The 281,196-nt window shown below is 46.9% G+C and overlaps 1 long non-coding RNA gene and 102 other non-coding genes across 104 annotated transcripts; 1 reads left to right on the forward strand and 102 right to left on the reverse strand.

Annotated features, from left to right (window-relative positions):
- Positions 1–10,111: 10,111 nt before the first annotated feature.
- TRNAF-GAA (transfer RNA phenylalanine (anticodon GAA)) lies at positions 10,112–10,184 on the reverse strand. Its single transcript has one exon. It is a non-coding gene; the product is annotated as a tRNA-Phe (tRNA).
- Positions 10,185–27,328: 17,144 nt separating this feature from the next.
- TRNAF-GAA (transfer RNA phenylalanine (anticodon GAA)) lies at positions 27,329–27,401 on the reverse strand. Its single transcript has one exon. It is a non-coding gene; the product is annotated as a tRNA-Phe (tRNA).
- Positions 27,402–32,443: 5,042 nt separating this feature from the next.
- TRNAF-GAA (transfer RNA phenylalanine (anticodon GAA)) lies at positions 32,444–32,516 on the reverse strand. Its single transcript has one exon. It is a non-coding gene; the product is annotated as a tRNA-Phe (tRNA).
- Positions 32,517–41,783: 9,267 nt separating this feature from the next.
- Positions 41,784–41,856, reverse strand: TRNAF-GAA (transfer RNA phenylalanine (anticodon GAA)). Its single transcript has one exon. It is a non-coding gene; the product is annotated as a tRNA-Phe (tRNA).
- A 245-nt stretch (positions 41,857–42,101) lies between these two features.
- TRNAF-GAA (transfer RNA phenylalanine (anticodon GAA)) lies at positions 42,102–42,174 on the reverse strand. The gene has a single exon. It is a non-coding gene; the product is annotated as a tRNA-Phe (tRNA).
- Positions 42,175–43,936: 1,762 nt separating this feature from the next.
- Positions 43,937–44,009, reverse strand: TRNAF-GAA (transfer RNA phenylalanine (anticodon GAA)). Its single transcript has one exon. It is a non-coding gene; the product is annotated as a tRNA-Phe (tRNA).
- A 547-nt stretch (positions 44,010–44,556) lies between these two features.
- Positions 44,557–44,629, reverse strand: TRNAF-GAA (transfer RNA phenylalanine (anticodon GAA)). Its single transcript has one exon. It is a non-coding gene; the product is annotated as a tRNA-Phe (tRNA).
- An 854-nt stretch (positions 44,630–45,483) lies between these two features.
- Positions 45,484–45,556, reverse strand: TRNAF-GAA (transfer RNA phenylalanine (anticodon GAA)). The gene has a single exon. It is a non-coding gene; the product is annotated as a tRNA-Phe (tRNA).
- Positions 45,557–46,407: 851 nt separating this feature from the next.
- TRNAF-GAA (transfer RNA phenylalanine (anticodon GAA)) lies at positions 46,408–46,480 on the reverse strand. The gene has a single exon. It is a non-coding gene; the product is annotated as a tRNA-Phe (tRNA).
- Positions 46,481–46,725: 245 nt separating this feature from the next.
- TRNAF-GAA (transfer RNA phenylalanine (anticodon GAA)) lies at positions 46,726–46,798 on the reverse strand. The gene has a single exon. It is a non-coding gene; the product is annotated as a tRNA-Phe (tRNA).
- A 1,762-nt stretch (positions 46,799–48,560) lies between these two features.
- TRNAF-GAA (transfer RNA phenylalanine (anticodon GAA)) lies at positions 48,561–48,633 on the reverse strand. Its single transcript has one exon. It is a non-coding gene; the product is annotated as a tRNA-Phe (tRNA).
- Positions 48,634–49,179: 546 nt separating this feature from the next.
- Positions 49,180–49,252, reverse strand: TRNAF-GAA (transfer RNA phenylalanine (anticodon GAA)). The gene has a single exon. It is a non-coding gene; the product is annotated as a tRNA-Phe (tRNA).
- Positions 49,253–49,497: 245 nt separating this feature from the next.
- On the reverse strand, positions 49,498–49,570 carry TRNAF-GAA (transfer RNA phenylalanine (anticodon GAA)). The gene has a single exon. It is a non-coding gene; the product is annotated as a tRNA-Phe (tRNA).
- Positions 49,571–51,331: 1,761 nt separating this feature from the next.
- Positions 51,332–51,404, reverse strand: TRNAF-GAA (transfer RNA phenylalanine (anticodon GAA)). Its single transcript has one exon. It is a non-coding gene; the product is annotated as a tRNA-Phe (tRNA).
- A 244-nt stretch (positions 51,405–51,648) lies between these two features.
- On the reverse strand, positions 51,649–51,721 carry TRNAF-GAA (transfer RNA phenylalanine (anticodon GAA)). Its single transcript has one exon. It is a non-coding gene; the product is annotated as a tRNA-Phe (tRNA).
- Positions 51,722–53,792: 2,071 nt separating this feature from the next.
- On the reverse strand, positions 53,793–53,865 carry TRNAF-GAA (transfer RNA phenylalanine (anticodon GAA)). The gene has a single exon. It is a non-coding gene; the product is annotated as a tRNA-Phe (tRNA).
- A 3,900-nt stretch (positions 53,866–57,765) lies between these two features.
- Positions 57,766–57,838, reverse strand: TRNAF-GAA (transfer RNA phenylalanine (anticodon GAA)). Its single transcript has one exon. It is a non-coding gene; the product is annotated as a tRNA-Phe (tRNA).
- Positions 57,839–58,997: 1,159 nt separating this feature from the next.
- On the reverse strand, positions 58,998–59,070 carry TRNAF-GAA (transfer RNA phenylalanine (anticodon GAA)). The gene has a single exon. It is a non-coding gene; the product is annotated as a tRNA-Phe (tRNA).
- A 6,960-nt stretch (positions 59,071–66,030) lies between these two features.
- Positions 66,031–66,103, reverse strand: TRNAF-GAA (transfer RNA phenylalanine (anticodon GAA)). Its single transcript has one exon. It is a non-coding gene; the product is annotated as a tRNA-Phe (tRNA).
- Positions 66,104–67,565: 1,462 nt separating this feature from the next.
- On the reverse strand, positions 67,566–67,638 carry TRNAF-GAA (transfer RNA phenylalanine (anticodon GAA)). Its single transcript has one exon. It is a non-coding gene; the product is annotated as a tRNA-Phe (tRNA).
- A 1,161-nt stretch (positions 67,639–68,799) lies between these two features.
- On the reverse strand, positions 68,800–68,872 carry TRNAF-GAA (transfer RNA phenylalanine (anticodon GAA)). The gene has a single exon. It is a non-coding gene; the product is annotated as a tRNA-Phe (tRNA).
- A 244-nt stretch (positions 68,873–69,116) lies between these two features.
- TRNAF-GAA (transfer RNA phenylalanine (anticodon GAA)) lies at positions 69,117–69,189 on the reverse strand. The gene has a single exon. It is a non-coding gene; the product is annotated as a tRNA-Phe (tRNA).
- Positions 69,190–69,434: 245 nt separating this feature from the next.
- On the reverse strand, positions 69,435–69,507 carry TRNAF-GAA (transfer RNA phenylalanine (anticodon GAA)). Its single transcript has one exon. It is a non-coding gene; the product is annotated as a tRNA-Phe (tRNA).
- A 3,286-nt stretch (positions 69,508–72,793) lies between these two features.
- Positions 72,794–72,866, reverse strand: TRNAF-GAA (transfer RNA phenylalanine (anticodon GAA)). The gene has a single exon. It is a non-coding gene; the product is annotated as a tRNA-Phe (tRNA).
- Positions 72,867–73,110: 244 nt separating this feature from the next.
- On the reverse strand, positions 73,111–73,183 carry TRNAF-GAA (transfer RNA phenylalanine (anticodon GAA)). The gene has a single exon. It is a non-coding gene; the product is annotated as a tRNA-Phe (tRNA).
- Positions 73,184–73,428: 245 nt separating this feature from the next.
- Positions 73,429–73,501, reverse strand: TRNAF-GAA (transfer RNA phenylalanine (anticodon GAA)). Its single transcript has one exon. It is a non-coding gene; the product is annotated as a tRNA-Phe (tRNA).
- Positions 73,502–76,788: 3,287 nt separating this feature from the next.
- Positions 76,789–76,861, reverse strand: TRNAF-GAA (transfer RNA phenylalanine (anticodon GAA)). Its single transcript has one exon. It is a non-coding gene; the product is annotated as a tRNA-Phe (tRNA).
- A 244-nt stretch (positions 76,862–77,105) lies between these two features.
- Positions 77,106–77,178, reverse strand: TRNAF-GAA (transfer RNA phenylalanine (anticodon GAA)). The gene has a single exon. It is a non-coding gene; the product is annotated as a tRNA-Phe (tRNA).
- Positions 77,179–79,382: 2,204 nt separating this feature from the next.
- On the reverse strand, positions 79,383–79,455 carry TRNAF-GAA (transfer RNA phenylalanine (anticodon GAA)). Its single transcript has one exon. It is a non-coding gene; the product is annotated as a tRNA-Phe (tRNA).
- A 4,362-nt stretch (positions 79,456–83,817) lies between these two features.
- On the forward strand, positions 83,818–89,755 carry LOC126537057 (uncharacterized). Of its 2 annotated transcripts, XR_011892365.1 has the most exons (5): positions 83,818–84,184; positions 84,861–84,969; positions 86,085–86,211; positions 88,813–88,925; positions 89,677–89,755. It is a non-coding gene; the product is annotated as an uncharacterized lncRNA (long non-coding RNA). The 2 variants fall into 2 exon arrangements; XR_011892364.1 differs by lacking the exon at positions 83,818–84,184 and having other exon boundaries at positions 84,535–84,969.
- Positions 89,756–91,894: 2,139 nt separating this feature from the next.
- TRNAF-GAA (transfer RNA phenylalanine (anticodon GAA)) lies at positions 91,895–91,967 on the reverse strand. The gene has a single exon. It is a non-coding gene; the product is annotated as a tRNA-Phe (tRNA).
- Positions 91,968–93,729: 1,762 nt separating this feature from the next.
- Positions 93,730–93,802, reverse strand: TRNAF-GAA (transfer RNA phenylalanine (anticodon GAA)). Its single transcript has one exon. It is a non-coding gene; the product is annotated as a tRNA-Phe (tRNA).
- A 2,669-nt stretch (positions 93,803–96,471) lies between these two features.
- Positions 96,472–96,544, reverse strand: TRNAF-GAA (transfer RNA phenylalanine (anticodon GAA)). The gene has a single exon. It is a non-coding gene; the product is annotated as a tRNA-Phe (tRNA).
- A 245-nt stretch (positions 96,545–96,789) lies between these two features.
- Positions 96,790–96,862, reverse strand: TRNAF-GAA (transfer RNA phenylalanine (anticodon GAA)). The gene has a single exon. It is a non-coding gene; the product is annotated as a tRNA-Phe (tRNA).
- Positions 96,863–98,020: 1,158 nt separating this feature from the next.
- Positions 98,021–98,093, reverse strand: TRNAF-GAA (transfer RNA phenylalanine (anticodon GAA)). Its single transcript has one exon. It is a non-coding gene; the product is annotated as a tRNA-Phe (tRNA).
- Positions 98,094–98,337: 244 nt separating this feature from the next.
- TRNAF-GAA (transfer RNA phenylalanine (anticodon GAA)) lies at positions 98,338–98,409 on the reverse strand. The gene has a single exon. It is a non-coding gene; the product is annotated as a tRNA-Phe (tRNA).
- A 5,128-nt stretch (positions 98,410–103,537) lies between these two features.
- Positions 103,538–103,609, reverse strand: TRNAF-GAA (transfer RNA phenylalanine (anticodon GAA)). The gene has a single exon. It is a non-coding gene; the product is annotated as a tRNA-Phe (tRNA).
- Positions 103,610–108,740: 5,131 nt separating this feature from the next.
- TRNAF-GAA (transfer RNA alanine (anticodon AGC)) lies at positions 108,741–108,812 on the reverse strand. Its single transcript has one exon. It is a non-coding gene; the product is annotated as a tRNA-Phe (tRNA).
- Positions 108,813–113,945: 5,133 nt separating this feature from the next.
- TRNAF-GAA (transfer RNA phenylalanine (anticodon GAA)) lies at positions 113,946–114,017 on the reverse strand. Its single transcript has one exon. It is a non-coding gene; the product is annotated as a tRNA-Phe (tRNA).
- Positions 114,018–119,151: 5,134 nt separating this feature from the next.
- TRNAF-GAA (transfer RNA phenylalanine (anticodon GAA)) lies at positions 119,152–119,224 on the reverse strand. The gene has a single exon. It is a non-coding gene; the product is annotated as a tRNA-Phe (tRNA).
- Positions 119,225–120,382: 1,158 nt separating this feature from the next.
- TRNAF-GAA (transfer RNA phenylalanine (anticodon GAA)) lies at positions 120,383–120,455 on the reverse strand. Its single transcript has one exon. It is a non-coding gene; the product is annotated as a tRNA-Phe (tRNA).
- Positions 120,456–121,002: 547 nt separating this feature from the next.
- TRNAF-GAA (transfer RNA phenylalanine (anticodon GAA)) lies at positions 121,003–121,075 on the reverse strand. The gene has a single exon. It is a non-coding gene; the product is annotated as a tRNA-Phe (tRNA).
- A 1,762-nt stretch (positions 121,076–122,837) lies between these two features.
- TRNAF-GAA (transfer RNA phenylalanine (anticodon GAA)) lies at positions 122,838–122,910 on the reverse strand. The gene has a single exon. It is a non-coding gene; the product is annotated as a tRNA-Phe (tRNA).
- Positions 122,911–129,578: 6,668 nt separating this feature from the next.
- Positions 129,579–129,651, reverse strand: TRNAF-GAA (transfer RNA phenylalanine (anticodon GAA)). Its single transcript has one exon. It is a non-coding gene; the product is annotated as a tRNA-Phe (tRNA).
- Positions 129,652–129,896: 245 nt separating this feature from the next.
- On the reverse strand, positions 129,897–129,969 carry TRNAF-GAA (transfer RNA phenylalanine (anticodon GAA)). Its single transcript has one exon. It is a non-coding gene; the product is annotated as a tRNA-Phe (tRNA).
- Positions 129,970–131,127: 1,158 nt separating this feature from the next.
- Positions 131,128–131,200, reverse strand: TRNAF-GAA (transfer RNA phenylalanine (anticodon GAA)). Its single transcript has one exon. It is a non-coding gene; the product is annotated as a tRNA-Phe (tRNA).
- Positions 131,201–132,965: 1,765 nt separating this feature from the next.
- Positions 132,966–133,038, reverse strand: TRNAF-GAA (transfer RNA phenylalanine (anticodon GAA)). The gene has a single exon. It is a non-coding gene; the product is annotated as a tRNA-Phe (tRNA).
- Positions 133,039–134,498: 1,460 nt separating this feature from the next.
- Positions 134,499–134,571, reverse strand: TRNAF-GAA (transfer RNA phenylalanine (anticodon GAA)). Its single transcript has one exon. It is a non-coding gene; the product is annotated as a tRNA-Phe (tRNA).
- Positions 134,572–135,422: 851 nt separating this feature from the next.
- On the reverse strand, positions 135,423–135,495 carry TRNAF-GAA (transfer RNA phenylalanine (anticodon GAA)). Its single transcript has one exon. It is a non-coding gene; the product is annotated as a tRNA-Phe (tRNA).
- Positions 135,496–137,257: 1,762 nt separating this feature from the next.
- On the reverse strand, positions 137,258–137,330 carry TRNAF-GAA (transfer RNA phenylalanine (anticodon GAA)). The gene has a single exon. It is a non-coding gene; the product is annotated as a tRNA-Phe (tRNA).
- A 245-nt stretch (positions 137,331–137,575) lies between these two features.
- Positions 137,576–137,648, reverse strand: TRNAF-GAA (transfer RNA phenylalanine (anticodon GAA)). Its single transcript has one exon. It is a non-coding gene; the product is annotated as a tRNA-Phe (tRNA).
- A 1,461-nt stretch (positions 137,649–139,109) lies between these two features.
- On the reverse strand, positions 139,110–139,182 carry TRNAF-GAA (transfer RNA phenylalanine (anticodon GAA)). The gene has a single exon. It is a non-coding gene; the product is annotated as a tRNA-Phe (tRNA).
- Positions 139,183–140,033: 851 nt separating this feature from the next.
- Positions 140,034–140,106, reverse strand: TRNAF-GAA (transfer RNA phenylalanine (anticodon GAA)). Its single transcript has one exon. It is a non-coding gene; the product is annotated as a tRNA-Phe (tRNA).
- An 853-nt stretch (positions 140,107–140,959) lies between these two features.
- On the reverse strand, positions 140,960–141,032 carry TRNAF-GAA (transfer RNA phenylalanine (anticodon GAA)). Its single transcript has one exon. It is a non-coding gene; the product is annotated as a tRNA-Phe (tRNA).
- Positions 141,033–142,489: 1,457 nt separating this feature from the next.
- On the reverse strand, positions 142,490–142,562 carry TRNAF-GAA (transfer RNA phenylalanine (anticodon GAA)). The gene has a single exon. It is a non-coding gene; the product is annotated as a tRNA-Phe (tRNA).
- Positions 142,563–143,721: 1,159 nt separating this feature from the next.
- Positions 143,722–143,794, reverse strand: TRNAF-GAA (transfer RNA phenylalanine (anticodon GAA)). Its single transcript has one exon. It is a non-coding gene; the product is annotated as a tRNA-Phe (tRNA).
- Positions 143,795–144,644: 850 nt separating this feature from the next.
- TRNAF-GAA (transfer RNA phenylalanine (anticodon GAA)) lies at positions 144,645–144,717 on the reverse strand. Its single transcript has one exon. It is a non-coding gene; the product is annotated as a tRNA-Phe (tRNA).
- A 544-nt stretch (positions 144,718–145,261) lies between these two features.
- Positions 145,262–145,334, reverse strand: TRNAF-GAA (transfer RNA phenylalanine (anticodon GAA)). The gene has a single exon. It is a non-coding gene; the product is annotated as a tRNA-Phe (tRNA).
- Positions 145,335–145,578: 244 nt separating this feature from the next.
- Positions 145,579–145,651, reverse strand: TRNAF-GAA (transfer RNA phenylalanine (anticodon GAA)). Its single transcript has one exon. It is a non-coding gene; the product is annotated as a tRNA-Phe (tRNA).
- Positions 145,652–146,196: 545 nt separating this feature from the next.
- On the reverse strand, positions 146,197–146,269 carry TRNAF-GAA (transfer RNA phenylalanine (anticodon GAA)). Its single transcript has one exon. It is a non-coding gene; the product is annotated as a tRNA-Phe (tRNA).
- Positions 146,270–146,514: 245 nt separating this feature from the next.
- TRNAF-GAA (transfer RNA phenylalanine (anticodon GAA)) lies at positions 146,515–146,587 on the reverse strand. The gene has a single exon. It is a non-coding gene; the product is annotated as a tRNA-Phe (tRNA).
- A 5,179-nt stretch (positions 146,588–151,766) lies between these two features.
- On the reverse strand, positions 151,767–151,839 carry TRNAF-GAA (transfer RNA phenylalanine (anticodon GAA)). Its single transcript has one exon. It is a non-coding gene; the product is annotated as a tRNA-Phe (tRNA).
- A 1,157-nt stretch (positions 151,840–152,996) lies between these two features.
- On the reverse strand, positions 152,997–153,069 carry TRNAF-GAA (transfer RNA phenylalanine (anticodon GAA)). Its single transcript has one exon. It is a non-coding gene; the product is annotated as a tRNA-Phe (tRNA).
- Positions 153,070–153,314: 245 nt separating this feature from the next.
- Positions 153,315–153,387, reverse strand: TRNAF-GAA (transfer RNA phenylalanine (anticodon GAA)). The gene has a single exon. It is a non-coding gene; the product is annotated as a tRNA-Phe (tRNA).
- A 244-nt stretch (positions 153,388–153,631) lies between these two features.
- Positions 153,632–153,704, reverse strand: TRNAF-GAA (transfer RNA phenylalanine (anticodon GAA)). Its single transcript has one exon. It is a non-coding gene; the product is annotated as a tRNA-Phe (tRNA).
- An 852-nt stretch (positions 153,705–154,556) lies between these two features.
- Positions 154,557–154,629, reverse strand: TRNAF-GAA (transfer RNA phenylalanine (anticodon GAA)). Its single transcript has one exon. It is a non-coding gene; the product is annotated as a tRNA-Phe (tRNA).
- A 5,163-nt stretch (positions 154,630–159,792) lies between these two features.
- On the reverse strand, positions 159,793–159,865 carry TRNAF-GAA (transfer RNA phenylalanine (anticodon GAA)). The gene has a single exon. It is a non-coding gene; the product is annotated as a tRNA-Phe (tRNA).
- An 850-nt stretch (positions 159,866–160,715) lies between these two features.
- On the reverse strand, positions 160,716–160,788 carry TRNAF-GAA (transfer RNA phenylalanine (anticodon GAA)). Its single transcript has one exon. It is a non-coding gene; the product is annotated as a tRNA-Phe (tRNA).
- An 852-nt stretch (positions 160,789–161,640) lies between these two features.
- On the reverse strand, positions 161,641–161,713 carry TRNAF-GAA (transfer RNA phenylalanine (anticodon GAA)). Its single transcript has one exon. It is a non-coding gene; the product is annotated as a tRNA-Phe (tRNA).
- Positions 161,714–161,957: 244 nt separating this feature from the next.
- On the reverse strand, positions 161,958–162,030 carry TRNAF-GAA (transfer RNA phenylalanine (anticodon GAA)). The gene has a single exon. It is a non-coding gene; the product is annotated as a tRNA-Phe (tRNA).
- An 852-nt stretch (positions 162,031–162,882) lies between these two features.
- On the reverse strand, positions 162,883–162,955 carry TRNAF-GAA (transfer RNA phenylalanine (anticodon GAA)). Its single transcript has one exon. It is a non-coding gene; the product is annotated as a tRNA-Phe (tRNA).
- An 852-nt stretch (positions 162,956–163,807) lies between these two features.
- On the reverse strand, positions 163,808–163,880 carry TRNAF-GAA (transfer RNA phenylalanine (anticodon GAA)). Its single transcript has one exon. It is a non-coding gene; the product is annotated as a tRNA-Phe (tRNA).
- Positions 163,881–164,424: 544 nt separating this feature from the next.
- TRNAF-GAA (transfer RNA phenylalanine (anticodon GAA)) lies at positions 164,425–164,497 on the reverse strand. Its single transcript has one exon. It is a non-coding gene; the product is annotated as a tRNA-Phe (tRNA).
- Positions 164,498–165,657: 1,160 nt separating this feature from the next.
- On the reverse strand, positions 165,658–165,730 carry TRNAF-GAA (transfer RNA phenylalanine (anticodon GAA)). The gene has a single exon. It is a non-coding gene; the product is annotated as a tRNA-Phe (tRNA).
- An 850-nt stretch (positions 165,731–166,580) lies between these two features.
- Positions 166,581–166,653, reverse strand: TRNAF-GAA (transfer RNA phenylalanine (anticodon GAA)). The gene has a single exon. It is a non-coding gene; the product is annotated as a tRNA-Phe (tRNA).
- A 544-nt stretch (positions 166,654–167,197) lies between these two features.
- TRNAF-GAA (transfer RNA phenylalanine (anticodon GAA)) lies at positions 167,198–167,270 on the reverse strand. The gene has a single exon. It is a non-coding gene; the product is annotated as a tRNA-Phe (tRNA).
- A 244-nt stretch (positions 167,271–167,514) lies between these two features.
- TRNAF-GAA (transfer RNA phenylalanine (anticodon GAA)) lies at positions 167,515–167,587 on the reverse strand. Its single transcript has one exon. It is a non-coding gene; the product is annotated as a tRNA-Phe (tRNA).
- Positions 167,588–168,133: 546 nt separating this feature from the next.
- TRNAF-GAA (transfer RNA phenylalanine (anticodon GAA)) lies at positions 168,134–168,206 on the reverse strand. Its single transcript has one exon. It is a non-coding gene; the product is annotated as a tRNA-Phe (tRNA).
- A 245-nt stretch (positions 168,207–168,451) lies between these two features.
- TRNAF-GAA (transfer RNA phenylalanine (anticodon GAA)) lies at positions 168,452–168,524 on the reverse strand. The gene has a single exon. It is a non-coding gene; the product is annotated as a tRNA-Phe (tRNA).
- Positions 168,525–173,706: 5,182 nt separating this feature from the next.
- Positions 173,707–173,779, reverse strand: TRNAF-GAA (transfer RNA phenylalanine (anticodon GAA)). The gene has a single exon. It is a non-coding gene; the product is annotated as a tRNA-Phe (tRNA).
- A 6,403-nt stretch (positions 173,780–180,182) lies between these two features.
- Positions 180,183–180,255, reverse strand: TRNAF-GAA (transfer RNA phenylalanine (anticodon GAA)). Its single transcript has one exon. It is a non-coding gene; the product is annotated as a tRNA-Phe (tRNA).
- A 244-nt stretch (positions 180,256–180,499) lies between these two features.
- Positions 180,500–180,572, reverse strand: TRNAF-GAA (transfer RNA phenylalanine (anticodon GAA)). Its single transcript has one exon. It is a non-coding gene; the product is annotated as a tRNA-Phe (tRNA).
- Positions 180,573–181,424: 852 nt separating this feature from the next.
- Positions 181,425–181,497, reverse strand: TRNAF-GAA (transfer RNA phenylalanine (anticodon GAA)). Its single transcript has one exon. It is a non-coding gene; the product is annotated as a tRNA-Phe (tRNA).
- A 5,163-nt stretch (positions 181,498–186,660) lies between these two features.
- On the reverse strand, positions 186,661–186,733 carry TRNAF-GAA (transfer RNA phenylalanine (anticodon GAA)). The gene has a single exon. It is a non-coding gene; the product is annotated as a tRNA-Phe (tRNA).
- An 851-nt stretch (positions 186,734–187,584) lies between these two features.
- TRNAF-GAA (transfer RNA phenylalanine (anticodon GAA)) lies at positions 187,585–187,657 on the reverse strand. Its single transcript has one exon. It is a non-coding gene; the product is annotated as a tRNA-Phe (tRNA).
- An 852-nt stretch (positions 187,658–188,509) lies between these two features.
- On the reverse strand, positions 188,510–188,582 carry TRNAF-GAA (transfer RNA phenylalanine (anticodon GAA)). The gene has a single exon. It is a non-coding gene; the product is annotated as a tRNA-Phe (tRNA).
- Positions 188,583–188,826: 244 nt separating this feature from the next.
- On the reverse strand, positions 188,827–188,899 carry TRNAF-GAA (transfer RNA phenylalanine (anticodon GAA)). The gene has a single exon. It is a non-coding gene; the product is annotated as a tRNA-Phe (tRNA).
- An 852-nt stretch (positions 188,900–189,751) lies between these two features.
- Positions 189,752–189,824, reverse strand: TRNAF-GAA (transfer RNA phenylalanine (anticodon GAA)). The gene has a single exon. It is a non-coding gene; the product is annotated as a tRNA-Phe (tRNA).
- Positions 189,825–190,068: 244 nt separating this feature from the next.
- Positions 190,069–190,141, reverse strand: TRNAF-GAA (transfer RNA phenylalanine (anticodon GAA)). The gene has a single exon. It is a non-coding gene; the product is annotated as a tRNA-Phe (tRNA).
- An 851-nt stretch (positions 190,142–190,992) lies between these two features.
- TRNAF-GAA (transfer RNA phenylalanine (anticodon GAA)) lies at positions 190,993–191,065 on the reverse strand. Its single transcript has one exon. It is a non-coding gene; the product is annotated as a tRNA-Phe (tRNA).
- Positions 191,066–191,917: 852 nt separating this feature from the next.
- TRNAF-GAA (transfer RNA phenylalanine (anticodon GAA)) lies at positions 191,918–191,990 on the reverse strand. Its single transcript has one exon. It is a non-coding gene; the product is annotated as a tRNA-Phe (tRNA).
- A 244-nt stretch (positions 191,991–192,234) lies between these two features.
- On the reverse strand, positions 192,235–192,307 carry TRNAF-GAA (transfer RNA phenylalanine (anticodon GAA)). Its single transcript has one exon. It is a non-coding gene; the product is annotated as a tRNA-Phe (tRNA).
- An 851-nt stretch (positions 192,308–193,158) lies between these two features.
- Positions 193,159–193,231, reverse strand: TRNAF-AAA (transfer RNA phenylalanine (anticodon GAA)). Its single transcript has one exon. It is a non-coding gene; the product is annotated as a tRNA-Phe (tRNA).
- Positions 193,232–193,476: 245 nt separating this feature from the next.
- Positions 193,477–193,549, reverse strand: TRNAF-GAA (transfer RNA phenylalanine (anticodon GAA)). Its single transcript has one exon. It is a non-coding gene; the product is annotated as a tRNA-Phe (tRNA).
- Positions 193,550–194,403: 854 nt separating this feature from the next.
- Positions 194,404–194,476, reverse strand: TRNAF-GAA (transfer RNA phenylalanine (anticodon GAA)). The gene has a single exon. It is a non-coding gene; the product is annotated as a tRNA-Phe (tRNA).
- Positions 194,477–195,027: 551 nt separating this feature from the next.
- Positions 195,028–195,100, reverse strand: TRNAF-GAA (transfer RNA phenylalanine (anticodon GAA)). Its single transcript has one exon. It is a non-coding gene; the product is annotated as a tRNA-Phe (tRNA).
- A 246-nt stretch (positions 195,101–195,346) lies between these two features.
- On the reverse strand, positions 195,347–195,419 carry TRNAF-GAA (transfer RNA phenylalanine (anticodon GAA)). The gene has a single exon. It is a non-coding gene; the product is annotated as a tRNA-Phe (tRNA).
- A 5,265-nt stretch (positions 195,420–200,684) lies between these two features.
- On the reverse strand, positions 200,685–200,757 carry TRNAF-GAA (transfer RNA phenylalanine (anticodon GAA)). The gene has a single exon. It is a non-coding gene; the product is annotated as a tRNA-Phe (tRNA).
- A 244-nt stretch (positions 200,758–201,001) lies between these two features.
- Positions 201,002–201,074, reverse strand: TRNAF-GAA (transfer RNA phenylalanine (anticodon GAA)). Its single transcript has one exon. It is a non-coding gene; the product is annotated as a tRNA-Phe (tRNA).
- An 8,456-nt stretch (positions 201,075–209,530) lies between these two features.
- TRNAF-GAA (transfer RNA phenylalanine (anticodon GAA)) lies at positions 209,531–209,603 on the reverse strand. The gene has a single exon. It is a non-coding gene; the product is annotated as a tRNA-Phe (tRNA).
- Positions 209,604–214,827: 5,224 nt separating this feature from the next.
- On the reverse strand, positions 214,828–214,900 carry TRNAF-GAA (transfer RNA phenylalanine (anticodon GAA)). Its single transcript has one exon. It is a non-coding gene; the product is annotated as a tRNA-Phe (tRNA).
- A 5,124-nt stretch (positions 214,901–220,024) lies between these two features.
- Positions 220,025–220,097, reverse strand: TRNAF-GAA (transfer RNA phenylalanine (anticodon GAA)). Its single transcript has one exon. It is a non-coding gene; the product is annotated as a tRNA-Phe (tRNA).
- Positions 220,098–225,253: 5,156 nt separating this feature from the next.
- TRNAF-GAA (transfer RNA phenylalanine (anticodon GAA)) lies at positions 225,254–225,326 on the reverse strand. The gene has a single exon. It is a non-coding gene; the product is annotated as a tRNA-Phe (tRNA).
- Between the last annotated feature and the right edge of the window lie 55,870 nt (positions 225,327–281,196).

The raw sequence follows: 281,196 nt of genomic DNA on the forward strand, positions 1-281,196 counted from the left end.
CGCGCCCCTGCGCACCATAATTGGAATGGGAGGGCGATTCGATGTGGTCGGGGAGGTCGAGTGATGCCAGGAAAAGGGTCCGTATCCAACAGTAGCAAGGCGTCTACCGGTAGCGTGGTTTCACGGCCATGGAGGAGGAAGAACGCGGAATAGCCGGCAGTTTCAAGGCGAGAAGTATTATAGCCGAAGGTAATGTAAGTTAGAGGGAGGTCCCAATTGCGGTGATCGGCTGAAACGTATTTAGTCAGCATATATGTAAAGGTCCGGTTCAATAGTTCGTTCACGCCATTGCTTCATGGATAGTAGGAGGTGGTCAGCTGATTCTAGATAGAGCAGACGCGCATTATGTCATCAGTGACCTTGCACAAGAAGGCACGGCCTCGGTCTGTCAGCACCTGACGTCGAACTCCATGCGTCAAAATGACGTCGTGCAGCAGGAAATCTGCCACAGCTGTTGCGCAGCTGGTTGGGAGAGCGCGCGCAATGGCGTATCTGGTTCCGCAGCCAACAGCGATAGTAACCCACTTGTTCTCCGACGCAGATGCCGGAAAAGGGCCGAAGAGGTCCAAGCCGACGCGACCGAATGGTTCTACCGGGATTTCAAGTGGCTGCAGGTACCCAGCGGGACGCACGCATGTCTTCTTAGGGAGCTGGTATTTGGCTCACAAGCTGCGACGTAACGTCGCACAGAACGTGCAAGGCGGAAGCAGAAGAAGCGGTGTCGTACTTTGTCGTAGCTTCGAGATACGCCGAGATGTCCTATAAGGGGGGGGGGGGGCGTCGTGACGTTCCTTTAGAATGGTCGAACGTAGGTACTAAGAGAAAGAGAACATGAGGCTGGGCCCGATATCCAGAAAGTTTAAACCCAGACGTTTATATTACATTATGTACAAGAGTTTTGCAAGAAGTACAGAAAAATAAGAACTTCATGATGAAGTTCGAGCTGCCGATCTCTCCAAGCGGCCGTCCCTCTTTTTAACCCCGGCGTTGTCATTGTCCAGTCGTCTTCACCCACTCTTGCGTCAGGGTAAGGGTGACATCATGTCCCACCAATCGGGAGGTTGGTAGCCATTTCCTTCTGAAGGGAGCTACTACCATCACTGTGTAGGAACAGGGAAAGGGGGGAACACACTGACCTCTTCTCCGGCCTGGACGCAGCAGTTTGGGCGGATGACAGGTGATGTGTAGGAATGTCCCCTCTTTACAGAACCACCCCTGGTTGAACCCGTCTTGGCAGATCCTCCCATCGCAGAACTCCCCTAGTGGCCAAAGATCATCACAGTTGAGGAGGGCTTTGACGAGGTCGTCGGCCCGTTGACCATTATCACGTTCTCCATGGCCGACTGTTGTTGCGGGGCAAACGGCCCACCACAACCGCCCGTCCACCGCCAGGAAGTCGTTTAACAAGGGGACAGCTCGTCAGTGCCCCTTGAAGAGGTCTTGGCAGCTCAGCCACAGAACACACTGGTCAACAAGTTCAGCTCCGGCTCGAAGTATCGCGCTTGCTGGGGTATCACTTCCAGGAACAACGGTCACCTTGGACGAAGGGTTCACCGCAGGTCGCAGGCTAGGAAATGACATTAGCGATCAAATGTGCACAGCGCCCGAGCAGCAACAAGGCTAGCACACAAGCCTTCTCCGAGATAATACCAGGTAGCCATGCCCTCTCCCATCAGCAATCCTGGGATTAGAACCCGCGAGCGCTAGAAAGGCAGCCATAGAGGAGCGCTGCGTAAACGAGCCTAAAAAAGAAGAAATGGTAGTGTGCCTAACGTTTCGGAAGTTTCGTTTCAATCATGTCTCAAAGAAGGCGCAGCTCACGCAGCTCTGAGGCAAACCACAAACAAATGGAGATCGCTTACAACATAGCAAACAACAACAACAAAAAACACTTCATCTTTCTTATTGAGGCATAAACACTTACCAAATTACATAGCTGATGAAAATGGCTAAAAAGAGAAAAAAGGAATAAACCAAGGGTCTGACTCAGTAAGCCCTTCCTCCTCGAAACGGCTTCAAGACCATTGTCGATCGTGTGACCCGGTACAGGTAGGCCAGAATTCGCAGAACGGATCGAGGTCTCGACTCCTCAAACTGCGTACTTCCGAACTAAAAAATTCTCCTATATTGCGTGTGATTCGCACGTCGCCCAAGAAAAAGCTAGTAAAGGCGCCCTTTTGAACTAAGGGACTCCTGGCAGCGATCGAAATGGTCAAAGGGATCAGTGCAGCGTGCTGAGTTGCTCGTTTGGTCAATGCCACGTTCCAGTACCAGCGCCTACAATGGGAATCGTACTGGGCTCTCCTGACTGCTTTAATTTTAAACGAAATAATTCATAGAGTGGTATTTAAAACCTAAAACAAACAAAAAGCTACGCTCTATCTGCACCACATCATGATGGCTTGGCTCAAAGCAGAATTGCCACATCCTGCAGCATGTAACAGAAGGGATTCCGTAGCATGGTAACGTTGAGGCTGCTGCGAAGCGTACCGACTTCAGCGAAGCATGACTTCATACTTTACCAATACTTTGTTACCAATCGACTTCAGTATGTCACAGTTAAGGATCACGGTTCTTTACTATCATATGTTCCATCTGCCATGCCTGAGGGCTCAGTATTAGGGTCATTGCTTTTATTAATTTACATTAATGATCTACCAAGTTGTGTTTCTTATTATATTTACCTTTGCGCCGATGATTGTGTTATATATCCCGAAATTAGCAGTGAGCACGATGAACACATATTACAATCTAACTTAGATTCCATAATGGGCTAGTGCGATAACTGGCTTATTGAATTAAACATTATGAAATGCAAATTAATGCGTGTTCCTCGAACAAATGAACGCCGCCCAAATTATAAACTTAAATGTAGTACGCTTGAACGAATTTCATCCTATCGTTATCTCGGAATCAATATAACGTCTGAACTAACATGGAAAACTCACGCCACCGTAATAATTAATAACGCAAATCGAATGCTAAGATACTTACATCGAAATTTCTATAAGTTTCCAACAGAACTAAAATTGCTTCTCGATAAAACCCATGTGCGCACCAAATTAGAATATGCCGCTGTTTACGATCCTGACCGTGATAATTTCATTAATGTACTGAAACTGACTCAGAATAACGCCACACGTTTCATAATAGCCAATTCTTTTCGTACATCCTGCATAACCGTAATGAAAGCCAGTCTAGCGTTGTCTCAGTTATCGCTACGCAGAAAAGTTTTTCGCTTATGTTTATTTCAGAAAGTCTACCATCATCACCATCTACACGCTGAGCTTATCGCTCCATGTACGTACCTATCATCGCGGGTTGACGACATTAGTAAACTAGGGCGTGCATCCTCTCGCACAAACACATTTCTACACTCTTTCATTCCAAACACTTCGCGTGACTGGAACCACCTTCGTGCCAATCTTGTTTCCATCACGGATCATGCTTTGTTCAGACAATCCTTCTTTTATATTTTTTCATTGTAGCTAACTATGCCATATTACGAGTCATTTTATTTCTATCACGTAGTCTTTTTTGTTGTGGTTACTTCTTGTACTCCCCCAAATAGCTTGTATTACAATTTCTTTTTTATATCTTTGTATAATTTACCGTTCCTTTCCAACCGCTCCCATCTACAATACGTTTGCGTTTATGGGTATCTGCAATAAATAAATAAATAAATAATAAATAAATAAATAAATAAATAAATAATTAAATTAATGAATATGGCAACCTGTTGGCTCAAGCTAGTAGCTTATAATGCAAAAAAAATATAGAAAGCACGCATAAGGGAAACAGGAGAAATAGACATCGCCATGGAGTAAGTGATGTCAATTTCTCCTGTAATAATAATAATAATAATAATAGTTATTATTATTATTATTATTATTATTATTATTATTATTAGTTGCTGCAAAAGTAGTAGTATTCTAAATAGCATTTTAATTGAGCATAAGCAGAAGAGTACAATGAACATCGTTTTCTTACCTCAGGGACCAACAGCTTTTTAAGACTGATTATTCATCGTGCACTTCTGTCGCTTGCATGCAGACTTAAACGTAGGGACGTCCTCTTTTTATACATCATTCATGGAATTGAAACGTATTCGGATCTACTAGCGCCTGTTTCAAAGCGGGTGCCGCAGAAGACTACCAATAAACATAGGCCCATCCATGTTCCGGCCTTTTACAGCAGGCACTTGCCTCTTCGCATAAGGGAAGGCTTTACAACTGTCATTTTCTCCATCGAGATATCTTTCAAAAGATGTCTCCTTTTCTACCCCAAGCTTCGCACTTTCTCTTGAGCCTTATATTTCAGCTGCACTTCTCCCCTGTCTTCTGAGATGTTGATCTGTCCTTCCGCACATGCTCTCCGTCTCTGAATGGTGTGTTGTTGCTGTGTTGCTGTTCGTCATGTAGCTATTTATTTCGTTCTTTTGCTTTTTCTTCATATTTCTTTATCCCATAGCCTTTAGTCATAGCTCTACATCTTCATCTGTTTTGTTTTTGTTTTTCTATTGACCCTCTCCCAAACCTCAGTGTTCCTCGGTACGTTAAGTAAAGATTGATTGAGTGATGTGCTTACTGATTGATTGATTATTAATAACGGTGTGGCCGATAATTCTTGTAACAAAACTCGGGACTTTTTCCGCGCATACTGCAAGCTCCGATTAATATATAAAGCACCTAAAACTTATGTATGCGGGAACTAAGTATGCGGGAACGGCAAATGCGCTCCGCCCACTTGAACGCTACCCCATTTTCAGTCAGAAGGCCAGCGCCTGCAAAAAAAAATGTTGGAAGAAGGCGATTCAACCTCCAGTTGAAGTCGATGAAGAACAGTCTTCCCGAGTGAGCTGCGGTTGAGATAGGGGTGAAGTCACGGCGCACCGCACTCTCTCGCGTCACCCCTCGTGAGGGGTGACGATTTGGCTTAAATTTTTAGGCTGCCCTATTTTTGGGATCGTCCCATATATTCAAGTACGATGACGTGTTAATAATTCAAAATAATGTCTGGGGTTTCACGTGACAAAACTAGGATCTGATTATGAGGCACGCCGTTGTGGCGTAGACGCTTCCCTGGCGTGATGGCCAGTGCATTGGAATTGCGTGCTAGAGTTCGTCGGTTCTAATTTATCCTTTTGTAAATTTTCACGCAAGAGGGTGCCGTTGCAAGGAGAAACCTAGAGAGAAACACGTTTCGGCAGCACGGGTCACTGTTCCCCGCAATGTATCTGACATGCTATGACTACGCCTGCAAGAAATGTTCAGCGCCGTCCGCTCTCTACTACGCTCTCTACCACGTGATATAGAGAGGGCACGACACTCAGCCTGTGGACCGCATGTCTAAGCCGCTACTGCTGCTTTTGCAGGTCCCACCGTGTTTTTTCGCTCTGGCTTCTTTAAGCGACACCGACCGGACGCCACACGTGCCACATCATCTCGCCGACAGAATTATTGCCTACGCATTGGTGGATCACCTGCCTCGTGGAGGGACGTCATCGGCACCAAAAGTATTAAAGGACCATCGAGACACGGGTCACTGCAGAGGCTAAGGCACTCAGCTTCTGGACAGCATGCCTAAGCCGCTACTGAACAGTTTGCAGGTCCTGCCATGTTTTTTCGCTCTGGCTTCTTCAAGCGACATAGACGGACGCCACACTTGCCACATCATCTCGCCGACAGAATTATTGCCTACGCATTGGTGGATCACCTGCATCGTGGAGTGACGTCATCGGCACCAAAATTATTAAAGGACCATCGAGACACGGGCCGATTCAGAGGGCACGGCACTCAGCCTGTGGACAGCATGTCTAAGCCGCTACTGCTGCTTTTGCAGGTCCCGCCGTGTTTTTTCGCTCTGGCTTCTTTAAGCGACACCGACCGGACACTTGCCACATCATCTCACCGACACAATTATTGCCTACGCATCGGTGGATCACCTGCCTCGTGGAGTGACGTCATCGGCACCAAAAGTATTAAAGGACCATCGAGACACGGGCCACTTCAGAGGGCAAGGCCCTCAGCCTCTGGACAGCGTGTCTAAGCTGCTACTGAAGAGCTTGCAGGTCCTGCCGTGTTTTTTCGCTCTGGCTTCTTCAAGCTACATAGACTGGACACTTGCCACATCATCTCGCCGACAGAATTATTGCCTACGCATTGGTGGATCACCTGCCTCGTGGAGTGACGTCATCGGCACCAAAAGTATTAAAGTACCATCGAGACACGGGTCACTTCAGAGGACACGGCACTCATCCTGTGGACAGCATGTCTAAGCCACTACTGATGATTTTGCAGGTTCGGTTTCGACATGAAGTTCCATCTTTCCGTAGCAACTACCGCTTTCTGTTAGTTCTGCCGTGCCCTCTTGGATTTTGTCAGACTGCAGTCGATTATTGGTCAGTGTTGTTACTGCTTATAATGTCGGGTGATATTTAAGAAAAGCCTGGGCCAACGACCGCCCAAATATTGCAGATGATACTAAATAACCAGACCACGGCTGATAGTGTATTGAATGACATTAAGGTTCAGATCTGCGAACTGAATGCAAAGATAAACAAGGTGTCCAATGCACTGGAGGGTATCCAGGAAATAAAAGCCAGAATAGATTCTCTTGAGGATACTGCGAGGTTACATGCCAAAAAACTAGTAGAATACGAAAACAGAAGCAGACGCAACAATCTTCTCGTTTTTCGTGTCGAATAAAGTGCCTCTGAAACAGACATTGATTTTAAAAAAGCAGTCATGGAAAAGGTACTTCCGGACCTCTTGCCCCCTTATGTAATACCCCAACAGGGGCCTTTAAGGGTCAATAAATGATAAATAAACCCACGACGCTAAAGGAAGAGAGAATAATCTAAAGGAATTTGACATCCCACAAGTAACGCCGGAGAAAGCCTTGGGAGCCTTGGGAGCTTTGCAAAGGGGGATGGCATCTGGGGAGGACCAGGTAAGAGCAGATTTGTTGAAGGATGGTGGGCAGATTGTTCTAGAGAAACTGGCCACCCTGTATACGCTGCCTCGTGACCTCGAGCGTACCGGAAATTTGGAAGAACGCTAGCATAATCCTAATCCATAAGAAAGGGGACGCCAAAGACTTGAAAACTTATAGACCGATCAGCTTACCGTCAGTTGCCCACAAACTATTTACTAAGGTAATCACAAATAGAATCATGAACACCTTAGACTTCTGTCAAACACAGCACCAGGCAGGATTCCGTAGAGGCTACTCAACAATAGACCATATTCACACTATCAATCAGGTCATAGAGAAATGTGCGGAATATAACCAACCCTTATATATAGCTTTAATTGATTATGAGGAAGCGTTTGATTCAGTCGAAACCTCAGCAGTCATGGAGGCATTACGGAATCAGGGTGTAGATGAGCCGTATGTAAAAATACTGAAAGATACCTATAGCGGATCCACTGCCACCGTAGTCCTCCATAAAGAAAGCAACAAAATTCCTATACAGAAAGGCGTCAGGGAGGGAGATACAATCTCTCCAATGTTATTCACAGCGTGTTTACAGGAGCTATTCAGAGACCTCGATTGGGAAGAATTGGGGATAAGAGTTAACGGAGAATACCTTAGTAACTTGCGATTCGCTGGTGATATTGCCTTGCTTAATAACTCAGGGGACCAATTGCAATGTATGCTCACTGACCTGGAGAGGCAAAGCAGAAGGGTGGGTCTAAAAATTAATCTGCAGAAAACTAAAGTAATGTTTAACAGTCTCGGAAGAGAACAGCAGTTTACGATAGGTAGCGAGGCACTGGAAGGGGTAAGGGAATACATCTACTTAGGGCAGGTAGTGACCGCGGATCCGGATCATGAGACTGAAATAATCAGAAGAATAAGAATGGGCTGGGGTGCGTTTGGCAGGCATTCCCAGATCATGAACAGCAGGTTGCCATTATCCTTCAAGAGAAAATTATATAACAGCTGTGTCTTACCAGTACTCACGTACGGGGCAGAAACCTGGAGGCTCAGAAAAGGGTTCTACTTAAATTGAGGACGACGCAACGAGCTATGGAAAGAAGAATGATAGGTGTAGCGTTAAGGGATAAGAAAATAGCAGATTGGGTGAGGGAACAAACGCGAGTTAATGACATCTTAGTGGAAATCAAGAAAAAGAAATGGGCATGGGCAGGACATGTAATGCGGAGGGAAGATAACCGATGGTCATTAAGGGTTACGGACTGGATTCCAAGGGAAGGGAAGCGTAGCAGGGGGCGGCAGAAAGTTAGGTGGGCGGATAAGATTAAGAAATTTGCAGGGACGACATGGCCACATTTAGTACATGACCGGGGTAGTTGGAGAAGTATGGGAGAGGCCTTTGCCCTGCAGTGGGCTTAACCAGGCTGACGATGATGAAATGTACTCCATCACCAAATCTAGAGGTTGTCTAGGGATCCTAAATTCTTGTTCTCTTGCGCGGCTATTCATCATTATCTTTGCCTTCTGCATATTAATCCAACCCCACTCGTACGCTTTCTCTGTTAAGGTCCTCGATCATTTCAATACCAATATCCATATTGTGATATCACTATATATATTAATATATATATATATATATATATATATATATATATATATATATTCTGAGCGCAACACATGCCTGACTTTCAACTTCATCATCTCCACATATCATCCAATGTCCAACTTCTTCATCTGTATATATCATCGCCAGCAGCACAGCTTGATCCTCGTGGTAGTAGCACGAGCTCGGCTGGAATAAAGCAGTTACTTACAAGTGGTGGACGGAGCTTTTCGTTCCCGAAGACCTCCCGCATGCTCTTACTGGAGCTCCGCTCGCGTAGCCGCCTAACACCACCGGCCATGCTCGCTTCATGGAATCCAGGCACGCCCGATGGCGCTACTCCACTGCTGCTGGCACTATTCAAGAAACACCATTCCCTGTTCGCCGCCAGTTCGCCCGTCCTCGGTATGGCTACCGCCGCTACTCACCGCATACGCACATTAATCCGAGAGCACTGTAGGACCTGCATTACGTACCAGATCTTTGTCGCGAGAAACATGTTGCACGCTGTTGCTCTCGCGAATATTGACAGGTTACCGGCGTTCCATCCGTCGGCTTTTTCTTTTATTACTTTTGTCCCCTCCTTCCAGTACTCGCTAATGTCCTTGTAGGCATCAAGGGGTGCGCCAAGGTACTTAACTGGCGTCGTGACCCAGGTGACGTTCGAAAAGGGGTCTGGTGTGCACGCCGATCCTCCATGCCAAAACTCCAAACATTTCTGTCAGTTCACGAAGCTATTAGTGGCGTTACCAAACTGTCTGACGATACTCACAGCATTCGATACAATTTGCGTATCTTTACAACATACAGCCACATCGTCAGCATATGCCAATAACTTCACCTCTGCTGCTTGGAGGCAAAATCCCTTAATGTATTCATTTTCAATGATGGCCTGACATAGCGTTTCTATGTGAACACAAAACAGGAGTGGGCTGAGTGGACAACCCTGGCGAACGGAGCGCTTCACGTTAATGGGGGCCCCAGCGTTTGTTTAATTATAAGTCTCGTATAGCAACTCCGGTACGCCATGGTCACCCCCTCAGTGATTATGTGGCCAAAATTACCATGTTCAAGGATGGTGAGCAATATCTCGTGAGAAACGCAATCAAACGCTTTCTCCAAGCCAAGCAAGAGGATAGCAACTGCATCACACATGGCATCACAATACTCCAGCACACACTTCAACTTATGAATGTTAGTAAAGATGGTTCTTCCGCGAATGCCACACGTCTGGTGTGGGCCGACTACTTCCTTAATGACTGACTGCATACGCCGTGCCAGCACCTTCATCAGTATTTTGTAGTCACAGTTAGTAAGCGCTATGGGTCTATAGGAGGAAAGTTGCTTGCGCGATGACTGGGTTCCCACGAACCGCCGTCTAACGTAACCGCAGTAAGTAATCTTCTTTTAAAAAGATTCGCTCCACCATTTGCTGTACTCTACGCACGCTTCTACTAATGTTAAACAGTGGCGTATCGCGGAAGCAACAGAAAAGCTCACAATGCTGTCTGAATTGCCATTTGTATTGTTATGGTCAACGGCTAAAAAAAAAACGCACTACGAATATGCCGAAACCCGGGATCGAACCAGGGACCTTTAGATCTTCAGTCTAACGCTCTCCCAACTGAGCTATTTCCGCGGTACGAGTAGCTAAGTTATGAGGCGCTACGCGATGAATGGGTTCCCACGAACTGCCGTCTAACGTCCGCGCAGTAAGTAAACTTCTTTTAAAAAGATTCGCTCCCCCATATGCTGTACACTACGCACGCTTCTATTAATGTTAAACAGTGGCGTATCGCGGAAGTAACATAAAAGCTCAGCGTGGTGTCTGAATTGCCATTTGTATTGTTATGATCAACGGCTAAGAAAGAATAAAAAAACGCGCTACGAATATGCTGAAACCCGGGACCTTTTGCTGTACGCTCTCCCAACTCAGCTATTTCGGCGGAACGAGTAACGAAATCATGAGGCGCTACGCGATGGCTGGGTTCCCAGGAACCGCCGTCTAAGGTATCCGCCGTAAGGAAACTTCTTTTAAGCAGATTTGCTCCACCATTTGCTATACGCTACGCACGCTTCTAGTAATGTTAAGCAATGACGTATTGCGGAAGTAACAGAAAAGCTCAAAATGCTGTCTGAATTGCCATTTGTATTGTTATGCACAACTGCTGAAAAAAAACGCCCTATGAATCTGCCGAAACCTGGGATCGAACCAGGGACCTTTAGTCTAGCGCTCTCACAACTGAGTTATTTCGGCGGCACGAGTAACGGAATGATGAGGGGCTACACTTTTTTTTTTCTTTATTGCCTGTTTACATAATACAGAAAACAGAAGGATCTCAAAATCTTTTGAAATTGATCAACTCATCAAACAGTGTAACCCAATCAGGTGTTTCTGGCTGGGCTCGGTAAGGCTCTCGCATATACGCTACATGTTCAATGAAATTTTCGCTTACAGGCCGAGCGTTAGTGTCGGTATGTCTTACCGACATTCGGGATTTCCATATACTATGGAGGCTGAGTATCATTATCATGTCGTAGGGAATGTCGCCGTGATTCTGAACTGGTAAGTATCGGATTCCATGTGGTGTAATAGGTAAGTCATTTTTGATAGTTCGCTGAAGGATGTCCCAGTGAAATATGGGATCCCAGCATTCAATAAATACATGTTCTATTGTCTCTTGTTTTTGGCATAGTATGCAGTTGACTTGTCTTCTCTTTCAAGCGTTCTGTTTCCTCGTTCCAATACAGTGCGGTGTCTTCATAGCATTGTAATGGGACACCTAAGTACGTTGTTGGCATTGCTGTCCATTGGATGCCAGCAAATAATTCAGGCTTCTCGCTCCACTCTCCATGCCAGAAACCTACGGTCTTCTCCCAATTGATCTTGCAGCCAGATTCCTTGCAAAACTCGCCAGTCAACCTAACCACCTCTTTGATGCTTTCGGCATCTTTGCAAAAGACAGCAATGTCATCAGCGTATGCGAGGACCTTGACTTCTGTCTTTTCAAGCATAAAACCGCGTACACTTTGACTATTATTTAAACTCAAGCAGAAAGGCTCTAAGTAAATATCAAAAAGTAATGATGAAATCGCACATCCCTGCCTCACACTGGAGAGAAGCTGGATTGGTTCACTTAACTTCTTGTTTATAATGATGCGTGTGCTGCACTCTGAGTAGGCCATTTTTACTCCTTCTAATGTCAGTCCGCCGACATTAACATATTCTAATATTGAAAATAGGACTTCATGTGACACATTGTCAAACGCTTTCTCCAAATCTAGTTGCAACACTGCAACCCGACATGAGAGAGCATCACAGCACTCAAGAACACAGCGAGTTACATGTGTATTGATGGAAATTGTTCTGCCCTTGATTCCACATGTTTGATGCGGTCCCTCTAGTCGCGTTACAACACTTTGAAGTCTCTTTGCTAACCCTTTCGTGAATATTTTGTAATCACAGTTCGTGAGGCTTATTGGTCGATAAGACTTTACTGACAACAGTTTAACCGGATCCTCGCACTTATGGATTAGCACTGTATGAGCGGTTCGGAACGATGGCGGCATTCGCTGTGTTGCATACATTTCCTTGAAGACATTATGCAATAATTGGCTGAGCAGACATTTGAAAGCCTTGTAAAAGGACGCACCTAAACCATCAGGCTCCGGAGCCTTTCCTGCACCAAGTCCATCTATAGCGTCTTCAATTTCTCCCAATGTGATTGGAAATTCCAGGCTTGCTTTAATGTCATCTTCTAGACGTGGCATAAGATGAAGAAAACCTTGCTCAAACCCTTCTATTATTTTTTTCTTGTTCCCAAGCAGTTCACGATAATAATCTACGAATGCTCGCTCTATCATTGTGGGTTCAGACGTTTCCTCATTTTGATATATTATTGCTTGTATTTCACTTTTTGGCGCGTATCTCTTTTCGTCACTTAGCGCCCGTTTAGTAGGCGTTTCCCCGTTCCACAACCGTTCCGCTCGCGCTCGTACCATGGCTCCCTTGTATCGTTGTTGGTCGATAACGTCGAGCTTACTTTTTGTTTCCTTTATCCGCTTCATGCAAGATCCAGTGTTCTGACATTCTGTAGACATGAGCAATTGTAGTTCGCTAGTTAATTCTTTTTCTTGTTTTTCCTTGCGGCGCAGCGCAGTTGCTTTTCCTATCGCTTTTACCTTAACATCAGTTTTGAGAATTTCCCATGTTTCAATACAGTGATTAGTTTGCGCTGTCATCGAGGAATTAATTGATTGACTTGTAGAGTTTATTAGCGCAAGGGCCAGATGTGGCCAAACAGCGCGAAGTCGATGATCTGTACTTCTGAATGATATATGGGTGTTAATTGCGGGGAGTAATGAAACACGGCTGTATAGTGGCCTAAAATATTCGCTAAAAAGTGCAATATATACATGTGGTGCAATATGGCTGTAAAAGGACCTAAAATTTATTTGCTCTAAAGTGCGTAAAATACAAGTATATACATAACATAAAGATGACAGTGACTGATCGTTTCTGCGATGACAATAGATGCTTCACGAGATAGGATGACCAGTAAAATATGTAGGATCTGTAGCACTAGTGCCTCAGCAAGGCCTTGAAAGCAAGGGCTGGGAGGCAGGTGCTCTAGAAAATGTTTTCTTTGCAACTACGACCTCCAGGTGGAGGCCGTGCTACAAGTAACCTGGCCAAATCACATTTAGGGTGTCGGTTTCAAATAAAAAGTTTAATACTGATTGAAAAGTAAAAAGGGGTTCATTGCTAAGAAAGAATGCTGGATGTAACGGTATGTGTTGGATATAAGCGGAGGGAAAGTACTTTTTTCTTTCTGCTTCTATTTCAGTGCATTGGATAAGAACATGAATAACTGTAAGCCTCTTGCCACATTTGGTACATGTCGGAGGTTCGCTTCCCGTCAAAAGGTAGCAGTGAGTGGCGTAAGTATGTCCTATTCTTAATCTACAAAGAAGCACTTCCTTATGTCTTGCTGTCCTTTCATATATCCAGTTCCCTAATTTTGGTTTGATAAAGCGTAGCTTATTCTCTACTGCATTATCCCATTGGTCCTGCCAGTGCTTCCTAAGTTTGTGGCGTAAGAATGGCTTAAGTTCTGTTGCTGCTATGGGTTTATTCACATCCGTTTCATTAAAGACGACTGACGTTGCACTTTCGTCAGCAGCTACATTACCTCTTATGGCGCTATGGCCAGGTACCCAACATAGGACGATGTTTTGGTTGTATATTAAGGCTAAGCATAGTTCTGCGTATAGTTTATTAAAAACAGGGTTCTTATGTTTTCGAAAACTCATTAAGGCCCTTACTACGCTTAATGAATCTGTGAAAATGATGGCCTTATTGAGATTGCTTTGTCTGATATGTTTTACAGCTGAGAGTATCGCGTACGCCTCAGCCGTGAAAATACTTGTGTTAGGATTAAGAGAACCCGAGGTAGAAAAAAATGGCCCAAGAGCTGCGTACGCGACGCCAGCAGATGATCTGGAAGCATCTGTATAATATTCGGCACAGCAGTACTTCGCTTGGAGTTCGAGGAAGTGTGATCGAATGTGTGCCTCAGGCGCATGTTTTGTTATTTCGACAAACGAGATATCGCACTCCATGGTCTGCCATTCCCAAGGCGGTGGAAGACGAGTGGGAGGCATTAGGATATTTTCTGCGAGATGGATGTCTGCTTCTTCTGTCATTGCTTCCAAGCGTAGGCTCAAAGGAGTTCTAATACGCGGACGGTTACTGTAAAGTCTGGCAGCACGCAGGTCGCTAACGATGGAATGGCATGGATGTTCGGTGTCTGATTTTACCTTGGTGTAGTATGATGAATTAAGAATATTCTACGTAGATTTAAGGACCATTCGTTGGACTCAACGTAGAGACTTTCAACAGGGCTCGTTCTAAAGGCGCCTGTTGCCAGTCGTATACCGAGGTTGTGGACTGGGTCGAGAATCTTTAGCGCACTCTCTGTTGCGCAGTGGTACACCACGGCTCCGTAGTCGAGGCGTGATTGTACGAGACTCTTATACAGGCTAAGCAGACACTTCCTGTCACTGCCCCAGGTTGTTCGAGAGAGCAGCTTGAGGAGGTTTATGGTCTTCAGGCACTTTTCTTTAAGATATTTTAGGCGGGAAATGAAGTTAAGTTTTGTGTCCAGGATAACACCTAAGAAATTGTGTTCAGTGCTGACAGTGTTCCTCCATTAAGGTTAATATCTGGTTGTGGTAGTACACTTCTCCTGTTCGAAAATAGGACACATGTGCGCTTTTGGGGGTTCAATTCCGTCGGGGTTTGGGGGTTCAGTTCCGTCGCCACTTGGCAGTGGCGACGGAACTGTGAACGTCGTGTTAATTTATCTGCTTCTGTACAGGCTCACGTGCATTCATTCACCGGTGACACCCAAGCGGCCCAAGCTTGGACGCAAGATTGGCGTGGAACAAGCTGCGCCTGCGTGCTGTCGGGCGCCTGCGTGCTACTACTGCCTCATACCACGTGACGAGCTACAGTCTACAAGAGGAGCATTCCCGTCAGCGGCTGCTTCACTTGGCAGTGGCGACGGAACTGTGAACGTCGTGTTAATTTATCTGCTTCTGTACAGGCTCACGTGCATTCATTCACCGGTGACACCCAAGCGGCCCAAGCTTGGACGCAAGATTGGCGTGGAACAAGTTGCGCCTGCGTGCTGTCGGGCGCCTGTGTGCTACTACTGCCTCATACCACGTGACGAGCTACAGTCTACAAGAGGAGCATTCCCGTCAGCGGCTGCTTCACTTGGCAGTGGCGACGGAACTGTGAACGTCGTGTTAATTTATCTGCTTCTGTACAGGCTCACGTGCATTCATTCACCGGTGACACCCAAGCGGCCCAAGCTTGGACGCAAGATTGGCGTGGAACAAGCTGCGCCTGCGTGCTGTCGGGCGCCTGCGTGCTACTACTGCCTCATACCACGTGACGAGCTACAGTCTACAAGAGGAGCATTCCCGTCAGCGGCTGCTTCACTTGGCAGTGGCGACGGAACTGTGAACGTCGTGTTAATTTATCTGCTTCTGTACAGGCTCACGTGCATTCATTCACCGGTGACACCCAAGCGGCCCAAGCTTGGACGCAAGATTGGCGTGGAACAAGCTGCGCCTGCGTGCTGTCGGGCGCCTGCGTGCTACTACTGCCTCATACCACGTGACGAGCTACAGTCTACAAGAGGAGCATTCCCGTCAGCGGCTGCTTCACTTGGCAGTGGCGACGGAACTGTGAACGTCGTGTTAATTTATCTGCTTCTGTACAGGTCAGTGTTTAGGCGAATTGCATTTCTTCTAGCGAATTTTTCTGTTCAGTGTTCCGCCGCTGCTGCCAAGTTGTCAGTGCTATTCTGTGTGTTGCCGCATCTGCTTGTCATTTCCATACCTCGGTTTCAAAAGTCAGTAACTGATTTGTTATGGCAAAAATCAAAGAGGAAGTAAAGATGGAATGCCTGAGATTTAAGGAAGAAATACAGCAGGAACTTAAAATGTTCCGCGAGACTGTAGAAAGAGATTTCAGAAATGATATACGAGAATTGAAAACAGAGCAAAGAAACATGACGAAAAGTATCGACTATGCTCATGACACAATCGCGGACTTAAAGAAAAAACTGGACGAAGCTGTCGCCAAAAACGTCCAGCTCGAAACTGTAAATGCAACTCTGCGCCAAGAAAACGCGGCCCTAAAAAACTCTTTGAATGATCTAGAGCATCGAGTAACTAGCAGTGAGCAGTACTCTAGGAATGTGAATTTGGAGCTACAGGGTGTCATTAAGAAGGAAAACGAATGTGTCGATGACCTGCTGTGCAAACTTGGTGCAGCCATCGGTGAGCCGATTGCTAGAGGTGACATGGAAGCATGTCACCGCGTACCAAGTAGAATAGAGAACAAAAGCCACATTGTTGTTCAGTTCAAGTCTCGTGTACAGCGCGATAATGTACTGAGAAAAGCCAAAAAGGCACGCCTCACTAATGCAGACTTGGGCATAAGCAGCTCAACACCTATTTCGCCGCCTGTGTACGTCAATCAGCATCTTTGCCCGACGCTGAAAAGGCTGCTGTCACTTGCGGTGAAAAAGAAATATGAAATGAAATGGAAATCAGTCTGGTCCTTTAACGGAAAGATATATGCTAGACAGTCCGACGCAACACCCGTTGTGCACATACCAAGCGAGCGCGACATCGATAAGATTTTCGTAAGGCAGGGCGGTTGTTGAGCTAGAGTAACGTGCTTGCCTGTATTTATAGTAACTTTTTTTTTCTTCTTGATATGGATTATCTGGAGCTTGCCCTTCCCCAGTGCGTTAGCTCACGTCACCAAACAAGTGACTCAGTTCTACATATTAATACAAGATCGCTTAACCACAAGAAGGATGATGTCGCAATTCTTCTGGAACAATTTCAGTTAACCTTTAGCGCTATCATGTTGACGGAAACTTGGGGAAGAAATGATGATCAGGCATTCAATTTGGACGGTTACAATTTATTTTCCCTAAATCGTCCAAACAAACGAGGTGGGGGTGTGGCCCTGCTCATTACAGCAAAAAAGAATTGCCATATTGTCCCTCAATTTACTGTAGTAACTGATGACTATGAAATACTAACAATTCATTGTAAGCTTGAGCTGTTTTCTGTACTGTATCGACCCCCAGGTGGAAGTATTGCCAATTTCTTGCAGTTCTATGAAACTTTTTTGGAATACGTTTGCAATAACAGCTTACACCTGGTTTCTGCAGGAGATTTCAATATTAATATGATGGAAGAAACCAATATCACCCGCGAACTAAACACCCTGTTAAATTCCACTGGATTTACTAACTTAATTACGACGCCCACCCGTATTACATGCTCCACAGCATCGGCTTTAGATCTTATTGTGACAAATATTGACACTATTGTCTACAGCGCAGGTACTATTATATCTGATATTAGTGACCACTGTCCTGTCTTTCTAAATTACGATAACGAACCACTAAATAAAAATTTACGACAGGAGCAGCTGATTATTCAACAAATAACAGCTGAGAGTATTGAATTATTCAAAAACGACATAATGAATCAAAGCTGGTCCACTGTAAAGGAGAAGAAAACTGCAAATGACGCTTATGATGATTTCATTAAAATTTTTATTCGTATCTACGCGAAACATTTTCCTTTCAAAACTTTCAAACCTGTAAAAAAGTCTAAAAAACCTTGGGTCACCCGTGAGCATCTGAAAATGATAAAAAGTAAAAATATCTATTATCATTCATTTTTGCGCACACGCTCTATGGAAGTGTTGCAAGAATTCAAGAAACTTCGAAATCGACTAAATGCAGAACTTAGACGTGCTAAAGAAGCCTATTATCGTCGTATTTTTGAAAATACTAGTCGACAACGATGTAACGCCACTTGGAAGCTCATCAATAATATACTTGGGCGTGAAAATAGACATGCTCTGCCTGAATCCTGAACACTTGGCGGTCGTGATTTAACTGGCACATCACTCGCAAATCACTTCAACAACCACTTCCTAAACGCAGTAACTCCATGTAATGAACATATGCAATTGGCTACAGGACGCGGTAATATGAAGCAGAGCATCTTTCTTGATCCAACAGATAAAAATGAAGTGTGTCGGACTTTTATGTGCTTAAATAATACCAGATCACTCGATGCCGATAAGTTGCAGATCTCTCCTACAAAACACGTTATACATTTCATCAAAGAAGTTCTTGCACATATCTTTAACCTAATTATCGAATCTGGAGTTTTTCCAGAAGCTATGAAAAGAGCCAGAGTATCAGTCATTTTTAAGGGAGGCGATCGTAACACCTGTCTTCTCTAAGTACCTAGAAAAAATTATCTTTGTTCGAATTGCGCGGTTCTTCAATAAATTTAATGTCCTAACAGACGCACAGTTTGGCTTTCGAAGCGGCAGGTCTACTGAAACTGCACTGCTGACACTGAAAGAAGCTATAGTTCATCGCATTGAAAAAAACGAATTCACTCTCGGTATTTTTTTAGATTTCAGCAAGGCTTTTGATTCCCTCGACCACAGCATTCTTTTGCACAAACTAGAATTAAATGGCATTCGTGGTAGTTGCTTATCTTTACTAGAACCTTATCTTCAAAACAGATTCCAGAGTGTACACATTAATAAATGTAGCTCGTCATTCTTACCTATCACTTGCGGTGTACCGCAAGGGAGTATTCTGGGCCCCCTGATGTTCAATGTTTATATCAACGATATCGTGAACACGGACACAACAGTTAAGTACGTAATATACGCAGATGATTCAACGATACTTATCTCTGACATTAACCTGCCTCATCTAATATCCAGAGCTAACGACGTACTTTCGGAGATTTCCTCGTGGTCAAAAATCAATAGAATAAAGATTAATCCAAATAAAACTAAAGCTGTAATATTTCATGCTAAAAATAAAATAGTGCCTACTCACCAGCCGTTAATTCTTGATTCACAGCAAATAGATATTTTTGATACGCATAAAATACTTGGGGTTTACTTTTCATCGAACTTAAGTTGGGATGCTCACGTTAATTACCTTTGTAGGAAAATCTCATCTGTAACAGGAGTCGTGTCTCGCTGCCGTAGTATGCTGCCACTCAAGGCCAAACTTCAAATATATCACGCATTATTTAACTCAGATTTAAGTTATTGTACGTTGATTTGGGGCACAACAAAAAGAAACATAAATAAAATACTTGTTCTACAAAAAAGGATAATTCGCTACGTTGGGAACATTGAACATCTGGGAACCACATGCAAATCATTTGAAAGGTTCAGTATAGTTCGGGTTGACAATATTTACTCATACCGCTTGTTGAACACACTCTACTTTTCAAACAGAGAACTCTCGGACTTTATTACAGCCTTATCATGTCTAGAGCGTCGTGTTATTACAGTACCTACAAGAAACACCCAAATATGGTCTATACCGCGATTTCGTACAACTTATAAATATCAAACTTTGGCATACAACGTCCCAACAACACTAAACACGTATGAAAACACAACCAGTTGCAGTAAAAAACAGTTACGTTCTTTCTTTTGTTCTATTGTTTGCTAGTAAAAGATTCAGTATCTACAAATATCTGCTATATACAATATTGCTTGCAAATCGGTTATTAAAAACATTAATTTTTTTTTGCTGCATTTTTTGTGTGTTTGTGTGAGTGTAAACATGCGGTACTATGTGTCGAAATTTGCATATGCATTTTCATGTGCATCGTATTTCGAGTGTATTTGTGTGATTTATGAATGTTATATTACGCAATGTATTCTGCATCTTTTTCATTTTTGCCTTTGTAACAGTGTATCTTAGTCCTTTTCCTCTGCACCTTGTATAGCCGCTGCCATGTAACGGTTACCTGGGCCCCGTCAAGCCGTTTTTACGGCTTTTAGCCCAGCGGACCTTCCAGCGTATTGTCTGGTAAATAAACATGAATTTTTGAATTTGAATTTGAAACCATTCTCGTCCGCCGACCTTGAGAATCTATTCAAGCCAAGCTGTAGCTGCATCTCGCAAATGCTAAGATTGCATGACCTGAACCCTATCTGTACATCGTCCACATAGACGGAGTAGAAGAGTGTGCGAGGTAATACGGTCTGGAGGAAATTCATTTTAACAATAAATAACGTACAGACTCAGTACTCCACCCTGCGGTACACCTGTCTCCTGTATGAATGGTCGAAATTGCACGTTGCCAACTCTAACACGAAATGTCCTGTCAGAGAGATAACTTTCAATTATTCTCAGCAGCTTGCCGCGAATGCCCATTGCAGAAAGATCCCGAAGGATCCCGAAGCGCCACGTAGTATCGTACGCCTTCTCCATGTCAAGAAACACTGATAACACAAGCTGTTTGTGGACAAACGCTTGCCTGATGTACATTTCCATGCGCACAAGCTGATCTGTCGTCAATCTGCCTTCTCTAAAGCCACATTGATATGGATCTAATTTCTTGTTAATTTCTAGATAATGTACCAGGCGACTGTTTACTATCTTCTCAAAAACTTTGCATAAGCAGCTTGTCAATGGTATAGGCCAATAACTATTTGCCAAAGAAGGGTCCTTACCCGATTTCAATATAGGAATTATGATGGCCTCTTTCCAAGCATAGGGAATGTGGCCGGACGACCATATAGAATTGTAAAGACAAACAAGCGTTTTTTGTGTTTCAGACGGCAGGTGTTTTAGCATTTCATATAGGATGCGGTCAGAACCGGGGGCAGATTTGTTGCAGCTGTTTAGGGCTGCCTGAAGCTCTGCCATGCAATAAGGTCGATTGTATGCCTCGCATTTTGTGCTTTTCCGGTCTAGTGGTTTTCCTTCTATTTGCCTTTTGTACCTTTGGAATGTTTCAGAATAGTGCGACGAGCTGGATATCTGTTCGAAATGTGCGCCAAGAAAGTTCGCCGGGTCTTCCATGCTGTCGCCTTGAGTATTCACCAAAGGCAGCGAGTAAGGCTGTCGACCCTTTATTCTATTCACTCTATTCCAAACCTTTGTTTCATCAGTGTATGAGTTAATGCCCAATATATACTTTCTCCAACTCTCTCTTCTAGCTTGTCGCCGCGTTCTTCGACCCTGGGATTTGACTTGCTTGAAATTGACTAGATTTTCAGCCGTCGGAGAATCCCGAAGTAAACCCCATGCCTTGTTCTGCTTCTTACGCGCTATTCGACACTCATCGTTCCACCACGGAAGACTGCGTTTTGTGGACAATGCATTTGTTACAGGGATACATTTGGAGATGGTGTCAAGGAGAAAAGCTGTAAAATATTTAACCGCAGCATCTGTGCTTAAAGCACAGATGTCGTCCCAGAATAATGAAGCAAGATTTTGGAACTTTTCCCAGTCAGCTGAGTCAGTTCTCCAGCGAGGTAATTGTGGAAGGCATTCATTAGTCATTGGTGTGCTTAGAACTACAGGGAAATGGTCACGCCCGTAAGGGTTTTTAATAACTTTCCATGTAAAGCAAGGAAGAAGAGTAGGAGATGCAATGCTAAGATCTATTGAGGAGTATGTTTTGTTTGCCATGTTATAATACGTGGGCTCCTTCCCATTCAAAAGACATGCACCTGAAGAAAAAAGGAACTGTTCAATCAAGCGACCTCTCGCGTCGCAGCGCGAGTCGCCCCATAGGTTGCTGTGCGCATTTAAATCTCCAAGCACAAGATATGATTCAGGTAACTGATCTATTAGTGTTTGGAATTCTTCTTTGTGGAGCTGAAAATGCGGCGGTATATATAGGGAGCAGATGGTTATCAGTTTACTTAAAAGTACAGCTCGAATGGCCACTGCCTCAAGGGGTGTTTGTAGCTGTAAGTTTTGACAGGCTATAGATTTGTCAGCTATGATGGCTACGCCGCCTGATGATGCAAAGGCATCATCGCGATCCTTCCGAAAAATAACATAGTGACGAAGGAAGTGTTTATGTTTAGATTTCAAATGGGTCTCTTGGACACACAGCACTTTTGGAGTTAGTTCATTAAGGATTTCTTGGACATCATCGAGGTTGCAAAGCAGGCCTCTGATATTCCACTGAATAATTAGTGTATCCATATTAAAATAAATGTTGTGCTATGTGTCAAAGAGGATGTACTTCGTTTAGCTTACAGTGCCCTTTTGGGGTCCTGTAATTGGAATTTTGTCTTTCTTGGAGCGGTCGAGAAAATCGCGCCGCTCCTTAGGCGTAAACTGCGCCTTCTGACTGGGTGTTGTGTCCATGGCCTCTTGCGAGGCACTGGACACGTGCTCTTGCGAGCGGTGTGTTTTCCGTGGAGGCCTTGTCTCGGAAGATAAGGCCTTGGAGCCCACCTTGCTGGTGGTTGATGGGCTTTTGTTGACCTCTGAGCTGTGCTGACTGGTGCCAGCACTAGCAGAGGCCTCCACTGTGGACAAATTCGGGAGAGGTAGGGCAGGCATCGCTGCTCCCACCGTGGGGGCGGGTGGTGTGGTGCTGGCGTCCGCCAAGTGCCGTTGTGGTACTGCCCCCCGACGTACCACTTCGGCGAAAGATGTGTTCTGTGCAAATGTTGGTGAGACGCGTTGTCTTGCTTCTCGGAAAGTTATGTTTTCTTTTACCTTTATAGCAATTATTTCTTTTTCTTTTTTCCATACTGTGCATGATCGGGAATATGCTGGGTGACCACCATTACAATTGCTACAACAGGGCTCAGCCTTACAGTCATCTGCAGAGTGGTCATTGTTGCCACATTTCGCACATGTTAGCCGCCCTCGGCAGCTCTGGGAAGCATGACCAAACGTCTGGCATTTAAAACAACGTCGAGGGTTTGGGATGTACGGTCGTACTCTGATTTTGATATATCCAGTTTCTAATGTCTCTGGTAACGTGCTAGAACCAAAGGTAATAACCAGGTGCTTAGTTGGCAGTTCCTTGTTGTCACGTCTGATCTTTATTCTTTGTGCACTTATTACGTTTTCATCCTTCCATCCTTCAAGGAGTTCTTCGGTCAAGTCCATCAAGTCAATGTTAGAGATTACGCCTTTGGCCGTATTCATGGTTCGGTGGGCTGTAACACTGACAGGGATGTCGCAAAGTTGTACAAGGCTTGTTAGCTTGTCGTGTTCTGCTTTGTCTTTTAGTTCTAGTAATAGGTCCCCACTGGCCAGCTTGGTGATGTTATAGCCGCCTCCAATGGTCTCTGCGAGGTGCTTCGCCACAACGAATGGTGAAATTGTTCTTGCTTTCTTGTCAGGTTTATCACTGTGGACAACGTGAAATTTCGGGAAAGTCTGAGTGCCTTTTAGAAAAAACTGAAACGTAGCATCGGTGCTAGAGGGACGATCGGTGCAGAAGAGGTTGGAAGTTCCCATGAAATGTGTTGTGTATTCAGCGACGATGCCAGTCACCCACCACCGAGCCCAACTTGGGGACACGGCAGGGTATGCGGTGAAGCAAACCCTACCATGCCAACTGTACATCGTCGCTATAACCACATATGTTATAACCAAGGTAGGTCATAGCACACCAGGTTAACCCTCGCCTCCAGGAATGTTGGAAGTTATCAGAAGAAAAAAGAAGACAGGAAAGACTAAAAGTGATAGGGAAAGACGAAAGTGTGCGAAGAGAGAGACAGGAAAAGGCGACTGCCTATTTCTCCCGGGTGGGTCAGTCCGGGGGTGCCGTCTATGTGAAGCAGAGGCCAAAGGGGTCTGTTGCCTCCGCCGGGGGGCCTTAAAGGTCCAAACACCCAGCATCAGCTCAACCCCCGGAATCCCCCTTTCCCCAGACACGGCCAAGCCGCGCACGGCTACACGCGGGAGGGGCCAACCCTCGTGTGCTCGGGTACGTGGTGTCGCAACTCACCAAACGCCTGCTGACGCAGACGCCCCTGCGGGGATCGAGGAATTAATCATTTCACTTAAATCTCTGATAAAGCTTTCATCATCGAGCAGTTTGGTATTAAACTTCCAAAGATCCTAATTAAATTTCGTTTCTTTTCGTTTTTGCCCTAAATCAAACGTCACTAGACTATGATCAGAAAAGGATACATGTTTAATCTCGTAACTTTAACACAATGGCACGACCTGCATTGCAATATAAGCTCGGTCTAATCGCGCATGACTTTCACCTTGACAGTGCGTATAAACGGAAGCTTTGCCTGTCGATTACAGAATACCGACATCTTGCAATTCATAATCATTCACAAGTACGTTTAAAAACTGTGCGCTCGTATCCCTTCGTTTCATTTGTTTAGCTCGGTCTTGTGCTCTGCACACACAGTTGAAATCCCCCATCAATATAAAGTATCGCTCGCACTTCAGGTATTCTTCTAGTTGTGGAAAAGAAATTCTACGTGCACATTCATCATTTGGAGAATACACGCACAAAATGCGCCACTTAAAGCCAGAAAAAGAACAATCAAGTATGACAAATCGGCCAGTTCCACATATAATAACTTGTTCCTCTACAATACCAGCACTGTTACGAATAAAGAGTGCGCAGCCTCCAGAAGTTCCAACCGCATGACACACGCAGACGTTATACATTGCTCTAAATGGTTGTACCATGCGGTCCGTCTGTTCCTGGCCTTCCACTTTTGTCTCTTGCACGGAGACAATATCTAAATCATTTTCTTGAAAAAGCCGGCTTAATTGGTACTGGCGTCTCTTGCTCGCCAAACCGCGAACGTTTAAAGTGCCTAGACGAAGGGGCTTCTTAAGGTTAAGTGTCATGGTTAATCCGAAACAGGTGGACCGCATGGAGTTTACCTCGATCTTTTATGTTGCCACACGGACGATTCTTTCCGGCGACGGGCAACGTCGCGTCCAGCCAGCAGTTCTCGGGTGGATGCCGCTGTGGCTCTGTTGCTAGGGGACTTGACGCCATGGTAGGTGCTCGGTGTTCGTAAGTGGTGGGATCGCTGCTCTATGCGTTGACCCTCGTTGTTACGAGGGCTTATTTCCCTCAGTTTTCCTGTCAGGAGGGAGGCTGGGTTTCGGTTTGAAGCTGGGTCGTCTGCCCAATTGAAGGCCGGTCTTCACGACTGTCTTGGTGGGCTGTTCTTCTCCGCTACTTGCACTGGGCTTGCCCACTTCGCTGCCTGCATCGTCACGCGGTCTCTTGGTAGATGCACCAGGCTCAAGTTCCATGGGCTGTTCGTCGGCTTCTGCTTCCTCACCCAACAATGCTTCTACGGGTTTGATTTTGTCCGCCTCTTGTGTTTCCCCCGTCACAGGGACTCCGTTTGTCTGGGGTGTGGTATTATCAGCAAAAACGCCTTTCCACGCGTCGGTAGGGGCAACTTTTTGATTTACGCTCTTTGTGTCGGCCTGCTTTCGCCCACCAGCGGCTTCTTCGGCATCTGCTTCATCCATTATGAGCTCTGCATCCGCGTCCTTCGTTCCTTTTCCGGGGATGCTTGCATATGTGGTCACGCAGTTTAGGTCCGTGTGGCCGAAGCGCCTACACTGGGAACAGCGAGGCACACGGCAGTCACATCGAATGTGGCCAGTGGTGTTGCAACGGAGGCATAGTGGTGCTCGGTTCGACACAACAACTAGGGCCAGTTCGCTTCCTACCCGCAACTGGTGGGGTAGGTCGTCGATAGTGACTCCGGCTCCCAGTTTCATGGCCACTAGGCGGGTTGTCGATGCTCTTTCCGTGATACCACGTACGCGCCATTTTTCCTTCGTTACTTCCGTAACCTTACCATACGGAGCCAAGGCCGCACGCACTTCATCATCGCTGACCCCGTAAAGAAGCCAGTGCAGTTTCATTCGTAAGCCTTGGTCGTTGGGGTTAACTACCAGGCACCGGCGACTCTTCACTCGGAATTCCCCTTTTGACAACATTTTCTTCGTTGCTTCAGCGCTCTTGAATGTCACGGCCCAAACGTGATTCATCCTGTACGCCCCCAAAGCGATAACGTCGGGAAGTGATCCAAGATTTTCCAAGGCATCCCGAAAATCTTCCACTCGGTATGGGCGCGCACGTAAATCCGCATGAAGAAAAATGGTATCCGTAACAACCTGACCTGTTGGCAGTTGAGGCAATACAACTTGGTAGTCCTCGTCGACCGAAGCAAAAGACCTGTTTCCGAGGCTTGAAAGGGCCGCTGAATCCGCTTCTTGGGAGCCCATGTTACCCACGTCCGAACACAACGGTGGCCGGAAGTGGAAAAAAAATGAGGGGCTACACGATGACTGGGTTCCCACGAACCGCTGTCTAACGTATCCGCAGTAAGTAAACTTCTTTTTAGAAAGATTCGCTCCACCATTTGCTGTACGCTACGCACGCTTCTATTTATGTTAAACAGTGGCGTATCGCGGAAGTAACAGAAAAGCTCACAATGCTGTCTGAATTGCCATTTGTATTGTTATGGTCAACGGCTAAGAAAAAAAAAACGCACGACGAATATGCTGAAACCCGGGTCCTTTTGTTGTACGCTCTCCCAACTCAGCTATTTCGGCGGAACGAGTAACGAAATGATGAGGCGCTACGCGATGGCTCGGTTCCCAGGAACCGCCGTCTAAGGTATCCGCCGTAAGATGATGTTTGGGGTTTAGTGGCGCAAGGGCCAGGTATGGTCAAAGAGCGCCATGCTAGTGGTAATTAATATGTCGTGGTCTGATGGGCTCTGTGACTGTAATGTGACGTGGCTGTAAAGGGGCCTAAAAGAGTTTGTGTAAATTGCATAAAAAATTACACGTTATAAAATTATGGCAATGATTAATGACGTGTACTATGATCACTAAAATGCATTAAGAAAGAATGATGCATTATATAAAATATGTGAGATGCTACCATTGACTAAGAGCACTACTGCCTCGCCAGATCCCTTGAAACGCAAGGGCCGGGAGGCATGCGCTATACGAAATAGCTATCACAGCGGCATCCTCTGAAGAGAGGAGGCGCTACGAACGTATGGGGCTAATTACATGTAACACAACATCTTTCAGGAAGTCTAGGACTGTGTTAGTGTCAAAGAGCGGTTCTGTGCCGAGTAACATTACAGGATGAAGGGGAATGTGCTGCCGGTATGCTAACGGAAAATGTTTCTTTCTGTCAGATTCGGCTTTCCGACACTCCAGGAGGACATGGAGGACCGCAAGGAAACTTCTTTTAAACAGATTCGCTCCACCATTCGCTATACGCTACGGATGCTTCTACTAACGTTAAACAGTGGCGTATCGCGGAAGTAACAGAAAAGCTCACAATACTGTCTGAATCGCCATTTGTATCGTTGTGATCAACGGCTAAAAAAAAAACGCACTACGAATATGCCGAAACCCGGGATCGAACCAGGGACCTTTAGATCTTCAGGCTAACGCTCTCTCAACTGAGCCATTTCGGCTTTTTTTTCTTTATTACCTTGTGATGAACATTGTACAAACATAACAGCAAACATAAATACACCAAATCCCTAGCCATTCGGCTAGTTCGTATGTGTATAAATGGCTTTATTTTGCATAATTCATCAAAAACAGTAATCCACTCCGGAGGATCATTTAGGGCCTTATAAACATCCCTAATTTAAATGACAGCTTCTACGAAATAGTGTCTTGCCGATTGGGGATACAAATGCGCATGTCTGACATCCATTCTTGCTCGCCAGATACTGTGCATGCACATGACCATGAACATAACACTGGGTACTCCTTCTGGTTCAGCACAAAGTAAGTACCGAATTCCGAAAGGGCTTAAAGGCAGGTCTTTTTTTAAAGTCCTTTGAAGTACATCCCATAGAAACATCGCGTCATGGCAGTCAAGAAAAACATGTTCAATTGTTTCCGGTTTTCTACAAATTGAGCAATTTTCAGACCATGGAACAAAAATGCCTTTGCTGTGTAACCATGCCTTCACAGGTAGTGTGCCGGTATGTAGTTGAAGAAAGAAAGATTTCATTGAAGGTTTCACCGGCATTCGCTTAATACGCTTGAGGACGTCACGCTCAGGGCCCACCTGGTACAACCCATGGTACACAGGAATCGGCAAAAAAACATCAAGCAGGTCTTTGTATAAACGATTACGCGTCACACTCGTTAGGTACTCATAGGAGAATCTTGCCCTAAGAATCTGCACCGAAGGTACAACTTCTCGTAGGTAGCCAGATAAGACTGCTGGCCTCAAACAATACGTTGATATTACGTAGCCTGGCAAGGAATCCTGTAACCGCACTTGGATTACAGTTCGAAGAAAAACGTCAGCCTGTTCGCGCAAGAAAAAAATCTCGTCGCAATCTGCTTGAAAAACAAATGTGATAGTCCCAAGCCCCCGTTTCTAACTTGATGAAAAAGGTTGCAACGTCTCATGCGCTCCCAAGTGGGCCCCCAGGTAAAAACTGCAAAGACGCTATGAAGTTTTTGTACAGAAGCTCTAGTAATTCCTATCACCTGCAGTACATAATAAAACTTAGCAATTAGAAACACATTACAAACAGCGGCTTTTTCTGTTTGTAACTTGACTCTTCCTGCTTCATCCGCCCAATAGTCCTTGCTATCCTTATAGTGTTTCAGTGGAACTCCCAAATAGCTATCCGGAGTGGTGTTCCATTGTATGTTGCAGAACGTGTCTGGAGCGTGTTCCCAGTTGCCATGCCAGAAGCCAAAGCATTTTGACCAAATAATCACGCTTCCTATTGCTGTACAAAAATCCTTAGCCTCTCGTACAACTTCACGCACGCTTCTTTCATTTTCGCAAAAGGCTGCTATATCGTCAGCGTAAGCAAGTACCTTAACTTCAGTATTGAAAAAAGTGTAGCCTCGAATAATCGGATTTGCAAGTACATTTAAACAAAAAGGTTCGGGGTAAAGATCAAAAAGGAGGGATGATAAACAACAGCCTTGTTTTACAGAAGATTCAACGCAAATACTTTTACTCAGTTTCCTATTAATCACGAGTTTCACTGTACAGTTCTCATACACCATTTTCACGCCCTCTAGAACTAAAGATCCTACATTGACGTGGTTCAGTATAAGGAACAATATTTCGAACACGACTCGATCAAACGCCTTATTCAAATCTAGTTGAAGCATAGGAACCCGATCCTGCATGGCATCGCAACATTCAAGAGCAGTTCTTGCTGCATGGATATTTGTAAGAATAGATCTTCCTTTAATTCCGCATGTCTGATGCGGACCTACAAGGGACTTTACAGCACTTTGGAAACAGCGAGACAAAACTTTCATGAAGACATTGTAATCAGTATTCGTTAAACTTATCGGTCGGTCTGTTTCTACTGAAAGCAGTTTGACCGGGTCATTAGTTTTCGGAATGAGAATGACGTGGGATGTTCGAAAGGACGGTGGTGTTAGTTTCTTTTCATAGCACTCTTCAATAACTCGGTGTAGAAATTCTGCCATTTCACTTTTGAAGAACTTGTATACAGCTGCCCCGAGACCATCTGGGCCAGGTGATTTACCAGGACTGAGATCGTCTATGGCCTGCTCAACTTCTGCGACTGTTATTGGCCTTTCAAGTGACTCTTTTGTCTCGTCATCAAGACTAGGCATTAGCGGCAGAAAAACACTTCGAAACCTTTCAGTATCGCATGCTTTATGACTAAAAAGTTTTCTGTAATATTCAACAAAGGCACCCTCTATCATTTCACTCTCTCGAGTAACGTTATTTTGAAAACTGATTTCACTAATTTCCTTCGATACTGCATGTCTCTTCTCATCGCTGAGCGCACCCTTTGTGGGCGTCTCACCCAACCATAGCCGCTCGCACCACGCCCTTATCATTGTGCCGCAATAATTGTCTGTTTCTATGATCTCAAGCGTCGCCTTTACTTCTTTTATTTCTGTCGAGAACAACCCTGGCTTAGCATTGTCTGCGCTGACCATGTAATCTAACGCAATATGCAGCTCCTTTTCTTGCTGCTTTTCTTTCTGCCTTAAAATACTTGCTCTTTCCAAAGCGGCGATTTTGAAGCCGATCTTGAACTGTTCCCACACCGGTATAAAATTACATGTTTGATTCAGCTGCATACTATATATATATTCCTTTATCTTTGCAAAAAAAATGTCATCCTGTAGTAATTTGTTGTTGAATTTCCACAACTCCCAGGTAAACTTTGACGCTTTTTTCGTTGCACCTAAAGTAATCATGACCATGCAGTGATCACTAAAGCTCACATGCTGCGTATGGTACTGGGAACACAAATGTACTAATTCAGCAGGCACATAAATTCGATCCAATCTAGCATGAGACACATTCTGAAAGTGAGTGTATTTTGCTTGGTCTTCATGCGTCAAGACTAAGCCAATATATCCCAGTTCATTCTCCTCAATCATCACGCGTAATACTTCTGCACTTTTATCTCTATAATTTCTGTTTCTAGATCGATCTTCAGGTCGACATACGCAATTGAAGTCGCCAGGAAGTAATACACTCCTTTTGCTTTCTAGACAAGGTCGCACAGTATAAAAAAAATCTTGCCGCTCATTGATTCTATTCGGTGCATAGGCACAAACAGCACGCCAGGCAATTTCAGCAAAAACGAAATCACAAAATACTAGCCGGCCATTTTCACTACTAGACACACATTCAATAACCCCAATGCTTTTTCGAAGAAAGATAGCACAACCGCCGCACCTACCAACAGCATGACTCACGCATACATTATATCTGCTACGGAAGACTTCAACCATTTTATCAGTAAGTTCTACACTCTCGATTTTGGTCTCTTGGACCACTAACAAGTCTATATCACTTTCTAAGAGAATGCGACTTAGTTGATATTGCCGTCTTCGTGCAGAAAGGCCTCTTGAATTAAACGTTGCGATGCGCAAGGCATTTTTAAAGTTTACTGCCATATCAAGTTAGGATTATTGCCAATATTTTACTCACTTTTTTTTTACGTCAAACAGGGGCATGGGCTGACAAGGCTTCCATATATGTGGCCGTTCCAGAGTATTAACGCGAACAAGTACTCCGCTGACTGAGCGGGGTTGTACAAGGGAAAAAAAAGGAAAAGCCGCTGCTAAGTAGGCGGCAGTTTTGAATTAGTCCGTCGGGCCGGCGCAAGGTTTGGCGTTGGCTTGAAAGGCTGCCGTCCGGACGTTGCAGCCTTTGTGGGAGGTTCTCCGGTGCTTGTTCAATCATCTCTTGCGCAGGTGTCTAAAGTTTCCTCTCGGGTTCTCTTTGCAGGTCCGCTGCCAGACGCTGCCATATCGGCATCTGTGGAAATTTCCACTGTGGCTTTCGTGTTTTCCGGAAAAGAATCGCTGATGTGGTCTTAGGTGTTGTTTGCGTCTTCTTTCGGTGTGTCCTTGCTCACTACGTCGGTGTGTCCTTGCTCACTATTTCTGCATAAACTGCGTCCATCATGTGCTCGGAAACCAAATTCCTCCGGGCTGGGCCTGCTACCCTGGCGTAGGAGCGCACGCACTGGGTCTCGTCGTGGCCATAGCGGCGGCAGAGCCCGCAACGTGGAACATGGCACTCCCGACGTATGTGGCCGATGCCTCGGCACCGGAGGCAGACCGGAGCTCAGCCTGGAACGTAGACGAGTGCGACATCTTCAGCAACACGCAATTGATGAGGCAAATCTTCGATGGTGACGCCCACTTTCAGTTTTAGTGTTACGGAGCCGGTTGTTTATCCTTTATCAATGCATCCTTTCACCTTCCATTTCTCTCTTGTGATTTCAGTCACCTCTCCGAAGACCGCCAGAGCCGTTCGCACATCGTCGTCCGGCACACCATGGAGTAGCCAGTAGAGCTTCAGGCGTACTCCTCTGTCGCAGGGGTCTATAACCATGCAGCGCTCATTCTTGACGCTGAAGGTGTTTGCAGCCAGTATCTTCTTCTTTCCTTCCTCGTCCTTGAACGTCACTGCCCACAGGTGATTCATTTGGTATGCACCGAGGGTAACCACCTCCGGCAGCAGTGAAAGACGGTCGAGTGCGTCGCGGAAATGCTCGCAACCTTACGGCCTTTCCTTTAGGCAACCATGCAAAAAAACCGTATTCAAAACGGAATCACCTGTGGGCAGATGCGGCAAAACAACCTGGTAATCTTCAGCCTGCTTGTCAGAAGACCTAGTTCCGCGGCCATTGGCCGCTGTAACCGCTCAGAGGGAGCACATGCTTGCACGACCGTTCACCGTGGTGGCCGGAAGTGGAATCGACTGAGCTATTTCGCCGGAACGAGTAACGATATGATGAGGCGCTACGCGATGACTGGGTTCCCACGAACCGCCGTCAAACGTATCCGCAGTAAGTAAACTTCTTTTAAAAAGATTCGCTCCACCATTTGCCGTACGCTACGCATGCTTCTATTAATGTTAAACAGTGGCGTATCGCGGAAGTAACAGAAAAGCTCAGAATGCTGTCTAAATTGCCAATTGTTTTGTTATGATCAACGGCTAAGAAAAAAAAACGCACTACGAATATGCCGAAACCCGGGATCGAACCAGGGACCTTCAGATCTTCAGTCTAACGCTCTCCCAACTGAGCTATCTCGGCTTTTTTTTCTTTATTGCCGTTTCACACATGAAAACAAAAAGATCAAATACACCACATGTACATATGCTAAAAACACCAGCCACAGCTCGGCCAGTGTAAGGCGTTTAAAAGGGCTTCACCGAAGTTAATCGGTCTAGTACCGGTAGCCATTCCGGGGGTTCACATAGTGCTCTGAACAAGTCGCGTGGGTGTATAATGCTCTCAACAAAATAGTGTCTTGCTGAGTGAGCCTGTATATTACCATGCCTGATATCCATTCTCGTCTTCCATACGCTATGCATGCAAAGCAGCATTAGCATATCACTCGGCACTTCCCCTGTTTCTGCACGTGGAAGAAACCGGATTCCAAAAGGGCTTATCGGCAATTCTTTTTTAAGTGGTCTTTGTAGGACGTCCCACAGAAATACGGCGTCATGGCAGTCAAGAAAAATATGCTCTAGTTTTCCGGCTTATTACAGATTAAGCAGTTTACCGACCAAGGTACAAAAGGACCTTTGCTTTGTAACCATGGCTTTGCAGGGAGATTGTCGGCATGTATTTGAAAAAAGAACATTTTAACAGAGGGTCTGATTGGCATTTTTTTAACACGCTTTAGCATATCGCGCTCAGGACCTAGCCTGTAGGCAGCTCGGTAAACCGGTAATGGTAAAAATACATCGAGAATATCATAGTAGAAATGCTTTTTCGTGACATCACGCAAGCATTCATATGAAAACCTTGCCTTGAGCAGGCGTACAGAAGTAACCACTTCATGCAAATAAGGACTGAGCGGTCCAGCTCCCAAAGAAACAGATGATACGACTGAGTCAGATAGATAATCCTGCAATCGTGCTTGGATCACAGTTCTCAAAAAACATCAGTTTGGTGCCGCACAAAGTAGAATCTGCTCACCAACTGCTTCAAAAACAGGTGTGAGAGCCCTAGCCCACCATTTTTCACCTTGCGAAACAAATTGCATCGGCTTGTGCGCTCCCATTGCGATCCCCAAATAAAGGTCGCAAACACTCGGTGTATTTTTTGAACCGAAGTTCTTGCCATGGTCATCACTTGCAACACGTAGAACACTTTTGCAATTAAAAACATATTACAAACGGAAGCTCTTGCAAACATTGAAAAGTTATGGCCTCCCCATTTATCAGTAGCACTTTTGACGCGTTTATTTTCCTCAGACCAATATTCCTCAGCATTGCGGTAGTTATTTAGCGGGACACCGAAGTACTTTCTGGGGGAGACGGTCCAATTCATATTACAGTACACCTCGGGTGTGCTCTGCCAGTTGCCATGCCAAAATCCAAGGCATTTCGGCCAATTGATCGCGCTACCAGTTGCCGTGCAGAACGCCTTAGCAACACTGACAACTTCCTGCACGCTTCTTGCATCAGTGCAAAACACGGCTATGTCGTCCGCGTACGCTAAGACCTTAATTTCACTGCTCAAAAACGCGTAACCTCGAATACATGGTGTTGCAAACAAACGTAAACAAAAAGGCTCCAAGTATATCGCAAAAAGTAAAGGGGACAACGCACATCCTTGTTTCACGCTCGACCGCACAGGAATTGACATACTTAATTCTTTGTTGATCAATAATTTGGCTGTGCCATCGTGATACTCCATTTCAACAACTTCAGTAATTACAGATCCAACATTTACGTGCTCCAGCAATAAAAACAGAACTTCATGTACAACTTTGTCGAACGCTTTATGTAAGTCTAGCTGAATCATAGCTACGCTATCATGCACTGCGTCACAACATTCCAGAATATTTCTTGCTATGTGTATGTTTGTAAAAATTGTTCTACCTTTAATGCCACAGGTTTGATGCAGACCAACAAGGGACTTAATAACGTTTTGGAGCCTTCTAGCTAACACTTTCACGTATATCTTATAGTCTGTATTGGTCAAACTAATGGGACGGTAGGACTGAAAGTAATTTTGCAGAATCACCAGTTTTGGTGATCATTACTACGTGCGCTGTCCTGAACGAGGGAGGCACTTGCTTTTTTTCATAGCATTCAGCGATCACTCGGTATAAAGCCACTGCCATTTCTGCCTTAAAAATTTGTATATGGCAGCACCCAGTCCATCTGGCCCAGATGACTTGCCATTACCTAAGTCATCGATTGCCGCTTCAATTTCGGACACGGTAATTTCAGATTCCATTGATTCTCTAACCCTGTCCTGCAATCTTGGCATAAGGGCCAGAAAGTGTGCTTTGAAGTACTCGGGGTCATAAATTCTTCCTCCAAGAAGTTCGGTATAAAATTCAACAAAAGAAAGTTTTATCTCTTCACTTTGTCGTGTAATTTTGTTGCGATATCGAATTTCATTTATATCCTTATTTGCAGCATGTTTATTTCCTTCAATAAGCACACGGTTAGTGGGCGTTTCGCCCAGCCACAACTTTTCAGGTGTGCGCCCTTATCATTGCGTCGCGGTACTTACCTTCATCGATCAACTGGAGTTTTGCTTTCACCTCTCTTATTTCTTTTTTAAGCGCTCCTGGCACTTCATGTTCGACCCCTAACATGTACACCAGCTCATTGTGTAACTGTTTCTCTTGTTGCCTTTCCTTGTGACCCAATACACATGCTCTATCGATGGCCGCAATTTTTATGTAGCATTTAAACTGCTCCCACACAGCTATGAAACTGTTGGTTTCCGTATGCAGGGCATTTGAAAGATACTCCTTGGCTCTCGTGACAAACACTTCATCTTGCAGCAGTTTTTCATTTAACTTCCACAGGAACCAATTAAACTTGACACTCTTTCGTTTTTCGCCAACGGTAATCGAGTCTAAACTATGATGGCTAAAACTGAGATGTGTTTCATAAGAGGAACACAGTGGTACAAACTTCGCCGGTATGTATATTCTATCAAGCCTCGCATGGGAATCACCTTGAAAGTGCGCATACCGTGCTTGGCCCTCTCGCGTCATTGCATAACCAATGTCCTCAAGCTCTCTCTCAATTACTATCGCGTTCAGCAGTTCAGCGCTTCTATCGCGTACTTTGAGGCTCGTCGTTTTATGTTCAGCTGTACAGACGCAATTGAAGTCCCCAAGAAACACAACATGTCGTTCTGTTTTCAAAAACCCTTCAGCATACTTAAAAAAAAAAAAGTCACGTTCCTGCATTTTGTTCGATGCGTAGACGCACACAGCCCGCCACAGTAGTCCAGCAAAAATAAAATCAGATGCGACAAGTCTCCCACTTTCGCAGGTGGACACTTTTTCAACAAACCGATATGCTATTGCGAATAAATATAACGCAGCCTCCTGACCGTCCAACAGCATGGCACACACATACACTGTATCTATGGATGGATGGATGGATGCAAAACTTTAATGAAGGTCCTGAGTTACGCGACTCAGCGCGCTGCGGGCCGCTCCCACGTTGAGACAGTCAGGCCATGCCCGACCGCCGCATCGTGGGCCCTCTGGACAGCCCATAGTTGCGCCCCGGCGTCGGGGCTCTTGATAGCGGAGAGCCACTTGTCCTCATTGATTTCTTCTGTGCCTCGTAACGAGGGGCAACGCCAGAGCATATGGTCTAGGCTAGCGATGTCATTGCAGTGGCTGCAAGAACCAGTGGCATAGGTGTCGGGATAAAGCTTGTGGTATAGAGCTAGGCTGGGATACGGGCGTGTTTGCAGTAATCTGAGGGTCAATGCCTGCGCTCTACTTAACTTCTTGTGTGGAAGGGGAAAGTCTCTCCTGCCGAGATAAAAGTGCTCCGCAATTTCATTGTATGTGGTCGGTTGATCTCTGTTCTCCACCACTGCGGGCCGGTGTTGGAGTTCTCCATGGTTGCGGAAAGCGAGACCTCGCGCCTTGGAGTGGGCCAGCTCGTTGAGGTTTGTGGGACCTCCCATGATGGATCCCATGTGAGCGGGGAATCACGTGAGGGTGTGGGTGGCGATGCTTTTGCCGTCGAGGATGCGACAGGTTTCCTTACACACAGCGCCAACGCTGAAGGCGCGAATGGCTGCCCCGGAGTCGCTGAAGACATGGGCATGTTTGTCGTCCAGGAGGGCCAAAGCAATGGCCACTTGCTCGGCCCCACGCGACGACGTGCTTCGTACCGAAGCGGCGTTAACGGTCGAACCCCTGTGGTTGATCGACACTACCGTGAAATTGTTGCTGTTGCCATACTGGGCCGCGTCAACGAAGCAGCTGCCGCCAGGGAGTTCTGTCGCGCGGCGTAGGAGCGCCACCGCCCTGGCCTTCCTTCCTTCTACGTTGCGCTGGGGATGCATATTGCGCGAGGCAGGCGATATGACGATGCTATCTTTCTGCTCTTTCGGAAGTCCCTGATAGGCGTCTTCGACAGTGGCCGGGGGGACGCCCCTCTCTGTTAGGAGTCGTCTGCCTGCCCTGGTGCCGGAGAGCCTGAGAATCTGTGCCCTTTCTTGTGCTTCTGCAATTTCTTCCAGGGTATTATGAATACCCAACTGCAGGAGTCGGTCGGTGCGCGTGTAGTTTGGTAGTCCGAGCGCGCTCTTGATCCCCCTCCTTATCATGGCATTTAGCTTGTGTCGCTCGGCTCTCTTCCAGACGTGCATGGCCGCTACGTACGTGAAATGGCATAACAAGAAAGCGTGGACTAGCCTTATCAGATTCTCTTCGCTCAGGCCTCTCCTTCTGTCAGGTACCCGCCTGATTAGACCGATGACGCTATCTGTCTTCTTTGCTAGTTTGTGAATGGTGATGCTATTCGTGCCCGCCCCTTCGAGTGTCATTCCCAAGATTCGAATGGACGCGACTTTGGGAATGGGATCTCCGCACTTGGTGTAGAGATTAATGTCAATTTCAGTAGGGGGTTTCCACTTATGTGGCTTGCGGCCCTTTCTAGTTGGGCTGTAGAGAAGGAGCTCCGATTTCTTTGGGGAGCACCGGAGTCCCGTGTCGGTTAGAAAGCGCTCTGTAGTGTCGACAGCTTCCTGGAGAGCGGCTTCGACTTGTCCGTCACTGCCACCCGCGCACCAGACAGTGATGTCGTCTGCGTAGATCGTGTGACCGATGCCCTGGACCTTGCCTAGGTACCTTGACAGGTCGACCATTGCGATGTTAAAGAGAAGCGGTGAGATGACTGAGCCCTGAGGGGTGCCTCGTCTGCTCAGCTCCATTTTCTCCGATCCCAAATCTCCGGCCTTGAGGATGGCGCATCGTTTGCTCTAGAAAGATCTGACGAAGGCATGGAAGGACGAGCCTAGGTCGAGTTTGGAGATGGCGTCGAGAACGAACTCGTGACGGATGTTATCAAAGGCCTTCTCCAGGTCCAAACCAAGGATGGCTCTCGTGTCCCGAGTGCAGCGTTCCAGGATTTGTATCTTGATAAGCTTCATGGCGTCCTGGGTGGAGCGGCCTGGCCTGAAGCCTCTCATGTTGTGAGGGAAAAGGTCGTTGGTCTCGATATACTCGGCAATTTTGTTATGAATGGCGTGCTCGGCCACCTTTCCTACACATGACGTCAGTGAGATGGGGCGGAGGTTGTCCAAGCTCGGCGGTTTACCGGGCTTTGGGATTAGTATGACTTTCGCCAACTTCCATTCTTCCGGTACAATTCCCTCCTCCCAAATCCGATTTACCTCATCTGTGAGAAACTCGATCGATGCGTCCTCTAGGTTTCTGAGAGCCTTGTTGTTAATGTGATCCGGGCCGTATCTAGAGCGAAAAATTTGAACCATTTGTTCTGTTTGCTCCTCACTCTCAATTTTTGTTTCTTGTAGAGCCAGAAGGTCAACGTCATTCTCTAAAAGCATGCGACTAATTTGGCATTGCCTCCTGCGCGAACACATTCCTCGCACATTCAATGTCGCAGCGCCTAGGCTAGATTTAAGGTTAGCCGCCATCTCATGGGGTTGCTTAGCCAAGCGTCCTAATCACATCGCAACCGTGGGGTTCTTGTGGTCATCGTTGAAGGCCGCTGGAACGAGTCCTCCGCTAGGGCGGAGGCGTTGTAGGGGCCACCCTACTGCCAGGCGGCACGTTCGGCTTCGGTTTAAGCAAAGACCGCCGCGTAGTCGATGCCTTCGTTGGAGGTTCGCCGGTGCCTGACGCAGTAGCTATTCCTGTATTGCCAGTGTCTTCGTGAGCACGCTTTGCGGCGATGCTTCCGGCCATGAGCATCACGACGTCCGTTGCTTCCTGGCCGACTTCTTGCGGCAGTGACGATGACGCGCTTGCTGCCTTCACGCCTGCGTCACATGTTGCAGTCTCTGGCTTCGTTTCCGGGGCTGCAGGCAAGGGCTCACCCCCCAGGTTCACTTCCTGGATAGCTCCTGAGGAGGTTTCAAGAGCTTTGCAGGAGTCTTCGCCACGTCGTTGTACTCCCTGCTAGCTTCTTCGGCATCTGCGGCGTCCATCAGGTGTTCGGATACTACGTCCGTTTGGAGTGGGCCTGTAACGCTGGCATAGGAGCGCACACATTTGGAATCATCGTGGCCGAAGTGACGACAAACCCCACATCGTGGAACGCGGCACTCTCGCCGGATGTGCCCAAGGCCCCGGCATTGGAGGCAGAACGGCGCTCTGCCAGGAACGAAGACGAGCGCCATATCCTCAGCAACACGCAGTTGGTGTGGTAGGTCGTCCACAGTGAGGCCAACATTTAATTTCCGCGTCACCGAGCGGGTGGTTGATCCTTTTTCGAAGCAGCCCTTGACCTTCCACTTGTCTCTGCTTATTTCTGTCACTTTTCCAAACGGCGCCAAAGCCACTCGCACGTCTTCGTCCGGTACGCCATGAAGCAGCCAGTATAGCTTCAGTGGGACATTTTGGTCGCGCGGCTCGATGACCATGCAGCAGTGGTCTTTAACGTTGAACGCTTCAGCTCCGAATATCTTCCTCTTGGCTTCCTCGTCCTTAAACGTCACTGTCCACAGGTGATTCATTTGGTATGCCCCGAGGGCAACCACTTCCGGCAGCAACGAAACACGCGCAAGGCTATCTCGGACATGCTCCACTCGATACGGCCTGGCTTTCAAATCGGCATGCAAAAAAGACGGTGTTTAAAAGAGAAGCACCTGTGGGCAGATGAGGCAGAACAACCTGGTAATCTTCAGCCGGCTTTTCAGTACAACTGATAACACGGCCCACACGGGCCGCTGAAACCGCCCCTACAACGAAGCACATGATAGCACGTCCGTAGGCTGTGAAGACAGGAAGTGGAATGAACTGACCTATTTCGGTGGTGCGAATAACGAAATGATGAGGCGCTACGCGATGACTGGGTTCCCACGAACCACCGTCTCACGTACCCGCAGTAAGTAAACTTCTTTTAAAAAGATTCGCTCCCCCATTTGCTGTACGCTACGCACGCTTCTATTATTGTTAAACAGTGGCATATCGCGGAAGGAACAGAAAAGCTCACAGTGCTGTCTGAATTGCCATTTCTATGGTTAGAATCAACGGCTAAAAAGAACGCACCATGAATATCCCGAAACCCGGGAACAAACCAGGGAACTTTAGATCTTCAGTCTAATGCTCTCTCAACTGAGCTATTTCGGCGGTACGAGTAACGAAATGATGAGGCGCTACGGGATGACTGGGTTCCCACGAACCGCCGTCTAAGGTATCCGCCGTAAGGAAACTTGTTTTAAACAGATTCGCTCCACCATTCGCTATACGCTACGGACGCTTCTATTAATGTTAAACAGTGGCGTATCGCGGAAGTAACAGAAAAGCTCACAATGCTGTCTGAATTGCCATTTGTATCTTTATGATCAACGGCTAAGAAAAAAAAACGCACTACGAATATGCTGAAACCCGGGACCTTTAGTTGTACGCTCTCCCAACTGAGCTATTTCGGCGGTACGAGTAACGAAATGATGAGGCGCTACGCGATGACTGGGTTCCCACGAACCGCCGTCTAACGTACCCGCAGAAAGTAAACTTCTTTTAAAAAGATTCGCTCCCCCATTTGCTGTACACTACGCACGCTTCTATTAATGTTAAACAGTGGCGTATCACGGCAGTAACAGAAAAGCTCACAATGCTGTCTGAATTGCCATTTGTATCTTTATGATCAACGGCTAAGAAAAAAAAACGCAATACGAATATGCTGAAACCCGGGACCTTTTGTTGTACGCTCTCCCAACTGAGCTATTTCGGCGGTACGAGTAACGAAATGATGAGGCGCTACGCGATGACTGGGTTCCCACGAACCGCCGTCTAACGTACCCGCAGCAAGTAAACTTCTTTTAAAAAGATTCGCTCCCCCCATTTGCCGTTCGCTACGCACGCTTCTATTAATGCGAAACAGTGGCGTATCGCGGAAGTAACAGAAAAGCTCACAATGCTGTCTGAATCGCCATTTGTATCTTTATGATCAACGGCTAAGAAAAAAAAACGCACTACGAATATGCTGAAACCCGGGACCTTTAGTTGTACGCTCTCCCAACTGAGCTATTTCGGCGGTACGAGTAACGAAATGATGAGGCGCTACGCGATGACTGGGTTCCCACGAACCGCCGTCTAACGTACCCGCAGAAAGTAAACTTCTTTTAAAAACCTTCGCTCCCCACCATTTGCTGTTCGCTACGCACGCTTCTATTAATGTTAAACAGTGGCGTATCACGGCAGTAACAGAAAAGCTCACAATGCTGTCTGAATCGCCATTTGCATCTTTATGATCAACGGCTAAGAAAAAAAAAACGCACTACGAATATGCTGAAACCCGGGACCTTTTGTTGTACGCTCTCCCAACTGAGCTATTTCGGAGGTACGAGTAACGAAATGATGAGGCGCTACGCGATGACTGGGTTCCCACGGACCGCCGTCTAACGTACCCGCAGAAAGTAAACTTCTTTTAAAAAGATTCGCTCCCCCCATTTGCCGTTCGCTACGCACGCTTCTATTAATGCTAAACAGTGGCGTATCGCGGAAGTAACAGAAAAGCTCACAATGCTGTCTGAATTGCCATTTGTATCTTTATGATCAACGGTTAAGAAAAAAAAAACGCACTACGAATATGCTGAAACCCGGGACCTTTAGTTGTACGCTCTCCCAACTGAGCTATTTCGGCGGTACGAGTAACGAAATGATGAGGCGCTACGCGATGACTGGGTTCCCACGAACCGCCGTCTAACGTACCCGCAGAAAGTAAACTTCTTTTAAAAAGATCCGCTCCCCCATTTGCTGTACACTAGGCACGCTTCTATTAATGTTAAACAGTGGCCTGTCGCAGAAGTAACAGAAAAGCTCACAATGCTGTCTGAATTGCCATTTGTATGGTTATGATCAACGGCTAAAAAAAGGCACTATGCATATGCCGAAACCCGGGATCGAACCAGGGACCTTTAGATCTTCAGTCTAACGCTCTCCCAACTGAGCTATTTAGGCGGTACGAGTAACGAAATGATGAGGCGCTACGCGATGACTAGGTTCCCACGAACAGCCGTCTAACGTACCCGCAGAAAGTAAACTTATTTAAAGAAGATTCGCTACCCCATTTGCTGTACACTACGCACGCTTCTAATAATGTTAAACAGTGGCGTATCGCAGAAGTAACAGAAAAGCTCACAATGCTGTCTGAATTGCCATTTGTATGGTTATGATCAACGGCTAAAAAAAAGGCACTATGCATATGCCGAAACCCGGGATCGAACCAGGGACCTTTAGATCTTCAGTCTAACGCTCTCCCAACTGAGCTATTTCGGCGGTACGAGTAACGAAATGATGAGGCGCTACGCAATGACTGGGTTCCCACGAACCGCCGTCTAACGTACCCGCAGAAAGTAAACTTCTTTTAAAAAGATTTGCTCCCCCCATTTGCCGTTCGCTACGCACGCTTCTATTAATGCTAAACAGTGGCGTATCGCGGAAGTAACAGAAAAGCTCACAATGCTGTCTGAATTGCCATTTGTATCTTTATGATCAACGGCTAAGAAAAAAAAACGCACTACGAATATGCTGAAACCCGGGACCTTTAGTTGTACGCTCTCCCAACTGAGCTATTTCGGCGGTACGAGTAACGAAATGATGAGGCGCTACGCGATGACTGGGTTCCCACGAACCGCCGTCTAACGTACCCGCAGAAAGTAAACTTCTTTTAAAAAGATTCGCTCCCCCATTTGCTGTATACTACGCACGCTTCTATTAATATTAAACAGTGGCGTATCACGGCAGTAACAGAAAAGCTCACAATGCTGTCTGAATTGCCATTTGTATCTTTATGATCAACGGCTAAGAAAAAAAAACGCAATACGAATATGCTGAAACCCGGGACCTTTTGTTGTACGCTCTCCCAACTGAGCTATTTCGGCGGTACGAGTAACGAAATGATGAGGCGCTACGCGATGACTGGGTTCCCACGAACCGCCGTCTAACGTACCCGCAGCAAGTAAACTTCTTTTCAAAAGATTCGCTCCCCCCATTTGCCGTTCGCTACGCACGCTTCTATTAATGCGAAACAGTGGCGTATCGCGGAAGTAACAGAAAAGCTCACAATGCTGTCTGAATCGCCATTTGTATCTTTATGATCAACGGCTAAGAAAAAAAAACGCACTACGAATATGCTGAAACCCGGGACCTTTAGTTGTACGCTCTCCCAACTGAGCTATTTCGGCGGTACGAGTAACGAAATGATGAGGCGCTACGCGATGACTGGGTTCCCACGAACCGCCGTCTAACGTACCCGCAGAAAGTAAACTTCTTTTAAAAACCTTCGCTCCCCACCATTTGCTGTTCGCTACGCACGCTTCTATTAATGTTAAACAGTGGCGTATCACGGCAGTAACAGAAAAGCTAACAATGCTGTCTGAATCGCCATTTGCATCTTTATGATCAACGGCTAAGAAAAAAAAAACGCACTACGAATATGCTGAAACCCGGGACCTTTTGTTGTACGCTCTCCCAACTGAGCTATTTCGGAGGTACGAGTAACGAAATGATGAGGCGCTACGCGATGACTGGGTTCCCACGGACCGCCGTCTAACGTACCCGCAGAAAGTAAACTTCTTTTAAAAAGATTCGCTCCCCCCATTTGCCGTTCGCTACGCACGCTTCTATTAATGCTAAACAGTGGCGTATCGCGGAAGTAACAGAAAAGCTCACAATGCTGTCTGAATTGCCATTTGTATCTTTATGATCAACGGCTAAGAAAAAAAAAAACGCACTACGAATATGCTGAAACCCGGGACCTTTAGTTGTACGCTCTCCCAACTGAGCTATTTCGGCGGTACGAGTAACGAAATGATGAGGCGCTACGCGATGACTGGGTTCCCACGAACCGCCGTCTAACGTACCCGCAGAAAGTAAACTTCTTTTAAAAAGATCCGCTCCCCCATTTGCTGTACACTAGGCACGTTTCTATTAATGTTAAACAGTGGCGTGTCGCAGAAGTAACAGAAAAGCTCACAATGCTGTCTGAATTGCCATTTGTATGGTTATTATCAACGGCTAAAAAAAGGCACTATGCATATGCCGAAACCCGGGATCGAACCAGGGACCTTTAGATCTTCAGTCTAACGCTCTCCCAACTGAGCTATTTCGGCGGTACGAGTAACGAAATGATGAGGCGCTACGCGATGACTGGGTTCCCACGAACCGCCGTCTAACGTACCCGCAGAAAGTAAACTTCTTTTAAAAAGATTCGCTCCCCCATTTGCTGTACACTACGCACGCTTCTATTAATGTTAAACCGTGGCGTGTCGCAGAAGTAACAGAAAAGCTCACAATGCTGTCTGAATTGCCATTTGTATCTTTATGATCAACGGCTAAGAAAAAAAAACGCACTACGAATATGCTGAAACCCGGGACCTTTAGTTGTACGCTCTCCCAACTGAGCTATTTCGGCGGTACGAGTAACGAAATGATGAGGCGCTACGCGATGACTGGGTTCCCACGAACCGCCGTCTAACGTACCCGCAGAAAGTAAACTTATTTAAAGAAGATTCGCTACCCCATTTGCTGTACACTACGCACGCTTCTAATAATGTTAAACAGTGGCGTATCGCAGAAGTAACAGAAAAGCTCACAATGCTGTCTGAATTGCCATTTGTATGGTTATGATCAACGGCTAAAAAAAAGGCACTATGCATATGCCGAAACCCGGGATCGAACCAGGGACCTTTAGATCTTCAGTCTAACGCTCTCCCAACTGAGCTATTTCGGCGGTACGAGTAACGAAATGATGAGGCGCTACGCAATGACTGGGTTCCCACGAACCGCCGTCTAACGTACCCGCAGAAAGTAAACTTCTTTTAAAAAGATTTGCTCCCCCCATTTGCCGTTCGCTACGCACGCTTCTATTAATGCTAAACAGTGGCGTATCACGGCAGTAACAGAAAAGCTCACAATGCTGTCTGAATCGCCATTTGCATCTTTATGACCAACGGCTAAGAAAAAAAAAACGCACTACGAATATGCTGAAACCCGGGACCTTTTGTTGTACGCTCTCCCAACTGAGCTATTTCGGAGGTACGAGTAACGAAATGATGAGGCGCTACGCGATGACTGGGTTCCCACGGACCGCCGTCTAACGTACCCGCAGAAAGTAAACTTCTTTTAAAAAGATTCGCTCCCCCCATTTGCCGTTCGCTACGCACGCTTCTATTAATGCTAAACAGTGGCGTATCGCGGAAGTAACAGAAAAGCTCACAATGCTGTCTGAATTGCCATTTGTATCTTTATGATCAACGGTTAAGAAAAAAAAAAAACGCACTACGAATATGCTGAAACCCGGGACCTTTAGTTGTACGCTCTCCCAACTGAGCTATTTCGGCGGTACGAGTAACGAAATGATGAGGCGCTACGCGATGACTGGGTTCCCACGAACCGCCGTCTAACGTACCCGCAGAAAGTAAACTTCTTTTAAAAAGATCCGCTCCCCCATTTGCTGTACACTAGGCACGCTTCTATTAATGTTAAACAGTGGCCTGTCGCAGAAGTAACAGAAAAGCTCACAATGCTGTCTGAATTGCCATTTGTATGGTTATGATCAACGGCTAAAAAAAGGCACTATGCATATGCCGAAACCCGGGATCGAACCAGGGACCTTTAGATCTTCAGTCTAACGCTCTCCCAACTGAGCTATTTAGGCGGTACGAGTAACGAAATGATGAGGCGCTACGCAATGACTGGGTTCCCACGAACCGCCGTCTAACGTACCCGCAGAAAGTAAACTTCTTTTAAAAAGATTTGCTCCCCCCATTTGCCGTTCGCTACGCACGCTTCTATTAATGCTAAACAGTGGCGTATCACGGCAGTAACAGAAAAGCTCACAATGCTGTCTGAATCGCCATTTGCATCTTTATGATCAACGGCTAAGAAAAAAAAAACGCACTACGAATATGCTGAAACCCGGGACCTTTTGTTGTACGCTCTCCCAACTGAGCTATTTCGGAGGTACGAGTAACGAAATGATGAGGCGCTACGCGATGACTGGGTTCCCACGGACCGCCGTCTAACGTACCCGCAGAAAGTAAACTTCTTTTAAAAAGATTCGCTCCCCCCATTTGCCGTTCGCTACGCACGCTTCTATTAATGCTAAACAGTGGCGTATCGCGGAAGTAACAGAAAAGCTCACAATGCTGTCTGAATTGCCATTTGTATCTTTATGATCAACGGTTAAGAAAAAAAAAACGCACTACGAATATGCTGAAACCCGGGACCTTTAGTTGTACGCTCTCCCAACTGAGCTATTTCGGCGGTACGAGTAACGAAATGATGAGGCGCTAGCGATGACTGGGTTCCCACGAACCGCCGTCTAACGTACCCGCAGAAAGTGAACTTCTTTTAAAAAGATCCGCTCCCCCATTTGCTGTACACTAGGCACGCTTCTATTAATGTTAAACAGTGGCCTGTCGCAGAAGTAACAGAAAAGCTCACAATGCTGTCTGAATTGCCATTTGTATGGTTATGATCAACGGCTAAAAAAAGGCACTATGCATATGCCGAAACCCGGGATCGAACCAGGGACCTTTAGATCTTCAGTCTAACGCTCTCCCAACTGAGCTATTTAGGCGGTACGAGTAACGAAATGATGAGGCGCTACGCGATGACTAGGTTCCCACGAACAGCCGTCTAACGTACCCGCAGAAAGTAAACTTATTTAAAGAAGATTCGCTACCCCATTTGCTGTACACTACGCACGCTTCTAATAATGTTAAACAGTGGCGTATCGCAGAAGTAACAGAAAAGCTCACAATGCTGTCTGAATTGCCATTTGTATGGTTATGATCAACGGCTAAATAAAAGGCACTATGCATATGCCGAAACCCGGGATCGAACCAGGGACCTTTAGATCTTCAGTCTAACGCTCTCCCAACTGAGCTATTTCGGCGGTATGAGTAACGAAATGATGAGGCGCTACGCAATGACTGGGTTCCCACGAACCGCCGTCTAACGTACCCGCAGAAAGTAAACTTCTTTTAAAAAGATTTGCTCCCCCCATTTGCCGTTCGCTACGCACGCTTCTATTAATGCTAAACAGTGGCGTATCGCGGAAGTAACAGAAAAGCTCACAATGCTGTCTGAATTGCCATTTGTATCTTTATGATCAACGGCTAAGAAAAAAAAACGCACTACGAATATGCTGAAACCCGGGACCTTTAGTTGTACGCTCTCCCAACTGAGCTATTTCGGCGGTACGAGTAACGAAATGATGAGGCGCTACGCGATGACTGGGTTCCCACGAACCGCCGTCTAACGTACCCGCAGAAAGTAAACTTCTTTTAAAAAGATTCGCTCCCCCATTTGCTGTACACTACGCACGCTTCTATTAATATTAAACAGTGGCGTATCACGGCAGTAACAGAAAAGCTCACAATGCTGTCTGAATTGCCATTTGTATCTTTATGATCAACGGCTAAGAAAAAAAAACGCAATACGAATATGCTGAAACCCGGGACCTTTTGTTGTACGCTCTCCCAACTGAGCTATTTCGGCGGTACGAGTAACGAAATGATGAGGCGCTACGCGATGACTGGGTTCCCACGAACCGCCGTCTAACGTACCCGCAGCAAGTAAACTTCTTTTAAAAAGATTCGCTCCCCCCATTTGCCGTTCGCTACGCACGCTTCTATTAATGCGAAACAGTGGCGTATCGCGGAAGTAACAGAAAAGCTCACAATGCTGTCTGAATCGCCATTTGTATCTTTATGATCAACGGCTAAGAAAAAAAAACGCACTACGAATATGCTGAAACCCGGGACCTTTAGTTGTACGCTCTCCCAACTGAGCTATTTCGGCGGTACGAGTAACGAAATGATGAGGCGCTACGCGATGACTGGGTTCCCACGAACCGCCGTCTAACGTACCCGCAGAAAGTAAACTTCTTTTAAAAACCTTCGCTCCCCACCATTTGCTGTTCGCTACGCACGCTTCTATTAATGTTAAACAGTGGCGTATCACGGCAGTAACAGAAAAGCTAACAATGCTGTCTGAATCGCCATTTGCATCTTTATGATCAACGGCTAAGAAAAAAAAAACGCACTACGAATATGCTGAAACCCGGGACCTTTTGTTGTACGCTTTCCCAACTGAGCTATTTCGGAGGTACGAGTAACGAAATGATGAGGCGCTACGCGATGACTGGGTTCCCACGGACCGCCGTCTAACGTACCCGCAGAAAGTAAACTTCTTTTAAAAAGATTCGCTCCCCCCATTTGCCGTTCGCTACGCACGATTCTATTAATGCTAAACAGTGGCGTATCGCGGAAGTAACAGAAAAGCTCACAATGCTGTCTGAATTGCCATTTGTATCTTTATGATCAACGGCTAAGAAAAAAAAAAACGCACTACGAATATGCTGAAACCCGGGACCTTTAGTTGTACGCTCTCCCAACTGAGCTATTTCGGCGGTACGAGTAACGAAATGATGAGGCGCTACGCGATGACTGGGTTCCCACGAACCGCCGTCTAACGTACCCGCAGAAAGTAAACTTCTTTTAAAAAGATCCGCTCCCCCATTTGCTGTACACTAGGCACGCTTCTATTAATGTTAAACAGTGGCGTGTCGCAGAAGTAACAGAAAAGCTCACAATGCTGTCTGAATTGCCATTTGTATGGTTATTATCAACGGCTAAAAAAAGGCACTATGCATATGCCGAAACCCGGGATCGAACCAGGGACCTTTAGATCTTCAGTCTAACGCTCTCCCAACTGAGCTATTTCGGCGGTACGAGTAACAAAATGATGAGGCGCTACGCGATGACTGGGTTCCCACGAACCGCCGTCTAACGTACCCGCAGAAAGTAAACTTCTTTTAAAAAGATTCGCTCCCCCATTTGCTGTACACTACGCACGCTTCTATTAATGTTAAACCGTGGCGTGTCGTAGAAGTAACAGAAAAGCTCACAATGCTGTCTGAATTGCCATTTGTATCTTTATGATCAACGGCTAAGAAAAAAAAACGCACTACGAATATGCTGAAACCCGGGACCTTTAGTTGTACGCTCTCCCAACTGAGCTATTTCGGCGGTACGAGTAACGAAATGATGAGGCGCTACGCGATGACTGGGTTCCCACGAACCGCCGTCTAACGTACCCGCAGAAAGTAAACTTCTTTTAAAGAGATTCGCTCCCCCATTTGCTGTACACTACGCACGCTTCTATTAATGTTAAACAGTGGCGTGTCGCAGAAGTAACAGAAAAGCTCACAATGCTGTCTGAATTGCCATTTGTATGGTTATGATCAACGGCTAAAAAAAGGCACTATGCATATGCCGAAACCCGGGATCGGACCAGGGACCTTTAGATCTTCAGTCTAACGCTCTCCCAACTGAGCTATTTAGGCGGTACGAGTAACGAAATGATGAGGCGCTACGCGATGACTAGGTTCCCACGAACAGCCGTCTAACGTACCCGCAGAAAGTAAACTTATTTAAAGAAGATTCGCTACCCCATTTGCTGTACACTACGCACGCTTCTAATAATGTTAAACAGTGGCGTATCGCAGAAGTAACAGAAAAGCTCACAATGCTGTCTGAATTGCCATTTGTATGGTTATGATCAACGGCTAAAAAAAAGGCACTATGCATATGCCGAAACCCGGGATCGAACCAGGGACCTTTAGATCTTCAGTCTAACGCTCTCCCAACTGAGCTATTTCGGCGGTACGAGTAACGAAATGATGAGGCGCTACGCAATGACTGGGTTCCCACGAACCGCCGTCTAACGTACCCGCAGAAAGTAAACTTCTTTTAAAAAGATTTGCTCCCCCCATTTGCCGTTCGCTACGCACGCTTCTATTAATGCTAAACAGTGGCGTATCGCGGAAGTAACAGAAAAGCTCACAATGCTGTCTGAATTGCCATTTGTATCTTTATGATCAACGGCTAAGAAAAAAAAACGCACTACGAATATGCTGAAACCCGGGACCTTTAGTTGTACGCTCTCCCAACTGAGCTATTTCGGCGGTACGAGTAACGAAATGATGAGGCGCTACGCGATGACTGGGTTCCCACGAACCGCCGTCTAACGTACCCGCAGAAAGTAAACTTCTTTTAAAAAGATTCGCTCCCCCATTTGCTGTACACTACGCACGCTTCTATTAATATTAAACAGTGGCGTATCACGGCAGTAACAGAAAAGCTCACAATGCTGTCTGAATTGCCATTTGTATCTTTATGATCAACGGCTAAGAAAAAAAAACGCAATACGAATATGCTGAAACCCGGGACCTTTTGTTGTACGCTCTCCCAACTGAGCTATTTCGGCGGTACGAGTAACGAAATGATGAGGCGCTACGCGATGACTGGGTTCCCACGAACCGCCGTCTAACGTACCCGCAGCAAGTAAACTTCTTTTAAAAAGATTCACTCCCCCCATTTGCCGTTCGCTACGCACGCTTCTATTAATGCGAAACAGTGGCGTATCGCGGAAGTAACAGAAAAGCTCACAATGCTGTCTGAATCGCCATTTGTATCTTTATGATCAACGGCTAAGAAAAAAAAACGCACTACGAATATGCTGAAACCCGGGACCTTTAGTTGTACGCTCTCCCAACTGAGCTATTTCGGCGGTACGAGTAACGAAATGATGAGGCGCTACGCGATGACTGGGTTCCCACGAACCGCCGTCTAACGTACCCGCAGAAAGTAAACTTCTTTTAAAAACCTTCGCTCCCCACCATTTGCTGTTCGCTACGCACGCTTCTATTAATGTTAAACAGTGGCGTATCACGGCAGTAACAGAAAAGCTAACAATGCTGTCTGAATCGCCATTTGCATCTTTATGATCAACGGCTAAGAAAAAAAAAACGCACTACGAATATGCTGAAACCCGGGACCTTTTGTTGTACGCTCTCCCAACTGAGCTATTTCGGAGGTACGAGTAACGAAATGATGAGGCGCTACGCGATGACTGGGTTCCCACGGACCGCCGTCTAACGTACCCGCAGAAAGTAAACTTCTTTTAAAAAGATTCGCTCCCCCCATTTGCCGTTCGCTACGCACGCTTCTATTAATGCTAAACAGTGGCGTATCGCGGAAGTAACAGAAAAGCTCACAATGCTGTCTGAATTGCCATTTGTATCTTTATGATCAACGGCTAAGAAAAAAAAAACGCACTACGAATATGCTGAAACCCGGGACCTTTAGTTGTACGCTCTCCCAACTGAGCTATTTCGGCGGTACGAGTAACGAAATGATGAGGCGCTACGCGATGACTGGGTTCCCACGAACCGCCGTCTAACGTACCCGCAGAAAGTAAACTTCTTTTAAAAAGATCCGCTCCCCCATTTGCTGTACACTAGGCACGCTTCTATTAATGTTAAACAGTGGCGTGTCGCAGAAGTAACAGAAAAGCTCACAATGCTGTCTGAATTGCCATTTGTATGGTTATTATCAACGGCTAAAAAAAGGCACTATGCATATGCCGAAACCCGGGATCGAACCAGGGACCTTTAGATCTTCAGTCTAACGCTCTCCCAACTGAGCTATTTCGGCGGCACGAGTAACAAAATGATGAGGCGCTACGCGATGACTGGGTTCCCACGAACCGCCGTCTAACGTACCCGCAGAAAGTAAACTTCTTTTAAAAAGATTCGCTCCCCCATTTGGTGTACACTACGCACGCTTCTATTAATGTTAAACCGTGGCCTGTCGCAGAAGTAACAGAAAAGCTCACAATGCTGTCTGAATTGCCATTTGTATGGTTATGATCAACGGCTAAAAAAAGGCACTACGCATATGCCGAAACCCGGGATCGAACCAGGGACCTTTAGATCTTCAGTCTAACGCTCTCCCAACTGAGCTATTTAGGCGGTACGAGTAACGAAATGATGAGGCGCTACGCGATGACTAGGTTCCCACGAACAGCCGTCTAACGTACCCGCAGAAAGTAAACTTATTTAAAGAAGATTCGCTACCCCATTTGCTGTACACTACGCACGCTTCTATTAATGTTAAACCGTGGCGTGTCGCAGAAGTAACAGAAAAGCTCACAATGCTGTCTGAATTGCCATTTGTATCTTTATGATCAACGGCTAAAAAAAAAAAACGCACTACTAATATGCTGAAACCCGGGACCTTTAGTTGTACGCTCTCCCAACTGAGCTATTTCGGCGGTACGAGTAACGAAATGATGAGGCGCTACGCGATGACTGGGTTCCCACGAACCGCCGTCTAACGTACCCGCAGAAAGTAAACTTCTTTTAAAAAGATTCGCTCCCCCCATTTGCCGTTCGCTACGCACGCTTCTATTAATGCTAAACAGTGGCGTATCGCGGAAGTAACAGAAAAGCTCACAATGCTGTCTGAATTGCCCTTTGTATTGTTATGATCAACGGCTAAGAAAAAAAAAACGCACTACGAATGTGCTGAAACCCGGGACCCTTTCTTGTACGCTCTCCCAACTGAGCTATTTCGGCGGTACGAGTAACGCAATGATGAGGCGCTACGCGATGACTGGGTTCCCACGAACCGCCGTCTAACGTACCCGCAGAAAGTAAACTTCTTTTAAAAAGATTCGCTCCCCACCATTTGCCTTTCGCTACGCACGCTTCTATTAATGCTAAACAGTGGCGTATCGCTGAAGTAACAGAAAAGCTCACAATGCTGTCTGAATTGCCATTTGTATCTTTATGATCAACGGCTAAGAAAAAAAAACGCACTACGAATATGCTGAAACCCGGGACCTTTTGTTGTACGCTCTCCCAACTGAGCTATTTCGGCGGTACGAGTAACGAAATGATGAGGCGCTACGCGATGACTGCGTTCCCACGAACCGCCGTCTAACGTACCCGCAGAAAGTAAACTTCTTTTAAAAAGATTCGCTCCCCACCATTTGCTGTTCGCTACGCACGCTTCTATTAATGTTAAACAGTGGCGTATCACGGCAGTAACAGAAAAGCTCACAACGCTGTCTGAATTGCCATTTGTATCTTTATGATCAACGGCTAAGAAAAAAAAAAACGCACTACGAATTTGCTGAAACACGGGACCTTTTGTTGTACGCTCTCCCAACTGAGCTATTTCGGCGGTACGAGTAACGAAATGATGAGGCGCTACGCGATGACTGGGTTCCCACGAACCGCCGTCTAACGTACCCGCAGAAAGTAAACTTCTTTTAAAAAGATTCCATCCCCCCCATTTGCTGTTCGCTACGCACGCTTCTATTAATGTTAAACAGTGGCGTATCACGGCAGTAACAGAAAACCTCACAACGCTGTCTGAATTGCCATTTGTATCTTTATGATCAACGGCTAAGAAAAAAAACACGCACTACGAATATGCTGAAACCCGGGACCTTTTGTTGTACGCTCTCCCAACTGAGCTATTTCGGCGGTACGAGTAACGAAATGATGAGGCGCTACGCGATGACTGGGTTCCCACGAACCGCCGTCTAACGTACCCGCAGAAAGTAAACTTCTTTTAAAAAGATTCGCTCCCCACCATTTTCTGTTCGCTGCGCACGCTTCTAATAATGTTAAACAGTGGCGTGTCACGGCAGTAACAGAAAAGCTCACAATGCTGTCTGAATTGTCATTTGTATTGTTATGATCAACGGCTAAGGAAAAAAAAACGCAATACGAATATGCTGAAACCCGGGACCTTTTGTTGTACGCTCTCCCAACTGAGCTATTTCGGCGGTACGAGTAACGAAATGATGAGGCGCTACGCGATGACTGGGTTCCCACGAACCGCCGTCTAACGTACCCGCAGAAAGTAAACTTCTTTTAAAAAGATTCGCTCCCCCATTTGCTGTACACTACGCACGCTTCTATTAATGTTAAACAGTGGCGTGTCGGAGAAGTAACAGAAAAGCTCACAATGCTGTCTGAATTGCCATTTGTATGGTTATGATCAACGGCTAAAAAAAAGGCACTATGCATATGCCGAAACCCGGGATCGAACCAGGGACCTTTAGATCTTCAGTCTAACGCTCTCCCAACTGAGCTATTTCGGCGGTACGAGTAACGAAATGATGAGGCGCTACGCGATGACTGGGTTCCCACGAACCGCCGTCTAACGTACCCGCAGAAAGTAAACTTCTTTTAAAAAGATTTGCTCCCCACAATTTGCTGTTCGCTACGCACGCTTCTATTAATGTTAAACTGTGGCGTATCACGGCAGTAACAGAAAAGCTCACAATGCTGTCTGAATTGGCATTTGTATCTTTATGATCAACGGCTAAGAAAAAAAAAACGCACTACGAATATGCTGAAACCCGGGACCTTTTGTTGTACGCTCTCCCAACTGAGCTATTTCGGCGGTACGAGTAACGAAATGATGAGGCGCTACGCGATGACTGGGTTCCCACGAACCGCCGTCTAACGTACCCGCAGAAAGTAAACTTCTTTTAAAAAGATTCGATGCCACCCATTTGCTGTTCGCTACGCACGCTTCTAATAATGTTAAACAGTGGCGTGTCACGGCAGTAACAGAAAAGCTCACAATGCTGTCTGAATTGCCCTTTGTATTGTTATGATCAACGGCTAAGAAAAAAAAAACGCACTACGAATATGCTGAAACCCGGGACCCTTTCTTGTACGCTCTCCCAACTGAGCTATTTCGGCGGTACGAGTAACGCAATGATGAGGCGCTACGCGATGACTGGGTTCCCACGAACCGCCGTCTAACGTACCCGCAGAAAGTAAACTTCTTTTAAAAAGATTCGCTCCCCCCATTTGCCGTTCGCTACGCACGCTTCTATTAATGCTAAACAGTGGCGTATCGTGGAAGTAACAGAAAAGCTCACAATGCTGCCTGAATTGCCATTTGTATCTTTATGATCAACGGCTAAGAAAAAAAAAACGCACTACGAATATGCTGAAACACGGGACCTTTTGTTGTACGCTCTCCGAACTGAGCTATTTCGGCGGTACGAGTAACGAAATGATGAGGCGCTACGCGATGACTGGGTTCCCACGAACCGCCGTCTAACGTACCCGCAGAAAGTAAACTTCTTTTAAAAAGATTCGATGCCACCCATTTGCTGTTCGCTACGCACGCTTCTAATAATGTTAAACAGTGGCGTGTCACGGCAGTAACAGAAAAGCTCACAATGCTGTCTGAATTGCCCTTTGTATTGTTATGATCAACGGCTAAGAAAAAAAAAACGCACTACGAATATGCTGAAACCCGGGACCCTTTCTTGTACGCTCTCCCAACTGAGCTATTTCGGCGGTACGAGTAACGCAATGATGAGGCGCTACGCGATGACTGGGTTCCCACGAACCGCCGTCTAACGTACCCGCAGAAAGTAAACTTCTTTTAAAAAGATTCGCTCCCCCCATTTGCCGTTCGCTACGCACGCTTCTATTAATGCTAAACAGTGGCGTATCGTGGAAGTAACAGAAAAGCTCACAATGCTGCCTGAATTGCCATTTGTATCTTTATGATCAACGGCTAAGAAAAAAAAAACGCACTACGAATATGCTGAAACACGGGACCTTTTGTTGTACGCTCTCCGAACTGAGCTATTTCGGCGGTACGAGTAACGAAATGATGAGGCGCTACGCGATGACTGGGTTCCCACGAACCGCCGTCTAACGTACCCGCAGAAAGTAAACTTCTTTTAAAAAGATTCGATGCCACCCATTTGCTGTTCGCTACGCACGCTTCTAATAATGTTAAACAGTGGCGTGTCACGGCAGTAACAGAAAAGCTCACAATGCTGTCTGAATTGCCATTTCTATCTTTATGATCAACGGCTAAGAAAAAAAAACGCACCACGAATATGCTGAAACCCGGGACCTTTTGTTGTACGCTCTCCGAACTGAGCTATTTCGGCGGTACGAGTAACGAAATGATGAGGCGCTACGCGATGACTGGGTTCCCACGAACCGCCGTCTAACGTACCCGCAGAAAGTAAACTTCTTTTAAAAAGATTCGCTCCCCACCATTTGCCTTTCGCTACGCACGCTTCTATTAATGCTAAACAGTGGCGTATCGCTGAAGTAACAGAAAAGCTCACATTGCTGTCTGAATTGCCATTTGTATCTTTATGATCAACGGCTAAGAAAAAAAAACGCACTACGAATATGCTGAAACCCGGGACCTTTTGTTGTACGCTCTCCCAACTGAGCTATTTCGGCGGTACGAGTAACGAAATGATGAGGCGCTACGCGATGACTGCGTTCCCACGAACCGCCGTCTAACGTACCCGCAGAAAGTAAACTTCTTTTAAAAAGATTCGCTCCCCACCATTTGCTGTTCGCTACGCACGCTTCTATTAATGTTAAACAGTGGCGTATCACGGCAGTAACAGAAAAGCTCACAACGCTGTCTAAATTGCCATTTGTATCTTTATGATCAACGGCTAAGAAAAAAAAAACGCACTACGAATATGCTGAAACACGGGACCTTTTGTTGTACGCTCTCCCAACTGAGCTATTTCGGCGGTACGAGTAACGAAATGATGAGGCGCTACGCGATGACTGGGTTCCCACGAACCGCCGTCTAACGTACCCGCAGAAAGTAAACTTCTTTTAAAAAGATTCGCTCCCCACCATTTGCTGTTCGCTACGCACGCTTCTATTAATGTTAAACTGTGGCGTATCACTGCAGTAACAGAAAAGCTCACAATGCTGTCTGAATTGCCATTTGTATCTTTATGATCAACGGCTAAGAAAAAAAAAACGCACTACGAATATGCTGAAACCCGGGACCTTTTGTTGTACGCTCTCCCAACTGAGCTATTTCGGCGGTACGAGTAACGACATGATGAGGCGCTACGCGATGACTGGGTTCCCACGAACCGCCGTCAAACGTACCCGCAGAAAGTAAACTTCTTTTAAAAAGATTCGCTCCCCACCATTTGCTGTTCGCTACGCACGCTTCTATTAATGTTAAACTTTGGCGTATCACGGCAGTAACAGAAAAGCTCACAATGCTGTCTGAATTGGCATTTGTATCTTTATGATCAACGGCTAGAAAAAAAAAACGCACTACGAATATGCTGAAACCCGGGACCTTTTGTTGTACGCTCTCCCAACTGAGCTATTTCGGCGGTACGAGTAACGAAATGATGAGGCGCTACGCGATGACTGGGTTCCCACGAACCGCCGTCTAACGTACCCGCAGAAAGTAAACTTCTTTTAAAAAGATTCCATCCCCCCCATTTGCTGTTCGCTACGCACGCTTCTATTAATGTTAAACAGTGACGTATCACGGCAGTAACAGAAAAGCTCACAACGCTGTCTGAATTGCCATTTGTATCTTTATGATCAACGGCTAAGAAAAAAAACACGCACTACGAATATGCTGAAACCCGGGACCTTTTGTTGTACGCTCTCACTACTGAGCTATTTCGGCGGTACGAGTAACGAAATGATGAGGCGCTACGCGATGACTGGGTTCCCACGAACCGCCGTCTAACGTACCCGCAGAAAGTAAACTTCTTTTAAAAAGATTCGCTCCCCACCATTTGCTGTTCGCTACGCACGCTTCTAATAATGTTAAACAGTGGCGTGTCACGGCAGTAACAGAAAAGCTCACAATGCTGTCTGAATTGTCATTTGTATTGTTATGATCAACGGCTAAGGAAAAAAAAACGCAATACGAATATCCTGAAACCCGGGACCTTTTGTTGTACGCTCTCCCAACTGAGCTATTTCGGCGGTACGAGTAACGAAATGATGAGGCGCTACGCGATGACTGGGTTCCCACGAACCGCCGTCTAACGTACCCGCAGAAAGTAAACTTCGTTTAAAAAGATTCGCTCCCCCATTTGCTGTACACTACGCACGCTTCTATTAATGTTAAACAGTGGCGTGTCGGAGAAGTAACAGAAAAGCTCACAATGCTGTCTGAATTGCCATTTGTATGGTTATGATCAACGGCTAAAAAAAAGGCACTATGCATATGCCGAAACCCGGGATCGAACCAGGGACCTTTAGATCTTCAGTCTAACGCTCTCCCAACTGAGCTATTTCGGCGGTACGAGTAACGAAATGATGAGGCGCTACGCGATGACTGGGTTCCCACGAACCGCCGTCTAACGTACCCGCAGAAAGTAAACTTCTTTTAAAAAGATTCGCTCCCCACAATTTGCTGTTCGCTACGCACGCTTCTATTAATGTTAAACTGTGGCGTATCACGGCAGTAACAGAAAAGCTCACAATGCTGTCTGAATTGGCATTTGTATCTTTATGATCAACGGCTAAGAAAAAAAAAACGCACTACGAATATGCTGAAACCCGGGACCTTTTGTTGTACGCTCTCCCAACTGAGCTATTTCGGCGGTACGAGTAACGAAATGATGAGGCGCTACGCGATGACTGGGTTCCCACGAACCGCCGTCTAACGTACCCGCAGAAAGTAAACTTCTTTTAAAAAGATTCGCTCCCCACCATTTGCTGTTCGCTACGCACGCTTCTATTAATGTTAAACAGTGGCGTATCACGGCAGTAACAGAAAAGCTCACAACGCTGTCTGAATTGCCATTTGTATCTTTATGATCAACGGCTAAGAAAAAAAAAACGCACTACGAATATGCTGAAACCCGGGACCTTTTGTTGTACGCTCTCCCAACTTAGCTATTTCGGCGGTACGAGTAACGAAATGATGAGGCGCTACGCGATGACTGGGTTCCCACGAACCGCCGTCTAACGTACCCGCAGAAACTAAACTTCTTTTAAAAAGATTCGCTCCCCACCATTTGCCGTTCGCTACGCACGCTTCTATTAATGTTAAATAGTGGCGTATCACGGCAGTAACAGAAAACCCCACAACGCTGTCTGAATTGCCATTTGTATCTTTATGATCAACGGCTAAGAAAAAAAAACGCACAACGAATATGCTGAAACCCGGGACCTTTTCTTGTACGCTCTCCCAACTGAGCTATTTCGGCGGAACGAGTAACGAAATGATGAGGCGCTACGCGATGACTGGGTTCCCACGAACCGCCGTCTAACGTACCCGCAGAAAGTAAACTTCTTTTAAAAAGATTCGCTCCCCCATTTGCTGTACACTACGCACGCTTCTATTAACGTTAAACAGTGGCGTGTCGGAGAAGTAACAGAAAAGCTCACAATGCTGTCTGAATTGCCATTTGTTTGGTTATGATCAACGGCTAAAAAAAAGGCACTATGCATATGCCGAAACCCGGGATCGAACCAGGGACCTTTAGATCTTCAGTCTAACGCTCTCCCAACTGAGCTATTTCGGCGGTACGAGTAACCAAATGATGAGGCGCTACGCGATGACTGGGTTCCCACGAACCGCCGTCTAACGTACCCGCAGAAAGTAAACTTCTTTTAAAAAGATTCGCTCCCCCCATTTGCCTTTCGCTACGCACGCTTCTATTAATGCTAAACCGTGGCGTATCGCTGAAGTAACAGAAAAGCTCACAATGCTGTCTGAATTGCCATTTGTATCTTTATGATCAACGGCTAAGAAAAAAAAAACGCAATACGAATATGCTGAAACCCGGGACCTTTTGTTGTACGCTCTCCCAACTGAGCCATTTCGGCGGTACGAGTAACGAAATGATGAGGCGCTACGCGATGACTGGGTTCACACGAACCGCCGTCTAACGTGCCCGCAGAAAGTAAACTTCTTTTAAAAAGATTCGCTCCCCCCATTTGCCGTTCGCTACGCACGCTTCTATTAATGTTAAATTGTGGCGTGTCACGGCAGTAACAGAAAAGCTCACAATGCTGTCTGAATTGTCATTTGTATCTTTATGATCAACGGCTAAGAAAAAAAAACGCAATACGAATATGCTGAAACCCGGGACCTTTTGTTGTACGCTCTCCCAACTGAGCCATTTCGGCGGTACGAGTAACGAAATGATGAGGCGCTACGCGATGACTGGGTTCCCACGAACCGCCGTCTAACGTACCCGCAGAGAGTAAACTTCTTTTAAAAAGATTCGCTTCCCCATTTGCTTTTTTTTTTATTTATTACCGGTTTTATCGCCGAACGTGCAGTTTCCACACATTACAGTATCACAATTGCAATACAAAAAGAAAGGAAAGAAAAGAGTCACACCGTACATCAAAGCCGTCTGTCCCTATTGGACAGGCGTTGTCAACTTAAAATTCCTTCATGGCTGTCAGAGGTTCTAGCCTCCACAGCCATTCCGGAACACATTGTTGCATTTTCTGTATTTCTATGAATCGCGACATACATTCTCTGAAATAAACGCGAGCGGGCCTAGCGTCAGGATCACAATAGTACCCTGCCATCCGAGCCCGCCATATACAGTGGAGAGCGTTCAACATAATGAAATCATATGGAACCCCGTCATCATCCTTAATTGTCAGATACCTTATCCCTTGGGGGTCCACCGGTAACTCTTTTTTCAGGGTTCGCTTTAAGACGTCCCAGAAAAAGAAGCCCTCCCAACATTCCAAGAAAACGTGATCTATGGTTTCCTGCTTTTTGCAGATCAAGCAATGCGTTCCCCATGGTACGATACAACCTCGCTCTTCCATGAAAGTCTTCACTGAGAGCGTACCGGTGTGAAGCTTAAAAGAAACGTTTTTACCCCTGGTGGCACCTCCATGCGTTTTACGCGTTTAAGTACATCAAGTCCTGGCCCTCCACTGTAAATGGCTCTGTATAACGGCACAGGGAAAACAATATCGCACACATCTTTATACAATCTTTTCCTTTTAACATCGCAAAGGTAATCCATTGAAAATCGAACAGAAAGAAATCTTACGCCGTCGGCCACTTCCTAAAAGAATCCACGAAGTGATCCGGTAACGCATGCCGTACTAACAACATGTGCCGGCAAGGCGCCGCTCAACCTGAGCTGGCATACTCTGCGCAGAAAAGGATGGCGCACATCGCGAAAAAACAAGAATCGGTTTACTAGTTGTCTAACAAAAAGATGAACCAAACCCACACCCCCGTCCTTCACTCTTCTAAACAAATTTGTTCGGCTGCACCTTTCCCATGTTGACCCCCAGATGAAAACAGCAAACACTCTGTGCAGCCTTTGCACATTTGCTCTCGAGCAATACAACGCTTGCATGACATAATATAACTTCGTGACAAAAAACATATTACAGACTGTCGCCCTTGCAAAAATAGACAGCTTCACATCCTTCCATCTGTCCGCCTTTTCTTTCATTTCATCGGCTTGGCTCCTCCAATATTCATCGCTACTATTGTAGCTATTGAGAGGAACGCCCAAATACCTCGTCGGCGTTTTGACCCAGTTGAGGTTCGCGAAGTTGTCCGGTGCAGACTCCCATTTCCCGTGCCACAGGCCTAGGGATTTGCCCCAATTTATTCTACTACCCGTGACATCACAGAAATGTTTCACTGCCGATACTGTTTCCGTTACACTTTGTTTGTCTGTGCAACACACTGCAATGTCATCTGCATATGCGAGCAGCTTCACCTCTGTCGCTGCTAATCTGAAACCACGTATTTTGTCATTTCCGTTAATTACTACACACATTGCTTCTATGTATATGGCAAATAACAGCGGACTGAGGGGACAGCCTTGGCGTACTGAACGCATGATGTTAATGGGGGCCCCCAGAGACTTATTGACAATTAATCTTGTTGTGCAATTCTGGTACGCCAAGGCCACGCCCTCCCTGATGATGGAACCGACATTAACATGATCCAAGATGGCAAACAAAATAACGTGAGCGACACAATCGAACGCTTTCTCCAAATCGAGCTGAAGAACTGCAACGCCACCATCGGTGACGTCACAGCACTCGAGCACGCACCGCATCTGATGGATGTTCGAAAAAATGGACCGTCCCTTGATGCCGCAAGTTTGGTGGTCTCCGACAATTTCCTTGATGACGCCTTGAAGTCTCGCAGCTAAAATCTTCATAAAGATCTTGTAATCAATGTTTGTTAGTGATATCGGTCTATAGGATGACACGAATCTGAGTTTGTCTGTTTGATCACTCTTAGGGATTAGTATTGTGTGCGCTTTTCCAAAAGATGGGGGCAATAATTTCTTCTCGTACGCGTCATTGAATACGTCTGCTAACAATGGGGCCAGTTCTCTATTGAAAGCCTTATATAACCCCGCACAGAGTCCATCAGGCCCAGGCGACTTGCCCGAGTTCAAATCGCCGATTGCCTTTTCAACTTCGTTCTCGGTAATGTTGCCTTCCAATCGTTCTTTAGCGTCATCTCCCAGTCTCGGCATCCGCTGAAGAAAATCGGCTTTGAAACTCTCTACATTCGCTGCCTGAAATGCAAAGAGCGACTGGTAGTACTGACAGAAGGCGCGTCCTATGCTTTCGTTGTCGTCAACAACAACCCCGTTCATTAAAATCTTATCCACATGGTTTCGCCGTCCGTGCGCCTTCTCGAGTCCAAGCGCCCTTTTTGTGGGCGTCTCCCCCGCCGCTAATACATCTGCTCGTGCACGCACGATGGCACCTTGATACCGTTCTTTATCGAACTGTTCAAGCTTTTCCTTGACGCTCCGCACATCGTCTTTGTACTGACCAGGCTCTCTGCACTCCAGCGTTATCAGCTGCTGAAGTAGTGTTCGCAAAGCCTTTTCTTTATATTCCCTCTCAAATTTGAGGCAGCTTGACCTTTCTAGGGCTTTCATTTTAATTTTTTGTTTGAAACATTCCCACTTTTCAGCTATTGTTTCAGCTTCATCTTTGCGTATTTCATTAATGGCATTCCGTACTGCCTTTACAAAAGATTTATCATTTAATAACGAGGCATTCATTTTCCACATCTCCCAATTAAACGCATGTTTCCGTTTCCCTATACCGACATTACATATTACGAGACAGTGATCTGAGAACGATACGGGTACTACAGAATAACCGTGGCATCTTGGAATTGTATCCAGCGAAATGTAGATTCGGTCCAACCGCGCATGGCTACTGCCCTGAAAACGTGTAAACGTCACGTCACGCCCCCCTTCCAGACAATCAAAAACGTCATCTAGTTCATTTTCACTAATTAGTTTTGACAAGACTTCACTGCTTCTGTCACGCACACCGGCATTATTGGCTCTGTCACTAGCGCTCATTACGCAATTGAAGTCTCCTAAGAGTATAACGCGCTTATCGCATCGAACATACTGCGAAAGGTTCGAAAAGAAACGGGCACGCTCTTCTACTGAATTGGGCGCATATACGCATATGACACGGTACTGAAACTCGCACAAAGCAATATCGCAAAAAACAATCCTTCCAGATTGACAAGAAAAGGTACTTTGAATCTGCAGTCCAGGCAGTTTCTTCACAAAAAGAATGCACCCCCCAGCCGTGCCTAACGCATGGCTTACCACCGCAAAATACCTAGACGTGAAACGGCGCACCATGCTCCCGGTCTCCTCCTCCCCGTCAACCTTAGTTTCCTGGACGGCTAGTACGTCGACGTCGTGGTCAGTGACCAACCGTAGGACTTGACTTTGCCTACGACTAGCCGCCAACCCTCTCACGTTTAAAGTGGCAATATTAAGGGACGGTATCTGAGCCATGTTGAGCTAAAGAGAAAAGTAGGCCCGGAGCATGGTGCTTACCGTTCACGACTAGCCCTCGGCTAGCCGCCTCCGGGACCTCCCGGTTTCCCGGCGTTGTTTGTGGGCGGCACTTTGTCCGCAGGCTTTCTCTCAGGTGGGACATTCGGCTTTGGTTTCAAGCTCGTGCGCCTCCCAAGAGGTGTCTTTGTCGGCGGCCCATCGCTGGTGCTGGTCGCGCCGTCGTTGCGGTCCTTAGTCTGGTCATGGGGGCGCTTGACTGGCGCACCAAGAGTCGACGTCCGGTCGCCGTCGAGGACGGCCTCCTCCTGCTGCATTGCCGTCGCATCGTTGTCGGGCGGGTCCTCACTACTGCTCCGGGTAGGCTGGCCCTCAGCGGTCACGCCCTGCACCGTCCCACTCGGCTTCACGGTAGTCTCAGCCACCCTGCTGTCTACGGCCAAACTCGTCGTTCCACTGGCTGTCGCTGTCGGGACCGTGTCTAGAGTTCCTTTAGCAGCGTCCTCCGCCTCGGCCACGTCCATGACGTGCTCTGCCGCAACGTCACAAGTTACTGGGCCTGTTACGGTGGCATAAGATCTTACGCAGTCAGCGTCGACGTGGCCGAAACGTCTGCATAGAGAACAGCGGGGGACTCTGCACTCACGGCGGACGTGTCCCGTGCCGTGGCAGCGCAGGCACTGCATTGGTCGACCGGGCACGACGACCAAGGCCAACTCTCCGCCGACGCGGATCTGATGGGGCAGATCCTCCACTTTCATGCCGCTTTTCAATTTCAAAATGACGGTCCTGGTGGTTGAGGTCTTCGCTCCCATGCCTTCTACGCGCCACCGCTCCCGGCTCACCTCCTCCACCTTGCCGAAAGCCGCGAATGCCGTCCGGACGTCCTCGTCGGCAACACCGTACAGCAGCCAGTGAAGCCTTAGCTTCACCTGTTGATCCTGCGGGTCAACGATGACGCACCGTCGTCCCTTCACTTGGAGTTCCTTGAGGTCCAGAAGCCTTTTTGTGGCACTCGCATCACTGAAGGTCACTGCCCAGACGTGGTTATCTGGTACGCCCCTATGCATACCACATCAGGCAGCAAGCCCGTCGGCAGAAGGGCGTCCCGGAAATCTTCCACCTTGTATGGTCTCGCACGTACATCACCGTGCAAAAAGACGGTATTAATCACCAATTGACCTTTGGGCAGTTGCGGCAAAATAAAGGCATAATCCTTGTCGTCGTTTAGCCTGTTTCCGCGGCCTAAAGTGGCCGCTGTCGCTGCTCCACTGGAGCCCATGACTCTGCTGACCGCTCAGCTCGGCTGCCGGAAGCAGAATCTCGCTTCCCCATTTGCTGTACACTACGCACGCTTCTAATAATGTTAAACAGTTGCGTATCGCAGAAGTAACAGAAAAGCTCACAATGCTGTCTGAATTGCCATTTATATGGTTATGATCAACGGCTAAAAAAACGCACTATGCATATGCCGAAACCCGGGATCGAACCAGGGACCTTTATATCTTCAGTCTAACGCTCTCCCAACTGCGGTTTTTCGGCGGTACGAGTAACGAAATGATGAGGCGCTACGCGATGACTGGGTTCCTACGAACCGCCGTCTAACGTACCCGCAGAAAGTAAACTTCTTTTAAAAAGATTCGCTCCCCCCATTTGCCGTTCGCTACGCACGCTTCTATTAATGCTAAACAGTGGCGTATCGCGGAAGTAACAGAAAAGCTCACAATGCTGTCTGAATTGCCATTTGTATCTTTATGATGAACGGCTAAGAAAAAAAAAACGCAATACGAATATGCTGAAACCCGGGACCTTTTTTGTACGCTCTCCCAACTGAGCTATTTCTGCGGTACGGGTAACGAAATGATGAGGCGCTACGCGATGACTGGGTTCCCACGAACCGCCGTCTAACGTACCCGCAGAAAGTAAACTTCTTTTAAAAAGATTCGCTCCCCCCATTTGCCTTTCGCTACGCACGCTTCTATTAATGCTAAACAGTGGCGTATCGCGGAAGTAACAGAAAAGCTCACAATGCTGTCTGAATTGCCATTTGTATCTTTATGATCAACGGCTAAGAAAAAAAAAACACACTACGAATATGCTTAAACCCGGGACCTTTTGTTGTACGCTCTCCCAACTGAGCTATTTCGGCTGTACGAGTAACGAAATGATGAGGCGCTACGCGATGACTGGGTTCCCACGAACCGCCGTCTAACGTACCCGCAGAAAGTAAACTTCTTTTAAAAAGATTCGCTCCCCCATTTGCTGTACACTGCGCACGCTTCTATTATTGTTAAACAGTGGCGTATCGCGGAAGTAACAGAAAATCTCACAATGCTGTCTGAATTGCCATTTGTATCTTTATGATCAACGGCTAAGAAAAAAAAAACGCACTACGAATATGCTGAAACCCGGGACCTTTTGTTGTACGCTCTCCCAACTGAGCTATTTCGGCGGTACGAGTAACGAAATGATGAGGCGCTACGCGATGACTGGGTTCCCACGAACCGCCGTCTAACGTACCCGCAGAATGTAAACTTATTTAAAGAAGATTCGCTCCCCCATTTGCTGTACACTACGCACGCTTATAATAATGTTAAACAGTTGCGTATCGCAGAAGTAACAGAAAAGCTCACAATGCTGTCTGAATTGCCATTTGTATGGTTATGATCAACGGCTAAAAAGAAGGCACTATGCATATGCCGAAACCCGGGATCGAACCAGGGACCTTTAGATCTTCAGTCTAACGCTCTCCCAACTGAGCTGTTTCGGCGGTACGAGTAACGAAGTGATGAGGCGCTACGCGATGACTGGGTTCCTACGAACCGCCGTCTAACGTACCCGCAGAAAGTAAACTTCTTTTAAAAAGATTCGCTCCCCCCATTTGCCGTTCGCTACGCACGCTTCTATTAACGCTAAACAGTGGCGTATCGCGGAAGTAACAGAAAAGCTCACAATGCTGTCTGAATTGCCATTTGTATCTTTATGATGAACGGCTAAGAAAAAAAAAAACGCTATACGAATATGCTGAAACCCGGGACCTTTTTTGTACGCTCTCCCAACTGAGCTATTTCTGCGGTACGGGTAACGAAATGATGAGGCGCTACGCGATGACTGGGTTCCCACGAACCGCCGTCTAACGTACCCGCAGAAAGTAAACTTCTTTTAAAAAGATTCGCTCCCCCCATTTGCCTTTCGCTACGCACGCTTCTATTAATGCTAAACAGTGGCGTATCGCGGAAGTAACAGAAAAGCTCACAATGCTGTCTGAATTGCCATTTGTATCTTTATGATCAACGGCTAAGAAAAAAAAAAACGCACTACGAATATGCTGAAACCCGGGACCTTTTGTTGTACGCTCTCCCAACTGAGCTATTTCGGCGGTACGAGTAACGAAATGATGAGGCGCTACGCGATGACTGGGTTCCCACGAACCGCCGTCTAACGTACCCGCAGAAAGTAAACTTCTTTTAAAAAGATTCGCCCCCCCCCATTTGCTGTTCGCTACGCACGCTTCTATTAATGTTAAACAGTGGCGTGTCACGGCAGTAACAGAAAAGCTCACAATGCTGTCTGAATTGCCATTTGTATCTTTATGATCAACGGCTAAGGAAAAAAAAACGCACTACGAATATGCTGAAACCCGGGACCTTTTGTTGTACGCTCTCCCAACTGAGCTATTTCGGCTGTACGAGTAACGAAATGATGAGGCGCTACGCGATGACTGGGTTCCCACGAACCGCCGTCTAACGTACCCGCAGAAAGTAAACTTCTTTTAAAAAGATTCGCTCCCCCATTTGCTGTACACTGCGCACGCTTCTATTATTGTTAAACAGTGGCGTATCGCGGAAGTAACAGAAAATCTCACAATGCTGTCTGAATTGCCATTTGTATCTTTATGATCAACGGCTAAGAAAAAAAAAACGCACTACGAATATGCTGAAACCCGGGACCTTTTGTTGTACGCTCTCCCAACTGAGCTATTTCGGCGGTACGAGTAACGAAATGATGAGGCGCTACGCGATGACTGGGTTCCCACGAACCGCCGTCTAACGTACCCGCAGAATGTAAACTTATTTAAAGAAGATTCGCTCCCCCATTTGCTGTACACTACGCACGCTTATAATAATGTTAAACAGTTGCGTATCGCAGAAGTAACAGAAAAGCTCACAATGCTGTCTGAATTGCCATTTGTATGGTTATGATCAACGGCTAAAAAGAAGGCACTATGCATATGCCGAAACCCGGGATCGAACCAGGGACCTTTAGATCTTCAGTCTAACGCTCTCCCAACTGAGCTATTTCGGCGGTACGAGTAACGAAGTGATGAGGCGCTACGCGATGACTGGGTTCCTACGAACCGCCGTCTAACGTACCCGCAGAAAGTAAACTTCTTTTAAAAAGATTCGCTCCCCCCATTTGCCGTTCGCTACGCACGCTTCTATTAACGCTAAACAGTGGCGTATCGCGGAAGTAACAGAAAAGCTCACAATGCTGTCTGAATTGCCATTTGTATCTTTATGATGAACGGCTAAGAAAAAAAAAACGCTATACGAATATGCTGAAACCCGGGACCTTTTTTGTACGCTCTCCCAACTGAGCTATTTCTGCGGTACGGGTAACGAAATGATGAGGCGCTACGCGATGACTGGGTTCCCACGAACCGCCGTCTAACGTACCCGCAGAAAGTAAACTTCTTTTAAAAAGATTCGCTCCCCCCATTTGCCTTTCGCTACGCACGCTTCTATTAATGCTAAACAGTGGCGTATCGCGGAAGTAACAGAAAAGCTCACAATGCTGTCTGAATTGCCATTTGTATCTTTATGATCAACGGCTAAGAAAAAAAAAAACGCACTACGAATATGCTGAAACCCGGGACCTTTTGTTGTACGCTCTCCCAACTGAGCTATTTCGGCGGTACGAGTAACGAAATGATGAGGCGCTACGCGATGACTGGGTTCCCACGAACCGCCGTCTAACGTACCCGCAGAAAGTAAACTTCTTTTAAAAAGATTCGCCCCCCCCCATTTGCTGTTCGCTACGCACGCTTCTATTAATGTTAAACAGTGGCGTGTCACGGCAGTAACAGAAAAGCTCACAATGCTGTCTGAATTGCCATTTGTATCTTTATGATCAACGGCTAAGGAAAAAAAAACGCACTACGAATATGCTGAAACCCGGGACCTTTTGTTGTACGCTCTCCCAACTGAGCTATTTCGGCGGTACGAGTAACGAAATGATGAGGCGCTACGCGATGACTGGGTTCCCACGAACCGCCGTCTAACGTACCCGCAGAAAGCAAACTTCTTTTAAAAAGATTCGCTCCCCCATTTGCTGTACACTACGCACGCTTCTATTATTGTTAAACAGTGGCGTATCGCAGAAGTAACAGAAAAGCTCACAATGCTGTCTAAATTGCCATTTGTATGGTTATGATCAACGGCTAAAAAAAAAAAGGCACTATGCATATGGCGAAACCCGGGATCGAACCAGGGACCTTTAGATATTCAGTCTAACGCTCTCCCAACTGAGCTATTTCGGCGGTACGAGTAACGAAATGATGAGGCGCTACGCGATGACTGGGTTCCCACGAACCGCCGTCTAACGTACCCGCAGAATGTAAACTTCTTTAAAGAAGATTTGCTCCCCCATTTGCTGTACACTACGCACGCTTATAATAATGTTAAACAGTGGCGTATCGCAGAAGTAACAGAAAAGCTCACAATGCTGTCTGAATTGCCATTTATATGGTTATGATCAACGGCTAAAAAAATGCACTATGCATATGCCGAAACCCGGGATCGAACCAGGGACCTTTATAACTTCAGTCTAACGCTCTCCCAACTGAGCTTTTTCGGCGGTACGAGTAACGAAATGATGAGGCGCTACGCGATGACTGGGTTCCCACGAACCGCCGTCTAACGTACCCGCAGAATGTAAACTTATTTAAAGAAGATTCGCTCCCCCATTTGCTGTACACTACGCACGCTTATAATAATGTTAAACAGTTGCGTATCGCAGAAGTAACAGAAAAGCTCACAATGCTGTCTGAATTGCCATTTGTATGGTTATGATCAACGGCTAAAAAGAAGGCACTATGCATATGCCGAAACCCGGGATCGAACCAGGGACCTTTAGATCTTCAGTCTAACGCTCTCCCAACTGAGCTATTTCGGCGGTACGAGTAACGAAGTGATGAGGCGCTACGCGATGACTGGGTTCCTACGAACCGCCGTCTAACGTACCCGCAGAAAGTAAACTTCTTTTAAAAAGATTCGCTCCCCCCATTTGCTATTCGCTACGCACGCTTCTATTAACGCTAAACAGTGGCGTATCGCGGAAGTAACAGAAAAGCTCACAATGCTGTCTGAATTGCCATTTGTATCTTTATGATGAACGGCTAAGAAAAAAAAAAACGCTATACGAATATGCTGAAACCCGGGACCTTTTTTGTACGGTCTCCCAACTGAGCTATTTCTGCGGTACGGGTAACGAAATGATGAGGCGCTACGCGATGACTGGGTTCCCACGAACCGCCGTCTAACGTACCCGCAGAAAGTAAACTTCTTTTAAAAAGATTCGCTCCCCCCATTTGCCTTTCGCTACGCACGCTTCTATTAATGCTAAACAGTGGCGTATCGCGGAAGTAACAGAAAAGCTCACAATGCTGTCTGAATTGCCATTTGTATCTTTATGATCAACGGCTAAGAAAAAAAAAACGCACTACGAATATGCTGAAACCCGGGACCTTTTGTTGTACGCTCTCCCAACTGAGCTATTTCGGCGGTACGAGTAACGAAATGATGAGGCGCTACGCGATGACTGGGTTCCCACGAACCGCCGTCTAACGTACCCGCAGAAAGTAAACTTCTTTTAAAAAGATTCGCTCCCCCCCATTTGCTGTTCGCTACGCACGCTTCTATTAATGTTAAACAGTGGCGTGTCACGGCAGTAACAGAAAAGCTCACAATGCTGTCTGAATTGCCATTTGTATCTTTATGATCAACGGCTAAGGAAAAAAAAACGCACTACGAATATGCTGAAACCCGGGACCTTTTGTTGTACGCTCTCCCAACTGAGCTATTTCGGCTGTACGAGTAACGAAATGATGAGGCGCTACGCGATGACTGGGTTCCCACGAACCGCCGTCTAACGTACCCGCAGAAAGTAAACTTCTTTTAAAAAGATTCGCTCCCCCATTTGCTGTACACTGCGCACGCTTCTATTATTGTTAAACAGTGGCGTATCGCGGAAGTAACAGAAAATCTCACAATGCTGTCTGAATTGCCATTTGTATCTTTATGATCAACGGCTAAGAAAAAAAAAACGCACTACGAATATGCTGAAACCCGGGACCTTTTGTTGTACGCTCTCCCAACTGAGCTATTTCGGCGGTACGAGTAACGAAGTGATGAGGCGCTACGCGATGACTGGGTTCCTACGAACCGCCGTCTAACGTACCCGCAGAAAGTAAACTTCTTTTAAAAAGATTCGCTCCCCCCATTTGCCGTTCGCTACGCACGCTTCTATTAACGCTAAACAGTGGCGTATCGCGGAAGTAACAGAAAAGCTCACAATGCTGTCTGAATTGCCATTTGTATCTTTATGATGAACGGCTAAGAAAAAAAAAAACGCTATACGAATATGCTGAAACCCGGGACCTTTTTTGTACGCTCTCCCAACTGAGCTATTTCTGCGGTACGGGTAACGAAATGATGAGGCGCTACGCGATGACTGGGTTCCCACGAACCGCCGTCTAACGTACCCGCAGAAAGTAAACTTCTTTTAAAAAGATTCGCTCCCCCCATTTGCCTTTCGCTACGCACGCTTCTATTAATGCTAAACAGTGGCGTATCGCGGAAGTAACAGAAAAGCTCACAATGCTGTCTGAATTGCCATTTGTATCTTTATGATCAACGGCTAAGAAAAAAAAAACGCACTACGAATATGCTGAAACCCGGGACCTTTTGTTGTACGCTCTCCCAACTGAGCTATTTCGGCGGTACGAGTAACGAAATGATGAGGCGCTACGCGATGACTGGGTTCCCACGAACCGCCGTCTAACGTACCCGCAGAAAGTAAACTTCTTTTAAAAAGATTCGCTCCCCCCCATTTGCTGTTCGCTACGCACGCTTCTATTAATGTTAAACAGTGGCGTGTCACGGCAGTAACAGAAAAGCTCACAATGCTGTCTGAATTGCCATTTGTATCTTTATGATCAACGGCTAAGGAAAAAAAAACGCACTACGAATATGCTGAAACCCGGGACCTTTTGTTGTACGCTCTCCCAACTGAGCTATTTCGGCTGTACGAGTAACGAAATGATGAGGCGCTACGCGATGACTGGGTTCCCACGAACCGCCGTCTAACGTACCCGCAGAAAGTAAACTTCTTTTAAAAAGATTCGCTCCCCCATTTGCTGTACACTGCGCACGCTTCTATTATTGTTAAACAGTGGCGTATCGCGGAAGTAACAGAAAATCTCACAATGCTGTCTGAATTGCCATTTGTATCTTTATGATCAACGGCTAAGAAAAAAAAAACGCACTACGAATATGCTGAAACCCGGGACCTTTTGTTGTACGCTCTCCCAACTGAGCTATTTCGGCGGTACGAGTAACGAAATGATGAGGCGCTACGCGATGACTGGGTTCCCACGAACCGCCGTCTAACGTACCCGCAGAAAGTAAACTTCTTTTAAAAAGATTCGCTCCCCCATTTGCTGTACACTGCGCACGCTTCTATTATTGTTAAACAGTGGCGTATCGCGGAAGTAACAGAAAATCTCACAATGCTGTCTGAATTGCCATTTGTATCTTTATGATCAACGGCTAAGAAAAAAAAACGCACTACGAATATGCTGAAACCCGGGACCTCTTGTTGTACGCTCTCCCAACTGAGCTATTTCGGCGGTACGAGTAACGAAATGATGAGGCGCTACGCGATGACTGGGTTCCCACGAACCGCCGTCTAACGTACCCGCAGAAAGTAAACTTCTTTTAAAAAGATTCGCTCCCCCCATTTGCCTTTCGCTACGCACGCTTCTATTAATGCTAAACAGTGGCGTATCGCGGAAGTAACAGAAAAGCTCACAATGCTGTCTGAATTGCCATTTGTATCTTTATGATCAACGGCTAAGAAAAAAAAAACGCACTACGAATATGCTGAAACCCGGGACCTTTTGTTGTACGCTCTCCCAACTGAGCTATTTCGGCGGTACGAGTAACGAAATGATGAGGCGCTACGCGATGACTGGGTTCCCATGAACCGCCGTCTAACGTACCCGCAGAAAGTAAACTTCTTTTAAAAAGATTCGCTCCCCCATTTGCTGTACACTACGCACGCTTCTATTATTGTTAAACAGTGGCGTATCGCAGAAGTAACAGAAAAGCTCACAATGCTGTCTAAATTGCCATTTGTATGGTTATGATCAACGGCTAAAAAAAAAAAGGCACTATGCATATGGCGAAACCCGGGATCGAACCAGGGACCTTTAGATCTTCAGTCTAACGCTCTCCCAACTGAGCTATTTCGGCGGTACGAGTAACGAAATGATGAGGCGCTACGCGATGACTGGGTTCCCACGAACCGCCGTCTAACGTACCCGCAGAATGTAAACTTCTTTAAAGAAGATTTGCTCCCCCATTTGCTGTACACTACGCACGCTTATAATAATGTTAAACAGTGGCGTATCGCAGAAGTAACAGAAAAGCTCACAATGCTGTCTGAATTGCCATTTATATGGTTATGATCAACGGCTAAAAAAATGCACTATGCATATGCCGAAACCCGGGATCGAACCAGGGACCTTTATAACTTCAGTCTAACGCTCTCCCAACTGAGCTTTTTCGGCGGTACGAGTAACGAAATGATGAGGCGCTACGCGATGACTGGGTTCCCACGAACCGCCGTCTAACGTACCCGCAGAATGTAAACTTATTTAAAGAAGATTCGCTCCCCCATTTGCTGTACACTACGCACGCTTATAATAATGTTAAACAGTTGCGTATCGCAGAAGTAACAGAAAAGCTCACAATGCTGTCTGAATTGCCATTTGTATGGTTATGATCAACGGCTAAAAAGAAGGCACTATGCATATGCCGAAACCCGGGATCGAACCAGGGACCTTTAGATCTTCAGTCTAACGCTCTCCCAACTGAGCTATTTCGGCGGTACGAGTAACGAAGTGATGAGGCGCTACGCGATGACTGGGTTCCTACGAACCGCCGTCTAACGTACCCGCAGAAAGTAAACTTCTTTTAAAAAGATTCGCTCCCCCCATTTGCCGTTCGCTACGCACGCTTCTATTAACGCTAAACAGTGGCGTATCGCGGAAGTAACAGAAAAGCTCACAATGCTGTCTGAATTGCCATTTGTATCTTTATGATGAACGGCTAAGAAAAAAAAAAACGCTATACGAATATGCTGAAACCCGGGACCTTTTTTGTACGGTCTCCCAACTGAGCTATTTCTGCGGTACGGGTAACGAAATGATGAGGCGCTACGCGATGACTGGGTTCCCACGAACCGCCGTCTAACGTACCCGCAGAAAGTAAACTTCTTTTAAAAAGATTCGCTCCCCCCATTTGCCTTTCGCTACGCACGCTTCTATTAATGCTAAACAGTGGCGTATCGCGGAAGTAACAGAAAAGCTCACAATGCTGTCTGAATTGCCATTTGTATCTTTATGATCAACGGCTAAGAAAAAAAAAACGCACTACGAATATGCTGAAACCCGGGACCTTTTGTTGTACGCTCTCCCAACTGAGCTATTTCGGCGGTACGAGTAACGAAATGATGAGGCGCTACGCGATGACTGGGTTCCCACGAACCGCCGTCTAACGTACCCGCAGAAAGTAAACTTCTTTTAAAAAGATTCGCTCCCCCCCATTTGCTGTTCGCTACGCACGCTTCTATTAATGTTAAACAGTGGCGTGTCACGGCAGTAACAGAAAAGCTCACAATGCTGTCTGAATTGCCATTTGTATCTTTATGATCAACGGCTAAGGAAAAAAAAACGCACTACGAATATGCTGAAACCCGGGACCTTTTGTTGTACGCTCTCCCAACTGAGCTATTTCGGCTGTACGAGTAACGAAATGATGAGGCGCTACGCGATGACTGGGTTCCCACGAACCGCCGTCTAACGTACCCGCAGAAAGTAAACTTCTTTTAAAAAGATTCGCTCCCCCATTTGCTGTACACTGCGCACGCTTCTATTATTGTTAAACAGTGGCGTATCGCGGAAGTAACAGAAAATCTCACAATGCTGTCTGAATTGCCATTTGTATCTTTATGATCAACGGCTAAGAAAAAAAAAACGCACTACGAATATGCTGAAACCCGGGACCTTTTGTTGTACGCTCTCCCAACTGAGCTATTTCGGCGGTACGAGTAACGAAGTGATGAGGCGCTACGCGATGACTGGGTTCCTACGAACCGCCGTCTAACGTACCCGCAGAAAGTAAACTTCTTTTAAAAAGATTCGCTCCCCCCATTTGCCGTTCGCTACGCACGCTTCTATTAACGCTAAACAGTGGCGTATCGCGGAAGTAACAGAAAAGCTCACAATGCTGTCTGAATTGCCATTTGTATCTTTATGATGAACGGCTAAGAAAAAAAAAAACGCTATACGAATATGCTGAAACCCGGGACCTTTTTTGTACGCTCTCCCAACTGAGCTATTTCTGCGGTACGGGTAACGAAATGATGAGGCGCTACGCGATGACTGGGTTCCCACGAACCGCCGTCTAACGTACCCGCAGAAAGTAAACTTCTTTTAAAAAGATTCGCTCCCCCCATTTGCCTTTCGCTACGCACGCTTCTATTAATGCTAAACAGTGGCGTATCGCGGAAGTAACAGAAAAGCTCACAATGCTGTCTGAATTGCCATTTGTATCTTTATGATCAACGGCTAAGAAAAAAAAAACGCACTACGAATATGCTGAAACCCGGGACCTTTTGTTGTACGCTCTCCCAACTGAGCTATTTCGGCGGTACGAGTAACGAAATGATGAGGCGCTACGCGATGACTGGGTTCCCACGAACCGCCGTCTAACGTACCCGCAGAAAGTAAACTTCTTTTAAAAAGATTCGCTCCCCCCCATTTGCTGTTCGCTACGCACGCTTCTATTAATGTTAAACAGTGGCGTGTCACGGCAGTAACAGAAAAGCTCACAATGCTGTCTGAATTGCCATTTGTATCTTTATGATCAACGGCTAAGGAAAAAAAAACGCACTACGAATATGCTGAAACCCGGGACCTTTTGTTGTACGCTCTCCCAACTGAGCTATTTCGGCTGTACGAGTAACGAAATGATGAGGCGCTACGCGATGACTGGGTTCCCACGAACCGCCGTCTAACGTACCCGCAGAAAGTAAACTTCTTTTAAAAAGATTCGCTCCCCCATTTGCTGTACACTGCGCACGCTTCTATTATTGTTAAACAGTGGCGTATCGCGGAAGTAACAGAAAATCTCACAATGCTGTCTGAATTGCCATTTGTATCTTTATGATCAACGGCTAAGAAAAAAAAAACGCACTACGAATATGCTGAAACCCGGGACCTTTTGTTGTACGCTCTCCCAACTGAGCTATTTCGGCGGTACGAGTAACGAAATGATGAGGCGCTACGCGATGACTGGGTTCCCACGAACCGCCGTCTAACGTACCCGCAGAAAGTAAACTTCTTTTAAAAAGATTCGCTCCCCCATTTGCTGTACACTGCGCACGCTTCTATTATTGTTAAACAGTGGCGTATCGCGGAAGTAACAGAAAATCTCACAATGCTGTCTGAATTGCCATTTGTATCTTTATGATCAACGGCTAAGAAAAAAAAAACGCACTACGAATATGCTGAAACCCGGGACCTCTTGTTGTACGCTCTCCCAACTGAGCTATTTCGGCGGTACGAGTAACGAAATGATGAGGCGCTACGCGATGACTGGGTTCCCACGAACCGCCGTCTAACGTACCCGCAGAAAGTAAACTTCTTTTAAAAAGATTCGCTCCCCCCATTTGCCTTTCGCTACGCACGCTTCTATTAATGCTAAACAGTGGCGTATCGCGGAAGTAACAGAAAAGCTCACAATGCTGTCTGAATTGCCATTTGTATCTTTATGATCAACGGCTAAGAAAAAAAAAACGCACTACGAATATGCTGAAACCCGGGACCTTTTGTTGTACGCTCTCCCAACTGAGCTATTTCGGCGGTACGAGTAACGAAATGATGAGGCGCTACGCGATGACTGGGTTCCCATGAACCGCCGTCTAACGTACCCGCAGAAAGTAAACTTCTTTTAAAAAGATTCGCTCCCCCATTTGCTGTACACTACGCACGCTTCTATTATTGTTAAACAGTGGCGTATCGCAGAAGTAACAGAAAAGCTCACAATGCTGTCTAAATTGCCATTTGTATGGTTATGATCAACGGCTAAAAAAAAAAAGGCACTATGCATATGGCGAAACCCGGGATCGAACCAGGGACCTTTAGATCTTCAGTCTAACGCTCTCCCAACTGAGCTATTTCGGCGGTACGAGTAACGAAATGATGAGGCGCTACGCGATGACTGGGTTCCCACGAACCGCCGTCTAACGTACCCGCAGAATGTAAACTTCTTTAAAGAAGATTTGCTCCCCCATTTGCTGTACACTACGCACGCTTATAATAATGTTAAACAGTGGCGTATCGCAGAAGTAACAGAAAAGCTCACAATGCTGTCTGAATTGCCATTTATATGGTTATGATCAACGGCTAAAAAAATGCACTATGCATATGCCGAAACCCGGGATCGAACCAGGGACCTTTATAACTTCAGTCTAACGCTCTCCCAACTGAGCTTTTTCGGCGGTACGAGTAACGAAATGATGAGGCGCTACGCGATGACTGGGTTCCCACGAACCGCCGTCTAACGTACCCGCAGAATGTAAACTTATTTAAAGAAGATTCGCTCCCCCTTTTGCTGTACACTAGGCAGAGTTCTGACTGGTGTGGTTTAAACCTGTTGCCAGCTTTGCGGGTCAATGTTGCCAGACTGCCTGCCAAATTTGACGGGAAAAAACACCGTCAGAAGTAGCGAATGCAACACGCCGTTTTCGAAGCGCACAGAGTTACCAGATCACACGCGCGCAGGCTCCCAGCTCCCGACAGTACCGGAAAGCTGCTGCATAACCCGCGCGCTTTCGAATCGCTTGCTTGTTGTGGGACCTGTTCTCCGACGGTACGAAGCGCTTTCTTTCGCTGCACATGCTTTGGCTGGTCCGCGCGGGACGAGGCTTTCGCTGGATCTGAAACTGAAACGCGTCGCATAACGATATATCGCTGCGCGCTCTCGCTACAACGTTAGAAATGGGTTGCATCGCCTTGATTTGCACAGGCAGTCTCCTGACCGTTACGCTGCTCTCAAAAAAGACTTTTCTGGAACTGACACGCGTCGCATAACACTTGGGGCGCGATATATCGCTGCGCGCTCTCGCTACAACGTTAGAAAAGGGTTGGATCGCCTTGATTTGCAACAGGCAGTGTCCTGACGATTACGCTGCCCGCAATACACTGTTCGGAAGCGGAGACGCGTCGCATAACTCTTGGTGCACGATATATCGCTGCGCGCTCTCGCTACAACGTTAGAAAAGGGTTGGATCGCCTTGATTTGCAACAGGCAGTCTCCTAACGATTACGCTGCTCGCAAAAAAGACTTTTCTGGAACTGACACGCGTCGCATAACACTTGGGGCGCGATATATCGCTGCGCGCTCTCGCTACAACGTTAGAAAAGGGTTGGATCGCCTTGATTTGCAACAGGCAGTCTCCTGACGATTACGCTGCTCGCAATACACTGTTCTGAAACTGACACGCGTCGCATAACACTTGGGGCGCGATATATCGCTGCGCGCTCTCGCTACAACGTTAGAAAAGGGTTGGATCGCCTTGATTTGCAACAGGCAGTGTCCTGACGATTACGCTGCCCGCAATACACTGTTCGGAAGCGGAGACGCGTCGCATAACTCTTGGTGCACGATATATCGCTGCGCGCTCTCGCTACAACGTTAGAAAAGGGTTGGATCGCCTTGATTTGCAACAGGCAGTCTCCTAACGATTACGCTGCTCGCAAAAAAGACTTTTCTGGAACTGACACGCGTCGCATAACACTTGGGGCGCGATATATCGCTGCGCGCTCTCGCTACAACGTTAGAAAAGGGTTGGATCGCCTTGATTTGCAACAGGCAGTCTCCTGACGATTACGCTGCTCGCAATACTCTGTTCGGAAACGGAGACACGTCGCATAACTCTTGGTGCATAACTCTTGGTGCAAGAGTTATGCGACGCGTCTCCGTTTCCGAACAGAGTATTGCAAGCAGCGTAATCGTCAGGAGACTGCCTGTTGCAAATCAAGGCGATCCAACCCTTTTCTAACGTTGTAGCGAGAGCGCGCAGCGATATATCGCGCCCCAAGTGTTATGCGACGCGTGTCAGTTCCAGAAAAGTCTTTTTTGCGAGCAGCGTAACCGTCAGGAGACTGCCTGTGCGAATCAAGGCGATGCAACCCTTTTCTAACATTGTAGCGAGAGCGCGCAGCGATATATCGTTATGCGACGCGTTTCAGTTTCAGATCCAGCGAAAGCCTCGTCCCGCGCGGACCAGCCAAAGCGTGTGCAGCGAAAGAAAGCGCTTCGTACCGTCGGAGAACAGGGCCCACAACAAGCAAGCGATTCGAAAGCGCGCGGGTTATGCAGCAGCTTTCCGGTACTGTCGGGAGCTGGGAGCCTGCGCGCGTGTGATCTGGTAACTCTGTGCGCTTTGAAAACGGCGTGTTGCATTCGCTACAGTTGACGGTGTTCTTTCCCGTCAAATTTGGCAGGCAGTCTGGCAACATTGACCCGCAAAGCTGGCAACAGGTTTAAACCACACCAGTCAGAACTCTGCCGTACACGGCGCACGCTTATAATAATCTATAATAATAAGCGTATCGCAGAAGTAACAGAAAAGCTCACAATGCTGTCTGAATTGCCATTTATATGGTTATGATCAACGGCTAAAAAAATGCACTATGCATATGCCGAAACCCGGGATCGAACCAGGGACCTTTAGATCTTCAGTCTAACGCTCTCCCAACTGAGCTATTTCGGCGGTACGAGTAACGAAATGATGAGGCGCTACGCGATGACTGGGTTCCCACGAACCGCCGTCTAACGTACCCGAAGAAAGTAAACTTCTTTTAAAAAGATTCGCTCCCCCCATTTGCCGTTCGCTACCCTATTGAAAAATTTGTATGAGAAATTGAACGAGATGTATGCATGTCGTACAGATTTGACGAGAAATGAACGATATGAAATGCATATTGAACGAACTCTCATAGAAAACGAGCGAGATCTGTATGATGTGCTACGCAGACTTTTAAGAAGTCACGAGATTTATGCGATGTGCGATAAGAATGCGTAGAGCTTGTATGACATGTGTGCGATGAGTTGCGTAGACCTGACGAGATTATGTATGACGTGTGTGAGGTGGCGTGTGATGTGTACGCACTGTAGTCGTATGAGGAACTTGATCTTTGAGGATGACTATGAATTGCATACAAAGTGTATGTACTCAAGTCGTAGTGCATACAAAAGCTCATTAATGACTGTGAGATTTATGATGAGTTGTTTGTAGTACATGCAAGAGCGTGATCAATGTGCTGTATGATCAGCAAATAAGGTGTTCAGAGTTCAACTTCTGGAATTTCATGCAACGAACACATATACATCCCCATCAAAGCTGGTGTCGGTACTTTTGATGCAATGATTTTCACTTGGGGACATATTCTCGGATGAACACTTATGGCGATACTACTGCCTTTGCATGACGCATTCCTCGACCAGCCAATAGGCACTGGATAGCACCATGATATTGTCGAAAGCTATCATCAGAGAATGAATCCTTTGTTCAGAGTAGATCTGCCTAAGATTTTATTGCAATATAGGAGTCAGGTACCATCAAAGTTTCATAATAAAATGCTATATGTTTGTTAATGCACGCAATAAAATAATCTGGCAATGTGATTATAGCACATTGGAAACACTTCAAACAAGGACGAGTTGGCAAAGTTTATTGCAGGCAGTTTGATCAGTGACAAATTATGCATGCACTTTGTCACATCCTAATAATATTGCTTTGCATCAGAGATATCAGTCAGAGGTAGCAATGGGCAAATTTGAACCTGCATATTTTCCAAATAGCCAAGTGCGTCAACCACAATACTGTCAAATACAAATCTGCTAAGAGCATGTTAGTGCCTGTTTATGTCAAATTGTAGAAGGTAGGCATGAGATTGGCCATGCATGCCCACATATAAAAATAAAAAGCACAACCACAAAACAGTGTAATAGGTTGGTGAACAGATAGCCAAAATAGCAGTCAAAATCCATCGCACTTTGTCACAAATAAATAAAAAAATATGGTAATAACCATAACAATCCCTAAAAATGTCATGTGATCAAATGTGGTCATGATCACAGTTGCGGCTGTGAAAAATTATTTGCACTAAGTGTTTCACAACTTGCTAAGAGAGCTTGACCTAGTAAAAAATCCTCATATGTGCACAGCAGTGGAAAAAAACGAGATGAGCGTCGCAACTTGGTGACCATTATCTGCCTACATACTACACGAAACTGAATTTGAATTTAAAGGAGAAATGACAACGCAGTTCGTGTGCCAATGATGGTTAAGCGCACTGCAATGCCTTGCCATGTGTTGAAAGCTGACCTCCAAGCAACCAAAATGTAAGTGACCCTACACTGAAGCAGGGTCTTTAAATGACGAACGTGTATCACATCCTGGCGTTCGCGGACGCAGTCACCAAATGAAAAACACCTTTGCAAATCGCAATGACGACGAATGTCACGCGCGCGCACACAGACAGAATGCGAGCAGTTTCCGAAAGCACTCACGAAAGACTGTACGGACGTTCCTACGCGTTCGACGCATATCAGAAGCGCGCGCGTGCGCGCACACGCACACACACACACACACAAGCACAATAGGCGAGCAGTTTCCGAAAGCACTCGCCAAAGACGGTACGGATGTTTTTACAAGAAAGCAAATCCCGCCGGCGTGGCACCATTTCCCGAAGCACAAACAACACCACTCATTAACAGTACACATCCGTAGAACGGCGCACAACAAGCCTGAACAAAGTGTACACCACTCGACGCCAAATCTGTCGTCGATTACGCCGCTGAGAAACACGAACACCTTCTAACATTCACAAACCAAACGACGATGTGCTGCGAACTTCAAACAGATTTTACGGCCCTGTCCGGTTGATAGGGCTGCTCCACAGGCTGTCCTCGCTGTTGAAAGCAATGTCAGCAAAGTTGTTGAAAAAGGTCGCCTAAAACACGCAAGAACATTGAGATAATACGCCTGTACTACCCACGCTACCCATGCGATCACGGTTACCGGAACCGCAGACGGCGAAGTGAACAAAAGACATCATTTCCCCTTATTTCGGACCGAGACTTATAGTTACTTTCTCAGTCGAACGACTCTTCCTTTCGAGCAAGGCGCGACTTGTTCCTGGGACTGTGAGGGCGCTGCGGTCGAGCTCTGCACGAAGTGAGCGTTGCTGCTCTGCTGACATGTGCACGTTAGTTGCGGGTGTTTGCGCTTCTTGTGCTGTAGCCGATTTTATTTTCTCACTGCGTGTGCCTTGTTACTGTCCTCGTGCACGTGGCTGGCGGTCGAGGTCTTTTGCGTCCGGTCCAAGTTTTGCGCTCACGGAGACGCCAGTACTGGCGAAGTGTGGGTCACCGAGCGTTAACATTGCGTGCGCACTCTGGTTTGTAGGCCCACTTTTTTTTCATCTCATTCCTTTCTTCGGACCTGCACCCCCAGGTATGGTGTCTGTAAAATATTATACTTCAGCTTAAACAACAACAGAAAGAAATAACGGCTCCTTTATTCAGCGAGCACCATGTAAATGCCGAGTGCCGCGACAAACACCCATAACCGTGCCAGGCATAGAGTTTCATATTAGTATACCTAGAGGCAAATCTGGCGCTGCGATCGTTCAACCATCATGGGAATGATGGGAAGTACAGGCTTCGGATTGGCATTCTATTGACTGGCGAACTAGTGTACAAGTATTTTTTTGGCAGTTTTGGTTTCGCTCCAAGCGCAATTGCTACAACCTGCAGTTGGACAGTGCAACGCAAAGCTCTTTGCCTTTGTTATGTTGCTCGGAGTGGCGATAGCGCGCTGGGCCAGCGACTGGGACGATGCTTGTGTCGCGGTGTGGCGTCGAAGCCGCGACGAGAAAGCGGCGGCATCGTAAACGTTGAAAGAACATGTTTTGAGCGTTTGGACCTTTGTTTGTTAAGTGTGTTAGGTTGGCACTGTAGCGTTACGTGCTTTATGAAACTTCAGAATAGGACAAAGAAGGCACTACTGATACAAGACATATACAGTTGTACTTCTAGTGGCTTGACAATCAAATTTTATTGAGGGTTTCATTATGTGCTCATTTATGTGCTCATTGAAATGCGTGTTTTAGGACTTTGAGAACACAAATTTACTTGTGGTAGGAAAGATAGCTGCTTCCTAGCTGTAGTCTAGTGTCGCACAATGGGTACCCGCAAAGCCACGCTGTAACGCTTCGGAAGCGGTACGCCAATATAAAATATGATGCAGCATACTCGTAGGAGGCCACTAGCGTCCTAGCTAGCACTGCAGCAGATGTGCTTAAAAGTACTTGAAGACGTTCAGCAATCGTGACAGCCGACGCAACCTTTCGAAAGAGCGAGAGAGTTCGCAAGTGCCTGTCGTCTGCGAGAAAAGTCTCGCGTTTGCAGCGAGCAGGCGTCGTAGCAGACGACACTTGTAGCATTCCTCTCAAGGGCGCAACGCTTTGTCACAATACAACATTTTTATTTCCAGAAATACATGATGAGTATTTTTATTTAAGTACTTGCGCGGTTGTTTTGCTGTTGAAAAAATGAATAAATAATTATTCTTTGGCGTTAAATTGGGAACAGAATCGCACAAGTATGCATACCCTGGTGTGTCCTGGTGACAAACCATAGTACACCATGCTTCCATCTCAAAGTCATACAAAGTTTATGCAGCGTGTTGTACATTATATAACATACTGCAGAAATAGAATTAGATTTTACGCGATAATATTTGAGTATAGCTTTGTTTACTGCGCCAGAAACAAACGCCACTAGTCTAAAGACCGAAGTCAATCCGAAGCCTGTACTTCCCATCATTCCCATGTAGGTTGAGGCAACGCGCATGAGAACCCCCGTAGACACTAGCGCCACATTTCCCTCTAGGGTATTTTTAGAAACTCTATGGTGCCAGGCTACAGCAGACGACGCTCGGACGCTAGGCGCGGAGGTCGATGGCAGCGCTGTGGTGGCGGGAACGGCAGCGGGCTAAATGGTGCGCATAGGCTAGGAGTTGGAATACTTAAAGAGGATCTAGAAACGTTATTGCGGTGGCCCGGGCGGTCGATGTGGTACTGATCGTTTGATCATATTTACGTGGTGCTTAGAGAACATGTGCTCCTTTTTCGTGTGAATTAACGATCACTAAGCCCTGGGTCCTGTGCAATGCTATTAGCTCGCTGTATGTTTCTTGCGGTGCGCCGTTGTTGATTATCGTAGTGCGGTCCACACGCGCTTTCTTTGTGCCCGGCTCATGAGAAGCTGTTGTACTCTCGCCGCTCCCGCATCGGCTCACAGTGCACGGAAGAATGTGTTGATAGTTGTGCTATCGCGTGCTGTAGTTCACCGCAATTCAACACTACGCTGGACGGACAGTTGGTGCAGTCGATGCGGCGTGAACGGACACGAAGGAGCGCTCGCCTCAGAAGGTAAGTCCGGCGCCTAGCGCATTCTTATGGTTCATGTAGTGTACCTTGTCATGCGCAGCAGAAGATGATTAGTACAGCTACAAAAACAGTAACAGTGATTCCCTAATGTTCGTTCGATATCGTAGTGCACATTTATAAAAACGTTTCACGAAAATTACCGCGAGGTTGATGTTGTTAAGAGCTTCATCTATTGTTTATTTTCTTTTCGTTATGAAGTATGCTAGCGCCGGGGCATCGCTTGGTCTGAACGGGCACAAAAATTCAAGCAGGGAATGTCACTGCTTCTGTACGTAATTTCTCAGCAAGAAATCGTATAGACGATTCTAGAAGTACGTTGATGTGTTGTGCAAATGTTTTCACAGCTAACGTCAACGCGCGACGGCATCCAAATGATCTGACTCGTGAGAAGATTTTAGCTTGTATGCAAACTTTGATGCTTATAGATTGTCGCCAAGACAACCTGTATTTCTTGTGTTTAGTGTTCTGTTTGTTTTCGTGCCTTTGACACGTTGAATAACCGCCTGTGATGTAAGAATGAAATATTTAATTTGTCTAAGCAGATGCAGCTTCTTGTAGCTGGCTGTAGGAGAGCTTTCCACAATTTGACGCGATGTTGTTAAATCACAAGTTTGCAGATTCAGCAGTGATTACAATAAGCTGAACATTTATTGTTTAGGGATGTCACAATTTCCTGAGACGGAGGCATCCCTGCACCACAAAGGAGACTGCGGCACTATGCAGCCTGAACAGCACGACAAAGCATCTGATCTGCCTGCTTTGGCAAGGTACGTACAAAACGGTCACAGCCATTTATGAGTTCTAGGTTCTGTTCGTGTATTTGGTACCTGCCAACTTTCCCGATTAGTTTCTGCTTTTCCAAGTGTGCTGTTTGTGTACAGCGTGTCAAGGTAAATAATGGTTAATAATGTATGCATAGAAAAATGTGGGCGCTGAGAGAAAGCTTTGGGAAAGTGCGTGCTGTCTTTCCAACACAGGATTTCTGTCTAGAATTTTTGCAAAATATGAAGTGCAGAGGCTGGCAGGTTTGGCAAACAATGTTCAGCACTTTTGCTTTAGATTTTAATGTAGCCAGTTCATTATCTGTCCCTAGTATAGCATAGCGTCAAGCTTGAAGCTGATCTCTGATGTCACGTGAGTTGCAGGATGTGATAACGTGGTATCACAAACTGCTTGTTACGCATGTCAGTCAACATGGCGCAATGGTCACAGGTGCGAGTATAACCGAAAGCTGGGCATTCTTTGCCCTTCTGCACATGATGTGGTATAGAGCTTGAACTATGCTATAGTGGCACCATCTCCCTCACCTTCTCTTCCTCATTACTCTGTTAACTTGCAGCAAAATGCACAACTTCTAGAGGCTTAATTATGGTGTTGTCTGCGCAACATGGCTGATGTGAATTTCAGTAGTCTGGGGTACCCTCAAAGCCATGCTGTACTTTGCATGCATTTTAAAATGGTCAATTTGAAATATGTGATTGGCTGTGGCATTCTCAGAGAAACAAGGCCTCTTGTGAATAATGAATACATGCATTATTCACATTTTCTAATACTCTTTCAAGAAGCAGCCTATAGGCTGCTCCCCGAAGAAGTGACCACCTTTGCTTACCCTACGTGGCAGTCTGGTCCAGTTTACTCAACCTGTCTGCCATCTATGCACGGGGAGGACAGAAGCAAAAAAAAGGGACTTTCGATTAATGTTTTTGCACAGATGGCTCATACATTGCACTTTTCTTATCTTGCAGGCTTTGTTAACTCAAAGCTTTCTATGGTCGAATATCAGCATTTCATTCCTATTTATACCTAATAAGAATTACTTTGTTCATAGTGTCACTTTTTATATTATACTCTTGTGAGAATAAGCTCCTTTGTTTTAATGCAGATGTGGCTGGGCCTGCAGAAAGAGTGTAAGCAGACTACTGTGTTGCTGATCAGTGCTGGTGCTGATCTCTACGTCTGAGTTGGCCTCACAACGTCCAGGCACCACTGTGCTTTGCTTCATTGACAAGGTAATGTGATATAGACACCTTGCACCTCAATATCAGTTTTGAGAAATATGCTGAGACACAAGGGTTGGCCTTGGTGATAAATACACTCGTGTTCTTTTTTAAAGTGTTCTTCTTGCAGTGTTCCTCATGTACATGTTTTCAGAAGATACTTGAATGCAAACCGCCATGGAACTTGTTTATGACTTAAAGTAGCACTCTTTCACCAAAAAAAAGCCTTATTTAATGCACAATTCATAAGAAAGGTGAGGAAGTGACAGGACATAAGTCTAACAACCATCCAGTTTTACTGCTTGCACAGTACTATAAAGCGAGAGGTGAAAGGGCAAGAACAGATAAATCGAAAATGCATGTTGCTCACACAACTGCGAAAAGGACACATGGCATGGCTACTATGACGCTTGTTTTACAATGATAAATAAGCAGTCTTGCTATTTGATAGTCCACTGGAGGTGGAGCCAACTTGCAGGTTCCCTGTCACACATATAAGGAAATCTTAACGAATTTCGCCAGCACTATGGTCCTTATACATTGCCACAGTTGCACAGTTTTCAAACAAAATAATGCAAGTGAGCTTTGCACTACCAAGTGATCACGAAATGACTTGAGCATTCAGTTAACATGGTTGCAAATCCAGTACCCGCCGTGGTTGCTCAGTGGCTATGGTGTTTGGCTGCTGAGCACGAGGTCGCGGGATCGAATCCTGGCCTTGGCGGCCGCATTTCGATGGAGGCGACATGCGAAAACACCCGTGTACTTAGATTTAGGTGCACGTTAAAGATCCCCAGGTGGTCGAAATTTCCGGAGTCCTCCACTACGGCGTGCCTCATAATCAGAAAGTGGTTTTGGCACGTAAAACCCCATAATTTAATTTTTTTTTGCAAATCCAGTCATTTATGCATTGGTCTGTTTTGCCGACGTAGTGTCTACTGCACGACAGTGGTATTTAATATCCATCAACACCCTTGTGCTCTACGTACTCTTTCTTGCATGCTTTTTTTTCACAGGTAGTGGAAGATTACTTGATTCCAGAACAATTTGGTTTGTTCTACACATGATAGTGAACTTGCCAGTCTTATATTACACATGGAATTGGGTAGAAAGATGTGGTATTTCTTATGGTGCCCTGGTGCATTCAGCTTGTGCAGATGCTTCAAGCTTGTATTGACAAAAATTGGGATGAAGCTATAGGAGGAGAGTTGTAAAAGTGTAACGAAAGCCTCCTGATAGATATGCTGAGTTGTGCTGCTGTGGACACTTATTGGTTATCCCTACTGGGTAACGCTGTTAGGGTTATGGATGCTTTGACACTGTAGGGCCTACAAGATGGCTAGCATTACAGAACACATTAAAACGACTGTAGGGATGCGTGTCCTGCTATGGTATCATAATTGGCCCACAAAGTGACCACCTTTGCTTACACTATGCGGTAATCTTTCCCAGTTTACTTAACCTGACTGCCATCTATGCATGAGGAGGAGAAGGGACTAAAAAAATGAAGGGACCTTCGATTAATGTTCTTGTAGAGATGGCCCATACATTGCATTTTTCTTATCTTGCAGGCTTTGTTACTTAAAGCTTTCTATGGGCGAATATCAGCATTTCATTCTTATTTATACCTAATAAGTATTGCTTTGTTCACAGTGTCACTTTTTATATTTACCGTATTTACTCACATAATGATCGCACTCACGTAATGATCGCAGCCCTGAATTTTGTCGTCCAAATTCGATTTTTTTATTTCCTGTGTTGATCACACTCCGAACTTGCCGCAGCGATCTGTCATGTGCCAAGTCTAGCTATTAATTATCGCGCTTACCATCTGTCGGATGCTACGCGAACAACTCTTCAAGACAAACCAAGCAGTCTGCACGCACCAAACATTCTTAAGCAGATGCCCGATTTCATTCCTTTCATCACTTTCAGCACTTCCATGACAAAAAAGCTACAACCAAAATTGCCTTTATTATGTGTAGGCTTTGTAATGGTTGTGGTCAAGAACAACAAAAAAGGCACCTTTCGATTCTTCTCATCTGCACTCGTGGGCACGCAACAAACCTTGTAACACTTGTAACACAGCTAAGGTATTCGCCCACCCTTAGCGGAAACGTGCTGTATTAGGATAGTAGTGAAGACAAATGCCGCAGTTTCCGCAGCATGCCCGCTATGTCCTTCTATGTCACTGGCAGCTAAGCGCGCCCATCTGTTTCTGCCCCCTCATAGTGGACATGGCTACGTTATTGCCACAAACTTACTCATATTAATGATATTATTCATTCCGGATACGGAAGAAACTGTTTGAATGCATGTAATGTACTCACGAGAAAAGAAATCGCGTTCGGCGCATTTGATGTGTTCAGCTTGCTGCGCCGGCCGCCGTTTTTGTTTTGGTGTCCCGCACTACACTCAGTGGCAGCCACCTATTTGTTGACCTGTTGCCATCCCGCAGCAAACGCGGGATAAAAAAAATTCTTTTTGCGGGAAATTTAACCGGCGTAATGATGACACATCTGAATTTGCGACCATTTTTTTACAAAAAATTGTGATCATTATGCGGGTAAATACAGTACTCTTGTGACACCAAGCTCACTTGTTTTAATGCAGGTGTGGCTGGGCCTGCAGAAAAGCTGTAAGCAGACTGCAGTGTTGCTGATCAGTGCTGATCTCCACGTCCGAGTTGGTCTCACAACATCCAGGCACCACGGTGCTTTCACAAGGTAATATGATATGGACACCTTGCACCTCAGTATCAGTTTTGAGTTTGGCTTTTGATAAATATTTAAGAAGGCACAAGGGTTGGCCTTGGTGATAAATACACTCGTGTTCTTTTTTTAAAGTGCTCTTTCTGCAGTGTTCCTCATGTACATGTTTTCAGAGGATGCTTACACTCCTTAAATGCAAACTGCCATGGAGCTTGTTTAAGCCTTAAACTAGAACAAAAACTATCATTTAGTTTCTATAGTGGTATTAAAGGTGCATTAATCTTTCCTATAAACAATTCTGCACTGGCATCTATGCAGTGTTTTCCGTCTGCATATTCCGCAGTGCAGTAGCAAAGAGCTGTGCTATCTGTGTAATGAGCTTGTTATACTTGTTCATTTAATGTAAAATACTTGTGGAAAAGTATTAGACTATTTCTGTGGTCTTGTATTGCAATTCTGCAGCCATTTATATTGTTTGTAAAACACGAACATTTAATAGAGACAGGAACAAGACAATGCGAGGACGAGCACTTGCTTAAAACTGCTGTGGTTAATGTTGAAATATCAATTTACATAGGTAGAAAACTCATAAGCCTCTGTGTTCTCTTTTTCCTGTTTCTCTGTGAGATTTTCACGCTTTACACACGATATCATGCAAGAACCAGCCCATTCAGTTATGCAGTGGAGCCACCTATTGTGCATGTCAGTTCCAATGGCTTGTTAGAATCTAACAGGGCCGGCTGCTTTGTTTACATTTTTTTTGCAGAGGCATACGAGCACTTTGTGTCAAAAACGCCGAGCACTGTGGATACAGAGGCAAGGACGCTGAAGGACCGGAACAAGCACCTGGCCATCAGTCTTCGGGATGCAAAATAAAGATGGTTTGTGTTAATTGTGTGCCCTAAAAAGTGTCCTCTTTGTCTCCGAGCTGGCACATCGGCCGACTCACGGGATAGAAATTAACTCGCTGTAATGTTGGCAGTAGATGTTACTGTGTGGAGCTTCACCAAAAATATTGCATGAACAAAAGAACTCATTCAACACAAATGAGAACACTTGTAGAATGCAGCTAAACAAGAATGGTGTCATTTTGCATAGCTGAACGAGAACATTTTCATGTAGCATACACAAACGAGAACGATATCGTTGAGCATAGACGTGCGAGAACTATCTCGTCAAGCATAGCTATGCGAGAATAATCTCGTTTAATGTACCCATACGAGAACGATCTCGTTCAGTGACGATGTCCTCTCGTACACATGTGACATACGACATCGTTGAGTCTACGGAGCAATAATAGCGTAGAGAAGTTCTCGTAAAATTCTCATACATATTTTTTCAATAGGGTACGCACGCTTCTATTAATGCTAAACAGTGGCGTATCGCGGAAGTAACAGAAAAGCTCACAACGCTGTCTGAATTGCCATTTGTATCTTTATGATCAACGGCTAAGAAAACAAAACGCACTAGGAATATGCTGAAACCCGGGACCTTTTGTTGTACGCTCTCCCAACTGAGCTATTTCGGCGGTACGAGTAACGAAATGATGAGGCGCTACGCGATGACTGGGTTCCCACGAACCGCCGTCTAACGTACCCGCAGAAAGTAAACTTTTTTAAAAAGATTCGCTCCTCACCATTTGCTGTTCGCTACGCACGCTTCTATTAATGTTAAACAGTGGCGTATCACGGCAGTAACAGAAAAGCTCACAACGCTGTCTGAATTGCCATTTGTATCTTTATGATCAACGGCTAAGAAAAAAAAACGCACTACGAATATGCTGAAACCCGGGACCTTTTGTTGTACGCTCTCCCAACTGAGCTATTTCGGCGGTACGAGTAACGAAATGATGAGGCGCTACGCGATGACTGGGTTCCCACGAACCGCCGTCTAACGTACCCGAAGAAAGTGAACTTCTTTTAAAAAGATTCGCTCCCCCCATTTGCCGTTCGCTACGCACGCCACTATTAATGCTAAACAGTGGCGTATCGCGGAAGTAACAGAAAAGCTCACAATGCTGTCAGAATTGCCATTTGTATCTTTATGATCAACGGCTAAGAAAAAAAAAACGCACTACGAATATGCTGAAACCCGGGACCTTTAGTTGTACGCTCTCCCAACTGAGCTATTTCGGCGGTACGAGTAACGAAATGATGAGGCGCTACGCGATGACTGGGTTCCCACGAACTGCCGTCTAACGTAACCGCAGAAAGTAAACTTCTTTTAAAAAGGTTCGCTCCCCCATTTGCTGTACACTACGCACGCTCCTATTAATGTTAAACTGTGGCGTATCACGGCAGTAACAGAAAAGCTCACAATGCTGTCTGAATCGCCATTTGTATCTTTATGATCAACGGCTAAGAAAAAAAAACGCACTACGAATATGCTGAAACCCGGGACCTTTTGTTGTACGCTCTCCCAACTGAGCTATTTCGGCGGTACGAGTAACGAAATGATGAGGCGCTACGCGATGACTGGGTTCCCACGAACCGCCGTCTAACGCACCCGCAGAAAGTAAACTTTTTTAAAAAGATTCGCTCCTCACCATTTGCTGTTCGCTACGCACGCTTCTATTAATGTTAAACAGTGGCGTATCACGGCAGTAACAGAAAAGCTCACAACGCTGTCTGAATTGCCATTTGTATCTTTATGATCAACGGCTAAGAAAAAAAAACGCACTACGAATATGCTGAAACCCGGGACCTTTTGTTGTACGCTCTCCCAACTGAGCTATTTCGGCGGTACGAGTAACGAAATGATGAGGCGCTACGGGATGACTGGGTTCCCACGAACCGCCGTCTAACGTACCCGCAGAAAGTAAACTTCTTTTAAAAAGATTCGCTCCCCCATTTGCTGTACACTACGCACGCTCCTATTAATGTTAAACAGTGGCCTGTCGCAGAAGTAACAGAAAAGCTCACAATGCTGTCTGAATTGCCATTTGTATGGTTATGATCAACGGCTAAAAAAAGGCACTATGCATATGCTGAAACCCGGGATCGAACCAGGGACCTTTAGATCTTCAGTCTAACGCTCTCCCAACTGAGCTATTTCGGCGGTACGAGTAACTAAATGATGAGGCGCTACGCGATGACTGGGTTCCCACGAACCGCCGTCTAACGTACCCGCAGAAAGTAAACTTCTTTTAAAAAGATTCGCTCCCCCCATTTGCCGTTCGCTACGCACGCTTCTATTAATGCTAAACAGTGGCGTATCGCGGAAGTAACAGAAAAGCTCACAATGCTGTCTGAATTGCCATTTGTATCTTTATGATGAACGGCTAAGAAAAAAAAAACGCAATACGAATATGCTGAAACCCGGGACCTTTTTTGTACGCTCTCCCAACTGAGCTATTTCTGCGGTACGGGTAACGAAATGATGAGGCGCTACGCGATGACTGGGTTCCCACGAACCGCCGTCTAACGTACCCGCAGAAAGTAAACTTCTTTTAAAAAGATTCCATCCCCCCCATTTGCTGTTCGCTACGCACGCTTCTAATAATGTTAAACAGTGGCGTGTCACGGCAGTAACAGAAAAGCTCACAATGCTGTCTGAATTGCCATTTGTATTGTTATGATCAACGGCTAAGGAAAAAAAAACGCAATACGAATATGCTGAAACCCGGGACCTTTTGTTGTACGCTCTCCCAACTGAGCTATTTCGGCGGTACGAGTAACGAAATGATGAGGCGCTACGCGATGACTGGGTTCCCACGAACCGCCGTCTAACGTACCCGCAGAAAGTAAACTTCTTTTAAAAAGATTCGCTCCCCCCATTTGCCGTTCGCTACGCACGCTTCTATTAATGTTAAACTGTGGCGTATCACGGCAGTAACAGAAAAGCTCACAATGCTATCTGAATCGCCATTTGTATCTTTATGATCAACGGCTAAGAAAAAAAAACGCACTACGAATATGATGAAACGCGGGACCTTTTGTTGTACGCTCTCCCAACTGAGCTATTTCGGAGGTACGAGTAACGAAATGATGAGGCGCTACGCGATGACTGGGTTCCCACGAACCGCCGTCTAACGTACCCGCAGAAAGTAAACTTCTTTTATAAAGATTCGCTCCCCCCATTTGCCGTTCGCTACGCACGCTTCTATTAATGTTAAACTGTGGCGTATCACGGCAGTAACAGAAAAGCTCACAATGCTGTCTGAATCGCCATTTGTATCTTTATGATCAACGGCTAAGAAAAAAAAACGCACTACGAATATGCTGAAACCCGGGACCTTTTGTTGTACGCTCTCCCAACTGAGCTATTTCGGAGGTACGAGTAACGAAATGATGAGGCGCTACGCGATGACTGGGTTCCCACGAACCGCCGTCTAACGTACCCACAGCAAGTAAACTTCTTTTAAAAAGATTCGCTCCCCCCATTTGCCGTTCGCTACGCACGCTTCTATTAATGCTAAACAGTGGCGTATCGCGGAAGTAACAGAAAAGCTCACAATGCTGTCTGAATTGCCATTTGTATCTTTATGATCAACGGCTAAGAAAAAAAAACGCACTACGAATATGCTGAAACCCGGGACCTTTAGTTGTACGCTCTCCCAACTGAGCTATTTCGGCGGTACGAGTAACGAAATGATGAGGCGCTACGCGATGACTGGGTTCCCACGAACCGCCGTCTAACGTACCCGCAGAAAGTAAGATTCTTTAAAGAAGATTCGCTGCCCCATTTGCTGTACACTACGCACGCTTCTAATAATGTTAAACAGTGGCGTATCGCAGAAGTAACAGAAAAGCTCACAATGCTGTCTGAATTGCCATTTGTATGGTTATGATCAACGGCTAAAAAAAAGGCACTATGCATATGCCGAAACCCGGGATCGAACCAGGGACCTTTAGATCTTCAGTCTAACGCTCTCCCAACTGAGCTATTTCGGCGGTACGAGTAACGAAATGATGAGGCGCTACGCGATGACTGGGTTCCCACGAACCGCCGTCTAACGCACCCGCAGAAAGTAAACTTCTTTTGAAAAGATTCGATCCCCCCCATTTGCTGTTCCCTACGCACGCTTCTAATAATGTTAAACAGTGGCGTGTCACGGCAGTAACAGAAAAGCTCACAATGCTGTCTGAATTGCCATTTGTATCTTTATGATCAACGGCTAAGAAAAAAAAACGCAATACGAATATGCTGAAACCCGGGACCTTTTGTTGTACGCTCTCCCAACTGAGCCATTTCGGCGGTACGAGTAACGAAATGATGAGGCGCTACGCGATGACTGGGTTCCCACGAACCGCCGTCTAACGTACCCGAAGAAAGTGAACTTCTTTTAAAAAGATTCGCTCCCCCCATTTGCCGTTCGCTACGCACGCCACTATTAATGCTAAACAGTGGCGTATCGCGGAAGTAACAGAAAAGCTCACAATGCTGTCAGAATTGCCATTTGTATCTTTATGATCAACGGCTAAGAAAAAAAAAACGCACTACGAATATGCTGAAACCCGGGACCTTTAGTTGTACGCTCTCCCAACTGAGCTATTTCGGCGGTACGAGTAACGAAATGATGAAACGCTACGCGATGACTGGGTTCCCACGAACTGCCGTCTAACGTAACCGCAGAAAGTAAACTTCTTTTAAAAAGATTCGCTCCCCCATTTGCTGTACACTACGCACGCTCCTATTAATGTTAAACTGTGGCGTATCACGGCAGTAACAGAAAAGCTCACAATGCTGTCTGAATCGCCATTTGTATCTTTATGATCAACGGCTAAGAAAAAAAAACGCACTACGAATATGCTGAAACCCGGGACCTTTTGTTGTACGCTCTCCCAACTGAGCTATTTCGGCGGTACGAGTAACGAAATGAGGCGCTACGGGATGACTGGGTTCCCACGAACCGCCGTCTAACGTACCCGCAGAAAGTAAACTTCTTTTAAAAAGATTCGCTCCCCCCATTTGCCGTTCGCTACGCACGCTTCTATTAATGCTAAACAGTGGCGTATCGCGGAAGTAACAGAAAAGCTCACAATGCTGTCTGAATTGCCATTTGTATCTTTATGATGAACGGCTAAGAAAAAAAAAACGCAATACGAATATGCTGAAACCCGGGACCTTTTTTGTACGCTCTCCCAACTGAGCTATTTCTGCGGTACGGGTAACGAAATGATGAGGCGCTACGCGATGACTGGGTTCCCACGAACCGCCGTCTAACGTACCCGCAGCAAGTAAACTTCTTTTAAAAAGATTCCATCCCCCCCATTTGCTGTTCACTACGCACGCTTCTAATAATGTTAAACAGTGGCGTGTCACGGCAGTAACAGAAAAGCTCACAATGCTGTCTGAATTGCCATTTGTATTGTTATGATCAACGGCTAAGGAAAAAAAAACGCAATACGAATATGCTGAAACCCGGGACCTTTTGTTGTACGCTCTCCCAACTGAGCTATTTCGGCGGTACGAGTAACGAAATGATGAGGCGCTACGCGATGACTGGGTTCCCACGAACCGCCGTCTAACGTACCCGCAGAAAGTAAACTTCTTTTAAAAAGATTCGCTCCCCCCATTTGCCGTTCGCTACGCACGCTTCTATTAATGTTAAACTGTGGCCTATCACGGCAGTAACAGAAAAGCTCACAATGCTATCTGAATCGCCATTTGTATCTTTATGATCAACGGCTAAGAAAAAAAAACGCACTACGAATATGATGAAACGCGGGACCTTTTGTTGTACGCTCTCCCAACTGAGCTATTTCGGAGGTACGAGTAACGAAATGATGAGGCGCTACGCGATGACTGGGTTCCCACGAACCGCCGTCTAACGTACCCGCAGAAAGTAAACTTCTTTTATAAAGATTCGCTCCCCCCATTTGCCGTTCGCTACGCACGCTTCTATTAATGTTAAACTGTGGCGTATCACGGCAGTAACAGAAAAGCTCACAATGCTGTCTGAATCGCCATTTGTATCTTTATGATCAACGGCTAAGAAAAAAAAACGCACTACGAATATGCTGAAACCCGGGACCTTTTGTTGTACGCTCTCCCAACTGAGCTATTTCGGAGGTACGAGTAACGAAATGATGAGGCGCTACGCGATGACTGGGTTCCCACGAACCGCCGTCTAACGTACCCACAGCAAGTAAACTTCTTTTAAAAAGATTCGCTCCCCCCATTTGCCGTTCGCTACGCACGCTTCTATTAATGCTAAACAGTGGCGTATCGCGGAAGTAACAGAAAAGCTCACAATGCTGTCTGAATTGCCATTTGTATCTTTATGATCAACGGCTAAGAAAAAAAAACGCACTACGAATATGCTGAAACCCGGGACCTTTAGTTGTACGCTCTCCCAACTGAGCTATTTCGGCGGTACGAGTAACGAAATGATGAGGCGCTACGCGATGACTGGGTTCCCACGAACCGCCGTCTAACGTACCCGCAGAAAGTAAACTTCTTCTAAAAAGATTCGCTCCCCCATTTGCTGTACACTACGCACGCTTCTATTAATGTTAAACAGTGGCGTGTCGCAGAAGTAACAGAAAAGCTCACAATGCTGTCTGAATTGCCATTTGTATGGTTATGATCAACGGCTAAAAAAAAGGCACTATGCATATGCCGAAACCCGGGATCGAACCAGGGACCTTTAGATCTTCAGTCTAACGCTCTCCCAACTGAGCTATTTCGGCGGTACGAGTAACGAAATGATGAGGCGCTACGCGATGACTGGGTTCCCACGAACCGCCGTCTAACGTACCCGCAGAAAGTAAGCTTCTTTAAAGAAGATTCGCTGCCCCATTTGCTGTACACTACGCACGCTTCTAATAATGTTAAACAGTGGCGTATCGCAGAAGTAACAGAAAAGCTCACAATGCTGTCTGAATTGCCATTTGTATGGTTATGATCAACGGCTAAAAAAAAGGCACTATGCATATGCCGAAACCCGGGATCGAACCAGGGACCTTTAGATCTTCAGTCTAACGCTCTCCCAACTGAGCTATTTCGGCGGTACGAGTAACGAAATGATGAGGCGCTACGCGATGACTGGGTTCCCACGAACCGCCGTCTAACGCACCCGCAGAAAGTAAACTTCTTTTGAAAAGATTCGATCCCCCCCATTTGCTGTTCCCTACGCACGCTTCTAATAATGTTAAACAGTGGCGTGTCACGGCAGTAACAGAAAAGCTCACAATGCTGTCTGAATTGCCATTTGTATCTTTATGATCAACGGCTAAGAAAAAAAAAACGCAATACGAATATGCTGAAACCCGGGACCTTTTGTTGTACGCTTTCCCAACTGAGCCATTTCGGCGGTACGAGTAACGAAAGGATGAGGCGCTACGCGATGACTGGGTTCACACGAACCGCCGTCTAACGTACCCGCAGAAAGTAAACTTCTTTTAAAAAGATTCGCTCCCCCCATTTGCCGTTCGCTACGCACGCTTCTATTAATGTTAAACTGTGGCGTGTCACGGCAGTAACAGAAAAGCTCACAATGCTGTCTGAATTGCCATTTGTATCTTTATGATCAACGGCTAAGAAAAAAAAACGCAATACGAATATGCTGAAACCCGGGACCTTTTGTTGTACGCTCTCCCAACTGAGCCATTTCGGCGGTACGAGTAACGAAATGATGAGGCGCTACGCGATGACTGGGTTCACACGAACCGCCGTCTAACGTACCCGCAGAAAGTAAACTTCTTTTAAAAAGATTCGCTCCCCCCCATTTGCTGTTCGCTACGCACGCTTCTATTAATGTTAAACAGTGGCGTATCACGGCAGTAACAGATAAGCTCACAATGCTGTCTGAATTGCCATTTGTATCTTTATGATCAACGGCTAAGAAAGAAAAAAACGCACTACGAATATGCTCAAACCCGGGACCTTTTGTTGCACGCTCTCCCAACTGAGCTATTTCGGCGGTACGAGTAACGAAATGATGAGGCGCTACCCGATGACTGGGTTCCCACGAACCGCCGTCTAACGTACCCGCAGAAAGTAAACTTCTTTAAAGAAGATTCGCTCCCCCATTTGCTGTACACTACGCACGCTTCTAAAAATGTTAAACAGTGGCGTATCGCAGAAGTAACAGAAAAGCTCACAATGCTGTCTGAATTGCCATTTGTATGGTTATGATCAACGGCTAAAAAAAGGCACTATGCATATGCCGAAACCCGGGATCGAACCAGGGACCTTTAGATCTTCAGTCTAACGCTCTCCCAACTGAGCTATTTCGGCGGTACGAGTAACAAAATGATGAGGCGCTAGGCGATGACTGGGTTCCCACGAACCGCCGTCTAACGTACCCGCAAAACGTAAACATCTTTAAAGAAGATTCGCTCCCCCATTTGCTGTACACTACGCACGCTTCTAATAATGTTAAACAGTGGCGTATCGCAGAAGTAACAGAAAAGCTCACAATGCTGTCTGAATTGCCATTTGTATGGTTATGATCAACGGCTAAAAAAAGGCACTATGCATATGCCGAAACCCGGGATCGAACCAGGCACCTTTAGATCTTCAGTCTAACGGTCTCCCAACTGAGCTATTTCGCGTTTTTTTTTTTTATTTATTACCGGTTTTATCGCAGAACGTGCAGTTTCCACACATTACAGTATCACAATTGCAATACAAAAACAAAGGAAAGAAAAGAGTCACACCGTACAACAAAGCCGTCTGTCCCTATTGGACAGGCGTTGTCAACTTAAAATTCCTTCATGGCTGTCAGAGGTTCTAGCCTCCACAGCCATTCCGGAACACATTGTTGCATTTTCTGTATTTCTATGAATCGCGACATACATTCTCTGAAATAAACGCGAGCGGGCCTAGCGTCAGGATCACAATAGTACCCTGCCATCCGAGCCCGCCATATACAGTGGAGAGCGTTCAACATAATGAAATCATATGGAACCCCGTCATCATCCTTAATTGTCAGATACCTTATCCCTTGGGGGTCCACCGGTAACTCTTTTTTCAGGGTTCGCTTTAAGACGTCCCATAAAAAGAAGCCCTCCCAACATTCCAAGAAAACGTGATCTATGGTTTCCTGCTTTTTGCAGATCAAGCAATGCGTTCCCCATGGTACGATACAACCTCGCTCTTCCATGAAAGTCTTCACTGAGAGCGTACAGGTGTGAAGCTTAAAAAAAAACGTTTTTACCCCTGGTGGCACCTCCATGCGTTTTACGCGTTTAAGTACATCAAGTCCTGGCCCTCCACTGTAAATGGCTCTGTATAACGGCACAGGGAAAACAATATCGCACACATCTTTATACAATCTTTTCCTTTTAACATCGCAAAGGTAATCCATTGAAAATCGAACAGAAAGAAATCTTACGCTGTCGGCCACTTCCTTAAAGAAGCCACGAAGTGATCCGGTAACGCATGCCGTACTAACAACATGTGTCGGCAAAGCGCCGCTCAACCTGAGCTGGCATACTGTGCGCAGAAAAGGATGGCGCACATCGCGAAAAAACAAGAATCGGTTTACTAGTTGTCTAACAAAAAGATGAACCAAACCCAAACCCCCGTCCTTCACTCTTCTAAACAAATTTGTTCGGCTGCACCTTTCCCATGTTGACCCCCAGATGAAAACAGCAAACACTCTGTGCAGCCTTTGCACATTTGCTCTCGAGCAATACAACGCTTGCATGACATAATATAACTTCGTGACAAAAAACATATTACAGTCTGTCGCCCTTGCAAAAATAGACAGCTTCACATCCTTCCATCTGTCCGCCTTTTCTTTCATTTCATCGGCTTGGCTCCTCCAATATTCATCGCTACTATTGTAGCTATTGAGAGGAACGCCCAAATACCTCGTCGGCGTTTTGACCCAGTTGAGGTTCGCGAAGTTGTCCGGTGCAGACTCCCATTTCCCGTGCCACAGGCCTAGGGATTTGCCCCAATTTATTCTACTACCCGTGACATCACAGAAATGTTTCACTGCCGATACTGTTTCCGTTACACTTGGTTTGTCTGTGCAACACACTGCAATGTCATCTGCATATGCGAGCAGCTTCACCTCTGTCGCTGCTAATCTGAAACCACGTATTTTGTCATTTCCGTTAATTACTACACACATTGCTTCTATGTATATGGCAAATAACAGCGGACTGAGGGGACAGCCTTGGCGTACTGAACGCATGATGTTAATGGGGGCCCCCAGAGACTTATTGACAATTAATCTTGTTGTGCAATTCTGGTACGCCAAGGCCACGCCCTCCCTGATGATGGAACCGACATTAACATGATCCAAGATGGCAAACAAAATAACGTGAGCGACACAATCGAACGCTTTCTCCAAATCGAGCTGAAGAACTGCAACGCCACCATCGGTGACGTCACAGCACTCGAGCACGCACCGCATCTGATGGATGTTCGAAAAAATGGACCGTCCCTTGATGCCGCAAGTTTGGTGGTCTCCGACAATTTCCTTGATGACGCCTTGAAGTCTCGCAGCTAAAATCTTCATAAAGATCTTGTAATCAATGTTTGTTAGTGATATCGGTCTATAGGATGACACGAATCTGAGTTTGTCTGTTTGATCACTCTTAGGGATTAGTATTGTGTGCGCTTTTCCAAAAGATGGGGGCAATAATTTCTTCTCGTACGCGTCATTGAATACGTCTGCTAACAATGGGGCCAGTTCTCTATTGAAAGCCTTATATAACCCCGCACAGAGTCCATCAGGCCCAGGCGACTTGCCCGAGTTCAAATCGCCGATTGCCTTTTCAACTTCGTTCTCGGTAATGTTGCCTTCCAATCGTTCTTTAGCGTCATCTCCCAGTCTCGGCATCCGCTGAAGAAAATCGGCTTTGAAACTCTCTACATTCGCTGCCTGAAATGCAAAGAGCGACTGGTAGTACTGACAGAAGGCGCGTCCTATGCTTTCGTTGTCGTCAACAACAACCCCGTTCATTAAAATCTTATCCACATGGTTTCGCCGTCCGTGCGCCTTCTCGAGTCCAAGCGCCCTTTTTGTGGGCGTCTCCCCCGCCGCTAATACATCTGCTCGTGCACGCACGATGGCACCTTGATACCGTTCTTTATCGAACTGTTCAAGCTTTTTCTTGACGCTCCGCACATCGTCTTTGTACTGACCAGGCTCTCTGCACTCCAGCGTTATCAGCTGCTGAAGTAGTGTTCGCAAAGCCTTTTCTTTATATTCCCTCTCAAATTTGAGGCAGCTTGACCTTTCTAAGGCTTTCATTTTAACTTTTTGTTTGAAACATTCCCACTTTTCAGCTATTGTTTCAGCTTCATCTTTGCGTATTTCATTAATGGCATTCCGTACTGCCTTTACAAAAGATTCATCATTTAATAACGAGGCATTCATTTTCCACATCTCCCAATTCAACGCATGTTTCCGTTTCCCTATACCGACATTACATATTACGAGACAGTGATCTGAGAACGATACGGGTAATACAGAATAACCGTGGCATCTTGGAATCGTATCCAGCGAAATGTAGATTCGGTCCAATCGCGCATGGCTACTGCCCTGAAAACGTGTAAATGTCACGTCACGCCCCCCTTCCAGACAATCAAAAACGTCATCTAGTTCATTTTCACTAATTAGTTTTGACAAGACTTCACTGCTTCTGTCACGCACACCGGCATTATTGGCTCTGTCACTAGCGCTCATTACACAATTGAAGCCTCCTAAGAGCATAACGCGCTTATCGCATCGCACATACTGCGAAAGGTTCGAAAAGAAACGGGCACGCTCTTCTACTGAATTGGGCGCATATACGCATATGACACGGTACTGAAACTCGCACAAAACAATATCGCAAAAAACAATCCTTCCAGATTGACAAGAAAAGGTACTTTGAATCTGCAGTCCAGGCAGTTTCTTCACAAAAAGAATGCACCCCCCAGCCGTGCCTAACGCATGGCTTACCACCGCAAAATACCTAGACGTGAAACGGCGCACCATGCTCCCGGTCTCCTCCTCCCCGTCAACCTTAGTTTCCTGGACGGCTAGTACGTCGACGTCGTGGTCAGTGACCAACCGTAGGACTTGACTTTGCCTACGACTAGCCGCCAACCCTCTCACGTTTAAAGTGGCAATATTAAGGGACGGTATCTGAGCCATGTTGAGCTAAAGAGAAAAGTAGGCCCGGAGCATGGTGCTTACCGTTCACGACTAGCCCTCGGCTAGCCGCCTCCGGGACCTCCCGGTTTCCCGGCGTTGTTTGTGGGCGGCACTTTGTCCGCAGGCTTTCTCTCAGGTGGGACATTCGGCTTTGGTTTCAAGCTCGTGCGCCTCCCAAGAGGTGTCTTTGTCGGCGGCCCATCGCTGGTGCTGGTCGCGCCGTCGTTGCGGTCCTTAGTCTGGTCATGGGGGCGCTTGACTGGCGCCCCAAGAGTCGAAGTCCGGTCGCCGTCGAGGACGGCCTCCTCCTGCTGCATTGCCGTCGCATCGTTGTCGGGCGGGTCCTCACTACTGCTCCGGGTAGGCTGGCCCTCAGCGGTCACGCCCTGCACCGTCCCACTCGGCTTCACGGTAGTCTCAGCCACCCTGCTGTCTACGGCCAAACTCGTCGTTCCACTGGCTGTCGCTGTCGGGACCGTGTCTAGAGTTCCTTTAGCAGCGTCCTCCGCCTCGGCCACGTCCATGACGTGCTCTGCCGCAACGTCACAAGTTACTGGGCCTGTTACGGTGGCATAAGATCTTACGCAGTCAGCGTCGACGTGGCCGAAACGTCTGCATAGAGAACAGCGGGGGACTCTGCACTCACGGCGGACGTGTCCCGTGCCGTGGCAGCGCAGGCACTGCATTGGTCGACCGGGCACGACGACCAAGGCCAACTCTCCGCCGACGCGGATCTGATGGGGCAGATCCTCCACTTTCATGCCGCTTTTCAATTTCAAAATGACGGTCCTGGTGGTTGAGGTCTTCGCTCCCATGCCTTCGACGCGCCACCGCTCCCGGCTCACCTCCTCCACCTTGCCAAAAGCCGCGAATGCCGTCCGGACGTCCTCGTCGGCAACACCGTACAGCAGCCAGTGAAGCCTTAGCTTCACCTGTTGATCCTTTGGGTCAACGATGACGCACCGTCGTCCCTTCACTTGGAGTTCCTTGAGGTCCAGAAGCCTTTTTGTGGCACTCGCATCACTGAAGGTCACTGCCCAGACGTGGTTGATCTGGTACGCCCCTATGCATACCACATCAGGCAGCAAGCCCGTCGGCAGAAGGGCGTCCCGGAAATCTTCCACCTTGTACGGTCTCGCACGTACATCACCGTGCAAAAAGACGGTATTAATCACCAATTGACCTTTGGGCAGTTGCGGCAAAATAAAGGCATAATCCTTGTCGTCGTTTAGCCTGTTTCCACGGCCTAAAGTGGCCGCTGTCGCTGCTCCACTGGAGCCCATGACTCTGCTGACCGCTCAGCTCGGCTGCCGGAAGCAGAATGAACTGAGCTATTTCGGTGGTACGAGTAACGAAATGAGGCGCTACGCGATGACTGGGTTCCCACGAACCGCCGTCTAACGTACCCGCAAAACGTAAACATCTTTAAAGAAGATTCGCTCCCCCATTTGCTGTACACTACGCACGCTTCTAATAATGTTAAACAGTGGCGTATCGCAGAAGTAACAGAAAAGCTCACAATGCTGTCTGAATTGCCATTTGTATGGTTATGATCAACGGCTAAAAAAAGGCACTATGCATATGCCGAAACCCGGGATCGAACCAGGCACCTTTAGATCTTCAGTCTAAGGCTCTCCCAACTGAGCTATTTCGCGTTTTTTTTTTTTTTATTTATTACCGGTTTTATCGTAGAACGTGCAGTTTCCACACATTACAGTATCACAATTGCAATACAAAAACAAAGGAAAGAAAAGAGTCACACCGTACAACAAAGCCGTCTGTCCCTATTGGACAGGCGTTGTCAACTTAAAATTCCTTCATGGCTGTCAGAGGTTCTAGCCTCCACAGCCATTCCGGAACACATTGTTGCGTTTTCTGTATTTCTATGAATCGCGACATACATTCTCTGAAATAAACGCGAGCGGGCCTAGCGTCAGGATCACAATAGTACCCTGCCATCCGAGCCCGCCATATACAGTGGAGAGCGTTCAACATAATGAAATCATATGGAACCCCGTCATCATCCTTAATTGTCAGATACCTTATCCCTTGGGGGTCCACCGGTAACTCTTTTTTCAGGGTTCGCTTTAAGACGTCCCAGAAAAAGAAGCCCTCCCAACATTCCAAGAAAACGTGATCTATGGTTTCCTGCTTTTTGCAGATCAAGCAATGCGTTCCCCATGGTACGATACAACCTCGCTCTTCCATGAAAGTCTTCACTGAGAGCGTACCGGTGTGAAGCTTAAAAAAAAACGTTTTTACCCCTGGTGGCACCTCCATGCGTTTTACGCGTTTAAGTACATCAAGTCCTGGCCCTCCACTGTAAATGGCTCTGTATAACGGCACAGGGAAAACAATATCGCACACATTTTTATACAATCTTTTCCTTTTAACATCGCAAAGGTAATCCATTGAAAATCGAACAGAAAGAAATCTTACGCTGTCGGCCACTTCCTTAAAGAAGCCACGAAGTGATCCGGTAACGCATGCCGTACTAACAACATGTGTCGGCAAAGCGCCGCTCAACCTGAGCTGGCATACTGTGCGCAGAAAAGGATGGCGCACATCGCGAAAAAACAAGAATCGGTTTACTAGTTGTCTAACAAAAAGATGAACCAAACCCACACCCCCGTCCTTCACTCTTCTAAACAAATTTGTTCGGCTGCACCTTTCCCATGTTGACCCCCAGATGAAAACAGCAAACACTCTGTGCAGCCTTTGCACATTTGCTCTCGAGCAATACAACGCTTGCATGACATAATATAACTTCGTGACAAAAAACATATTACAGACTGTCGCCCTTGCAAAAATAGACAGCTTCACATCCTTCCATCTGTCCACCTTTTCTTTCATTTCATCGGCTTGGCTCCTCCAATATTCATCGCTACTATTGTAGCTATTGAGAGGAACGCCCAAATACCTCGTCGGCGTTTTGACCCAGTTGAGGTTCGCGAAGTTGTCCGGTGCAGACTCCCATTTCCCGTGCCACAGGCCTAGGGATTTGCCCCAATTTATTCTACTACCCGTGACATCACAGAAATGTTTCACTGCCGATACTGTTTCCGTTACACTTGGTTTGTCTGTGCAACACACTGCAATGTCATCTGCATATGCGAGCAGCTTCACCTCTGTCGCTGCTAATCTGAAACCACGTATTTTGTCATTTCCGTTAATTACTACACACATTGCTTCTATGTATATGGCAAATAACAGCGGACTGAGGGGACAGCCTTGGCGTACTGAACGCATGATGTTAATGGGGGCCCCCAGAGACTTATTGACAATTAATCTTGTTGTGCAATTCTGGTACGCCAAGGCCACGCCCTCCCTGATGATGGAACCGACATTAACATGATCCAAGATGGCAAACAAAATAACGTGAGCGACACAATCGAACGCTTTCTCCAAATCGAGCTGAAGAACTGCAACGCCACCATCGGTGACGTCACAGCACTCGAGCACGCACCGCATCTGATGGATGTTCGAAAAAATGGACCGTCCCTTGATGCCGCAAGTTTGGTGGTCTCCGACAATTTCCTTGATGACGCCTTGAAGTCTCGCAGCTAAAATCTTCATAAAGATCTTGTAATCAATGTTTGTTAGTGATATCGGTCTATAGGATGACACGAATCTGAGTTTGTCTGTTTGATCACTCTTAGGGATTAGTATTGTGTGCGCTTTTCCAAAAGATGGGGGCAATAATTTCTTCTCGTACGCGTCATTGAATACGTCTGCTAGCAATGGGGCCATTTCTCTATTGAAAGCCTTATATAACCCCGCACAGAGTCCATCAGGCCCAGGCGACTTGCCCGAGTTCAAATCGCCGATTGCCTTTTCAACTTCGTTCTCGGTAATGTTGCCTTCCAATCGTTCTTTAGCGTCATCTCCCAGTCTCGGCATCCGCTGAAGAAAATCGGCTTTGAAACTCTACATTCGCTGCCTGAAATGCAAAGAGCGACTGGTAGTACTGACAGAAGGCGCGTCCTATGCTTTCGTTGTCGTCAACAACAACCCCGTTCATTAAAATCTTATCCACATGGTTTCGCCGTCCGTGCGCCTTCTCGAGTCCAAGCGCCCTTTTTGTGGGCGTCTCCCCCGCCGCTAATACATCTGCTCGTGCACGCACGATGGCACCTTGATACCGTTCTTTATCGAACTGTTCAAGCTTTTCCTTGACGCTCCGCACATCGTCTTTGTACTGACCAGGCTCTCTGCACTCCAGCGTTATCAGCTGCTGAAGTAGTGTTCGCAAAGCCTTTTCTTTATATTCCCTCTCAAATTTGAGGCAGCTTGACCTTTCTAAGGCTTTCATTTTAACTTTTTGTTTGAAACATTCCCACTTTTCAGCTATTGTTTCAGCTTCATCTTTGCGTATTTCATTAATGGCATTCCGTACTGCCTTTACAAAAGATTCATCATTTAATAACGAGGCATTCATTTTCCACATCTCCCAATTCAACGCATGTTTCCGTTTCCCTATACCGACATTACATATTACGAGACAGTGATCTGAGAACGATACGGGTAATACAGAATAACCGTGGCATCTTGGAATCGTATCCAGCGAAATGTAGATTCGGTCCAATCGCGCATGGCTACTGCCCTGAAAACGTGTAAATGTCACGTCACGCCCCCCTTCCAGACAATCAAAAACGTCATCTAGTTCATTTTCACTAATTAGTTTTGACAAGACTTCACTGCTTCTGTCACGCACACCGGCATTATTGGCTCTGTCACTAGCGCTCATTACACAATTGAAGTCTCCTAAGAGCATAACGCGCTTATCGCATCGCACATACTGCGAAAGGTTCGAAAAGAAACGGGCACGCTCTTCTACTGAATTGGGCGCATATACGCATATGACACGGTACTGAAACTCGCACAAAACAATATCGCAAAAAACAATCCTTCCAGATTGACAAGAAAAGGTACTTTGAATCTGCAGTCCAGGCAGTTTCTTCACAAAAAGAATGCACCCCCCAGCCGTGCCTAACGCATGGCTTACCACCGCAAAATACCTAGACGTGAAACGGCGCACCATGCTCCCGGTCTCCTCCTCCCCGTCAACCTTAGTTTCCTGGACGGCTAGTACGTCGACGTCGTGGTCAGTGACCAACCGTAGGACTTGACTTTGCCTACGACTAGCCGCCAACCCTCTCACGTTTAAAGTGGCAATATTAAGGGACGGTATCTGAGCCATGTTGAGCTAAAGAGAAAAGTAGGCCCGGAGCATGGTGCTTACCGTTCACGACTAGCCCTCGGCTAGCCGCCTCCGGGACCTCCCGGTTTCCCGGCGTTGTTTGTGGGCGGCACTTTGTCCGCAGGCTTTCTCTCAGGTGGGACATTCGGCTTTGGTTTCAAGCTCGTGCGCCTCCCAAGAGGTGTCTTTGTCGGCGGCCCATCGCTGGTGCTGGTCGCGCCGTCGTTGCGGTCCTTAGTCTGGTCATGGGGGCGCTTGACTGGCGCCCCAAGAGTCGAAGTCCGGTCGCCGTCGAGGACGGCCTCCTCCTGCTGCATTGCCGTCGCATCGTTGTCGGGCGGGTCCTCACTACTGCTCCGGGTAGGCTGGCCCTCAGCGGTCACGCCCTGCACCGTCCCACTCGGCTTCACGGTAGTCTCAGCCACCCTGCTGTCTACGGCCAAACTCGTCGTTCCACTGGCTGTCGCTGTCGGGACCGTGTCTAGAGTTCCTTTAGCAGCGTCCTCCGCCTCGGCCACGTCCATGACGTGCTCTGCCGCAACGTCACAAGTTACTGGGCCTGTTACGGTGGCATAAGATCTTACGCAGTCAGCGTCGACGTGGCCGAAACGTCTGCATAGAGAACAGCGGGGGACTCTGCACTCACGGCGGACGTGTCCCGTGCCGTGGCAGCGCAGGCACTGCATTGGTCGACCGGGCACGACGACCAAGGCCAACTCTCCGCCGACGCGGATCTGATGGGGCAGATCCTCCACTTTCATGCCGCTTTTCAATTTCAAAATGACGGTCCTGGTGGTTGAGGTCTTCGCTCCCATGCCTTCGACGCGCCACCGCTCCCGGCTCACCTCCTCCACCTTGCCGAAAGCCGCGAATGCCGTCCGGACGTCCTCGTCGGCAACACCGTACAGCAGCCAGTGAAGCCTTAGCTTCACCTGTTGATCCTTTGGGTCAACGATGACGCACCGTCGTCCCTTCACTTGGAGTTCCTTGAGGTCCAGAAGCCTTTTTGTGGCACTCGCATCACTGAAGGTCACTGCCCAGACGTGGTTGATCTGGTACGCCCCTATGCATACCACATCAGGCAGCAAGCCCGTCGGCAGAAGGGCGTCCCGGAAATCTTCCACCTTGTACGGTCTCGCACGTACATCACCGTGCAAAAAGACGGTATTAATCACCAATTGACCTTTGGGCAGTTGCGGCAAAATAAAGGCATAATCCTTGTCGTCGTTTAGCCTGTTTCCACGGCCTAAAGTGGCCGCTGTCGCTGCTCCACTGGAGCCCATGACTCTGCTGACCGCTCAGCTCGGCTGCCGGAAGCAGAATGAACTGAGCTATTTCGGTGGTACGAGTAACGAAATGATGAGGCGCTACGCGATGACTGGGTTCCCACGAACCGCCGTCTAACGTACCCGCAAAACGTAAACATCTTTAAAGAAGATTCGCTCCCCCATTTGCTGTACACTACGCACGCTTCTAATAATGTTAAACAGTGGCGTATCGCAGAAGTAACAGAAAAGCTCACAATGCTGTCTGAATTGCCATTTGTATGGTTATGATCAACGGCTAAAAAAAGGCACTATGCATATGCCGAAACCCGGGATCGAACCAGGCACCTTTAGATCTTCAGTCTAACGCTCTCCCAACTGAGCTATTTCGCGTTTGTTTTTTTTTTATTTATTACCGGTTTTATCGCAGAACGTGCAGTTTCCACACATTACAGTATCACAATTGCAATACAAAAACAAAGGAAAGAAAAGAGTCACACCGTACAACAAAGCCGTCTGTCCCTATTGGACAGGCGTTGTCAACTTAAAATTCCTTCATGGCTGTCAGAGGTTCTAGCCTCCACAGCCATTCCGGAACACATTGTTGCGTTTTCTGTATTTCTATGAATCGCGACATACATTCTCTGAAATAAACGCGAGCGGGCCTAGCGTCAGGATCACAATAGTACCCTGCCATCCGAGCCCGCCATATACAGTGGAGAGCGTTCAACATAATGAAATCATATGGAACCCCGTCATCATCCTTAATTGTCAGATACCTTATCCCTTGGGGGTCCACCGGTAACTCTTTTTTCAGGGTTCGCTTTAAGACGTCCCAGAAAAAGAAGCCCTCCCAACATTCCAAGAAAACGTGATCTATGGTTTCCTGCTTTTTGCAGATCAAGCAATGCGTTCCCCATGGTACGATACAACCTCGCTCTTCCATGAAAGTCTTCACTGAGAGCGTACCGGTGTGAAGCTTAAAAAAAAACGTTTTTACCCCTGGTGGCACCTCCATGCGTTTTACGCGTTTAAGTACATCAAGTCCTGGCCCTCCACTGTAAATGGCTCTGTATAACGGCACAGGGAAAACAATATCGCACACATTTTTATACAATCTTTTCCTTTTAACATCGCAAAGGTAATCCATTGAAAATCGAACAGAAAGAAATCTTACGCTGTCGGCCACTTCCTTAAAGAAGCCACGAAGTGATCCGGTAACGCATGCCGTACTAACAACATGTGTCGGCAAAGCGCCGCTCAACCTGAGCTGGCATACTGTGCGCAGAAAAGGATGGCGCACATCGCGAAAAAACAAGAATCGGTTTACTAGTTGTCTAACAAAAAGATGAACCAAACCCACACCCCCGTCCTTCACTCTTCTAAACAAATTTGTTCGGCTGCACCTTTCCCATGTTGACCCCCAGATGAAAACAGCAAACACTCTGTGCAGCCTTTGCACATTTGCTCTCGAGCAATACAACGCTTGCATGACATAATATAACTTCGTGACAAAAAACATATTACAGACTGTCGCCCTTGCAAAAATAGACAGCTTCACATCCTTCCATCTGTCCACCTTTTCTTTCATTTCATCGGCTTGGCTCCTCCAATATTCATCGCTACTATTGTAGCTATTGAGAGGAACGCCCAAATACCTCGTCGGCGTTTTGACCCAGTTGAGGTTCGCGAAGTTGTCCGGTGCAGACTCCCATTTCCCGTGCCACAGGCCTAGGGATTTGCCCCAATTTATTCTACTACCCGTGACATCACAGAAATGTTTCACTGCCGATACTGTTTCCGTTACACTTGGTTTGTCTGTGCAACACACTGCAATGTCATCTGCATATGCGAGCAGCTTCACCTCTGTCGCTGCTAATCTGAAACCACGTATTTTGTCATTTCCGTTAATTACTACACACATTGCTTCTATGTATATGGCAAATAACAGCGGACTGAGGGGACAGCCTTGGCGTACTGAACGCATGATGTTAATGGGGGCCCCCAGAGACTTATTGACAATTAATCTTGTTGTGCAATTCTGGTACGCCAAGGCCACGCCCTCCCTGATGATGGAACCGACATTAACATGATCCAAGATGGCAAACAAAATAACGTGAGCGACACAATCGAACGCTTTCTCCAAATCGAGCTGAAGAACTGCAACGCCACCATCGGTGACGTCACAGCACTCGAGCACGCACCGCATCTGATGGATGTTCGAAAAAATGGACCGTCCCTTGATGCCGCAAGTTTGGTGGTCTCCGACAATTTCCTTGATGACGCCTTGAAGTCTCGCAGCTAAAATCTTCATAAAGATCTTGTAATCAATGTTTGTTAGTGATATCGGTCTATAGGATGACACGAATCTGAGTTTGTCTGTTTGATCACTCTTAGGGATTAGTATTGTGTGCGCTTTTCCAAAAGATGGGGGCAATAATTTCTTCTCGTACGCGTCATTGAATACGTCTGCTAGCAATGGGGCCATTTCTCTATTGAAAGCCTTATATAACCCCGCACAGAGTCCATCAGGCCCAGGCGACTTGCCCGAGTTCAAATCGCCGATTGCCTTTTCAACTTCGTTCTCGGTAATGTTGCCTTCCAATCGTTCTTTAGCGTCATCTCCCAGTCTCGGCATCCGCTGAAGAAAATCGGCTTTGAAACTCTCTACATTCGCTGCCTGAAATGCAAAGAGCGACTGGTAGTACTGACAGAAGGCGCGTCCTATGCTTTCGTTGTCGTCAACAACAACCCCGTTCATTAAAATCTTATCCACATGGTTTCGCCGTCCGTGCGCCTTCTCGAGTCCAAGCGCCCTTTTTGTGGGCGTCTCCCCCGCCGCTAATACATCTGCTCGTGCACGCACGATGGCACCTTGATACCGTTCTTTATCGAACTGTTCAAGCTTTTCCTTGACGCTCCGCACATCGTCTTTGTACTGACCAGGCTCTCTGCACTCCAGCGTTATCAGCTGCTGAAGTAGTGTTCGCAAAGCCTTTTCTTTATATTCCCTCTCAAATTTGAGGCAGCTTGACCTTTCTAAGGCTTTCATTTTAACTTTTTGTTTGAAACATTCCCACTTTTCAGCTATTGTTTCAGCTTCATCTTTGCGTATTTCATTAATGGCATTCCGTACTGCCTTTACAAAAGATTCATCATTTAATAACGAGGCATTCATTTTCCACATCTCCCAATTCAACGCATGTTTCCGTTTCCCTATACCGACATTACATATTACGAGACAGTGATCTGAGAACGATACGGGTAATACAGAATAACCGTGGCATCTTGGAATCGTATCCAGCGAAATGTAGATTCGGTCCAATCGCGCATGGCTACTGCCCTGAAAACGTGTAAATGTCACGTCACGCCCCCCTTCCAGACAATCAAAAACGTCATCTAGTTCATTTTCACTAATTAGTTTTGACAAGACTTCACTGCTTCTGTCACGCACACCGGCATTATTGGCTCTGTCACTAGCGCTCATTACACAATTGAAGTCTCCTAAGAGCATAACGCGCTTATCGCATCGCACATACTGCGAAAGGTTCGAAAAGAAACGGGCACGCTCTTCTACTGAATTGGGCGCATATACGCATATGACACGGTACTGAAACTCGCACAAAACAATATCGCAAAAAACAATCCTTCCAGATTGACAAGAAAAGGTACTTTGAATCTGCAGTCCAGGCAGTTTCTTCACAAAAAGAATGCACCCCCCAGCCGTGCCTAACGCATGGCTTACCACCGCAAAATACCTAGACGTGAAACGGCGCACCATGCTCCCGGTCTCCTCCTCCCCGTCAACCTTAGTTTCCTGGACGGCTAGTACGTCGACGTCGTGGTCAGTGACCAACCGTAGGACTTGACTTTGCCTACGACTAGCCGCCAACCCTCTCACGTTTAAAGTGGCAATATTAAGGGACGGTATCTGAGCCATGTTGAGCTAAAGAGAAAAGTAGGCCCGGAGCATGGTGCTTACCGTTCACGACTAGCCCTCGGCTAGCCGCCTCCGGGACCTCCCGGTTTCCCGGCGTTGTTTGTGGGCGGCACTTTGTCCGCAGGCTTTCTCTCAGGTGGGACATTCGGCTTTGGTTTCAAGCTCGTGCGCCTCCCAAGAGGTGTCTTTGTCGGCGGCCCATCGCTGGTGCTGGTCGCGCCGTCGTTGCGGTCCTTAGTCTGGTCATGGGGGCGCTTGACTGGCGCCCCAAGAGTCGAAGTCCGGTCGCCGTCGAGGACGGCCTCCTCCTGCTGCATTGCCGTCGCATCGTTGTCGGGCGGGTCCTCACTACTGCTCCGGGTAGGCTGGCCCTCAGCGGTCACGCCCTGCACCGTCCCACTCGGCTTCACGGTAGTCTCAGCCACCCTGCTGTCTACGGCCAAACTCGTCGTTCCACTGGCTGTCGCTGTCGGGACCGTGTCTAGAGTTCCTTTAGCAGCGTCCTCCGCCTCGGCCACGTCCATGACGTGCTCTGCCGCAACGTCACAAGTTACTGGGCCTGTTACGGTGGCATAAGATCTTACGCAGTCAGCGTCGACGTGGCCGAAACGTCTGCATAGAGAACAGCGGGGGACTCTGCACTCACGGCGGACGTGTCCCGTGCCGTGGCAGCGCAGGCACTGCATTGGTCGACCGGGCACGACGACCAAGGCCAACTCTCCGCCGACGCGGATCTGATGGGGCAGATCCTCCACTTTCATGCCGCTTTTCAATTTCAAAATGACGGTCCTGGTGGTTGAGGTCTTCGCTCCCATGCCTTCGACGCGCCACCGCTCCCGGCTCACCTCCTCCACCTTGCCGAAAGCCGCGAATGCCGTCCGGACGTCCTCGTCGGCAACACCGTACAGCAGCCAGTGAAGCCTTAGCTTCACCTGTTGATCCTTTGGGTCAACGATGACGCACCGTCGTCCCTTCACTTGGAGTTCCTTGAGGTCCAGAAGCCTTTTTGTGGCACTCGCATCACTGAAGGTCACTGCCCAGACGTGGTTGATCTGGTACGCCCCTATGCATACCACATCAGGCAGCAAGCCCGTCGGCAGAAGGGCGTCCCGGAAATCTTCCACCTTGTACGGTCTCGCACGTACATCACCGTGCAAAAAGACGGTATTAATCACCAATTGACCTTTGGGCAGTTGCGGCAAAATAAAGGCATAATCCTTGTCGTCGTTTAGCCTGTTTCCACGGCCTAAAGTGGCCGCTGTCGCTGCTCCACTGGAGCCCATGACTCTGCTGACCGCTCAGCTCGGCTGCCGGAAGCAGAATGAACTGAGCTATTTCGGTGGTACGAGTAACGAAATGATGAGGCGCTACGCGATGACTGGGTTCCCACGAACCGCCGTCTAACGTACCCGCAAAACGTAAACATCTTTAAAGAAGATTCGCTCCCCCATTTGCTGTACACTACGCACGCTTCTAATAATGTTAAACAGTGGCGTATCGCAGAAGTAACAGAAAAGCTCACAATGCTGTCTGAATTGCCATTTGTATGGTTATGATCAACGGCTAAAAAAAGGCACTATGCATATGCCGAAACCCGGGATCGAACCAGGCACCTTTAGATCTTCAGTCTAACGCTCTCCCAACTGAGCTATTTCGCGTTTGTTTTTTTTTTATTTATTACCGGTTTTATCGCAGAACGTGCAGTTTCCACACATTACAGTATCACAATTGCAATACAAAAACAAAGGAAAGAAAAGAGTCACACCGTACAACAAAGCCGTCTGTCCCTATTGGACAGGCGTTGTCAACTTAAAATTCCTTCATGGCTGTCAGAGGTTCTAGCCTCCACAGCCATTCCGGAACACATTGTTGCGTTTTCTGTATTTCTATGAATCGCGACATACATTCTCTGAAATAAACGCGAGCGGGCCTAGCGTCAGGATCACAATAGTACCCTGCCATCCGAGCCCGCCATATACAGTGGAGAGCGTTCAACATAATGAAATCATATGGAACCCCGTCATCATCCTTAATTGTCAGATACCTTATCCCTTGGGGGTCCACCGGTAACTCTTTTTTCAGGGTTCGCTTTAAGACGTCCCAGAAAAAGAAGCCCTCCCAACATTCCAAGAAAACGTGATCTATGGTTTCCTGCTTTTTGCAGATCAAGCAATGCGTTCCCCATGGTACGATACAACCTCGCTCTTCCATGAAAGTCTTCACTGAGAGCGTACCGGTGTGAAGCTTAAAAAAAAACGTTTTTACCCCTGGTGGCACCTCCATGCGTTTTACGCGTTTAAGTACATCAAGTCCTGGCCCTCCACTGTAAATGGCTCTGTATAACGGCACAGGGAAAACAATATCGCACACATTTTTATACAATCTTTTCCTTTTAACATCGCAAAGGTAATCCATTGAAAATCGAACAGAAAGAAATCTTACGCTGTCGGCCACTTCCTTAAAGAAGCCACGAAGTGATCCGGTAACGCATGCCGTACTAACAACATGTGTCGGCAAAGCGCCGCTCAACCTGAGCTGGCATACTGTGCGCAGAAAAGGATGGCGCACATCGCGAAAAAACAAGAATCGGTTTACTAGTTGTCTAACAAAAAGATGAACCAAACCCACACCCCCGTCCTTCACTCTTCTAAACAAATTTGTTCGGCTGCACCTTTCCCATGTTGACCCCCAGATGAAAACAGCAAACACTCTGTGCAGCCTTTGCACATTTGCTCTCGAGCAATACAACGCTTGCATGACATAATATAACTTCGTGACAAAAAACATATTACAGACTGTCGCCCTTGCAAAAATAGACAGCTTCACATCCTTCCATCTGTCCACCTTTTCTTTCATTTCATCGGCTTGGCTCCTCCAATATTCATCGCTACTATTGTAGCTATTGAGAGGAACGCCCAAATACCTCGTCGGCGTTTTGACCCAGTTGAGGTTCGCGAAGTTGTCCGGTGCAGACTCCCATTTCCCGTGCCACAGGCCTAGGGATTTGCCCCAATTTATTCTACTACCCGTGACATCACAGAAATGTTTCACTGCCGATACTGTTTCCGTTACACTTGGTTTGTCTGTGCAACACACTGCAATGTCATCTGCATATGCGAGCAGCTTCACCTCTGTCGCTGCTAATCTGAAACCACGTATTTTGTCATTTCCGTTAATTACTACACACATTGCTTCTATGTATATGGCAAATAACAGCGGACTGAGGGGACAGCCTTGGCGTACTGAACGCATGATGTTAATGGGGGCCCCCAGAGACTTATTGACAATTAATCTTGTTGTGCAATTCTGGTACGCCAAGGCCACGCCCTCCCTGATGATGGAACCGACATTAACATGATCCAAGATGGCAAACAAAATAACGTGAGCGACACAATCGAACGCTTTCTCCAAATCGAGCTGAAGAACTGCAACGCCACCATCGGTGACGTCACAGCACTCGAGCACGCACCGCATCTGATGGATGTTCGAAAAAATGGACCGTCCCTTGATGCCGCAAGTTTGGTGGTCTCCGACAATTTCCTTGATGACGCCTTGAAGTCTCGCAGCTAAAATCTTCATAAAGATCTTGTAATCAATGTTTGTTAGTGATATCGGTCTATAGGATGACACGAATCTGAGTTTGTCTGTTTGATCACTCTTAGGGATTAGTATTGTGTGCGCTTTTCCAAAAGATGGGGGCAATAATTTCTTCTCGTACGCGTCATTGAATACGTCTGCTAGCAATGGGGCCATTTCTCTATTGAAAGCCTTATATAACCCCGCACAGAGTCCATCAGGCCCAGGCGACTTGCCCGAGTTCAAATCGCCGATTGCCTTTTCAACTTCGTTCTCGGTAATGTTGCCTTCCAATCGTTCTTTAGCGTCATCTCCCAGTCTCGGCATCCGCTGAAGAAAATCGGCTTTGAAACTCTCTACATTCGCTGCCTGAAATGCAAAGAGCGACTGGTAGTACTGACAGAAGGCGCGTCCTATGCTTTCGTTGTCGTCAACAACAACCCCGTTCATTAAAATCTTATCCACATGGTTTCGCCGTCCGTGCGCCTTCTCGAGTCCAAGCGCCCTTTTTGTGGGCGTCTCCCCCGCCGCTAATACATCTGCTCGTGCACGCACGATGGCACCTTGATACCGTTCTTTATCGAACTGTTCAAGCTTTTCCTTGACGCTCCGCACATCGTCTTTGTACTGACCAGGCTCTCTGCACTCCAGCGTTATCAGCTGCTGAAGTAGTGTTCGCAAAGCCTTTTCTTTATATTCCCTCTCAAATTTGAGGCAGCTTGACCTTTCTAAGGCTTTCATTTTAACTTTTTGTTTGAAACATTCCCACTTTTCAGCTATTGTTTCAGCTTCATCTTTGCGTATTTCATTAATGGCATTCCGTACTGCCTTTACAAAAGATTCATCATTTAATAACGAGGCATTCATTTTCCACATCTCCCAATTCAACGCATGTTTCCGTTTCCCTATACCGACATTACATATTACGAGACAGTGATCTGAGAACGATACGGGTAATACAGAATAACCGTGGCATCTTGGAATCGTATCCAGCGAAATGTAGATTCGGTCCAATCGCGCATGGCTACTGCCCTGAAAACGTGTAAATGTCACGTCACGCCCCCCTTCCAGACAATCAAAAACGTCATCTAGTTCATTTTCACTAATTAGTTTTGACAAGACTTCACTGCTTCTGTCACGCACACCGGCATTATTGGCTCTGTCACTAGCGCTCATTACACAATTGAAGTCTCCTAAGAGCATAACGCGCTTATCGCATCGCACATACTGCGAAAGGTTCGAAAAGAAACGGGCACGCTCTTCTACTGAATTGGGCGCATATACGCATATGACACGGTACTGAAACTCGCACAAAACAATATCGCAAAAAACAATCCTTCCAGATTGACAAGAAAAGGTACTTTGAATCTGCAGTCCAGGCAGTTTCTTCACAAAAAGAATGCACCCCCCAGCCGTGCCTAACGCATGGCTTACCACCGCAAAATACCTAGACGTGAAACGGCGCACCATGCTCCCGGTCTCCTCCTCCCCGTCAACCTTAGTTTCCTGGACGGCTAGTACGTCGACGTCGTGGTCAGTGACCAACCGTAGGACTTGACTTTGCCTACGACTAGCCGCCAACCCTCTCACGTTTAAAGTGGCAATATTAAGGGACGGTATCTGAGCCATGTTGAGCTAAAGAGAAAAGTAGGCCCGGAGCATGGTGCTTACCGTTCACGACTAGCCCTCGGCTAGCCGCCTCCGGGACCTCCCGGTTTCCCGGCGTTGTTTGTGGGCGGCACTTTGTCCGCAGGCTTTCTCTCAGGTGGGACATTCGGCTTTGGTTTCAAGCTCGTGCGCCTCCCAAGAGGTGTCTTTGTCGGCGGCCCATCGCTGGTGCTGGTCGCGCCGTCGTTGCGGTCCTTAGTCTGGTCATGGGGGCGCTTGACTGGCGCCCCAAGAGTCGAAGTCCGGTCGCCGTCGAGGACGGCCTCCTCCTGCTGCATTGCCGTCGCATCGTTGTCGGGCGGGTCCTCACTACTGCTCCGGGTAGGCTGGCCCTCAGCGGTCACGCCCTGCACCGTCCCACTCGGCTTCACGGTAGTCTCAGCCACCCTGCTGTCTACGGCCAAACTCGTCGTTCCACTGGCTGTCGCTGTCGGGACCGTGTCTAGAGTTCCTTTAGCAGCGTCCTCCGCCTCGGCCACGTCCATGACGTGCTCTGCCGCAACGTCACAAGTTACTGGGCCTGTTACGGTGGCATAAGATCTTACGCAGTCAGCGTCGACGTGGCCGAAACGTCTGCATAGAGAACAGCGGGGGACTCTGCACTCACGGCGGACGTGTCCCGTGCCGTGGCAGCGCAGGCACTGCATTGGTCGACCGGGCACGACGACCAAGGCCAACTCTCCGCCGACGCGGATCTGATGGGGCAGATCCTCCACTTTCATGCCGCTTTTCAATTTCAAAATGACGGTCCTGGTGGTTGAGGTCTTCGCTCCCATGCCTTCGACGCGCCACCGCTCCCGGCTCACCTCCTCCACCTTGCCGAAAGCCGCGAATGCCGTCCGGACGTCCTCGTCGGCAACACCGTACAGCAGCCAGTGAAGCCTTAGCTTCACCTGTTGATCCTTTGGGTCAACGATGACGCACCGTCGTCCCTTCACTTGGAGTTCCTTGAGGTCCAGAAGCCTTTTTGTGGCACTCGCATCACTGAAGGTCACTGCCCAGACGTGGTTGATCTGGTACGCCCCTATGCATACCACATCAGGCAGCAAGCCCGTCGGCAGAAGGGCGTCCCGGAAATCTTCCACCTTGTACGGTCTCGCACGTACATCACCGTGCAAAAAGACGGTATTAATCACCAATTGACCTTTGGGCAGTTGCGGCAAAATAAAGGCATAATCCTTGTCGTCGTTTAGCCTGTTTCCACGGCCTAAAGTGGCCGCTGTCGCTGCTCCACTGGAGCCCATGACTCTGCTGACCGCTCAGCTCGGCTGCCGGAAGCAGAATGAACTGAGCTATTTCGGTGGTACGAGTAACGAAATGATGAGGCGCTACGCGATGACTGGGTTCCCACGAACCGCCGTCTAACGCACCCGCAGAAAGTAAACTTCTTTTAAAAAGATTCGCTCCCCCATTTGCTGTACACTACGCACGCTTCTATTATTGTTAAACAGTGGCGTATCGCAGAAGTAACAGAAAAGCTCACAATGCTGTCTGAATTGCCATTTGTATGGTTATGATCAACGGCTAAAAAAAAGGCACTATGCATATGCCGAAACCCGGGATCGAACCAGGGACCTTTAGATCTTCAGTCTAACGCTCTCCCAACTGAGCTATTTCGGCGGTACGAGTAACAAAATGATGAGGCGCTACGCGATGACTGGGTTCCCACGAACCGTCGTCTAACGTACCCGCAGAAAGTAAACTTCTCTTGAAAAGATTCGATCCCCCCCATTTGCTGTTCGCTGCGCACGCTTCTAATAATGTTAAACAGTGGCGTGTCACGGCAGTGACAGAAAAGCTCACAATGCTGTCTGAATTACCATTTGTATCTTTATGATCAACAGCTAAGAAAAAGAAAACGCACTACGAATATGCTGAAACCCGGGACCTTTTGCTGTACGCTCTCCCAACTGAGCTATTTGGGCGGTAGGAGTAACGAAATGATGAGGCGCTACGCGATGACTGGGTTCCCACGAACCGCCGTCTAACGTACCCGCAGAAAGTAAACTTCTTTTAAAAAGATTCGCTCCCCCCATTTGCTGTTCGCTACGCACGCTTCTATTAATGTTAAACAGTGGCGTATCACGGCAGTAAAAGATAAGCTCACAATGCTGCCTGAATTGCCATTTGTATCTTTATGATCAACGGCTAAGAAAGAAAAAACGCACTACGAATATGCTGAAACCCGGGACCTTTTGTTGCACGCTCTCCCAACTGAGCTATTTCGGCGGTACGAGTAACGAAATGATGAGGCGCTACGCGATGACTGGGTTCCCACGAACCGCCGTCTAACGTACCCGCAGAAAGTAAACTTCTTTTAAAAAGATTCGCTGCCCCCCATTTGCTGTTCGCTACGCACGCTTCTATTAATGTTAAACAGTGGCGTATCACGGCAGTAACAGATAAGCTCACAATGCCGTCTGAATTGCCATTTGTATCTTTATGATCGACGGCTAAGAAAGAAAAAACGCACTACGAATATGCTGAAACCCGGGACCTTTTGTTGCACCCTCTCCCAACTGAGCTATTTCGGCGGTACGAGTAACAAAATGATGAGGCGCTACGCGATGACTGGGTTCCCACGAACCGCCGTCTAACGTACCCGCAGAAAGTAAACTTCTTTTAAAAAGATTCGCTCCCCCATTTGCTGTACACTACGCACGCTTCTAATAATGTTAAACAGTGGCGTACCGCAGAAGTAACAGAAAAGCTCACAAGCTGTCTGAATTGCCATTTGTATGGTTATGATCAACGGCTAAAAAAAAGGCACTGTGCATATGCCGAAACCCGGGATCGAACCAGGGACCTTTAGATCTTCAGTCTGACGCTCTCCCAACTGAGCTATTTCGGCGGTACGAGTAACGAAATGATGAGGCGCTACGCGATGACTGGGTTCCCACGAACCGCCGTCTAACGTACCCGCAGAAAGTAAACTTTTTTAAAAAGATTCGCTCCTCACCATTTGCTGTTCGCTACGCACGCTTCTATTAATGTTAAACAGTGGCGTATCACGGCAGTAACAGAAAAGCTCACAACGCTGTCTGAATTGCCATTTGTATCTTTATGATCAACGGCTAAGAAAAAAAAACGCACTACGAATATGCTGAAACCCGGGACCTTTTGTTGTACGCTCTCCCAACTGAGCTATTTCGGCGGTACGAGTAACGAAATGATGAGGCGCTACGGGATGACTGGGTTCCCACGAACCGCCGTCTAACGTACCCGCAGAAAGTAAACTTCTTTTAAAAAGATTCGCTCCGCCATTTGCTGTACACTACGCACGCTCCTATTAATGTTAAACAGTGGCCTGTCGCAGAAGTAGCAGAAAAGCTCACAATGCTGTCTGAATTGCCATTTGTATGGTTATGATCAACGGCTAAAAAAAGGCACTATTCATATGCCGAAACCCGGGATCGAACCAGGGACCTTTAGATCTTCAGTCTAACGCTCTCCCAACTGAGCTATTTCGGCGGTACGAGTAACGAAATGATGAGGCGCTACGCGATGACTGGGTTCCCACGAACCGCCGTCTAACGTACCCGCAGAAAGTAAACTTCTTTTAAAAAGATTCGCTCCCCCCATTTGCCGTTCGCTACGCACGCTTCTATTAATGCTAAACAGTGGCGTATCGCGGAAGTAACAGAAAAGCTCACAATGCTGTCTGAATTGCCATTTGTATCTTTATGATGAACGGCTAAGAAAAAAAAAACGCAATACGAATATGCTGAAACCCGGGACCTTTTTTGTACGCTCTCCCAACTGAGCTATTTCTGCGGTACGGGTAACGAAATGATGAGGCGCTACGCGATGACTGGGTTCCCACGAACCGCCGTCTAACGTACCCGCAGAAAGTAAACTTCTTTTAAAAAGATTCCATCCCCCCCATTTGCTGTTCGCTACGCACGCTTCTAATAATGTTAAACAGTGGCGTGTCACGGCAGTAACAGAAAAGCTCACAATGCTGTCTGAATTGCCATTTGTATTGTTATGATCAACGGCTAAGGAAAAAAAAACGCAATACGAATATGCTGAAACCCGGGACCTTTTGTTGTACGCTCTCCCAACTGAGCTATTTCGGCGGTACGAGTAACGAAATGATGAGGCGCTACGCGATGACTGGGTTCCCACGAACCGCCGTCTAACGTACCCGCAGAAAGTAAACTTCTTTTAAAAAGATTCGCTCCCCCCATTTGCCGTTCGCTACGCACGCTTCTATTAATGTTAAACTGTGGCTTATCACGGCAGTAACAGAAAAGCTCACAATGCTATCTGAATCGCCATTTGTATCTTTATGATCAACGGCTAAGAAAAAAAAACGCACTGCGAATATGCTGAAACGCGGGACCTTTTGTTGTACGCTCTCCCAACTGAGCTATTTCGGAGGTACGAGTAACGAAATGATGAGGCGCTACGCGATGACTGGGTTCCCACGAACCGCCGTCTAACGTACCCGCAGAAAGTAAACTTCTTTTATAAAGATTCGCTCCCCCCATTTGCCGTTCGCTACGCACGCTTCTATTAATGTTAAACTGTGGCGTATCACGGCAGTAACAGAAAAGCTCACAATGCTGTCTGAATCGCCATTTGTATCTTTATGATCAACGGCTAAGAAAAAAAAACGCACTACGAATATGCTGAAACCCGGGACCTTTTGTTGTACGCTCTCCCAACTGAGCTATTTCGGAGGTACGAGTAACGAAATGATGAGGCGCTACGCGATGACTGGGTTCCCACGAACCGCCGTCTAACGTACCCACAGCAAGTAAACTTCTTTTAAAAAGATTCGCTCCCCCGATTTGCCGTTCGCTACGCACGCTTCTATTAATGCTAAACAGTGGCGTATCGCGGAAGTAACAGAAAAGCTCACAATGCTGTCTGAATTGCCATTTGTATCTTTATGATCAACGGCTAAGAAAAAAAAATGCACTACGAATATGCTGAAACCCGGGACCTTTAGTTGTACGCTCTCCCAACTGAGCTATTTCGGCGCTACGAGTAACGAAATGATGAGGCGCTACGCGATGACTGGGTTCCCACGAACCGCCGTCTAACGTACCCGCAGAAAGTAAACTTCTTCTAAAAAGATTCGCTCCCCTATTTGCTGTACACTACGCACGTTTCTATTAATGTTAAACAGTGGCGTGTCGCAGAAGTAACAGAAAAGCTCACAATGCTGTCTGAATTGCCATTTGTATGGTTATGATCAACGGCTAAAAAAAAGGCACTATGCATATGCCGAAACCCGGGATCGAACCAGGGACCTTTAGATCTTCAGTTTAACGCTCTCCCAACTGAGCTATTTCGGCGGTACGAGTAACGAAATGATGAGGCGCTACGCGATGACTGGGTTCCCACGAACCGCCGTCTAACGTACCCGCAGAAAGTAAGCTTCTTTAAAGAAGATTCGCTGCCCCATTTGCTGTACACTACGCACGCTTCTAATAATGTTAAACAGTGGCGTATCGCAGAAGTAACAGAAAAGCTCACAATGCTGTCTGAATTGCCATTTGTATGGTTATGATCAACGGCTAAAAAAAAGGCACTATGCATATGCCGAAACCCGGGATCGAACCAGGGACCTTTAGATCTTCAGTTTTTTTTTTTTTTTATTTATTACCGGTTTTTTCGCAGAACGTGCAGTTTCCACACATTACAGTATCACAATTGCAATACAACCAAAAAGGAAAGAAAAGAGTCACACCATACAACAAAGCCGTCTGTCCCTATTGGACAGGCGTTGTCAACTTAAAATTCCTTCATGGCTGTCAGAGGTTCTAGCCTCCACAGCCATTCCGGAACACATTGTTGCATTTTCTGTATTTCTATGAATCGCGACATACATTCTCTGAAATAAACGCGAGCGGGCCTAGCGTCAGGATCACAATAGTACCCTGCCATACGAGCCCGCCATATACTGTGGAGAGCGTTTAACATAATGAAATCATATGGAACCCCGTCATCATCCTTAATTGTCAGATACCTTATCCCTTGGGGGTCCACCGGTAACTCTTTTTTCAGGGTTCGCTTTAAGACGTCCCAGAAAAAGAAGCCCTCCCAACATTCCAAGAAAACGTGATCTATGGTTTCCTGCTTTTTGCAGATCAAGCAATGCGTTCCCCATGGTACGATACAACCTCGCTCTTCCATGAAAGTCTTCACTGAGAGCGTACCGGTGTGAAGCTTAAAAAAAAACGTTTTTACCCCTGGTGGCACCTCCATGCGTTTTACGCGTTTAAGTACATCAAGTCCTGGCCCTCCACTGTAAATGGCTCTGTATAACGGCACTGGGAAAACAATGTCGCACACATCTTTATACAATCTTTTCCTTTTAACATCGCAAAGGTAATCCATTGAAAATCGAACAGAAAGAAATCTTACGCTGTCGGCCACTTCCTTAAAGAAGCCACGAAGTGATCCGGTAACGCATGCCGTACTAACAACATGTGTCGGCAAAGCGCCGCTCAACCTGAGCTGGCATACTGTGCGCAGAAAAGGATGGCGCACATCGCGAAAAAACAAGAATCGGTTGACTAGTTGTCTAACAAAAAGATGAACCAAACCCACACCGCCGTCTTTCACTCTTCTAAACAAATTGGTTCGGCTGCACCTTTCCCATGTTGACCCCCAGATGAAAACAGCAAACACTCTGTGCAGCCTTTGCACATTTGCTCTCGAGCAATACAACGCTTGCATGACATAATATAACTTCGTGACAAAAAACATATTACAGACTGTCGCCCTTGCAAAAATTGACAGCTTCACATCCTTCCATCTGTCCGCCTTTTCTTTCATTTCATTGGCTTGGCTCCTCCAATATTCATCGCTACTATTGTAGCTATTGAGACGAACGCCCAGATACCTCGTCGGCGTTTTTACCCAGTTGAGGTTCGCGAAGTTGTCCGGTGCAGACTCCCATTTCCCGTGCCACAGGCCTAGGGATTTGCCCCAATTTATTCTACTACCCGTGACATCACAGAAATGTTTCACTGCCGATACTGTTTCCGTTACACTTGGTTTGTCTGTGCAACACACTGCAATGTCATCTGCATATGCGAGCAGCTTCACCTCTGTCGCTGCTAATCTGAAACCACGTATTTTGTCATTTCCGTTAATTACTACACACATTGCTTCTATGTATATGACAAATAACAGCGGACTGAGGGGACAGCCTTGGCGTACTGAACGCATGATGTTAATGGGGGCCCCCAGAGTCTTATTGACAATTAATCTTGTTGTGCAATTCTGGTACGCCAAGGCCACGCCCTCCCTGATGATGGAACCGACATTAACATGATCCAAGATGGCAAACAAAATAACGTGAGCAACACAATCGAACGCTTTCTCCAAATCGAGCTGAAGAACTGCAACGCCACCATCGGTGACGTCACAGCACTCGAGCACGCTCCGCATCTGATGGATGTTCGAAAAAAATGGACCGCCCCTTGATGCCGCAAGTTTGGTGGTCTCCGACAATTTCCTTGATGACACCTTGAAGTCTCGCAGCTAAAATCTTCATAAAGATCTTGTAATCAATGTTTGTTAGTGATATCGGTCTATAGGATGACACGGATCTGAGTTTGTCTGTTTGATCACTCTTCGGGATTAGTATTGTGTGCGCTTTTCCAAAAGATGGGGGCAATAATTTCTTCTCGTACGCGTCATTGAATACGTCTGCTAACAATGGGGCCAGTTCTCTTTTGAAAGCCTTATATAACCCCGCACAGAGTCCATCAGGCCCAGGCGACTTGCCCGAGTTCAAATCGCCGATTGCCTTTTCAACTTCATTCTCGGTAATGTTGCCTTCCAATCGTTCTTTAACGTCATCTCCCAGTCTCGGCATCCGTTGAAGAAAATCTGCTTTGAAACTCTCTACATTCGCTGCCTGAAATCCAAAGAGCGCCTGGTAGTACTGACAGAAGGCGCGTCCTATGCTTTCGTTGTCGTCAACAAGAACCCCGTTCATTAAAATCTTATCCACATGGTTTCGCCGTCCGTGCGCCTTCTCGAGTCCAAGCGCCCTTTTTGTGGGCGTCTCCCCCGCCGCTAATACATCTGCTCGTGCACGCACGATGGCACCTTGATACCGTTCTTTATCGAACAGTTCAAGCTTTTCCTTGACGCTCCGCACATCGTCTTTGTACAGACCAGGCTCTCTGCACTCCAGCGTTATCAGCTGCTGAAGTAGTGTTCGCAAACCGTTTTCTTTATATTCCCTCTCAAATTTTAGGCAGCTTGACCTTTCTAAGGCTTTCATTTTAACTTTTTGTTTGAAACATTCCCACTTTTCAGCTATTGTTTCAGCTTCATCTTTGCGTATTTCATTAATGGCATTCCGTACTGCCTTTACAAAAGATTCATCATTTAATAATGAGGCATTCATTTTCCACATCTCCCAATTAAACGCATGTTTCCGTTTCCCTATACCGACATTACATATTACGAGACAATGATCTGAGAACGATACGGGTACTACAGAATAACCGTGGCATCTTGGAATTGTATCCAGCGAAATGTAGATTCGGTCCAACCGCGCATGGCTACTGCCCTGAAAACGTGTAAATGTCACGTCACGCCCCCCTTCCAGACAATCAAACACGTCATCTAGTTCATTTTCATTAATTAGTTTTGACAAGACTTCACTGCTTCTGTCACGCACACCGGCATTATTGGCTCTGTCACTAGCGCTCATTACACAATTGAAGTCTCCTAAAAGCATAACGCGCTTATCGCATCGAACATACTGCGAAAGGTTCGAAAAGAAACGGGCACGCTCTTCTACTGAATTGGGCGCATATACGCATATGACACGGTACTGAAACTCGCACAAAACAATATCGCAAAAAACAATCCTTCCAGATGGACAAGAAAAGGTACTTTGAATCTGCAGTTCAGGCAGTTTCTTCACAAAAAGAATGCACCCCCCAGCCGTGCCTAACGCATGGCTTACCACCGCAAAATACCTAGACGTGAAACGGCGCACCATGCTCCCGGTCTCCTCCTCCCCGTCAACCTTGGTTTCCTGGACGGCTAGTACGTCGACGTCGTGGTCAGTGACCAACCGTAGGACTTGACTTTGCCTACGACTAGCCGCCAACCCTCTCACGTTTAAAGTGGCAATATTAAGGGACGGTATCTGAGCCATGTTGAGCTAAAGAGAAAAGTAGGCCCGGAGCATGGTGCTTACCGTTCACGACTAGCCCTCGGCTAGCCGCCTCCGGGACCTCCCGGTTTCCCGGCGTTGTTTGTGGGCGGCCCTTTGTCCGCAGGCTTTCTCTCAGGGGGGACATTCGGCTTTGGTTTTAAGCTCGTGCGCCTCCCAAGAGGTGTCTTTGTCGGCGGCCCTTCGCTGGTGCTGGTCGCGCCGTCGTTGCGGTCCTTAGTCTGGTCATGGGGGCGCTTGACTGGCGCACCAAGAGTCGAAGTCCGGTCGCCGTCGAGGACGGCCTCCTCCTGCTGCATTGCCGTCGCATCGTTGTCGGGCGGGTCCTCGCTACTGCTCCGCGTAGGCTGGCCCTCAGCGGTCGCGCCTTGCACCGTCTCACTCGGCTTCACGGTAGTCTCAGCCACCCTGCTGTCTACGGCCAAACTCGTCGTTCCACTGGCTGTCGCTGTCGGGACCGTGTCTAGAGTTCCTTTAGCAGCGTCCTCCGCCTCGGCCACGTCCATGACGTGCTCTGCCGCAACGTCACAAGTTACTGGGCCTGTTACGGTGGCATAAGATCTTACGCAGTCAGCGTCGACGTGGCCGAAACGTCTGCATAGAGAACAGCGGGGGACTCTGCACTCACGGCGGACGTGTCCCGTGCAGTGGCAGCGCAGGCACTGCATTGGTCGACCGGGCACGACGACCAAGGCCAACTCTCCGCCGACGCGGATCTGATGGGGCAGATCCTCCACTTTCATGCCGCTTTTCAATTTCAATATGACGGTCCTGGTGGTTGAGGTCTTCGCTCCCATGCCTTCGACGCGCCACCGCTCCCGGCTCACCTCCTCCACCTTGCCGAAAGCCGCGAATGCCGTCCGGACGTCCTCGTCAGCAACACCGTGCAGCAGCCAGTGAAGCCTTAGCTTCACCTGTTGATCCTGGGGGTCAACGATGACGCACCGTCGTCCCTTCACTTGGAGTTCCTTGAGGTCCAGAAGCCTTTTTGTGGCACTCGCATCACTCAAGGTCACTGCCCAGACGTGGTTGATCTGGTACGCCCCTATGCATACCACGTCAGGCAGCAAGCCCGTCGGCAGAAGGGCGTCCCGGAAATCTTCCACCTTGTACGGTCTCGCACGTACATCACCGTGCAAAAAGACGGTATTAATCACCAATTGACCTTTGGGCAGTTGCGGCAAAATAAAGGCATAATCCTTGTCGTCGTTTAGCCTGTTTCCGCGGCCTAAAGTGGCCGCTGTCGCTGCTCCACTGGAGCCCATGACTCTGCTGACCGCTCAGCTCGGCTGCCGGAAGCAAAAAGCGCCTTTTGATCTTCAGTCTAACGCTCTCCCAACTGAGCTATTTCGGCGGTACGAGTAACGAAATGATGAGGCGCTACGCGATGACTGGGTTCCCACGAACCGCCGTCTAACGTACCCGCAGAAAGTAAACTTCTTTTAAAAAGATTCGCTCCCCCCATTTGCCGTTCGCTACGCACGCTTCTATTAATGCTAAACAGTGGCGTATCGCGGAAGTAACAGAAAAGCTCACAATGCTGTCTGAATTGCCATTTGTATCTTTATGATGAACGGCTAAGAAAAAAAAAAACGCAATACGAATATGCTGAAACCCGGGACCTTTTTTGTACGCTCTCCCAACTGAGCTATTTCTGCGGTACGGGTAACGAAATGATGAGGCGCTACGCGATGACTGGGTTCCCACGAACCGCCGTCTAACGTACCCGCAGAAAGTAAACTTCTTTTAAAAAGATTCCATCCCCCCCATTTGCTGTTCGCTACGCACGCTTCTAATAATGTTAAACAGTGGCGTGTCACGGCAGTAACAGAAAAGCTCACAATGCTGTCTGAATTGCCATTTGTATTGTTATGATCAACGGCTAAGGAAAAAAAAACGCAATACGAATATGCTGAAACCCGGGACCTTTTGTTGTACGCTCTCCCAACTGAGCTATTTCGGCGGTACGAGTAACGAAATGATGAGGCGCTACGCGATGACTGGGTTCCCACGAACCGCCGTCTAACGTACCCGCAGAAAGTAAACTTCTTTTAAAAAGATTCGCTCCCCCCATTTGCCGTTCGCTACGCACGCTTCTATTAATGTTAAACTGTGGCGTATCACGGCAGTAACAGAAAAGCTCACAATGCTGTCTGAATCGCCATTTGTATCTTTATGATCAACGGCTAAGAAAAAAAAACGCACTACGAATATGCTGAAACCCGGGACCTTTTGTTGTACGCTCTCCCAACTGAGCTATTTCGGAGGTACGAGTAACGAAATGATGAGGCGCTACGCGATGACTGGGTTCCCACGAACCGCCGTCTAACGTACCCACAGCAAGTAAACTTCTTTTAAAAAGATTCGCTCCCCCGACTTGCCGTTCGCTACGCACGCTTCTATTAATGCTAAACAGTGGCGTATCGCGGAAGTAACAGAAAAGCTCACAATGCTGTCTGAATTGCCATTTGTATCTTTATGATCAACGGCTAAGAAAAAAAAATGCACTACGAATATGCTGAAACCCGGGACCTTTAGTTGTACGCTCTCCCAACTGAGCTATTTCGGCGGTACGAGTAACGAAATGATGAGGCGCTACGCGATGACTGGGTTCCCACGAACCGCCGTCTAACGTACCCGCAGAAAGTAAACTTCTTCTAAAAAGATTCGCTCCCCTATTTGCTGTACACTACGCACGCTTCTATTAATGTTAAACAGTGGCGTGTCGCAGAAGTAACAGAAAAGCTCACAATGCTGTCTGAATTGCCATTTGTATAATTATGATCAACGGCTAAAAAAAAGGCACTATGCATATGCCGAAACCCGGGACCGAACCAGGGACCTTTAGATCTTCAGTCTAACGCTCTCCCAACTGAGCTATTTCGGCGGTACGAGTAACGAAATGATGAGGCGCTACGCGATGACTGGGTTCCCACGAACCGCCGTCTAACGTACCCGCAGAAAGTAAGCTTCTTTAAAGAAGATTCGCTGCCCCATTTGCTGTACACTACGCACGCTTCTAATAATGTTAAACAGTGGCGTATCGCAGAAGTAACAGAAAAGCTCACAATGCTGTCTGAATTGCCATTTGTATGGTTATGATCAACGGCTAAAAAAAAGGCACTATGCATATGCCGAAACCCGGGATCGAACCAGGGACCTTTAGATCTTCAGTCTAACGCTCTCCCAACTGAGCTATTTCGGCGGCACGAGTAACGAAATGATGAGGCGCTACGCGATGACTGGGTTCCCACGAACCGCCGTCTAACGTACCCGCAGAAAGTAAACTTCTTTTAAAAAGATTCGCTCCCCCCATTTGCCGTTCGCTACGCACGCTTCAATTAATGCTAAACAGTGGCGTATCGCGGAAGTAACAGAAAAGCTCACAATGCTGTCTGAATTGCCATTTGTATCTTTATGATGAACGGCTAAGAAAAAAAAAAACGCAATACGAATATGCTGAAACCCGGGACCTTTTTTGTACGCTCTCCCAACTGAGCTATTTCTGCGGTACGGGTAACGAAATGATGAGGCGCTACGCGATGACTGGGTTCCCACGAACCGCCGTCTAACGTACCCGCAGAAAGTAAACTTCTTTTAAAAAGATTCCATCCCCCCCATTTGCTGTTCGCTACCCACGCTTCTAATAATGTTAAACAGTGGCGTGTCACGGCAGTAACAGAAAAGCTCACAATGCTGTCTGAATTGCCATTTGTATTGTTATGATCAACGGCTAAGGAAAAAAAAACGCAATACGAATATGCTGAAACCCGGGACCTTTTGTTGTACGCTCTCCCAACTGAGCTATTTCGGCGGTACGAGTAACGAAATGATGAGGCGCTACGCGATGACTGGGTTCCCACGAACCGCCGTCTAACGTACCCGCAGAAAGTAAACTTCTTTTAAAAAGATTCGCTCCCCCCATTTGCCGTTCGCTACGCACGCTTCTATTAATGTTAAACTGTGGCGTATCACGGCAGTAACAGAAAAGCTCACAATGCTGTCTGAATCGCCATTTGTATCTTTATGATCAACGGCTAAGAAAAAAAAACGCACTACGAATATGCTGAAACCCGGGACCTTTTGTTGTACGCTCTCCCAACTGAGCTATTTCGGAGGTACGAGTAACGAAATGATGAGGCGCTACGCGATGACTGGGTTCCCACGAACCGCCGTCTAACGTACCCACAGCAAGTAAGCTTCTTTAAAGAAGATTCGCTGCCCCATTTGCTGTACACTACGCACGCTTCTAATAATGTTAAACAGTGGCGTATCGCAGAAGTAACAGAAAAGCTCACAATGCTGTCTGAATTGCCATTTGTATGGTTATGATCAACGGCTAAAAAAAAAGGCACTATGCATATGCCGAAACCCGGGATCGAACCAGGGACCTTTAGATCTTCAGTCTAACGCTCTCCCAACTGAGCTATTTCGGCGGTACGAGTAACGAAATGATGAGGCGCTACGCGATGACTGGGTTCCCACGAACCGCCGTCTAACGCACCCGCAGAAAGTAAACTTCTTTTGAAAAGATTCGATCCCCCCCATTTGCTGTTCCCTACGCACGCTTCTAATAATGTTAAACAGTGGCGTGTCACGGCAGTAACAGAAAAGCTCACAATGCTGTCTGAATTGCCATTTGTATCTTTATGATCAACGGCTAAGAAAAAAAAACGCAATACGAATATGCTGAAACCCGGGACCTTTTGTTGTACGCTCTCCCAACTGAGCCATTTCGGCGGTACGAGTAACGAAATGATGAGGCGCTACGCGATGACTGGGTTCACACGAACCGCCGTCTAACGTACCCGCAGAAAGTAAACTTCTTTTAAAAAGATTCGCTCCCCCCATTTGCCTTTCGCTACGCACGCTTCTATTAATGTTAAACTGTGGCGTGTCACGGCAGTAACAGAAAAGCTCACAATGCTGTCTGAATTGCCATTTGTATCTTTATGATCAACGGCTAAGAAAAAAAAAACGCAATACGAATATGCTGAAACCCGGGACCTTTTGTTGTACGCTCTCCCAACTGAGCCATTTCGGCGGTACGAGTAACGAAATGATGAGGCGCTACGCGATGACTGGGTTCACACGAACCGCCGTCTAACGTACCCGCAGAAAGTAAACTTCTTTTAAAAAGATTCGCTCCCCCCCATTTGCTGTTCGCTACGCACGCTTCTATTAATGTTAAACAGTGGCGTATCACGGCAGTAACAGATAAGCTCACAATGCTGTCTGAATTGCCATTTGTATCTTTATGATCAACGGCTAAGAAAGAAAAAACGCACTACGAATATGCTCAAACCCGGGACCTTTTGTTGCACGCTCTCCCAACTGAGCTATTTCGGCGGTACGAGTAACGAAATGATGAGGCGCTACCCGATGACTGTGTTCCCACGAACCGCCGTCTAACGTACCCGCAGAAAGTAAACTTCTTTTAAAAAGATTCGCTCCCCCCTTTTGCCGTTCGCTACGCACGCTTCTATTAATGCTAAACAGTGGCGTATCGCGGAAGTAAAAGAAAAGCTCACAATGCTGTCTGAATTGCCATTTGTATCTTTATGATCAACGGCTAAGAAAAAAAAAACGCACTACTAATATGCTGAAACCCGGGACGTTTTGTTGTACGCTCTCCCAACTGAGCTATTTCGGCGGTACGAGTAACGAAATGATGAGGCGCTACGCGATGACTGGGTTCCCACGAACCGCCGTCTAACGTACCCACAGAGAGTAAACTTCTTTTAAAAAGATTCGCTCCCCCATTTGCTGTACACTACGCACGCTTCTAATAATGTTAAACAGTGGCGTATCGCAGAAGTAACAGAAAAGCTCACAATGCTGTCTGAATTGCCATTTGTATCTTTATGATCAACGGCTAAGAAAAAAAAAACGCAATATGAATATGCTGAAACCCGGGACCTTTTGTTGCACGCTCTCCCAACTGAGCTATTTCGGCGGTACGAGTAACGAAATGATGAGGCGCTACGCGATGACTGGGTTCCCACGAACCGCCGTCTAACGTACCCGCAGAAAGTAAACTTCTTTAAAGAAGATACGCTCCTCCATTTGCTGTACACTACGCACGCTTCTAATAATGTTAAACAGTGGCGTATCGCAGAAGTAACAGAAAAGCTCACAATGCTGTCTGAATTGCCATTTGTATGGTTATGATCAACGGCTAAAAAAAAGGCACTATGCATATGCCGAAACCCGGGATCGAACCAGGGACCTTTAGATCTTCAGTCTAACGCCCTCCCAACTGAGCTATTTCGGCGGTACGAGTAACAAAATGATGAGGCGCTACGCGATGACTGGGTTCCCACGAACCGCCGTCTAACGTACCCGCAGAAAGTAAACTTCTTTAAAGAAGATTCGCTCCCCCATTTGCTGTACACTACGCACGCTTCTAATAATGTTAAACAGTGGCGTGTCACGGCAGTAACAGAAAACCTCACAATGCTGTCTGAATTGCCATTTGTATCTTTATGATCAACGGCTAAGAAAAAAAAAACGCAATACGAATATGCTGAAACCCGGGACCTTTTGTTGTACGCTCTCCCAACTGAGCCTTTTCGGCGGTACGAGTAACGAAATGATGAGGCGCTACGCGATGACTGGGTTCCCACGAACCGCCGTCTAACGCACCCGCAGAAAGTAAACTTCTTTTAAAAAAATTCGCTCCCCCCATTTGCCGTTCGCTACGCACGCTTGTATTAATGTTAAACTGTGGCGTATCGCGGCAGTGACAGAAAAGCTCACAATGCTGTCTGAATTACCATTTGTATCTTTATGATCAACAGCTAAGAAAAAGAAAACGCACTACGAATATGCTGAAACCCGGGACCTTTTGCTGTACGCTCTCCCAACTGAGCTATTTGGGCGGTAGGAGTAACGAAATGATGAGGCGCTACGCGATGACTGGGTTCCCACGAACCGCCGTCTAACGTACCCGCAGAAAGTAAACTTCTTTTAAAAAGATTCGCTCCCCCCATTTGCTGTTCGCTACGCACGCTTCTATTAATGTTAAACAGTGGCGTATCACGGCAGTAAAAGATAAGCTCACAATGCTGCCTGAATTGCCATTTGTATCTTTATGATCAACGGCTAAGAAAGAAAAAACGCACTACGAATATGCTGAAACCCGGGACCTTTTGTTGCACGCTCTCCCAACTGAGCTATTTCGGCGGTACGAGTAACGAAATGATGAGGCGCTACGCGATGACTGGGTTCCCACGAACCGCCGTCTAACGTACCCGCAGAAAGTAAACTTCTTTTAAAAAGATTCGCTGCCCCCCATTTGCTGTTCGCTACGCACGCTTCTATTAATGTTAAACAGTGGCGTATCACGGCAGTAACAGATAAGCTCACAATGCCGTCTGAATTGCCATTTGTATCTTTATGATCGACGGCTAAGAAAGAAAAAACGCACTACGAATATGCTGAAACCCGGGACCTTTTGTTGCACCCTCTCCCAACTGAGCTATTTCGGCGGTACGAGTAACAAAATGATGAGGCGCTACGCGATGACTGGGTTCCCACGAACCGCCGTCTAACGTACCCGCAGAAAGTAAACTTCTTTTAAAAAGATTCGCTCCCCCATTTGCTGTACACTACGCACGCTTCTAATAATGTTAAACAGTGGCGTACCGCAGAAGTAACAGAAAAGCTCACAAGCTGTCTGAATTGCCATTTGTATGGTTATGATCAACGGCTAAAAAAAAGGCACTGTGCATATGCCGAAACCCGGGATCGAACCAGGGACCTTTAGATCTTCAGTCTGACGCTCTCCCAACTGAGCTATTTCGGCGGTACGAGTAACGAAATGATGAGGCGCTACGCGATGACTGGGTTCCCACGAACCGCCGTCTAACGTACCCGCAGAAAGTAAACTTTTTTAAAAAGATTCGCTCCTCACCATTTGCTGTTCGCTACGCACGCTTCTATTAATGTTAAACAGTGGCGTATCACGGCAGTAACAGAAAAGCTCACAACGCTGTCTGAATTGCCATTTGTATCTTTATGATCAACGGCTAAGAAAAAAAAACGCACTACGAATATGCTGAAACCCGGGACCTTTTGTTGTACGCTCTCCCAACTGAGCTATTTCGGCGGTACGAGTAACGAAATGATGAGGCGCTACGCGATGACTGGGTTCCCACGAACCGCCGTCTAACGTACCCACAGCAAGTAAACTTCTTTTAAAAAGATTCGCTCCCCCGATTTGCCGTTCGCTACGCACGCTTCTATTAATGCTAAACAGTGGCGTATCGCGGAAGTAACAGAAAAGCTCACAATGCTGTCTGAATTGCCATTTGCATCTTTATGATCAACGGCTAAGAAAAAAAAATGCACTACGAATATGCTGAAACCCGGGACCTTTAGTTGTACGCTCTCCCAACTGAGCTATTTCGGCGGTACGAGTAACGAAATGATGAGGCGCTACGCGATGACTGGGTTCCCACGAACCGCCGTCTAACGTACCCGCAGAAAGTAAACTTCTTCTAAAAAGATTCGCTCCCCTATTTGCTGTACACTACGCACGTTTCTATTAATGTTAAACAGTGGCGTGTCGCAGAAGTAACAGAAAAGCTCACAATGCTGTCTGAATTGCCATTTGTATGGTTATGATCAACGGCTAAAAAAAAGGCACTATGCATATGCCGAAACCCGGGATCGAACCAGGGACCTTTAGATCTTCAGTCTAACGCTCTCCCAACTGAGCTATTTCGGCGGTACGAGTAACGAAATGATGAGGCGCTACGCGATGACTGGGTTCCCACGAACCGCTGTCTAACGTACCCGCAGAAAGTAAGCTTCTTTAAAGAAGATTCGCTGCCCCATTTGCTGTACACTACGCACGCTTCTAATAATGTTAAACAGTGGCGTATCGCAGAAGTAACAGAAAAGCTCACAATGCTGTCTGAATTGCCATTTGTATCTTTATGATGAACGGCTAAGAAAAAAAAAAACGCAATACGAATATGCTGAAACCCGGGACCTTTTTTGTACGCTCTCCCAACTGAGCTATTTCTGCGGTACGGGTAACGAAATGATGAGGCGCTACGCGATGACTGGGTTCCCACGAACCGCCGTCTAACGTACCCGCAGAAAGTAAACTTCTTTTAAAAAGATTCCATCCCCCCCATTTGCTGTTCGCTACGCACGCTTCTAATAATGTTAAACAGTGGCGTGTCACGGCAGTAACAGAAAAGCTCACAATGCTGTCTGAATTGCCATTTGTATTGTTATGATCAACGGCTAAGGAAAAAAAAACGCAATACGAATATGCTGAAACCCGGGACCTTTTGTTGTACGCTCTCCCAACTGAGCTATTTCGGCGGTACGAGTAACGAAATGATGAGGCGCTACGCGATGACTGGGTTCCCACGAACCGCCGTCTAACGTACCCGCAGAAAGTAAACTTCTTTTAAAAAGATTCGCTCCCCCCATTTGCCGTTCGCTACGCACGCTTCTATTAATGTTAAACTGTGGCTTATCACGGCAGTAACAGAAAAGCTCACAATGCTATCTGAATCGCCATTTGTATCTTTATGATCAACGGCTAAGAAAAAAAAACGCACTACGAATATGCTGAAACGCGGGACCTTTTGTTGTACGCTCTCCCAACTGAGCTATTTCGGAGGTACGAGTAACGAAATGATGAGGCGCTACGCGATGACTGGGTTCCCACGAACCGCCGTCTAACGTACCCGCAGAAAGTAAACTTCTTTTATAAAGATTCGCTCCCCCCATTTGCCGTTCGCTACGCACGCTTCTATTAATGTTAAACTGTGGCGTATCACGGCAGTAACAGAAAAGCTCACAATGCTGTCTGAATCGCCATTTGTATCTTTATGATCAACGGCTAAGAAAAAAAAACGCACTACGAATATGCTGAAACCCGGGACCTTTTGTTGTACGCTCTCCCAACTGAGCTATTTCGGAGGTACGAGTAACGAAATGATGAGGCGCTACGCGATGACTGGGTTCCCACGAACCGCCGTCTAACGTACCCACAGCAAGTAAACTTCTTTTAAAAAGATTCGCTCCCCCGATTTGCCGTTCGCTACGCACGCTTCTATTAATGCTAAACAGTGGCGTATCGCGGAAGTAACAGAAAAGCTCACAATGCTGTCTGAATTGCCATTTGTATCTTTATGATCAACGGCTAAGAAAAAAAAATGCACTACGAATATGCTGAAACCCGGGACCTTTAGTTGTACGCTCTCCCAACTGAGCTATTTCGGCGGTACGAGTAACGAAATGATGAGGCGCTACGCGATGACTGGGTTCCCACGAACTGCCGTCTAACGTACCCGCAGAAAGTAAACTTCTTCTAAAAAGATTCGCTCCCCTATTTGCTTTACACTACGCACGTTTCTATTAATGTTAAACAGTGGCGTGTCGCAGAAGTAACAGAAAAGCTCACAATGCTGTCTGAATTGCCATTTGTATGGTTATGATCAACGGCTAAAAAAAAGGCACTATGCATATGCCGAAACCCGGGATCGAACCAGGGACCTTTAGATCTTCAGTTTAACGCTCTCCCAACTGAGCTATTTCGGCGGTACGAGTAACGAAATGATGAGGCGCTACGCGATGACTGGGTTCCCACGAACCGCCGTCTAACGTACCCGCAGAAAGTAAGCTTCTTTAAAGAAGATTCGCTGCCCCATTTGCTGTACACTACGCACGCTTCTAATAATGTTAAACAGTGGCGTATCGCAGAAGTAACAGAAAAGCTCACAATGCTGTCTGAATTGCCATTTGTATGGTTATGATCAACGGCTAAAAAAAAGGCACTATGCATATGCCGAAACCCGGGATCGAACCAGGGACCTTTAGATCTTCAGTCTAACGCTCTCCCAACTGAGCTATTTCGGCGGTACGAGTAACGAAATGATGAGGCGCTACGCGATGACTGGGTTCCCACGAACCGCCGTCTAACGTACCCGCAGAAAGTAAACTTCTTTTAAAAAGATTCGCTCCCCCCATTTGCCGTTCGCTACGCACGCTTCTATTAATGCTAAACAGTGGCGTATCGCGGAAGTAACAGAAAAGCTCACAATGCTGTCTGAATTGCCATTTGTATCTTTATGATGAACGGCTAAGAAAAAAAAAAACGCAATACGAATATGCTGAAACCCGGGACCTTTTTTGTACGCTCTCCCAACTGAGCTATTTCTGCGGTACGGGTAACGAAATGATGAGGCGCTACGCGATGACTGGGTTCCCACGAACCGCCGTCTAACGTACCCGCAGAAAGTAAACTTCTTTTAAAAAGATTCCATCCCCCCCATTTGCTGTTCGCTACGCACGCTTCTAATAATGTTAAACAGTGGCGTGTCACGGCAGTAACAGAAAAGCTCACAATGCTGTCTGAATTGCCATTTGTATTGTTATGATCAACGGCTAAGGAAAAAAAAACGCAATACGAATATGCTGAAACCCGGGACCTTTTGTTGTACGCTCTCCCAACTGAGCTATTTCGGCGGTACGAGTAACGAAATGATGAGGCGCTACGCGATGACTGGGTTCCCACGAACCGCCGTCTAACGTACCCGCAGAAAGTAAACTTCTTTTAAAAAGATTCGCTTCCCCCATTTGCCGTTCGCTACGCACGCTTCTATTAATGCTAAACAGTGGCATATCGCGGAAGTAACAGAAAAGCTCACAATGCTGTCTGAATTGCCATTTGTATCTTTATGATCAACGGCTATGAAAAAAAAAACGCACTACGAATATGCTGAAACCCGGGACCTTTTGTTGTACGCTCTCCCAACTGAGCTATTTCGGAGGTACGAGTAACGAAATGATGAGGCGCTACGCGATGACTGGGTTCCCACGAACCGCCGTCTAACGTACCCACAGCAAGTAAACTTCTTTTAAAAAGATTCGCTCCCCCGACTTGCCGTTCGCTACGCACGCTTCTATTAATGCTAAACAGTGGCGTATCGCGGAAGTAACAGAAAAGCTCACAATGCTGTCTGAATTGCCATTTGTATCTTTATGATCAATGGCTAAGAAAAAAAAATGCACTACGAATATGCTGAAACCCGGGACCTTTAGTTGTACGCTCTCCCAACTGAGCTATTTCGGCGGTACGAGTAACGAAATGATGAGGCGCTACGCGATGACTGGGTTCCCACGAACCGCCGTCTAACGTACCCGCAGAATGTAAACTTCTTTAAAGAAGATTCGCTCCCCCATTTGCTGTACACTACGCACGCTTATAATAATGTTAAACAGTGGCGTATCGCAGAAGTAACAGAAAAGCTCACAATGCTGTCTAATTTGCCATTTATATGGTTATGATCAACGGCTAAAAGAAATGCACTATGCATATGCCGAAACCCGGGATCGAACCAGGGACCTTTATATGTTCAGTCTAACGCTCTCCCAACTGAGCTTTTTCGGCGGTACGAGTAACGAAATGATGAGGCGCTACGCGATGACTGGGTTCCCACGAACCGCCGTCTAACGTACCCGCAGAAAGTAAACTTCTTTTAAAAAGATTCGCTTCCCCCATTTGCCGTTCGCTACGCACGCTTCTATTAATGCTAAACAGTGGCATATCGCGGAAGTAACAGAAAAGCTCACAATGCTGTCTGAATTGCCATTTGTATCTTTATGATCAACGGCTATGAAAAAAAAAACGCACTACGAATATGCTGAAACCCAGACCTTTTGTTGTACGCTCTCCCAACTGAGCTATTTCGGAGGTACGAGTAACGAAATGATGAGGCGCTACGCGATGACTGGGTTCCCACGAACCGCCGTCTAACGTACCGACAGCAAGTAAACTTCTTTTAAAAAGATTCGCTCCCCCGACTTGCCGTTCGCTACGCACGCTTCTATTAATGCTAAACAGTGGCGTATCGCGGAAGTAACAGAAAAGCTCACAATGCTGTCTGAATTGCCATTTGTATCTTTATGATCAATGGCTAAGAAAAAAAAATGCACTACGAATATGCTGAAACCCGGGACCTTTAGTTGTACGCTCTCCCAACTGAGCTATTTCGGCGGTACGAGTAACGAAATGATGAGGCGCTACGCGATGACTGGGTTCCCACGAACCGCCGTCTAACGTACCCGCAGAAAGTAAACTTCTTCTAAAAAGATTCGCTCCCCTATTTGCTGTACACTACGCACGCTTCTATTAATGTTAAACAGTGGCGTGTCGCAGAAGTAACAGAAAAGCTCACAATGCTGTCTGAATTGCCATTTGTATGGTTATGATCAACGGCTAAAAAAAAGGCACTATGCATATGCCGAAACCCGGGACCGAACCAGGGACCTTTAGATCTTCAGTCTAACGCTCTCCCAACTGAGCTATTTCGGCGGTACGAGTAACGAAATGATGAGGCGCTACGCGATGACTGGGTTCCCACGAACCGCCGTCTAACGCACCCGCAGAAAGTAAACTTCTTTTGAAAAGATTCGATCCCCCCCATTTGCTGTTCCCTACGCACGCTTCTAATAATGTTAAACAGTGGCGTGTCACGGCAGTAACAGAAAAGCTCACAATGCTGTCTGAATTGCCATTTGTATCTTTATGATCAACGGCTAAGAAAAAAAAACGCAATACGAATATGCTGAAACCCGGGACCTTTTGTTGTACGCTCTCCCAACTGAGCCATTTCGGCGGTACGAGTAACGAAATGATGAGGCGCTACGCGATGACTGGGTTCACACGAACCGCCGTCTAACGTACCCGCAGAAAGTAAACTTCTTTTAAAAAGATTCGCTCCCCCCATTTGCCGTTCGCTACGCACGCTTCTATTAATGTTAAACTGTGGCGTGTCACGGCAGTAACAGAAAAGCTCACAATGCTGTCTGAATTGCCATTTGTATCTTTATGATCAACGGCTAAGAAAAAAAAAACGCAATACGAATATGCTGAAACCCGGGACCTTTTGTTGTACGCTCTCCCAACTGAGCTATTTCGGCGGTACGAGTAACGAAATGATGAGGCGCTACGCGATGACTGGGTTCCCACGAACCGCCGTCTAACGTACCCGCAGAATGTAAACTTCTTTAAAGAAGATTCGCTCCCCCATTTGCTGTACACTACGCACGCTTATAATAATGTTAAACAGTGGCGTATCGCAGAAGTAACAGAAAAGCTCACAATGCTGTCTAATTTGCCATTTATATGGTTATGATCAACGGCTAAAAGAAATGCACTATGCATATGCCGAAACCCGGGATCGAACCAGGGACCTTTATATGTTCAGTCTAACGCTCTCCCAACTGAGCTTTTTCGGCGGTACGAGTAACGAAATGATGAGGCGCTACGCGATGACTGGGTTCCCACGAACCGCCGTCTAACGTACCCGCAGAAAGTAAACTTCTTTTAAAAAGATTCGCTTCCCCCATTTGCCGTTCGCTACGCACGCTTCTATTAATGCTAAACAGTGGCATATCGCGGAAGTAACAGAAAAGCTCACAATGCTGTCTGAATTGCCATTTGTATCTTTATGATCAACGGCTATGAAAAAAAAAACGCACTACGAATATGCTGAAACCCGGGACCTTTTGTTGTACGCTCTCCCAACTGAGCCATTTCGGCGGTACGAGTAACGAAATGATGAGGCGCTACGCGATGACTGGGTTCCCACGAACCGCCGTCTAACGCACCCGCAGAAACTAAACTTCTTTTAAAAAGATTCGCTCCCCCCATTTGCCGTTCGCTACGCACGCTTCTATTAATGTTAAACAGTGGCGTATCACGGCAGTAATAGATAAGCTCACAATGCTGTCTGAATTGCCATTTGTATCTTTATGATCAACGGCTAAGAAAGAAAAAACGCACTACGAATATGCTGAAACCCGAGACCTTTTGTTGCACGCTCTCCCAACTGAGCTATTTCGACGGTACGAGTAACGAAATGATGAGGCGCTACGCGATGACTGGGTTCACACGAACCGCCGTCTAACGTACCCGCAGAAAGTAAACTTCTTTTAAAAAGATTCGCTCCCCCCATTTGCCGTTCGCTACGCACGCTTCTATTAATGTTAAACTGTGGCATATCACGGCAGTAACAGATAAGCTCACAATGCTGTCTGAATTGCCATTTGTATCTTTATGATCAACAGCTAAGAAAAAAATAAACGCACTACGAATATGCTGAAACCCGGGACCTTTTGTTGTACGCTCTCCTAGCTGAGCTATTATGGCGATACGAGTAACGAAATGATGAGGCGCTACGCGATGACTGGGTTCCCACGAACCGCCGTCTAACGTACCCGAAGAAAGTAAACTTCTTTTAAAAAGATTCGCTCCCCCATTTGCTGTACACTACGCACGCTTCTAATAATGTTAAACAGTGGCGTATCGCAGAAGTAACAGAAAAGCTCACAATGCTGTCTGAATTGCCATTTGTATCTTTATGATCAACGGCTAAGAAAAAAAAAACGCAATACGAATATGCTGAAACCCGGGACCTTTTTTGTACGCTCTCCCAACTGAGCTATTTCTGCGGTACGGGTAACGAAATGAGGCGCTACGCGATGACTGGGTTCCCACGAACCGCCGTCTAACGTACCCGAAGAAAGTAAACTTCTTTAAAGAAGATTCGCTCCCCCATTTTCTGTACACTACGCACGCTTCTAAAAATGTTAAACAGTGGCGTATCGCAGAAGTAACAGAAAAGCTCACAATGCTGTCTGAATTGCCATTTGTATGGTTATGATCAACGGCTAAAAAAAAGGCACTATGCATATGCCGAAACCCGGGATCGAACCAGGGACCTTTAGATCTTCAGTCTAACGCTCTCCCAACTGAGCTATTTCTGCGGTACGAGTAACGAAATGATGAGGCGCTACGCGATGACTGGGTTCCCACGAACCGCCGTCTAACGCACCCGCAGAAAGTAAACTTCTTTTGAAAAGATTCGATCCCCCCCATTTGCTGTTCGCTACGCACGCTTCTAATAATGTTAAACAGTGGCGTGTCACGGCAGTAACAGAAAAGCTCACAATGCTGTCTGAATTGCCATTTGTATCTTTGTGATCAACGGCTAAGAAAAAAAAAACGCAATACGAATATGCTGAAACCCGGGACCTTTTGTTGTACGCTCTCCCAACTGAGCCATTTCGGCGGTACGAGTAACAAAATGATGAGGCGCTACGCGATGACTGGGTTCCCACGAACCGCCGTCTAACGCACCCGCAGAAAGTAAACTTCTTTTGAAAAGATTCGATCCCCCCCATTTGCTGTTCGCTACGCACGCTTCTAATAATGTTAAACAGTGGCGTGTCACGGCAGTAACAGAAAAGCTCACAATGCTGTCTGAATTGCCATTTGTATCTTTATGATCAACGGCTAAGAAAAAAAAACGCAATACGAATATGCTGAAACCCGGGACCTTTTGTTGTACTCTCTCCCAACTGAGCCATTTCGGCGGTACGAGTAACCAAATGATGAGGCGCTACGCGATGACTGGGTTCCCACGCACCGCCGTCTAACGTACCCGCAGAAAGTAAACTTCTTTTAAAAAGATTCGCTCCCCCCCATTTGCTGTTCGCTACGCACGCTTCTATTAATGTTAAACAGTGGCGTATCACGGCAGTAACAGATAAGCTCACAATGCTGTCTGAATTGCGATTTGTATCTTTATGATCAACGGCTAAGAAAGAAAAAACGCACTACGAATATGCTGAAATCCGGGACCTTTTGTTGCACGCTCTCCCAACTGAGCTATTTCGGCGGTACGAGTAACGAAATGATGAGGCGCTACGCGATGACTGGGTTCACACGAACCGCCGTCTAACGTACCCGCAGAGAGTAAACTTCTTTTAAAAAGATTCGCTCCCCCATTTGCTGTACACTACGCACGCTTCTAATAATGTTAAACAGTTGCGTATCGCAGAAGTAACAGGAAAGCTCACAATCCTGTCTGAATTGCCATTTGTATGGTTATGATCAACGGCTAAAAAAAAGGCACTATGCATATGCCGAAACCCGGGATCGAACCAGGGACCTTTAGATCTTCAGTCTAACGCTCTCCCAACTGAGCTATTTCTGCGGTACGAGTAACGAAATGATGAGGCGCTACGCGATGACTGGTTTCCCACGAACCGCCGTCTAACGTATCCGCAGAAAGTAAACTTCTTTTAAAAAGATTCGCTCCCCCAATTTGCCGTTCGCTACGCACGCTTCTATTAATGCTAAACAGTGGCGTATCGCGGAAGTAACAGAAAAGCTCACAATGCTGTCTGAATTGCCATTTGTATCTTTATGATCAACGGCTAAGAAAAAAAAACGCAATACGAATATGCTGAAACCCGGGACCTTTTTTGTACACTCTCCCAACTGAGCTATTTCTGCGGTACGGGTAACGAAATGATGAGGCGCTACGCGATGACTTGGTTCCCACGAACCGCCGTCTAACGTACCCGCAGAAAGTAAACTTCTTTTAAAAAGATTCGCTCCCCCCATTTGCCGTTCGCTACGCACGCTTCTATTAATGCTAAACAGTGGCATATCGCGGAAGTAACAGAAAAGCTCACAATGCTGTCTGAATTGCCATTTGTATCTTTATGATCAACGGCTATGAAAAAAAAAACGCACTACGAATATGCTGAAACCCGGGACCTTTTGCTGTACGCTCTCCCAACTGAGCTATTTCGGCGGTACGAGTAACGAAATGATGAGGCGCTACGCGATGACCGGGTTCCCACGAACCGCCGTCTAACGTACCCGCAGAATGTAAACTTCTTTAAAGAAGATCCGCTCGCCCATTTGCTGTACACTACGCACGCTTCTAAAAATGTTATACAGTGGCGTATCGCAGAAGTAACAGAAAAGCTCACAATGCTGTCTGAATTGCCATTTGTATGGTTATGATCAACGGCTAAAAAAAGGCACTATGCATATGCCGAAACCCGGGATCGAACCAGGGACCTTTAGATCTTCAGTCTAACGCTCTCCCAACTGAGCTTTTTCGGCGGTACGAGTAACGAAATGATGAGGCGCTACGCGATGACTGGGTTCCCACGAACCGCCGTCTAACGTACCCGCAGAAAGTAAACTTCTTTTAAAAAGATTCGCTCCCCCCATTTGCCGTTCGCTACGCACGCTTCTATTAATGTTAAACTGTGGCGTATCACGGCAGTAACAGATAAGCTCACAATGCTGTCTGAATTGCCATTTGTATCTTTATGATCAACGGCTAAGAAAAAAAAAACGCAATACGAATATGCTGAAACCCGGGACCTTTTTTGTACGCTCTCCCAACTGAGCTATTTCTGCGGTACGGGTAACGAAATGAGGCGCTACGCGATGACTGGGTTCCCACGAACCGCCGTCTAACGTACCCGAAGAAAGTAAACTTCTTTAAAGAAGATTCGCTCCCCCATTTTCTGTACACTACGAACGCTTCTAAAATGTTAAACAGTGGCGTATCGCAGAAGTAACAGAAAAGCTCACAATGCTGTCTGAATTGCCATTTGTATGGTTATGATCAACGGCTAAAAAAAGGGCACTATGCATATGCCGAAACCCGGGATCGAACCAGGGACCTTTAGATCTTCAGTCTAACGCTCTCCCAACTGAGCTATTTCTGCGGTACGAGTAACGAAATGATGAGGCGCTACGCGATGACTGGGTTCCCACGAAAGGCCGTCTAACGTACCCGCAGAATGTAAACTTCTTTAAAGAACATTCGCTCCCCCATTTGCTGTACACTACGCACGCTTATAATAATGTTAATCAGTGGCGTATCGCAGAAGTAACAGAAAAGCTCACAATGCTGTCTGATTTGCCATTTATATGGTTACGATCAACGGCTAAAAAAATGCACTATGCATATGCCGAAACCCGGGATCGAACCAGGGACCTTTATATCTTCAGTCTAACGCTCTCCCAACTGAGCTTTTTCGGCGGTACGAGTAACGAAATGATGAGGCGCTACGCGATGACTGGGTTCCCACGAACCGCCGTCTAACGTACCCGCAGAAAGTAAACTTCTTTTAAAAAGATTCGCTTCCCCCATTTGCCGTTCGCTACGCACGCTTCTATTAATGCTAAACAGTGGCATATCGCGGAAGTAACAGAAAAGCTCACAATGCTGTCTGAATTGCCATTTGTATCTTTATGATCAACGGCTATGAAAAAAAAAACGCACTACGAATATGCTGAAACCCGGGACCTTTTGCTGTACGCTCTCCCAACTGAGCTATTTCGGCGGTAAGAGTAACGAAATGAGGCGCTACGCGATGACTGGGTTCCCACGAACCGCCGTCTAACGTACCCGAAGAAAGTAAACTTCTTTAAAGAAGATTCGCTCCCCCATTTGCTGTACACTACGCACACTTCTAAAAATGTTAAACAGTGGCGTATCGCAGAAGTAACAGAAAAGCTCACAATGCTGTCTGAATTGCCATTTGTATGGTTATGATCAACGGCTAAAAAAAGGCACTATGCAAATGCCGAAACCCAGGATCGAACCAGGGACCTTTAGATCTTCAGTCTAACGCTCTCCCAACTGAGCTATTTCGGCGTTACGAGTAACGAAATGATGAGGCGCTACGCGATGACTGGGTTCCCACGAACCGCCGTCTAACGTACCCGCAGAAAGTAAACTTCTTTTAAAAAGATTCGCTTCCCCCATTTGCCGTTCGCTACGCACGCTGCTATTAATGCTAAACAGTGGCGTATCGCAGAAGTAACAGAAAAGCTCACAATGCTGTCTGAATTGCCATTTGTATGGTTATGATCAACGGCTAAAAAAAGGCACTATGCAAATGCCGAAACCCAGGATCGAACCAGGGACCTTTAGATCTTCAGTCTAACGCTCTCCCAACTGAGCTATTTCGGCGTTTTTTTTTTTTTTTTTTTTTTTGTTTATTGCCGGTCTTCGACATTACTCAGACGATACAGTTATCACACACTCATGTGTCACAAATTTCAACCATTGGAAGAAACACACAAAAAAAGAAAAAAAAAGAAATACCAACGGAAGGTGCCTAAGGATAGGAACCGCACAATTGAGCCGTCTGTCCATATTGGACTGGCGTTGTCAAACTAAAATTCCTTCATGGCTGTCAGGGGTTCTAGCCTTGACAGCCAATCCGGTACACATTCCTCTAGTTTCTGAATTTCAATAAATCGCGAGATACATTCTTTGAAATAAGCACGAACTGGCCTAGCGTCAGGATCGCAATGGTACCCTGCCATACGGGCCCGCCATATACAGTGCAGAGCATTCAACATAACAAAGTCATAGGGAACCCCGTCGTCATCTTTAATGGCCAGATACCTGATACCTTGGGGGTCCACCGGTAGCTCTTTCTTCAGGGTTCGCTTTAAGACGTCCCAGAAGAAAACTGCCGCCCAGCAATGTAGGAAAACGTGATCTATATTTTCGGGCTTCTTGCATATCAAGCAGTGCGACCCCCAAGGTACGAGACAACCCCTTTCCTCCAGAAACGTCTTCACGGAGAGCGTTCCGGTGTGTAGCTTAAAGAAGAAGGTCTTTACCCCTGGTGGCACCTGCATATGTTTTACTCTTTTAAGTACGTCCTGTCCTGGCCCTCCACTGTATATGGATCTGTATAAAGGCACTGGGAACACTATGTCGCATACATCTCTATACAATATTTTCCTTTTCACTTCACAAAGATAATCATTTGTAAAACGAACAGAAAGGAAGTGTACACTGTCGACCACTTCCTTGAAATAACCACGCAGCGTTCCCGTCATGCTTGCCGTGCTAACAACATGTGCCGGCAAAGCGTTACTCAACCTTAGCTGACATACGGTGCGCAGAAAAGGGTCGCGCACATCGCGAAAAAACAAAAATCGGTTCACAACTTGACCAACAAAAAGATGCGCCAGCCCCACACCCCCATCCTTCACTCTTCTGAACAAATTTGTTCGGCTGCACCGTTCCCATGTTGATCCCCAGATGAAAACCGCGAACACTCTGTGCAGCCTTTGCACATTTACTCTAGAACAATACAGTGTTTGCAGGACGTAATATAACTTAGTAATAAAAAACGCGTTACAAACTGTCGCTCTTGCAAATATGGACAGGTTATTACCTTTCCATTTATCTACTTTTTCTTTCAGTTCTTTGGTTTGGTTCCTCCAGTATTCGTCGCTGCTATTGTACCTGTCTAGGGGAACACCCAGATACCTTGTCGGAGTTCTCACCCAGTTCATGTTCGCGAAATAGTCGGGTGCAGAAACCCAGTCCCCGTGCCACAGCCCTAGAGATTTGCCCCAGTTTACTCTGCTACCCGTTACGGCACAGAAATGCTTTACTACAGAGATTGTTTCCGTTACGCTCGGTTGGTCAGTGCAACACACTGCAATGTCATCTGCATATGCAAGCAACTTCACTTCTGTCGCTGCCAATCTGAAACCCCGTATTCCGTCATTTTCATTAATTGCTACACACATTGCTTCTACGTAGATAGCAAATAACAGCGGGCTGAGGGGGCAGCCTTGGCGCACTGAACGCATGACGTTGATGGGGGCCCCCAGAGACTTATTAACAATTAATCTTGTTGTGCAATTCTGGTACGCCAAGGCCACGCCCTCAGTGATGATGGAACCGACATTAACATGATCTAAGATGGCAAACAAAATAACGTGAGCAACACAATCGAACGCTTTCTCTAGGTCGAGCTGAAGAACTGCAACACCGCCACCGGTGACGTCACAGCACTCGAGCACACATCGCATCTTATGGATGTTTGAAAAGATAGATCGCCCTTTGATGCCACAAGTTTGATGGTCTGCGACTATTTCCTTGATGACGCCTTGAAGTCTGCTAGCTAAAACCTTCATAAATATTTTATAATCGACGTTTGTTAGTGAAATTGGTCTGTAGGATGACACTAATCTGAGTTTGTCTATTTGATCGCTCTTCGGTATTAGAATGGTGTGCGTTTTTCCGAAGGAAGGTGGTAACGATTTCTTCTCGTATGCATCATTAAATACGTGTGCTAGCAAAGGCGCCAGCTCTCTTTTAAAAGCTTTATATAGACCTGCGCTGAGTCCATCAGGTCCTGGTGATTTACCCATGTTCAAATCGTCGATTGCCTTTTCGACTTCTCTCTCCATTATTTTTTCTTCTAATCGCTTTTTCACATCATCACTCAAACGTGGCATGCGATGCAGAAAACCTGCTTTAAAACCGTCAACATTCGCTTCCTGAAATGCAAAAAGCGACTGGTAGTGCTCAAAGAAGGCTTGACGAATGCTATCACTGTCGTCAACGACATTCCCATTCACTAAAATCTGGTCGACATGGTTTCTTCGTCCATACGCCTTCTCTAAACCGAGCGCCCTTTTCGTGGGCGTCTCCCCTGCCGCTAGTGCATCTGCACGTGCTCGCACGATGGCACCTTGATAGCGTTCCTTGTCAAACAGTTCTAGTTTTTCTTTGACGTTTCGCACATCGTGTTTGTACGCACCAGGCTCTTTGCACTCAAGCGTTAGCAGCTGCCCAAGCAGTGTTCTTAAACCCTTTTCTTTCATTTCCTTCTCGAATTTTTTACAACTGGATCTTTCTATCGCTTTCATTTTAATCTTTTGTTTAAAACTTTCCCACTTGTCGACGATTGTTCCCACAACATCACATTGAACTTCATTAGCCGCATCCCGTACTACCTGTAAAAAGGGCTGGTCATTTAGTAACAAGGCATTCATTTTCCACATATCCCAGTTAAATACATGTCTCCTTTTCATTATACCTACGTTACATTTCACCAGGCAGTGATCTGAAAACGACACTGGTACTACACAATAACTGTGGCATCTTGGAATTGTATCCAATGAAATGTAAATTCGGTCCAAACGCGCATGGCTGCTGCCCTGAAAACGGGTGAAAGTCACTTGACGCCCCCCTTCCAGACATTCAAAAACATCATCGAGTTCATTTTCATTAATTAAATTTGATAACACTTCACTGCTTCGGTCACGCACACCTGTATTATTGACTCTGTCTCCAGCACTTAACACACAATTAAAGTCACCTAACAGCATCACGCGCATATTACAACATACATATTGTGAAAGGTTCGAAAAAAAACGGACGCGCTCATCTACTGAATTCGGCGCATATACGCATATAACGCGGAACTCAGCATCACACATAACAATATCACAGAGAACAGTCCTTCCTGACTGACACGAAAAAATATTTTGAATCTGCAGTCCAGGCAGCTTTTTCACAAGAAGAACGCACCCTCCAGCCGTGCCTAACGCATGGCTAACCACCACAAAAAACCTAGTCGTGAAACGTCGCACCATGCTCCCGGTCCCCTCCTCTCCTTCAACCTTCGTTTCCTGGACGGCTAGTACGTCTATGTCGTGGTCAGTGACTAACCGTAGGACCTGACTTTGCCTACGACTAGCCGCCAGGCCTCTCACGTTTAATGTGGCAATCCTAAGGGACGGTATTTGAGCCATCTTGATCTAAAAGAAAAGTAGGCCCGGAGCATGGTGCTTACCGCTCACGACTAGCCCTCGGCTAGCCGCCTCCGGGACCTCCCGGCTTGTTGGTGTCCTTAGACGTGGCCGCTTTGTCGGCAGGCTTCTTTTCAGGCGGTACATTGGGCTTTGGCTTGTAGCCCAACCGCCTCCCATGAGGCGTCTTCGTCGGCGGTCCCTCACTGGTGCTGGTTGCCCGATCCTCGCGGTCCTTCGTCTGGTCGTGGGTGCGCTTGACGGAGGCAGCAAGAGCCCCAGTATGGTCGTCGTCGGTGACGCTCTCGTCCTCCTGCATTGCGGTCGCGTCGTCAGGTGCGTCTTCACTGACGCTTCCCGTCGCCTGCACCTCAGTCGTAGCGACCTGTTCCGCCCTACTCGGTTTCTGGGTAGCCTCAGCCGCCTTTACGTCTACCTCCAAAGTCGTCGTCCCTGTAGTTGTCGCTGTCGACACCATGTCACCGGTTCCTTTAGCCGCGTCCTCCGCCTCGGCCACGTCCATCACGTGCTCTGCCGCAACATCATTCGCTGGTGGGCCGGTCACAGCGGCATAGGACTTCACGCATTCAGCGTCGACGTGGCCGAAACGTCTGCACCGGGTACAACGTGGGACTCTGCACTCACGGCGGACGTGTCCCGTGCCGTGGCAGCGCAGGCACTGCATCGGTCGACCGGGAACGACAACCAAGGCTAACTCTCCACCAACGCGGATCTGATGGGGGAGGTCTTCCACTTTCATGCTGGCCTTCAGCTTGAGAAGGACGGTCCTGGTGGTTGAGGTCTTGGTTCCCATGCCTTCAACGCGCCACCGCTCCCGGCTCACCTCCTCCACCTTGCCGAAAGCCGCGAAAGCCGTCCGGACGTCCTCGTCGGCAACGCCGTAGAGCAGCCAGTGAAGCCTAAGCTTCACCTGTTGGTCCTGCGGGTCAACGATGAGGCACCGTCGTCCGTTCACTTGAAGTTCCTTCAGGGCAAGCAGCTTTTTCGTTGCAGCTGCATCGCAGAGGGTCACTGCCCAGACATGGTTGATTTGGTAAGCCCCTATGCATACCACATCAGGCAGCAGGCCCGTCGGCAGAAGGGCATCCCTGAAATCCTCCACCTTGTACGGCCTCGCACGTACATCACCGTGCAAAAAGACGGTGTTAATCACCAGTTGTCCTTTAGGCAGCTGCGGCAGAATAAAAGCATAATCCTTATCATCGTTGAGCCTGTTTCCGCGGCCAAAAGTGGCCGCTGTCGCTGCTCCACTGGAGCCCATGATTCTGCCGACCGCTCAGCTCGGCTGCCGGAAGCAGAATGAGCTATTTCGGCGATACGAGTAACAAAATGATGAGGCGCTACGCGATGACTGGGTTCCCACGAACCGCCGTCTAACGTACCCGCAGAAAGTAAACTTCTTTAAAGAAGATTCGCTCCCCCATTTGCTGTACACTACGCACGCTTCTAATAATGTTAAACAGTGGCGTATCGCAGAAGTAACAGAAATGCTCACATTGCTGTCTGAATTGCCATTTGTATGGTTATGATCAACGGCTAAAAAAAAGGCACTATGCATATGCCGAAACCCGGGATCGAACCAGGTACCTTTAGTTCTTCAGTCTAACGCTCTCCCAACTGAACTATTTCGGCGGTACGAGTAACGAAATGATGAGGCGCTACGCGATGACTGGGTTCCCAGGAACCGCCGTCTAACGCACCCGCAGAAAGTAAACTTCTTTTGAAAACATTCGATCCCCCCCATTTGCTGTTCGCTACGCACGCTTCTAATAATGTTAAACAGTGGCGTGTCACGGCAGCAACAGAAAAGCTCACAATGCTGTCTGAATTGCCATTTGTATCTTTATGATCAACGGCTAAGAAAAAAAAAACGCAATACGAATATGCTGAAACCCGGGACCTTTTGTTGTACGCTCTCCCAACTGAGCCATTTCGGCGGTACGAGTAACGAAATGATGAGGCGCTACGCGATGACTGGGTTCACACTAACCGCCGTCTAACGTACCCGCAGAAAGTAAACTTCTTTTAAAAAGATTCGCTCCCCCCATTTGCCGTTCGCTACGCACGCTTCTATTAATGCTAAACAGTGGCGTATCGCGGAAGTAACAGAAAAGCTCACAATGCTGTCTGAATTGCCATTTGTATCTTTATGATCAACGGCTAAGAAAAAAAAAACGCACTACTAATATGCTGAAACCCGGGACGTTTTGTTGTACGCTCTCCCAACTGAGCTATTTCGGCGGTACGAGTAACGAAATGATGAGGCGCTACGCGATGACTGGGTTCCCACGAACCGCCGTCTAACGTACCCACAGAGAGTAAACTTCTTTTAAAAAGATTCGCTCCCCCATTTGCTGTACACTACGCACGCTTCTAATAATGTTAAACAGTGGCGTATCGCAGAAGTAACAGAAAAGCTCACAATGCTGTCTGAATTGCCATTTGTATCTTTATGATCAACGGCTAAGAAAAAAAAAACGCAATACGAATATGCTGAAACCCGGGACCTTTTGTTGCACGCTCTCCCAACTGAGCTATTTCGGCGGTACGAGTAACGAAATGATGAGGCGCTACGCGATGACTGGGTTCCCACGAACCGCCGTCTAACGTACCCGCAGAAAGTAAACTTCTTTAAAGAAGATACGCTCCCCCATTTGCTGTACACTACGCACGCTTCTAATAATGTTAAACAGTGGCGTATCGCAGAAGTAACAGAAAAGCTCACAATGCTGTCTGAATTGCCATTTGTATGGTTATGATCAACGGCTAAAAAAAAGGCACTATGCATATGCCGAAACCCGGGATCGAACCAGGGACCTTTAGATCTTCAATCTAACGCTCTCCCAACTGAGCTATTTCGGCGGTACGAGTAACGAAATGATGAGGCGCTACGCGATGACTGGGTTCCCACGAACCGCCGTCTAACGCACCCGCAGAAAGTAAACTTCTTTTAAAAAGATTCGCTCCCCCATTTGCTGTACACTACGCACGCTTCTATTATTGTTAAACGGTGGCGTACCGCAGAAGTAACAGAAAAGCTCACAATGCTGTCTGAATTGCCATTTGTATGGTTATAATCAACGGCTAAAAAAAAGGCACTATGCATATGCCGAAACCCGGGATCGAACCAGGGACCTTTAGATCTTCAGTCTAACGCCCTCCCAACTGAGCTATTTCGGCGGTACGAGTAACAAAATGATGAGGCGCTACGCGATGACTGGGTTCCCACGAACCGCCGTCTAACGTACCCGCAGAAAGTAAACTTCTTTAAAGAAGATTCGCTCCCCCATTTGCTGTACACTACGCACGCATCTAATAATGTTAAACAGTGGCGTATCGCAGAAGTAACAGAAAAGCTCACAATGCTGTCTGAATTGCCATTTGTATGTTATGATCAACGGCTAAAAAAAAGGCACTATACATATGCCGAAACCCGGGATCGAACCAGGGACCTTTAGATCTTCAGTCTAACGCTCTCCCAACTGAGCTATTTCGGCGGTACGAGTAACGAAATGATGAGGCGCTACGCGATGACTGGGTTCACACTAACCGCCGTCTAACGTACCCGCAGAAAGTAAACTTCTTTTAAAAAGATTCGCTCCCCCCATTTGCCGTTCGCTACGCACGCTTCTATTAATGCTAAACAGTGGCGTATCGCGGAAGTAAAAGAAAAGCTCACAATGCTGTCTGAATTGCCATTTGTATCTTTATGATCAACGGCTAAGAAAAAAAAAACGCACTACTAATATGCTGAAACCCGGGACGTTTTGTTGTACGCTCTCCCAACTGAGCTATTTCGGCGGTACGAGTAACGAAATGATGAGGCGCTACGCGATGACTGGGTTCCCACGAACCGCCGTCTAACGTACCCACAGAGAGTAAACTTCTTTTAAAAAGATTCGCTCCCCCATTTGCTGTACACTACGCACGCTTCTAATAATGTTAAACAGTGGCGTATCGCAGAAGTAACAGAAAAGCTCACAATGCTGTCTGAATTGCCATTTGTATCTTTATGATCAACGGCTAAGAAAAAAAAAACGCAATATGAATATGCTGAAACCCGGGACCTTTTGTTGCACGCTCTCCCAACTGAGCTATTTCGGCGGTACGAGTAACGAAATGATGAGGCGCTACGCGATGACTGGGTTCCCACGAACCGCCGTCTAACGTACCCGCAGAAAGTAAACTTCTTTAAAGAAGATACGCTCCTCCATTTGCTGTACACTACGCACGCTTCTAATAATGTTAAACAGTGGCGTATCGCAGAAGTAACAGAAAAGCTCACAATGCTGTCTGAATTGCCATTTGTATGGTTATGATCAACGGCTAAAAAAAAGGCACTATGCATATGCCGAAACCCGGGATCGAACCAGGGACCTTTAGATCTTCAGTCTAACGCCCTCCCAACTGAGCTATTTCGGCGGTACGAGTAACAAAATGATGAGGCGCTACGCGATGACTGGGTTCCCACGAACCGCCGTCTAACGTACCCGCAGAAAGTAAACTTCTTTAAAGAAGATTCGCTCCCCCATTTGCTGTACACTACGCACGCTTCTAATAATGTTAAACAGTGGCGTATCGCAGAATTTTTTTTTTTTTTTTTTCTTTATTGCCAATCCTCGACATGTCACCACAACACACATTCCTTAAATGATATAAACAAAGACCAAAGAAGCAAAAACGAATGAATACACAAACGGAACAAAGAACAGTAATATTTACATTCGTTGCCGTCCGCTACTGTGGCACGACGTTGTCGGATTAAAATTCCTTTAGTGCTGTAAGGGGTTCAACCCTCGACAGCCACTCAGGAACAGGCTGTTGCAACTTCTGCACTTCCACATACCGTTGCATGCATTCCCGGAAGTATACACGCGCTGGTCGGGCATCCGGGTCACAATGGTAGCCCGCCATTCTTGCGCGCCATAAACAGTGGAGGCCCGTAAGCATGATGACGTCGTACGGGAAACCTTCGTCGTCATATACTGGCAGAAACCTGATTCCGTGGGGATCTATAGGTAGCTCTTTTTTTAGAGTCCTTTGTAACACGTCCCAGAAAAAGACCCCTTCCCAACAGTGGATGAAGACATGATCTATGCTTTCTGCTTTTTTACATATAAGGCAGTGGGTTCCCCATGGCATGTAGAACCCACGTTGTTCAAGAAAGATTTTAACAGGTAGAGTACCGGTGTGTAATTTAAAGAAGAACGATTTAGTGGCTGGTTGAACTGGCATCTTCTTCACCCTTTTCAATACATCTAGGCCTGGGCCTCCACTGTACAGGGCTCTGTACATGGGTACCAGCAATACACTGTCACATAAATCACGATATAACGTTTTCCGTTTTACACTCCACAAATATGCACTAGAAAAACGAACACGCAAAAAGGAAACACTCTGAATTATTTCCCTAAAGAAACCACGAACTGGTCCTGGCATTATTTCGGTGCCTACAACGAATTCGGGAAGTGATCTTGACAACCTCATTTGGATAGCGGTGCGTAGAAATGGGTCATTTGTGTCTCGAAAAAAGAAGAACCTGTTTACTAGTTGACGCAAGAAGAGGTGCGCCAACCCCAGACCACCATCCTTCACGCGCCGAAAGAGATTATCTCGGCTACATCGCTCCCAGCTCGATGCCCACACGAAAACAGCGAACACGCGGTGCAGTTTCTGCACATTAATCCGAGAGCACTGTAGGACCTGCATTACGTACCAGATCTTTGTTACGAGAAACATGTTGCACGCTGTTGCTTTCGCGAACATTGACAGGTGACCGGCGTTCCATCGGTCGGCTTTTTCTTTTATTTCTTTTGTCCGCTCCTTCCAGTACTCGCTACTGTCCTTGTAGGCATCAAGGGGTGCGCCAAGGTACTTAACTGGCGTCGTGACCCAGGTGACGTTCGAAAAGTGGTCTGGGGTGGACGCCCATCCCCCGTGCCAAAACCCCAAACATTTCTGCCAGTTCACGAAGCTATTAGTGGCATTACCAAACAGTCTGACGATACTCACAGCGTTCAATACACTTTGCGTATCTTTACAACATACGGCCACATCGTCAGCATATGCCAATAACTTCACCTCTGCTGCTTGGAGGCAAAATCCCTTAATGTATTCATTTTCAATGATGGCCTGACATAGCGTTTCTATGTAAACACAAAACAGGAGTGGGCTGAGTGGACAACCCTGGCGAACGGAGCGCTTCACGTTAATGGGGGCCCCCAGCCTTTGATTAATTATAAGTCTCGTATAGCAACTCCGGTACGCCATGGTCACCCCCTCAGTGATTATGTGGCCAAAATTAACATGTTCAAGGATGGTGAGCAATATCTCGTGAGAAACGCAATCAAACGCTTTCTCCAAGTCAAGCTGGAGGATCGCTACTGCATCACACATGGCATCACAACACTCCAGCACACACTTCAACTTGTGAATGTTAGTGAAGATTGTTCTTCCGCGAATGCCACACGTTTGGTGTGGGCCGACTACTTCCTTAATGACTGACTGCATACGCCGTGCCAGCACCTTCATCAGTATTTTGTAGTCACAGTTAGTAAGCGCTATGGGTCTATAGGAGGAAAGTTGCTTGAGCTTCTCGGTCTCTTCTGTTTTAGGTATTAGTACTGTATGGGACTGGCCGAAAGATGGTGGAAATATTTTCATTTGGTATGCTTCATTGAAAATTGCGGTCAAGATAGGAGCTAGGTGGCTTTTGAACGATTTGTACCAAGCGGCACAAAGACCGTCTGGACCTGGTGACTTGCCAGGGTTCAGGTCTTCGATGGCCTTTATCACTTCCTGTTCAGTTATTTGTCCTTCCAACGTTTCTTTAACGTCACTCGACAGCTGTGGCATTCGCTGCAAAAATAAGTCCTTGAAACTTTGCATGTTGACGGGCCTGAATGCGAAAAGCTTTTGGAAATGTTCAAAGAAGGCACGCCCTATATTCTTCGTATCAGTTACTACCAGCCCGTTATATTCGATGGCCTCAATCTGTTTGCGTCTGGAGTGCTTTTTTTCTAATCCCAGTGCTCTTTTCGAAGGCATTTCCCCGCATGCTAGTCTTTCTGCTCTCGCGCGCACGAGCGCACCTCGATAACGCTCTTCATCGAAAACCTCGAGCTTTTTCTTAATAGCACGCATATCTTCTTGATAAGCTCCGGGTTGCATGCATTCGAGCGTCACGAATTTTTCCAGTAATGTTTTTAAATCCCTTTCTCTTGCCTTCTCTTCATATCGTAGTACGCTACTTCTTTCAATTGCCTTGATTTTAATAGTTTGTTTCGACAGCTCCCATTCCTCGCCCAATTTCATAGAACTGTCTTTTCCAAAAGAATTCAGAGCATTCACTACCGTCTCGTTAAAAGTATCGTCCCGTAGAAGCTCAGCATTCATTTTCCACAGTTCCCAGACGAATTCGTTTCGTTCTTTTTTGCGGCCCACCCTGCATTTTACCAGGCAGTGGTCAGAAAAGGATACGGCAGTAACTGCATAGCACTGGCATTTTTCTACTAAATGATATGACAGGTAGATACGGTCTAATCGTGCATGACTTGTTCCCTGGAAGTGGGTGTACTTCACTTCTCGGTCAGCCCCGAAACACTGAGCGATATCCTCTAATTCAAATTCATGTATGATCTGCGCCATGATATCGCTGCTTTTGTCGTAAATTACGCGTCGCGTAGACCTGTCTTCGATGTTCAATACACAATTGAAGTCCCCAACACAGGCTATCGTTTTGTGCACAGACAAGTGGTGCCTCAAGTTCAAAAAGAAATTTACCCTTTCTTGCACCGTATTAGGCGCATAAATGCACAGCACGCGCCATTGGACATCGCAATAGCTGAAATCACAAACGACAAGTCGACCGGAAGAGCACGAGAAGTAACCGTCTATAACCAGGCCTGGAAGCTTCCTCACGAACAAGACACACCCCGCCGAAGTCCCTAAGGCGTGGCTCACTACCGTATAGTAGTTGTACGTGAACCTTTGCACCATGCTCCCGGTCTCCTCCTCGCCGTCTACCTTGGTTTCTTGCACTGCTAAAACGTCGAGGTCGTGGTCCACTAGCAGTCGATACACCTGACTCTGTTTCCTTTTGGCGGCCAGACCTCGAACGTTTAGCGTGCCGAGGCTAAGCGACGGGTTGGTAGCCATTACTGATTTAAACGGGAGGGGAGAAGGCCCGGAGCATGGTGCTCACCTTAACGTCTAGCTGACCGCTAGACGCCTCCGTGGCCATCCGGTGGCCGTCGTCCGAGTTCGTCTTTGGTCGGCTTCGGGGTGAGCCTACGGTCAGCCTCCAGGTTAGGCTTAGGCTTGAGGGTGGAGCGCCTGCCGGGTAGCGTCTTAGCTGGCGGCGCCTCGGAGTCACCGCTGGCCTTTCCGTCCACTTTCTCCTCCTGCTGCAGGGACCTCTTCACCGGTGCCGAGACGCTTTCGACGCGGGCGCTAGCAGGGGTCGCGTTGTCGTTTTCCGCTGCCTCCGTAGTATCTGTAGCCGGCTGGCGGCTCTCATTTTCTGTCTGGGTCACCCTGACGCTGATTAGTGCGGTTTCTGGCTCGTCGGGAGGAGGGACATTATTCGGTCCTCCTTTAGTCGGCGTCGTCGTCCCGCTCGCTTCTGCCACCGCATTGCCGCTTCCAGCTCCCTTGGCCGCATCCTCGGCCTCGGTCACGTCCATCATGTGGTCTGATGTCAACGGCTCGCTCTCCGCCGACCCCGCGGCTGCTGCGTATGAACGTACACAGTCCGTGTCGTTGTGTCCGAAAAGCCTGCACCGGGAGCAACGGGGAACCTTACATTCTCGACGAACGTGACCAGAGCCCCGGCAGCGCAGGCACTGCATGGGGCGACCTGGGGCTACGACCAGCGCAAGCTCGCCGGCGACGCGGATCTGGTGGGGCAGGTCGTCGACTTTCAGTCCAGCCTTCAGCTGCAGCAGCACAGCTCGGGTCGTCGAGCCCTTGTCGGAAACGCCATCCACCCGCCAGCGCTCCCGGGTTACTTCCGTGACTTTGCCAAAGGAAGCCAGCGCAGTCTTTACGTCTTCATCATCCACACCATGAAGAAGCCAGTGAAGACGAAGCTTCACCTGCTGTTCTTTAGGGTCGATGACCAGGCAGCGACGCCCCTTGACCTGAAGCTCCTTCAGTGCAGCCAGCTTTTGGGCCATCTCGGCTGTCTTCATCGTCACAGCCCATACGTGGTTGATTTGGTACGCTCCAAGGGCGACGACGCCAGAGAGCATACCAAGAGCTTGAAGCGCGTCCCGAAAATCCTCTACGCGAAACGGGCGAACACGAGTGTCGCCGTGCAAAAAAACTGTGTTTAACACGATGCGTCCTGTAGGTAGACGAGGCAAAATAATCTGGTAGTCCTTATCTTCCGATGTCGAAAGCCTGTTGCCGCGGCTAACAGCCGCATAAGCCGCTCCACTGGAGCTCATGATCCCGCGATCCGTTCAGCTCGGGAGCCGGAAGCAGAATGTGGCGTATCGCAGAAGTAACAGAAAAGCTCACAATGCTGTCTGAATTGCCATTTGTATGTTATGATCAACGGCTAAAAAAAAGGCACTATGCATATGCCGAAACCCGGGATCGAACCAGGGACCTTTAGATCTTCAGTCTAACGCTCTCCCAACTGAGCTATTTCGGCGGTAAGAGTAACGAAATGATGAGGCGCTACGCGATGACTGGGTTCACACTAACCGCCGTCTAACGTACCCGCAGAAAGTAAACTTCTTTTAAAAAGATTCGCTCCCCCCATTTGCCGTTCGCTACGCACGCTTCTATTAATGCTAAACAGTGGCGTATCGCGGAAGTAACAGAAAAGCTCACAATGCTGTCTGAATTGCCATTTGTATCTTTATGATCAACGGCTAAGAAAAAAAAACGCACTACTAATATGCTGAAACCCGGGACGTTTTGTTGTACGCTCTCCCAACTGAGCTATTTCGGCGGTACGAGTAACGAAATGATGAGGCGCTACGCGATGACTGGGTTCCCACGAACCGCCGTCTAACGTACCCACAGAGAGTAAACTTCATTTAAAAAGATTCGCTCCCCCATTTGCTGTACACTACGCACGCTTCTAATAATGTTAAACAGTGGCGTATCGCAGAAGTAACAGAAAAGCTCACAATGCTGTCTGAATTGCCATTTGTATCTTTATGATCAACGGCTAAGAAAAAAAAAACGCAATACGAATATGCTGAAACCCGGGACCTTTTGTTGCACGCTCTCCCAACTGAGCTATTTCGGCGGTACGAGTAACGAAATGATGAGGCGCTACGCGATGACTGGGTTCCCACGAACCGCCGTCTAACGTACCCGCAGAAAGTAAACTTCTTTAAAGAAGATTCGCTCCCCCATTTGCTGTACACTACGCACGCTTCTAATAATGTTAAACAGTGGCGTATCGCAGAAGTAACAGAAAAGCTCACAATGCTGTCTGAATTGCCATTTGTATGTTATGATCAACGGCTAAAAAAAAGGCACTATGCATATGCCGAAACCCGGGATCGAACCAGGGACCTTTAGATCTTCAGTCTAACGCTCTCCCAACTGAGCTATTTCGGCGGTACGAGTAACGAAATGATGAGGCGCTACGCGATGACTGGGTTCACACTAACCGCCGTCTAACGTACCCGCAGAAAGTAAACTTCTTTTAAAAAGATTCGCTCCCCCCATTTGCCGTTCGCTACGCACGCTTCTATTAATGCTAAACAGTGGCGTATCGCGGAAGTAAAAGAAAAGCTCACAATGCTGTCTGAATTGCCATTTGTATCTTTATGATCAACGGCTAAGAAAAAAAAAACGCACTACTAATATGCTGAAACCCGGGACGTTTTGTTGTACGCTCTCCCAACTGAGCTATTTCGGCGGTACGAGTAACGAAATGATGAGGCGCTACGCGATGACTGGGTTCCCACGAACCGCCGTCTAACGTACCCACAGAGAGTAAACTTCTTTTAAAAAGATTCGCTCCCCCATTTGCTGTACACTACGCACGCTTCTAATAATGTTAAACAGTGGCGTATCGCAGAAGTAACAGAAAAGCTCACAATGCTGTCTGAATTGCCATTTGTATCTTTATGATCAACGGCTAAGAAAAAAAAAACGCAATATGAATATGCTGAAACCCGGGACCTTTTGTTGCACGCTCTCCCAACTGAGCTATTTCGGCGGTACGAGTAACGAAATGATGAGGCGCTACGCGATGACTGGGTTCCCACGAACCGCCGTCTAACGTACCCGCAGAAAGTAAACTTCTTTAAAGAAGATACGCTCCTCCATTTGCTGTACACTACGCACGCTTCTAATAATGTTAAACAGTGGCGTATCGCAGAAGTAACAGAAAAGCTCACAATGCTGTCTGAATTGCCATTTGTATGGTTATGATCAACGGCTAAAAAAAAGGCACTATGCATATGCCGAAACCCGGGATCGAACCAGGGACCTTTAGATCTTCAGTCTAACGCCCTCCCAACTGAGCTATTTCGGCGGTACGAGTAACAAAATGATGAGGCGCTACGCGATGACTGGGTTCCCACGAACCGCCGTCTAACGTACCCGCAGAAAGTAAACTTCTTTAAAGAAGATTCGCTCCCCCATTTGCTGTACACTACGCACGCTTCTAATAATGTTAAACAGTGGCGTATCGCAGAAGTAACAGAAAAGCTCACAATGCTGTCTGAATTGCCATTTGTATGTTATGATCAACGGCTAAAAAAAAGGCACTATACATATGCCGAAACCCGGGATCGAACCAGGGACCTTTAGATCTTCAGTCTAACGCTCTCCCAACTGAGCTATTTCGGCGGTACGAGTAACGAAATGATGAGGCGCTACGCGATGACTGGGTTCACACTAACCGCCGTCTAACGTACCCGCAGAAAGTAAACTTCTTTTAAAAAGATTCGCTCCCCCCATTTGCCGTTCGCTACGCACGCTTCTATTAATGCTAAACAGTGGCGTATCGCGGAAGTAAAAGAAAAGCTCACAATGCTGTCTGAATTGCCATTTGTATCTTTATGATCAACGGCTAAGAAAAAAAAAACGCACTACTAATATGCTGAAACCCGGGACGTTTTGTTGTACGCTCTCCCAACTGAGCTATTTCGGCGGTACGAGTAACGAAATGATGAGGCGCTACGCGATGACTCGGTTCCCACGAACCGCCGTCTAACGTACCCACAGAGAGTAAACTTCTTTTAAAAAGATTCGCTCCCCCATTTGCTGTACACTACGCACGCTTCTAATAATGTTAAACAGTGGCGTATCGCAGAAGTAACAGAAAAGCTCACAATGCTGTCTGAATTGCCATTTGTATCTTTATGATCAACGGCTAAGAAAAAAAAAACGCAATACGAATATGCTGAAACCCGGGACCTTTTGTTGCACGCTCTCCCAACTGAGCTATTTCGGCGGTACGAGTAACGAAATGATGAGGCGCTACGCGATGACTGGGTTCCCACGAACCGCCGTCTAACGTACCCGCAGAAAGTAAACTTCTTTAAAGAAGATTCGCTCCCCCATTTGCTGTACACTACGCACGCTTATAATAATGTTAAACAGTGGCGTATCGCAGAAGTAACAGAAAAGCTCACAATGCTGTCTAATTTGCCATTTATATGGTTATGATCAACGGCTAAAAGAAATGCACTATGCATATGCCGAAACCCGGGATCGAACCAGGGACCTTTATATGTTCAGTCTAACGCTCTCCCAACTGAGCTTTTTCGGCGGTACGAGTAACGAAATGATGAGGCGCTACGCGATGACTGGGTTCCCACGAACCGCCGTCTAACGTACCCGCAGAAAGTAAACTTCTTTTAAAAAGATTCGCTTCCCCCATTTGCCGTTCGCTACGCACGCTTCTATTAATGCTAAACAGTGGCATATCGCGGAAGTAACAGAAAAGCTCACAATGCTGTCTGAATTGCCATTTGTATCTTTATGATCAACGGCTATGAAAAAAAAAACGCACTACGAATATGCTGAAACCCGGGACCTTTTGTTGTACGCTCTCCCAACTGAGCTATTTCGGAGGTACGAGTAACGAAATGATGAGGCGCTACGCGATGACTGGGTTCCCACGAACCGCCGTCTAACGTACCGACAGCAAGTAAACTTCTTTTAAAAAGATTCGCTCCCCCGACTTGCCGTTCGCTACGCACGCTTCTATTAATGCTAAACAGTGGCGTATCGCGGAAGTAACAGAAAAGCTCACAATGCTGTCTGAATTGCCATTTGTATCTTTATGATCAATGGCTAAGAAAAAAAAATGCACTACGAATATGCTGAAACCCGGGACCTTTAGTTGTACGCTCTCCCAACTGAGCTATTTCGGCGGTACGAGTAACGAAATGATGAGGCGCTACGCGATGACTGGGTTCCCACGAACCGCCGTCTAACGTACCCGCAGAAAGTAAACTTCTTCTAAAAAGATTCGCTCCCCTATTTGCTGTACACTACGCACGCTTCTATTAATGTTAAACAGTGGCGTGTCGCAGAAGTAACAGAAAAGCTCACAATGCTGTCTGAATTGCCATTTGTATGGTTATGATCAACGGCTAAAAAAAAGGCACTATGCATATGCCGAAACCCGGGACCGAACCAGGGACCTTTAGATCTTCAGTCTAACGCTCTCCCAACTGAGCTATTTCGGCGGTACGAGTAACGAAATGATGAGGCGCTACGCGATGACTGGGTTCCCACGAACCGCCGTCTAACGTACCCGCAGAAAGTAAGCTTCTTTAAAGAAGATTCGCTGCCCCATTTGCTGTACACTACGCACGCTTCTAATAATGTTAAACAGTGGCGTATCGCAGAAGTAACAGAAAAGCTCACAATGCTGTCTGAATTGCCATTTGTATCTTTATGATCAACGGCTAAGAAAAAAAAAACGCAATACGAATATGCTGAAACCCGGGACCTTTTTTGTACGCTCTCCCAACTGAGCTATTTCTGCGGTACGGGTAACGAAATGAGGCGCTACGCGATGACTGGGTTCCCACGAACCGCCGTCTAACGTACCCGAAGAAAGTAAACTTCTTTAAAGAAGATTCGCTCCCCCATTTTCTGTACACTACGCACGCTTCTAAAAATGTTAAACAGTGGCGTATCGCAGAAGTAACAGAAAAGCTCACAATGCTGTCTGAATTGCCATTTGTATGGTTATGATCAACGGCTAAAAAAAAGGCACTATGCATATGCCGAAACCCGGGATCGAACCAGGGACCTTTAGATCTTCAGTCTAACGCTCTCCCAACTGAGCTATTTCTGCGGTACGAGTAACGAAATGATGAGGCGCTACGCGATGACTGGGTTCCCACGAACCGCCGTCTAACGCACCCGCAGAAAGTAAACTTCTTTTGAAAAGATTCGATCCCCCCCATTTGCTGTTCGCTACGCACGCTTCTAATAATGTTAAACAGTGGCGTGTCACGGCAGTAACAGAAAAGCTCACAATGCTGTCTGAATTGCCATTTGTATCTTTGTGATCAACGGCTAAGAAAAAAAAAACGCAATACGAATATGCTGAAACCCGGGACCTTTTGTTGTACGCTCTCCCAACTGAGCCATTTCGGCGGTACGAGTAACAAAATGATGAGGCGCTACGCGATGACTGGGTTCCCACGAACCGCCGTCTAACGCACCCGCAGAAAGTAAACTTCTTTTGAAAAGATTCGATCCCCCCCATTTGCTGTTCGCTACGCACGCTTCTAATAATGTTAAACAGTGGCGTGTCACGGCAGTAACAGAAAAGCTCACAATGCTGTCTGAATTGCCATTTGTATCTTTATGATCAACGGCTAAGAAAAAAAAAACGCAATACGAATATGCTGAAACCCGGGACCTTTTGTTGTACTCTCTCCCAACTGAGCCATTTCGGCGGTACGAGTAACCAAATGATGAGGCGCTACGCGATGACTGGGTTCCCACGCACCGCCGTCTAACGTACCCGCAGAAAGTAAACTTCTTTTAAAAAGATTCGCTCCCCCCCATTTGCTGTTCGCTACGCACGCTTCTATTAATGTTAAACAGTGGCGTATCACGGCAGTAACAGATAAGCTCACAATGCTGTCTGAATTGCGATTTGTATCTTTATGATCAACGGCTAAGAAAGAAAAAACGCACTACGAATATGCTGAAATCCGGGACCTTTTGTTGCACGCTCTCCCAACTGAGCTATTTCGGCGGTACGAGTAACGAAATGATGAGGCGCTACGCGATGACTGGGTTCACACGAACCGCCGTCTAACGTACCCGCAGAGAGTAAACTTCTTTTAAAAAGATTCGCTCCCCCATTTGCTGTACACTACGCACGCTTCTAATAATGTTAAACAGTTGCGTATCGCAGAAGTAACAGGAAAGCTCACAATCCTGTCTGAATTGCCATTTGTATGGTTATGATCAACGGCTAAAAAAAAGGCACTATGCATATGCCGAAACCCGGGATCGAACCAGGGACCTTTAGATCTTCAGTCTAACGCTCTCCCAACTGAGCTATTTCTGCGGTACGAGTAACGAAATGATGAGGCGCTACGCGATGACTGGTTTCCCACGAACCGCCGTCTAACGTATCCGCAGAAAGTAAACTTCTTTTAAAAAGATTCGCTCCCCCAATTTGCCGTTCGCTACGCACGCTTCTATTAATGCTAAACAGTGGCGTATCGCGGAAGTAACAGAAAAGCTCACAATGCTGTCTGAATTGCCATTTGTATCTTTATGATCAACGGCTAAGAAAAAAAAACGCAATACGAATATGCTGAAACCCGGGACCTTTTTTGTACACTCTCCCAACTGAGCTATTTCTGCGGTACGGGTAACGAAATGATGAGGCGCTACGCGATGACTTGGTTCCCACGAACCGCCGTCTAACGTACCCGCAGAAAGTAAACTTCTTTTAAAAAGATTCGCTCCCCCCATTTGCCGTTCGCTACGCACGCTTCTATTAATGCTAAACAGTGGCATATCGCGGAAGTAACAGAAAAGCTCACAATGCTGTCTGAATTGCCATTTGTATCTTTATGATCAACGGCTATGAAAAAAAAAACGCACTACGAATATGCTGAAACCCGGGACCTTTTGCTGTACGCTCTCCCAACTGAGCTATTTCGGCGGTACGAGTAACGAAATGATGAGGCGCTACGCGATGACCGGGTTCCCACGAACCGCCGTCTAACGTACCCGCAGAATGTAAACTTCTTTAAAGAAGATCCGCTCGCCCATTTGCTGTACACTACGCACGCTTCTAAAAATGTTATACAGTGGCGTATCGCAGAAGTAACAGAAAAGCTCACAATGCTGTCTGAATTGCCATTTGTATGGTTATGATCAACGGCTAAAAAAAGGCACTATGCATATGCCGAAACCCGGGATCGAACCAGGGACCTTTAGATCTTCAGTCTAACGCTCTCCCAACTGAGCTTTTTCGGCGGTACGAGTAACGAAATGATGAGGCGCTACGCGATGACTGGGTTCCCACGAACCGCCGTCTAACGTACCCGCAGAAAGTAAACTTCTTTTAAAAAGATTCGCTCCCCCCATTTGCCGTTCGCTACGCACGCTTCTATTAATGTTAAACTGTGGCGTATCACGGCAGTAACAGATAAGCTCACAATGCTGTCTGAATTGCCATTTGTATCTTTATGATCAACGGCTAAGAAAAAAAAAACGCAATACGAATATGCTGAAACCCGGGACCTTTTTTGTACGCTCTCCCAACTGAGCTATTTCTGCGGTACGGGTAACGAAATGAGGCGCTACGCGATGACTGGGTTCCCACGAACCGCCGTCTAACGTACCCGAAGAAAGTAAACTTCTTTAAAGAAGATTCGCTCCCCCATTTTCTGTACACTACGAACGCTTCTAAAATGTTAAACAGTGGCGTATCGCAGAAGTAACAGAAAAGCTCACAATGCTGTCTGAATTGCCATTTGTATGGTTATGATCAACGGCTAAAAAAAGGGCACTATGCATATGCCGAAACCCGGGATCGAACCAGGGACCTTTAGATCTTCAGTCTAACGCTCTCCCAACTGAGCTATTTCTGCGGTACGAGTAACGAAATGATGAGGCGCTACGCGATGACTGGGTTCCCACGAAAGGCCGTCTAACGTACCCGCAGAATGTAAACTTCTTTAAAGAAGATTCGCTCCCCCATTTGCTGTACACTACGCACGCTTATAATAATGTTAATCAGTGGCGTATCGCAGAAGTAACAGAAAAGCTCACAATGCTGTCTGATTTGCCATTTATATGGTTACGATCAACGGCTAAAAAAATGCACTATGCATATGCCGAAACCCGGGATCGAACCAGGGACCTTTATATCTTCAGTCTAACGCTCTCCCAACTGAGCTTTTTCGGCGGTACGAGTAACGAAATGATGAGGCGCTACGCGATGACTGGGTTCCCACGAACCGCCGTCTAACGTACCCGCAGAAAGTAAACTTCTTTTAAAAAGATTCGCTTCCCCCATTTGCCGTTCGCTACGCACGCTTCTATTAATGCTAAACAGTGGCATATCGCGGAAGTAACAGAAAAGCTCACAATGCTGTCTGAATTGCCATTTGTATCTTTATGATCAACGGCTATGAAAAAAAAAACGCACTACGAATATGCTGAAACCCGGGACCTTTTGCTGTACGCTCTCCCAACTGAGCTATTTCGGCGGTAAGAGTAACGAAATGAGGCGCTACGCGATGACTGGGTTCCCACGAACCGCCGTCTAACGTACCCGAAGAAAGTAAACTTCTTTAAAGAAGATTCGCTCCCCCATTTGCTGTACACTACGCACACTTCTAAAAATGTTAAACAGTGGCGTATCGCAGAAGTAACAGAAAAGCTCACAATGCTGTCTGAATTGCCATTTGTATGGTTATGATCAACGGCTAAAAAAAAGGCACTATGCAAATGCCGAAACCCAGGATCGAACCAGGGACCTTTAGATCTTCAGTCTAACGCTCTCCCAACTGAGCTATTTCGGCGTTACGAGTAACGAAATGATGAGGCGCTACGCGATGACTGGGTTCCCACGAACCGCCGTCTAACGTACCCGCAGAAAGTAAACTTCTTTTAAAAAGATTCGCTTCCCCCATTTGCCGTTCGCTACGCACGCTGCTATTAATGCTAAACAGTGGCGTATCGCAGAAGTAACAGAAAAGCTCACAATGCTGTCTGAATTGCCATTTGTATGGTTATGATCAACGGCTAAAAAAAGGCACTATGCAAATGCCGAAACCCAGGATCGAACCAGGGACCTTTAGATCTTCAGTCTAACGCTCTCCCAACTGAGCTATTTCGGCGTTTTTTTTTTTTTTTTTTTTTTTTTTTGTTTATTGCCGGTCTTCGACATTACTCAGACGATACAGTTATCACACACTCATGTGTCACAAATTTCAACCATTGGAAGAAACACACAAAAAAAGAAAAAAAAAGAAATACCAACGGAAGGTGCCTAAGGATAGGAACCGCACAATTGAGCCGTCTGTCCATATTGGACTGGCGTTGTCAAACTAAAATTCCTTCATGGCTGTCAGGGGTTCTAGCCTTGACAGCCAATCCGGTACACATTCCTCTAGTTTCTGAATTTCAATAAATCGCGAGATACATTCTTTGAAATAAGCACGAACTGGCCTAGCGTCAGGATCGCAATGGTACCCTGCCATACGGGCCCGCCATATACAGTGCAGAGCATTCAACATAACAAAGTCATAGGGAACCCCGTCGTCATCTTTAATGGCCAGATACCTGATACCTTGGGGGTCCACCGGTAGCTCTTTCTTCAGGGTTCGCTTTAAGACGTCCCAGAAGAAAACTGCCGCCCAGCAATGTAGGAAAACGTGATCTATATTTTCGGGCTTCTTGCATATCAAGCAGTGCGACCCCCAAGGTACGAGACAACCCCTTTCCTCCAGAAACGTCTTCACGGAGAGCGTTCCGGTGTGTAGCTTAAAGAAGAAGGTCTTTACCCCTGGTGGCACCTGCATATGTTTTACTCTTTTAAGTACGTCCTGTCCTGGCCCTCCACTGTATATGGATCTGTATAAAGGCACTGGGAACACTATGTCGCATACATCTCTATACAATATTTTCCTTTTCACTTCACAAAGATAATCATTTGTAAAACGAACAGAAAGGAAGTGTACACTGTCGACCACTTCCTTGAAATAACCACGCAGCGTTCCCGTCATGCTTGCCGTGCTAACAACATGTGCCGGCAAAGCGTTACTCAACCTTAGCTGACATACGGTGCGCAGAAAAGGGTCGCGCACATCGCGAAAAAACAAAAATCGGTTCACAACTTGACCAACAAAAAGATGCGCCAGCCCCACACCCCCATCCTTCACTCTTCTGAACAAATTTGTTCGGCTGCACCGTTCCCATGTTGATCCCCAGATGAAAACCGCGAACACTCTGTGCAGCCTTTGCACATTTACTCTAGAACAATACAGTGTTTGCAGGACGTAATATAACTTAGTAATAAAAAACGCGTTACAAACTGTCGCTCTTGCAAATATGGACAGGTTATTACCTTTCCATTTATCTACTTTTTCTTTCAGTTCTTTGGTTTGGTTCCTCCAGTATTCGTCGCTGCTATTGTACCTGTCTAGGGGAACACCCAGATACCTTGTCGGAGTTCTCACCCAGTTCATGTTCGCGAAATAGTCGGGTGCAGAAACCCAGTCCCCGTGCCACAGCCCTAGAGATTTGCCCCAGTTTACTCTGCTACCCGTTACGGCACAGAAATGCTTTACTACAGAGATTGTTTCCGTTACGCTCGGTTGGTCAGTGCAACACACTGCAATGTCATCTGCATATGCAAGCAACTTCACTTCTGTCGCTGCCAATCTGAAACCCCGTATTCCGTCATTTTCATTAATTGCTACACACATTGCTTCTACGTAGATAGCAAATAACAGCGGGCTGAGGGGGCAGCCTTGGCGCACTGAACGCATGACGTTGATGGGGGCCCCCAGAGACTTATTAACAATTAATCTTGTTGTGCAATTCTGGTACGCCAAGGCCACGCCCTCAGTGATGATGGAACCGACATTAACATGATCTAAGATGGCAAACAAAATAACGTGAGCAACACAATCGAACGCTTTCTCTAGGTCGAGCTGAAGAACTGCAACACCGCCACCGGTGACGTCACAGCACTCGAGCACACATCGCATCTTATGGATGTTTGAAAAGATAGATCGCCCTTTGATGCCACAAGTTTGATGGTCTGCGACTATTTCCTTGATGACGCCTTGAAGTCTGCTAGCTAAAACCTTCATAAATATTTTATAATCGACGTTTGTTAGTGAAATTGGTCTGTAGGATGACACTAATCTGAGTTTGTCTATTTGATCGCTCTTCGGTATTAGAATGGTGTGCGTTTTTCCGAAGGAAGGTGGTAACGATTTCTTCTCGTATGCATCATTAAATACGTGTGCTAGCAAAGGCGCCAGCTCTCTTTTAAAAGCTTTATATAGACCTGCGCTGAGTCCATCAGGTCCTGGTGATTTACCCATGTTCAAATCGTCGATTGCCTTTTCGACTTCTCTCTCCATTATTTTTTCTTCTAATCGCTTTTTCACATCATCACTCAAACGTGGCATGCGATGCAGAAAACCTGCTTTAAAACCGTCAACATTCGCTTCCTGAAATGCAAAAAGCGACTGGTAGTGCTCAAAGAAGGCTTGACGAATGCTATCACTGTCGTCAACGACATTCCCATTCACTAAAATCTGGTCGACATGGTTTCTTCGTCCATACGCCTTCTCTAAACCGAGCGCCCTTTTCGTGGGCGTCTCCCCTGCCGCTAGTGCATCTGCACGTGCTCGCACGATGGCACCTTGATAGCGTTCCTTGTCAAACAGTTCTAGTTTTTCTTTGACGTTTCGCACATCGTGTTTGTACGCACCAGGCTCTTTGCACTCAAGCGTTAGCAGCTGCCCAAGCAGTGTTCTTAAACCCTTTTCTTTCATTTCCTTCTCGAATTTTTTACAACTGGATCTTTCTATCGCTTTCATTTTAATCTTTTGTTTAAAACTTTCCCACTTGTCGACGATTGTTCCCACAACATCACATTGAACTTCATTAGCCGCATCCCGTACTACCTGTAAAAAGGGCTGGTCATTTAGTAACAAGGCATTCATTTTCCACATATCCCAGTTAAATACATGTCTCCTTTTCATTATACCTACGTTACATTTCACCAGGCAGTGATCTGAAAACGACACTGGTACTACACAATAACTGTGGCATCTTGGAATTGTATCCAATGAAATGTAAATTCGGTCCAAACGCGCATGGCTGCTGCCCTGAAAACGGGTGAAAGTCACTTGACGCCCCCCTTCCAGACATTCAAAAACATCATCGAGTTCATTTTCATTAATTAAATTTGATAACACTTCACTGCTTCGGTCACGCACACCTGTATTATTGACTCTGTCTCCAGCACTTAACACACAATTAAAGTCACCTAACAGCATCACGCGCATATTACAACATACATATTGTGAAAGGTTCGAAAAAAAACGGACGCGCTCATCTACTGAATTCGGCGCATATACGCATATAACGCGGAACTCAGCATCACACATAACAATATCACAGAGAACAGTCCTTCCTGACTGACACGAAAAAATATTTTGAATCTGCAGTCCAGGCAGCTTTTTCACAAGAAGAACGCACCCTCCAGCCGTGCCTAACGCATGGCTAACCACCACAAAAAACCTAGTCGTGAAACGTCGCACCATGCTCCCGGTCCCCTCCTCTCCTTCAACCTTCGTTTCCTGGACGGCTAGTACGTCTATGTCGTGGTCAGTGACTAACCGTAGGACCTGACTTTGCCTACGACTAGCCGCCAGGCCTCTCACGTTTAATGTGGCAATCCTAAGGGACGGTATTTGAGCCATCTTGATCTAAAAGAAAAGTAGGCCCGGAGCATGGTGCTTACCGCTCACGACTAGCCCTCGGCTAGCCGCCTCCGGGACCTCCCGGCTTGTTGGTGTCCTTAGACGTGGCCGCTTTGTCGGCAGGCTTCTTTTCAGGCGGTACATTGGGCTTTGGCTTGTAGCCCAACCGCCTCCCATGAGGCGTCTTCGTCGGCGGTCCCTCACTGGTGCTGGTTGCCCGATCCTCGCGGTCCTTCGTCTGGTCGTGGGTGCGCTTGACGGAGGCAGCAAGAGCCCCAGTATGGTCGTCGTCGGTGACGCTCTCGTCCTCCTGCATTGCGGTCGCGTCGTCAGGTGCGTCTTCACTGACGCTTCCCGTCGCCTGCACCTCAGTCGTAGCGACCTGTTCCGCCCTACTCGGTTTCTGGGTAGCCTCAGCCGCCTTTACGTCTACCTCCAAAGTCGTCGTCCCTGTAGTTGTCGCTGTCGACACCATGTCACCGGTTCCTTTAGCCGCGTCCTCCGCCTCGGCCACGTCCATCACGTGCTCTGCCGCAACATCATTCGCTGGTGGGCCGGTCACAGCGGCATAGGACTTCACGCATTCAGCGTCGACGTGGCCGAAACGTCTGCACCGGGTACAACGTGGGACTCTGCACTCACGGCGGACGTGTCCCGTGCCGTGGCAGCGCAGGCACTGCATCGGTCGACCGGGAACGACAACCAAGGCTAACTCTCCACCAACGCGGATCTGATGGGGGAGGTCTTCCACTTTCATGCTGGCCTTCAGCTTGAGAAGGACGGTCCTGGTGGTTGAGGTCTTGGTTCCCATGCCTTCAACGCGCCACCGCTCCCGGCTCACCTCCTCCACCTTGCCGAAAGCCGCGAAAGCCGTCCGGACGTCCTCGTCGGCAACGCCGTAGAGCAGCCAGTGAAGCCTAAGCTTCACCTGTTGGTCCTGCGGGTCAACGATGAGGCACCGTCGTCCGTTCACTTGAAGTTCCTTCAGGGCAAGCAGCTTTTTCGTTGCAGCTGCATCGCAGAGGGTCACTGCCCAGACATGGTTGATTTGGTAAGCCCCTATGCATACCACATCAGGCAGCAGGCCCGTCGGCAGAAGGGCATCCCTGAAATCCTCCACCTTGTACGGCCTCGCACGTACATCACCGTGCAAAAAGACGGTGTTAATCACCAGTTGTCCTTTAGGCAGCTGCGGCAGAATAAAAGCATAATCCTTATCATCGTTGAGCCTGTTTCCGCGGCCAAAAGTGGCCGCTGTCGCTGCTCCACTGGAGCCCATGATTCTGCCGACCGCTCAGCTCGGCTGCCGGAAGCAGAATGAGCTATTTCGGCGATACGAGTAACAAAATGATGAGGCGCTACGCGATGACTGGGTTCCCACGAACCGCCGTCTAACGTACCCGCAGAAAGTAACTTCTTTAAAGAAGATTCGCTCCCCCATTTGCTGTACACTACGCACGCTTCTAATAATGTTAAACAGTGGCGTATCGCAGAAGTAACAGAAATGCTCACATTGCTGTCTGAATTGCCATTTGTATGGTTATGATCAACGGCTAAAAAAAAGGCACTATGCATATGCCGAAACCCGGGATCGAACCAGGTACCTTTAGTTCTTCAGTCTAACGCTCTCCCAACTGAACTATTTCGGCGGTACGAGTAACGAAATGATGAGGCGCTACGCGATGACTGGGTTCCCAGGAACCGCCGTCTAACGCACCCGCAGAAAGTAAACTTCTTTTGAAAACATTCGATCCCCCCCATTTGCTGTTCGCTACGCACGCTTCTAATAATGTTAAACAGTGGCGTGTCACGGCAGCAACAGAAAAGCTCACAATGCTGTCTGAATTGCCATTTGTATCTTTATGATCAACGGCTAAGAAAAAAAAAACGCAATACGAATATGCTGAAACCCGGGACCTTTTGTTGTACGCTCTCCCAACTGAGCCATTTCGGCGGTACGAGTAACGAAATGATGAGGCGCTACGCGATGACTGGGTTCACACTAACCGCCGTCTAACGTACCCGCAGAAAGTAAACTTCTTTTAAAAAGATTCGCTCCCCCCATTTGCCGTTCGCTACGCACGCTTCTATTAATGCTAAACAGTGGCGTATCGCGGAAGTAACAGAAAAGCTCACAATGCTGTCTGAATTGCCATTTGTATCTTTATGATCAACGGCTAAGAAAAAAAAAACGCACTACTAATATGCTGAAACCCGGGACGTTTTGTTGTACGCTCTCCCAACTGAGCTATTTCGGCGGTACGAGTAACGAAATGATGAGGCGCTACGCGATGACTGGGTTCCCACGAACCGCCGTCTAACGTACCCACAGAGAGTAAACTTCTTTTAAAAAGATTCGCTCCCCCATTTGCTGTACACTACGCACGCTTCTAATAATGTTAAACAGTGGCGTATCGCAGAAGTAACAGAAAAGCTCACAATGCTGTCTGAATTGCCATTTGTATCTTTATGATCAACGGCTAAGAAAAAAAAAACGCAATACGAATATGCTGAAACCCGGGACCTTTTGTTGCACGCTCTCCCAACTGAGCTATTTCGGCGGTACGAGTAACGAAATGATGAGGCGCTACGCGATGACTGGGTTCCCACGAACCGCCGTCTAACGTACCCGCAGAAAGTAAACTTCTTTAAAGAAGATACGCTCCCCCATTTGCTGTACACTACGCACGCTTCTAATAATGTTAAACAGTGGCGTATCGCAGAAGTAACAGAAAAGCTCACAATGCTGTCTGAATTGCCATTTGTATGGTTATGATCAACGGCTAAAAAAAAGGCACTATGCATATGCCGAAACCCGGGATCGAACCAGGGACCTTTAGATCTTCAATCTAACGCTCTCCTTTTTTTTTTTTTTTTTTTTCTTTATTGCCAATCCTCGACATGTCACCACAACACACATTCCTTAAATGATATACACAGAAACGAAAGAAAAAGACAAAAAGGAAATAATGAATACAAAAACGGAACAAGAAACAGTAATATACACATTCGTTGCCGTCCGCTACTGTGGCATGACATTGTCGTATTAAAATTCCTTGAGCGCTGTCAGGGGTTCAACCCTCGGCAGCCACTCAGGAACAGGCTGTTGCAACTTCTGCACTTCTACATATTTTTGCATACATTCTCGAAAGTATAAACGCGCCGGTCGGGCATCCGGGTCACAATGGTAGCCCGCCATTCTTGCGCGCCATAAACAGTGGAGGCCTGTTAGCATGATAAGGTCGTACGGGAATCCTTCGTCATCATTAACTGCCAGAAACCTGATTCCGTGTGGATCTATCGGTAACTCCTTTTTCAAAGTCCTTTGCAACACGTCCCAGAAGAAAACCCCCTCCCAACAGTGGATGAAGACATGATCTATGCTTTCCGGTTTTTTACAAATGAGGCAGTGGGTTCCCCACGGCATGTAGAACCCACGTTGTTCCAGGAAAATTTTAACAGATAAGGTACCGGTATGTAATTTAAAGAAGAAAGATTTCGTGGCTGGTTGAACTGGCATCATCTTCACCCTTTTCAAGACGTCTAGGCCTGGGCCTCCACTGTACACGGCTCTGTACATGGGTACTAGCAATACACTATCACACAAATCACGGTATAACTTTTTCCGTTTTGCATTCCACAAATATTCACTTGAAAAACGAACACGCAAAAAAGAAACACTATCAACTATTTCCCGAAAGAACCCACGGACAGATCCTGGCATTATTTCGGTACCTACTACAAACTCGGGAAGTGATCTTGAAAGCCTCATTTGGATCACCGTGCGCAGAAATGGGTCGTTTGTATCTCGAAAGAAGAAGAATCTATTCACCAGTTGACGCAAGAAAAGGTGCGCCAACCCCAGACCACCATCCTTCACGCGTCGGAAGAGATTATCTCGGCTGCATCGCTCCCAGCTCGATGCCCACACGAACACAGCGAACACGCGGTGCAGTTTCTGCACATTAATCCGAGAGCACTGTAGGACCTGCATCACGTACCAGATCTTTGTCACGAGAAACGTGTTGCACGCTGTAGCTCGCGCGAACATGGACAAGTGAACGGCGTTCCATCGGTCGGCTTTTTCTTTTACTTCTTTTGTTCGCTCCTTCCAGTATTCGCTACTGTCCCTGTAGGCATCAAGGGGTGCGCCAAGGTACTTAACTGGCGTCGTGACCCAGGTTACGTTGGAAAAGTGGTCTGGTGTGGACGCCCATTCCCCGTGCCAAAACCCCAAACATTTCTGCCAGTTCACGAAGCTATTAGTGGCATTACCAAACTGTCTGACGATACTCACTGCGTTCAATACACTTTGCGTATCTTTACAACATACAGCCACATCGTCAGCATATGCCAATAACTTCACCTCTGCTGCTTGGAGGCAAAATCCCTTAATGTATTCATTTTCAATGATGGCCTGACATAGCGTTTCTATGTAAACACAAAACAGGAGTGGGCTGAGTGGACAACCCTGGCGAACGGAGCGCTTCACGTTAATGGGGGCCCCCAGCATTTGATTAATTATAAGTCTCGTATAGCAACTCCGGTACGCCATGGTCACCCCCTCAGTGATTATGTGGCCAAAATTAACATGTTGAAGGATGGTGAGCAATATCTCGTGAGAAACACAGTCAAATGCTTTCTCCAAGTCTAGCTGGAGGATCGCAACTGCCTCACACATGGCATCACAACACTCCAGCACACACTTCAACTTATGAATGTTAGTAAAGATGGTTCTTCCGCGAATTCCACACGTCTGGTGTGGGCCGACTACATCCTTAATGACTGACTGCATACGCCGTGCCAACACCTTCATCAATATTTTGTAGTCGCAATTAGTAAGCGCAATGGGTCTGTATGATGAAAGTTGCTTGAGCTTTTCGGTGTCTTCTGTTTTCGGTATTAGTACGGTATGGGACTGGCCAAAGGATGGTGGAAGTATTTTCAGTTCGTATGCTTCGTTGTAAACGGCGGTTAAGATATGAGCTAGGTGGCCTTTAAAAGATTTGTACCAGGCGGCACAAAGACCGTCTGGACCTGGCGACTTGCCAGGATTCAGGTCTTCGATGGCCTTCATCACTTCATGTTCTGTTAATGGTCGTTCTAAGGTTTCTTTAACTTCAGACGACAGCTGTGGCATTCGTTGCAAAAATAAATTATTGAAATCGTGCATGTTGACAGGCCTGAATGCAAAAAGTTTTTTGTAATGCTCAAGGAACGCATGCCCTATGTTATTGTTATCGGTTAATACCACCCCTTCATATTCAATGGCCTCAATCTGCTTACGTCTGGAATGTTTTTTTTCTAGTCCCATCGCTCTTTTCGTTGGCGTTTCCCCGCATGTTAGTCTTTCTGCTCTAGCACGCACGAGTGCGCCTCGATAGCGTTCTTCGTCGAACACTTCGAGCTTTTTCTTAACAGCGCGCATATCGTCTTGATAAGCGCCCGGTTGCTTGCATTCCAGCGTCGCCAATTTTGCCAGCAATGTTTTTAAATCCTTTTCACTGGCCTTTTCTTCATAACGCAGTACGCTACTTCTTTCAATTGCTTTCATTTTGATGGTTTGCTTCAACAACTCCCATTCCTCGCCAAACTTTATAGAACTATCCGTTGCAAAAGAATTCAGAGCAGCCACTACCTTTTCATTAAAAGTTTCATCTCGTAGCAGCTCAGAATTCATTTTCCACAGTTCCCAAACGAATTTGTTTCGTTCTTTCTTGCTGCCTACCCTGCATTTTACCAGGCAGTGATCCGAGAATGATATGGCCGTAACTGCATAGCACTGGCATTTTTCTACCAAATCGTATGATAGATAGATCCGGTCTAATCGTGCGTGACTTGTGCCCTGAAAGTGAGTGTACATCACGTCTCGGTCAGCCCGAAAACACTCAGCGACATCTTCTAATTCGAACTCATGTATAATTTGTGCGAGGATATCGCTGCTTTTGTCATAAACTACGCGTCGCGTAGACCTATCCTCAGCATTCAATACGCAGTTGAAATCCCCTACACAGGCTATTGTTTTTTGCACAGAGAAGTGATGCTTTAGGTTCAAAAAGAAAGTTGCCCTCTCTTGCACTGTATTAGGTGCATAAATGCACAACACGCGCCATTTGACATCGCAATAACTGAAATCACAAACGACAAGTCGACCGGAAGTGCACGAGAAGTAACCGTCAATAACCAGTCCTGGAAGCTTCCTCACGAACAACACACATCCCGCCGAAGTCCCTAAGGCGTGGCTCACTACCGTATAGTAGTTGTACGTGAACCTTTGCACCATGCTCCCGGTCTCCTCCTCGCCGTCTACCTTGGTTTCTTGCACGGCTAAAACGTCGAGGTCGTGGTCCACTAGTAGTCTGTAAACCTGACTCTGTTTCTTTTTGGCGGCCAGACCTCGAACGTTTAGCGTGCCGAGGCTGAGCGACGGGTTGGTAGCCATTACTGATTTAAACGGGAGGGGAGAAGGCCCGGAGCATGGTGCTCACCTTAACGTCTAGCTGACCGCTAGACGCCTCCGTGGCCATCCGGTGGCCGTCGTCCGAGTTCGTCTTTGGTCGGCTTCGGGGTGAGCCTGCGGTCAGCCTCCAAGTTCGGCTTAGGCTTGATGGTGGAGCGCCTTCCGGGTAGCGTCTTAGCGGGTGGTGGCTCGGAGTCACCGCCGGCCTTTCCGTCGACTTTCTCCTCGTGCTGCAGGGATCTCTTGACCGGTGCCGAGACGGATTCGACGCGGGCGCTAGCATGGGTCGCGTTGTCGTCCGCCTCTGCCTGCGTTGCATCCGTAGCTCGCTGGTGGCTCTCATTTTCTTGCGGGGCCGTCTGCACGCTCTCGACTGTAGCTGCTGGTTCCTTAGGGGGAGGGATATTATTCCTTCCTGCTTCGGCCTGCTTGGTCGTCGCGCTCGTTTCTGCCGCCACGTTGCTGTTTCCAGCACCCTTGGCCGCTTCCTCCGCCTCGGTCACGTCCATCATATGTTCTGATGCCGACGGCTCGCTCTGCGCCGAGCCCGCGGCTACTGCGTAAGAGCGTACACAGTCCGCGTCGTTGTGTCCAAAAAGCCTGCACCGGGAACAACGGGGAACCTTGCATTCTCGTCGAACGTGGCCAGAGCCCCGGCAGCGTAGGCACTGCATGGGGCGACCTGGGGCTACCACCAGCGCAAGCTCGCCGGCGACGCGGATCTGGTGGGGCAGGTCGTCAACTTTCATTCCGGCTTTCAGCTGCAGCAGCACTGCTCGGGTCGTCGAGCCCTTGTCGGAAACGCCATCCACTCGCCAGCGCTCCCGGGTCACTTCCGTCACTTTGCCGAAGGAGGCCAGCGCGGTCTTGACGTCTTCGTCGTCCACCCCATGCAGAAGCCAGTGGATACGAAGCTTCACCTGTTGTTCCTTGGGGTCGATGACCAGGCAGCGACGCCCCTTCACCTGTAGCTCCTTCAGGGCAGCCAGCTTTTCGGCAGCCTCGGCTGTCTTCATCGTCACCGCCCATACATGGTTGATTTGGTATGCTCCAAGGGCGACGACGCCAGAGAGCATACCAACAGCTTGAAGCGCGTCCCGGAAATCTTCCACACGGAACGGGCGAACACGAGCGTCGCCGTGCAAAAAAACTGTATTTAAAACAATGCGTCCTGTAGGTAGCCGAGGCAAAATAATCTGGAAATCCTTATCTTCCTCCGTCGAAAGCCTGTTGCCGCGGCTAACAGCCGCATATGCCGCTCCATTGGAGCCCATGATCCTACGATCCGTTTAGCTCGGGAGCCGGAAGCAGAATGATCTAACGCTCTCCCAACTGAGCTATTTCGGCGGTACGAGTAACGAAATGATGAGGCGCTACGCGATGACTGGGTTCCCACGAACCGCCGTCTAACGCACCCGCAGAAAGTAAACTTCTTTTAAAAAGATTCGCTCCCCCATTTGCTGTACACTACGCACGCTTCTATTATTGTTAAACGGTGGCGTACCGCAGAAGTAACAGAAAAGCTCACAATGCTGTCTGAATTGCCATTTGTATGGTTATAATCAACGGCTAAAAAAAAGGCACTATGCATATGCCGAAACCCGGGATCGAACCAGGGACCTTTAGATCTTCAGTCTAACGCCCTCCCAACTGAGCTATTTCGGCGGTACGAGTAACAAAATGATGAGGCGCTACGCGATGACTGGGTTCCCACGAACCGCCGTCTAACGTACCCGCAGAAAGTAAACTTCTTTAAAGAAGATTCGCTCCCCCATTTGCTGTACACTACGCACGCATCTAATAATGTTAAACAGTGGCGTATCGCAGAAGTAACAGAAAAGCTCACAATGCTGTCTGAATTGCCATTTGTATGTTATGATCAACGGCTAAAAAAAAGGCACTATACATATGCCGAAACCCGGGATCGAACCAGGGACCTTTAGATCTTCAGTCTAACGCTCTCCCAACTGAGCTATTTCGGCGGTACGAGTAACGAAATGATGAGGCGCTACGCGATGACTGGGTTCACACTAACCGCCGTCTAACGTACCCGCAGAAAGTAAACTTCTTTTAAAAAGATTCGCTCCCCCCATTTGCCGTTCGCTACGCACGCTTCTATTAATGCTAAACAGTGGCGTATCGCGGAAGTAAAAGAAAAGCTCACAATGCTGTCTGAATTGCCATTTGTATCTTTATGATCAACGGCTAAGAAAAAAAAAACGCACTACTAATATGCTGAAACCCGGGACGTTTTGTTGTACGCTCTCCCAACTGAGCTATTTCGGCGGTACGAGTAACGAAATGATGAGGCGCTACGCGATGACTGGGTTCCCACGAACCGCCGTCTAACGTACCCACAGAGAGTAAACTTCTTTTAAAAAGATTCGCTCCCCCATTTGCTGTACACTACGCACGCTTCTAATAATGTTAAACAGTGGCGTATCGCAGAAGTAACAGAAAAGCTCACAATGCTGTCTGAATTGCCATTTGTATCTTTATGATCAACGGCTAAGAAAAAAAAAACGCAATATGAATATGCTGAAACCCGGGACCTTTTGTTGCACGCTCTCCCAACTGAGCTATTTCGGCGGTACGAGTAACGAAATGATGAGGCGCTACGCGATGACTGGGTTCCCACGAACCGCCGTCTAACGTACCCGCAGAAAGTAAACTTCTTTAAAGAAGATACGCTCCTCCATTTGCTGTACACTACGCACGCTTCTAATAATGTTAAACAGTGGCGTATCGCAGAAGTAACAGAAAAGCTCACAATGCTGTCTGAATTGCCATTTGTATGGTTATGATCAACGGCTAAAAAAAAGGCACTATGCATATGCCGAAACCCGGGATCGAACCAGGGACCTTTAGATCTTCAGTCTAACGCCCTCCCAACTGAGCTATTTCGGCGGTACGAGTAACAAAATGATGAGGCGCTACGCGATGACTGGGTTCCCACGAACCGCCGTCTAACGTACCCGCAGAAAGTAAACTTCTTTAAAGAAGATTCGCTCCCCCATTTGCTGTACACTACGCACGCTTCTAATAATGTTAAACAGTGGCGTATCGCAGAATTTTTTTTTTTTTTTTTTCTTTATTGCCAATCCTCGACATGTCACCACAACACACATTCCTTAAATGATATAAACAAAGACCAAAGAAGCAAAAACGAATGAATACACAAACGGAACAAAGAACAGTAATATTTACATTCGTTGCCGTCCGCTACTGTGGCACGACGTTGTCGGATTAAAATTCCTTTAGTGCTGTAAGGGGTTCAACCCTCGACAGCCACTCAGGAACAGGCTGTTGCAACTTCTGCACTTCCACATACCGTTGCATGCATTCCCGGAAGTATACACGCGCTGGTCGGGCATCCGGGTCACAATGGTAGCCCGCCATTCTTGCGCGCCATAAACAGTGGAGGCCCGTAAGCATGATGACGTCGTACGGGAAACCTTCGTCGTCATATACTGGCAGAAACCTGATTCCGTGGGGATCTATAGGTAGCTCTTTTTTTAGAGTCCTTTGTAACACGTCCCAGAAAAAGACCCCTTCCCAACAGTGGATGAAGACATGATCTATGCTTTCTGCTTTTTTACATATAAGGCAGTGGGTTCCCCATGGCATGTAGAACCCACGTTGTTCAAGAAAGATTTTAACAGGTAGAGTACCGGTGTGTAATTTAAAGAAGAACGATTTAGTGGCTGGTTGAACTGGCATCTTCTTCACCCTTTTCAATACATCTAGGCCTGGGCCTCCACTGTACAGGGCTCTGTACATGGGTACCAGCAATACACTGTCACATAAATCACGATATAACGTTTTCCGTTTTACACTCCACAAATATGCACTAGAAAAACGAACACGCAAAAAGGAAACACTCTGAATTATTTCCCTAAAGAAACCACGAACTGGTCCTGGCATTATTTCGGTGCCTACAACGAATTCGGGAAGTGATCTTGACAACCTCATTTGGATAGCGGTGCGTAGAAATGGGTCATTTGTGTCTCGAAAAAAGAAGAACCTGTTTACTAGTTGACGCAAGAAGAGGTGCGCCAACCCCAGACCACCATCCTTCACGCGCCGAAAGAGATTATCTCGGCTACATCGCTCCCAGCTCGATGCCCACACGAAAACAGCGAACACGCGGTGCAGTTTCTGCACATTAATCCGAGAGCACTGTAGGACCTGCATTACGTACCAGATCTTTGTTACGAGAAACATGTTGCACGCTGTTGCTTTCGCGAACATTGACAGGTGACCGGCGTTCCATCGGTCGGCTTTTTCTTTTATTTCTTTTGTCCGCTCCTTCCAGTACTCGCTACTGTCCTTGTAGGCATCAAGGGGTGCGCCAAGGTACTTAACTGGCGTCGTGACCCAGGTGACGTTCGAAAAGTGGTCTGGGGTGGACGCCCATCCCCCGTGCCAAAACCCCAAACATTTCTGCCAGTTCACGAAGCTATTAGTGGCATTACCAAACAGTCTGACGATACTCACAGCGTTCAATACACTTTGCGTATCTTTACAACATACGGCCACATCGTCAGCATATGCCAATAACTTCACCTCTGCTGCTTGGAGGCAAAATCCCTTAATGTATTCATTTTCAATGATGGCCTGACATAGCGTTTCTATGTAAACACAAAACAGGAGTGGGCTGAGTGGACAACCCTGGCGAACGGAGCGCTTCACGTTAATGGGGGCCCCCAGCCTTTGATTAATTATAAGTCTCGTATAGCAACTCCGGTACGCCATGGTCACCCCCTCAGTGATTATGTGGCCAAAATTAACATGTTCAAGGATGGTGAGCAATATCTCGTGAGAAACGCAATCAAACGCTTTCTCCAAGTCAAGCTGGAGGATCGCTACTGCATCACACATGGCATCACAACACTCCAGCACACACTTCAACTTGTGAATGTTAGTGAAGATTGTTCTTCCGCGAATGCCACACGTTTGGTGTGGGCCGACTACTTCCTTAATGACTGACTGCATACGCCGTGCCAGCACCTTCATCAGTATTTTGTAGTCACAGTTAGTAAGCGCTATGGGTCTATAGGAGGAAAGTTGCTTGAGCTTCTCGGTCTCTTCTGTTTTAGGTATTAGTACTGTATGGGACTGGCCGAAAGATGGTGGAAATATTTTCATTTGGTATGCTTCATTGAAAATTGCGGTCAAGATAGGAGCTAGGTGGCTTTTGAACGATTTGTACCAAGCGGCACAAAGACCGTCTGGACCTGGTGACTTGCCAGGGTTCAGGTCTTCGATGGCCTTTATCACTTCCTGTTCAGTTATTTGTCCTTCCAACGTTTCTTTAACGTCACTCGACAGCTGTGGCATTCGCTGCAAAAATAAGTCCTTGAAACTTTGCATGTTGACGGGCCTGAATGCGAAAAGCTTTTGGAAATGTTCAAAGAAGGCACGCCCTATATTCTTCGTATCAGTTACTACCAGCCCGTTATATTCGATGGCCTCAATCTGTTTGCGTCTGGAGTGCTTTTTTTCTAATCCCAGTGCTCTTTTCGAAGGCATTTCCCCGCATGCTAGTCTTTCTGCTCTCGCGCGCACGAGCGCACCTCGATAACGCTCTTCATCGAAAACCTCGAGCTTTTTCTTAATAGCACGCATATCTTCTTGATAAGCTCCGGGTTGCATGCATTCGAGCGTCACGAATTTTTCCAGTAATGTTTTTAAATCCCTTTCTCTTGCCTTCTCTTCATATCGTAGTACGCTACTTCTTTCAATTGCCTTGATTTTAATAGTTTGTTTCGACAGCTCCCATTCCTCGCCCAATTTCATAGAACTGTCTTTTCCAAAAGAATTCAGAGCATTCACTACCGTCTCGTTAAAAGTATCGTCCCGTAGAAGCTCAGCATTCATTTTCCACAGTTCCCAGACGAATTCGTTTCGTTCTTTTTTGCGGCCCACCCTGCATTTTACCAGGCAGTGGTCAGAAAAGGATACGGCAGTAACTGCATAGCACTGGCATTTTTCTACTAAATGATATGACAGGTAGATACGGTCTAATCGTGCATGACTTGTTCCCTGGAAGTGGGTGTACTTCACTTCTCGGTCAGCCCCGAAACACTGAGCGATATCCTCTAATTCAAATTCATGTATGATCTGCGCCATGATATCGCTGCTTTTGTCGTAAATTACGCGTCGCGTAGACCTGTCTTCGATGTTCAATACACAATTGAAGTCCCCAACACAGGCTATCGTTTTGTGCACAGACAAGTGGTGCCTCAAGTTCAAAAAGAAATTTACCCTTTCTTGCACCGTATTAGGCGCATAAATGCACAGCACGCGCCATTGGACATCGCAATAGCTGAAATCACAAACGACAAGTCGACCGGAAGAGCACGAGAAGTAACCGTCTATAACCAGGCCTGGAAGCTTCCTCACGAACAAGACACACCCCGCCGAAGTCCCTAAGGCGTGGCTCACTACCGTATAGTAGTTGTACGTGAACCTTTGCACCATGCTCCCGGTCTCCTCCTCGCCGTCTACCTTGGTTTCTTGCACTGCTAAAACGTCGAGGTCGTGGTCCACTAGCAGTCGATACACCTGACTCTGTTTCCTTTTGGCGGCCAGACCTCGAACGTTTAGCGTGCCGAGGCTAAGCGACGGGTTGGTAGCCATTACTGATTTAAACGGGAGGGGAGAAGGCCCGGAGCATGGTGCTCACCTTAACGTCTAGCTGACCGCTAGACGCCTCCGTGGCCATCCGGTGGCCGTCGTCCGAGTTCGTCTTTGGTCGGCTTCGGGGTGAGCCTACGGTCAGCCTCCAGGTTAGGCTTAGGCTTGAGGGTGGAGCGCCTGCCGGGTAGCGTCTTAGCTGGCGGCGCCTCGGAGTCACCGCTGGCCTTTCCGTCCACTTTCTCCTCCTGCTGCAGGGACCTCTTCACCGGTGCCGAGACGCTTTCGACGCGGGCGCTAGCAGGGGTCGCGTTGTCGTTTTCCGCTGCCTCCGTAGTATCTGTAGCCGGCTGGCGGCTCTCATTTTCTGTCTGGGTCACCCTGACGCTGATTAGTGCGGTTTCTGGCTCGTCGGGAGGAGGGACATTATTCGGTCCTCCTTTAGTCGGCGTCGTCGTCCCGCTCGCTTCTGCCACCGCATTGCCGCTTCCAGCTCCCTTGGCCGCATCCTCGGCCTCGGTCACGTCCATCATGTGGTCTGATGTCAACGGCTCGCTCTCCGCCGACCCCGCGGCTGCTGCGTATGAACGTACACAGTCCGTGTCGTTGTGTCCGAAAAGCCTGCACCGGGAGCAACGGGGAACCTTACATTCTCGACGAACGTGACCAGAGCCCCGGCAGCGCAGGCACTGCATGGGGCGACCTGGGGCTACGACCAGCGCAAGCTCGCCGGCGACGCGGATCTGGTGGGGCAGGTCGTCGACTTTCAGTCCAGCCTTCAGCTGCAGCAGCACAGCTCGGGTCGTCGAGCCCTTGTCGGAAACGCCATCCACCCGCCAGCGCTCCCGGGTTACTTCCGTGACTTTGCCAAAGGAAGCCAGCGCAGTCTTTACGTCTTCATCATCCACACCATGAAGAAGCCAGTGAAGACGAAGCTTCACCTGCTGTTCTTTAGGGTCGATGACCAGGCAGCGACGCCCCTTGACCTGAAGCTCCTTCAGTGCAGCCAGCTTTTGGGCCATCTCGGCTGTCTTCATCGTCACAGCCCATACGTGGTTGATTTGGTACGCTCCAAGGGCGACGACGCCAGAGAGCATACCAAGAGCTTGAAGCGCGTCCCGAAAATCCTCTACGCGAAACGGGCGAACACGAGTGTCGCCGTGCAAAAAAACTGTGTTTAACACGATGCGTCCTGTAGGTAGACGAGGCAAAATAATCTGGTAGTCCTTATCTTCCGATGTCGAAAGCCTGTTGCCGCGGCTAACAGCCGCATAAGCCGCTCCACTGGAGCTCATGATCCCGCGATCCGTTCAGCTCGGGAGCCGGAAGCAGAATGTGGCGTATCGCAGAAGTAACAGAAAAGCTCACAATGCTGTCTGAATTGCCATTTGTATGTTATGATCAACGGCTAAAAAAAAGGCACTATGCATATGCCGAAACCCGGGATCGAACCAGGGACCTTTAGATCTTCAGTCTAACGCTCTCCCAACTGAGCTATTTCGGCGGTAAGAGTAACGAAATGATGAGGCGCTACGCGATGACTGGGTTCACACTAACCGCCGTCTAACGTACCCGCAGAAAGTAAACTTCTTTTAAAAAGATTCGCTCCCCCCATTTGCCGTTCGCTACGCACGCTTCTATTAATGCTAAACAGTGGCGTATCGCGGAAGTAACAGAAAAGCTCACAATGCTGTCTGAATTGCCATTTGTATCTTTATGATCAACGGCTAAGAAAAAAAAAACGCACTACTAATATGCTGAAACCCGGGACGTTTTGTTGTACGCTCTCCCAACTGAGCTATTTCGGCGGTACGAGTAACGAAATGATGAGGCGCTACGCGATGACTGGGTTCCCACGAACCGCCGTCTAACGTACCCACAGAGAGTAAACTTCATTTAAAAAGATTCGCTCCCCCATTTGCTGTACACTACGCACGCTTCTAATAATGTTAAACAGTGGCGTATCGCAGAAGTAACAGAAAAGCTCACAATGCTGTCTGAATTGCCATTTGTATCTTTATGATCAACGGCTAAGAAAAAAAAAACGCAATACGAATATGCTGAAACCCGGGACCTTTTGTTGCACGCTCTCCCAACTGAGCTATTTCGGCGGTACGAGTAACGAAATGATGAGGCGCTACGCGATGACTGGGTTCCCACGAACCGCCGTCTAACGTACCCGCAGAAAGTAAACTTCTTTAAAGAAGATTCGCTCCCCCATTTGCTGTACACTACGCACGCTTCTAATAATGTTAAACAGTGGCGTATCGCAGAAGTAACAGAAAAGCTCACAATGCTGTCTGAATTGCCATTTGTATGTTATGATCAACGGCTAAAAAAAAGGCACTAGGCATATGCCGAAACCCGGGATCGAACCAGGGACCTTTAGATCTTCAGTCTAACGCTCTCCCAACTGAGCTATTTCGGCGGTACGAGTAACGAAATGATGAGGCGCTACGCGATGACTGGGTTCACACTAACCGCCGTCTAACGTACCCGCAGAAAGTAAACTTCTTTTAAAAAGATTCGCTCCCCCCATTTGCCGTTCGCTACGCACGCTTCTATTAATGCTAAACAGTGGCGTATCGCGGAAGTAAAAGAAAAGCTCACAATGCTGTCTGAATTGCCATTTGTATCTTTATGATCAACGGCTAAGAAAAAAAAAACGCACTACTAATATGCTGAAACCCGGGACGTTTTGTTGTACGCTCTCCCAACTGAGCTATTTCGGCGGTACGAGTAACGAAATGATGAGGCGCTACGCGATGACTGGGTTCCCACGAACCGCCGTCTAACGTACCCACAGAGAGTAAACTTCTTTTAAAAAGATTCGCTCCCCCATTTGCTGTACACTACGCACGCTTCTAATAATGTTAAACAGTGGCGTATCGCAGAAGTAACAGAAAAGCTCACAATGCTGTCTGAATTGCCATTTGTATCTTTATGATCAACGGCTAAGAAAAAAAAAACGCAATATGAATATGCTGAAACCCGGGACCTTTTGTTGCACGCTCTCCCAACTGAGCTATTTCGGCGGTACGAGTAACGAAATGATGAGGCGCTACGCGATGACTGGGTTCCCACGAACCGCCGTCTAACGTACCCGCAGAAAGTAAACTTCTTTAAAGAAGATACGCTCCTCCATTTGCTGTACACTACGCACGCTTCTAATAATGTTAAACAGTGGCGTATCGCAGAAGTAACAGAAAAGCTCACAATGCTGTCTGAATTGCCATTTGTATGGTTATGATCAACGGCTAAAAAAAAGGCACTATGCATATGCCGAAACCCGGGATCGAACCAGGGACCTTTAGATCTTCAGTCTAACGCCCTCCCAACTGAGCTATTTCGGCGGTACGAGTAACAAAATGATGAGGCGCTACGCGATGACTGGGTTCCCACGAACCGCCGTCTAACGTACCCGCAGAAAGTAAACTTCTTTAAAGAAGATTCGCTCCCCCATTTGCTGTACACTACGCACGCTTCTAATAATGTTAAACAGTGGCGTATCGCAGAAGTAACAGAAAAGCTCACAATGCTGTCTGAATTGCCATTTGTATGTTATGATCAACGGCTAAAAAAAAGGCACTATACATATGCCGAAACCCGGGATCGAACCAGGGACCTTTAGATCTTCAGTCTAACGCTCTCCCAACTGAGCTATTTCGGCGGTACGAGTAACGAAATGATGAGGCGCTACGCGATGACTGGGTTCACACTAACCGCCGTCTAACGTACCCGCAGAAAGTAAACTTCTTTTAAAAAGATTCGCTCCCCCCATTTGCCGTTCGCTACGCACGCTTCTATTAATGCTAAACAGTGGCGTATCGCGGAAGTAAAAGAAAAGCTCACAATGCTGTCTGAATTGCCATTTGTATCTTTATGATCAACGGCTAAGAAAAAAAAAACGCACTACTAATATGCTGAAACCCGGGACGTTTTGTTGTACGCTCTCCCAACTGAGCTATTTCGGCGGTACGAGTAACGAAATGATGAGGCGCTACGCGATGACTCGGTTCCCACGAACCGCCGTCTAACGTACCCACAGAGAGTAAACTTCTTTTAAAAAGATTCGCTCCCCCATTTGCTGTACACTACGCACGCTTCTAATAATGTTAAACAGTGGCGTATCGCAGAAGTAACAGAAAAGCTCACAATGCTGTCTGAATTGCCATTTGTATCTTTATGATCAACGGCTAAGAAAAAAAAAACGCAATATGAATATGCTGAAACCCGGGACCTTTTGTTGCACGCTCTCCCAACTGAGCTATTTCGGCGGTACGAGTAACGAAATGATGAGGCGCTACGCGATGACTGGGTTCCCACGAACCGCCGTCTAACGTACCCGCAGAAAGTAAACTTCTTTAAAGAAGATACGCTCCTCCATTTGCTGTACACTACGCACGCTTCTAATAATGTTAAACAGTGGCGTATCGCAGAAGTAACAGAAAAGCTCACAATGCTGTCTGAATTGCCATTTGTATGGTTATGATCAACGGCTAAAAAAAAGGCACTATGCATATGCCGAAACCCGGGATCGAACCAGGGACCTTTAGATCTTCAGTCTAACGCCCTCCCAACTGAGCTATTTCGGCGGTACGAGTAACAAAATGATGAGGCGCTACGCGATGACTGGGTTCCCACGAACCGCCGTCTAACGTACCCGCAGAAAGTAAACTTCTTTAAAGAAGATTCGCTCCCCCATTTGCTGTACACTACGCACGCTTCTAATAATGTTAAACAGTGGCGTATCGCAGAAGTAACAGAAAAGCTCACAATGCTGTCTGAATTGCCATTTGTATGTTATGATCAACGGCTAAAAAAAAGGCACTATGCATATGCCGAAACCCGGGATCGAACCAGGGACCTTTAGATCTTCAGTCTAACGCTCTCCCAACTGAGCTATTTCGGCGGTAAGAGTAACGAAATGATGAGGCGCTACGCGATGACTGGGTTCACACTAACCGCCGTCTAACGTACCCGCAGAAAGTAAACTTCTTTTAAAAAGATTCGCTCCCCCCATTTGCCGTTCGCTACGCACGCTTCTATTAATGCTAAACAGTGGCGTATCGCGGAAGTAACAGAAAAGCTCACAATGCTGTCTGAATTGCCATTTGTATCTTTATGATCAACGGCTAAGAAAAAAAAAACGCACTACTAATATGCTGAAACCCGGGACGTTTTGTTGTACGCTCTCCCAACTGAGCTATTTCGGCGGTACGAGTAACGAAATGATGAGGCGCTACGCGATGACTGGGTTCCCACGAACCGCCGTCTAACGTACCCACAGAGAGTAAACTTCTTTTAAAAAGATTCGCTCCCCCATTTGCTGTACACTACGCACGCTTCTAATAATGTTAAACAGTGGCGTATCGCAGAAGTAACAGAAAAGCTCACAATGCTGTCTGAATTGCCATTTGTATCTTTATGATCAACGGCTAAGAAAAAAAAAACGCAATACGAATATGCTGAAACCCGGGACCTTTTGTTGCACGCTCTCCCAACTGAGCTATTTCGGCGGTACGAGTAACGAAATGATGAGGCGCTACGCGATGACTGGGTTCCCACGAACCGCCGTCTAACGTACCCGCAGAAAGTAAACTTCTTTAAAGAAGATTCGCTCCCCCATTTGCTGTACACTACGCACGCTTCTAATAATGTTAAACAGTGGCGTATCGCAGAAGTAACAGAAAAGCTCACAATGCTGTCTGAATTGCCATTTGTATGTTATGATCAACGGCTAAAAAAAAGGCACTATGCATATGCCGAAACCCGGGATCGAACCAGGGACCTTTAGATCTTCAGTCTAACGCTCTCCCAACTGAGCTATTTCGGCGGTACGAGTAACGAAATGATGAGGCGCTACGCGATGACTGGGTTCACACTAACCGCCGTCTAACGTACCCGCAGAAAGTAAACTTCTTTTAAAAAGATTCGCTCCCCCCATTTGCCGTTCGCTACGCACGCTTCTATTAATGCTAAACAGTGGCGTATCGCGGAAGTAAAAGAAAAGCTCACAATGCTGTCTGAATTGCCATTTGTATCTTTATGATCAACGGCTAAGAAAAAAAAAACGCACTACTAATATGCTGAAACCCGGGACGTTTTGTTGTACGCTCTCCCAACTGAGCTATTTCGGCGGTACGAGTAACGAAATGATGAGGCGCTACGCGATGACTGGGTTCCCACGAACCGCCGTCTAACGTACCCACAGAGAGTAAACTTCTTTTAAAAAGATTCGCTCCCCCATTTGCTGTACACTACGCACGCTTCTAATAATGTTAAACAGTGGCGTATCGCAGAAGTAACAGAAAAGCTCACAATGCTGTCTGAATTGCCATTTGTATCTTTATGATCAACGGCTAAGAAAAAAAAAACGCAATATGAATATGCTGAAACCCGGGACCTTTTGTTGCACGCTCTCCCAACTGAGCTATTTCGGCGGTACGAGTAACGAAATGATGAGGCGCTACGCGATGACTGGGTTCCCACGAACCGCCGTCTAACGTACCCGCAGAAAGTAAACTTCTTTAAAGAAGATACGCTCCTCCATTTGCTGTACACTACGCACGCTTCTAATAATGTTAAACAGTGGCGTATCGCAGAAGTAACAGAAAAGCTCACAATGCTGTCTGAATTGCCATTTGTATGGTTATGATCAACGGCTAAAAAAAAGGCACTATGCATATGCCGAAACCCGGGATCGAACCAGGGACCTTTAGATCTTCAGTCTAACGCCCTCCCAACTGAGCTATTTCGGCGGTACGAGTAACAAAATGATGAGGCGCTACGCGATGACTGGGTTCCCACGAACCGCCGTCTAACGTACCCGCAGAAAGTAAACTTCTTTAAAGAAGATTCGCTCCCCCATTTGCTGTACACTACGCACGCTTCTAATAATGTTAAACAGTGGCGTATCGCAGAAGTAACAGAAAAGCTCACAATGCTGTCTGAATTGCCATTTGTATGTTATGATCAACGGCTAAAAAAAAGGCACTATGCATATGCCGAAACCCGGGATCGAACCAGGGACCTTTAGATCTTCAGTCTAACGCTCTCCCAACTGAGCTATTTCGGCGGTAAGAGTAACGAAATGATGAGGCGCTACGCGATGACTGGGTTCACACTAACCGCCGTCTAACGTACCCGCAGAAAGTAAACTTCTTTTAAAAAGATTCGCTCCCCCCATTTGCCGTTCGCTACGCACGCTTCTATTAATGCTAAACAGTGGCGTATCGCGGAAGTAACAGAAAAGCTCACAATGCTGTCTGAATTGCCATTTGTATCTTTATGATCAACGGCTAAGAAAAAAAAAACGCACTACTAATATGCTGAAACCCGGGACGTTTTGTTGTACGCTCTCCCAACTGAGCTATTTCGGCGGTACGAGTAACGAAATGATGAGGCGCTACGCGATGACTGGGTTCCCACGAACCGCCGTCTAACGTACCCACAGAGAGTAAACTTCTTTTAAAAAGATTCGCTCCCCCATTTGCTGTACACTACGCACGCTTCTAATAATGTTAAACAGTGGCGTATCGCAGAAGTAACAGAAAAGCTCACAATGCTGTCTGAATTGCCATTTGTATCTTTATGATCAACGGCTAAGAAAAAAAAAACGCAATACGAATATGCTGAAACCCGGGACCTTTTGTTGCACGCTCTCCCAACTGAGCTATTTCGGCGGTACGAGTAACGAAATGATGAGGCGCTACGCGATGACTGGGTTTCCACGAACCGCCGTCTAACGTACCCGCAGAAAGTAAACTTCTTTAAAGAAGATTCGCTCCCCCATTTGCTGTACACTACGCACGCTTCTAATAATGTTAAACAGTGGCGTATCGCAGAAGTAACAGAAAAGCTCACAATGCTGTCTGAATTGCCATTTGTATGTTATGATCAACGGCTAAAAAAAAGGCACTATGCATATGCCGAAACCCGGGATCGAACCAGGGACCTTTAGATCTTTAGTCTAACGCTCTCCCAACTGAGCTATTTCGGCGGTAAGAGTAACGAAATGATGAGGCACTACGCGATGACTGGGTTCCCACGAACCGCCGTCTAACGTACCCGCAGCGAGTAAACTTCTTTTAAAAAGATTCGCTCCCCCATTTGCTGTACACTACGCACGCTTATAATAATGTTAAACAGTGGCGTATCGCAGAAGTAACAGAAAAGCTCACAATGCTGTCTGAATTGCCATTTATATGGTTATGATCAACGGCTAAAAAAAATGCACTATGCATATGCCGAAACCCGGGATCGAACCAGGGACCTTTATATCTTCAGTCTAACGCTCTCCCAACTGAGCTTTTTCGGCGGTACGAGTAACGAAATGATGAGGCGCTACGCGATGACTGGGTTCCCACGAACCGCCGTCTAACGTACCCGCAGAAAGTAAACTTCTTTTAAAAAGATTCGCTCCCCCCATTTGCCGTTGGCTACGCACGCTTCTATTAATGCTAAACAGTGGCATATCGCGGAAGTAACAGAAAAGCTCACAATGCTGTCCGAATTGCCATTTGTATCTTTATGATCAACGGCTATGAAAAAAAAAACGCACTACGAATATGCTGAAACCCGGGACCTTTTGCTGTACGCTCTCCCAACTGAGCTATTTCGGTGGTAAGAGTAACGAAATGATGAGGCGCTACGCGATGACTGGGTTCCCACGAACCGCCGTCTAACGTACCCGCAGAAAGTAAACTTCTTTTAAAAAGATTCGCTCCCCCCATTTGCTGTTCGCTACGCACGCTTCTATTAATGTTAAACAGTGGCGTATCGCGGCAGTAACAGAAAACCTAACACTGCTGTCTGAATTGCCATTTGTATGGTTATAATCAACGGCTAAGAAAAAGAAAACGCACTACGAATATGCTGAAACCCGGGACCTTTTGCTGTACGCTCTCCCAACTGAGCTATTTGGGCGGTAGGAGTAACGAAATGATGAGGCGCTACGCGATGACTGGGTTCCCACGAACCGCCGTCTAACATACCCGCAGAAAGTAAACTTCTTTTAAAAAGATTCGCTCCCCCCATTTGCTGTTCGCTACGCACGCTTCTATTAATGTTAAACAGTGGCGTATCGCGGCAGTAACAGAAAAGCGAACACTCCTGTCTGAATTGCCATTTGTATGGTTATGATCAACGGCTAAAAAAAAGGCACTATGCATATGCCGAAACCCGGGATCGAACCAGGGACCTTTAGATCTTCAGTCTAACGCTCTCCCAACTGAGCTATTTCGGCGGTACGAGTAACGAAATGATGAGGCGCTACGCGATGACTGAGTTCCCACGAACCGCCGTCTAACGCACCCGCAGAAAGTAAACTTCTCTTGAAAAGATTCGATCCCCCCCATTTGCTGTTCGCTACGCACGCTTCTAATAATGTTAAACAGTGGCGTGTCACGGCAGTAACAGAAAAGCTCACAATGCTGTCTGAATTGCCATTTGTATCTTTATGATCAACGGCTAAGAAAAAAAAAACGCAATACGAATATGCTGAAACCCGGGACCTTTTGTTGTACGCTCTCCCAACTGAGCCATTTCGGCGGTACGAGTAACGAAATGATGAGGCGCTACGCGATGACTGGGTTCCCACGAACCGCCGTCTAACATACCCGCAGAAAGTAAACTTCTTTTAAAAAGATTCGCTCCCCCCATTTGCTGTTCGCTACGCACGCTTCTATTAATGTTAAACAGTGGCGCATCGCGGCAGTAACAGAAAAGCTAACACTCCTGTCTGAATTGCCATTTGTATGGTTATGATCAACGGCTAAAAAAAAGGCACTATGCATATGCCGAAACCCGGGATCGAACCAGGGACCTTTAGATCTTCAGTCTAACGCTCTCCCAACTGAGCTATTTCGGCGGCACGAGGAACAAGATGATGAGGCGCTACGCGATGACTGGGTTCCCACGAACCGCCGTCTAACGTACCCGCAGAAAGTAAACTTCTTTTTAAAAAGATTCGCTCCCCCATTTGCTACACACTACGCACGCTTCTGTTAATGTTAAACAGTGGCGTATCGCAGAAGTAACAGAAAAGCTCACAATGCTGTCTGAATTGCCATTTGTATGGTTATGATCAATGGCTAAAAAAAAGGCACTATGCATATGCCGAAACCCGGGATCGAACCAGGGACCTTTAGATCTTCAGTCTAACGCTCTCCTAACTGAGCTATTGCGGCCTTTTTTTTTGTTCTTTATTACCTGTTTTACACACAACGCACGTACAAAAAAGGTAACACGTTTGCTCGCAGTAGAACATTCCACGCGTTAGAGTTAAAAACAGAAAGAGCTAGCTGTACTTTGGTAAAAACACCGGCTTCATATTGGGTAAAGCAGCTTGGTTAGGGGAACCGAACTGTGGCTAATTTGTCTAATATGGGTAGCCACGCTGGTGGCTCCCCTTTGGCCTTATGTATGTCACGTAGGTGCAGGATGTTTTCCACGAAATATTCCTGAGCAGAACGAGGTTGGAGAGCTTCATGCCTTACATACATTCTTGTCTTCCAGACACTGTGCATGCAGAGCAACATTATTGTGTCGCGCGGCACGTCTCCCGTGTCTTCAAAAGGCAGAAAGCGAATACCGAATGGTGTCGGAGGGAATTCTTTTTTGATGGTTCTTTGTAGGATGTCCCACAAGAACACTGAGTCCCAACAATCTAGAAATATATGGTCTATAGTTTCCGGTTTATGGCATATACCGCAATCGATACTCCATGGTACAAACAAACCCTTCTATCTTAGCCATGGTTTTACGGGAAGCGTGCCACTGTGCACAAGAAAGAAGAAAGATTTGGTAGTCGGCCTGATAGACATTCTTTTTACACGTTTCAAGACATTGCGTTCAGGCCCTAGAGTGTATGTTGAGCGGTATATAGGCACGGGGCACAACATATCCACGAGGTCTTTATACAATTTCTTCCGGCCGACAACAGACAAATATTCAAGTGAGAAATGGGCTTTGAGCAGACGAAAAGCGCTTACCACTTCGCGCATATATCCTTTCACCACTACTTGTGGTGTTCCACATGATGTAACAATGAACTCACATAAGGCATTGTGTAGTTGGACGTGTATAACAGTTTGTAGAAATGCATTCCTTTGGTCGCGTAGGAAAATAAACCTTGAGACTACTTCTCTTAAAAACAAATTACACAAACCAAGGCCTCCGTTATTCACGGAATGAGATAAGTTTAGCCTGCTTGTACGTTCCCATCCCGATCCCCAAACAAACATTGCGAATATCTTGTGCAATTTTTGGACACACATCCTAGACATACATAATACTTGCAACATATAGAACACTTTAGCCACGAGGAATGAGTTACACACAGTTGCACGCGCAAACATTGAGAGGTTCCGTCCTCCCCAGTTTCTTGTTTGCTCGTTTGCCCGATCAGTATCTGCTGTCCACTGCTCGGTCGGGTCGCGATAATGTTCGAGTGGTACGCCGAGGTAAGTAGCAGGTGTCTCGCTGAAATTTATAGTGTCAAAAATTTCTGGCGTAGATTCCCATTCACCATGCCAAAAACCTAAGCACTTTGGCCAGCTTATTGCACTTCCTGTAAGGCTGCAGAAAGTTCTTGCGGTATGCATAGCTTCCTGGATGCTTTCCTTGTCAGTGCAGAATACTGCGATATCGTCAGCATAGGATAAGACCTTTATTTCACGTGATAAGAGCCGGAAACCGCGTATCTTTTTATTCATCATTAGATTTAAACACAGCGGTTCGAGGTAAATTTCAAATAGTAGTGAACTGGCAGGGCATCCCTGTTTTACACCAGAGTATGCTGTAATGCTTTCGGTTAATTTTTTATTGATAATTAGTTTTGAAGAACAGCCAGTGTAGGCCATTTTTACTCCATCATATATGATGTTACCTACGTTGATGTGTTCTAAGAGGGAAAAAAGAATGTTGTGGGTTACCTTATCGAAAGCTTTTTCTAAGTCGAGTTGAATCATGGCTACCCGTCCGTGCATTAGGTCACATAGTTCCAATATACTTCTGGTCACATGAATATTCGTGAGTATGGTTCTCCCTTTGATTCCACAAGTTTGATGTTCACCGACCAAGTTTGTAATCACGGACTGAAGTCGCTTAGCTATAACTTTCATAAAAACCTTATAATCCGTGTTAGTTAGACTTATGGGTCGGTATGCTTCGGGTGACAGTAATTTTGCAGGGTCTTTGGTCTTTGGTAGTAGTACGACGTGGCTTCTTTTAAATGACGGAGGCATCATTTTGGATTCATAAGCTTCTTCTATAACTCTGAGGAGCATTTTTGCCATTTGATGCTTAAAGAATTTATAAAAAGCGGCACCAAGCCCAAGCCCGTCGGGCCCCGGAGCTTTCCCTGTAGGCAGGTCATCTATCGCATTTTCCAGTTCACTAACACTTATTGGTCTTTGAAGTTGTGTTTTTACTTCATCTTCTAATCGTGGCATTAATTTCAGAAAATGGGTGTCAAAGCCCTCTCGCACATTCGCCCCGCAGCCTAGCAAGTTTCTGAAACGTTGCACTAGCGCTCGTTCGATAACCTTTTGGTCTGTGGAAAGCGCACCTTGGTAGCGCAGCTCTGTTATTGCATTTCTCGTAGCGTAGCTTCTTTCGTCGCTTAACGCTCGCTTGGTAGGTGTTTCGCCCATCCAGAGCCGCTCGGCACGCGACCTTATCATCGCACCTTGATATTTTTCCGAATCAATAATCTTAAGTTGCCTTTTGACTTCTTTAACTTTGTTTGCAAGCAGGCGGGGAACAGTGCTTTCCGCATTTAAGAGATAGTCTAGAGTACGCTGCAACTCGGTTTCCTTCTGTCTTGCCTTGTAGCGCACGACACTAGCTCTTTCAATTGCGCTCATTTTAACTTCACACTTAAAGTGCTCCCACGACTCGACAGGGCTGATGAAGTCGTTTTCCTGCATTTCTTTAATTTTTGCCGTTATTACTTCGATAAAGATTTCGTCTTGCAGGAGGCTATCATTGAATTTCCAGAGGTCCCAATTAAAGGTGCTCGTTTTACGCTTTGTGCCTATTGTAACAGTCACTAAGCTATGATCGCTAAAGCTTACATGCTTAACGGCATATGTTGTGCAAAAAGATAAGAGGCTTGCTGTCAGATATACTCGGTCAAGTCGGGCGTGGCTTGTGCCTTGGAAATGCGTGAACTGAACTCGCTTTTCTCGCAGTACATTGCCTATATCAATTAGGTCGTATTCCTGAACGATTGCGCTAAGTTGCAATGCGCTCTTATCATGTATCGGTAGGTTCTTGGCGTTGTCTTCAGCCATGCATACACAATTGAAGTCCCCTAATAGTAACACATTTCTTTCACATTTCAAGAAGGTTTCGATGTATCGGAAAAAATCTAAACGCTCACTAGCTTTGTTTGGTGCATAAATGCAAATAATTCGCCATAGTGCCTCTTTAACATAAAAATCGCAAACTACTAAGCGACCACTTTCAGAAGCGATGACAGACTGCTCTACAATTCCGACGGAGTTACGCAAGAAAATTGCGCACCCCCCTGATTTACCCACGGCGTGGCACACACAGAGATTATATCTTGACCGAAAGATTTCCACCATCACATCAGTTTGTTCCTCGCTTTCAATTTTTGTTTCCTGGATAGCTAGAATGTCGATATCACTTTCTAATAGCAGGCGGCTCAGTTGAAGTTGCCGCCTTCGGGCTCCGAAGCCGCGTACGTTTAGTGTTGCAACACGAAGGGCTATTCCAGGATTATTGGCCATTGTAAGTGAAGTTTACACAAACCGACACAAGATACTGTTCAGATGAGTGGAAACTTACAACGCTAGACCAGTGACCACTGCTGTCTTTGCTGCACCCGATGCAGCCCGTCGCTTGGTTGAGTTGCCATCCGTGATTGTCCATTGTAGGTGTAAGTCTTTCACCGGTCCCGCAACGAAGTGATTAGCCGAACCATGCTCCCGCTAGCGCGGGAGCATGGACGGCGCTGGTTTCCTGTCTGGTGGCACGGTAGGTTTTGGCTTGAAGCTAGACCTACGGGTGGACGCTGTTTTGGAGGGAGGTTCTTCTGCGCACTTTGAGTCACCGCGCTGGTCGTCGCTGCTCGCTTTTTCTCGCGGGCGCTTAGTAACTGCCGTAGCCGGCATTCCCATAGTGACGTCGGTGGACGTTTCTTCCTTCTCGCCTTCCCGTGTTTCGCTGGGCCCAGGCTCTTCGACAGTAGTTGCGCTTACGTTATCGTTTGCAGAGGTAGGCTTTTGCGGCAGTTCCTCAGTGGCACTCTGAAGTTTCTGCGCTTCGTCTACATCGGGGGGCGTGGCCTCAGGCGTCTTGTCCTCGCTGGGATGTGTTTCGCTTGCTGCTGCTGTCTCTTCGGCTTCGACCTGATCCATCAGGTGTTCGTCTAATAAGTCGCTACGACCCGGCCCAGTGACGTTCGCGTAGCTACGCACGCACTGGGTCTCTTCGTGGCCGTAGCGGTGACACAGCCCGCAGCGCGGCACGCGACATTCGCGACGTATATGGCCAGTACAATGACACCGCAGGCAAAGCGGAGGCCTTCCTGGCACAATGACTAGAGCATGATCCTCCCCTACTTGCACCTGGTGTGGCAGGTCTTCGACTGACGTCCCTGCCTTCAAATGCAACGACACTAGGCGTGTATGTGACCCCTTGTCGCTGCAACCGGTAACACGCCATTTTTCTCTGGAGATTTCGGTCACGGTTCCGAATGGTGCCAGGGCTGCTTTGACGTCTTCATCAGGCGTGGTGTGGAGAAGCCAGTACAACTTCATTCTCACATCTTGGTTGCAGGGGTCTATCACAGCACAACGGTGCTCTTTCACGCTAAAAGCGTTGGTAGACAAAAGCTTCTTCTTGCCTTGAATGTCTTTGAAGGTGATGGCCCAGACGTGGTTCATTTGGTAGGCCCCGAGGGCAACAACTTCCGACATGAGCTGATGGCGGACTAGTGCATCGCGAAAATGCTCGACGCGATAAGGCCTTGCCTTCAAGTCACCGTGTAAGAACACAGTAGTAAGTACAGTAGTTCCTGATGGCAGATGTGGCAAAACAAGTTGATATTCCTGTTGGGTCGTTTCCGAAAACCTGATTCCACGGCTCGAACGGGCCGCAACAGCCGCTCCTGCGGAGCTCGACATTCCACGACCGTACCGGACGGAAGCCGGAAGTAGAATCGAGCTATTTCGGCAGTACGAGTGACGAAATGATGAGGCGCTACGCGATGACTGGGTTCCCACGCACCGCTGTCTAACGTACCCGCAGTAAGTAAACTTCCTTTAAAAAGATTGGCTCCACCATTCGCTATACGCGCCTACGGACGCTTCTCTTAATGTGAAACAGTGGCGTATCGCGGAAGTAACAGAAAAGCTCACAATGCTGTCTGAATTGCCATTTGTATGGTTATGATCAACGCCTAAAAAAAGGCACTATGAATATGCCGAAACCCGGGATCGAACCAGGGACCTTTAGATCTTCAGTCTAACGCTCTCCCAACTGAGCTATCTCGGCGGTACGAGTAACGAGATGGTGAGGCTCTACGCGATGACTGGGTTCCCACGAACCGCCGTCTAACGTACCCGCAGTAAGTAAACTTCCTTTAAAAAGATTCGCTCCACCATTCGCTATACGCTACGGACGCTTCTCTTTATGTTAAACAGTGGCGTATTGCGGAAGTAACAGAAAAGCTCACAATGCTGTCTGAATTGCCATTTGTATGGTTATGATCAACGGCAAAAAAAAGGCACTATGAATATGCCGAAACCCGGGATCGAACCAGGGACCTTTAGATCTTCAGTCTAACGCTCTCCCAACTGAGCTATCTCGGCTTTTTTTTTTTTTTCTTTATTGCCGGATTTCTCCTCGTACAATGGACAGGAATTCTTGCTGGAATTTGACATACATACACTTAGGTTGTAATAAAAACGAGACTCTCTTGTGTTAGCAACTGATCAAACACAGGTAGCCATTCTGGAGGATCGGGAAGTGTCCTGTAGACGTCGCGGACGTACATAATAGCGTCTCTGAAGTACACTTTTGACGGTTGTGATTTAACATTCTCGTGTCTTACATCCATTCGCGTCTTCCATAGACTGTGCATTGTCAACAACATCAACAGATCACACGGCACGTCCCCTGTCTGATCAAACGGGAGAAATCGAATCCCGTGAGGTGTAAGTGGAAGTTGCTTTTTGAGTGTCCTTTGTAAAATGTCCCATAGGAAAACAGAATCTGAACAGTCTAAAAATACGTGCTCGATGGTTTCGGGCTTATTGCATATTGTACAGTTAGTACTCCAAGGGACAAAAATACCTTTTTCTTTAAGCCAGGGTTTTACAGGGAGCGTGGCGGTGTGAAGAAAGAAGAAAAACGTCTTGGTCGACGCTCTCACAGGCATCTTTTTAACGCGACTCAAAACATTACGTTCTCGTCCTAGCACATATAAGGAACGATAGATCGGCACAGGACACATCACATCAAGCAAGTCTCTGTACAATTTCTTCTTTGTTACAGCCGAGAGATATTCAGTCGAAAAGTGGCTTTTCAATAAACGAAAAGCATCAACGACTTCTTTCATAAACCCTTTCAATGGAACATGATTAGTAGAATACGATGACACTATGTATTCGGGTAATGCCTGGCTCAAAAACACTTGACAAATACTCTGCAGGAAAGCATCGTTCTGTTGCCTCAAGAAAAAGAACCGTGTAACAACTTGTTTAAGAAATAAATGCGATAAGCCTAGCCCTCCGTTTTTAACCAACTGAAATAAGTTCAGACGACTAGTACGCTCCCAGTTCGACCCCCAGATAAAAACAGCAAACAGTCTGTGTAACTTTTGTACAGGCATCCTTGCCATGCAAAGCACTTGCATCATATAGAAAACTTTTGTTACGATGAACATATTACACACAGTTGCACGTGTAAAGATTGAGAAATCGCGTCCGCCCCATTTTGTTGTTTGGGATTTAACCCGGTCAATTTCACCTGCCCATTGGTCTTTGTTTCCGCGATAGTGTTCCAAAGGAATGCCAAGGTATTTGCCCGGCGTATCAGTAAACCTTATACCTTCGAATTGTGTCGGCCTCTCGTCCCATTCACCGTGCCAGAATCCTAGGCATTTTTGCCAACTAATGGCGCTTCCAGTTAGGCTGCAAAATGTTTTTGCTTCCTTAATGGCACTTTCGATGCTTTTTTGAGTTCGGCAAAAGATTGCGATGTCGTCTGCGTATGAGAGGATTTTAATTTCGTGCGTTAAGAAGCGATAGCCGCATATTGTTTTGTTGTTCAGAATTTTTAAACAGAACGGTTCAAGATATATGGCGAATAGCAGGCTTGAGGCTGGGCATCCTTGGCGCACACTAGACCTTACTGGGATTCCTTCGCTAAGCTTTTTGTTAATGATAAGCTTAGTAGTACAGTTTTTATATGCCATTTTCACGCCTTCACTTATTACGCTGCCTACGTTAACTTGTTCTAGCACTGCGAACAGTATGCCATGTGCGACTTTGTCGAAAGCTTTCTCTAGATCTAGTTGAAGCATTGCTATCTTTCCGGAAAAAGCGTCACAACCTTCTAGTATCTTCTGGTGGTATATATGTTTGTGAATATGCTTCTTCCTTTAATCCCGCATGTTTGATGTGGGCCAACTATAGCTGTAATTACTGATTGGAGTCTTCTTGCTATTACTTTCATAAAGATCTTATAATCTACATTTGTCAAACTTATGGGCCGATAAGACTCTACTGACTGCAATTTGGAAGGTTCATCGGTTTTAGGAATTAGAACTACGTGACTTAGTTTGAACGATGGAGGCATTTGTTTACTATCGTAGGCTTCTGCTATAACATGGTATAGTATTTCTGCTACTTCATTTTTAAAAAATTTATAGAACGCTGATCCGAGGCCGTCTGGCCCAGGCGTCTTTCCTTTGCTCAAATCTTCAATTGCTTGTTTGATTTCATCTCTAGTGATTTGTCTTTCCAGTTCTAGTTTAATATCCTCGTCAAGCCTTGGCATTTGCTTAACATAGTCGTTTACAAATATATCGTTTACTTGCACTTCGTTGCCGAGCAAACTACGGTATCGCTCTACAAATGCTGTTTCAATGACGCTCTTATCTGTCGAGACTTCGTTTCGGTAGCGAATTTCATTTATTTCGTTTTTTGTTGCATATTTTTTTTCTTCACCAATCGCCCTCTTGGTTGGTCTTTCGCCTAACCAAAACCTCTCTGAACGCGCTCTTATAACAGCGCCTTTATATTTTTCTTCTTACATCTGTTCCATCTGTCTTTTAACATCTTCAACTTCACTTTTAAACAAACCCGGTATTGTAGTCTCTGCATTCAAAAGGAAATCAAGTGTGCTCTGTAGTTCTTTTTCCTTTTGTTTTTCTTTATGTCGTAGTATGCATGATCTGTCTATTGCACTTTGTTTAACTTCGTACTTGAATTGTTCCCAAGCTTCAATGAAATTTTTGTGACTCGTGGACACTATTTCCAATTTCTCGCGTACTATTTGGACAAATGTGTCATCGGTTAAGAGCTGTTCATTTAATTTCCACAGTTCCCAGTTGAATGCAGAGACTTTGCGCTTTCTACCTATTTCAAACATTACGAAGCTATGATCACTAAAACTAACATGTTTCACGGCATAGTTACAGCACATAGACATAACATCCGAAGAAATATACACGCGATCTAATCGTGCGTGGCTTTCGCCCTGAAAGTGGGTGAATTGCACTTGATTTCCACGGAATATGTCCCCTACATCAACAAGGCCGCATTCATCCACCAACGCTTTAAGCTGTAGGCCACTTTTGTCCCGTACTGGTTCATTCTTAACTGAGTCTTCGGGCATGCAAATACAATTAAAACCGCCAAGCAAAATGAGTTGCCTGTCGCATTTTAGAAATCCAGCGACATGATCAAAAAAAACGTTTTCTTTCTGAAATTTGGTTCGGCGCATACACACATGTAATTCGCCATTGTACTTGGTTTAAATAAAAGTGGCACAATGCTAACCGTCCGTCATCAAAGGTGATAACACCCTCTTCAACGATTCCGATACCTCGTTTCAGAAAGATAGCACAACCGCCAGACTTTCCAACGGCATGGCAAACACAAGCGTTGAAATCTAATGCGTAAGTTTGGACCATGCGGTCCGCCTGCTCCTCGCTGTCTATTTTTGATTCCTGTAAGGCTATAATATCGATGGTATTTTCTTTTAGCAGACGTCTTAACTGCACTTGCCGCTTTCTTGCCGTGAGACCGCGCACATTCAGCGTGCCAATTCTTAATGCCGATAAAGACGTTGAATTCATAGAAAGCGAAAGGTCAAGCGGACCGCTGGGTGATTGTGCCGAATTGACAGGACGCACACTTACACTGTTATATCGCACTGATTCTGAGTGCTTCGTCAAACATGGCGAAGCCGAGGCGTTTTTCTTGTGGGTAGGCATGGCGACGTTTCGTGCTGTGCGTCCCGCTCCAGTCTAGCGGTAAGGTCGTCCCTCGGACAGCGCCCTCCGCTAACGCGGAGGCCCTGTCGGTGTAGTCCTCCTGTCTGGAGGCACGTTGGGCTTCACCTTCAGGGGAGCCCTACGGTGGGACCCTGCCTTTGGGGGCGGTTCACCGGCGTTGACCTTCTCTCGGTTGTCGTCTTCGATGGTATTTTCCCGTGGTCTCTTTGAGACAGCGACGCCAGGGTTGGTTTTTCCTCCTTCCGAGTTGATGCCCTCCATTGCGGTACCGCTCTCTTCCGTCTCGACTGTTTCGCTAACGGCAGCACAGCTGCTAGGAGTTTCCACGGCCTCTGAAGTATTCTGAGGCTCGTCGTTCTTTCCATTTTGACTGACCGCAGCTTTCATAGGTCCCTTGTTTTCGGATGGGACAGAAGGCGTGGCACCCGACGTTGTCGGCTTCTCGCCTCCACTGACGGTCTCCTCCGCGTCGACTTGGTCCATGAGGTGCTCATCGACGGTGTCGCTTCGCCCAGTTCCGGTCACACTGGCGTAGCTACGCGCGCATTGACTCTCGTCGTGGCCATAGCGACGACAGAGCTTGCAACGCGGAACTCGGCACTCGCGCTGTATGTGACCGGTGCCATGGCACCGGAGGCAGAGCGGGGGTCTGCCTGGGACGTGCACGAGCGCATGGTCTTCCCCGACGCGAAGTTGATGAGGCAGGTCTTCCACGGTAACGCCTACCTTCAGCCGTAGGGACACCAGGTGCGTGTGGGAGCCTTTGTCGTTGCAGCCTGCAACGCGCCACTTTTCCCTCGAAATTTCGCTGACCTTCCCAAAAGGCGCCAGGGCACCTCTGACTTCGTCGTCCGGAGTCGTATGTAGAAGCCAATACAGCTTCATCCTGACGTCTTGATTTCGAGGGTCTATTACCATGCATCGGTGGTCCTTTACGCTGAAGGCTGGGGCAGACAAAATCTTTTGTTTGCCCTTTTCGTCCTTGAAAGTGATGGCCCAGACGTGGTTCATCTGATAGGCACCGAGGGCCTCCACTTCCGGCATCAGCTGCAGATAGTCAAGTGCCTCACGGAAATGCTCGACTCGGTAGGGCCTCGCCTTCACGTCTCCGTGCAAAAAAACGGTCGTTGTAACTGTCGATCCTGTAGGTAGTTGCGGCAATATAACCTGATAATCTTCCTTCGGTGTGTCGTTCAACCTGAGACCGCGGCCCTGCTGGGCCGCTGTAACCGCCCCTTCGGAGCAAAACATTCCGCGACCGTTCACTGCGGTGGCCGGAAGTGGAATCGCTATCTCGGCAGTACGAGTGACGAAATGATGAGGCGCTACGCGATGACTGGGTTCCCACGCACCGCTGTCTAACGTACCCGCAGTAAGTAAACTTCCTTTAAAAAGATTGGCTCCCCCATTTGCTGTACGCTACGCACGCTTCTATTAATATTAACTTTACTGCACAATTTTTTGCTTCCTCAAAATATTTTCATGGAGTTGTAGGGAACGATAACAGTAGCTGTACTCCCATGGAAACTAACTTTAGCGAATTTCTGTGGTTTGAATTTGCAGAAAAAGGGTATGTTGCGTATTTGCAACAACGTGCAAATAAAGAAGTTGAAGGTGAAAGATAGACTTAGTGCGATTCATACTCGGATGTTTATTTGCACGTGACAATCATTGGTGCAGCTATGATTTAATGTGGAACAAAAAGAAGCAATTGTACTTGTTTGTGCACCACAGGTGGTTCCCATACTTCGTGCAGCATGTGGTGCAGGTGCCCGTGCAGCCAGGAAGCAATGCAGTGTTTTCGCGTTATTGTCAAAATTTAGAACATAGAAGCACTGGCTGTGCTTCTATGAAGCCATATAGAAGTAAGGCTGTGCCCGTGATGATACGACACGGCAGCGTGCGGATGCGCCGCATCCTTTTGAAAAAAAAAAAGAAATAATCGACCAGGAAACACTTTGCACACATATTGAATCGAAACGGATTTACACTCGTGGTTGTCGTCACTCGTGGAAAGGTCGCTGCGTTCACTATTAGGAGGAATTTCTCGGCCATGAAAGCGTTTGGGAGCCATTTCACTTTTCTGAAGCAAATAAACCATGTACACGTTGTTGCATTTGCGCAACATAGCAAGGTTCCATCGCCAGGAACACAATATTCCGAGAGAGAGAGAGTAAACTTTAATGAACACCAGCAGTTCTGTCGGGTGGGCCTAGGCCTCCCACGATGGGACGTCGAGGTCTTGCCTCTTCGCCGCTTCGTAGGCCTGCTTGGTCGCCCAGAGTTGGGCGTCGAGATGAGAGCTGCGCAGGGCGGCGTGCCATTTCGACGAGAGGGTCACGGGATTAAGCTCTTGGTATTGATCTTTGCACTCCCATAGCATGTTGGGGAGTGTTGCCGATTCACTTTTACAGACCTTGCACGTCTGGCTCGAGTAGATGTCGGGTATATAGTGTGATAGCGTGTGTGGGAGGGGTATGCATTCGTCTGTAGCAGGCGAAGGGTGGTTGCCTGTGCCCTGTTTAACTTGCGGTGAGGGGTGGGGAAGGTTCTTCTTGCGAGGTAAAATGACTTTACAAGGTCGTTGGATCTTGTAAGGCGGTCGCGCCCTGCGGGTGCACCTGCACCGTCTCCGGCACGGTTGACTAGTCCTCGTGCTACGGAGTGTGTAACCTCGTTGAGGTTGGTGAGGTGCGGGTGGACAACGCCGGCGTGTGCTGGGATCCAGACGAGAGTGATTTGATTTTCAGACGAATGCGGGGCTTGTCGTAAGATACGGAGTGATTGATGAGAAATACGACCTTTGATGTAGTTGTTGACTGCTGCGCGAGAATCGCTCAGTATGGTGTGACAGGAGATAACAATGTTTTTTTTTTGTATCTACAGAGTCAGGAGCATGTGGAGTTTAGCTTAAGAATTTTTGGGGGGCTTTGTCTTAAGGAGAAATACATTTACAAGTGGCAAAACTTACCTGTATCACTGCTCGCGGGCGCGTGCAGCCTCCGCCACGTTTGTTTTGGTAGAAGATGCGTAGAATGAGCACAGATGGCAGCAGAAAGGGACGCGGTTTTTAAACGAATGTTGCGGAAATGCATTCATGTGTACAGGCAGACTTAAACGGACTTTGCTTCTGTGTTTAACGCCGTTCATCGGTATGTTGCGTAAATGCAACAAGGTGCAGTAAAGGGTTAAACAGTGGCCTGTCGCGGAAGTAACAGAAAAGCTCACAATGCTGTCTGAATTGCCACTTGTATGGTTATGATCAACGGCTAAAAAAAAAAAGAACGAACTACGAATGTGCCGAAACCCGGGATCGAACCAGGGACCTTTAGTCTAACGCTCTCCCAACTGAGCTATTTCGGCTTTTTTTTTTTTTTTTATTGCCGGATAATCACAGATGCAGTACATTTACCATACTAAGGTAAGAACAAAACAAAGTGTTACATAGTCATTACATATACTTCTTGAAATACACATGTTAAAAACGCTTTAAGGTCACCAGTGTATCCAGTACAGGTAACCATTCTGGTGGTTCAGCCTGAGATTTATACACGTCTCTTATTTGAGAAACACTTTCAATAAAATATTGTCTGGCTGGTTTGGCGTCCACATCAGCATTTCGTACGGCCATTCGTGTTTTTCATATGCTGTGTAGGCTCAGCGTCATGATCATGTCATAGGGCACGTCGTTTTCTTTTTCAACTGGGAGAATGCGGATACCGTAGGGTGATATAGGTAGTTATTTTTTCAGCGTTCTTTGCAAGACATCCCAGTGAAATATTGCATCCCTGCAGTCTAAGAAGATGTGTTCGATTGTCTCAGGTTTTGAACAAATGAGACAATTAACAGACCACGGTACGAACAGTCCTCTCTCTTGCAACCATGGTTTAACTGGCAAGGTATTGGTATGGAGCTGAAAGAAGAACGTCTTAACTGAGGAGCGGACTGTCATTCTTTTAACACGTTTCAACGCGTCTCCTTCCGAACTTACACAATACATGGCACGATATATGAGCACTGGCAACATAATATCAATCAGATCCTTGTATAAACGCTTTTTAGGTACATTACTTAGGTACTACATGGAGAATCTCACTTTTAGCATTCGAAAAGACATAACGACCTCACGAAGAAAGCCGCGAACACTCCCTTTTTTTTTGACATTTGATACAACATATTCAGGAATTACATCACTCATTCGTAATTGTAAAATTGTTCGCAGAAATCCGTTATTTTGGTCGCGCAAAGAAATAAATCTTGACACAACTTATTTGAGAAATAAATGACAAACTTAGTCCGCCGGTACGGACTGATCGAAATAAATTAGTTCTGCTGCATCGTTCCCATGTTGAACGCCACACGAACACTGCAAAGACTGTGCAACTTCTGCAGGTTGGTACGAGACATACAACGCACTTGAAGAACATACCACACTTTCGCGACTAAAAACACGTTGCAAACGGTAGCACTCGCGAAAACGGAAAAATCCCGCCCACCCCATTTATCTGTTTGTTCCCTAACACGTTTGCTTTCCTCGTTCCAGTACTGAGCTATTTCGGCGGTACGAGTAGCGAAATGCGGCGCTACACGATGACTGGGTTCCGCGGAACCGCCGTCTAACGTATCCGCAGTAAGTAAACTTCTTTTAAAAAGATTCGCTCCACCATTCGCTATAGGCTACGCACGCTTCTATTAATGTTAAACAGTGGCCTGTCGCGGCAGTAACAGAAAAGCTCACAATGCTGTCTGAATTGCCATTTGTTTGGTTATGATCAACGGCTAAAAAAAAACGCACTATGAATATGCCGAAGCCCGGGATCGAACCCGGGACCTTTAGATCTTCGGTCTAACGCTCTCCCAACTGAGCTACTTCGGCTTTCTTGTTTCTTTTATTGCCGGTCTTCGACGTACACATACGACATAAACACGTACACTTTATAATGGTAAAAGCAATGACCGTCTTGGGCACTTGCGAATAGTTAAAAAGACTTCATCTCCACTAGTTCATCCAATATATGCATTCATTCGGGTGGTTCTGTTCTCGTTCTATAAGCTTCACGCGTATATAGCACACTTTCAATAAAATGCTCTCTCTCAGGATGAATAACAAGCCTCTCATGACGCTCATCCATTCTTGTTTTCCACAGGCTATGTAAACATATTGCCATAAACATGTCACATGGCATATCTGCGTTCTCAGTTGGCAAGAAGCGGATGCCGTACGGTGTTATCGGTAATTCCTTTTTCAACGTTCTTTGTAGGATGTCCCACAAGAACATTGCATCTGAACAATCAAGAAAGATATGCTCAATCGTCTCTGGTTGCCTGCATCTTGAGCAGTTTACAGACCACGGCACAAAGATTTCTCTTTCTCTTAGCCATGGCTTCACTGGGAACGTTCCACTGTGAAATTGGAAGAAAAAGGTTTTTGCGGATGACTGTATCGGCATCCGCTTCACTCGATTGAGCACATTTCTTCCTCTGGATTCAACGTGGTACATTGAACGATAGACAGGCACTGGCAATGATAAATCAAGTAAATCTTTGTACAGTCTTTTCCGTTTAACAGATGCAAGGTAATTCAATGAAAAGCGCGTATGTAGGAAGTCAAAGGCCAATACGACTTCTCGCAGGAAGCCTCTGAGCCTAGGTCCTGTGATGTAATCGGAGGACACAACGAATTGAGGCAAGGCGTTGCTCAAACGTCTTTGAAGGACTGTGCACAAAAATGTATCTTTCTGATCACGTAAAAACGAAAATCTCGAAACAACTTGTCTTAAAAAGAGATGAACCAACCCTAGGCCCCCACTTTTCACTGTTCTGAACAAATTAGTGCGACTAGAGTGCTCCCATACGGAACCCCAAATGAAGATGGCAAACTGCCGGTGTATTTTTTGTATGCTGACTCTTGATGCGCACAATGCTTGTAAAACATACCAAATTTTGACCACTAAAAACACATTACACACTGTTGCTCTTGTGAATATTGATAGTTCTCTCCCACCCAGCCTTGCCGTTTTCGCCTTAATTTCTTCGACCTCTCCTTGCCAATAATCTTTCGTGTCCTGGTGATGTTGCAGAGGTACCCCAAGGTACTTGGTAGGCATATTCGTCCACTGCATTTTTGCAAAAAGTGGAGGTGTGCCCTCCCATTGTCCATACCATATCACAATCGACTTCCCCCAATTAATTACACTCCCTGTCATTTTACAATACTTTGTCACAGCATTAACAGCATTGCTTACACATTGCTTGTCATCACAAAAGACAGCGAGGTCATCCGCATATGCTAACAATTTTACCTCACTGTAACCCACCCTAAAACCCCGGACATGGCTCTATTTTATTATCTTTAGACACAGTGGTTCGAGATATGGGGCAAACAGTAGAGGCGATAAACCACATCCCTGTCTTACGGAAGACCTGACGGCAATGCTGGGAGAGAGCGTTCTATTGACGATTACCTTTGTGGAAACGTCGGCATAGCACATTCTGATCCCTTCTGTTAAGATTGTTCCAACATTCCCGTGCTCCAAAACATTGAAAAGAATTGTGTGTGTCCCTCTATCGAACGCTTTTTCTAGGTCCAATTGTAACATGGCCACCCTACCAGAAAAGTCGTCACAATGTTGAAGTACTCTTCTTGCTACGTATACGTTTGTAGTTATTGACCTCCCCTTAATGCCACTTGTTTGATGTGGCCCTATCAATCGTGTTATTATACTCTGCAGCCTTCTGCCCAAAACTTTAGTGTATATCTTATAGTCTGAGTTTGTTAAGCTGATTCGTCGGTAGGCTCGCACGGATAGGAGTGATGAGGGATCGGTATTTTTGGGTATCAGGACAATACGACTCTCACGAAACGACGGTGGCAGCACCTGATTTTCATAGGCTTCTGTGATAACGTAATAAAGAGCTGCAGCTATATCTGCTTTGAAAGCTTTATAGAATGATCCACTCAGTCCATCAGGTCCTGGCGTTTTCCCAGGGCTCAGGTCACCTATAGCCTGCTCTATTTCCTTGATGCTTATTGGCATTTCTAATCTATTTCGCAGTTCATCATCTAGACTTGGCAAAAGGTGTAAGAATTCATTTTCGAACCCCTGTTCGCGTTGCGTTTCATGTCCTAAAGGTTCGCTGTAATATTCTACAAAGGCACGTTGGATGGTTTTCTTATCACGCACTATTTCATTTCGGTATGTTATCGCATTTATCTCCTTTCGTGTGGCGTAACTTTTTTCATCCGAAAACGAGCGCTTTGTAGGTTGTTCTCCGCACCATAGATGTGCTGCGCGTGCGCGAATAATTGCGCCCCGATATTTTTTCTTATCGACAAGTTCCAACTGTGCTTTCGTTCGCTTTATTTCTTTAGCGAAACATCCAGGACGGATGCTTTCCATGCTTAAATAAAAGTTGAGCTCACTTTGTAATTCTATTTCTTTTCTTTTTTCTTGGTGGTGTAAAACGCTAGACCTTTCTATGGCTATTAACTTTGCTTCTTGCTTAAATAACTCCCACCTTCCCGTGCAGTCACTGTAATCACCCGATAACAGCTCTTGAATGCTATCTTGAATTTTCTAAATAAATATTTCGTCCTGCAGCAATTTTTCATTGAATTTCCAAAGACCCCAGTTGAAACTTGACGGCTTCTTTGGACCAAGCGAAGGACGGGCCAAACTGTGGTCGCTAAAATCAACATGTTTGGCTTCATAATCACTGCACAATGGAAACGCTTCCCCAGAAACGTAGACACGATCCAGTCTCGCGTGGCTGTCCCCTTGAAAATGAGTGAACCGAGGTGTATCATTATTGGCTAAAACGTCGCCTATATCCTCTAAATTATGTCCTTCAACGAGTGCTGCCAGGAGAAGCGCACTGCCTTCGAGACCAGACAGATTACGGGCCCTGTCTTCCACTTTGCAGACACAGTTGAAGTCTCCCATCATGACCATGGTTCTCTCACATTTCAAGTGACATTCCACGCTTTCAAAAAACGCCCTGCGCTCGGCTGTTCTATTCGGCGCGTAAACACAGATAACGCGGAACTTCAGATTGCAAAACATAAAATCGCACATTATAATACGCCCGGTATCATCACTAAGTACATTTGCAACATTTATACCAATATTATTGCGAAGGAAGAGCACACAGCCCCCTGCTCTACCAACAGCATGAGAAACGCACACATAATATCTAGACATGAACGTTTGGACTAGGCGTTCGGTCCCTTCCTCAGTTTAAATTTTTGTCTCTTGTACAGCAATAATGTCCAGATTATGTTCAATGAACAGGCGATTAAGCTGGTACTGCTTCTTTGCCGTTTGTCCCCGCACGTTAATCGTGCCTACGCGTAAGAGTGTTTCAAGGCGTATCGCCTTTTCTACGGGAAAGAGATCAAGGCCGATAGATCTCAATAAATTCACAGCTCTCGTCGGTTACGGAGGATCACTAACATTAACGTGGCGAGTCTGCGTTCAGCCTGCACTGTTGACTGGCCTTCCACCGGCGGCTCAGAAGTTGCTGCATTTTGCACCCCCCCCCCCTTCCCGACTGCCCCCCCCCCCACCGAAACGGGCAAAGACACGCGAACGTACGACTTGTTAAGCCCGCTGTGTCGCCGCCGCCTTTCTGTCCGGTGGTATGGTTGGCGTTGGTCTAAAGGTTGGCCTCCGGCCAGTTGCTGTCTTCACAGGTGGTTCGTTCGCACTTTGAGTGCTCGCCTTCTGCTCTTCGCCGGCACTTTCTTCGTGCGTTCTTTTGGCCGTTACCGCTGCTTTGCTGGTTTCCGTAGTGTCCATTACGTTTGAATCGTCCTTACTCGTTGCTACGGAGGGTTTCTTGGTTGTACTTGCGTCATTTCTTGTTTCAGTGTCCTTAGCTGATGTAGTCTTGCCAGATGTCGGTATGGCTTCGCTCGCAACCTGCTCTAGATCTCGTTTCGTAGAATTTGTGGCTGGGTCTTTCTTTGAAAGTGGCGACAGAGATGGTCTCGACGCACTGGCACTTTCCTCTGCGTCGACTTCGTCCATGAGGTGCTCGTTGACGACTTCCTCGCTTCTTGCTGGCCCCGCAACGTTTGCATACGTGCGCACGCACTGACTTTCTTCGTGGCCGAAGCGTCGACACACAGAGCAACGCGGCACGCGGCACTCGCGCCTGATGTGCCCCGTACGGTTGCACCGAAGACACAGTGGAGCACGACCTGACACGACCACTAGCGCCAATATGCCTGCTACTCGTAGCTGATGCGGTAGATCGTCAAGTGTCACGCTTGGCTTCAGCTTGAGGGTCACCGTACGCATGGACGACCCCTTGCCCGTGATGCCTGGTACACGCCATTGTTCTTTCTGGACGCCGGAGACTTTCCAGTACGGAGCAAACGCCGCGTGTACGTCTTCGTCGTGCACATTGTGCAGCAACAAGGGCAGTTTAACCCGGACATCGCGGTTGTCTGGATCCACAACCAAACAACGTCGTTCCTTGACTTGAACTTCAGTATACTTAAGCATCTTCTTTGTCGGCTCTGCACTCTCGAACGTCACCGCCCAGACGTGGTTCATCTGGAACGCCCCCAAGTCGACCACCTCGGGGAGCAATTGCAGTTGAGCCAGCGTGTCGCGAAAATCTTCTACACGGAATGGTCTCGCTTTCACGTCGCCGTGAAGAAAAACTGTGTTTAAAACACACGAACCTCTAGGCAGTGGCGGCAAAACAACATGGTATTCCTGTTCAACGGACGCAGGCATCCTGTTTCCGCGGCTTGGCATAGCCGCAAACACCGCCCCTACGGAGCGCGACATTCGACGTCCGTACCGAACGGTAGCCGGAAGTAGAATGAACTGAGCTATTTCAGTGGAACGAGTAACGAAATGATGAGGCGCTACGCGGTGACTGGGTTCCCAGGAACCGCCGTCTGACGTATCCGCAGTAAGTAATCTTCTTTTAAAAAGATTTACTCCACCATTTGCTGTACGCTACGGACGCTTCTATTAATGTGAAACAGTGGGCTATCGCCGAAGTAACAGAAAAACTCACAATGCTGTCTGAATTGCCATTTGTGTTGTTATGATCAATGGCTAAAAAAAAACGCACTACGAATATGCCGAAACCCGGGATCGAACCAGGGACCTTTAGATCTTCAGTCTAACGCTCTCTCAACTGAGCTATTTCAGTTTTTTTTTTTTTTTCTTGATTGCCCGTAATCAGCAGTACATCGGAAGGACAACATAAGGAACATATATACACAGACAGATGAACTTCTCATCCGTTAAGAAAAAAATAAGTAAAAGCCGCCTGTTATATGTGAGCTGGCGTTTAAGATTCTTTAAGATTAGCCAGGGGTTCTATCCTGGCCATCCAAGGCGGAGGACACTCATGTGTAGCAAGCACATCAAGAAAACGTGTTATTTGTTCTCGAAAGAAAACACGGGCTGGTCTTGCATCGGGATCGCAATAGAAGCCAGCCATGCGGGCTCGCCATATACAGTAGAGGCAAGTTAACATTATCTGATCGAAAGGTGTTCCGTCCTCGTCATCTATCGGTAGATACCTTATGCCATGTGGATCAAGAGGAAATTCCTTCTTCATTGTTCGCTGTAGAACATCCCAAAAGAAAACTCCCGCCCAACAGTGTAAGAAAACATTGTCTATTGTTTCTGGTTGTTTGCATATGAAGCAATGTGAGCCCCATGGCATGTAAAGCCCCTTTCTTCTAAAAACGTTGCAACTGAGAGTGTTCCTGTGTGTAGTTTGAAAAAGAAAGTTTTCATACCAGGCGGTACCTGCATTTTTTTACACGTTTCAAAACATTATGGCCTGGGCCTCGACTGTATATAGTTCGGTACCGAGGTGGGGGAAAAAGGCTGTCCAAAAGATCATTGCGCAGCCTTTTTCTTGTGACCGTAAACAAATATTCTTTGGAAAACCGTAAAGCAAGGAAACGAACACTCAGCACAATTTCCTTATAGAAACCGAACACTATCCCCGGTACACTTTGAGAGCTTATAATAAACTCTGCTAACAAATGCGCAAGTCTAACCTTGCAGACCGATTGAAGAAATGGATCATCATTGTTCCTGAAGAAAAAGAACCGTCCAACTAATTGCCTCACAAACAGGTGGGCCAGTCCTAATCCTCCATCTTTCACCCGTCTGAAAAGATTGTTGCGGCTGCATCTTTCCCATCCAGAACCCCACACAAACACGGCAAAAACTCTGTGCAATTTCTGTACATTGGCTCTGTTACAAAAAATGAATTGCATAACGTACCATAGCTTAGCTACGAAAAACAAGTTGCACACTGTAGCCCTGGCAAATACTGAAAGGTGTTTGGCTCTCCACGCCTCAGCCTTCTCTTTAACCCTTTTAAGCTCGCACTGCCAGTATTCGTCGCTCTGTTTATAAGCTTCAAGTGGTACACCCAGGTATTTTTCTGGCGTTGTCGACCACGTGACATTCGCAAAGATAGCGGGGGTCTTAGGCCACTCCCCATGCCAAATACCGTGGCACTTGCTCCAGTTTACTCTACTTCTAGTGATTTCGCCAAAATTTTGAACAACATTTATCGTTTGCAAAACGCTCTCCATGTCGTTGCGACACATGGCTATGTCATCACCATAGGACAAGTTTAACTTCTGATGCTTGCATTGTAAACCCATGAATACATTTGTTCTCAGTCACTGCCAAACACAGAGTCTCTGCATAAATACAGAACAGGAGTGGGCTGGCTGGGCAGCCCTGACGCACGGAACGTTGAATACTGATGGGGGCCCCCAGTGACTTGTTAATTATAAGCTTAGTACTGCCGTTCCGGTACGCCATGGCCACCCCGTCAGTAATTATGGACCCGACATTTATATGCTTTAGAATGTCAATAAAAATAACACGAGCAACACAGTCAAAAGCTTTCCCCAAATCAAGTTGGAGAATAGCAACTCGCGACTTTAAGGCGTCACAACATTCTAGAATTGATCTCGTTATGCGTATGTTTGTGCTAATAGTACGTCCCTTGATGCCGCATGTTTGGTGGCTACCTACTATGGTTTCCATTACTGATTGTAACCTGCCAGCGATTATCTTCATGAACGCTTTGTAATCATTGTTGGTAAGTGATATTGGTCTTTATGACGTTACATGTTTTAGTTTCGTAGGCTCGTCGGTCTTAGGGATGAGCACGGTGTGTGCTTCCCCGAAAGAATATGGCAATGAGTTTACTTCTTACGCTTCGTTAAAGACGTCAGCGAGAAGAGGCGACAAGTCTGATTTAAACTGTTTATAAAAAGCGGCGCAAAGGCCATCCGGACCCGGCGATTCTCCAGTTTTTAAATTATCAATTGCCTTTACCACTTCATGTGTTGATATCGGTGCCTCTAGTCTGTTCTTCGTGTCGTCGCTGAGTTGCGGCATGCGTCTCAAAAACGTGGCTCTAAAGGCATTTACGTCAACAGGACTTGATGCAAACAGCTGTTGAAAGTGCTGGAAAAACACTTGTGCTATGTCCTCACAGTCGGTTATTTCGTGATTATCTACTTCAAGTGCATCTACGTGGTTACGCCGTGCGTGCCTCTTTTCAAGACCGAGCGCACTTTTAGTTGGAGCCTCATCTGCTGTCAATGCCTCTGCCCTTGCGCGTATAATCGCTCCCCGATATCGCTCTTCATCACATAGCTCCAATTTCGATTTGATGCCACACAGATCGTCTTTGTATGCGCCCGATTGGCTACACTCTAAGGCCGTTAACTTTTCCAACACCACCCTTAGTTCTTTCTCTTTAACTCTTTCTTCGTACTTTATTTTGCAGGAGCGATCGATGGCGGCGAGTTTATTTCGTTGTTTAAAATTTTCCCACCTTTCGGTGACTCGCAACACGTTGTTATTTCCCACTTCTTTCAAATATTCCTGTACTTTGCTTAGAAAAAGCTCGTCAGTTAACAATTTGGAATTCATTTTGCACATCTCCCACGTGAACGTGTGGTGCTTTGCTTTGCGTCCAACATGCATCTTGACCAAACAGTGATCAGTGAATGAAAGAGGCGTGACACCGTAGCTGTTACACAGGGGTATTACGTCTAGTGACACGTACATTCTGTCTACACGAGCTTGACTATTGCCGTGGAAGTGTGTGTAATGAACCTCGCGTGTTCCAACCAGACAGTCAGCCACGTCGTCTAGGTGGAAATCGGTTAATAATTCAGTAAGGACATGGCAGCTTTTGTCATTTGTTCTTCGGCCTGTTCTGTCCCGATCTCTGAGTACACAATTAAAATCCCCCCGAATGATCACTTTTCTGTTCATGCAAATGTGCGTCCTTAAGGATGAAAAAAACAGAGTGCGCTCTTCACAATTATTAAGTGCATATACACACAGAACACGCCACGAATCATTACCAACATTAAAGTCAACGTACACTAATCTGCCTGAAGGGCATGAAAAATAATTTTCGATAGATAAGCCGGGAAGTTTCTTAATAAATAAAATAACACCCGCCGACGCACCTTTAGCATGGCTCACTACCGCGTAGTATAAAGACGTAAACCTTAGCACCATGCCCCGGGTCTCCTCCTCCCCTTCAACCTTTGTCTCTTGCACGGCCAGAACGTCGAGGTCTTGGTCCACCATCATCCGGTACACTTGGCTTTGTTTGCGCTTGGCGGCCAGACCTCACACGTTTGGCGTGCCTAAGCTAAGCGTTGGGTTGGTTGCCATTGCTAATACGGGAAAGTGAGCGAGGCCCGGACCACGGTGCTCACTACAACGTCTAGCCAGCGGCTAGACGCCTCCGGGACCGTCCGGTGGTCTGGTGTGGTCCTCGGACGGCTGTGGCTTGTCGCTGGCCTTCCTATCCCGATGAATGTTTGGAGAGGGCTCGAAGCTGCTCCTTCTCGTCAAAGTTGTCTTTGCAGGTGGCACGTCGGCATGGTTCTTTGCAGCTGTTTTCCCGTCGGTAGCGTCTAGCGGCCTCTTAAACGTAGCGTTGCCGCTTGTATCCATAGGGTCGCTGGTTGGGGGCGGATCCCCACTTTCTGTATCGCATGCGGCTTCAACTACAAGGCAGTTTTCCTTGCTTTCCTCCCGCTCTTCTGCAGGACCCGTTGTCGTCCCATCTTTCTTTTCAAGGGTTACAAATACATCTTCTGTATCTTTCGCTCCCTTCGATGTCGCCTCTGCATTGCTGGCGCTCTCCTTGTCACCAGCCCCCTTGGCAGCGTCCTCGGCTTCTGCAGCATCCATCCTCATCTGTGCGACGACCTCGTTCGCTGGTGGCCTCACAGCTGCAGCGTACGTGCGCACACACTGATCTTCAGAGTGTCCAAAGCTGCGAAATCGAGCGCAACGTGGTACCTTGCACTCGCGACCGACGTGTCCGACACCCTTGCATCGTAGGCACTGCATCGGCCGTCCAGGCGCTACAACAAGGGCCAATTCACCGACAACTCGGATTTGGTGCGGGAGGTCATCGACTTTCATCCCGCTCTTCAACTTCAACAGAACGGTCCGCGACGTTGAGTCTTTGTCGCCTACGCCTCTGACACGCCATCGTTCTCTCGTCACTTCCACGACCTTGCCAAAGGCCGCTAGCGCTGCCTTTATATCTTCGTCCGCCACCTAATAAAGCAGCCAATGAAGGCGGAGGCGTACCTGTTGGCCTTGAGGGTCGACGATAACGCAGCGACGCCCATTCACGTTGAGCTCTTTCAATGCCAGCATCCTTTTCGTTGCCTCGTCACTCGAGAAGGTGACTGCCCATACGTAATTGATCTGGTAAGCTCCAAGGGCCATGACCTCCTGCAGCAATCCAGTCGGGATGAGTGCATCTCGGAAGTCTTCGACCCTATAGGGCCTTGCTCGCACGTCGCCATGCACAAACACGGTGTTTTTCACGACAGGTCTCTTGGGCAGTGGTGGCAAAATAAACTAGTCGCTCGCTTCCTTGTTATCGTCGATAAGCCTGTTACCGCGGCCAGTGGCCGCAAAAGCCGCTCCTTCGGAGCCCATGATTCACACGTCCCTACAGCTCGGTTGCCACAACCAGAATGACTGAGCTATTTCGGCGGAACGAGTAACGATATGATGAGGCGCTACGTGATGACTGGGTTCCCACGAACCGCCGTCTAACGCATCCGCAGTAAGTAAACTTCTTTTAAAAAGGTTCGCTACACCGTTTGCTGTACGCTATGCACGCTTCTAAGAATGTTAAATAGTGGCCTATCGCGGAAGTAACAGAAAAGCTCACAATTCTGTCTGAATTGCCATTTGTATGGTTATGATCAACGGCTGAAAAAAAAACGCACCATGAATATGCCGAAGCCCGGGATCGAACCAGAGACCTTTAGACCTTCAGTCTAACGCTCTCCCAACTGAGCTATTTAGGCAGTACGAGTTTTCTTTCTTTATTGCCTGCTTGGCATATAACACAATTGTATACAGGGCAATGTCACATATAAAAGTGCTGTCACATCACTTTCAGCGCATGAGGGGTTAAAACCGCAGTCGCCTCATCATAGATATTTCCCCTAAAAGGGGGTACCACTCAGGCTTTTCAGTTTGAACTTTGTACACTTCTCTCAAGTATTCTACACTCTCAATGAAATACTCTCGTGCCGGTCTCGAATTCAAGTCCTCGTTGCGCACGGCCATCCGCGTCTTCCACACGCTGTGCAGTACTAGTGCCATGAACATGTCGTAGGGCACACCCCCTACGTTCTTGACAGGCAAGAAACGGATGCCATGCGGTGTAATAGGCGAGTCTTTCTTCAAGGTCCCCTGAAGGATGTCCCAGAGAAATACTGCATCACTACACTCCAGAAATATGTGTTCAACTGTCTCCGGCTTTTTGCAGATGATGCAGTCTACAGACCAGGCAACAAAAATGCCTTTTTCTCGCAGCCAAGGTTTTGTAGGGAGTGTGCCACTGTATCTTGAAAAAGAACGTTTTGACTGACGGTCGCACAGGCATCTTTTTAACTCTACCTAAAACATCGTCCTCTTGACCTCTTGGGTACAGTGATCGGTACACAGGCAATGGCAACATGGTTTCTACAAGATATTTGTAAAATTTCTTGCGCGTCATCTCAGAGAGATATTCCATTGAAAACCGTACTTTTAGGATTTCGAAAGCACCTATGATCTCGCGCATATAACCGCTTGGCAGTTTTTGTTCGACATGGACCGTTGAAACAATAAATTCTGGCAAATGATTTGACAATCGCACATGTAGCATTGTTCTCAAGAAGCAATCACTTTGATCGCGTAAGAAAACAAATCTAGCCACAATGTGCCGCAAGAACAGGTGGACTAGGCCGAGCCCCCCATGCGCACAGATCGAAACAAATTTGTGCGACTGGTTCTTTCCCACGTAAAACCCCAAACAAATACAGCCATCACTCTGTGTAGCTTTTGAACTGCATTACGTGTCATATATAACACTTGGAGAACATACCACACTCGCGAAACAAGAAATATGTTGCACACAGTTGAGCGCGTAAACATTGAAAATTCTCGACCACCCCATTTCTGGGTCTTCTCGCGTAGTTGCTCCGTTTCATTCTTCCACTATTCTATTGTGTCCGGGTAGTGTTGGAGCGGTACACCTACATACTTGTCAGGCATCACCGGCCACGTGACATTTTCGAACAATGAGGGTGTAATTCGCCAATTTCCATGCTAGATACCGAGGCATTTATTCCAGTTAATTCTGCTACCGGTGCACTCACAGAATATCTTGACATGATTTATTGGCACTCTGACACTTTCTTGATCATTACAGAACACCGCGATATCATCTGCAAAACTAAGCACTTTGACTTCCGCGGTCATCAAGCGGAAACCATGAATTCGTTCATTCTGAAGCACTTTTTGACAAAGAGGTTCTAAATAGAGAGCGAAAAGTTGTGCTGAAGCAGGACATCCTTGGTTTACGCTTGATAATACCTGAATGCTTTCGCTGAGCTGTTTGTTAACCACAATCCTCGTGGTGCATCCAGTGTATGCCATTCGTACCCCCTCCAAAACTACAGATCCCACTTTTACGTAGTCGAGGATGCACAAAAGGATCTCGTGACTCACGCGGTCAAAGGCCTTCTCTATATCGATTTGTAGCATCGCTACCCTACTCTCAAAATCTTCACAACATTCTAAAATATTCCTTGCAATGTGAATATTCGTCGTTATAGATCTGCCTTTGGTGCCGCAGGTCTGATGGGGCCCTACGATTTCTGTAACAGTTTGAAGTCACCTGGCCAACTCACCCATAAAAAGTTTATAATCAACATTGGCTAAGGTTATCGGCCGATATGATCCGATAAACTGCTGTTTGTGGGATCTTCTGTTATGGGAATCGACACAATATGTGATCTGTTAAAGGACGTTGGCAATTCTTTCTTTGCGCATGCCTCATGGAAAACGTCACATAAGGCTTCTGCCACAGGGCTTTTAAATTTCTTATAGAATGCTGCGCTTAGGCCTTCCGGACCAGGTGTCTTTCCAGAGGTAATTTTTTCAATTGATGTTTCAATTTCTTTGATGGTAATAGGTGCCTCTAAGCTTGCTTTTACATCGTCGTCGAGTTGCGGCATAAGTGATAGGAATTCATCCTTGAATGTCCTACTGCCCTGTTTCATGCTTCCTAATGATTCGCGATAATGTTCCACGAACGCTTGTTCAATTATTGCTTTATCGCTTGTGACGACGTTTTGATATTCTATCGCCTTGATTTCGTTTTTAGTCGCGTAGCTCCTCTCGTCTGCCAGCGCACGTTTCGTGGGCATCTCGCTACACCAAAGCCTTTCGGCGCGTGCGCGCATCAGAGCTCTCTTATATTTCTCCACGTCTATAGTCTCCAACTTTTTTTTCACATCTTTAATTTCTCTACTGCGCATGCCCGGTTGCACGCTTTCTTGACAGAGTAAAAAATCTAACTGACACTGCAACTGCTTTTCTTCCTTCATTTCGCGGTGTTTTATACACGATGCTCTTTGAATCGCGTCCATTTTTCTTTTTCTTTAAAACACTCCCATGTATAAATTAAATTGCCCGTATTACACTCGCGTACTTCATCAAATTTAGTTTTAATGTTCTCTAAAAAGGTGTCATCATCGAGCAGCTTTTTGTTCAATTTCCAGAGGTCCTAGCTAAATCTCTGCTTTTCTTTTTTATCGATGGTGAACATGACTAGGCTATGGTCGGTGAAAGAAACGTGCTTCACAGTATAATCTCGGCACAAGGGAAGTAATCATCCAGGCACGTAGGCTCTGTCAAGCCTCGCCTGACTGCTGAACTGGTAATGTGTGTATTGGAGGCTCTGAGGTATTGGAGGCTCTCGCTCGCAAACCATTGCATTCAACAACAAGGCGCTATAATCACGGACCCGCGTTTTGCTTGCCCTATCTTCGGGAGTGCAAACACAGTTGAAATCTCCTAGAAAAATAACTGTCTCATCACACGACAAGTGCACTTGAAGATATTCGAAAAATATTTTTCGCATACACACAAACAATCCGCCAACTCGCGCCAGAAAAAGAAAAATCACACACAATTAATCGTCCCAATTGATCAATATGTAAACATTCTGCTGCAATGCCAATGCTATTATTCATAAAAAGCAAGCAGCCACCGGATGTGCCATGATAATGGCTGACACGTACATTGTATCAGGAGCGCAAAGGCGAAACCATGCGGTCTGTCTGCTCTTGGGACTCGATTTTCGTTTCCTGCACGGCGGCAATATCAACGTCGTTCTCAAGAAACAAACGACGCAACTGATACTGCCGCCTCCTTGACCCAAGTCCTCTAATGTTGAGCGTTGGTACGCGTAAGGCAGTTTCTAATTTAAAGAGCAGGTTTTGATCGCTATGAGCAGGCATACCACGCGGTTTCTACTTGAAGTGAATGCTCATCAGAAAACAAAGAAATCGCACGACTTACAGGCGTCTCGGCTTTTTTCATGTTTTTCCGTCGCGGCTCCCACACACTTTCCCATTTATCTGTTACAGATTACTGTCCCTCGAAAAATCACTAGTTTCACCTACCCAGGTGATGTAGACGGCAGAGGCGGCTTGGCCTCTGCCCGGGAGTCGACCAGAATTTTTGGCCACGGTTTGAAACTCGGACGCCTAATCCCCGCCTAATCCCCGTTGGTTCCCCACCCTCGACGCCATCGGAAGCCCTTGTCTCGTCTCTGCTTTCATCCCAAGGGCGCTTACCGGCCAGGCCGCTGGCTGCGCTTTCGCTGTCGTCCATGTTGTCATGTCCAGGTGTAGTCTCTCTTTCCTTGGCTGAAATTTCACAGGACTGAGGCCTCTCTGAGGCCGTTGTACTCCCTGGTTGTAACTCCGAAGGCTGGTCTGCGGGCTCCTGCCCCGTTGTCGTGTTCGGCCCTTTCACTGTGGCCTGTTCTGGCGTCGCCGGCACTCTGTCGCGCACTTTGTCGCGCGCTTTGTCGCCTGAACTTGCTGCGTCTTCAGCGTCACCCTCGTCCATGAGTAGTTCGGACGCGTCGCCACCATCCACGGGCCCAGTGAAGCTGGCGTAGGAAAGCGTGCAGTCGTGCTCCTCGTGACGAACCTCCGGCAGCCGCCTCAACGTGGCACTCGGCAGTCCCGACGGATGTTCCCTTTTCCTCGGCAGCGTAGGCAAACGGGCGCTCTTCCCGGCACAACAACAAGCGTTTGCTCGCCGCTCACGTTCACTTGATGAGGCAGGTCATCAATTTTAAGGCCCACCTTCAACCTGAGCGTTACCAGACGGGTCGTTGAGCCTTTGTCGGCCACATCGTGTACCCGCCACCGCTCCCTGCTCACTTCCGTCACCTGGCCGTACGGCGCTAACGTACGTTTCACGTCTTCCTCGAGTACATTGTGGAGCAGCCAGTGCACATTCATCCGCACGTCTTGGTTTGATGGGTCGATGACGAGGCAGCGAGAATTTTTTACCTTGAGGTCTCCGACGCCAAGGATCCTTTTCACTGCATCCATATTCTTGAACGTCACCGCCCAGACATGCCTCATACGATACGCCCCTAAGGCAACAGCCTCGGGGAGCAGCGTCAGACGAGCCAATGTGTCGCGGAAGTATTCCACTCGATATGGCCGGCAACGGACATCAGCATGTAAAAAAAGAGTATTCAAAACAACTCGTCCTGTAGGCAAGTTTGGCAATACAACTTCGTAATCACCCTCCACGTCAAAAGACCTGTTACCGCCGCCGAAACGTGCCGCCGTAGCCACCCCAGAAGGGCCTGCCATCCTGCGTCCGCTCAGCTCGGCTGCCGGAAGGGGAATCCGGCGGTACGAGCAAAGAAATGATGAGGCGCTACGCGATGACTGGGTTCCCACGAACCGCCGTCTAACGTACCCGCAGTAAGTAAACTTCTTTTAACAAGATTCGCTCCCCCATTTGCTGTACGCTACGCACGCTTCCATTAATGTTAAACAGTGGCCTATCGCGGAAGTAACAGAAAAGCTCACAATGCTGTCTGAATTGCCATTTGTATTGTTATGATCAACGGCTAAAAAAGAACGCACTACGAATATGCCGAAACCCGGGATCGAACCGGGGACCTTTAGATCTTCAGTCTAACGCTCTCCCAACTAAGCTATTACGGCGGTACGAGTAACGAAATGATGAGGCGCAACGCGATGACTGGGTTCGCAGGAACCGCCGTCTAACGTATCCGCAGTAAGTAAACTTCTTTAAAGGAGATTCGCTCCACCATTTGCTGTACGCTATTTTTTTTTTATTGCCGGTCTTCGACATTGTACCGAGCACATAATACAGAACAAAATTACAATACACAATTAACAAATACAAAACATTTTGAAAGGATATACATGCCATCATTCCTATAAGGACTGGCGTTGTCGAATTAAAATCCTTGCAATGCTGTCAGAGGTTCTATCCTCGACAGCCATTCGGGTACGCGTTCTTGTATTTTCTTTATTTCAATGAAACTAGACATGCTTTCTCTGAAAGAAATACGCGCAGGCCTAGCGGCCGGGTCGCAGTAGTACCCAGACATCCTTGCACGCCTTAAACTATAAAGGCCATTGAGCATTATTAGGTCGAAGGGAATCCTGTCGTCATTTCTTACCGCTAAGTACCTTATCCCATGCGGGTTTAACGGTAACTCCTTCTTTATTGTTCTTTGTAGGACCCAGAAGAACACCCCGGCCCAGCAATGCAAAAAGACATGGTCTATTGTTTCATGTTGCTTGCAAATCAAGCAGTGCGAGCCCCAGGGTACAAGGAAGCCATGTTCTTCCATGAATGTCTTCACTGAGAGTGTTCCTGTGTGTAATTTAAAAAAGAATGTCTTTACCCCAGTAGGCACCTCCATATTTTTCACTCGCTTAAGGACATCCAGTCCTGATCTTCCATGGTATAGCACTCTGTACAATGGCACTGGAAATACAATGTCGCAAACATCTTTATAGAGTGTTTTCCTTTTAACGTCACATAAATACCCGAAAGAAAAACGCACAGAAAGAAAGTGCACACTATCTGCAACTTCTTAAAGATAGCCACGAAGCGTTCCGGGCATACTATCTGTACTAACAATAAGTGCCGGCAAAGCGCCTCTCAACCTGAGCTGGCATACATTACGCAGAAATGGATCACGCACATCCCAAAAAAACAAAAATCTGTTGACAAGCTGGCGTACAAAAAGATGCGCCAAGCCCAGCCCCGCTTCACGTGCTGGAACAGATTGGTTCGGCTACACCTTCCCCAGGTAGAGCCCCAGATAAAAACCGCGAACAGTCTGTGCAACCTTTGCACGTTTACCCTTGAACAGTACAACGTTTGCATGACGTACCACAACTTCGTAATAAAAAACATATTACACACAGTTGCTTTTGCGAAAATGGACAGGTTGATGCCTTTCCACCTGTCTGCTTTTTCTCTTGTTTCTTTTGCTTGGTTCGTCCAGTATTCGTCGCTATTTTTGTAACTGTCCATGAGGACACCTAGATACTTGGTCGGGGTTTTCATGCAGCTCACATTTGCGAAATTGCCCGGGGCCAAAGACCACTCTCCGTGCCACAAACAGAGGAACTTTCCCCAGTTCACTCTACTCCCCGTCACATCACAAAAATTTTTCACTACCCTTATCGTTTCCGTCACACTTTGTTTGCTTGTACAACACACTGCGATGTCATCTGCATATGCCAAGAGCTTGACTTCTGTGTCTGCCAAGCTGTAACCGCGTATTTGCTCATTCGCAGTTATTGCCAAAAGCATAGTTTCAATGTAAATGTCAAACACAAGAGGACTGAGAGGGCAGCCCTGACGCACAGAACGCATGCCGTTAATGGGGGCCCCCAATGATTTATTCACAATTAAGCGTGTTGTGCAGTTCTGGTACGCCAACGCCACTCCCTCAGTGATTATGGAACCAACATTAACGTAATCCAAAATGACAAACAAAATATCATGAGAGACACAATCAAACGCTTTCTCGAGGTCCAGCTGGAGCACCGCGACTGCGCCCGAGGTGACGTCACAGCACTCCAGCGCGCACCGCATCGTGTGAATATTCGAAAAAATGGACCTTCCTTTGATACCACACGTATGGTGATCTGCGACTATGTCATTTATGACGCTTTGAAGTCTGGCAGCCAAAACTTTCATAAAAATCTTGTAATCAACATTGGTTAAAGATATTGGCCTGTAAGATGTTACTAGTCTAAGTTTCTCCATTTGGTCACTCTTAGGGATGAGTATGGTATGAGCTTTTCCAAAAGAAGGCGGCAAAGTTTTATTATCATACGCATCATTAAACAGCTCTGTTAGCAACGGCGACAGTTCTTTCTTAAAAGCTTTATATAAACACGCGCCCAGACCGTCAGGTCCAGGTGATTTGCCTCGGTTCAAATCATCAATCGCTTTTTCAACTTCACATTCTGTTATTTTTCATTCCAATCGTTCTTTCGTATCGTCACTCAATCGCGGCATGCGAGATAGAAAGGCCTTTCTGAACTCGCCTATATTCACTTCTTGAAACGCAAAGAGCGACTGGTAATACTCTAGAAACGCTCGGCCTATGCTCTTACTATCCTCGGCAACTGTTCCATTCCATAAAATCCTGTCGACATGATTCCGTCGTCCTTGCGCTTTTTCGAGTCCCAGCGCCCGTTTAGTGGGCGTCTCACCAGCTACCAATGCATTTGCTCTTGCTCGCACAATCGCACCTTGATACCGTTCCTTGTCAAGCTGCTCGATTTTGCTCGATGAACCTACCTGCAGGATAGACATAACATAGTTAAAATTTCTAATGTTTTTTCCGAAGCTAAGGTTACTAACCTAGGGGTACCACAGGGTTCTATTCTCGGACCTTTATTATTCTTAATTTACATTAATGATTTGCCTGACTGTCTAACATCCTCACAATGTGCATTGTACGCCGACGACACAACCATTATTAACTACGATAAAAATATCTCGTCCTTAGTTGCTAAACTCAATAATGACTTGGCTAAGGTTACAAACTGGTGTATAAATAATAATCTTGTTATTAATCCCTCGAAAACCAAGTTTATTGTATTGAATTTCCCCCAGAAACCATCTTGTTCAGTTCCATTGCTGATTCTTGGTTCCCATTTAATCCCTTGTAGCACTCATTGCTCATTCTTAGGTGTAGATCTAGACTCTAACCTCAAGTTTCATTATCACGTCTCGAATATTAAAAAGAAAGTTGCTTACGGCATTCGGTTACTGAATAGAGTCCGCCAATTCTTTAACTGTTCTACACTTGTCTCGCTATATTACGATTTTATACACTCGCACATTAACTACTCGTTAATATGTTGGGGAAATACATATAACACTCACCTCAGTACGCTTCAAACTTTTCAAAACCAAGCAATTAGAATGGTTACCTCTAGTCCCTATAATCCTAGCGCTATCCCATTGCTACACTGTAATAACATTCTGTCTGTCAAAGAAACTGTGTTGTATAATCTGGGTATACTTATTTTTAAGTTATGGAATAATGAAGTTCCTGCATGTATAATTCCTAAAACATGCCTGATAAACACTAATGTCACTAGATTTGCTTTACACAATAATCTAATTTTACCTCAGGTGTGCACCAACTATGGCAAACAATCATTTCATTTTGCTGCCTTTTCATTTTGGAATTCCAAACCACTTTGCGTCAAAACTTCGCGTTCAACATCCATATTTAAAAGACCATCTGAAGGATTTTCTTCTAACAGAAAATATTTAACAATAACTTTTTTTTCTCGTTTTTCTTAACCCTTATTACTTCAAATTTTCCGCTGTTCTGACACCTTTCTTTTTTATTAATAGTCATGTGTATTTCGAAGTTGTTTTGTTGTTGTTTCTATTGTTGCATTTATGGTCATGTATATTTGAAATTCTTTTTTTTTGTATTGCATGCTTGGGTAAAATGTTTTGTCGGTTACTGTTCAATTCGTTTAGTTCATTTAGTTTTGCTGCATTTGCTCCTTGCAATTGTATAATTTCCTTCGTTAGATTTCTTGTAACTAACTCGTAATCTTGTTTTGCATTCTCCAGTACTTACTTTCTTCCATGTTTGCTTATATGTGATTTTAATGTAGTTCTATTCGTTGCTTTAGAAAACGCATATTTATAGATAACAGGAGGTCCCGATACAGTCATTGACTATGGGACCTCCTTCGGTATGTTATTTTTTATAACTTGTAATCTATAATGAATAAAATCAATTTCAATTTCAAAGACGAGGGCGATCTTTTATTCCCGATGAGTCTGCTTCTACAAAACGCACTCAACACTTTTTATAGCGATAACAATCACATATGCACACTCCAGGCGCACTCCCACCGCCGTCGTCGCAGTTGGCGCTGGCGGCTCGATCTCGCACGCGCAAGACAGGATGAAGCGCGCCGTCCTCCATCGTGCGCAAGGCACCGGTCCACCCTTTTAAAGAAAGAAAGATGTTTATCTTTTTCCAGATTATTATACACAAGTAGCAATCACTTGTCGGACCTGTAGCCTAAGGCTAGTTGAAGGTCCAATAAAAAAATATAAGGGAAATCTCGGCACATCAGGAATAACAAAAGAGCAACAGTAACTGTATATACAAAGGTGTTGATTGTTAATTCACAAGTCAACTAAAAGGAAGTGAATACATCAGAGTACCAAAGAACAGTGTAAGGGGTACAGTTAAAATGCAGGAGAATACATATCGCAATGTAAGGATGTGTACTATGATGTCAATTTATTTTACGTAACCCACAAAAAATTGCAGACAATATCGATTAGTACTGAACTGGTTGATAAAGCATGCAATTGATGAATTTGAATACGTACATAATGAGAAAAGTGAGAGCAATAAGACATTTCAATGCATCACAAAACAACACAATCGCATCATACTAATTACGTACAATACGCAGAAAATAGTCTAAAAAATATAATTCTTACTTTCTACAGATCTATCAAGAAATTGATGATTTACTCTGTCTTTAACAAAGAAAGAAAATATTGTTTCAGGGCACTAGGGAAGTTCGAGGAATTAATGACTCCCGCTGGGAGTCCGTCCAGGTTTTACGGCCTGTGAACTGTAGCATATGCTCTCCGTATATATTGCTACACGGTGCGAGATTAAAATGACCTGCAGTTACATTTCTTGTCTATCGCGAAGACGAGTAAAATATGGATGAGCTGAATGGGTGGTTGAATCTAACAACCCTATAAACAAACAATGAAATGCTCTGCTGACGTAAATAGTGAAATGGTAATATGCGATATTGGTGGTATATTGGGGCCGTGTGATCGTAATTCTTTGAATGAAACATAATTCTAATTCCGCATTTTTGGAGCCTAATAATCGGATTTAATATGGTTTTATACGCCCATCCGCACGAGTCAATGCAATACCTTAAGTCATTTTCAATAAAAGCAAAATACATAATTCGTAAAACTGAGGTGCCAAAGTACTCGCGGGCTAGAATTAAGCCGTAGCAACCAGATGACAATCTAGAGCAGACACTGTTCATGTGATCTTCCCATTGCAGCTGCTTATCAAAAATTACCCCAAGGTATTTGTACGAACTTGTCTTATCCAATGGGATGCTATTTATATGTATGTTTAAAGGTGTAGTATCTACAATTTTGAAGCGTGACAGAAAAACAATGTATTTTGTTTTCTTTGTGTTAATAGTTAATCTGTTAGCCAAGAACCAGTCGGAAATTCAATTTAACTCTACATTTACCTTGTGGCTATGTTCTGCAATATTATCCGAAGTTACTATAATACATGTGTCATCTGCGTACATCTATATTTCTGCAGAGTCTATAATTTGTTGTAGGTCATTTATATACAAAGAAAAAAGAAGCGGACCTAATATGGAGCCCAGAGGGACTCCAGTAAAAATATATTGCTTTGAAGAATTTATGTTATTGACTTTCACGACCTGAGATCCATCGTGCAAATACTTTTGCACGATCGTGCAAAAAAGTGAAATACTTTGCCTCGAAACCCACAATGTTTAAGTTTGTCCAATAAGATGAAATGATCCACTGTGTCGAATGCTTTCTTTAAATCTAAAAAGACGACAGCTACTAGTTTGTTCAGTTGTACAGTCATATTTATCTTTTGCGTTAACGTGAAGACTGCAGTAGCTGTTGAGAAACGAGGTCTGAAGCCATGTTGCTGATGGCAGAGCACATTGTACTTATCAATGAATATTTCCATCGGATTCGATAATTTTTTTTTCAAAAACAGAATTGATCATGCTTGAAACAGAGATTGGCCTATCATTTGAAGGGTCAGACGGATCACCTTCTTAATGGATTGGAATGACTATGGCAATCTTTAGAGAATTTGGATATATTGCTTGACTAATAGAGTGATTGAACATTCGGCACAAAACCGGGCCTAATATATCAATATTTTCCTTTAAAACCCTTACAGAATTGCCGTCGGGTCCCGACGCTTTATTGTTTGGTGTATTTAATATGTTTAAAACGATGTCACTGAGCTCTATCTCTTCTAGAATAAACCAATTTACTACTGGATTAGGAGTGGGAGGAGCTTCACTATTTAGCTCTGATAGTTGAGCGGCTAGTGCTGGACCTACAGTAGTAAAATACGTGTTGAAGTCCTCGACAGTGTCTGCATCGACAGTGTGAGGATAAACACACTTTTGGTCTTTTTACCAGTAACCTCATTTACTATTCGCCACAGTTATTTGGAGTCGCCGGCAGCTTGACTGCTACATTTCGAATTAAAATATCTCTTTCGGACCCTCATCGTGGACACCGCTTTGTTGCGAAATGTCCTGTACTGACCTAAGTAGTAAGCATTACTCCTATTATGCCTAGTACTATTATACCAGTATTATTTTGTTCTAAGTATTTCCAAAATTTGTGTCGTCATCCATGGACAGATAGGCTGATTATAAGAATTTCGAGTATATGTACCACTACACTCATTTATCAAATGGATAATTAAGCTAAATTCATTGGAAAACTCTATGTGTACATTATCATTGTACACTTGTTCAAGGACAGCCTCAAGGATTTTACCTCTAAACTTCTGGTTATAAGCCTCCCGTCATCCTTATTCTTTAAACTTTGGCTGTTAAATGCCGTGAAGATAGGCAAATGGTCTGAAAGAGGTAGACTGTACACTCCACCATCAATTCCAGACTCGATGTTCGTCAATGCGTGATCTATTAGAGTAGCCGTAGTGCTTGTTACACGCGTCGGTTGACATATCAAATTTCGGAAATTGAATGATTTAAGGAGATAAGGATAATCCTTGTGTATTGGATTATGAACATTAATGTTGACGTCACCAACGATTACAACCTGCGTGGCTGGGCAGTTTCGTAAGCAAGATAACATTGATTCCATTTTATCGAGATAACTGCCAAGGCCCACGTCGGGAGGTCGATAGACCACGTCTACAATATAACCGTTTTCTATTTTCACAAAGAGTACTTCAATATCGCAGGAAGAGAATGTAATCGAAGGCAGTAAAGTCGAGATTATTTCCCACAAAAAGGGCGACACCGCCCCCACGATAAGGTGACACACGAGGGTGGGATATTAATCTGCACCCTGGCATATCTACGATTTCATCATTCAAAAGCCAAGTTTCACTTGTTGCAATGACGTCATACAGGAAATTATACACCAACAAAAATGAGGTCAGCAGGTTTACGTTTTTTCTTAAACTGCGTATGTTACAATGAAAAATGGTCGCATTTTTGTTCAAACAAAGGTCATCAATTTGCTTTGATGTGTGAGCCATCTTGATTTAAAGATTGTATCTGTCAGGCAACCCAAATATATGGAATCACACTATTTGGCCTAAATCTTCTTCACTTGTAACGCTGATGACCCTAGAATTATCTGTCTTCCGCCTAAGTACTTTGCCATCCGATACCCAGGCAAATTTCCACTTTTGCTCTCGCTTCATTTGGATGGCCTTGGCGAGTAGTGCCTTATATTCGGGGCATAGATGTTCGTTCACGTAGAGCGGTTGATATTTTTCCGCGCCAAGCATTGCTGTTGTCGGTCATTTTTTTCTTGCGGCTTGTGGGATCATGTCGCGCTTTCGGCGCGAATTAAACCTGACAATGACATTCTCTGGTCCATCACCCTTTGTGCGCACACGATGAATGGCATCAATGTCGCCAACAACAAGATCAGCGTTCAAGAATGTTGCAATCTTTTGCATAGTTTTGTCAAGAACCTCATTTTCAGTGCAGGGGATACCTTTCAATTCAAGATTATTTCTACGACTGCACTGTTTCAATTCAGTCAGTTGCCGTCGTGTTTCTTTAACTTCTCTGGCCAGCCGCTTGTTTTCTGCTTGACAAATTAGGCTTTGTTTCTGCACCTGAGAAAGTTCTTGTCGAAGGTTTACAATTTCTTGCCTGAAGTCTTCAAATTACTATTGATAAAGCCCATTGAAGCGGCAACTGATTTGAGCTCTGCTTGTATGCAGTTATTTGATTGGTCGATATTTTTCATTTCTGCTTTTACTCCTGACAAAACTTCCGCAAATTTCGCGGTCATTTCCGCCATAGTCTTAACAACCCGTTTATAGATCTAGGTGGTTTATCTCCAATAGACTTAGTGAATTGTTCGGGAGCGTCGCTCTTTCCACTTTCCATGATGCAAAGCAAAATATCAACTATACATCAACGAAAAGCGCACATCGAACAAGGGTGCAATACGGCAACAGAGAGCAGTTCAGCAGCCGCAATATTCTAAATAGAAACAGTAAAAAAATGGCCGTTGGCCCACCTGCAGCGGTGAAAAAACGGTGGTTTTAGCACGTCGTGCTGTTGACACGGCTGCTGGATCACTCTGATCGCGTCATACGCAGCCTCCGACGGAGGCTGCGTATGGCGCGGCTGAGCGCGGCAGCGCAGGCCCTACTTTGAGAGGGATCTGCGATGGGATCGGAGTGTACGCATGGAGTCTACGGTCGGTAGCTTCGTGTGCGCTGTGTTTTCGGCGCTTAGTTTACGTCAAACGAGAGGCAGCGCGAAGTTCTATTCGCTCGCTGCTGCTGCCGCGCTTCCTCTCGCTATCGTTTTGACAACGAGTGTCCGCATCCCTCGAATGAGGTGTGTTCATGTTTGCCTATGCGTGTGTGACACCATGCTCGTTAATTTAGTTAGTAAGCGAGAAAGGGAACACCTGCTGCAGCGCCAGGTGTTGCGTCAAGGGAGAATGCATCGCCGCGAAGCCACGTCACCCTCGCTTGTGGAAGCCTGTGTTATCCACGCAAGCTCTCGCATGCGTTCTAACTTCGCCTCGGCAATCGCTATAAAGAAATTTGTATGAAAAACAAAATATGCTCGAAAGGTAAATCGTTGGTGGTAGTAAGTTTCGAACGTACGAACCCTCGCTCGGAAGCCGAGTCTCTTCTCCGGATGGGTGGATAGATATTATGAGCATCCCCTTTAGAACTGGGCCATGGGTTGCGCCACAAATGTTTTGCTACTATACTGCCTAATGTCCTACCTAAGTGAAAAAAAGAACAAGAAACTCAATGAACTCGCGCAGCCAAATTTTCTTACCCCCTATTGTGAATTTTGCTTTTGTACGTCTCCGTTTTTTGTCGTTTCCCTACTTTTCTTCCACTAATCTCCCAATCAACCCTTATTAATCTATTGCGGTCATGTTTACTTTTCTTCTGCTCTCGCTGATCCAAAGGGCTTCATGGAGGCCAGTGGTGCCTAATCGACCGCGGGGCATATGTTTTCACATTCTAATACAACCTGCTCCATCGTTTAACCGCGGCCGGGCGCGCTCGCTCCGAGATCCGCGAGATGCTGAGTGCGCTCAGTAACAGTGTCAAGCAGCTAACGGAGTCGGTGGCCGGCATGCAATCCAATATCGCTCGTCTGGAAACAAATGTAGCCAACCTACACACTAACGTGAACAGTTTCCGAATCAACATGGCGGCTATGGAAGAAAGATTTAACCAACGCTGCATAAAGATTGAAACGCTCCTAGACAATGTGGTGGCTCCTGCACTAGGATCCCGAGCGACCAGCTTCTCCGAGATGGTGACGAGTGAACCAACGGACCGAGTAATGCCAGGCAGTCCTGCCAGCATGTATGGAAGTCATCATGATGGCAGAAACCACTAGCAACCTTATAGTATGGCCGTGGAACTGTCGAGGACTGGGAGGCAAGGCACAAACACAACAGCAGTACCTCAGGACGCACAAAATGAAACCTAGCGGGATCCTGCTACAGGAGATGCTCACCAAGCGCATTAAAATCCAGGGCTATCGTACCCTGGCCAAGCATTCCGATGGTAGGGGGTAGCCATTACGGTGCGGAACAAGTTCACTTTATTACAGCATGACATCCACATGCCATCTAATAACATCGAATATCTGATGGTAGAGATAGCAAGCAAGTAGAAACGTAGCAAGCCAACGTTCATCCTCAACGCATATAGCAGCCCTAAACAGCACAAGCAGAGGTTTCGGGCTTTCCTAACCAAGGCCACGCACCTGGTAGACAGTTACCCCCTGCTCGTGGCGGAAGACTTATGCGCCGCATCCGACGTGGTAATACGTGCAGAGTACACCAAAGGGCAAAGATCTATGGGACGAGAGCATCGAGGCAGGCCTCGAGCTCATAACCAACCCGACACAACCAACAAGACGGGGAACTTCCACCAGCAGGGACACCACGCCCGACCTCGCCTTCACCAAGAACATTACTCGAGTGTCGTGGTCTAATACATGGGTGGATCTGGGCAGCGACCACTACGTCACAGCGATGACCGTAGACTCGCACAGGACCGACGAAAAGGAATTCAAGCTAGTGGACTGTGACAACTTCAGAGAGCTGAGGACCGGTAGGTCCGCGGAGGACGCGAACGCATCCCTACACGGGTGGATGACGCAACTCCAGACGGATCTTGAGGCAGCAACGCGAACGGTCACTACCGACCTGGAAACTGAGAAGGTGGACAGTAGACTCGCCCACATGCTAGAAGCCAAGCAATCGTTACCGCAAAGATGGAAAGGGCAACGCCTGAACCGTCGGCTGCGGAAGAAGATTGCGGAGCTAAACCGGAGCATTGAACAGCACTGCTCCACACTAGCTAGGCAGCAACAGGACGAGATCTGCAACATGAATGACGGGCAGGTACGCCGAGGCGGCTCTCGGAACCTTCTGAAACTCCTCTTTGACGGCGCGAACACCAAGACCTCGCGGAGGGACGCGATGAGCAAGCTGCTATACGAGTCATGCAAGACCGAAGCACCGGACGAGCTCGTAGCAAGAGTGACGGCCAAGTACCTCCCCGTGGCAGATGCGGCAGCTACCGAGGACGTGACCTCCCAATACTCGGGTCGACCTAACGCGGAGCTTGATGCCGACTCCACCACAGAAGAGATCATACAAGCACTCAGAGGTCTCAACAGCCGATCCTCACCGGGGCCGGATAACATCACTAACAAGGTCCTCCACAATCTTCACGAAAGCGGCGCGGAGCAGCTCACGGCGATAGTAATGAGACGTGGCGTTCAGGCCAATTCCCATAGAATGGAAGACCGCCAAAATTGTCTTAATACCAAAACCCGGCAAACCTCTCAGCATGGACAGTCTGCGCCCAATCTCGCTTACGTCGTGCATGGGTAAGACCATGGAGCGTGCGGTGCTTAACCGCATGAAGCCGGAAGACAACAAGATATAGCCTCACAACATCATTGGCTTTCGTCAGGGGCTGGCGACTCAAGACGCTATGAAGCGGGTCAAAAGCCAGATACGAGACAACACAACAAGAAGCGTCAAAGCCATCCTAGGCCTAGACCTAGAAAAGGCGTTTGATAACATGCGGCACTCCTTCATTCTACAACAAATCTGAACACTCGGGCTTGGTCACTGTCTCCATGACTACATACGTGACTTCCTGAGGAGAAGGCAGGCCTCGCTGCGAGTCGGGTCCCTGCAGTCGGAGCCAGTAGTACTAGGCGACAAGGGTACCCCGCAGGGCTCGGTGATATCCCCTACGTTCTTCAACCTGGCCATTTTAGGACTGTCCAGATGACTGACTCGAATCGAGAACCTCCAAGGAAGGAAGGAAGGAAAAAGCGGAGAAGGAAAGGCAGGGAGGTTAACCAGTTTAGCTTAACCGGTTTGCTACCCTACACATGGGAGCGGGAGGGGGGGATGAAAGATGGGGAAAGGAGAGAGAGAGAGAGCACATAGCACAGCACACACATCGTCCGTTAGAGTCCCACTCTTGCGTGGTGCGTGATATCACTGTCACAGCCGCTTGTCCAATCCCGTCTCTTTCAAAAACTGAAGTAGTCCATTCGTCGCCTTCAGCTGTGATGTCTTCTGTCGGCGGCATGTGAAAATCGTTTCGAGGGACAATGGTCTAATGTCAAGGTGTGCTAGAACGGATGCCAGGGACTGTCGGTGAACATTATATTCAGGACAGTGGACAGTGTTTCAGTGGCTGCCAAGTCACTGCGGCGTCATAGGAAACGAAGAAGCCGATAATGCAACTCGGGCACCTCTTGAAGATGCACAAGAGGCCATACCACTTTCACGGTCGGATACAGCTAGCGGACTTCGAGTGCTTGCACAGGAGATCACGCTCTCTCTATGGTGCACACCAAACAGCCTGGCCAACCGGAGCAACCGTCAATACAACCTGCCCTCTATGATGCATCTCTGTATGCCAACTGGACTCCGCCGAAGAGAGGAGACTCTGCTTTATCGCTTATGGCTAGGGGTGGCTTTCACGAAATCTTGCTCATTTCGCATTGGAATGGCCGACAACGATCTCTACAATCCCTGTCTTTGCGAGGAGACGCTGGAACACATTCTGTGCGAGAACCTCCAACATACCATCTACGCAGAGGACGTGACCAAGTGGGTGGCAAAGAGGAGCGAAGGACAAATCAAGCATACTTTACAAAAATCAGATTCGAACCACTGAGGAGTACCTCAAACCAACAGGCCTGCGGTGCTCGCCGAGCAAGTCTGAGCTGCTGCTATATAGACCCAAAAGACGAGGTCCCAAACCGAAGGGATGGGACACAGGCACCGACCCATGCGTCCGCCTGTGCACCGCTGAAGGCAACACGATTCCGGTGGTCGGTCACATCAAGATGTTGGGCATGACAATAGAGGCGAACGGCTCGAACACCATCGCAGTCGCTAAGCTCACCACGAAGGCCAAGAACGCCTCACGCCAGCTGAGACGAGGGGCCAACCGGCATCATGGGCTCAAGGAAGACAACCTGCTTAGACTGTCACAGACCTTCGTAATCAGTCACTTCGTGTACATGGCGGCCATGCACAATTGGTCTAAACTGGAGAGAGACAAGCTTGACACGCTCCCGCGTAAGGTCGCCAAGAGAGTCATGGGTCTACCCATGCACACGAGCACGGAGGCACTGGACGCATTAAGCATGTACAACACGCTGAGCGAGATTTCGGAGGCACAGGAACGGGCACAGATCACCAGGGTGTCCGGCACGCCTGCGGGCAGGTGCATCCTACGAGAAATCGGCGTCGCGCCTAGGGAGATCGAGTGTAACAGCCACCGGCTAACACCCGACCAGAGGAAAAAGATCACGGCAGCCCCCCTGCCCAGGAATATGAACCCAGAGCACAACATCGACCGAAGACTTGCTCGAGCCAAAGCACTCCTCCGACAGGAAGTCGCCTCCGGGAAAGCATGCTGCTTTACGGACGCAGCCAAATATCCTGGCAGACGAGCCTATGTGGCAGCGGTGGTCAACAAAGATGGCACGGTCATCAACGCGTGCACGGTCCGCACTGACAGTCCTGAGGTGGCCGAGCAAGCGGCCATCAGATTTGCACTCCTAGAGGACGGTAAAAGCTTGGTATACTGCGACTCCAAGAGGGCGATTCTGTCCTTCGGAACAGGGAGCATATCCCCGACCGTCGGCAGATTACTTGGTCCTCATCACCTCAGTCCACACTACATCAATCGGTTCCCGGCACACATGGGATCATTGGAGGGGCCGCTCCCTTACCTCAACGAGATGGCAGACGAGGCCGCACGAGACCTAACTCACCGTGCGAGCCCGGACTCCCTCTCGGCAGGATCGGAGAGCGAGCGCATCCCCCTCGTCACTTACAATGATCTCATCCAACATTATAAGTTAGTCCAGAGAACCATGCCGCTACCACACAAAGCACTCAATAAAGATCAAGAAGTCACGTACAGGCAGCTTCAAACGGGCACCTACCCATGCCCGGCCTTCCTGTACATAATCTTTCTGGACGCACACCCTCACAATGCGTGTCGCTACTGTAAGGATATAGCTAGCCTTGTTCACATGATCTGGGTTTGCCCACTGGCGCCGGGGGCCAGGACCTCCAAGGAAGAGTGGGACCGAGCTCTACGCAGCTCGGATCTTGAAGCACAGCTCTGGGCCGTCCATCGGGCCCGCGACGTGGCGGAGGGGGCATGGCCTCTCTACCTCGACGTGGGAGCGGCCCGCTGCACACTAATCGCACGCACCCACGGACCTCAAGAAAATTATTGATCCATCCATCCTAGTTTTACCGCAGCCAAGCCCATGCTTCTTCTTCCTTCTAGTATCTCGCTTTATAGGTGCGCGTTCTAAGTCATCCTGATCTCGCTTTGAAAAGTAATGAGCTTTCCTTTGAGTTATCATGAAGTGTTTCTTTCCTGATTTCGTTTTTCCTCTTAAGTAGTTCCTCTTAATTAGTTCCTCTTAAGTAGTTCCTCTTAAGTAGTTCCTCTTAAGTAGTTCCTCTTGGTAGTTCCTCTTATGTTAGTTCCTCTTAAGTAGTTAAGTAGTTACCACCGATGAGATTATTTCAGCCTCTCTGACTTTCTGCTTGACGTTCTTTGTATCTGTGTTGCTCACCCTACAGGCCGCATGCTTGCTGGTGAGCTTCCTAGTTCTTTTCCTCCACTGTGAATCAACCTCAACACTCTCCCAGCCCATTTACTTCCTTCCATATTCCTTAGTCGTTCTTTATAATCAATTTTACTGTGAGCTTCCCTCACTTCAAAATTAGTCCAGCCCATATCAGGCTGCACAGCTTCATTTGTAGTCCTCCCGTGAGCGCCCAATGCGTGGCGTCCCACTGATCTTTGGTTCACATCGAGTCCTGCTTGTACCCCTGGTTTCAAGCAAACAACCGCATTTCCAAAAGTAAGTCCTGGAACCATTACATCTTCCCACATACCCCAGAGCACATCGTACCTATTGTATCCTCCTACCTCTCCGTGCTTCTTTCTGGCTGCATTTTTCTTCCCCTTTACTGTTGTTTTTTCCTGTGTTTCCATATATTTATTGGCTTCGTTTATCCATATACCAAGGTATTTATATTCTTTTACCCGAGGTATTTCCTGGCCCTGTATTGCCACTCTCTGTTCACCGTTTTCATTGAATACCATAACACCTGATTTTGTAACACTAAATTTCAAACCTAAATTCTCGCCTTCCTGTCCACAGATATTAGCCAGACCTTGCAAATCACTTTGCTTGTTAGCTAGCAACACAATGTCGTCCATATTAAATAAACCTGGAAGCTGCTGCTCTACTAGTGTACCCGCCTGTTTGTGTGAGAGATTAAACCCGATATTACTTCCTTCAAGCGCCATCTCCATCCTCACCATGTACATCATAAACAGCAGTGGGGATAAAAGGCACCCCTGCGTCAGTCCCTTGTTGATATGAATTTTCTACTCGCTCCTCATCCATTCCCATTCAACGCAAACGGTATTTTCTAGGTAAATCTCTCTCAAAAGCTGTAGACAATCTGTCACTGACAATCTGGCACTGGGCTAAACCAGCGGCTCCTAAATGGCAGACCTGTGCACACTTCTATCATGCTACTTGAAATGAAATTTCTATTGCCAAGCCTGGCGTGACGAAAGCTGTGACGTCAAAATCATCGTGAATTACTCGGGTTCGTTAGATTCCATGGCACGGTTCATTAGATTTACGGTTCATTAGAATTACTACGGTTCATTAGATTCTATGGCAGTTGGGTAACGTAGCAGGACGTCATGGATTAAATTGTACCAGCATTGTGCTATAAGTTGCGCGTTCCTCGTAGTGCATAACGCTGCTTGCCATGTTCGACTTAGAAGATCGTCGCAGTATTCTGTACGCGACGTGTGTGTTTATTTAAGAAGTGCTTAAAGGGACTGTGTACCACTCGGAACATGTATTTGGATTGAAGAGGGAATGAGAAGATTGTGTGTCATATTGATGAAAACGATCTTACTTGTATTCCATAAGCAAGGAAATATATTTTTAATTTTGCTCTGAAAGCGGTGCCAAACAGGCATGGGGCGTCACTCGACGGGGAAAGAGCGCAACCAATCTATGTATCGTCACGCAACAAAAGAGCCACGCAGGGATAGTGATACTTTGTTTATGATATTCTGTAGCCTGAAATTGTATTGTAAACCATTATGCTAACTTTCCTTTGCGTGAGAGACTATTTTATTTAGTTTCCAGCTACGGCGTGCTGAAAAGTGCCGCTGCCTCATGCAAACGAACGGAGTGACGGTGAACAGAATGTTGCATTTGTGCATGGCCTCCGAGTTCCCGTCGTAGCCAGTAATCAGTGTTGTCGGCGTCCGTACGCAGTTTAATAGCAGAAACTAGTGCGTGTGCGTGCGCGTGTGCGTGTGCGTGTGCGTGCGCGTGCGCGTGCGCGTGCGCGTGCGCGTGCGCGTGCGCGTGCGCGTGCGCGTGCGTGTGCGTGCGCGCGCGCGTGCGTGCGTGTGTGCGCGTGCGCGTGCGTGTGTGCGCGTGCGCGTGCGTGTGTGCGCGTGCGCGTGCGCGTGCGCGTGCGCGTGCGCGTGCGTGTGCGTGTGTGGACACTTGTCGCAGTAGGCGTTCTGTTGCTCTACAAAATAGAAGGTCATTGAAAAGCGGTGACAGTTCCTTCAAGATGTCGGATGGTTTGAGGCACTTCACCAGTGAGTGACTCGCGTTTTACCCACGCACTGAATGACAAGAGCTGTGTAGAGGTGCTTCAAGTTCGGAGGTGATAATTTTCTACAGCTTGCCTCAGAAACTTCCTCCCCTTGCGCTAATTTCGCTTGAGCAGCATACAGTGTCCATAAGCATAACTGTATAGTCGATTGTATACGCCACCATTACAGAAACAGGCGCACAAGCGCTGATACAGTAAACCGTGCAGAAACTCCTTCGGCACGCCCCACGGTCGAACGTTCGTAATGACGCAATGGGGTAGGCAGAGCCGTGTTTGCTTGGAGCCAACGGGGCGCGCGTGAAGCCCCTTACGACCACTTCAGCCAAAGAAACGCATTGGTGTTTCGTCTATTTGCGCAGTGCCACTTTGTCAAAGGAGAAAAAAAAGCCAGCCGGCGAAGTTCGTGCAATGGAAGATCGCGACGCAATCAGCGGGCTTCGGTATGCTGCTCCTTTCTCTTGAGACCGCGTCGCTTGAACGTGTGCAGATGCACCATCCATCTTTCGGCTTCTTCCCCCGCCTGACGACTGTACCGGTCGTCCAGTGTATCGGCAGCGGCCTTTTCTTTGAAGAATTTAGCGCATTTCTGCTGTTGTCCACCGCCGCCTGTCGGCTGGGCCGCCTATTGTATCCACCCGTTCCGGGACTGGCTTCCTTTTTTGTCCAAAAATCGCCTCAAGAAACGTCGATGGGCCATACAAAGTCGTCTGCTCGTAATCGCCAAGGTGCCCACGGCTGTCTGCTTTGCAGACGATTGTCCGCCCCGCCCGGTCGTCTACTCGCAAACGGCTCGTTTTCTCCCGATCGGCGCCGTCTTCTTTTTTTTTTCGTCTTTTTATCTTGTTCGTCGCCGAAGCAAATTGCCGCCCGAAAAACCAGCGTAGTCCGCGACAGGTCCACACGAGCGGTCCTTCCATTCTCTTCCTAAGCTTCAAAGTCTCGGCGCTGGCGCACCTTTTGTGCCTCGGACCGCCAGTGTGCACATGCAACTCTAGGCTATGTGACCTTTGACCCCGGGTCCCACTCCTCTACGGTTCATTTCTTGTGCTGCTGGGCTTATTTTCTACGCATCGCCAGCACGTCTGCACTAGTTTCTCTTCCGGAATGGCTTTATGGCGTGCTGAAATTGGTGTCTCGCTCTTGGGAATATTCGAGAACGACTTCAATGGAAAAGTGTAGTCGAGATGTTGGACGTGATACATGAAATACGGCCTAATTCACGATTCGGCAAGAAACTAAATTGGAATAGAACTGAATGGCGACACAACGCAGGCTACGTATAGCGAAAGTCGATGAGCGTGTATCGTTCTCATTGCAAGCCAGAACAAAACAAAAAATAATCACATGAGCCGTGACCCGTTGTAGTCTTGCTCCCATGCGACCGTTAATATAGTCGATTTTCACTTCGCCATATTCAGGTAATTTTAGTCATAAACAAGCATTTTACCTATCCTTAAATTCCCACATTGCAATGAACTGTAATGACCTGCAATGAACTCAGGAGCTGTGGTTCCTGAGCGGTTCAACCGAGTGCTGACAACTGATACGGCTCCAACATGTAAGTGCGAACGACGCAACTGCTTATCGTAATCAGCAGTGCTCGAAAGAGGCCTGTCTCAATAGCCAACATTTAGGCGAAGTGACTTGTACTCGCCCTAGAGAATAGAAGTCCCCTCGTCGAAATGACAGGTTAAGCTATTTGCCTTATTCAAATTACTATTGATCACTTTGTGTCTCCATCTTTCTGTGATCACCTAGCTGTCTTGTTCGAACTTTTTGCGCAGTCCTTCCATGTAGTCCACGAGCTAGATCATAATATCAAGACTCTACACTCTTAAGGGACCCGGCACGGACGGCGCGCGATCGTAATCGTTTCTCGTGCACTCACCCAGAAATGTTAGACGACGCTGGTACTACGAGTCCTGTCGCATATTATCTGCCATGTATGAAACGAAAGCCCAGAAAACAGCGTAAGACGTAAGAGTATTCTCCAAGACAAAACCTGGGCTCATCGAGACTACAGCGATTATTGAAACTCCAACGACGACCAGTTATCGGACAGGTACCCACCCGGCCGCGACTCGGAGAAGATGGTAAAAAAATTATAATTACATTTTGCGGAAACGTGTGCAGCGCCTTTCAATCGGCACCACTGAAAGTGGCGGAACACCAGGCGTGCGTTTCACTTACTATTTCTGCGGAAACACGCAAGGTGGAGAGAAGTAATTATTAAAGGGAAAATCGGACATCCACCCTTTCGTAGCAATTGCTACAAAGGAAACCCACATGGGTCCCTCGAAAGAAAAGCCTCAGAGGGGAAGAAAAATTCGTCCTGGTCCGGGACTCGAACCCGGGACCACCATCTTTCCGGGGCAGCCGCTCTACCATCCGAGCTAACCAGGCGGCTAGCAGATGGCAGTGCGAAGTCGAATTTGTTGACAGCACGAAGCAAAGGCATGTGTTTGACGTAGTATTTCTGCGGAAACCTGCAAGGTGGAGAGAAGTAATTATTAAAGGGAAAATCAGACATCCACCCTTTCTTAGCAATTGCTACAAATGCGTTTGGCGACTATCGCGGGAGTATAACGCCACTGTCGCCCACAATACCACCAGTCGTGAGCAGCAGAAAAGTAGCCCGGCTGGCTTAACCTCGCAGCAATGCAACACTGGGCACATCAACAATTTCGGAAATTGGTGGCTGACCTGCCCCTGCAAGCTCCATCGCATAGGCAGTGCTCCTCCTTTCCCGCTAATATAGCATTAAATTAGGCGTGGGCTTCATAATAACAAAAAATATGCGTGAGTGAAATGAGCTCCTGCCCCCCTCCATAAACCAGTCGACCATAAACCAGTGAGTTAAGAGCCCCTGGTGCTAGATCATGAGCTCTGCCTCGGCCAGTTTCATGCGTATCTCAGTGAGTACAGCACGTGCCAGGACCGGCAAGTGGCAGATACCCTTAGTTTGCGTGGCAAAACTACTAAATGATTATGAGGCATAAGTGAAAAATGGGCAAGTTGGTATGGAAGCACGGCTAAGTTCAGAGCGTGAACTACTGAGACACAATTGAGCTAAGGCACAAGAAAAGACAACCACACGGCGCTACTTGCAACTGACAGCTTATTGGAAAGTTCATACACCCGACATGTCCTACGTCATCAAACGTCATAAAGAGAGCAGCTAAAAAAAACATGAGTATTAATCGGCGTTAGCACGCTAAATAAATACCACGTGTTAAGTCTCATCAAGAAAATATATTTCAGTGTCATGATGTTCTATTGAAACATGACTGACGCACCCTGCCCCCTTTTTCTTTATCTCGTAGGCATCTACAATTTCTCTTGTTATTCTATATTTGTGCTTATACAGGACTGCTATATTTACAAACTGGGGTGTGCATTTAACTTGTGAATTGCAGTCTCTTACGTGCATTGCGAGATGTGTGTGCGCAAACTCTTTCGTGAAATTCGAATGTTAATTTAGTCTAGTGTTTAGACATCGGTCGGTTTGGCCCGCATATGTTTTTCCACACGAAAAATACACAGAATGAGCATGAATTTCAGCAGGAAACAAAATTGTTTCCACGATTAAGACTGCAGCGAGACCGATTGCTGGCAACTGTAGTGCAGCTGCTCGATCTTTCACTTCGCCTGCGCACGGCTGAACAAATGGTGGAGAGCTTGTTCTTCGCCCAGAAAACAACATTCACGCCATAGTCGAGACGCTATCTTCTTCGACCTTATTGAAATTATGGGGTTCTACATGCCAAAACCACTTTTTGATTATGAGGCACGCCGTAGTGGAGGATTCCGGAAATTTAGACCACCTGGGGTTCTTTAACGCGCATCTAAATCTAAGTACACGGGTGTTCTCGCCTTTTGCCCCCATCGAAATGCGGCCGCCGTGGCCGGGATTCGATCCCGCGACCTTGTGCTCAGCAGCCCCACACCAAAGCCACTGAGGAACCACGGCGCGTCTTCACCAACCTATGCGACAGGCAGTGGACATAGGGGATGACGACCAGCTTTTTCTCCTCAGTCACCCTAGCTTCATGTGCGTCCTTCTCCACTCCCTGCTTCTTTAATCCTTCGAGCAATTTTTTTCCTCCACGCAGATATGACGGCTTGTGGGAACACCCCCATCTGGATGCAGGCTACTTCCCCTGACATGCTGTCGCCTACTTTGTAGAAGCACGGCTTCGACAGAGCGGTCCTTAGGCTAGACATAGCTATACCATTCTTGATTAACTTCGAGTGGCTGGAACGAAAGTCCAGGATTGGCTTTTTAGATCGGGGCTGGTACTTCCAGCAAACATGATTAGGCTCGAAGTATAACTGTATATCCTAAAAACTGAATGCTAGATTCCCTGACTGTTTGAAACGTGAACTTCTACCCCATTCCTTGCTCCTTGAAAAGTTTCAATATTTTCACCATCTGTAGAGAGCACTCTCTTCCCTGAACAAAGGTCAAGTAATCATCGGCGTACCGATGAATCTTGTGCGCGATATGACACAAGATCTTTTCAACTGCCCTGTCTACCTCAGACAAAAATATGTGGCTCAATACTGGTACCACGCGGCACCCTCTAAATACTCCAGATGTCTGGAAAAAAACGTCGCCATCTCAGGCGACAAGCGCGGGGTGCACATAAAACTCTAGCAACTCAAGAAAGGACTCAACAGTAATACCAGAGGCGTTACGAAAACGCAACATGACATTATCAACGACAATGCACTCTTGAACAGTCTTCAACAGTTGTTCATCTGGAATCGAGTAATACAGGTCCTCGACGTCGATGCTGAAAGCAGTGCAGCTATGAGGGTTCTACTTCACTAGAAAGTCAACAAGGGCACTGGAATTCGGAATCACAAAAGGGTCGACGACTTGAAGTGAATCCAGTTGCTTCTTAAAGTAACCAGAGACGGCATAAAATCATGAATCGTGTCCAGAAACAATCGCACGGAACGACATGGACGGCTTGTGCGTTTTCACAGTGAAGACATCCAAAGTGAGGCTCTTGGCTTTGTTCACTTTGGCCGACAGGCGAGATTAATTGAGCTCGTTTAAAAGCGCGACAGCTGGCGGTTTAACGAGTGTTGGCTTTTCGTTGGCTGCCCTGAAGTCCTTCTCTACCGTCTCACCGGCCTTTTCCACAAACGCGCCAATGGGCATTATAACAAAGAAGCCTTCTTTGTCAGATATTAGAGGTCTGAGCCCCTAGTCTATGAGGAAACTTATGATTGTGCTTGGGCTTTTTGGCTTAAATCATCTGCTAACACATCTTGCGAGCTCGTTCGCACACTCTCCCGCACACCTTTCTTTGTCGTCCTCTGGAACCAACCAGGAGACAGTCCTGGCGAGAGCAACTTTCTCTCACCTAGACAGCCCCTGCTCGAGGCGGAACTTAGGCCCAATTCATAAGGTATACAAGAGCTGCTGAGGTACGGCAGCCCCATCCAGAACAAGCACATCCCCTTGTCTCATTGTAGCCTTTTTCCTTTGAGGACGGACAGTGTTCCATAGGAAGTCCGTCGTGTGGAAAGACGATCTCGACCATCCGGCGAATTCGCGACGGGAATCAGCTTGGTTTGTGTTTTTTGCACATGCAGAACGTAGACAGTATTTGAAAACCCTTGCCTGGTGCCCCCATTCTGAGCACAAAATCCAGCAAATGCATTTAGTATGACCCGGAGAAGGTTGCATCCATCCGTAAATCTGCTGCAAGGCAGGGCGGCACAGGGACTGGCGAGCGTACCATGAAGTAGTCCGGGCTCTGCAGACGCAAACAGCTAGCATCACGGTCAACATTGATAGCTTATTAAAGTCGGAGTTAAGACGCGGAAATAGGGGATGGAGATGAAAAAGTTGGCCGTCATCCCCTATGTCCACTACCTATCACTTAGGTTGAAGAACATAGCGTTTCGCTATGGCGTGAATGTTTTTTTTCTCGGCGAAGAACAAGCTCTCCACCATTTGTTCAGCCGTGCGCAGGCGTAGTGAAAGATCGAGCAGCGGCACTACAGTTGCAAGCAATCGGTCTCGGTGCAGTGTTAATCGTGGAAACAATTTTGTTTCATGCTCAAATTCAGTGGTGTAGTCTGTGTCTTTTTCGCGTGGGAAAATATATCTGGGCCAAACCGGCCGATGTATTAACACTAGACTAAATTTGTATTCGAATTCCACGAAAGGGATTGCACACATGCATCTCGCCATGCACGTAAAATACTGCAATTCACAAGTTAAATGCACACCCCAATTTGGAAATACAACAGTCCGGTATTAGCACAAAGATAGAACAGCAAGAAAAATTGTAGAGGCCTACGAGATAAATAAAAAGGGGGCAGGGTTGTAATTCAAATCAAATCAAATCAAATCAAATCAGTTTATTTTTCATCTCAAGGATGAGGGCAGGCTCGGGATAAAAGTGACATCAGTCACTTGAGGGGAACCCGAGCCTCCCTGATACATGGAATGCATTGAGGACAGACGAACAAAATTCGTTCATAGCAAGAAGGGGTTAATATTTACAAGTCTTAATACACATAGATTCATCATGAACTGAAAATATAGATATACAGATTCCTGTACGGTTAAATTATGCAGTATAATACATGAAGACAAATTCCAATATACACTGAAAGTTTAGTTAGTGATAAATAACATTGCGTTGATTTCATGATAAAAGGGCTTCCCTAATAACACGTATGCCACATTCTTCAATTATTATATTTTTTATTAATTTGTTTAATAAAACAGGAACATTGAAGCGAAGCATTTGTCGGCCAAAGTGTGTTCTACACAATGGAATGATCCAGTGTTGTTGGTGACGAGTAGGGTATAGGATAGTGTATGGTTCAAGTTGAAAAATATCCAAAAAAGCTCGATTGCTATTGAGCACGGATTTTTTATATCTTATTGCTAGGTAATACTCGTAAAGCTGATGAATTGGGATAATGTTAAACCGCTTAAATAATTCGCCCGTATGTGCATAGTAGTCAACATTAGCAATGTGCCTAATCGCTTTTTTCTGTAGTTTGTAAAGTCTATTAATGTTCGTTGCTGTTGTACTTCCCCATACCAAAAAACAATAACTGACATGCGATAAAAACAAGCTGTTATAAAGTGTTATCTTAACGGAAACTGGAAGCAAGGAACGCAGTCGTGCAAGTATACCTACACATTTGGAAATATTAGTTATTAGTTTATTAATTTGTGGTTCCCATGACATTATACAATTAAAAAACGCTCCTAAAGTTTTAACCGTCTCTACAATTTCAATCGTCACGCTACCTAAGCGTAAGGCATCGCGTGGAGAAGTAAGCTGCATCCGCGAGTGAAAAATAACAGCTTTTGTTTTTGATGCGTTAATGACTAATGAATTTTGCTCACTCCATGCATATAGGTTCTCTAATGTAGTGTTGATAAGTGTAGTCAATGCACTCATATCATTACCGGTGAAGAAAATGCTAGTGTCATCGGCATAGATTATATATTTAAGTTTATCATTAATTTTTACAATGTCGTTGATGTATAGGTTAAAAAGCAGTGGCCCTAAAATGCTACCTTGTGGTACCCCATTGATTATCGGCTGAAGAGAAGAGCAGTAATTGTTAATTTTTACACATTGCGATCGGCACTTAAGATATGATTTCAAGAGTGAAAGTGGGATGCCACGAATACCATACATTTCTAGTTTTTCAATTAAAGTGTAGTGACAGAGACGATCAAAGGCCTTGGAAAAATCTATAAACATTCCAATGCAGAGTTGCCTATCTTCAAAAGATTTTAGAATTATTTCTTTTTGGGCTAGTAAAGCAGTCTCAGTCGACCTACCCTTCATGAAACCGTATTGCGATTTTGTTATTATGTGAAATTTGGTGCAAAAGTTCATAACTCTTTTAAAAATAATTTTTTCAAAGCCTTTCGAAAATATCGGTAATATGGAGATGGGTCGGTAGTTCCCAAGGTCATTTTTGTCTCCTTTTTTATGTAGCACAGTGACAACAGACGTTTGCATTTGTTTTGGAAAACAGCCTGTCGATAAAGACAGGTTATAAATGTGAGTGAGCACAGGAGCTATAATATGGATTACATGCTTGATCGGAGATATCTGAAAACCGTCTATGTCACGTGCGCTGGTGTTCTTTAGTGTAGAGAACGTTAAGACTATTTCTTGATCATCGGTTGGTGCGAAAAAGATGCTGTTCGTTTCTGTAGTCTGTGCACGAGTTAGCGTTGGCTGTAATTGTTGCGTTGGCTGTACAACGTTTATGAGAAAGTGGTTAAATTTTTCAGCAAGCTCTAGATCTTTAACAATGCGGCCATCTATTTCTATTTCCGTAATTCCTGGGCAAATAGGGGTCCTGTGAAGTAACGTATTAAGCTTCCTCCAGATGTTTGCACTCCCATTGCAGAAGTCTGGATCGAATTGTTGACTTAAATAATTTCTTTTTTCTTTCCTAATAAACGCATTTACTTTATTTCGGAATTCTTTAAATGTTTTAAGGTCTGATATGTCTCTAGTTCTTAAAAACCTACTAAAGAGTTTCGTTTTCCTTTTGATCATTTTTAAACATTCATAATTTATCCATGGTTTTCGATTTTTACGGCATTCTTTTACAACCTTTTCTTTGAAATGCTTCAAATAAATTTGTTTAAGGATAGCTATGAATGTCTCGTAGGCTGAATCTGCAGTTAATGAAAGGTAGACTGTAGTCCAATCTGTTTGGGAAAGACTTGTGCTAAAAACAGCCAAGGTAAGAGGCGTGATGTCTTGAACTGTTCTAGTCGGTAACTCCGTCGGCTTTTTGGTAGTACTGTCTGTCATAAAATAAAGTGCTAGGTGGTCGCTTATATCGCAGTACAATACACCTGACTCCACGTTATCTTTGTTTATGTTGGCAATAAAAACATCATTTAAAGTTGCTGAATTTGGTGTGATACGTGTGGGGGTCTCTGTTACTATCTCGTAACCATTTGACACAACCATAGCCAAAAACTCAGTTACGAGGGGAGAAGACTCTAGTACGTTGATGTTGATGTCGCCACCAAGAATTAGTCTTAAATTGTTGTCGTTTGCGTAATTGAATAATTGTTCAAGAACACTGGTGAAATTAGTTACAGATGAATCAGGTGGTCTGTATATGACAGAGTAAACGTAATTTCGTGACGTTAGAGTTAAGCATTCAATGTCGGAATTAATAAAAGAAAATTCTGATACTATTCGAGAGTCGGTATCGTTCTTTACTAAAACAGCAAGTCCACCCCCTTTTTATTCGTACGGTTGAGGAAGTAAGTGTTATAGTTATCGTGCCTGTAAACCTGGTCTTCTAGAGTATACCAAGTTTCCGTAATCATTATGATGTCAAAAGTAAAAGAAAAGGTGTTAAGAAAAGCAGATAGTTCATCCTCCTTGTGTCGTGCTGAACGAATGTTTAGGTGAAAGCAGCACAGTTTGTCGCGAAAGCGACTCGCTACAAGATTATTTACGTCACGAGATGATATCGCCATGGCGGAAGAAAAGATGCACCACAACAGCGCACAGCGATTCTAAGCAATCTTTTCAATGTCACATGCTTCACGAATGTGCAGAACACGCGAATTTTCATCTTTCCGTGCAAGAATACGCCCATCATTCGTCCACACAAACTTCCAGCTTGCTGTTTTCTTTTTAGCTATTGCCATGCCAAGAAGTTGCTTTAAAACTGGGCATAAGTGTTCATTGATGAACACAGGTGTGTTAGAGGAGTGGCCAAGATCCTTTGCCGAAATGCGCGTTTTCTTTGCTTTTTGAAGCACCGAATCGCGTTTGGAGCGACTCTTGAATTTGACTACTATGTTCGGGTTTGAAGTGGAATTTTTTGCAGGTACACGGCGACACTTTTCAACATCATCTTTCGAGATGGGAACATTTAACAGTGCGCCAATCTCCTGAAGGGTACTAGGAAGGTCCTCATCAGCAAGTTTGGGTATTCCCTTAATTTCAAGGTTACATTTGCGAGAATATTGTTCTGAGGCAGTGATCCTCTGATCCTGTTGAGACATTTGTTTCCTCAAAGCTTCGCACTCAGTTGTTAGCTTTTCATTGATGCTCCTTAGAGACTTGTTGTCCCTCTCAAGATCAACGTTTCCTCTCTTTAATTTTTCGACATCCTCATTCAAAAAGCTCACACTGATTTTTAGGTCTCTTATTTCCTTCCGTAGTTCTTTCTCAATTGCAGATTTGAATTCAAGCATTTCTTTTCTCATCTCTTCTCGAAACTTTGCTAATTCGCTCATATTCACAACACCAAATTATCACTTTGGCAGCAGAGAGGCAGCAATTGAATTATACTTGTGTAGTAAGAAAATGATTGCTAACCTGCAATAACCGAAAACAGGCGTGTGAGGAACGAACTTTCGCTGCCCTCGCTGCTGCCAAGTGAGGTTCAGGGCTCCAATGCAGCAGGTTTTATAGGAAGGTTCCCCTGGCGGTGCCTTGCGTCGGTAGTGTCCCTGTTTCGTCAGGCAGTGTTCGTGCCTCGGCACGTGTCGATGCGTCGATTTGCCTCTCGATACGTGTGGTGCAGTCAGTAATCGTGGCGATACAGTCAGTAGACCACGTGTAGATGCGTCGATTTTGCCAGCGCGCCGTCAACTGCAATAACCGAAAACAGGCGTGTGAGGAACGAACTTTCGCTGCCCTCGCTGCTGCCAAGTGAGGTTCAGGGCTCCAATGCAGCAGGTTTTATAGGAAGGTTCCCCTGGCGGTGCCTTGCGTCGGTAGTGTCCCTGCTTCGTCAGGCAGTGTTCGTGCCTCGGCACGTGTCGATGCGTCGATTTGCCTCTCGATACGTGTGGTGCAGTCAGCAATCGTGGCGATACAGTCCGTAGACCACGTGTAGATGCGTCGATTTTGCCAGCGCGCCGTCAACTGCAATAACCGAGAACAGGCGTGTGAGGAACGAACTTTCGCTGCCCTCGCTGCTGCCAAGTTTATTCATGCTTATATAGCGCTTCATGACACTGAAATGTATTTCTTGGTGCGACTTACGACGTGACAGCTTTTTGGCGTGCTAACGCCGATTAATAGCCATGTTTCTTTTTACCTGCTCTTTTTATGACGTTTGATGAAGTTTGATGACGTAGGACAAGTCGGGTTTATAAAGTCTGTAACCCTTTCAATCACACTTTCAGTCGCAAGTAGCGCCGGGTCCTGGTGTTTTCTGGTGCCTTCGCTTGTGTCCCAGTAGTTCGCGCTCTTAATTTAGCCATGATTATGAGGCACGCCGTGCTGTGTGATTCCGAATTAATTTTGGTGAACTATGTTCCCACGAACCTAAATCTAAGCACACGAGCGTCTTAGCGTTTCACCCCCACATGAATACGAAATTTTATGTGCATCGAAATGACTGCAGCTTGACAACGAAAAAAACGAACTCATCAGCTTTCGCCTCTTAATTTAATTTCGGCAAACACAAAGCGAACCTAGTTAGTCCATAATTAGGTCAGGCACAAATTGTTTTGCGGAAATAGAAAGATCACGGTTTCATATGGTCATTAATTTGCCCGATAAGTATATTGCGCGGCAAAAAAAAAGTTATTTCCTGTTCCGTCATAATCATGGCTTAAAAGATTTGGTTTGGTTGGTAACAACTTTATTTATAGTCCTGGAGAGCTATCGCCGACGGGGCTTTCGGTCTCCCACGTGGGGACGTCGAGGTGTTGCCTCGCCGCCGCCTCGCGGGGCTGCTGGACGGCCCAGAGTAGGTCACCGAGGCTGGGGCTGCGCAAGGCAGCAACCCACCGCGGCGGAAGGCTTCCGGAGTTAGCACCGTGCGGGTTTTCGTTACAGTCCCAGAGCATGTGAGTTAAAGTGGCCATATCAGTGTGGCAGACCTTGCATATATTTGTCGGGTATGTAGCGGAGTAGAGCCTGTGGTATTGTGCCGGGTTAGGGTACGTGAGCGTCTGCAGTTGTCTGAGGTCCACGGCCTGCGCCCTGTCGAGCTTGTCGCTAGGCGGAGGGAAGGTTCGGCGGGCCAGTCAGAGGGCCTTGGTAATTTCGTTGTAGCTCGTCAAGCAATCATTGGTGCTGTCCCATGGACGACGGTCGCCGGCGCGGTTCGCGAGCTCGCGCGCCTTGGCGTGTGCCGTCTCGTTTCGGTTGCGATGTGTCCCCGATACTTCTCCCATTTGTGCCGGGAACCACAGGATTCTGGCTTGAAAATCTACATGCCGCAGGGCTTGTCGATTGCTCAGGACTCGGGCCGCTCTCCATGAGATCCATCTATTGGCGAAGTTTTTGACCGTTTGTCGCGAGTCGCAGAGAACCGTCGTGCACGTTGGATCCGTGAGGGTGAGTGCCACCACCGCTTCCTTCGCTTCTTCTGCACGCTCGCACGCTACATTTGCCGATATGCGCGATTTGTCACTCGAATCGACGACCGCAACCGCGAATCTCGAGCGTTCTGCGTATTCCGCTGCTTCAGCGAACCGTGTCCCCGTTTCACCTACGTGGGTGTGTAGCAGAGCTCTGGCCCTGGCCGCTGTTCTTCCCCGGTTGTGTTCCCGGTGGACATTCCGTGGAATCGGGTCGACTCTTAGCATTTGTCTGACCGCGTCCGGAACGGCGACTTTCTGGCCTTGTTGTGCGTGGTAACAGATGCCGAGACTTTCCATGATCTGGCGTCCCGTTCTCGTTCCCGCTAGTCTTTCTAGCTTTGAAGTGCGCTGCGCCTCGACGATTTCGCTAAGCGTGTTGTGAAGCCGGGCTGGAGCAAGCAGTGTGTGCTGGTGGACTCAGGTATACCCAGTGCTATTTTGCACACCCTTCGTATAAGGACGTTGATCTTTGCTTCTACTCCCTTATACAGTTTGTGGAATGCCGCGATGTACGCAATATGGCACATGACAAAAGAGTGTATGAGTCGTGTGAGACTCGCCTCCCTCATTCCGTTTCTTCTGCTGGTGACTCTCTTGAGGATTCTCATGGGGTTAGCCATCTTGTGCTTTAATTCAGTAATAGTTTCATCGTTGACGCCGTTCGCCTCGATTATCATGCCGAGGACCGTAATTCTCGGCACTATCGGGATGGTTGCTCCGTTTCTCGTGCGTAGTCTGACCTCTTCGTATTCTCGCCTGGTCGTCGCCGCATTCTCACCGCACCCGGGTGGTCTACCCCTCTGCGTGGCGCGATAGAGTAGGAGTTCCGACTTTTCAGATGAACATCGTAACCCCGTAACCACGAGGTATTCCTCGATTGTGTCGAGTGTTAATTGCAGTGCCGTTTCGATGTGGCTGTCGCTGCCTTCGCGCTCCCAGTTGGTAATTTCGTCGGCGTATATGGTGTGCCGGACATCTTTGAATTCTTGTAGCTTTTCTGCTAGCTTGATCATGACCAGGTTGAAGAGCATGGACGAGGTGACGGGGCCCTGCGGGGTGCCGGTGCTTCCCAGCGTTTGCTCTTCTAGCTGGAGGTCCCCTGCCACTAAAACTGCTCGCCTGTCTGTCAAGAAATCTTTTACATAGTTGTACGTGCGTACACCTAGGTTTTGCAGCAATATCTGGTGTAAGGTCGCCGAGTGCGCGATTCTATCGAACGCGCTCTCGAGGTCGAGGCCGAGAATTGCTCTGGTGCCTCTCGTCTATCGCCGTCGAGCACCTGGTGTTTCAGTTGTATTATTGCGTCTTCCGTGGACAGGTGTGGGCGTAATACTATGATGGATGGTGGGTATGCTCATTTGTGCTCTAAGTGGGCTTGCCAGCGGTTAATCAGTGCGTGCTCCATGGTCTGGCCGACGCACGACGTCAGCGATATGGGGCGAAGGTTGTCGAGGCTCGGCGCTTTTCCGGATTTCGTTAGTATCGTTCTCACAGTTTTCCACTGTTGCGGGAGGCTGCAACGCTGTCAGCAGTCACTGATGAATACCGTCAACTGTTCCCCGGATCGGTCGTCGAGATTCTTCAGGGCGCGATTCGACACCCCGTCGGGGCACAGCGCCGATCTGCTGTGGAGGTTGTGCAGCGCCGTCCTGATCTCTTCTGCACTAAATTCCTTATCCAATTGTGCATTCGGATCCCCCTCATATGGGCCGTGTTGTTCGGTCGAAGTGGGCGGCAGGTACTTCACTCTTTGCTGCCGTGCGTTTTGTAACCCGTTAAAGTAGCCGCGTTGGTGGGTGTTTCTTGGAGGAATATTACGTCCGGTTTACGGGTTACGTGCCTGATGTGTTGCTGTATAACCGTCTTCTTTCCGGTGAAGCCACGGCAGTTCCACTGGCATATTACTATCCCTTGATTATCGTTGGCCATGTTGATGCTCATGCGAGTTACCCGGCTGCCCACTGATGGTGGCTCGGTCCCGCATCGCTGCTCCCCGGTACGTGTCCGTGTTGCGTGAATACGGGGTGATTCATTATTATCTGCATGTTTCCTTCGAGGTTAGTGGTCCTGTTTGCAAGACCGAGGACTGTTGCGTGTAGGGTCTCAATGGTACTTTCCATGGTGCATAGCGTTTTCTTGATGTCTGTAATTTCCCCTCGCACCTGGCTCTCAAAACCGCCCTCGTGCTGTTGTGGTTGTATCGCCCGTTTTTTCGGGGCCGGGGCGTCCGCTTGAGGAACGCTCGCCCGCACGGCTGTTGTGCGTTCTCTCTGTGTTGTTCCGCCACGGCGCGCTCGCATCTGAGTTCTCGCATCTCTTACATCAGCTTTTGGACTAGTTCGCGCATTACCGCGTTCTCTTTACTTAGCGCCTCTAAAATGCCATTATTAGCTTTTTGATTTTGCTCTGAGACTTCAGGTGCTTTTACGACCCCCTCCCGTGCGGTGCCCCGGACAGTGTCCGCCCAGCTCACCTTGTCTCCGGGTGTTGGGGTCCTGGATCTGGATCTTGTCGGAGCGCGGCTGTGCCTTTCCCGGCTGCCGGACCGGGACCGGCCGGCCACACGATCGCGACGTGGAGCTGGGTCTGGGTGGCTGGATGGGCGGGAAGTCTTGCTGTGTCAGTTGGTCGTGTGCGTATTGGCGCTTCCATCGTCGTCTGCGAACCACGTAGGGAGTCTTGTACATTGCTTTGCAGGCCTTGCCGGGCATCATGTGAGCGCTGCCACACAGGTTACACTTAGGCGAGCATTGGTGTCCCTGGTCGTGGTTGCGGCCTCCGCAACCCCTGCAAATGCGATTGGCGGGATTCGGGCAAATGTCCATGCGGTGGCCAAGGCGTCCGCACTCGTAACAGATGCCAATTTTCTTGCGATACAACGGGCAAGGGACGAGTGTTGCGCCGTACCTGACAAGGTTGGGCATTGTGAGTCCGTCCAACGCAATGACAACCATGGTCGTAGTGGTTATGCGTTTGACTGCCAGTGTCAGTGGGTTTCTCAGGTTTACGATCCTCTCATCCAGTGCTCCGGGTCCGTCCTCAATGGGGATGCCATGAATCACTCCCTTGGTTGTATTATCGGGTGCCGTTTCGTACACTTTGACTTCGTGCGGTTTCCCTTGGATGTGGATTTGCTACATTTGGTGTAGCGGTCCGCGTTCGTTCGTTTCGGAGTGCTGACGAAGACGATGTTCAGGGGTGAGGTCGCACAGACCATGTCTCCCGCACTTTCTTCTCCCGTTATGCCGGCGCCGCGAAGACTGCGGCGGTGACCGTCGGGGCGCAGACCGTAACCATGTCGAGGCCGCCTTAGGGTCGAACCACGATTTTGATTTCCGCCTTCGGTAGTATGGGCCGCTATTTTGTAGCGATGCCTTATGCCTTATCCTATGCTATTCTTATCATCCACCACACACGGCCATCTGATCGCGTTGATAATGTGGGCAGACCGTCGCTCTGACCAGTGGCCAAGCGCGAAAAGCCTGAAAAAGCATAGAATCGAAAAAGGCATCGCTATAAAATACCGGCCCTGGGCATGCGTCCCGCTTTGATAACCTTTCCTCTGACATGCTTGGGCTTCTTACCTTGCTGGCCGGTGCCAGGCGCGTTCCTTCTTGCGTCGATGTCGTGAGTCGAGTACGCACCGTGGTCTCGAGGTCTCAAACGCCGCGCTCCGGCGGTCTTCCATGCGGCTTCTTGGGTAATTTCGTTGGTGTAACTGTCTTCCCTCATCACTTGCGCGTCTATTCTTGAGTCACGTTCGTCGACTTGTGCCGCTTCGTTGGAAAGAGCCTGTATGCGTGGCACCGCCTCCGTCAGCGGCGTGCAGCTGTTGCGCCGGCTAGGCTTAGCGTTTGGCGTACACGCCTTGACCTAGTGAGTCTACGGCGTGGTCGGAACACAGAAAGTTCAATATCTCTGCAAAGAATGGTGGCCCACCTCAAAATTTGGTATTGGTCGATGCCTCTCGATTTCACGGATCCGTTGGAGAAAGATTGGCGGTGAAATACTATTGAAATCGCTGCGAAATCATTTGTAGAAGACAGAGCCGATGTGAATACGTCCACTCACTTCGGCGACCGCAGCGCCCCCCTCGCCTTAAAGGATCCCTCAAATGTGTTGCACAAATGTCGTAGACGCGTAGGGTACAGCTAGAGTGAAACATTAGCTCCACAATTTAAGTGAAGCATCTTATATTGAGAGAGCTACAGACGATTACAAGTTACCCTCCTCACTAGCCATGGTTTTTCTCTTCAACTCGTCCGCCGAGTGATCGGGGCTAAGCTCCGCCTTCACAGGCTCTGTGTCTTGAAGTGATGTCGTGAAGCCTACTTCCGATTGTCTTGGAGCCAGCGCACGAAACCTCTCCAACCTCTCCGCTAGCCGCCTGGCCGTCACTCATCCGCGGTAGCTATCCAAGCAGTGTGCTTGGTGGCATTCTGCCACAGCGTCGAGATTGTCCGGTATTCCGCTAACCGCAGGCGAGCTGGGCGTTTAGACGGATGGGCGGAGATGTAAACGAAATCTCCTCCATACATACTACTACCCCTGTGAAAAGGGGCTTTAGAGTAAACGTGAGCTGCCTGAGCGGCCTGCACAGTGCAGCCACCTGGGGGTGCAGAGCTTAAGCAGCCAAACACAGAGCTACTATTGCTTTAACCAAGTGTAAAACATTTTAAACATTTAAAAAGACAACGAGTTCACGATTACGTTCCTGCCGAAAATTTTAACGTGCAGCAAAGTAGAATACTCTTGGTTAGTACTTTACCAGCTCTGTGTGTTTGTCTGGTTGAGCTCTGTGCTACCAGATGGCTCTGCTATGCAGGCCGTTGATGTTTGCTCCTCCGCTCATCCGGTAAAACGCCCAGTCCGCTTGCATTTAATGAAATACCGGACATGCCAAAGCTCTCTATTATGGCAGTAATCCTCCACCTTGAAGTGACGGCCGCAAACGCGTAGATCCTGGCGCCGATCGGATAGCGACAGCCCGATGCGCTGCAGCCACTGCACTCGTCTACTGCCTCTCAGAGGGACACGATGTTGCAGCTTGACATGTCGCCGATTGATAGATTTGCAACTCAGAGCGCAACTAAGGAGAACCATGGTACTCGCGGAAAAAAAAGGAGATCGAGACCAACACTTACCACGCAGCTCGCGTCAGCTCGGAGCACGTTGTAACACAAGCAGAGGACACTTGCTGTGTGCCGGAAGTGCTTAAGTCTATAGTGATAAATCGTCGTTGTGTGTTCTCTTCGTTACTTTATTATCGAAACAAGTCAATCATCTTTCGAACTACTACGAACAACATTTGTTCACTATCAGGTTGGAAAAATTATCAATGACGCAACCTTGTTAAGAATGGCCGTACGGGCCAGCTTTCAGCCCGCTGCACGTGTTCCAAGCCCACCAGACAGGGATCCATTCCGAGAACTGCGGACGGCCGGCGGCCACGTGGCGCGCGATCAGCTCAGGAAATTGGTACTTGGCGGAGCCATCCGGGACAAAGCAGTTCTACGAAGCCCTCTGACGTCGGCACTGAAAGCTGGGCGGTACCGAGAACTGCGGATGACCGGCAGCCACGTGGCGCGCGGTCAGTTCAGGAATGTGGTACTCCGCCGCGCCACACCAGACGGAGCACAGTTCTACGAAGCCCTCGGTCGTTGACTCCGGAGCCTTTGTGTGTATGGCCTCGAACTTGTGTGCATTAGGGTGGGTGAGCCATAGTGCGAGGCGGCGGCAAGTTTACAATGCTTGGACGAACCTTCCCGACCCTTCCTGCTCCGTCCCCGCCGAACGATGACGTCGAACTATGACGTCAAGCGGAGAGCTTATAAGCAGCGTTTGCCGGCTGCTAGGGGTGCTCGTGTCGTGATCGTTGTCGGGAGCTGAGTGCTCCTTGTCACGCTAGAAATGTACTAGTGAGCTGTGTGCTCGTAAACTGTTTGCTGTATGTTAGTTTTGCGGGCTCCATATGGGAGTCGCGCTAGACAGCCAATGTATGTCCTGTTTTAAATGTTAATCCTGCAATTAAATCCTGCTCGCCTAGCCCTGTCGTCCCAAGTTCATCTCGACAGCTACGACCGCCAAATCTAATAACCTGGGTAGCGGATCGGGTAGCTCGCCCAATTGACGTCAGTTGCGCCAAACGTGTCAATCAGCCTCTTTCACGGCGCGACAGCGCATGCGCCTTGCCCTAGCGGATTAGTCACGAAATGTTTTGGAAGGGTCGCGCGTGTGGCCGCGCGCCGTAATGTCCCCCGAAAAAAAAAGCGCTCGGACGCGCGCTGCTGCAAGCACTTGTGCCATGTACAGCGTTGAAACTCTACTGGTAGCTCGACGTCGGTGCGGTGCCGAAAACATGTGTAACGTAAGACCGCAACTCCACTTTAAAAGAGAAAGCGGCCAGGGCATCGTCCGAGTTGTCCGGACTGCACCGTAAGCGAGGTAGTTGCGCCCTTTCATGAATGGCTCGCTGATTTAAGGAAACACCCCTGCGTTACACTTGGGCGACACTTAAGTACATCACGTTGCTGACGAAGTCTTTTTGCAGCGTCGGTCCTCACTTGCTGGCGGTGGCAGCGCGTTCCTGACTGCACGTACTCGTAAGGCGCGGCAACACTGGGTTGATACGAGACCGACAAGACGCTCACTCCAATGACTGACCGACTATTGTGCGTCATTGAAAGCTTTTCATCATACCAGGTCGACAACGACGTAACTGACGAGCGCGAGTTGTACTGCGACAGGCTTTCTTGTCGAAGGCACCGGCAAAATCAGCGTGCCGACCATCGTTCGACTGAACCCCGCGCGATCGGCCGTCGAACCGACAACACAATAGCGACAGCGTCTTCGTTTGTATGTATAATTAGTCGTGTTCAAAATGAGTCAAGCACGCCTACCAAGTTGAATGCACAAGCTTTAACCCTCTCAAGCCTTGCCCACGAAGTTTGAGCCAATGTCGATCTTGTTCAGCGAAGATTAACCTGGCACCGTCGAGTTCGTGCACTCGCTACCGGTGGACCTGAAGGGAAATGTAAGCAGTTAGGTCGAACGAAACTGTTTTTATAGTTCAATTCTGGCCTTTGCGATTTGAAACCGGCTACAATTCACTTCGCACGGCGCGTACACAATAAGCGATAACCGGCGAGACAGCGCTGCCAACGTCTGTACGTCATGGTACCTGTAGGCTGTCGGCCGCATTCGCTACGTATATGGGTGGGCCTGTACGTGTTGCTTTGCCGAATCATTTCTCAATTTCAGAGATGCACTGCTTGCCTCTGTGTCAAGCGGCAAACAAGAGACGGTGTATTCGGTATACAGCAGCATAAACAATCACCTCGCCCATTTACACCAACGCCGTGTGAGCGATGGCATCCGCGCGTTTTCGTGAGAGAACAACATGGCCTACAAATGAGCACATATGCGAGCACAGTTTTCTCTAATAATGGTCTACGTCACGCTAAAACTATAAGTATGATGGAGTTAAAGAAAAGCGACAATAAGTTAACAGCCCGTAATATATGTATCTGGACCAAATTTGCCGTTGTTTAAGTGGTTCGGCCGCTCATATTGACTCGTCTCAGGGTGTAACAACATGACACATATGCATGTTTTGCTACATTTTGACACTATTTCATATCAGCGATGGACCTTTTCCACAATATTTGACGATAACAACGACCAGCGGCTGTAGATGTCGATGTAAACAAGTGCACCGCTTCAATAAATCCGACGAGAAGGCTGCGCTAGAAGACTTTTTGAATATTAAAAAAAATTAAATTATGGGGTTTAATGTGCCAAAACCACTTTCTGATTATGAGGCACGCCGTAGTAGAGGACTCCGGAGATTTCGACCCCTTGGGGTTCTTTAACGTGCACCTAAACCTAAGTACACGGGTGTTTTCGCATTTCGCCACCATCGAAATGCAGCCGCCGTGGCCGGGATTCGATCCCGCGACCTCGTGCTTAGCAACCCAACACCATATATATGGTTGCTCAGTGGCTATAGCCACTGAGCAACCGCGGCGGGTACAAAGAAACACGATAAACGATGCAGAAAGCCACGGCGCACGGCTGCCTCCTTTCCTGAACGTACTTCGCCAGTGGCGCGTCCATCGGCGCGCACTACGGGTAATCTCGGGGTATGGATAAACAAAGGGAAGATGTACACGGAAAAGCACGAACAGTCTCTCATAGCAAAAGGGCAAAAAGATGCCGGAATAATGAAACATTGTGGAGGCATTGTGGAGGTACAACAGGTATGAGGTACTGAGAGGTATTTGGAAGGGAGTAATGATGCTGGGGCTTACTTTCGGGAATGCGGTCCTGTACTTAAGGGCAGAACTTCAGTCAAGACTAGAAGTAAATCAGAGAGCTGTTGGAAGATTAACACTAGGTGCCCACGAGAAAACCACAAACGAAGCAGTACAGGGGGATATGGGCTGGACATCCTTCGAAGCACTGGAAGCTCAGAGTAAAATCCTATACGAAAAACGCCTGAGGAAGGCATGAACCAACTAGCCCAAGCAAGAGTTTTGCCTGAGGAAATTGGACAATAACAGGTGGGCAACTAAGGTATTTAAATACCTGTACAGAAAGAGGGTTGACTCACAATTCGACTCACGTTGGCCGGGTTGCACTTTTTGAATATGTGAAACGTCTAAATAATGTGTAAAAAGAATACAAAAAGTGATGTCCAAGTGCAGAAATCTGACAAATTCCAAGGCATCCGCGCCTCCAAACGGAACTCGGCGTGCCTTTATCGGCAGCACTGTTTGCAGAACGCCGCACTCAGGCCTGCTCAGCCAGTAGTCATTGAGTGCGACGTGGCTTCCAGGAACGACATGCTGTCCCGAAGAAGCCATTAATAATGATTCGTGATCCACGAACCGCACAACCGACGCGTACTCAACGTGGGCGCAGGCACACAAATCAACCGGCGGAAGCCCCGGGACCCTTCCAAAACATTTTCAGTGGCGTGCGGCAGAGGGCAGCACAGGAAAACGAAAGAGGCGGATTGGGATGGGGCGGTTGAAAACTCAGGATAGCGACGCCGCTGCAATCGGTAACGATGCAGATTTTAAAACCTTATAATTAATTACACGCTCTACGTCGAGCGTCCAATGTGTCATTTAATGATCAGATGGACCTACCCTAACGACTCAGTACGACTGTGCAGAATAGAGCACCGCGCAGGCTGCTTTTTTTCAGGACTGGGCAGGGTCAGCGCCGGCCCACGTGTGATGCGTTGCCCGCGCGAGCCCGACCCGGTGATTTTAAACATGGTCCGTACCCACCCTAATTCAAAAGATTCCGGCTAGGCCCGGTTCGACCCATTAGCCATTGAGCATATACGAAGCTAGATCAAGTTCTCGCTTATTGTGAAGGTACGGTGATGTGATCAATGGGCACCGGATGTTCTTTAAGCGTCATCAAAGTAGCTATCTGCCCTGCGTTCCCTCTTCTCGGCTACTCCATAACTTTGAGAGAAAGAAACATTTCATCACTAGCCAAACCCGCACAAATCATTATTCGATCTGCATACAAACATATGCAATGGACAGTTAAGAAAATAGGAAAGAATCAGGGCTAGAAACTGCCCCCGAATGTGGCAGAACTCCTGCTCACTCCTTAAGAAGGACGATATATTAGAAGTTGAAGATTATTTGCAGGAGGCAGATTTGAATGCATGAAGTTTGCCGCTAAGATTGCTGCTAAATAAAAAAAAGTAAATCCTTTGATCACCATGCTCGTGTTTTAAAATATAATATGAACAACCGTACTACACTTTCGAAGTAGTTTTGCGGTAATGTAGAGCCAAGGCATGGATGAACACTTACATGCCCACCGCTAGCCATTTCATCTTACTTTAGAATCTCATAACCATTGCGATGTGCAATTATGGAAACCTACCGTGATTGCTTAGTAGCTATGGTGTTGGGCTGCTAAGCACGATGTCGCGGGATCAAATCCCGTCCATGGCGGCAGTATCTCGATGGAGCCGAAATGCGAAAACACCCGTATACTTAGATTTCATCATCATCAAAGCCTGGTTACGCCCACTGCAGGGCAAAGGCCTCTCCCATACTTCTCCAACTACCCCGGCCATGTACTAATTGTGGCCATGTTGTCACTGCAAACTTCTTAATCTCATCCACCGACATAACTTTCTGCCGCCCCCTGCTACGCTTCCCTTCCCTTGGAATCCAGTCCGTAACCCTTAATGACCATCGCTTATCTTTCCTCCTCATTATATGTCCTGCCCGTGCCCATTTCTTTTTCTTGATTTCAACTAAGATGTCATTAACTCGCGTTTGTTCCCTCACCCAATCTGCTCTTTTCTTATCCCTTAACGTTACACCTATCATTCTTCTTTCCATAGCTCGTTGCGTCGTCCTCAATTTAAGTAGAACCCTTTTCGTAAGCCTACAGGTTTCTGCCCCGTACGTGAGTACTGGTAAGACACAGCTGTTATACACTTTTCTCTTGAGGGATAATGGCAACCTGCTGTTCATGATCTGAGAATGCCTGCCAAACGCACCCTATCCCATTCTTATTATTCTGATTATTTCAGTCTCATGATCCGGATCAGCGGGCACTTCCTGTCCTAAGTAGATGTATTCCCTTACCACTTCCAGTGCCCCGCTACCCATCGTAAACTGCTGTTCTCTTCCCAGACTGTTAAACATTACTTTAGTTTTCTGCAGAATAATTTTTAGACCCACCCTACTGCTTTGCATCTCCAAGCCAGTGAACATGCATTGCAATTGGTCCCCTGAGTTACTAAGCAAGGCAATATCATCAGCGAATCGCTAGTTACTAAGGTGTTCTCCATTAACTCTTATCCCCAATTCTTCCCAATCCAGGTCTCTGAATACCTCCTGTAAACACGCCGTGAATAGCATTGGAGAGATCGTATCTCCCTGCCTGACGCCTTTCTTTATTGGGATTTTGTTGCTTTCTTTATGGAGGACTACGGTGGCTGTGGAGCCGCTATAGATATCTTTCAGTATTTTTACATACGGCTAGTCTACACCCTGATTCCGCAATGCCTCCATGACTGCTGAGGTTTCGACTGAATCAAACGCTTTCTCGTAATCAATGAAAGCTATATATAAGAGTTGGTTATATTGCGCACATTTCTCTATCACCTGATTGATAATGTGAATATGGTCTATTGTTGAGTAGCTTTTACGGAATCCTGCCTGGTCCTTTGGCTGACGGAAGTCGAAGGCGTTACTGATTCTATTTGCGATTACCTTAGTAAATACTTTGTAGGCAAAGGACAGTAAGCTAATCGGTCTATAACTTTTCAAGTCTTTGGAGTCCGCTTTCTTATGGATTAGGATTATGTTAGCGTTTTTCCAAGATTCCGGTACGCTTGAAGTCATGAGGCGCTGCGTATACAGGGTGGCCAGTTTTTCTAGAACAATCTGCCCACCATCCTTCAATAAATCTGCTGTTACCTGATCCTCCCCAGCTGCCTTCCCCCTTTGCATAGCTCCCAAGGTTTTCTTTACTTCTTCCGGCGTTACTTGTGGGATTTCGAATTCCTCTAGACTAATCTCTCTTCCATTATCGTCGTGGGTGCCACTGGTACTGTATAAATATCTATAGAATTCCTCAGCCACTTGAACGATCTCATCCATATTAGTAATGATATTGCCGGCTTTGTCTCTTAACGCATACATCTGATTCTTGCCTATTCCCAGTTTCTTCTTCACTGCTCTTAGGCTTCCTCCGTTCCTGAGAGCATGTTCAATTCTATCCATATTATACTTCCTTATGTCAGCTGTCTTACGCTTGTTGATTAACTTGGAAAGTTCTGCCAGTTCTATTCTAGCTGTACGGTTAGAGGCTTTCATACATTGGCGTTTCTTGTTCAGATCTTTCGTCTCCTGCGATAGCTTACTGGCGTCCTGTCTAACGGAGTTACCACCGACTTCTATTACACATTCCTTAATGATGCCCGTAAGATTGTCGTTCATATCTTCAACACTAAGGTCCTCTTCCTGAGTTAAGGCCGAATACCTGTTCGGTAGCTTGATCCGGAATTCCTCTATTTTCCCTCTTACCGCTAACTTATTGATCGGCTTCTTATGTACCAATTGCTTCCGTTCCCTCCTCAGGTCTAGGCTAATTCGAGTTCTTACCATCCTATGGTCACTGCAGCGCACCTTGCTGAGCACGTCCACATCTTCTATGATGCCAGGGTTAGCGCAGAGTATGAAGTCTATTTCATTTCTAGTCTCGCCGTTCGGGCTCCTCCACGTCCACTTTCGGCTATCTCGCTTGCGGAAGAAGGTATTCATTATCCGCATATTATTCTGTTCCGCAAATTCTACTAATAACTCTCCCCTGCTATTCCTAGTGCCTATGCCATACTCCCCCACTGCCTTGTCTCCAGCCTGCTTCTTGCCTACCTTGGCATTGAAGTCGCCCATCAGTATACTGTATTTTGTTTTGACTTTACCCATCGCCGATTCCACGTCTTGATTGAAGCTTTCGACTTCCTGGTCGTCATGACTGGATGTAGGGGCGTAGACCTGTACGACTTTCATTTTGTACCTCTTATTAAGTTTCACAACAAGACCTGCCACCCTCTCGTTAATGCTATAGAATTCGTGTATGTTACCAGCAATATCCTTATTAATCAGGAATCCGACTCCTAGTTCTCGTCTCTCCGCTAAGCCCCGGGAGCACAGGACGTGCCCACTTTTCAGCGCTGTATATGCTTCTTTCGTCCTCCTAACTTCACTGAGCCCTATTATATCCCATTTACTGCCCTCTAATTCCTCCAATAGCACTGCTAGACTCGCCTCACTAGATAACGTTCTAGCGTTAAACGTTGCCAGGTTCAGATTCCAATGGCGGCCTGTATGGACTTAGATTTAGGTGCATGTTACACAACCCCAGGTGGTACAAATTATTCCAAAATCCCCCACTATGATGTGCCTCATAATGAGATCGTGTTTTTGGCACGTAAAACCCAATTATTAAATTAAAATACATTAAACTTATGGAACCCAAACCAAAAAAGGTGGCTCGAACATAAATTTAAATACGGTGGTCTATTGACTTTCAGAAGTACTATAATACTAGGAGCTTTTTTTTTTCCTTAAACAAATTGCTGATGCTCATACGTAATTCTCATGCGCAGTCATATTTTCACACAGCACATGCTATCATTATCGCTTTATTCTTCTTCATTATAAAGGTGTAAATTTTTCAGCCGACGATTTAGGCATCCTTATTTTGCAATGTCAGCTAAGCTGGACTACGTCTACTGTTGTCTTGTGTTGTAGGTTGTTAAGCCCTGTGCATGCAGAGCGTAGGCAACATAGTTTTTTTTTTTTCGTCAGATTGGGCTATGATATGACTGTTATTTTACTTAAATTTGCAGCGAAGTCACCTAGTGCCAGAAAAAAAAAAAACGTATAGAAGGCTGTGACCCCGAAATCTTAATCGCTCAGCATGAGAAAGTAACATTTAAAATAAAATGCATGGTGTGAGTCAAGTCTTCTGTTTTGGTTTTCACATCCTTCTCGCCAATGTTGCCCATTTCTGTGGCATCCGCGTAGGCTTATAATATTTATCTAAGAGCAATGGACACTTATACGCTAAATTTAATTATTTCGACTAATTGTGCGATAAACTACGGAAGAATATTCAACTCTCCTAAACAAATATGGAAGAAGGGTAATGGACACAATTAGTGATTTGCACAATCGCTTAACACACAGATTAAGTTGCTAACGAATATTCCAGAATTTACATGGTACCCCTTTATTTCAATACTCTAAGAATTTGTTTAAGATGTATTTCATTCTCGCTTTTCTATTAAAATGATCACCCAAAGGCCGCTGCTAAGCAGCATATCAATTACTCCAGCCGAAAATCTACACACATTTCTGCGGCAAAAAAAAAAAAAAAGACATTGTAAAAGCGTTTAGGCATGTCTTCTGCTCCGGAAGAATGTAACTAGCTGTGCTGAAACTAATGTCAGTAATTCCTCTTGGGGCCGCAATACAAATTATGCTTTGAACAACTGAAAACACTCTATTATCACTTTTTTTATTTTATGTTTTATTTTATTTTTATTTTTATTTTTTTGCCGCGACTCTCCCACCATTCAAATAGCTTCCAATCTTTTCAACGACATTCCAATGCAAAGATATTTCTAACTCTTGGTCATTCTGATCTGACTCTCCGATGTCTTGCCACTCTTGAAATTCGCCCTTCGCTGCCGCTTTCAACCGCCCTAATGCGCTCCAAGTTATTTAAAGGCACCCCGTGGCCTCTGTCCAGCTCAACGAGCTGCCTCCATTCGAACTTCAGGTCGTCCGTCTCTCGCCTGTGCACGATCACCTCGAGGAGTCCGAGGTCGCAATAACCTGCGAAGATTGTTGAAAAACGCTTTTTATTAACGAATCAGTTCTAGGCGGAGTCCCGCAAGGTAGATAAAGGTTCTTGACACGGGTAATTGCCATCCACCTGAATGTAGCCCGAAGTTACAAAGGATGCTCACGGGTTTCTCTGAAACCGAGCTTCGCAGATGAGGAAAAAATTCGTCCTGCCCCGGAATTGGAAAACGGGACCAACGCTTTTCCGGGCTGCTCGCTCTACCATCGCAAGTAATCCGGAGCGTAGCAGATCGTAGCGCGAGGGCTAATTAGACGACAACTCGAAGCACTGAATACGGCAAGTCAGTTCTGCGGAATCCCGCGAGGCGGAGCAAGGCTCACGAAAGGAAAAATTGTCACCAACTCGAATGTAACAGGAAGCTAAAAAAAGAAATCCATACGGGTTTCTCTGAAAAAAAGCTGCGCAGTCGAGGAAAAATTCATCCTGGTCTGGGATTGGATGCAAATACCATGCTAGAGCTTAATCCGGGCTTGACTCAGGCCCGGGCCCCACCTGAGCCCGAAGGTTATAGGCCGGAACCCAGCCCGGGCCCGAGTAAACAACTATTTACCCGGACCGGGCCGGGCCCGGGCTTTTAGGCCAGGCCCGGCCCGTGCAGTGCTCTTCTACAATATCATCAACATCGTTTCAGGGTCCCTTTAAAGCAAACGCGAACGAAAAAATTCGTACACTTGAAAGAGTGGGCGTCAGAAAGTCTACGCACCAAATTTACGGCTTCCGAGCTTCGTACATATATATATATATATATATATATATATATATATATATATATATATATGTATACTTACGTGGAAACCCACTATGGAAACTATTGACAGGGTGTATTCAGAAGGCTAATAAGTACTGGTCAACATGAAGCCCTGCCAACCGCAAGCAATGCACATTGTCGTCATCAGACCACGCAGTCTGATGTATATATATATATATATATATATATATATATATATATATATATATATATATATATATATATATATATATATATATATATATAAGCACTGTACTCCAGTATTTTACATTAGCATTCCAGGATAGTTGTGAGTGAACAGCGACATGGCATTACTTTTGAATGTAATATAGTACTTACCGATGTGTGAAGCAACAAATCGCATCCGAAGTTAATTTCATGGACGCTTAATGTAATTTCCCCCGCACCCCTGTGGCGCGTGCATAAGCCCAGCCTCGTGCCAGCCAGTCGGAACCAAGAACGCCGGCACCTGCTTCTGGTCCGCGTTATTAGTTCGAAACAAGAGAAACCGCCGCCTTTCGCGTGCTTCTCCACCTCGCCTCGATCTACGCCACCGGGCCTACATTCTTAATGCGTTAAACTCACAGAATGCGCTTCGGACGACCAGAGATGGCAGCGCAGATTACATACCGTCATTTAGGTTGCATACCATGCACAAGGGAATAACGCGAACGCTTGCGCGCAAACAAATGAATGAGAAGTTTCCTCAGAAAAACTTTTGTGTGTGTGTGTGTGTGTTATTTCGCTCGTTGCAACAGCGGCGACAAACGAGCTATCACAGAGGAGAGAACAAAGGGAGAGCGAGTGGTTCTCTCGCTCAACGGACGCGAAAGCGTGGAGAAACGTGTTTCGCCGCAAGGCAGGGCAGCACCGCGGCACGAACACGCAGCACCCCAAGCGCGCGCTTCAGCCGCGAGCTGCTGCCCTGCGCGGCGGCGGAAAGGTTTTGGGGGCTTCACGCTTCCAATTGGAGTGACCCTATTCCGTTCTGCCTCGACGCCTCGTCTCGCACCCTCAAATGCTCGGGACACGCGCTGCCGGCGAGCAGCCGCGTAACCGCTGTAGGGCGCGCAGTAAGAGGCGCTGCACGATTGTGTGGAAGAAGAAAACGCGAGTAGAGAGGAGGAAAGGAAGAACGATAAGAGCAAAGCTGCGAGATGGAAGAATTTGTGCGCACTGCGCGTGTACACCGCATGCATGTTTGCCGTAATGACTGTGGCTTGGCCGTTGCTTGGGCGGATGAAAGATTCGCCGTTTGATGGCGCGAGGAGGACGGGTGGAATCGGGCACGCTCGCCAGGCCGGAACAGACGGGAGGTGCAGAATGAAAGCCAGTGGAAGTATGAACTTTTATCGTAATGTGTGCGTGTGTGTACGTGTCCGTGCGTGTGCGCGCGCGTTTGTGTGTGTGTGCGTGTGTGCGCGTGCGTGCGTGTGTGTGTGTTTGTATGTGTGTGTGCGCGCGTGTGTGTGCAATCGTGTGTGTGTGCATTCGTGCGTGTGTGCATGCGTGTGTGTGTGTGTGCGTGTGCGTGTGTGTGTGCGTGTGTGCGTGTGCGTGTGCGTGTGTGCGTGTGCGTGTGTGTGTGTGTGTGTGTGTGTGTGTGTGTGTGTGTGTGTGTGTGTGTGTGTGTGTGTGTGTGTGTGTGTGTGTGTGTGTGTGTGTGTGTGTGTGTGTGTGTTTGTGTGTGCCTACGTGCGTGCGTGCGCGGGGGGGAGGGGCTCGAGACTGGAGGTGTTCGGAGAAAACTGGCAACTTCTTACGGTTTATTTGGTTCAGATTCAGAAGGACAGCAGAAGGAGATGAGCGACTGGCAATAAAATAAAAGACACGAAATGCGACACTGAACTACGAACTCCAAGTGTAATGTAACCAATGAAGGCAGAAAGCCAGCCCTGTCGTGAAGCTAGCGCGTCGATCTATTCGCGATGTGATACTCGAGTAGTGCTGCCCTATATCGTAAGGCTACACACGGAGCGTATTTCGAAGTTGGTGATTATCGAAGGAGTATAGAGTCCCGACAATGGCAATTGCTCCAATAATGCGACTTAATGCGAATTACTCTCAATGTGCTCTAGAACAATCTCTCTATATGCCGATAAAAATGCGGTCAGGGCCGCGAGAAGGCACTTACGCAGCGAGCGGACTAGTTTTCTCCTTCATTTTCAAGCACGCTTGAAAATTAAGCGTGCTTAATTTTCAAGCGTGCTAGATGGTATTCATAATGTTATTTTATTTTTGTGTTTCGTGGTAAGTCGGTCAACTCAGGTGAGCGAATGCATCCACGTATTTCACTTTGAGCTGACAAATGAGGGAAACTCTTAACACTTTATATCGTAGCTGCACTTTATAGTGTAAATATCTGTGGAGTGGTTAGCACAGCAGTGATGCTTTGTAGGCCTAACATCGCAACGATTCCCGTCATTTCAGATTAAAGAAAATCGATCCATGTCCAAAGGTTTCACGGTCGTTCTAAAACGATGCGAAAGACTGTGCTCATAAGCAATCACCGATATCTATACTTATTGGCCTATTTATTCTTGACAATGTCAGGTGCCGGCCACGAAACCGACAGTTTCAACTTAGTTCATCTGAACGAAAGATAGATTCTAAGAAAGCATTTTTAGACGAACTTCAAATCATTTCCTTCATCTAGTACAAAATGCGATAAAAAAAGTGAGCGTTCGTTGCCAACCACAACCTGCATTATCAGGCGGCGCCTATCGAAAGCTGATTCTATAAACATCAACTTATCATACGAGCCTACTGCAGTTTTTTGCTGTGCTTCCGTTAGGTATGCCTTCTTCCTCGCTGAAGCAGGACCGTGCAGGCTCGAAGTAGTGTGAACGCAAATGTAGGCGTGTATGGGTTAATCAAAATTTTGTCGCACGAGACTTTCCCAATGGGCAAGCCAAGGGCTTCTGGTGAACATCAGCTCGCAGTAACGGCACTTGAACAAGGGCGCCGCCGTTGTCAGCTGCCGGAGAAAGGATTTTAAAAAATTAAATTATGGGGTTTTACGTGCCAAAACCACTCTCTGATTATGAGGCACGCCGTAGGGGGAGTCCGGAAATTTGTACCACCTGGGGTTCTTTAACTTGCACCTTAATCTAAGTACACGGGTGTTTTCGCATTTCGCCCCCATCTAAATGCGGCTGCCGTGGCCGGGATTCGATCCCGCGAGCTCGTGCTTAGCAGCCCAACACCATAGCCACTAAGCAACCACGGCGGGTGCCGGAGAAAGCATCACCTTCGCTCTCGTCGACTTCACAGAGTTAGTGACCACAGGGTTTACGAGGTTAAAATCGCTGCACAGACGACAAAAGCAGCGCTAGCCTCGAACATCAGTGCATCATTCTCGATTTAGAATGATGGCAGGCCATCGTTCTGCCTTTACGAATCTCTCCTGGATGATAAAGCTTGTGCACTCGAATACTTTTTAATACTGCATGAGCGTTGATATGAAAGCTTCCGGAAAGTTTTGACTGAAGTTGTTGGAACTTTTGAGGAATGCTTGCTGCCAGGTAAGCAACAAGCATAAAGCAGTGCTTTCTACACGGAGGCGAAGCCTTCACCTGCGCAACACAGGGGCGCAAGCCGTCGCTTTCACCGGGCACCGTGGATATTGATTGCTCTCTGAAAGTCAAGAGCAGCTTTTAAAGAGAAGTGTAGCGGATTCGTATTGAAATATGCATCATTTCTTTGCAGATGCATTACGCATGACTGGCCGCTGAAGATCTACAAGATACGGCATTGACACGACGACATGAGATTCGAGCCGACACCGCGCCGAATCCAAAAATAGACGATCCCTACTTCGGAACAAAGCTCAATTCGTACGAACTCATCGTCTCTGCAAATCTGTCGTCCAAGTTGAGTCTTGCCAATAACAACCAATAAAGCTTACAGGGTTCTCAACAAAATGGCTCAGCTTGTAATATGCTCGAATTTTGTGACCTCATGATGGTACCTTTCATATTTATTCTGTATCTCTGTAATGTGTACCGTGCCTGATTTCTCTTCTCATTGTGTTTTCCTATCTACAGTGCGCTTGCCGCTCTTATCGTTTTGCACAAGACAAAACACCGATAGTTTTGTTGTTGCTGTTTATAAAGAGCTAAATGCGATTACGTTGTGCTTTAGTCGAATATATACGTTTCACAACCAGCAAGTCCTTCAATCATTTAGTGAGAAATCGATCGCAAGTGCACAAGCCGCAGTGTGAAGCTCTGAGGAAGTTCTTTGAGGGTGCCTCTTGGCCATGCAGACACCGCCAGTAGGAAAAAAGACATCTTAGTTTTCCAATTAATTCCTTTCGGCGCTGCCTGGAATGACAGTGTATTTCGTGACACATTCTAGGTACGGACATCCAGCCGCCGCTGTGGCGTTCTGCTGCTTAGCACGTGGTTCCGGTTTCGATTACCGGCCGCGGCGGCCGTATTTAGACAGAGCTGTAAAATGCAAATACACTCGCGAACTGACGTTTTCGAAAAAAAATTCATCCCGGGCCATCCACTACGGCATCCCTCATAAGGCGTTGTGCAAGTTCGGGACTACAAAACGCCACAAGGGGCGGGTATCTCGAAATTGGTGCTGCTTTCCAAATTTCTGAACAATTATTGTGACTTGTGACAGCGCAGAAAACGAAGACAGACGTGCGAGAAACGCACAGCACAAGCGATTTGGTTTCCTGCGCTGTTTACTGTCACATACCATGTTGAACGAACTGTCCAAGCGTCGCACTCTTCAAGTTAATGGACCTTCCTTATTATCAAGTATTATCAAGGACCTGCTCATCATCATCATCATCATCAGCCTGATTACGCCCACTGCAGGGCAAAGGCCTCTCCCATACTTCTCCAACTACCCCGGTCATGTACTAATTGTGGCCATGTTGACCCTCCAAACTTCCTAATCTCATCTGCCCACCTAACTTTCTGTCGCCCCCTGCTACGCTTCCCTTCCCTCGGAATCCAGTCCGTAACCCTTAATGACCATCGGTTATCTTCCCTCCTCATTACATGTCCTGCCCATGCCCATTTCTTTTTCTTGATTTCAACTAAGATGTCATTAACGCGCGTTTGTTCCCTCACCCAATCTACTCTTTTCTTATCCCTTAACGTTACACCTATCATTTTTCTTTCCATAGCCCGTTGCGTCGTCCTCAATTTAAGTAGAACCCTTTTTGTAAGCCTCCAGGTTTCTGCCCCGTACGTGAGTACTGGTAAGACACAGCTGTTATACACTTTTCTCTTGAGGGATAATGGCAACCTGCTGTTCATGATCTGCGAATGCCTGCCAAACGCACCCCAGCCCATTCTTATTCTTCTGATTATTTCACTCTCATGATCTGGATCAGCAGTCACTACCTGTCCTAAGTAGATGTATTCTCTTACCACTTCCAGTGCCTCGCTACCTATCGTAAACTGCTGTTCCCTTCCGAGACTGTTAAACATTACTTTAGTTTTCTGCAGATTCATTTTTAGTCCCACCCTTCTGCTCTGCCTCTCCAGATCAGTGAGCATGCATTGCAGTTGGTCCCCTGAGTTACTAAGCAAGGCAATATCATCAGCGAAGCGCAAGTTACTAAGGTATTCTCCATTTACTCTTATCCCCAATTCTTCCCAATCCAGGTCTCTGAATACCTCCTGTAAACACGCTGTGAATAGCATTGGAGAGATCGTATCTCCCTGCCTGACGCCTTTCTTTATTGGGATTTTGTTGCTTTCTTTATGGAGGAGTACAGTGGCTGTGGAGCCGCTATAGATATCTTTCAGTATTTTTACATACGGCTCGTCTACACCCTGATTCCGCAATGCCTCCATGACTGCTGAGGTTTCGACTGAATCAAACGCTTTCTCGTAATCAATGAAAGCTATATATAATGGTTGGTTATATTCCGCACATTTCTCTATCACCTGATTGATAGTGTGAATATGATCTATTGTTGAGTAGCCTTTACGGAATCCTGCCTGGTCCTTTGGTTGACGGAAGTCTAAGGTGTTCCGGATTCTATTTGCAATTACCTTAGTAAATACTTTGTAGGCAACGGACAGTAAGCTGATCGGTCTATAATTTTTCAAGTCTTTGGCGTCGCCTTTCTTATGGATTAGGATTATGTTAGCGTTCTTCCAAGATTCCGGTACGCTCGAGGTCTTGAGGCATTGCGTATAGAGGCTGGCCAGTTTTTCTAGAACAATCTGCCCACCATCCTTCAGCAAATCTGCTGTTACCTGATCCTCCCCAGCTGCCTTCCCCCTTTGCATAGCTCCCAAGGCTTTCTTTACTTCTTCCGGCGTTACTTCTGGGATATCGAATTCCTCTAGATTATTCTCTCTTCCATTATCATCGTGGGTGCCACTCGTACTGTATAAATCTCTATAGAACTCCTCAGCCACTTGAACTATCTCATCCATATTAGTAATGATATTGCCGGCTTTGTCTCTTAGCGCATACATCTGATTCTTGCCAATTCCTAGTTTCTTCTTCACTGCTTTCAGGCTTCCTCCGTTCCTGAGAGCTTGTTCAATTCTATCCATGTTATACTTCCTTATGTCAGCTGTCTTACGCTTGTTGATTAACTTCGAAAGTTCTGCCAGTTCTATTCTAGCTGTAGGGTTAGAGGCTTTCATACATTGGCGTTTCTTGATCAGATCTTTCGTCTCCTGCGATAGCTTACTGGTATCCTGTCTAACGAAGTTACCACCGACTTCTATTGCACGCTCCTTAATGATGCCCACAAGATTGTCGTTCATTGCTTCAACACTAAGATCCTCTTCGTGGCTTAAAGCCGAATACCTGTTCTGTAGCTTGATCTGGAATTCCTCTATTTTCCCTCTTAGCGCTAACTCATTGATCGGCTTCTTATGTACCAGTTTCCTCCGTTCCCTCCTCAGGTCTAGGCTAATTCGAGTTCTTACCATCCTGTGGTCACTGCAGCGCACCTTACCGAGCACGTCCACATCTTGTATGATGCCAGGGTTAGCGCAGAGTATGAAATCTATTTCATTTCTAGTCTCGCCGTTCGGGCTCCTCCATGTCCACTTTCGGTTATTCCGCTTGCGGAAGAAGGTATTCATTATCCTCATATTATTCTGTTCTGCAAACTCTACTAATACCTCCCCCCTGCTATTCCTAGTGCCTATGCCATATTCCCCCACTGCCTTGTCTCCAGCATGCTTCTTGCCTACCTTGGCATTGAAATCGCCCATCAGTATAGTGTATTTTGTTTTCACTCTACCCATCGCCGATTCCACGTCTTCGTAGAAGCTTTCGACTTCCTGGTCATCATGACTGGATGTAGGGGCGTAGACCTGTACAACCTTCATTTTGTACCTCTTATTAAGTTTCACAACAAGACATGCCACCCTCTCGTTAATGCTATAGAATTCCTGTATGTTACCAGCTATATTCTTATTAATCAGGAATCCGACTCCTAGTTCTCGTCTCTCCGCTAAGCCCCGGTAGCACAGGATGTGCCCGCTCCTTAACACTGTATATGCTTCTTTTGGCCTCCTAACTTCACTGAGCCCTATTATATCCCATTTACTGCCCTCTAATTCTTCCAATAGCACTGCTAGACTCGCCTCACTAGATAATGTTCTTGCGTTAAACGTTGCCAGGTTCATATTCCAATGGCGGCCTGTCCGGAGCCAGGGATTCTTAGCACCCTCTGCAGCGTCGCAGGTCTGACCGCCGCCGTGGTCAGTTGCTTCGCAGCTGCTGGGGACTGAGGGCCGGGGTTTGATTGTTGTGTTCATATAGGAGGTTGTGGCCAAGTACTGCACCAGGGTGGCCAATCCTGCTCTGGTGAGGGAGTGTGTTACCGGTTCTGGTCACCGGCATCAGGCCACACTCCAGGCCTGTTTATGCAATTTTATCAACACGCGGATTTTTTTTTTTTTTTTTTAAATCCGGTGGAAAATTGCGCGGCACCGGGATTCGAACCACGGACCTCTTGCACGCGAGGCGGGTGTTCTACCTCTACGCCACCTGCTACATGCACCCTAAAGCAAATAACCAAATAGTTAATAAAATTCATTTCACTTTTATTTCCTTAATGACCCCCGAGGGGGTAATAAGTGATATGTCGGTCTGTCCATAAGGGAAGGCTCACTGTCACGGTGATTCAAGGTGCAAGCACACTTGTTACGCTTTGCATGAAATCTGACGGCCACGTGATAGTAATGATGTTGTGACAAAGGCCGCTCTTTTCTTTGGCGGCTCTGCGAAAAAATGAAGCTGAAAATATTGTAGTACAAGCAGATGGATGAGTAACTTGCAGTGTTTGGCGAGTGCGATTACACGTTCATATTAGTAATGTATTTGTTAAAATTCTTATTAAAATTCTTACATTTCTTCGCACATACGAACCTCGGGGTGATGCGCGCCTCGGTGTAATGCAACGTCAGCGACCTCCTTGCCCTATCATTGCTGCAACCTTTTCTTGTCCCGTTCAAATGTAATCGTACACTGCGTGGACTGGCATCCACCCTCCCACCACCGAGCGCGCCTCCTCCAACGTCGGCCTTCGCCGTCATACAGATTGTGTGTGCACCTACAACGCGCGCAGGACAGCAGCTGTCTGGATGCTCACGCGCGGACGGCGGTGCGATCGAGTTCGCGGGGCACTTTCCGTGTTTGCGTGGGCGACAGCTGAAGCGAGGCCGGGCAAGGCCGCGCTCCGCAGTCGCCCTGTGTCCTCGACCGAGGCCCTCAGCGCCGCGGTGCAGACCACTGAGCGAAGGCGCCATTAAGCGCCGTGTCGTGTGAAGCGCGTCTCCTGGCGTACAACTACGTGTGCCATTTATCGTCCCTCCCATGTGGAAAGCTCTGCCGTTGATGCCAGAACTGTGCCAAGTTTGTGTTTGAGGACCACGCAGTACGAGAGACGCAGTACAAGCTCGCAATTTGCGAATTGGGCGTCAATGGTATACACGTTGGCAACAATACGTTGACAGCAATCAAACAACAGTCAAACCCCGGCCCTCAGTCCCCAGCCGCTGCGAAGCAACTGACCACGGCGGCGATCAGACCTGCGACGCTGCAGAGGGTGCTAAGAATCCCTGGCTCCGAACAGGCCGCCATTGGAATATGAACCTGGCAACGTTTAACGCTAGAACGTTATCTAATGAGGCGAGTCTAGCAGTGCTATTGGAGGAATTAGAGGGCAGTAAATGGGATACAATAGGGCTCAGTGAAGTTAGGAGGCCAAAAGAAGCATATACAGTGCTAAAAAGCGGGCACGTCCTGTGCTACCGGGGCTTAGCAAAGAGACGACAACTAGGAGTCGGATTCCTGATTAATAAGAACATAGCTGGTAACATACAGGAATTCTATAGCATTAACGAGAGGGTGGCATGTCTTGTTCTGAAACTTAATAAGAGGTACAAAATGAAGGTTATACAGGTCTACGCCCCTACATCCAGTCATGATGACCAGGAAGTCGAAAGCTTCTATGAAGACGTGGAATCGGCGATAGGTAAAGTCAAAACAAGATACAGTATACTGATGGGCGACTTCAATGCCAAAGTAGGCAAGACGCAGGCTGGAGACAAGGCAGTGGGGGAATATGGCATAGGCACTAGGAATAGCAGGGGAGAGTTATTAGTAGAGTTTGCGGAACAGAATAATATGCGGATAATGAATACCTTCTTCCGCAAGCGAGATAGCCGAAAGTGGACGGGGAGGAGCCCGAACGGCGAGACTAGAAATGAAATAGACTTCATACTCTGCGCTAACCCTGGCATCATACAAGATGTGGACGTGCTCAGCAAGGTGCGCTGCAGTGACCATAGGATGGTAAGAACTCCAATTAGCCTAGACCTCAGGAGGGAACGGAAGCAACTGGTACATAAGAAGTCAATCAATGAGTTAGCGGTAAGAGGGAAAATAGAGGAATTCCAGATCAAGCTACAGAACAGGTATTCGGCTTTGTCTCAGGAAGAGGACCTTAGTGTTGAAGCAATGAACGACAATCTTGTGGGCATCATTAAGGAGTGTGCAATAGAAGTCGGTGGTAACTCCGTTAGACAGGATACCAGTAAGCTATCGCAGGAGACGAAAGATCTGATCAAGAAACGCCAATGTATGAAAGCCTCTAACCCTACAGCTAGAATAGAACTGGCAGAACTTTCGAAGTTAATCAACAAGCGTAAGACAGCTGACATAAGGAAGTATACTATGGATAGAATTGAACATGCTCTCAGGAATGGAGGAAGCCTAAAAGCAGTGAAGAAGAAACTAGGAATTGGCAAGAATCAGATGTATGCGTTAAGAGACAAAGCCGGCAATATTATTACTAATATGGATGAGATAGTTCAAGTGGCTGAGGAGTTCTATAGAGATTTATACAGTACCAGTGGCACCCGCGACGATAATGGAAGAGGGAATAGTCTAGAGGAATTCGATATCCCACAGGTAACACCGGAAGAAGTGAAGAAAGCCTTGGGAGCTATGCAAAGGGGGAAGGGAGCTGGGGAGGATCAGGTAACAGCAGATTTGTTGAAGGATGGTGGGCAGATTGTTCTAGAGAAACTGGCCACCCTGTATACGCAATGCCTCAGGACTTCGAGCGTACCGGAATCTTGGAAAAACGCTAATATCATCCTAATCCATAAGAAAGGGGGCGCCAAAGACTTGAAAAATTATAGACCGATCAGTTTACTGTCCGTTGCCTACAAAGTATTTACTAAGGTAATTGCAAATAGAATCAGGAACACCTTAGACTTCCGTCAACCAAAGAACCAGGCAGGATTCCGTAAAGGCTACTCAACAATAGACCATATTCACACTATCAATCAGATGATAGAAAAATGTGAGGAATATAACCAACCTTTATATATAGCTTTCATTGATTACGAGAAAGCGTTTGATTCAGTCGAAACCTCAGCAGTCATGGAGGCATTGCGGAATCAGGGTGTAGACGAGCCGTATACAAAAATACTGAAACATATCTATAGCGGCTCCACAGCCACCGTAGTCCTCCATAAAGAAAGCAACAAAATCCCAATAAAGAAAGGCGTCAGGCAGGGAGATACGATCTCTCAGATGCTATTCACAGCGTGTTTACAGGAGGTTTTCAGAGACCTCGATTGGGAAGAATTGGGGATAAGAGTTAATGGAGAATACCTTAATAACTTGCGATTCGCTGATGATATTGCCTTGCTTAGTAACTCAGGGGACCAACTGCAATGCATGCTCACTGACCTGGAGAGGCAAAGCCGAAGGTTGGGTCTAAAAATTAATCTGCAAAAAACTAAAGTAATGTTTAATAGTGTGGGAAGAGAACAGCAGTTTACGATGGGTAGCGAGGCACTGGAAGTGGTAAGGGAATACATCTACTTAGGACAGGTAGTGCCCGCTGATCCGGATCATGAGACTGAAATAATCAGAATAATAAGAATGGGATAGGGTGCGTTTGGCAGGCATTCTCAGATCATGAACAGCAGGTTGCCATTATCCCTCAAGAGAAAAGTGT

This window comes from Dermacentor andersoni, chromosome 1, assembly GCF_023375885.2.
Source record: "Dermacentor andersoni chromosome 1, qqDerAnde1_hic_scaffold, whole genome shotgun sequence".
NCBI lineage: Eukaryota > Metazoa > Arthropoda > Arachnida > Ixodida > Ixodidae > Dermacentor > Dermacentor andersoni.